At 42.3% G+C, this 288,358-nt stretch overlaps 4 protein-coding genes across 15 annotated transcripts; 3 read left to right on the forward strand and 1 right to left on the reverse strand.

The window, feature by feature from the left end:
• Nucleotides 1–6,383: 6,383 nt before the first annotated feature.
• Nucleotides 6,384–70,200, forward strand: MTMR2 (myotubularin related protein 2). Of its 3 annotated transcripts, none has more exons than XM_051780140.1 (15): nt 6,384–6,566; nt 28,835–28,940; nt 44,644–44,719; nt 47,956–48,050; nt 48,228–48,338; nt 50,424–50,525; nt 51,221–51,304; nt 58,395–58,544; nt 59,320–59,508; nt 61,685–61,870; nt 62,751–62,957; nt 64,530–64,622; nt 66,170–66,283; nt 67,680–67,856; nt 68,834–70,200. In XM_051780140.1, exons 1-15 carry the CDS (start codon nt 6,484–6,486, stop codon nt 68,993–68,995), a joined length of 1,935 nt encoding a protein of 644 aa, XP_051636100.1. In that variant the 5' UTR covers nt 6,384–6,483; the 3' UTR covers nt 68,996–70,200. The 3 variants fall into 3 exon arrangements, with proteins under 3 accessions (XP_051636100.1, XP_051636101.1, XP_051636099.1); XM_051780139.1 differs by lacking the exon at nt 6,384–6,566 and adding an exon at nt 9,740–10,090; XM_051780141.1 differs by lacking the exons at nt 6,384–6,566; nt 48,228–48,338 and adding an exon at nt 9,476–10,090.
• Nucleotides 70,201–72,273: 2,073 nt separating this feature from the next.
• On the reverse strand, nt 72,274–96,272 carry CEP57 (centrosomal protein 57). 2 transcript variants are annotated; one of them, XM_051780142.1, is made up of 11 exons: nt 95,953–96,272; nt 90,644–90,800; nt 87,433–87,612; nt 86,997–87,118; nt 85,995–86,111; nt 80,478–80,555; nt 79,251–79,355; nt 79,014–79,094; nt 78,407–78,651; nt 74,876–75,020; nt 72,274–73,495 (listed from the first exon to the last, which is right to left on the reverse strand). In XM_051780142.1, exons 1-11 carry the CDS (start codon nt 96,064–96,066, stop codon nt 73,259–73,261), a joined length of 1,581 nt encoding a protein of 526 aa, XP_051636102.1. In that variant the 5' UTR covers nt 96,067–96,272; the 3' UTR covers nt 72,274–73,258. The 2 variants fall into 2 exon arrangements, with proteins under 2 accessions (XP_051636102.1, XP_051636103.1); XM_051780143.1 differs by lacking the exon at nt 85,995–86,111.
• A 205-nt stretch (nt 96,273–96,477) lies between these two features.
• FAM76B (family with sequence similarity 76 member B) lies at nt 96,478–147,534 on the forward strand. 8 transcript variants are annotated; one of them, XR_007903297.1, is made up of 12 exons: nt 96,481–96,810; nt 96,911–96,975; nt 97,505–97,559; nt 99,091–99,246; nt 100,192–100,388; nt 102,354–102,401; nt 102,601–102,681; nt 103,343–103,475; nt 106,412–106,513; nt 118,200–118,337; nt 128,259–128,372; nt 135,945–136,088. XR_007903297.1 is itself a non-coding variant. In XM_051780150.1 (11 exons), the coding sequence occupies exons 1-11, from the start codon at nt 96,706–96,708 to the stop codon at nt 147,526–147,528; spliced, it is 1,158 nt and encodes a 385-aa protein (XP_051636110.1). In that variant the 5' UTR covers nt 96,479–96,705; the 3' UTR covers nt 147,529–147,534. The 8 variants fall into 8 exon arrangements, 7 of the variants coding, with proteins under 7 accessions (XP_051636113.1, XP_051636117.1, XP_051636110.1 ...); XM_051780150.1 differs by lacking the exons at nt 128,259–128,372; nt 135,945–136,088 and adding an exon at nt 147,451–147,534 and having other exon boundaries at nt 96,479–96,810; XM_051780152.1 differs by lacking the exon at nt 128,259–128,372 and having other exon boundaries at nt 96,480–96,810.
• A 92,224-nt stretch (nt 147,535–239,758) lies between these two features.
• On the forward strand, nt 239,759–285,387 carry SESN3 (sestrin 3). Of its 2 annotated transcripts, none has more exons than XM_051780144.1 (10): nt 239,759–239,996; nt 263,219–263,284; nt 266,232–266,429; nt 267,111–267,293; nt 267,701–267,937; nt 269,452–269,620; nt 271,859–271,974; nt 274,378–274,568; nt 275,810–275,954; nt 276,797–285,387. In XM_051780144.1, exons 1-10 carry the CDS (start codon nt 239,901–239,903, stop codon nt 276,881–276,883), a joined length of 1,488 nt encoding a protein of 495 aa, XP_051636104.1. In that variant the 5' UTR covers nt 239,759–239,900; the 3' UTR covers nt 276,884–285,387. The 2 variants fall into 2 exon arrangements, with proteins under 2 accessions (XP_051636104.1, XP_051636105.1); XM_051780145.1 differs by having other exon boundaries at nt 239,760–239,996; nt 269,473–269,620.
• The last annotated feature ends 2,971 nt before the right edge of the window (nt 285,388–288,358 follow it).

A 288,358-nucleotide genomic window follows, 5' to 3' on the forward strand; every position in this document is an offset into this window, starting at 1 on the left:
CACATCCCTGCAATATTTAGCCTGATTCTCCTCTGGTCCCAATATGGCATTAAGTTGTCATTTTTATTTTGGAGGCTATTTCAAATCAGCATTTCTGCTGCAAAGGGAAACCCACTATGCAGATATTTGCATGGCAGGAAAGGACAGGAGCACTAGGCTGTTTGAGAAGGCACAGCTTGTTGACACTGTGCTAGAGGCTGCATAGAGTGCAGGAGCCCAACTTGATGCACGCCCATCCCATCCCACCATCTGACAGCCATTACCGGGGCCTGCTCCATCTCAAAGATTGTTCACCCAGGGGTAAATCTGAAAAAGCAATGTGAGTGTCTTGAAGGTAGCAGATTGAAGCAGTCTTGCCACCCCAGGTGGTAAGTGAACAATTAAGTAGTACAATTAATCAAGGCACCAGCACTTAAATTTGCTCCTTGTCCCTCTTATTTGGCATTATTAACAACTTTGTGATCTGTCTTTTCCAAATTATAGTTCCATTAGAAATTGCAGTAAGCTTCTTCCCTTATTGTATTCAGGGGCTTAGTGCGTCTTCAGTAGCTTCCTGAACATTCTCCACAGCTATGCACTGCAGACAGGTAACCTACACAGAGCAGATAATCAAACACTCTCAGATACTTCATTCTTATTGCACTTACTGTTAAGCTTGCAATTCTCCAGCCCTTTCATCACTAGAGGTTAACACCCTGTTGCTTCTAAAAGAAAGTCAGACAACGGTATGAGCCTTCCATGTGGAAATTTGAGCCTTCGAGGTAAATAAAAGGGAAACAAAAAAAAAATTAATTTCTACTGTGTTTTATATTCCAGAAGCGTCCTTCTCATTTTAATGTTATCTCCAGATCTTACCATTAACCCTTTATTGTGTTTTATTGAAACACTACCAAAAAGTCGATCTTCCTTAACAGAAAAGGAAGTATAAATGAGATAAAATCAGTTATTCTTAACCATTTCCCTAATTGTAGCTATTAAATACACCAGCTGCATATTAAGATCTCACTTTGAGAAGTCTGTGTGCACATAGACAATACAAAGACAATGTAGACATAAAATTACCTGTATTTAAAATGACTGTTTGCTTGAAAATTGGTGTATAAATCAGGATTGTAAAATTCAGATCTGAGATCCAAGAGGTAGAGACTTATCCTGCGTATGAACACCTAACCTCCTCCCAGAGACTTCAAGTGCTGAGACTTCAGACATGCTCCTAATGACTGACAGTATCAAACCAATTCTTTCCCCCATGCCTTTCCTTCCTGATCACCCTACAACTTCTGGAAATACATTTATTTCCAGCAGCAGTGGTTTAACAAGCACCAGAAATTTCAAATTTAACTCCTACAAATAATTCTTTCTTACTTCATGTTTGCCAGATTGGAGACCATTACACAGATGGCAAGGAGCTGCTGGAGTGTTGCAGTCCAAACCTGTAGACAGCCAGACAGCTGCTGTGATGTATTTAGTCTTTCAGGAGAAAAGATACTACACTACTTTATTTGAATTGACACAAAAAATTGATCTTTGTGTTTTGCAGCATGTAACAGAAGTCCTGCCCCTAGAGCCCAAGGTCTGTGGCCCTCCAAGTGCCTGCACCTTCACAGTCTGCTCAGCACTACAGTCCATACCTTGGATTGCGCTAGTACCTCACTTGGCTGTGAGCAAACACAGGCTGCAGGGCATTGCAATAAATCAGTATCTGCAGAGGCCATTGAGAATGAGGAGTATGAGGTGATGAAAAGCCGGGTGAATTGCCCGACTCCAGGCCATGGTCTGTACTCACTGAGCACACATCGGGATGGATCCTGACATACTCATTAACCTGTGTGATATGCAATGCCTGACTGCTGTGTGAGCAGCCATGAGCTGGTGGCGGAAGTGAGTGCTAGAAAGCACTACACAGAGTAGCAAGGAGAATAAATAGTCTGCCCATCAGAAGTGCTCAGAGGTAGCAAGCTATAGCATACAGCCTTAGGTCCAGGTTGAGTCCAGAACTCCATGTCTGTAGCATCTTGCACCAATATATGCATGACTGCATAAAAAATAAAAAACAACTAAGTGACCAAAACAAGTCTTAGAGGACTATTGATCATTAGCTTCTGCTTCTATCAGACATGGAGGGAGTGCAAGGCAAAAGTACTGTTGGGGTGCCATCATAGCCAGTAAAAAAATCACATTATGGGTGAGCTAAGGTGACCACTCTGAACAGGTTAACCTCAAGTACAGCAACCTTGGAGACACAGCGACAATTTAAGTGTAGCTATAAGTCCCTCTCTTTGTTTTGACAAGTTTCCAACTTCAACAGCACAAGCATCATGCCTCAGCAGGACCAAATCTGCGCGTGCCCCCTTTGATCATCTTGTAACAGATGTTCTTGCAAGAACATCTTTGCAGTTCTAGCTCCAAATCACAGCCACAGCAAGTTGTTGTTCATCAATCTCTCTGCCTGTGCCAAAGCTCTCACTGTTTCTGACCTCATATTTTATCAGCTGATGGTGCTTGATCAAAGGAACACATGCCACCTCCCGTGTGATTTGATGATCGTACATCACAGTGGGATCTCACCAGTAACAATCCGCTCTTCCCAAGGCACTGAGAGTCTTTTATTGGCTGCCCACTGCCCTTAAGCTGTACATCAAGGAGACAAGAAAATATAACAAATCTTAGAACCATTTTAGTGAATCAAAGGGAGAGATGAAGGTGTCTCTGGTTGTGTGGTTTTCAGAACAATTATGGGACTGGGTCATGCTGCAAATTTGTTGGACTCACTGATGTGGACTACTAAGGAAGGCACAGTGTGTGAAACTGCCTTTGCCATAAACCATTTAATGTGCTGGCTATGAGGGCACAGGACTGTATGAGTATAGTGGGGAAAATATGGGAGATTCATAGAGCTCCAGCAAAGAGAGCTAGTTTTAGGATGGAATGATTTTAATGTTGGGGCAGGACCGAAGGGGACAGAGCGATCATTTTCAGAAGGGATTAGGCTCTCGCTCCCTTGTTATTTATAGGCCTTTAAACCCCGTGTTGGGTTGTGTGATGAGAAGAGGGGGAGAGAGGGGAGCTGTACCATGTCATGGCAGGTTATGACAAAGACTGCAGCAGGTGAGCAAGCTTTCTTAGAGAGGATCATTCAAGCACATGGTCCTGCTTTCACGGTCTAGCCTTTGACCACTGTAGAGCATGATTCCTCCTCTGCTCCAGGGACATTTAGTCAAGGAGTCACAGACAATGACCAAACATCCCCACAAGGCCCCCTATGAGATGTTATGCCAGGATGCCTGGCACGTGTGACTGTTCCCAGCTTTGGCGAGCCCTGTGCTCACAGTGTGAGACATGACAGACCTGTGTTTGGCTGTGCAGCAGCAAAGCTGAGGAGTTAGACCTGAGATGAGAACATCTGGATTTGTAATATTTGACAAATTCATATACCAGATGTACGGATACACATGCATACAGAGCTAGAAAGCCTCTAAGCTTACAGACACATAGTTTAAATATGATGGACACAAATACTATCTCACTTTCACACAGAAGGACTGAAGCAAAAGTCTTGCTTCCCTCACTTAATCACGTTTTACACGGTACATAAAATTACCCTCTTTGTGCTTATTTGCCACAACTTTGACAGCCTCTAAACACCTAAGAAAGCCTGGCTATGTATTTTACATTTTGCATGTGCTACAACCACATAAAATTTCAGAAAGTATTGGAGGATATCTGTTTGTCCTTTACTTGGAATTAATCTTTTACTCCCTTTATTCAAGGAAGTTCCTTGTCATTCTCTCTTTCAGGATAGCACCTCAGCTGTGTCAGCCACATGGCATTAAAGATGAACACAGATAATTTTATTATTTATCTGTGATGTTAATTTTATTTTTCCACTTCCTGTGTTGAAATCACAAAACGACAGAACATTCCCTCATTAAAAAATCCCAAATGATGATACTTGTAAGATAATGGTAAGGGATGTGGCAAGCTAAAGTAGGTTAACACACTGAACTACACTTATTTTGCGTCAGTTATAAAACAGTCTTGTGAATTTTCCTTAATTGGTTTTGGTTATGTCAGGCCTTTATTTAATTCTCCATCACTTCTAAGAGCCCTGAGGTAACGCACTTCACAGAGAGAATATTCTGACTTGAAAATGCAGTATTGTTGAGCAGAAAGACTCACTGAACAGACTGCTAGTTTCTTTCAGCAGCAGGAGAGATCCAGGAGGTGATTAGCTTTGTTCTCATTTACAAAGCACCAGTGGGAATTTCTAAAGGGTTTCACAAGCCCTGGGGATAAGGCCAAGAACAAAACAGGGCAGTGAAAAGCAAATAGAGCACTTCATCAATAAACTACTTAGAGATGCCACATCAATAGTAAATTAGGAATAAAGGAAGGTACTTTAATACTTTCACATAGGTTTATATATTGTTTTTATTCCTACTTGACTTTTTTTAAACAACAGCACCTCCATCAAATTAAGCTTAGCAGAGGGAATAGAGGTATTACCAACTCACCACCAGGCTATTTGATAAGACTTGAAAGGGAGACATGCACTGCTTTGTGCTAGTTCTACAGCGCTGACCTCTCCCAGGGGTTACTACCGCCAGGAACTCCATCCTCGGAAAGGCTGGGAAAAGAGCGCATCAGTGGGAAAAGGCTACCAGGAACTAACCGCCTGACTGCTTACCAAAGATCTAAAAGTATTGCTGTCACAGCTGCCTGCATGTCCCCGCAGAGGACACCATCGGCTCACCAGACATAGGTGTGGATGGTAAGCTAAACAAAATAGGCAGGCAGAGAGTATCTCATTAGTACCTTATTTTTAATTAATAAATGGTACTTCTAAAACGTTTATTGCCCCTAACTAGAGAGGGGTGGGGGAAATCAACAGTTAAAATAATTTTACAGCTGGTGCAAAATCAGTACAGGTCTATCAATGTTTTAATTGTAATGATGTTCAGGCATTTTGTTTGGATTGTAATGCTGCAATAAACCTCTAGGAATTAGCTTATTTTTCAAACAAGAATCTCACTTTTAACCTGCCTGAAAACAGAGGTTTTCTAGGCTGAAGCCTCCTCTCCCCCCTGAATCATTTGTCAATTTATTTACTTTTTGTTCAGACAAATAAATAAAACACACAAAAATTAACCCTGCTTCAACTTGTATTTTCAAGTTTAAACAAGCTTCAAAACCATCCTACATCAACCTTGTTCAACAGCAGCTGGTAGAGACTAAAGGAAAGAGCAATAGAGGCAATATCACAGCTGCATCATGCAGTCTCAGGCAGGGCTGCTGCAAACCCACTTCATCATCCTGCTCGTGTTCACGACCTTCTGCATGACTTAAACTGCTCTGGAGCCACGCTCTGATGACAGGAACAAAATGGGAAACAACAGAGAGAAATACATCAACTAATTTACTCCTTGGAGCATGAAATGGGATGATGTTTCTGTAACCATTTACAGCCACAGAACGTACAGATGTTTAGAAGATACACGGTTTATCCTGTTTTGAGGTGGTATTTAAAACAGGAAGATCCATTTGGACTGATGCTGCTGACATTGGATGGTTTTTACCAACAACCAGGCCTTAGTGGAAACCCACCTGTCTCCTAACAGGAATTAGGAGACTGAAACACTGTCCCCAGTGTTTCAGATTTTTTGCCTTGTGGAATTCTTGACAAAACAGCTGAGCATTTGAAACACATCTGCACGCTTGGTATGGGAGGCTTAAGGTGCAGTTCCTCAGTCTTTGTAAGCAATGCCAAGAGCTTTTCTCCTGCTCCTCGATTGCTCCAGGGAACTGAACGTACCACGGCTCTTCCTGCAGAACGTTTCATACCGAGCTGTGCCTGCAAAGCCTCCCGGGCACAGATCATCATGTATGCACTCGAGCTGGCAGTCAGGTAACTTCACGGAGGATCTGTGCCAGCACCCTGCACTCTCATGTCTTTTTGACCTGCCGCATTCCACAGCTCCCACAGCATCCAACTGAGGGATAAACTCAAAGAGGATTCTCGAGCAGATATGGGCAATTAAAAATTTCAGCAGCACAGCTGCTTTCGACTGTGGGTACACAACCCAGTACAAGAGAGGGTCCCAGCAGGGCATCCCGCAAGCAAACCTAACACAGGTGAGATGACTCCCAAGGGGTATCCTTGAGAGAAATCGTCTCCTTGCTCTTGGGAGCGACCACCGTGCTCCGGGGATGAAACCCGGGACCTGCCATCTTCCCTTGGTTCTCACGAGGACAAAAAGGGAAATCCTGGCCCATTCTGTGCTCAGCGGCACAGCGAACCCAAACCCCGGCGGTGCCGGCACTTCGGGGCGGTGTCTCGGTGTGTCGGCCCCTCGCCCGCCCCGCCCCGCCCCGCCCGGCCCCGCGCGGCACGCCGGGCCAGCATGGCCGCCTGCCGGCCCGCGGGGCGCCGGGCACTGCGCTGACACAGAGCGCCCGCTGCGGGGCCGCCCCGCTCCGCCCGGCATGGAGGAGAGCTCCAGCTGCGAGAGCCTCGGCGCCGGGCGGGCGGCGGCGGCGCGGCCGCCCAGCGGCGACTCCCTGTCCAGGTAACGCCGCCGCAGAGCCGTCGCCGCCCGCCCGCGGGGCGCCGGGGCCGCGCCGCCGCTGCCGCAGCGCCGCGGGGCTCGGCCCTCGGGGACCGCCGCCGGGCCTGGGGGGAGAGGGAGGGGCCGGCAGGGGAAAGCAAACCGAGGGGATGGGGCTGGTGCCATTTTCTCCCTCCGTAGGCCGGAGGCTCCGGCGTTTCCCCGGGGTCGGGTCTCTCCCGGCGAGGTGCCTCGGGAGTGTCCCTGCGCTGGAGGTGGCGGTGGGGTGGCGGTGCAGGAAGGCAGGCGTGGGCGCTGCTCGACTGCGGCACAGCCGGTTTCTCTTACAGGCCTTTAGTCAGAGCAGGAGTTGCCACCCGCACCAGGCTCTCGGTAAATCCCTGCATAGCCAAGGCGGTGCTCCTGCCCTGGGTACCTGAGGCGAAGGGATTTGGGAGATCGGCAGCATAGGTGGGCGCTGCTGGAAGGGCGGGTACGCCACCCGGTTTGGTAGCTGCCATCCCGCACTCTGCCTTGCCCATGCCAGGCCTTGTCCTCTGCTTCTTCAGGAACAAATTTCCTGTGGTTTATTGAGCGTTTGTGGTTTTACCCTTATGGCTTTTTCTGAGAGCTTGATTTTGTGGTCTCAGTGGCTTTTAATGCCATGTGTGTAATTTTCAAAGTCTTTAAGCCACAGAAGCCAAAAGGAAACTTTCGTGTTCCTCCCATCCTCTGTAGGCTATCGGTGAAATTTGAATTTTGTGACTTGAAAGCGCATCTTGCTTGGGCTATGTGTTTGATGGAGGAGGGAGCAGTAGGGAGGACACTGACAGATTGGCATGGATTGTGGCATGAGAGGCCCTGGATGTTGTGGTAGAGCAGGGATGCTGGGATGGTTGCTAAAGGTTGTTCTATCGCATTCTGGCTGTTCTTACCATGCCCAAGTTGTAGGATTACATGGTAACTCAGGCTGAAGTGTCTCAGCATCCCTCAGTCCAGCTTCCTGCTCACAGCAGGGACAGCTCTAAGATCAGATCAAGCCGGTTTTGGCTTTTACCCAGTCTGGTCTTGAAAACCTACAAAGATCAAGTACACAGAACCTCTCTGGGTAGCCCATCGGCATCTCCTGCATACCTTCCACATAGGCACTGGGGCTGCTCCAGGCTCCCACAACCTCTCCTCACAGGCAGGTTGCTCTAGCCCCACTATCCCAGTGTTGCTTCTCTGAACTTCTTCCAGCTCATCAATGTCTTTCCTGTGCTGGGGGGCTAAGACCTGGATGCAGTGTTCCAGAAGCACTGTAATGAGATCCTTCCCCAGATCTCCTGGCTCTGCCTTTGTTCCTACAGCCCATGGTGCTGGTGGCCACTTTGCTGCCAGCATCTCCGTACTTCCATGCTTGGCTTTTACCCAGCTGCTCCTTAGACAGGGTGTGCCGAGCTTGCACTTGGATTCCTTCGTCCTTGAGTCGTTTATGAATCCTCATCCTTATTTCGCCCTTCATCAAGTTCTTCTGTTCCCTGCTCTCTGTATTGGTTTCTTTCTGCAGTTTACCAGTGCCCTGCCAGATGCCTACAGGCCTCGTTCTCCCTTACCTGACTGACCCAATATATTCTTCTTTTTTCCTCTGCATCAGCTCAGGCAACTTGGAGCCATGTGGAGGTCAGTCACTGTAAGAGGCCTGTGGACACTAGAGAGAGCTTAACTCAGAAGAGCCAGTGGCTACAAGGAAGCTCCTGTTCAGCCTCTCAGCAGCATACCCTGCACAGATGGAACTGTTGGGAAATTGAGATGATAAATCTGTTTCTGTTGAGCGCGCACAAGGCTGTGCCCTCCAAGCTCTGAAAAGGCCCAGACTTTAACAGATTTCTTGGGATATAAAAAAAGCTTACTCAAAAGCTTTCAGAATTTCAAGTCTCTGCTCGAACATCTAGAACCCATAGAAGAAAGCTGGTCAATTTTTTTTTATGTATTCTAAACAAATTCTATTTTTTTCTAGCCAGGTGTTTGAAATAGATGAATGTTTTTCATCTGTAATTATTAATAAAAAACTCTCATCTCGAGTTGGCGTATGCTGTGAAACTTTTTAGTTGAAAGATTAGGGCAAATTTTGTTGAAGATTAGGGCAAAATTATAAAAACGTAAAATAAGGTTCTTATAATGAGAGATGCCTGGTGACCTTCAGAATGTTTATTATCAGATTCCTGTGCAAATCTAGTGATGCTTATGCACAAATAAATAATTTTATGTGAATTGGACAGTAGATCGATTTTCATCTTTTTTTCTCATTAAAGCCGTACTGCAATCTGATTTTATGCATCAGAACAATTCCTCTGAAGCTAATGGGACTATTTGTATGCACTGAAATATAGTTATTTTCATACTGTGTTTGTGATCTAATAGCTTGACCAACTTCAAATTGTAACCTGTGACTGGGACATATTTTCACCAAGTGATTTTGTTTAAAAAGAAGAAGTTAGCCTTGGGGATGATGTGAGGAACAAAGTGAATCATGAGGATGCTGTCATCAGTTTTTATAATCCATTTTTATTTAAAAGGAACAAAACCCAAGAAATGAGTAGAAGGTCACTCATCCCAGAAATCACAGTTACCCAGCCACGTGAAACCTCACTGAGTTGTAGTTACTGAATTGTTTTATGCAAGATTTAGAAGACTTGGAAGGGTGCTAGTATGAAATACATACAGCAGTGCATTCCTTAGATTCTCTCAGCTCCATCTTGGAAGTTAAGTGTTATATTTCTAGAGATATTTAAGATGGGACTCCTTGAGAAGACATGCTTGATAGAGTTTACTTATACTTAAGGTTGCTCACATTTGAATAAGTGCCTTAAAGAACATATATAGGTTTATTTGTCTTTTAATAATGCACATAAGATACGGCGGTAATGGCACTCGACCGTGAAAGTTGCTTTGATATTTTAATAGACCCTAGTAATGTGCAATACCTGTGGGCCTTGAGGAAGATATGAGAATAACTAAACAAGTGTTATCTACTTTCTCTCCCAACTGGAAAATGTTTGAAAAACTTACAGTATAGCACAGGGTAAAAAATCCGCAGCTCTGTGTGAAAATACAAGTTAGTTTCAGATGAGCAGGTCACAGCTAATTAACTCAGCTGCCCTCATAGTTGTGCTGAAACAGCCATTCTGCTTTTCAAGTCTCAGCTGTCTCACCCAGTGCTAGGTTTGGGTGGCACAGCACTGAGTTCTGCAGCTCTCTGTGGTTTCCAAAGGTCAGTATTTAGGATGGACTTTCCTCTTACATCCTGTTCTCATGGAAGACGCATGACCATGAGCCAACTACTTAAAAAGAGCTGTGGTGGTATTTAACTAGCAGCTTGAAAGAAGCATTTGTGTGTATCTGCAGTTGTCAGTCCAGGAACAACCCATGAGACAGAAGAAGGAGTGAGGTAAAACACTGATTCTAATGTTGGATGAGCTACAGTACAGTTATGTCCAGAAGAGTAAGCTTTACTCAATGTTATGGGCTGCTTTTATATCTCTAAAATGGCCTGAGGATCCTGTGTGAGTGAGTAATAAACGCATTTCAGCTGTGCCAGTTATTCAGACTTCTTCCGAGACCACTCTTAAGATGAATTTGTGGGTGGATTTTTTGTATTGTTCTCTTTTTCAAATTTGAAGTTGCATATGGACCCTTTGACCTTTGGAATTCAAAGGAACAGCCAACAGAATTCTATCATAATCTTTTCCTTTTGTGAAAGGAAAGTCAGATAGAGCCATGTATGACTTTAGCAGAACATATGACTGTAGGAGAGAAGTGATGTCAAACTTCAGATATTTACTTTTCATTAAAAGTGATTAGGCATTTTGTCCATGTAGTCTGTGTGCTTATGTACTGTAGTTTCTGATTTAACATAGTTCTCTTTATATTCCTCAGAAATGTTATCTGAAAAAGCATATCACAGTCCAATAAGATACCTGAGATGCTTTCTGTTAGATCTGCTGAAGGTAAATTTATATTGCCTTTGCAAAAGTGTGGAGGTGATTGTACTGTAAAGAAACTGCTATAGGAGATGTCAGTGATATTTCTACCTTGGTATAAAATGAGAAAAAGAGGTAAGGCAGTGGGCAGATGTTTACCATCAGCATGACTGTAGCAGTGTTTGATGTTATCACTGTCTTGGTTGCTCGTTACCACTTCTGTGCTGGTGGTTATCGTCCACAGAGGTCTGCAGACATCATGGATCCTATACATTGCACTTTTACTGAAGCATATGAGAACAATCATGCTCCTTGTCTTTATCTTTTCAGGAATAACTCTGAAAACATAAACTCTGTGTAAATCAGTGCAGCAAGGTCTGTTGAGGCAATAACTCCATGAGGTATAAACTCCCCCTTGTCTCAAATAAGGCCCTGTCAATACCTGGTCTGATTTAGGGCTATGTTGAAGGAATTCTTTCCCCACGGGTCAGAGTGATGTTGGAAGGAGTTGAGTCTGTGAGCTGTTGGCTAAGGAGGGCTTTTGCTGTAGCACCACATTGCTACCAGATGTATGAGCTTTGCTGATTGAGTTGTTTTGTGATGAGTCATTGAAGTTAGAGTTTGAAAGGGAAGATTTTTGCCAGTTCTGGTGTTTGGTGAAATGCGAGTAGCTATCGTTTTCCTTGTGGGCTTTGAGAACATTGCTTGCATTTGATTTCTTGTATGTGTGAAGCAGGATTTCTCAAGAGTTGTTACCAGTAAAGACAAGTGTGTTGCTGGCTGAGTGTTGATAATAAACTGGTTTTTGCATCTAAGAAACTTAACACTATGCCTAGAACTAATTAGCGACTCCAAATGGGCTCATTGTCATTGATTTTAATATGTAAGTGATAATTTATAACAGTTGCAACTGAAGCCCATTCCGAGGTAGGTTTTGGGGTTTTTTTGTGTACTGTATGTTGTGAAGCTAACTAGTAGTTTTGCCTGCATATAGATTTGCAGAGCAAGAAGAATCTTTTTAGAGTCTTAGGATTTGGGGCAGAAAATAATGAAAATAACGTTCAGTAAGAAAGAGTTTAGAGCTTTTAATTTACACAGTGTGCTTATGAAGAGAAACCATTACCTCTGAAGAATTGGGGAACTATTTTAAGTAGCAGTCTTTGCCATGCAAGTTTCTGTTCCTTCATTCAGCGGAAACTATTCCTACTTGTTTCAGAGTGCAAGACCTTCAGTCTTAAACATTTTCCTCTGTTAGACACGTGCACGTCTCTTTGTCCCAGCCCTGACTGTTCTATAAAACATATTTTATTTATGACAAAAATGTTTGGTTTTAAGTATATTTTTCATTTGAGAATATAAAATAAAACTGACACTCACCTGTTCATTGTTGTAATTAATGTTACATTGCTGTTTGAAGGCTACGTGGGAATTTGCGGTGCCATGGTTTTAGCTCCTGTACAGATGGTGATGATTTCTGTGCTGAACAGACAGGGACCAACTATTTAAATGTGCGTAAGCCAGGACTACTCTATTTTTAATAATGCCTGGTGAATAATTTTACTAAGCTCTTGGATGTGCAGTCGAGTGCTGAGACTCCTTGCTGAGACTGGACGAAGAGCGAGAAAGTCTAAGGATGAGATGAAAAACTGCGGTGGAGACATGAGGCAAGATCTGGCAGCTGGTGAGGAGTAAAGTTAGGCTCAGAACACGACTCTCTTGGGTCCCAGCAAGCACTGCCTTTTCTGAAGAGAGATGCTAATGCTATGTTGACTAACAGTCTATTTGCTAGACAGTTCTGAGTTGTACACATAGTAGTTCCTTAACTAAAGGCTATTTATGACAGAGGCGCAGTTACAGAACCTGAATTTTAAGATTGAGGATGACCTGACAATGTCAGATTACACAGCTCCTATCTGGTGCAAGATTGTACTCCTGCTATGACTTCAGTTATAGGTTAACACCTGTCTCAAACATATTTTGTCACCTATTTCAGATATTTTATCGTCTCCCTTCCTTTGCTAATTCTTTTATACCTCACGTACAAAGGCAATAACTGCATTTGGAAAGGTCATAATACCTCTTGAATGGCTTAGCAAATCAATAGTCCACATCTTCTTTTTCATTAATCTTTTCCTGATGACCTGCTTTACTATTACTGGTTTTTCAGTGTTGAGGGTATCAGCCAGTGTAAAAAGAGACCTGATCCATACACCAGAGGGCTTATGTTGACTCAGGAGTTGGACTCTGTGATCCTTGTGGGTCCCTTCCAACTCAGAATTTTCTATTTTACCATAAGGTTTAGTCAAGGAAAACAAAAAAACAATCATTCATTAGAAATGTATCAGAAACAGAGGTCACTTTGATATATAGGTGTTACATACAAGTGTATTTGTAATACAGCACATGAAAAAGTCTTTTTATTTGTCCATGGGAAGCCCATTCCACCATGAGGAAGAGGGTGACAGGAAGGGAATGAGGTGCTTAGTTTGTAGAGGTGTCTGGGATGACCCAGGGAAGGGAGAGAACAGGAGAGACACTGTCACAGTAGTTACCCCATCTTCATTTTTAACTGAAAAAACATCTGGCTTTTTTATTGTCCTAGTAACTGGAAGCTAATTGAGGAAAAAAAATCTGTGAAAGACAACAACAAAAAAAATCAGTGGAACTTTTCAAGTATTTGCTTTTCCCTTTCCTACCATCTGTAGTTACTTTTGCCAGAGAATGTTCTCACTCGGTAATTTTCCAGTGATTTCAAGGTAGTTCTTTTCTTTGTTTCTCTCTTGATTCTCTATTCCATGGATTCTTTTCCATTGCTTTCTAAATCCTGATATATTTGATGAGGAGAAAAGTGTTAGCAGTTTTTGAGTACATAATCCCTTCAAGGTGATGTTTTAGTAATTTAGTTAGCTCTGTACAAATGCTTCCACTTTACGGATCTGGCCTCTGTAGTCTTCTGGCCATTGCTTCAGAATGGTTAATGCTAGGTCACCCAGTGATTCAAATTTGATCTGGGTCAGGTGTGGGGGTGTGATCATATTTCTGCTAACTATTTAGAAAAACACGAGCTTATGGATTTTTTTTCCTTTGTTCTGGGAAGACTGGCAACACCTGTTTAGAATAAAACAACGTGTTTATCTGGATTTATTTACTGTGATGTAGGGACTACATGCCCATACAAAGTGTTACACTCAAAACCTTGTTAAAGGGCAAAAAGGCAGCATGTCTTTACATAGCAAAGAATTTATTCTTAGTGTAACTGAATTTTTGCAAGTCTAACCACTATTAGTCCAGGTGCAATTATTACAGGAAAAGAATTATGATGCTGTTAAAATGTCATACATTCAGTTCTTGGTTTCTACCTCTCTTCTTGGTGTGATGTTCATCCCTCTCTTACTCCTCTCAGCTCTAAGGTTGCTGATTTTATTCTGGTGGTGGTGGGTGTTAGAGCAAGTTGTCAACATCTGGAGTCCTTTGCTAGCAGAAGTATGAGGTTCATCTTGATGATTTTTTTCTTCTTTAAAATAAGATCCACCTGGGATCATTTTAGTATGTTTGGTAAAACAGCTACACCTGTCTCTTTCTTCATTGCTCTGCGGTTTCACATTACATCTGATTTTTTTTCCCCCCATATATAGTTGCTTTTATGGGTATTAGATACTGTTTCTTTGTTCTGTTTGTTACCCCTAAACCCAGTTTTGTCCAGCTCCAGGTCTGCATTTCTTTGGCTGACTGTTGGTGAGTTGTTTATAGCCATGGTCTCCAGTGCCAAGCTTGAGCCCAATTTCTCCTGTTGTGCCTGTACTCCTCCATGCCACATCCCATGTCTCTACTTCTCCAGACCTCTGCTGTGATACCAGGCTGTTGTATTTCTCTATACAAAGTTACTACATTACTGGTGAGTGTTTTAATCTGTGTAGAATAGCTGCTTGCAACTGTTGTCTGTGCAAAACTATGGTTGTACCTCACACAAACAAAAATAAAACAAAGTAGATACACGCACCTGGCCAGTTACAGAAATTGCAGTCACATCTAAACCAGTTAAAACAAAGCTGCAGGCAGGCCAAGAAAAGTTCAGGCAAAGCAAGAGTGGCCTGAGGCCTTGAAAATTCACTGCAAAGTTTGTGGCCTATGAAGAGCAATGGCAATACTGAATGACAGGGCTAAAAGTTAACTATTTTTTCTGTACAAAGAGTAACTGATAGAGTGAGTATACATCTGATCATTGCTTGGTGTTTTGTGATCAAAGTGTTTGGTGGGTTTTTTACCCCAGTACAAAATGCACTGAGCTGAACCACAGCCTCATTCCTACATTTTGCCTTTAGTGAAAATAAAGCATTTGTGCTATTTCTATTGCTGCATTAATAAATCCTATTGTTGATTTCAGTTGATACCACTGATGAATGGTCTTCTCGAAGAGTAAGGTTGCACAGATCAGTAGTAGGATTACCCTCATCAATGGGTTCAGCTAAATCTGACCATGAAAGAGCTGAAGGCTGTCAACAACTTGGTTACAATTCAAAGACTGAAGGACCTGTCTGGCTGCTGTGGAGAGCAGATGCTGAAGGCAGGGACAGGTCACAGAGAACAGGTCATTAGATGGGAGCCACTGTGCAGGAGGGCCTCCAAGCTCTATCCACAGGCATGTCATGTGAGAGAATAGAATCACAGCATCACAGAATATTCTGAGTAGGAAGGGACCCACATGGATCATTTAGTCCAACTCTTAAGTGAATGGCCCATACAGGGATTGAACCAACAAGCTTGACATTATTAGCACCTTGCTGTAACCAACTGAACTAATCTCAGAGTGTGAGGCCTGTAGTACCAGAGGTGAACTGCTGAAGGATGATTGTCAAAATCAATCATCACAGTAAAGATTGGTTAAACCAGTAGATGGGATACCTTTAGTAAATCAAAACTGGTCAACAATCTCATTTGTAAATAGAACCTCTCTGAAAAGAAATGAAAATTATGAGATATTCTCCTCGTTTTACCCAATTTGACTTTTGGAGTAGACTGTTCTTGAAAATTCAGGCTGTGTCTTCCAGTCTAAGAATGGATATCCCACTCCCACACTGAAAATGAACCTCATACCTTGTAAGAGAGTACTTCTCAAGTCTTTTTCCTCAAAGGTGAAGCAACATGCTAACAGAGTGGTCATTAAACACTGGGGTGTGAGAAGGAGGGTGTTGGGACTGTTTGTGGATGTACTCAGGACTTCTGCCAGCAGAGTGGTCTTGAGCCTTCACTTATTACCACCTGCTGGGGTATAGCTTGTGCTGATCGCTGCTGCCTCCAGCACCACGGAGAGACGTAGTTTGTCTTTTTTTTGCTAAAACATACTGTGATTCTAGATTCCACTTTCTGCTTCCACTTTGCATGAAGAAAAATACAGGCATCCTGCATGAGATTTTTCTCATCTCATTGGACTGATACAGAGTTCTGGTAGTCTCTGGGTGGTTTTTGTAGACGCTGGTGAAGAATGAGTCATCTCAGTTTCTCCACAGTGACTCTAAGTATAGCCTACAGTGAATAATTCAGGTGTGACCACCTCCACAGAGCTCCCTCCCCATCATTGTGGTAAGGGCAAAAAGTGCATCGAATTTGGGTTGTTCTCCACTCCAAAAAAGGAAGGAGCTATTTCTTAATTCACAGCTTTCCTCTTTTTTACGTTGGCTAAATCTGTTCACAACAGAGAAGAGAGCAGAGATTTGTAGTTTGGTTTCCCAAGCCCCATTTCTTCATATGTGTGTGTGTGTATGTGTGTGTGTGCGTATCTGTCTAGTTTGTCTGCTAATAGTTTTTGTAACATGTGGGCAATTTTAACCATGTTTGACAGAGGAGTGGAAATAGTAACTTAGAACAAGTTTTGCATTTAAACAAAGACGGAAATGGGAAGGGAGGGCACAGCAGTTCTTCCTTTATGGAATAAGTTGTTTCTTTTCCAACACGGGAATACCTAGTCAAGTTAGAGAAATACATTTTATTCTCTAATTTTTGTATTTGCTTATTTTCCTGTGCTGCAAAAAGATGTCTGCAAAAGGCTGTGTTCTGTTGAAAGCACAAAGCAAATACAAACTACTCTGCTGCAAGACACTTGTCTTTAGAAAACCAGGGTAGGATCTGGTTCAGATTGGCATATCTCCTTGTGAAGTGGATTATCTAAAACCTCCTTACCCTTGACAAAGTCAATACACTCCACAAGTAATTCAGTAGAACAAAGATAAGTGTCCACTCTGAGCTGAGTTGTCATCTAGACTCCACTGCCTGGGTTTCCATTGGGTAAGCGGGAGCATAGACACCTGTGGTATCTACCAACCAGAGGCAAGCCATTCTGACCTTTTTGATCCTACTCCTTTTTGAGTTACTTTGCTTTTCACATATGTTGATTCCTGCTTGAGGAAGCAGAAGTGACAGGAGGATGTGGCTGTGGGTGATCTTAGATTAGCCCTCATTTCAGATGAATGAGAACTGATGTACAGAAAATACTCAGATGGCCTGCAAACTTTGTGTGCCTCATGTCATTGTAAGGTGGAAGAATTTGAAAGACTTTTCTTTTTATCATGTACCCTACAACTGGCCAGTGGGGTGCATGAGTGTGCAGAGCCCTTTGCCAAATCTGGGCCATATGTCAAGAAATGAATGGCTGCTGAACACTTTATAAACTGGGCTTTTTATTAGGCAATAAATGGGACTGAGCTTGTGGAGTGACCTGGCACCAGTTATGAGTGTTGAACCTGGAAACTTTAACTCACTGACCATCATCTTCAATGATGCTGGACTCTCTGAGAGTTGAGACAAGATATAGAATTACAGAATTGTTAGAGGTGGAAGGGACCTCTGGAGATCTAGTCCAACTCTCTGCCAAGGCAGGGTCACCTAGAGCAGGTGACACAGGAACACATCCATGTGGGTTTTGAATGTCTCCAGAGAGGGAGACTCCATGACCTCCTTGGGCAGCCTGTTCCACCCTCAGTGTAAAGAAGTGGCAGTGCTGTGCCACCCTCATTGTAAAGAAGTACTTCCTTATGTTGAGGTGAACCTTCTTGTTGTTTAGTTTATGGCCACTGCTCCCTGTCCTATCACTGGACACCACTGAAAAGTATGTGGCACCACCCTCTGGACACCTTTTGGATATTAATAAGATCCCCTCTCAGTCTTCTCACACAGGTGTTCAGCGTTTCTGAAAACATCCTGTATTGTCTTATGTTGAATTTCTGGAAATATAGCCCCCAAGTTATTGAATACTTGTCTGACTTTAGCTTTGAGATTTTACTAGGGAACAATTTCATGCAGGGGCTGGGTTGTCAGCGGAATAAAGTTGTTCTCAATCTTTTTTTTGTGCTGATTGTGGCAGAGCACATGGCTGCGTATCGTCTGCGAAAGCTTGTTGAGGTGTTACACCACGTCAGTTTTGCTAGGGGATACAAGACTCTCCAGATTGGCTGTATTTATATATCCTTTCCTCCTTCTTTTGATTTTTCCCAGGATGGAATAAGTAATGTAATTGATCAGTAAATCACTGGTATTTTTAATTCCTGTGGGTGTTCGGTTTATTGGGGCAAGGGGGTTGCGTGGTATGTGTTTCAAAGAAAATCAGAACATTTAACAATGTGTTTCGTTCTAACTAAGGTGTTTTTTAAATAGGGACATAGGAAAGAATCTAAAGAAAAACTGAGACAGCACATGAACTGTGAGAAATACATGTATATTTGGTTAATCTATATTCAACTGGTTCTTAGTATGAAACTAAAAATTAAGGCATTGCCAGAATACAGATAGTAAAAGAAAAGTTATATCTGTCTTTTTATTCAGTTCTCCTTTCTGTCCTAAGGTGAGTAGTTATTAATATAATTTTTGTTTCTATTTCTTTCCTTGATCAAGTGAATAGCTTTTTCCTAAAAATAAAAATAAATTTATAAACAAACAAAATATTTGATATCCTATGTTTGGTTCTATTTTTTCTGCTTCTCCTTGCTCTCAGGTTCTGGACTAGTTTTTGCAACTTATTATGGGAATCTGCATTTTATTTATTTATTTATTTATTTATTATTGTCTGAATTTGCATCAAAATCCTGATAGTTTTTTACTTGTATGTCTTTCTCTGGCTTGATACATTTTAAAGGAAGGTTGTGGAAGTTTATATGGTAAATATAAAAATTAACTGCAGGAGTGATTTTGAATTGTATGTAGGATTTCCATCATGGCTTTTGTCTTAATTCAAAGCGCTTGTGGAGACAGTTAGATGTTGCCATCCCTCTTTCTCCTGTGGGGTGCAATGGTAAATCCAGGGTTGCTCTGATGTAGGAGATAGCAGCACCACCCAGGTCTCTTAGTTCTCTGCCACAGAACATCCTGAGCCCTGGAGTCAACACCTTCTGCAGGCAGGGGTAAGGGCCATGGTTGTTCTCATAGCACCAGGAAACACTGGAAGTTGGATTCTTGAGTTGCCTTTTTGCCAGAGCAGTCATGCAGCATGGAGATTCCCTTGGCTGTGGTCTGCTGAGACTGCTGCCTGGAGTGTTTGGGGAAGAGGGCTGCAGGTCAGGACATATACTGATTCATCGTTGCCCAAGAGATCACTTGTCAGACATCCTGTCAGTCAGTGATCTCCCTGATGGCTTTCTGTCTGTCCCTGTGCAGCAGTGCCTCAACCATCTGAAGCGTGAGGTGCTGAATCATCTCTGCCTCAGCCATGTTTTTTTGATCCAGAAATACTGTTTTCTTGGGGGGTGGGGGCAAGATCTTCTTCACTTCTAGTTCAGTCCTGCCCTCTGTAGCATCTTTGAAAACAAAGGGTCTAACTCCTTCTGAACAACATCAAAGATCCCCAAAAGTATAGCAATAAGAAAGTAGGAAGACACAAAGAGCAGGTGGGAGCACTGTTCTAGCAGGCAACCCTGTTTGTGTTGACAGCAGGCAGGGTTGTGATTTGAACTTCACCTTATAGTCGTAATTTATTTTCAGTGCTAAGGGTCTGTATGAGTGATTGGAAACCCCTGAGCTTTGGAGTACAGACCCAGATGTATGCACCACCTCTAGGAAGTCTGTCAAACCTTCCTCCCAAGGGCTGGGGCAGAGCCAGACCAACGGTGCTGCCTTTCTGTTGAGTCTCACCTGCAAATGTGCTTGTCCTAGTGGTGGATTTTGCAATCCAGACATTTCCATTAGGAACAGGAATCAGATCAAAGTATTGGACTACCAGTCTGCTTTTAGAAGGTAGTAACTTATTTTGGACTATGTGGATATTGGCTGAAATTGAAGTGGTGAAACAGAGGCAAAATGTCAATTCCCTGCAGAGGTCTGAGGACTTCTTGAATTTTTTTTCTTATGTTCTCTTGTACCTGAGTATAGGAGCTTGCTAGAAACCTAACTTCCCTTTTGTTTCTCTTGTGAATATAGATAATTTTGTAGTTATCTTCTATGTGCTGATCAGACAATATTGTTTGAGACCTCTGATAGCTCCTGTTCTTCTTGTTTTTTACCTTCTGGATTGTTGACTCATGAAAGCATGATACTGTGGGCTGCTTGCTGTTATTAATTACATGCTGCATATTGGTTTGTCTTTGGGCGTTGGTCTTCTATTCTTGGAATCTTGCAGATATGTTAAACAATCAGCCTATTGTTTAGCAAGTGCATGCACTGTAGGCCTTTTGTGAATTCGAGTTAAAAAAATAATAAAAGAATGACTAATGGAGCACGAACGGTGCTTGTGACACTGTAGTCCATTGTGTAACTACTGAGAGCAGAATTTGCATTCCTAGAAAAGCTTGTTCACGGTCAAAATATAGGACATTCTCTTTATGGCTCATGGGAAAACATGTACTATATATTCAGCTCTGGATGCTATTTGGAAGGATCAACTTTTAAAAAATGTCATTTTCCTCCCTTGGAACAGTGAAGTCAGACTGAGACCCGGCTTTGCTTGGCAACAGATGTGAATCTTTTTCATTCAGGCAAGTGGCATGGGGGGGGACTATTTTAGGTCTGTCACATACATGCACCATGATTTGTTTGTTGAAATGGCTTCTTTTTAGGATGATATTGAACTCTGACATTGCTGACCCTTTTGAATAGTAAGGGTACATTGTTATATAATATAACTGTCTGCCTCCTCTGAATACCAGAGGCAGCCTGGCAGTTGGTGCTTTTCTTTCCTTCAAAAGCATATTTGTTTATGGCTTTTAGTTTTTCCCCTGTGATTGTTGCAGGTCAAGCAGAGGTTAAAGTGGGATCTTCAAATGTTTTGAGAAATCGTGAGTTCCACGTACCAGAAACGTAGCAACTGTCTCTCTTGTATGTGCATAAAAAGAGGGTGCTGGGTGTTCAGAGAGGTAATGCTGCATCTCATGTATGCTATAGGTAGTTTCCTGTGGCACTTGCTGTCTAGGTAGAATTAGTCTATTTTGATTTTGCAATTTGCTGTGAAGAATTAAGGTGGGGTCACTGCTCACTGGAGATAATACTCCTTTGTCTGTCTGTGAAATCTCTTCGGGAAAGGTGTGTGCCTGTTATTATGGGCACACATGTTACTGATCACTGTGGGAGTCCTGTCGTGGGAGAGATGGTGCCAAAATGCTAAAACTTAATTTACAGCAGCAGAGCCTGTTCTGGCTCCTTGGCAGAGCGGAAGCCAGCACGGAGTGCTCAGTTCCCGCTTCAAGGCCCTGTTTCCATTAGATGCTGGCTGAGCTTTGAAGTGCTTGCCTGAAGAGGCATGTATGAGGGACTTCTGAGGACCCTTTTGGTGTCTATATGTATATACAGATAAGGACTATGGGGACCACTTAGCCTTAGCAGAGATCCACAGAGAGCTGCTGTAAATGGGAGAGTCTGATGTGGGCAACAGCTGGATGTCCCAGGCCAGTTCAACCAGGACTAGCTAGGACAGAGTCATATTCATGGGGAACAAGTACCAGTTTGTCTCCCTCTGCCCTGATGTGACCCTAGAGGTTTTTCAGCATTACTTTTTTCTTCTCTGAAAGAAACAGGTGTGTTGAAACTGTTGAGGAGGGAGTGTGGTCAGCTTGAGTTTGGGAAGTGAGCGGGCAGCGCTCAATATCTTTGTAGCACTATACTTCTAAGAGAAGTGCCAAAGTGCTGCAAGTGCTTCTATTCATGGCTCTGCTGTAAATTCGAACCAACTGGACCCTGCTCTCTTAGCATTTGAAGCTTCCAAATTCAATTGTATTTGCCATTAGTCATCATTAATTTGCAGTTTTCACCTTGATTAAGTTTTAGGAATGCACATAATGAGAAACTTCTTAAAAAAACAGGAAGAGAGGAAATGGAAATTTGCCCTCTACAGTGTTTTTCTCATTTATGACCTCCGTGTCTGAAACTGTGTCTCTCAGTGGTGCATTTTGTCACTTGTTTTCCATGTCAGTTCAGTGACTATTGAAACAAAATATTCTGTTTGATACAGAAGAAATGGTGTGAGCAGCTCATGCTAATTAGCATCTGAGTAATAGGCACACCTTTGCAAGCAATGAAGCAGCTACTTTTACTGACAGGGAAAGAATATTCATAAAGAAGGTGCTGGAAAGGTGACTTTATCATCACTGACTATGTTTTGGTTGTGTTATAGGAGTGAACCGGGTTAGTATTTTAAGACACTGGTACAAAAAATAGGTGTCCTTAAGCCTTGTGCATATACTGTAAATAAAAATGGCATATTTTTCAGAAATGTGTTTCCCTTCTGTTCCATCAATTTTTCATAGAATTATGGTTGTTCAATTCATATGCACATTCCTGCTTATTGATTTAGGAGGGGAACTTCAGGAATCAGAACCTGATCTTTTTTTTTTTTTTCCTTCTTGTGGTCTGTTTTGTTTTTGTTTTGTTTGAGATTTTTGTTTGTTTGGTTGTTTTAGACAGTATCCTATTTTGAAGCAGGACAAAAGTCTCTTTCTTACTTTTCAAAGTCTGAACAAGTGTCAGAGAACCACAGAATGGTTTTGGTTGGAAGGGACCTTACAGATCACCCAGTTTCAGTCCTCCTGCCATGGACAGGGACACCTTCCACTAGACCAGGTTGCCCAGGGCCTGATCCAGTTTGGCCTTGAACACTTCTAGAATGAGGCATCCACAGCTTCTCTGAGGCAACCTGTTCTGGTGTCTCACCCCCTTCATCATACCCAGTCCCTTTCTGCATAGGATTTACTTGTCTTTGCGAAGGTGTATATAATTTATGTTCTTGCTGATCAGAAGTATCGTAGAAGGAATATATGTATTTTTGATGTTTTTGCTGAACTTAGAGGCACACTTCTAAGAGCTTGCTCGGAAATAATTCTCAGCAATTACAGGCTGAAATGGTTTAGCCAGCTAACACCTCATTAATTTCATGACTTTTGTCTAAGGTTTTACCAGAAGTCGTTGTGATTCTCTTCTTGAGTAACATGACTTAAGAGAAGATGTTATATAGCATGATCATCCTTAGGCCTGATATTCACAGAATATCTTCATAGGTATGTACTTCATAGAGATCTACTAGGAGGTTTTTTTTCCTCTGGAGGGTGGAAACAGCAAAGTGAAGTGTCCTGGGTTTGAAGTACAAAGAATGTTGTATTAAATTCCCTACAACAAGGGTAAGGATACAGGTAGGAGAGCTCAGTCCTGCATAAATAGCGCATTCGTCTGCATCGAGTTAAAGCTTCAGGACTTTACAGTTTGATTCTGGCACTTTCTTTGCATCTTTGGGGTTATCTTTTACCTGTCCTGGGTTCACTGTCCTCAGTGAGGTCAAATCACCCTCTTCAGAAGCTGTACTTGTGCTTTCTACTTCCCGGGGAAACTGTTGCTTCCCTGCACTAGAAAAGAAATAATTTCATAGTCAAACTCTTACCGTAACGGTTGCCAAAAAAAATGGCAACTAGAAGTTTTATGTCTTTTCCTAGGCTTTCTTATATGTCACATTTTTTACATTGCAGGGATCTGAGGGTAGAGATTGCCTTGTATCATTATGGCAAATGCCATTTAATGATACTCTTTGAAGTGGCTTAAGACCTTATCACTGGTTTCACCCAAAATATTTTCCCTGCACGTTCATAGTTTGACAGATAGAGTTTGCCTGTCTCAGACATTTCTGTTTGCAACTTCTTTACACCTTTGTTGACAGCTTCAGCTCAGCACACTGGCATACCTTCAATTCTGCTACGGATACTGTAATACCTTTCAATTGCCTAAACAGGAATCACCGGAGGGCATCTGTCTGAGTCTAAATTATGTTTAAAAACCATCTGGTATGTTGTGGGATAGTCCTAATAATAACAATGAACACTTTATCAGGAGTTGAGTCACTGTGCTTGGTTTCCAGTATAATTCTCTTATTAGTTGCATATATATATTTCATATAGCCAAGGGGTTAATGCTGCGTGCAGATACTGTATAAGGCCGTTGTGCCGACAGCTCACATTTGGACTCATTTATCATTCAAAATCTGGCTATAAAGAAACAGATTTAAATAATAAAAATAATTACCAAGATGAAAGACATAGATCAGTGTTAATTGCATCCTAGACCTGTTTCCTGCTTCTGCATGGGAGAGGAATGAGGAAAGGAGTAAATGGGAATGGCAGTCACAGGAGTAAGGTGCTTTCCCTGAAGGTGCTTTTGACCTGTTGAAGGGGTCTCTTTTCGTACTTAACACAGACATCCATCAGCAAGGACAATGTAGAGCTGCCTGGGCCTGAAGCATAGAAAGAAAAATGCTCCAGAAGGTCCTTGGTCTTCCCTGGTTCCTCACAGGAACTTGCTTATTTTCCTGTAGGAAGAGCTCAGATTATTTTGTGAACCTGAGTATATGTTGTTTCCTAGAACCTTAAGGAGATTCAGAGATAATACTATACTTTTGTATGTTTAAGTAGTGTTGAACTAGACCTTCAGCTAGCAGTGACTGGCACATTGCTAGTGATTTTGAACCCTTGCTGAAATCTGTCCAAACCTACCTGTGTTCTCAGATGTTTGTCAGGTGCACCCCACCCCAGGCACATGTGACCATGGTGCCTTGGCTGTCCCTCAGGTTTAGTCTGCGTTGCCTTACTGGTGACACACAGCTGTTAGGGGGTTGTTGCTGTGAGCACAGAGCATCCTCAGTGGGGTCCTCAGTATGTTAGACTGGTACCAGATGTACCCGTCATGTTGCCAAAAGTATCGTAAGAGACAGCTTTAACTTTACATTGGCAAAGGCTGGGATAATGTGCAGAAGCCGTGGCAGAAGCACGAGTAAATGATTTGCCTGAGATGATGCAGAAGGGCTGGTGGCAAAATGTGGAGGGAGCTCTAGTCTTCTCTGAGTTTGTGTATTGGCCCCAGGATGTTCTCCTGCTCTCCCCCACCCAAAGGCATATGAAATTGTGTGGTTTGAGGATCTTTGCTTTTGCGTTGGTAGCAGAGAAGAGCTCAAGATTGACTAAACCACTGAAACTAATAAACTTCTCGTGTGCATGGAGGGGCATTAGATTAATTAGTTTGCTGAGCAGCAGAGCTGGAGCTGTGCCAACTGTCTGACAATAAGAGGAGGGAGCCTGAAACCAGTGGTCTTTTGGTTGTCTGCTCCTTCTTTCCATCTCAGCTCCCTGTAAATGACAGATGAGAACAGAGGGTAGTGAGCCAAACATATGCAACCTATGCATATACTGTGCTGAGCTGCATAATCCAGGGGTATTGTTCCCTGCGTGTGTAGGCAGCGCTTCCCAAAAGCTCCCACAGCTGACACTGAAGGGAGGCTTCACTGGTGGTTTCTGCGGAAGCAGAGGGACATTGGTGCAGGGAGCTTTTGAAAATCCAGTTCTAAAATGCAAATACTTTCCTTCTTTAACACCCAAACAAACACAAAACACTTTCACAGCTCAGACACACTGTGGATTTTGGTTCTCCCTCCCCTTTTTTTTTCTTTTTGTTTCCTTTGCATAAAGCGATTTGCCCCTTAGTTTGCCATAGAGAAATTAATTAACAATTTCATAAAAATCTTTGGTCTTCAATGGTTGGATAATTGCTGCTTGTGTATTAAGTAGACACTGGGAATGTACGTGGGCAGACAAGTTGTGTCAGCACAAAAACTGGTGAAATTTTGATCCTTTTGTTAGCACTCTCTCTCCCTGGGAGCTGCTCAGAGCAGGGTAGACAGACAGCTCTTGGGAGCTGTTTGGGTGTAGCTTGTCTTACCTTGGGGGCAGAGAGACTAGCATGCTCCACTAAACCTTTCCAGCCTTTCTAGCTCCCTTTTCTATCAATAAAGGATGTGAATTTTTTGATGCAAAAAATATTTGGTTGAGTAAGCTGTCTGGCATGGTGCACAGGGCCATATCAGCTGCTAGTATGCCCTGGTTTAGATACTTAACACCTGATTTGTAAACTCAGCAGAGTTTCTTACATTTACAATGCCTTTAAATACACAAAAGTCTGGGACCAAAAAGGGGAGGGAGCTAGAATGCATGGCTTCTGGAGGCTTACTCTCAGACTCTGGCTCCCCCGGCTGGAACCAGTGTGGGAGAAGGCACGGTGGGGACCCAGGGACAGGAGTCAAAGTTGTCACCCAGCAATAAAGGCTCCTACAGTATCTGCTCGCTCTTCATTTATAACTAAGTACCTCTAAGTACCTTATAAGTACCATCTCCTTATAGATTGCTGTACAGTAAACAGGTGCTGCTCTGTAGAATGATTAAATTGTGTGATTCTTTTTTTTTTACATGCTTATAAAAAATTAAATTAATTAAGCAGTTGCAAACGTGAGGGTGAACACTTGGAAGATGAAGACTGGCCACGCAGAAGCCAGGCTGAAAAGAGTTGCAAGGGAACACATCAGGGGACTGAGCTCATTTAAGTAATGTAAAATGTGGTTTAGAGCTAAGCCTAATTTAGCATGCCTGCAGGCTGCTGTGCACAAAATGCTCTCAGCCTTCCCCATCATCTGCAGATCCGGATTCCTCCCCTCTGTGTGTGCTGCATCTGATGATTTATGTAGCCATGTAATGAATCCAATCATCCCTGTTACCCACCAGAAGACTCTCTCCATATTTATTAATATTTATTAATAGTTTACTGCCCCATCACTGTCTCATATTGGCCTTTTCAGCCACCAGTGTGTTTGCAACAAACATGGGTAGAGCCCTTCCCAAATCTTCGTTTGCGAAGCCCAGCCATGACATGACATGACATGACTGCCCCATCAGATCAGCAGATTGAGCCATGCATCCCATGATGCCCATCCAGCAGTGTGCAGTCTGGGTTGAGAGGAGGAAGAAGAGAGGGGAACATGAGCAGCCCATTCAGCAGCAGCGTACACTTAATATCAACTTTATCGTAATGCAAAACTGAACACAAATTCAGTGCATATATGAGGCCTTTTCATTCATAAGAATGGAAGGTTTCATAGATTTTTAGTGTGAGATTATCTTCTACCTGGAACAGAAGCTGTGGGGCTGCAGTGGCGTGAGCAGTGTTGTTTGCACGAGTGCCACTGGCCACCCAAAATTATGTGAGTTTACCTGGCAACACTGCAGGAGTTTAGCACATTGAAAAGCTAGGTGAATAGCTGTTGAACCTTGTACAACAAGTGTATTCGGTGGAATTATGCTATTTGATTGGCAAACCAGTGTCCTTTATTTTAAATAATTTTTTACTGTTCCTAGAGGTTCCATTTTGAAGTTTCTACTTCATAGGATGAAAGGGTTGCCAATACTCTTTAATCCTCAACTGACTCCCAGCAAGAGCACAGTTTTGCTGTAGTCCTTCATGTTTTTAACACTGTGCAATACTTTGCCAAACTCCAGAGAATAGAAATAAAAGTGGAACATTCTGGCCTTTTGGTGGCTGTTAATCAGCAGCAAAACAATTTTCAGACAATTAACAAATCTCCAGGCCCTTTGGAAGCTCAGATTATAGCTATTTCTAGGTTGTCCCATCTAATTAATACAAGTAGTAACGGTAATACTCCTATTGGTATTCTGCTTTTGCCATGGCTAGGCTTGCAAGTCTGAGAGCTGATCCTTAAGTGTGTCTTTAAAGCCAGGTAAAACCTTTTTGGGTTTGGTAAGGGTGTGGGAATTAATTGGCACAGGTAGCATTTATTGCTGTACAGTGGCTTCAGGAAGTGACGTTGTACTACAGAGGATCTTTCTTTACAGTCACCTGGGGTCTTAAAAGCCTTAGTATCGAATCCTAATTTTAAGCAATTAAGGTTCTAGGAGAGGTTGCAGCATAAAAATGCTATAAAATATAGGCTTACTTTAATTGCATAGAGCTATATTAGGAAAACTGTATAAAAAAAGAAAATTGCTGTTTTGCTTTGTTATTTAGCAAATCACACTTTGTATCACCAGAGAAGTATGCTGGGAGAGTCTTTTTAATTCTCCTAAGGGTTATGCGTATACTTGAAGGAGAAAAGTTGTGTGTGATGAAGAGTTTTTATTCTGAATTTCTTCCACTGCTGTAAAGCTGTGGTTGGAGCTGTGCTGGCGTGCATTCAGGAGTCTGTCTGTTTTCATCCCCTTGCAGCACACTAATATCTCCCATCTGAAAGCCTGAAATGGAGGCCCTTAGTTTCTGTGAGTTGGGATTTGATCAAGTGCTAAGGAATCTTTTCTGTCTGACCATCCAGGAGCCACTCTGGCGCTTGCACTGCCTGAGCTGAGCCTGAAGCCCCTCTGCAGTGGGTGGGTCCAGTGAGCAGATGGGTGCCCTGCTTGACTCCCTACACACCCACACTCACACAGTCAGACAAGGCTTCTGGGTTTGCAGCAGCAGAGCCTCAGTCATCTCAATCCTTAAAATAGTATAATCATGATGCAATAATAAAATAGCAGCTCGACCTGAGTGCCTTTGAGGATGGACCCAAACAAAGGAAACCCTGGGCTTTTATACCCTAACAGTCTAAGTGCATAAAAGTCTGGGGTCCTGGGCTCCTGCCTCGTCTCTGAGTGTCTGGTCACCTGGCTTGGCCACAGGTCCCTGTACCCTTCGTTGTGCAAAGAGTCCGCAGTTCACAGCCTCTTGCCTGGGGCTCCCTCCACCCAGAGCTCAACCTGAAGCTGGCACTGCAGCTGCACACCCAGCTGCCTGCTCTGAATGTATTCCTCAGCACTAACCTGTGGTTAACATTGGCTCAGTCTGAGCTGAGATTTGGTAATGAATTGTCTACTCTTTGGTAATCCCTGGTGACAGCGAGTAAAACAGATTCTCTTAAAGCACTGCTGAGGGCTGAATAACTGAGATTGGAAAGGGTGGAAATAGCAAAAAATGCTTGATATGACTGTGAGTGGCTGAACTTGTGAGCTTTTGAGCCTTCTTCAGCAGAGTTTTGATACACTGTGGTGTTTCTCTTTATAGCGCTTCCACTTCGCACTCGGACCATTCTACTCACACCAAATCTGTTTCTGCTATATCATCCGACTCGATCTCCACCTCAGCAGACAACTTCTCTCCAGATTTAAGGGTATGTATGTTTTGTCTTAAAAAAAGGAAAAAAAAATGTTGTAACCTCCTTCAGAGGATGTCTTGCTTCTGTGGGTTGGATATGGTAAAATAATGTCAGCTTTCAGTAATGCCAAAATTTATGTAGCCAAATCATGAAAGGACTTGAAGTCAAACAGGTGACATTGAAGTTTAATCTCTACTATATTATCTCCTTTATAAAGTTATTTAATCTTCAAAGAGCTGACTTTGCAACCCTCACTTGGAGATGAATTTTCAAAGGAACTCCCATTTTCTTTTAGGTACTTTAAGTAAGTGAAATTCTCAACCTGTCAGTTGTATATAGTTTTTTTCCTGTTGTGTGTATATGTAAGAGATGCCCTCTCTTGAGAACTCCTGCTTGTTTGTAAACACTGAGTCCTTGGAGTATCTTCTTTCAGAGAAAGATTGCTATCTCCAAGCTGATAAAAATAATCTTCTGTCACAATGAATTGCTCTGACATTAAAAAGGTCCAAACAGGGCTCTTTTAAGTCTGTTATTAGAGTAGTTAATTATAAATTCAAAGTTCTAGTTCAGTGTCACAGGAATTTTGGAAGCTATCTGTATGTTCCTTTTATGAAACCAAGAGGTTTGATGATATATCTTTGCTTTGAAAAAAACATCCCTGAGTATAAAACTGTTGATACTGGCACATTCTAGTAACAGTCTGAGCATTTCTCGACTGTGGTTGAGAATCTTTGTAAAATTTAAACACAGTAAAATTGCATAAAAATATCTGAGTACAAAGCTAATTCCTTTGACAACCATGATGATTTTTTTCCTGTGTGTGTTGACTCAGTCATCCATAATTAATAACAGAAAGTTCATAAATTACAAGAATATGAATGTTTCTTTCTAAAGGCAGCTTATTAGCCAATTTTAAAGTAGGATTTTAAACAGTAGTTTATGTGCAGTCTGTGATAGTTTACACCTTTTACCCATGGATACAAAAAGTTATCTTTCAAACCCTGAGATTAGCTCAGCTGGTTACAGCATTGTGCTTATAATGTCAAGGTTGTGGGTTTGGTCCCCGTACAGGCCATTCACTTAAGAGTTGGACTTGTGGGTCCCTTCCAACTCAGTCTACTCTGTGGTCTGTGAGCACACCTGGGTATGGAAGTTATATGTCTAAAATTTTTCCTGCTGTGAAGTTAGGGTGCTAGTTACTCCAACATACAGAAAACATAATTTTTAGACTCAGGCTAAGTGATTCATTGATACGAATAAGATTCAAATACTGCTACAGCTCTTAATTGTATGATGTATTATATATATTATATAATATTATAAAAAATTAAACTCATTTTAATTTCTTAATTTTTTACTGACATTTGCAAATTTGGTTTTCCTTTTCTAGTTTTGATGCACAACTGATCTGCCTTTTCACAGTTTTTGTGACACTTGAGGACTGCCTTTAGAAGTAGAGAACTAAGCAATATTTCCTTTTTAAAACCAAGGTTGTTTTTCCCTCCTGGTAGTTAAGATGGCTCAACATGTTTTCCTTCTAACTATGATTGCCGCTTGTGACTCTTTTCCCCCCTTTTGTCACTTTATCTGTGTGTACTGTAATCTGGCTGGGCAGGGATTCCAGCTCTCCTGAGCTTGTCTGATTCCCCATCCAACAGGGCCTCTGTACCCATTAGAAATCAAAAACAATGTCCACAGAGGAATGTTCACTTAGCTGCATGATAGATTCTTCAAGGAGAAGATGCCTATGTATTGGTTACTGGAGGCCATTAGAAGCCCATAATTCCATACTGTGCCACAGTTCCCGTAATTTGCAGAGTGATTTCTTCACAGCCTACCCTCCTTTTTTTTTATTTCTAAGCAAACTGAAGTTCTGCAAATGCTGCTCCTCTTTTGCTTAGAATAGTGTTTCAGAAGAGATGGTAAAGCAGAGAATTACTTATTTAGAATAAAGGCACTGCAGGCCAAGTGTGAGCACCTGCTTCTGCTGGCAAAATGCTTATTGTTCTTCACCTGCATCAATTCTGTGTGCCCCGAATTCGACACAAGCTTCCTGTGCTTCACCTGAAAACTTATTCTTGCAGAGGTGATGTGAGTGGCTGTGATGCAGTTGTGTGTAGGTGTAAAGCTGGTTCTTGCCTTTACACTCAAGTGGCTGTTTGTCAGTGATAGACCTAGAGAAGATGAATTCCCATGCTCCTACTTGTATTAGGGTATAGGGAGAAAGGGGCAGTTTCCACTACTACATGTTGACCTTACCTCTCCTAGAGGAATTTATGCATTCATCATTGCGCTCTTCATTCCTGAGAGTGTCTCATGCTGGAGAACAAGCCTGGGAGATGAGATCAATTCTGTACCTGTGGACAGCCTCTTGTGTTGGTATTGCCAGTGCAACTGCAGACTCACAGTCTGTCCTCAAATCAGTCACTGTCGGTGCTAATGTGTTACTGTTTGCCCCCTGGGCTTCCTCTTGGAGGCTGTTGCCACCCCTGATATGGAACAGTTCATATGAGTGGTGGTCAGCTGATGCTGATTTCTTTCACGTCTTGAGTCGAGGACGATGGATGTCCTTTCTCTGGGCTTATCATTCTTTGTCCGACTTTCTGCAAATTAACATCTCTGTCGTGTGACAGTTCTGCAAGATTTTAAAGTCAGTTCTGTGAGAGATTTTTCAAGGTCCTGGTTGTTCTTACTGTTTTCTTTGTTCTTTATGAGATGTGGCCTTGCCTTTGATATTACAGATGAGGTCATACCAATAACTGATACAGTGGCTCGAGCTTGTTCTCTGTTACAGCTCTCTCCTTACATGCCCGAATGTCTTGTGTAGATTTGATTGTCACAAGACAGCGCGAACTCCCAGCTCTTGACAGGTACTGAGATTTGAGCTAAGCACCTCATTACTGTGGGACAAAAAGAAGTCCCACATTGTTCCTGGAAGAATGTAAGAGAATAAGCCCTGAAGAGGGAACTAATGCATTTTTTGGTAACTCTGTGGTATGGCAGGCAAGTGCCTGGGTTACACGTTGTTCTCACAGGAAGGTGTTGCATCAGTTAGCTTTAAGAGGCTGAAAATAAGCTTTTCAAGATTTTGACGTGGATCTGCCAGTTATGGGATTATGCTCTCGATGTATATTAAATTTTTTCCTGCTAGAATCAATTGCTACATGGATCCATCATCACTCCTACCTCTATTTGGTCTCTGCCTCTGCGTGTGCATTGGCTCAAATTTAGGAATTAAATTTCTCTGACAATGGAAAAACACTTTGTCATGGCTACAATTAGCACTCTCTTTTTCTGTGGGGAATTTTTAGAAGAATAGTAGGCGTCCATTGGGAGGAGAGAACCAGGGGAAGGACCCACCTAATTTCTTGCAGTCTGTGCCTGCAGTTTTCTTTTGGAGTGCAATTAACACTCTGTGTGTGTGCATGCATGTGTGTAATGAGGTAAATGAGGCAACCACGGGGGATTCCTACTGAATACATGAGCAGTATTTTTCCTAAACTTTTCTCCAAAGTATTTAATAATAACCTTTATGAAGGTTTTTGTGGTTTGTTTGTTTGTTTGTTTTCTAATGTATATTGAGCATTTCAGTATCTGGAACTAAGATTAAATTGCCTTTCCACTAGGAAATTTATAGAATTTTCACTTCATAAACTAACTCTATGTAACTTTTGGCTCCTTCAGTTAGTTTCATAGGAAAAAAAAGAATGGAAAAAAATCCCCAACCCCCAGCAGAAAAACAACAAAGCATTATTAGGTTCTCCCTCCACCCCTTTCCTGATCTCAAATTTGAAGCTCTTTAGGATTGAATTAAGGAAATATACTTTTTGAGGGAATTTTTAGCAAATACACTGCCATATGTTTTAACATAAGTTATAGATCAGGCAAGAACAGAACTGAAGTAGTTGGAATTGAAAATGGAGTTGGAAATTCATAGATAGTTTGTAATTTGGGCTGAGATGTTAAAAACACCTTAAAACCAATATTGCCAAAAGGACTGAGGTGTATAAATAGCTATTACAGATCTGAGAACTTGATGGTTAATAAAATACAGTGAGTTTCTTGCTCCTAAGTCCTATAAGGTAGTATTTTCTCCTCTGCATATGGGGAGATGTGTCCATGCATTTTATAGTACTTAAGTCTTCTTGCTGATGTTCTAACTCCTATCCATAGGGATTTTCATTTTGAATTAGTTGTTGCTTTATAGGATAATGCCTGAAGTTTACTGCATCCAAGTCTTCGGCGTAGTCCTCATGAAAGGGTTGGATCCTCCTCATTTGCAGTGGAGAAGCAGTGGATGTGGCCAGCAGAGCCTGCTGCCACTTCCCTTATGAACAGTACCTTTGCCTGATAATTTGTTAAGGCCCATTGTGTTTGCTTTTGGATTGTATACAGCAAAAGCTTAAACCGGAGGACAGAAACTCGTATGGGGTTTTTTTATATTGCTTTTTGCATCTAGTCCATTCTCTGGACAGGGGAAATCAGTACAGCAGACCCGTATGTCACCTGCTTAGTTTGTAGCCTTCAGAAAAAGTGGTTCAAATATTTGTTCTTAGCTGTGCTGTTTGGGACCACTAAAACATTCTCCCCTTTGAGGGCAACATTAAGATCCACAATTCCTCTGAAGTTCAGAAAAAATGCTGTACAAGCACATGACCCATCCTTCATGACTGTTTGCTCCCTCTATAGTAATTTTCTTCTTTAACGTATGAACAATCGGTGGATTTGCAGTGGGTTTATATAAGACATACAGGAGCATTATTGTAGCATTCCCAGGACTTGAAGGTTAGAAATGGGAAGAAACAGACTGGCTGGTGTAACCTTAATTTGTTATCTGTTGTGTAAATGGTCACACAACATGCCCATATGGTTTATTTTGTAAGATACATAATTGATGCGTGACAAAAGGTATATGAAGGAGTATTTTCCTTCCAAGATAGTAAATAGATGCCATTGTCGTCTCCTTAGGTTTCATGGATGAAATCTCTTTAGGCAAGTATGCATTCAAGCTAGCCAACCACAATTCCTTTGTACTGAATGGAAGGAAGTAGGTCATTTATGATCTGATTTGTTTCAACTTTAAGGAGTTGCCCATGCTAGGTGAGAATGTCATGGAGCTGAGCTAGAGAAGTCCTTGGTGCAGATGTTGGGAACATTATTAGAGGGGCAGCAAGTGATTTCTCAGCTTTAGCTGTGCTCCAGTAAAGATGCAGTTTTGTCTGTTTATGGAGAGAGTTCAGGGTAATGTCTCTCAGATTCTCTGACTTCTAAAATTGAGGTAAATCCTGTCCCTCAGGTGATGTTGGGCAGGATTAACTGAAATGCCAGTCACTGACCTTGACACCTTTGTGTTACTTTGTTCTAGTTTTAGTGCAAAGTAGCTTAGACTAGTTTTGTGTAGAACATGTATATTGTTAGTAAAAAAACATATTGAAGAAAGATGTGATCCCCCCCCTCCATCCTTTGCTGTAAATCACTAAAAGTAGCCTCAGAGAGCTTTTCCATTACTATCTCCCTGCCAACGCAGGAAGTGTGTCAGGCTTTGGTTATGTGTAACACATGTTCAACAAGAGCTGGGTTTAGAGAGTGACATAACGTTTTAAACTCTAAGCACTCGTTTAAGCAATGTTTTTTAGTTTTGCTTTTAAGGAACTTTTCAGTTAGTGAATGATGCTAGCTTGGAAGCACTAAATCATGACAAAACCTCTGCTGAAGCACCTCCATGGTAGTTGAAGATTTTCTGCCCTGCCAGTCTGCTCCATCCCTTTCTTAATGATAGATGGGGATAAATATTCCTATTTCAGACTGGCCCTTGTCTCTTTGCCTGGGACTGCCGTTTAGCAGACTAGTTCATAGCAAATGCAAAGATGTCTTCTGCATTGTGAGCTTTCCTTCCCAGTGCACTGGACTGTGACTGCTATTAAGTTACAGACCATATTGCACAAGCCACCAGATGATGAAGATAATTGACCTGTGGTCGCAAAAGACTTGGCTAGATGTGAACTGGTGATACAGCAGCGAAATTAAATAAACAGTTCATCTTTTTACTGTCACTATGTGAAGATTTGGCTGTATCTTTCTCTGCACCATTGCTTTGGGCTTAGTTATATTCACATGTGGAGGTGCACTTCATGTTTTTGTGGGTGTACTGGAGTAGAACCTATGCAGGCAGAATCCCTAACCTGTTCTGCTGTAGTATTTCCACAGGTCCCTTTGCACACAGAAATGAAATCCAAGGGACAAATCCAAGAACAGGCAATAGTGCCTGTTTACACTGCTTTACACTATTGAAGATATCAAGCAGAAGGATTTAAAGGGCAGCAGAAGAGAAGTAAGAAAGTCTTATAGGGACAAATATTTTAACTATCTTGAAATTCCGATTTTGATTGTATGAGTTGTGCATGCGTGCCTGTGGGAAGTGGGCTTCCTTTGTTTGGAGCATTAAGCTGTTGATGAACAAAGGCACAAATGACTGGATCTGGAAAATGAATGATGCTCTTGTCCACAAGTGTGGTCATACCAGGACAGCCCTGTCAGTGACTGCAATTTAGCCCCTACCATTGCGATGCTTTTCTAAGACTCCAGTTTATAGTAAATGCTATATATTTCATAAGAATTGCAATAATTTTCATTTTAAAATGTCCCAAGAGATGGAAAATCTTGGTCCCATCCTTGCACCAGTAAGTCCTTTCTTCACCTCCCCCTTTCAAGGAAACAAACCCACAGAGTAGCCAACCTCTGGGTTGCAAAATATTGATTTCATACAAGTTAGATAGGGGGGAAAGCCCAATGCCGTCAGTTTTCTGTCTCCTTTATGTGGGAATAATACTCCTTAAGTGCTCATCTATTTAGAAGAGAGCAGAGATGGCAAACTTTGCTAGTTTTTCTTATACAGAGGTACCTAAATGCTTGAATATGGAGTAATGCACAGTGAAAGAAATCTCTGGAAGCGTTTATGATTGCCATCTATTAGGAATGGTGAAACTAAGAGAATAAGCAAATGGCCTTCATATGTTCCTCAAAAATATTTTCATCTCTTTCTAATCAACTGCAATTTTTCTCCTAGCTACAAAGTGCAAGAATTTTCCTTTTGTTGAGTAAAACCAGGTAAGAGGTGGCTTCCCTCCCCTCTGTTACTTACAGTTTTGTAGATTGAAGGACAAGTCAGGCAGGAATGAACAAGCATGGTATTTAAAAGGAGCAGAAGGATTTGTGGCTGCATGCAATATCCACCAAGATTTGATTTTCTGTAGATATTTTTGCATGGAATGAAATATCCTTGTTCCCCTCTGTATGTTTGTTTATTTTAAATATATAATTACCTGTATCTTGAATCCTTATCGTACATATCACAAAACTCCAAAGTGAAATTCCTGGTAATGGAGACAGTATTCTGTGACTTATTTTAGTTGGTAGAATTTATAACTCTGTCTTTGGTCAGAGCATTTTTCTGTTACTTAAGAGAGATGATATTAACTTCACTGAAGTAGTTTAATGGTTTCCTTGAAACTTTTAGTCTTTTTTTCATGTATAAATTGTTTGCTAAGCAAAATTCAGTAAAAATAAAGGGTAGAGTCAGGCTAATGTGCTGTCCAAAGTTTTTGAGCAGCCTGTGGAGAACAGAGGCGTTACGGTTTGAGATGTATGTAGAACCCTTGGCACTGAAGAAGATTCTGTGTTAAAAAATGTTGGACTTGTCTGAATAGATGATGTCTGCAACACTGTGCCAGAGAGTGTTGCTGTGTTGAGTCAATGACAACCTTCTGTCAGAGCCTAATGAGAGAATTGTCTTGAGCCACCAAGCCATACAAACTGGAAGAGACAAACCAGCCATGGTTGAATGAGTGGCCCTCAACAATGTGTTCCTTTGAGCTTCTAAGCCTTGCCTTGTACTTGTGCAGTGAGGGCCCAGGCGATTCGCCAGCCCAGAGAGGCTGTTCTTCATCACTGGATATTCGGATCTGAGTGGAGAAGTACATTGTGGAAAAAATAAAGCAGAAAACCCCGGGGAAACACTACATGGTGGCTACTTCCTCCTGCAGAGGAGTCCCTTTATATTACTCTGGTGATTGTATTTTTTTTTTAAATACACTAATCTTCAGCTTCATTTTAAAGATTTTCAGGACAGTGGTAAGTAAGCAAGGGATTTCTCAAGCTTTTTTATACTTTCTCCATATATGATAGGTAGAGATCACAGTTTTTGGTTTGGTTTTTTTAGTTGTTTCAGGAAAGCATAGTTAAAAGGCAGTTGCAGTGTACATTGTATGTTATTATTGTCTTTAGAGTAGTGTAATAGGTGATTTGATGTCAGAACATTTTTTGATAACTTAAATACTTATTGTGTTGTTTTTTAACCGAGCTAAGGAGCCTTCTTTGGCCAGTTGCTCTCTTAGGAGCTGAATGGGCTTGATGTGGTCTTTGGACAGTACATTTGATTCTTTGTGTACTATTCTGAAATGATCCATTTGTCCATGGTGTTTTGTCTTTTCCCCTTTGAACTTCTAATATCCCAAAAGAATAAGACACAAAGCATTTCCCTGCAATTAATGTCTTGAGGCTCTGAATGCCTCTAACATAGTTTTTCAACTCATCTGGTCATAATCCTCAGAAAAGTCCCTGTGCCTCAGCCAGGCAGATACTACTGTTTTTTCCTCTAGTCTTTCTGCTGTGGTATTCTTAATGATTTGAAAATAATCAACAAAGTCCATTTACTTGCTCAATTTATGTTTTATTGCATTTCCAGTAGAATACTTAGCACATAAATCTTCTCAAAGTACACTTGAAATAGCCATAAATGGCAGCTGAAAATCTCCTCAAAGTAGCACAGTATTTTCAGTCAAATAAGTATGGCTTCTGTTCTGTGGTCCTGCTAATTGAGCACTGAGAAGACAGACGCATCTAAGCAGTAAAATGTACCCTTTTTCCTGTTCTAAGAAATGTTCCATTTATAGAAGAAACCAATGCACATATGAAAAACTGACCTAAAGAAGCATACTAATCTTGTTTCTGCACAGATTTGTGTCAGTTCTGCAGCTTCTGTCAATGTCAGTTGGACAGAATTGGACCTCTGTGGGGATTTTTTTCTGACGTGAATGCAAAGAGGTTCTGTATCTGTTTGTTTCAGACATTTTTACAGCATCATTGGGATAATGATAAATCTTGATACATCTGCCATAGTGACGTTGTCCTTTTTTGATTGATGAAAACAGCTATCAGGAAAGGGCTGGAGTGGAAGGGCAGTTCAGAGGAAGGAATAGGTGAACGTGGTTTGAGACCCCCCCCCAAAAGGCATTTAAAGGAGAGAAGCATTGGTTATGTAAGTGTATATGTTTTGCTGTGGATTTACAAACAAAATAAATGAATGAATGAATGAATGAATGAAGTATGTAAAAGTAATCCTATGGCTAAGTCTTTGCAGGAAGACTGACTTCTCTCGTGTAGTTCTTTGAGACAGCAGACAAGAGCCAGATCTGACCCAAAAGCCGTCTTTTATGCTACAGCTAAGATGACCTATCCTACAAGCTTTGGAGTCATGCCTCTTTAAATTAAATTCATTCAGGTTTTGGATCTGGCTTGGCTCATTTCCTGCTACCTTTCTGCACAGAGGATGTGTTTACTTCTCTGCAAAATAGAAGTTGTGACTGCTCAGTTGTATATGGGTGTCCAGGAGATTGGGCATTGCTATGCTGGCCACAAGGAAGCACCAGGGTTGGGATTTGCTGTACCAGATCTACGTTGATATTCCTTTACCCTAGTTCTTAGTCTTCAGTGGGAAGAAGGGCACTCATCCTAAAGGTGCATCTCCTAGGTATTCTGCTTTCCACCGACTAGTACAGGGTGACCTGCTGAGATGTTGATCTCCAGTTTTAGATGAAATGAATATTCCTGCAGCTTACTGACTACCCTGCCTACAAGGTGGCAAAAATGCTGATTAAGGAGGGTATTTAATAATTTGCCACTTCTTGAGAGAAAGAAATTTAAAAAAAAACAAGCAAGGAAAGAAGGAAAGTTTAGATATGTTAAGTACAAGCAGAATATTCCCAGGTAGTCCATTAAAATGTGAAGTATCAGACAGATATTTTCCTGTAAGAGATAAAACCTTTCACTTGGCTGTTGACTTTCAATTCCATATTTCACACATAATTTGAAAAAAGCATATTTTAAATTCTACTCATTCTGTGCGTATGTTATTGCGTGTGTACAATGCACATGCACATTCTTGTCCCTGCAGCATATATTTTGCATGTTGCTGCTGACCAGTGCTGCTCACGAGGTAGACATAGGCATGCCAAATCTGTGAGTACAGGGGCTGTGTGTGTGTGTATAATGTTTGTCTATACAGACAGGTTATATATGTTTATGTCAAGGGACCAGTTAAGAGACTGCCTTCCTGCTGTAGGAAACATAAAACAGGACTGCGTGTAGCTGGAACAAAAGCAGCTCCCAGCCTGGAGAGCTTATCTTCACAGTAAATGGGGCAGACGTGGTTTTGGGGATAGGACTAATACAGGAGCAAGGTGGTCATGCAGTTGGATCAAACATGTTGTATCAGTGTTGAGGCTTTGAGTGTAACAGATCTGTTCAAAATGTGCAAAATAATTTGGAGTGTGTAGGAGGTTGCCAAGGAGAGATGAACTCAGAGGGAAAAAAAGAATCACAAAAAGGGTACATTTTAATTTTGTCTAAGCAAAAAAGATTCTTTTTGCTCATTTTGATTGTGATTGAGGATAGAAGAATCCCTGCAGACTTAGGAAAACTGTTACACAGCAGTTTGGTAGCACAAACCTGTAGTCTCCCCTTGAGCTGTGTGAAGCCAAACAATTTGACCTTTGTCTGTGGGTTTCAGGACTCAAATATTCAGGAGAAAGTAGAAGAGAGTAACTGAAAAATGGCTAGGAGGGACCTCGGGTGCTCTCCTCATGCATTTTTGTTATCTGCAGGCAAGTGTGGTGTCCAGGGACAAAGCTAATCTCCCTTATCGGTCCCAGCTGCTCTCTCTCCCTCGCTATGGCTTTTATATGCCTTCATTCCTGTAGTCACACCTTAAACCAGTCCTGGCAAAATGATCCAGGTTATGGAAAAACTTCCATTATAAAAGCCATTAAGAGAACTCTGGCATCTTGACTGCACTGGGCCCAGGGGCAATTACAGCAGTGGCAGGGTGGGTAGGAGGAGGCAATCCTGGCTTGGCCTCAGCCAGCGCAGGATGTGGTTGTCATCCTGGCTGTGCAGCTATGCTGGTAGGAAAGCACCTCACCAGGCAGTACAAGAGGAAAACACATCAGTTGTCTCGTTCACAGGCAAAAAGCAAACCCTGAATTTAGAGTCTCATGTACCTTCTCAGATCCTTCTGGAACAGTGTTCAATGACGCACAGACCTCTGAGACTCTATGTGTGGAGTTTGCTTGTAATTTAACTCTGTACCACCCTGAGTTGGCTGCAGCTGCTCAGGGTGAGCTGAATGCAGGAGTCTTGCAGGGACATCAGTCAGGAGAGGGATTTTTGGAGCAGCATGCTGGCTGTTGTGTTAGGAGGCAGTGTGAACACGTGGTTGGAGACGCTTGCCAGAATTGCAGTACCCTGAATTGCAGCAGTCTTACCTTTTTAGCAGGATCTAAACCTCTTTCCCTGACCCCATACATGCAAGTAAAGGAGGTGATCATTTTGTTGTTCAAATCTGAAGGTAGCATCAGCAAAACAGCATCAGGATTTCCCTGTGTCGGGTGCAGTAGCTGGGAGGGCATGAGAGAGTTCTGTACCTTCAGCCATGGGTGAGTGTGCTGGAGCTAACACGGGGTGGGATCCTGGAGTAAGAGAAGTGGTTGTTAAGTGTAGCAGTGTGGGTTTGTTCTGCCAAGTCGCTGCTTGAGCAGAGAACAAAGATAGGTGGTAGCATGAAATCCTCACACCCTCTGAGCCAAGGCAGGACATATGTTTAGGTGCTAAGGTACTCCCAATCTCAGGATCCCAGAGGGCTGTTTTATCTAGGGGGAGAGCTGCTGAAGAGTGGGATGGATAGATGATGTTACTTGATAAAAGAAGACAGAAATAAAGGTTGTTCTGGTGTGTAACTAGACTCTTTGTTCCCCTGGAAATTCAATTACCAAGCATAACATTTCTGTGGGGAAAAGGTAACAAAGACCTTGGTCAGTTTAGAGGCAAGGCAGAGTGGTCTACCAGTTTTTGGTGGTTGTATCTGTTTCTTACAGAAACCATCTAGTGATGATTGTGACAGATACAGCCAGTGTGTGGCTCTACGTCATTGTGGTCCTATTCCTAAGTAATGCTGATTCTACCCAGCTCTGGCTGTGACCTTCATTGCAGATCTCTAGGAACTCTTTGGTTTTGTTCCCACAGAACAATTTAAAAACCTGAGGCAACACAGAGGTGGCACATTTCTGTTGCAGATGTATGTGGTACCTGCCTCAATAGCGTTAATGTATCAGCAGCCAGCCATCACTCTCCTGCAGCCAGGCTGCTGCAGTCATGTCCCTGGCTCCCTTCCCTGCTTCCTTGCCTTACTGGCGCTCCTAATTTAATTTTGCAAGGTTTGCAGAGGGCTAAATTTGGGCCCAGGAGTGTTATTTTTAGTGTCTTGAAAAGAGGCTAATGTACAAAAAAAGATTTTGCTCACAGTTTAATGAACCATTTTTGGATTTTGAGGGGGAGAGGAGGATGGCAGTAAGATGGAAGGGCTTTTCCTGTCATCTCTTTAGTCATATAAGGAGCAAGGGGTCCATCTATGATATTGACATCATCTCAGAGCTTCATGTGCATTGTTCCATACCATTCTTTCCCCTTGATCTGTTTCCAAAACTCCTTTTTTCTTAGCCACCCACTTTTCTTCCCTCCTGCCAGCCTCCATCCTGCAGTGCTGCTGCAGATACCTTCTGCTGTGCCTACTTCCTGCGTTTTCAGCCCTACACAGACTGTATTTCCCCGAACTAATTTTAAGGAGGTGGATTTCAGGAAAAATGCCTACCATTCATTTCTTGGTTTCTGCCAGGATGGGTTTCAAGTGTTCATGTTCCAGCTGGAGGCTCATTCAAGGTCTAGAGCTGAGCAGATAGTGCAAAGACCAACACGACAGAGAAGTGTTTGTCCTTGGCTTTCTGACCATGTCTGTCTCAATCTCTTGGGAAGATACTGTTATCCAGGTGTGATATGCTTGCACCAACTTTGAAATCATCATGGAGACAGGCAGTGCTTTGTTACCTGAGATAGGTCATGTGGCTGAGGCCAGTTACCGGATGGTGAAAATCAGTTTAGTCCTCAAGTCTGTAGCAAAAATAAAAGAAAGAAAAATAAAAGGGATGGGGAGACAAGGAGGCTGACCTTGAAGTGCTGTGCTTCCAGGAAGCTATCCGTCTGCTGCTGCCCTGTGTTGAAGTGAGCGTAGGTGTGGATCACTAACCCTTTCCTCTACCTTGGGGACTCCACATTTCAGAGAGTGTGAATGAGCAGATGGATTTTAGAAGAACTAGTTTTTAGACTGAAAAGCCTTTCAACCTTTTGTTTAAAGAATGTTGACATGGAGGTCCTTGTCTTTCATACTGCTTGCCTATTCCCTCCATCTATCCTCCACCTGCAGTACAGTGTTTAAAACTCACCTGAGCACTGCCCACCTATGCCATCATGGCAGATGTTTGTCATACTGAGTGCTTTCTATGTATCTTACCTCATATTTGTTTTGGCTTAAGATATAATCCAGTCCCCCAAATGTTTACTGCTGGACATGCTCCCGCTGACATCTGCAGAAGAGCAGCAAGTCCAGCTGTTGACCGAAGTGTTCCTCGCAGCAGCTGCTGCCCGTGTGGGGTATGGACCTTCACGAAGAAGCTGTGATCATGTTCTGAATGCGGAGTGTATTTTCACTAATGTCCTTCCAAGATAAAAAGCCAAAAAGATGACCACCACTTATGGACTAATTAGCCAGAAGCCTCCATCTCATTTATCATAATCCAGATGTTATCCTGCTAATTTCAAGGCAGTTACTCAAGTGGAAAATTAGACACACAGGCGTTGAGAGTAGATCTACATCACAGACTTTTGTTGGGGAGGCCCTCAGTCAAGGCTTTGATGGGTTGTGTGATCTTTGGCCAACACAGCTGTGCTGACAAGAAGTCCTCAACATTGACTTCTGCTCGTTATACCATCAAAACCTTGTTTTTACTGGTATTGCTGATGTGGGGGAGGAGAAGCTTTCCTGCAAATTGCTGCCAGAGTGAGCTCTGACAATGGTGACCTCTCCTTACTCATCCTGTGGACCCCAGTATGACTGCTCTGGCAGCCTCCCTGGTAAAGCTGGCCTAAGTTGGTGCAGTTGTGAGGTTCCTGTTAGGAAACTGGGACTGCACTCACTTTAATTATTAATTTTTTCCAAGAGTCTTTTGAATGCATTTTTTAAAATGTATATCTTGTTCTCAAGAAGGCTTTGATCTTGTTAATCTTTTCATCTATGCATCAATCTGTTGTGTGAAAATGCTGGAACGTGCTCTTATTGTGGCGGGCTTTCCTAGGGTTTTGTTTCCACTTTTTTTGCATAGTTGAGAGAATTTTTATTTCCAGAGGCTCTCCCTCTGGCTTGATCCTACATGAAAGTTGACCACAGACGTGTCAGGTTCTAGAATGCCACTTTGGGCTATGTCTTTGAATTTTCTTTGCAGGGATTTCCTGATATCAAATTGAAACAATGCTTTGTGTTTCCTTGCATAATGTTAAAGAGATTGAGAATAAGCCTGCACATTCAGTTGTAAGCAGCAATGAACTCCTTCTGCCCATATTCTCGAGGTGGGACACATGCCAGCTTTGAATTCCAAGTTTTGTGGTTTCTATAGCACAAGGAGAAGTCTAAACTAACTTACCTGCTCTATGTCTGCGTTAAGAGGTCGAGCAGTGTGCTGCTGTATTTGTGGTCATTTGGCCAGTTTGAGGCATGGAGAATATGATTAAATCCATCTGCATTTGGGCCACATAGACTTAGCCTTAATCTTGGTCACTTATATTTGCTTTTCTCCCCTAGTTCTTACCATAGATTTAGACCTCAGGTTATGCTTTCATAGTTACAACTGTGCTTTCCTAAAATGTCCATCTGTTCATGATAGCAGCTGTTCTTGTGAAAACCTTTGCATAAATGCGATCAATTGTGTGAGAAGTCATGCCCTGTGGAATAACTTGAATCCAAAGGAAGGTGGAGAAGGGGTCATTTGGCAGCCAAAAATCTCCCAAAAAATTAAAACTGTACCTCCTATACATGCCTATCAAAACAGAACCTTTCTAAACTGATCTAAGTCAGGACTTACACAGTTTTCAGACCCTCACTGAAAACAGTGGTGTGACAAGGTGTCCTTTTCAACTTTCCTCAGTGTAAACTAGAAATTGTTCTGCTGAACAGTTGATAGCATTGTGGTAATAGTTGATCACTTCAACTGGGAAAGGAACTGGTTCCTTTGGCTCTGTACGTAACTGTGAGAGAATTCAACTTGTGATAGTGGGCTGGGCAGGAGAAGGCTGAAGCATGAAAGGACACCTGGGAAGTATGCTGCCAAAGCACAGAGCCTGGTGTTGACCTCTGAAGAGGGTCAAACACTAGGCAGTACCTCAAAATCTTTGAATAATTTATTGTCCTTAATATCACTGGCCCCTGGCAGGTAAGTGTAAACTTCTTGGTTCATGAAAACATAATGAATTTCTGTTTGTACTTCTGTCTTTTGCCTAGGTCCTGAGAGAGACTAATAAATTGGCTGAAATGGAAGAGCCACCTTTGCTACCAGGGGAAACCATTAAAGACATGGGTACGTGAAGAGGAAATTCCTTGTTGTTTGCTGACCAAATAGAATATCCATAGAGCAAAATACCTTGGCAGTCATTGACCAACAACAGCAAATTGCTGATGTTTTGAAAGCCATGATCAGGTTGTTTCATTAGTCGAGCTATTGCACATCACAGAGACCAAGGTAACTATGTGTCTCCTTTTAGCAGGTAGCAAATACAAAGCAATTCAAGGCACCTGAGCATGAGTGATGAGGTAGGTTGTAGAGCCGTGCATTTCCTGCCTCCTGAGAGGACATGGATCCACTGTTTCACGTTGTCCTTGCCACAGGTTAACTTCTTAGGTTGACACAGCACAATTTGTGTCAAATCTCTGTCATGGACTCCAGGAAAGGATATGGTGCTTTTGCGGAGTACTTGCTGTGATATGGGGATGGTTTTTTTCTTTTTTTTTTTATCCAGATGTTCTGACATGCATCAGGTTTACTGATGCTCTCCAGTCTGAAAGCTTGAGTAAGCCTCTCGATTAATTTTCTGGGAAAGATTTTTCATTCACTTCTTTGCCATGTTGCTTTCCTCTTAAAATGATATGGAAGAGTGCAACTTCAGTCCTAAACATAAAAATTCAAAAACACTGAAAATACCTCACCAAAAAAAACCACATCCAACACCACAATAAAGACAAGCAAAAAGCACCCAAACAAACCCAAACCCCAAAAAATCCACCTCAGTGCTTACTCTTTTTCTCTACCTCTTTCTTAAGGACTTTGAACTCGTACTCCAACCAAACACTGCAGACTGATACCTAACTCACTCCACAGACACAGTTAGCTCTGACAGCAGGACTATATTTTGAGGGGTTCCTAGGGAATAGTTTAAGAGATCAGAGTTTCCAGTGTTTTATCTGTTGACAAATGATGAGATGAGCCATATAAATCTGTAAAACTGGGTGGCTTTTGGAGTAGCCCAGACAACAGCTGCCTGGTCCAGCAAGAAGTTAAAGGCAGCAAAAAGGAAATATTTGTTATTCATCAGCAATAATTGTTTCCTGTTAAAAGTGTCAAGAAAGGCAAATGTAATTCTTTTTGTATTTTACAGGGAAGGCAAGAAAAAAATATTTTCAGCTAACCCAATAATGTAGGGTAAGATTGGCCTGTAAAAGACAGGGATTCCACAAGCAAGGGAATTAGTAGATCTGGTTTTCAGTTTCTTTCTCCCATAGGTATTCTCTTATATATACCAAAGACTGAGCTTAATAGACTTTCCCTTGGTGCTAGCACTACTACAACCTCTCTGTTATAGCTGGCATCCATTCTCACAAACAGACTGAAGCATTTTAATGCCTTGGAGATCCCTATTTATCAGGTAGAGACTGCTGAAATCAAACAACTGTGAAGGGGTTAAGGTCAGACAAGCCATGTGTGTAGGTACATGCACAGTGTAATTAAGTAAAATTGTTTCCTTAGGAAACCAAGCTAATAAAATGCAAATGTGAAAGGTGATGTGGCTTACAAGCTGGGAAGGCCAGTGTTTGAGATCATGCCTGGGGTTCCTTACCTGCAAAACATTTTTCTAGCACCTTTTCTATTTACTCAGAAATCCTGTTCTTTTTCAGATGTAAATGCATGCTTTTGTTATTAGTAGATTTTGTTGGGGTTTTTTTAAACATTTTGAATTACATTTTGAATAATGGGAACTCTAGTGGAAAAACCAGGCAGGCTGCCCTTACCCTTATTATGCGTCACAAGTCTGCTTTCAAATCTCTGTCAAACTAGTCCTTGAAAAGAAGTGATTAATAATCAGCTACTAATGAAACAGTTGGTTTAATTAGGACCGGCTAGAAGCATTTTGTGTTTAACTGTCCTTCAAACAAATGCATGTAAATTTATATAAATAAATAAATAAATAATGGAATTACTAGCATGTATATATATTTTATTTCTTTTTAATCAGATATTCTGTGCTACATATTTTGCTCTTAGTCACTTTTGATATTTTAAGGATCCTTCTCCACATCCAGATCTCGAGAGTTGTTGAAGACTATGCTGAAGCAGAGCTCATGTGAGGATGATTTAGTTATATGAGTTGCCAGAGCCCTGGAGTAAGGCAGACTCCCTCTTTCTCTCCCTCCAGGCTAAATCTCATGAGATAAAGGTAGAAGAAATTAAGGTCCCCATCCTGATGCCTCAGTAGCCTCACACCTCATGTGCGTGGTGGCTGTCACCTGGAGGGTAGGCGAGCTGTCCTCCTGACACAGCCCTTGCACAGTGGGTCCCATGGGGTCCAGGGGCTTGAGGTTATTAGGATGATCCAGGGAGTTCTTTCATGGATCTGGCAGCTCTGGTCAGTGGATGTCCTCTGTGTTTTTGAGGGGTGTCATTACTTCTTGGTGACAGTGTAAACCATTGCCACGGCACAGCCAGCCAACTGCTTTAGTGGCAGGAGACGTGATAGGCGGCAGAGGTGGGGAGGGAACAACTTAAATCTTGGCATTTTTAATTGATGTAAAACAGAAAGGCAGTTAGGAGGGGTGTTTGCTGTGAAAAACCAGCCTTTTGCTGAAACAAGTGAGAAACATTTGAAGCCTTTTAAGAAGGGGACTGTTTTGAGTCACCATCACTCAGCTTCAAAAATAATTGAATTGTTGCAGAGTAACTTGATCGCTGACTTCAGACCTAAAATCACCAGCAGTTGGGTGTTGTACAGATTCATGGTTGCTGCAAATCATTGTAGCTCTGCTGGCTTTCAGCAAGAGGGCCTTCATCCCAGGGCTGACTCTGCATGCAAGAGTGTGCAGAAGGACCCAAGCACCCCAAAAACCACATGTGGGAGAACTACCTTCTGTCCTAGGTGGCACAAACCAGACTGGGGACAATCCTTAGCTTTTATGCAGATTGTTGTCAGCTTCAGAGACATGCATCCAGGCAGAAGTCATCTCCTCTTTTCATGCATGGTGTTCTCAGCTACTGGCAGTAAGAGTTAACAGTTTGCAGCCAAGCACTGGCTTTTTTACAGGGTAGCAGTTCTGTGCAAATGTAGGATTCTGGGTGATGATACTACTTCTACTCAAACTCTTACCTTCTCCACAGAACCGAAACTTGCATATTAGCTCAGGCTCTAGGCTAGAACCCCAGATGAAGCTTGTTTTAATGTCATGATCTGAAAAGTAAAACCCCCTATTATGGTTGCTGTTATAATTTTTCTCCCATAATTTAAACCATGAAATCAACAACTTTTTTTCTTTTTTTTTTTTTTTAAGCTAAGGATGTTACTTACATCTGCCCCTTCACTGGAGCAATCAGAGGAACCCTTACTGTTACCAATTATAGACTGTATTTTAAAAGCATGGAACGGGTAAGCTTTTGAAATAATCTGCTTTTGTTAGCTGTTTAATCTTTAGACATAGGTGTTCTTTGAGTGTAATTCTGTGTGAAATGTAGCTGTATGTTTGAAAATATAGACATAAGGGAGCAGGAGCTGGGGATTTTCCCCCCTCCCCTTTTTAAACTCACAAATTTCAACTGTCTACAGGACCCTCCTTTTGTCCTAGATGCATCTTTAGGTGTAATCAACAGAGTGGAGAAAATTGGAGGTGCTTCCAGTCGTGGTGAGAATTCCTATGGGCTGGAGATTGTATGCAAGGTAAACTCTTACCTGTGTTTTACAGCAGGGGAAGGGGAACATATATTTTAATAGGTTTTCTCTGTAGTACTGTAGGAAGTTCTCCAAAATGTTTCAGTCAGGATGACTTCACAGGCATCAAAAACCATCTGATTTTAAAAGTACTTTTCAGTATGTCCAGTACCAGTCATTCAAGACAAGATACAAACCTTTATTCAGGCTTTTTGCTGGGCAGTGGCTTTTCTTTCTAGAGGAAACCTAGGCCTGCATCCTACTAATGCAGTTCTCAGGGTTGCCCATCATACTGTTCCAGGTAGACTCCAATTATTGTGGAATGCAGTATGTATGCCTTTCTCTCGTTTGCATTTCAAGAGCAAGAAAGGAGCACGTTTCCTCCTAAATCATTAGCTCATGTCCACCTGCTGCTGTGCTTTGTGGTGAGGGACTCGCAAGTAGCCTTCAGTCCTCCTCGAGGCTGTTCTTTCATTTCTTTCAAGGTAGTACATATTTCACTTGTGCCTCTCAAGAACCCTTGGAATAACTGGTAATACAAACTTCAATAAAAATTAACAATTTGCCTCTTGTGTCTGCTCACTGTATACCCACGAAGCAGATAATGCCCCCATCTTCCCTCCTAAATCCATACCACTGCTGTTCACCAGGGCATGGCCCCTCTGCCTGCCTCACTGGCCACATAGGACAAGCTGAATTCAGAACCTTGCAGGTCCTGGGCTGCTTAAAGCTCTTGTCAGAGCCCTTGAAGGCTAAGAGGAATGAATGCCACTTGCTGGTTAAAAGCAGAGTGAAAAGGAGTCTCAAACTACTCCAGTCACTGCTGTGACTTGGAGGCACCAGGAAGCTAAGCAGGCTGTGGGTGTACTGAGTCAAGACCAGCTGATGCAGTCTGTACCAAATCATCCAGCTGCTCCCTTGTCCTGTTGCAGTCGTAATCCACCCTGGCTAGCATAGGGATGGGGTCCTTGTGCTGGCAAGCTGATTTGTTCCCTGTTTTGATCTGCATTCCTAGTCCTCAGCCATTTTGTTTATATGCAGATTTGTACACATGGTCAAGTTTGAATGAACTGCATTGTTTGCCCGGGTGGGAAACTTGGGCACAAACTGTATGATGAGTGTTTTGGCCCTTTGTAGCATATATATATATATATATATATATATATATGCCAGCCTGCTCGGCCTAGGGTATGCAGAGCAGTTCAGTGCAATAACAGAGAGGTGCCGATATAGCTTATACATCCTGAAATGTTCTCTGTCTGAGACCAGTCGCGTAATCTGTTTTTGTGAGGATGCAAAGTCTTCATCTGTTTATCTCATTCTCTGACTTGCTCTACAATCTTCATATGCTTGAACTTGATAGCTCATTTCCTGCTGGTGGCTTTTAAACTGCTTACTGCAAGTGTTTGAGTTGTGGGCTTAGCTGGAAGAACTTGGCACCTTAGAGATGCTTTATTTAGTTTTGGCATTTGATTTTGTAGATGAGTGTGGAAAGGAGGTCCTGGGTTACAACTCTTTGAGGAAACTACTGCTGTGTGAAGGAGGAGTTCTCGGTTTCAAGACATCTTCTAGAGTGCTCTGAGAGATGGAAGCTTTAAAGGGAGATGATGTTGAATGCTTTGCACCCAGCTGGCTGGGCTTAGGCTACCTACATGCAGTAGCTCTGTGGAGGTACTTTGTGAGGCAGACTCTTCCAGTGGTCCTTTGGCACAACTTGGCATGAGAGCTCGGTGAGAGCTAGGAGATCTGTCTCACAAAGTCCTGCTGATCAGAGACAGCTTGTCCCTGAGCAGGGCTCTCCCCTAGACTTTCAGCAGGTATAGAGCTTCATGTGAAGGCAAGGTGCTGTGGTCAGGAACACCTGTGCACTTCCTTGGCTCCTCTGCAGTTGGGGCTGGCTTTGCTGGAGTCTGCAGACAACCACTGAGCCAAGCCCAGCGTTGCAGTACAAGTGTTCCAAGTACAGTATTAAATCAGTACTAGAAGGAGCATTGTGATGTGACCCTATTTTGAATTCTGGCTTTTGAATTTTCTTTGAATTTTGAAGTGGTTCAGAAATTTGCAACTTGATGTCCCTCTTTTTCTTAATCCTAGGATATTCGAAACTTGCGATTTGCTCATAAGCCTGAAGGGAGAACTAGACGGTCCATATTTGAGAACCTAATGAAATATGCTTTCCCGGTTTCAAATAACCTGGTAAGTGTTTTCTCTTCAGTTTTTACCAAAAGACAGAGTGGCAGTAAACTGTTTTGTTCTGTCCTTCTACTTGGTACAGCATTCGCATGGGGTACATTTTCTTGAAGGAGGAGAAGTGGGTTTTACGTCTGTTTTTAACTGAAGTTGGTAGGAGTTTAAATCATATAGAAAACAGGAAAAGTCTACCACCATGGGCTGGATTCTTTCATGCGTGGAGAATGACTTAGTGATGAAGCCTTGCGACAGAGGGAAAGTTGTCAAAGCGCAGTGACATCCGTCAGAGGTTTACAACTAATGGTGACTGCACTGCCCCAAATCTGAAGTGCAGTTCCTCTGCTCTGTAATGTTATGACGCTGCAATTGTTGTTTCAAATGCTGGTTGAAAGGAACTGTTTGTTAATATGTAAGAGAATTCTTGTCCAAGTAGTTTTTTTCTTTCTTTCTTTAATAATAAACTCCTTTTGTCCATATAGTACTAGGTAATAGACAAGCAAGATCAGGGGTGTATTGGAAAGTACATTGTTGTACGAGTTATCTGATACAGCAAGAGGGTTAATCTTTTTCACAAAGCCCTAAAAAAAATGTTAGTTCAGTGGGGAAAAAGGAAGGGTCAGTCATGAATTAGTATTTGAGATATCAAACATCCTTAAATGGGCTCTGAGTGGGCTCTTAATGGTAAATTTTCTTTCTTTCAGCCACTTTTTGCATTTGAGTACAAAGAAGTTTTCCCAGAAAATGGATGGAAAGTATACGACCCAATTTGGGAGTACAGAAGACAGGTGGGTATTGTGCCACATCCTCTCTACTCTTCAGAAGTGAGGCTCTGTGCAGTAATACAGTTACAGGTCACGTGGAGCAGATAATGATGCTACTGACAAATGTTGTGCAGGCTGGATTTTGTTCTCCACACTGCAGTGATGGATGACAGCAGTATAGCTTTAGAGATAGTAGCATCCACTGATGGAGATTGGCTCAGGCTGCAGAGAGCTGACTTCAGCCTTCAGTAGAAGAAGCTAATGCTCTGGCTTGGTCATCAGCTGCTGCTGGCGGTGAGGAGCATTGTAGGTACATTGCTGAGTTTCACACCTCATTGCTGAGTTTCACACCTCAGTGTTTGCTTGTATCAGTTTTAATATTTTCCAGTTTTTCCTGTCTTAAACATGAACTTGGGAGGAAAAAAATTAAGAGTAGAATGCCTTTATTATCATAGGGAATCAGCATAGGAATCAACCTAGAGGGTTTTGCGATTTACCATAGCTTAGAACACACAGTTGTAGTGTGTCCAGAGTAGACTGGTCAAAATGTATTTATGATCGTGAAGTGACAGGCTGTCAATTAGGAACACTGTGGTAAGAGCTTGAGTGGTCCTCCCCGGGGGACAAGATGAGAGAATTTTGGTTTTTATAATGGAATTGCTCCTATCATAAAATTCTCAAGTGGAGGAAAGAGCTCAATTTGGTGACACGCTCGCCCTGGACACAGTAAACATCTGTCTCATCTAGATCTGCCAATAAAAGCAATTTTCCTTTGTTAAATTAAGAGATGTTAAGCCATGTAATTTAAAGATTTGTGTCTTTCTCTTACAATGAAACAAACCCAGACCTCTGTCCTAGCCTAGCTGTTCATCTGATTTCTGGCATCCAAAATGTAAGGATTCATTTTTCTAGCTCTAGTCTTCTAAAAGCTGGGCATGCCTTCTAAATTGGTTATCTAGGCCTGTCATTAACAGATGGGGAGAGAGCTCTTCACTGTAGGGGGTGATTTGTTCTCTCCTAAAATAGCTGCATAAGATAGATCGCTGGCTTCTAGGCTGCTAATTGAAAGTGAGATGTATCTTACTGTACGCTGCCTTCATTTCAAGAAGTGTATGTTTTGCAATGAGGTGCCACAATCCAAAATCCTAGTAGAGACAAAATCCAGTCGTTTGTAATCATATTGTATCTAAGGTCAACTTTGGCTACAAGACCAGATAATGCAGTGATTTTTGCTTCATTCAGAATTTACCTCTTTCTTGGTGGTTATTTTATGGAAAGATCTGTTTATAGAGGAGGATCTGCAGTCCAAGCTATTTAAGCAAGATGCTTCTTCATAGGTCTGAGAACTTTGGAGTAACAACTAAAGATCTCCACTGAAAAGCACAGTATTTGCTTAGCCAAGCTTCAGTTAAAACAGATGTACCAAAGAGATTCTTGCAATACCTGGAAAGGAGGAAGGGTGACCCCTATGAATTTCCTAGTAAATTGTTCTACTTTCTTAATCCTGCCATGTCATTTTTTTATAATAGAAGCTTATCTGTCCATATTAGTGTTTTTATACTGTGATCTGGTGTACCTTAAATTTGGCAGGAGTTTGGTTTTGTGGTGAAAGGATACGTGTATTTGCATGCATGTAATTAGCATCTCTTCGTGGCCTTTCTGTAAAGAAAATGAGACCGGGCCATGGCATATTTGTTTCTTGTCACACGAGGTAGCACTGTTGTGTGTAAAACATGTCAACTCGAGACATTCCTGCAATGTGTAGTTGTGCTATGCTGCTTTTGTATCATTTTTGAGTAGAAAGGAAAAACTTTGCTTGACTGCTTTTATGTCAAGAAACCAAACTAATGTCCCGGTGCTGAAGCCCTTGGTCATTTCTTTACAATGGTAACTGCAAAAGTGAACCCAATCAGGACATTTTGCAGCCACAGCCTATCTGAATTTTACCCATGATGGGCCACAGTCACTACCATTCCAGGTCACGCAATCCATCTGTTCCAGTAGCTTATCTTCAAAAGTGACTAACACCAGCTGCCGAAGAAGAGACAAACCGTACTGCAGTAGATGTTTGTGTTATGATGTGGCCAGGAGGAGAATTTCATCCCTTTTGTTAGATTGATTTGGGTCCTGCAGCATGATGCTTTATGTCCCCTCCAAAACTTTTAGGTATTTCAGTCTGTTTATTTAATTCTAGCATTTATAACTACGGATGTTCAATTTATCTGTGTGAATGTCTTAGCCTTTTTTCTTAATCCAACCAGATTCTGCTAAAGCAATAACAAATACTACAGTAAATCAGGATTATGTCCTGAAATGGCAGCAGGCATTCATTAACAGTGAAACAAAACTGGCATCATCAAATCAGATAATGTCACTGACTCTGTGAATTGTGATCAGAAATAGAAAAGCAGGACATATGCACAGTCAGCAGGACTTTTTGGAATTGGTTTAAAAACTGTTACAGAAGAGCTGGCCTAGGGCATAAGCAGCCCAGCAGTATGACCAGATGTTAACTTGGTATATCTTAGGCCAGGTCAGTCTTTTCCTGTGGAAGCAGGATCATAGAGAGAGGGGAGTGGATCAAAAGTAAACTCCAACTACCAGGCATTCAGAAAAGACATATATACTAGGATCTGTGGTCTACACTGGTACATGTGGCAAGCTTGTGTGTGGTATGATTTATTTATTATAATTTTCATTAAGATTAATAGAAGTGTGTTGATATGATAGCAACTGTAGCAATTAGGGAAGATACTCAGTAAACTCCTGACTTCTCTGTTAGCATTCTTGGGAAAGATGGAAATATGTAACTTATTAAAAATCCGTGATTGTGTAAAACTATGGGGAGTAATAAACAACCTGTAGAGAACAAAAGGAACTCGGAGAGGTTTGAGATTTAGTTGGTAAATAGAATCACATGTGGCAAATGAAATTTAAAACTGAAATTGCTCCCTGATTTTTATTACATGCAGGCTGGCAGAGTTTAAAACAGAATTGCGAAGTGAATAAGACACAGTTGAAACCAAAAGGCCTTGAGATGCCTTTGGAGTAACTTAAAGCTTTATTTTCCTTAACAAGGTGGGGAGCATTTGGAAAATATTACAAGGGGTTGTAAGGAAGGAAAACATGTAACGTTTCCCTACAGAAGTCATTCTGGTCCGATCCTATGCTCTGGTCATATCTACCAGGTAGCCACAGTATAGGCTTGTGATTGCTGCTTTCAGAGAAAACATGTAGAAACTAGTAATTCAGAAGAACTGACCTATTTTGAGGGTAAAAGAAATGCGCAGCATTAGTATACAAGCAGAGTGGGAAAGGTAGAGCATGAGAACAGCATCCTACAGAGGATTGCTGGGTGTAATGTAGCGGAGTAAAGTGAGAATTGAACTGTTAAATGTCCCATGGTCTAACTGAGGTCTTGCTTATGCTAGGTATGTCCCTACTGCAGAACAGATCAGAGCTCTCTTGTGCTAAGTGGACACAACATGGGCTGAGTACATGGCAGAGGGACCAGCTTGGCTGTGCAGCTATGTCCTGTGTTGGTGTAGGGATGCACCTCAGCCAATGTGCTCAGCTTCCTGGTTTGAGAGAGACACTGCTGGTATGTAACTCAGGACCCTTCCTACCTTGCCTGCTGCAGATCAAGGTGCACCTACATAGCTAAACTCAGAGTCGATCTGCTGGATCCCATAGAGACATGTGACTGTGTGTAATTCCAGCAAGGAAATAATTTTTTTCCTGTCAGTGGAAGATCCTCATGTGCTTAACCTTAAACATGTGCTTTGCAAGGTAGTGGTTTCAGTGCCATGCTGATGTGGCTTCAGCAGTTTTTCCCTGCAAACAAAGACACTCCATCTTCTACAATGTGTGTAAATTAAGTGATAACTGAGCACAGGTCATTAAAGTAAGGCATGAATGACTATCCAGAGGGAAACTAAGTCTAGTTTGCGTGTGGAGATGACACAAGGGCTGTGTCTGTATGGTTAGATGATACAGTTGTAAGGAGCGTTCCCAAGCACTGGGGCACCTTCATTGCAAGTTCCACACATAGCTTCAGTCCAGGCTGTTAACATCCCTCTTTTGACTGGGTGTGTTTGAGCACCTTTAGCCATGCACAAAGATACTCTTCCAGCAAAATGTATGCAAATCGAGAGTACAAACCAGTTATTTACTGACTAACACAGAAAAAAAGATAGCTGAGATTTAACTAGCTACTAGGCTGAACATTAGTACTCACTGCCTCAGAGAATGCTTCTGTAGAGACTTTCCTGGCCAGGCAAGCCAAGAGGGAGGGCTGCAAAGCCTGCTCTTAAACCTAGCCATGTGTCAGAGGCTGACACAAGCCAAAGATCACCAGGAGGCAGTTTGGACAAACTATATCCTGTTTGGAGAATAAATGAGTTGAATAGCACGGATGTGAGGTGCATTGTTTCAGCTGGTCTCAGTGAGAATGTTCGTGGGACATTTAATTTATGACTGTGGATGTGGCTGTGCTGCCTTCCTTGGTGTGGCCTCTCGCAGCCACCAAACATGTGAATTCCCCTAAAATCAGGGTCTGCTAGCAGCATTATTTTACCTGAGGAAGACAGACCTTTTGCAGCAGCCTTTGGTCACTAATGTGGACACCCAACAGCGCTGTGCCCTAGCAGCTTCAGAATGATCACAACCTGCTGTTCCTGCAGGTGCACAGGCAGGCAGCTCCCAGAGCCATTCCTTAGCCTGCAGAGGCTTCTTGAGTCATATCTGTAAGAGTGTAGTTTGATAGTAGGTTTTTGGGTGCTTAAAACTTACCAGGAAGCAGTGAAATGCATCTTAGATGAGGAAATACTAGTGTGCTTTATATCACGTTTATCTGTCTCTATTGATTCCAGCTGGAGAAAGGGCAAATCTGAAGGAGCACGAATAAATGCAGAAGCTACTCTGCATTATGGCAAACGTCCTGGGAACATGCAAATTCAGCTTCTCTTCTAGCCCACTTGGCTTATTTCTGTTTGCTTCCAGTCCTTAGAGAAAGTCACGATCCGAATCCAAAGCGTTTTGGGTGGTGCTGTGATTCAAGGCTCCTGTGCTGGGGGAAAACAGACATTCCCCATGATTCAAAGGAAATCTGAATGCTGACACATGGCGTCTTTTTCTTTCTTTGCGGGCTTGTCATGGATTTTTCTGGTCTGGGCTATTGCAGAGGAAAGATTTCCTGCAAATTTGTCAGTGTGACAGATGAAAGTCTTAGAGCTTTGGAGAGCTTTAGAGCTCAGTTCTGGCCCAAGCAGTGTGTGCTGAAGCTGTTCTGCCCAGCACTGTGCAGAGGGTGCTTTGCAGTGCCCACTGCTTAATCTTCTCTATGAGCACTGGTAGAGTTGCCGGGCAGAATGAAAAGGAGCCTTTTTTCCATGTAGCTGCTTGTCAGCTCCCATTTTCCTTGCCAAGACTGTGCTGACAGTGTACTTTTCATTCAGATTTGGGGGAGGTGAAATCCCCAAGTCTTGCTGATGGATCCGTTGCATGTACTTACTAGGACAGGACTGGAAACTAATTTGCCATTAGTCCACTTCCAGGTAGTAACCGGCTTGTTTACAGCTGATGCACAGCTGAGAGCAAGAGTCTTGCTATTCCCTGGTTGACAGCAGAGCTGGTGGACCCAGCAGGTAGACTGAGCATGTTCCACCCATCAATAAGCTTGGACTGTGTATACACATTGCTTGATGCCTGTTTCTGCCAATTCTTTGGCTTCAGACTACCAAAAATAGCTTTCCTTTAGGGTTTTGGGGTATTCATGATCCTGGCAGCTCTGCTGATTCCTTGTAGTAACATTTCCTTCCCTGGGAGGGCCCCAGCAGAGGGGTGGTTCACAAGCAGGGTGTGTGACTGGTATTAGACAGAAGGTCTGTCCTCCCTTCAGATTTTTAACCATGACCTCTTTTGACAGCATGACTCACTGCTGTGATGGTGAACCGGCTGCAGTCTGTGTGGGTCAGCCATAATTACCACAGCTCGTCTGACTTGTGTTAGATTTGTCATTTATTTCCTGTGCGAGCCACGACAGTGGTAATCACTGTCCCACCACCCTCCTTAAAATGAAGTACTGTTTATTAGAACAGAAGCATGTATTGTTTTAAGAGTTGATGTTCCCCTAAAACACACTCTGTGCTTAACAGTCTTGCCATGTTCAGAGAGCAGATGTGTCTTCCCCACAGAGATGCTTTGTGTCGGTGCTCACCCCTGCTGCAGCAAGTGTCTGTTTAAATCTCTCCTTGCAGGCACGCTGTACCAGCCACTCCATGTTGATCTGTTCCTTTCCAGCATCAGCCAAACCAAGTCTGCAGGTTGTCAGGATCCTCCCCATTGTGCTTCAGATGTTACCTGAAGGTTGTTGTCTGGGAAGCTGTTGAGTGGCTTCCCCATCAGGGCACACTGAGCTCAGTGATATGTGTGTGTGTGTAGCTTCCCTGCTCTCCCAGCCCAAGCCATACTAGTACAAAAGGAGATCTTAGTCTGACAGAAACATGGGACTTGCACATCACATACAGTCATGCAGCCAGAGACATAAGATTATTAAGTTTTTGGTGGTTTTAGAGGATTCCACAGTTGTGCCACAAACACTCAACAAGGCCCAAACCAGACTGATTTTTTGGGGGTGTTTTACTGCCTGTTCTCCCTTCTTCCCCTCCCCTCCATCCTATCTGGTATCTCCATTTTGCATCCCCAGTTTCCACCCACCACGTTTGAGCTAAGTGCCAAGAGAGAGGTAAATTGGTCACACATTCTGTCCTGCTCCTGGCTCTCCTGTGAGGCCATGGTGAGACCAGGAGGTATCTTAAAAGATACAGTCAGGGGGATCACCTGTGTTGCTACATCTGTAGCCTCCACAGATCTTTTGCCAAGGTGACCCGGCCTGGAGTATTCTAGTTTCCCTGTTCTTCAGTGACCTGAGCAAAATAATCCACCTCTCTGGGAAGAGGCATGAAATGCAAGTTACCGAGATAATGCATTCCCAGGTGCCAGCCCTAAATGTCCTTCATTAACAAAAATTGCCTTGAATTTCAGGTCTGGGGATTTGACTGTGCTAAGGTCTCAGAGCAACTCATTTGCTAACGTGCTGTTGTTTCCTCTTTAGGGAATTCCCAATGAAAGCTGGAGGCTGACCAAGATTAATGAGCGCTATGAGCTTTGTGATACATACCCTGCCATTCTAGCTGTGCCTGTAAGCATTCCCGATGAAGAATTAAAGAGAGTAGCATCTTTCAGATCAAGAGGACGCATACCAGTGAGTGGGACAAAGGAAGCCACTTTGATATGGTTTTGTTACACATACCTTTGGGCTATAAATAATACCAAGATCAGGCTTTGTAGATTGCAGGGAGCCAGTAAATGGTCAGCGGATAATAAAAGTCACAGCAACACGTTTGAGGACTTAGAAAAGCAGCAGTATCTGCTGGAACTACTGTTGTGAAAGAGATGTAGACTAAACCAAAATGAGAAGATAATTTAGCTCAACTCAGACCAAATCTCCGTTCAATTCCTGAGAAACACAAAGCAGCCCTATTGGGCTCCTTACAACTGTCTGGCCGGATAGAGGAATACTTAGTGATACTCTTGATGAGAATGCTTGTTAAATGAAATTAAGACAAAATACATTATTATGATGATTATTTCAGCAGTAACTGAAAATGTACTGGTTTACTTCTAAAGTTTGTAGAAAATTCTATCTGTTCCTAAAGTACTTAACTTTGACATGGTATAACATAAAGTAAGACATAGCCCACACAGTGACTCACACAACAGCCAGAAAAACAGTTTGCATCATATTTAAAAGTCAAATTATTTGGTCACCTTTTGTTTGTTCAAACTTTGGGAATGCCACAAGAATGAATAAGGACAGAAGAGTTCATTCTTTCATTCAGTTGTGATTTAGTAGAATCCAACCTTCTGGAACCAGCTAATACGTGATGGGATCCCAGACCAAGCCATTACAGGTGAAACACTTCACTAGTTTAATGAATCCCATTTTTCCTTCATTTATTTCCCATTTGTTTTCAAAGGTCTTGTCATGGATTCACCCAGAAAGTCAAGCAACGATCACTCGCTGTAGCCAGCCAATGGTGGGAGTGAGCGGCAAGCGAAGCAAGGAAGATGAAAAGTACCTTCAAGCCATCATGGATTCTAATGCTCAGTCTCATAAAATCTTCATATTTGATGCAAGGCCTAGTGTGAATGCTGTAGCCAATAAGGTCGGGTGCTTTTTCCTCTGTCTAAAACTGGGAATGTAATAATTTAGAGCACGTTTCCCACCTCAACCTCATATTATTCTTAAGGATCACAAGAGGGTTTTCCCTTGGGCAAATCTGCATGCAATGAGTTGATTCTCTAGACAGACTTTTATACCTGCACTGATATTTGTAAGATATCAATGTGACTACTGAAGATCCATTATATTAATCTTGGATGGGAAATGAAATTGCAAGGGGGACAAAAAATGAAGTAATACTGAGGTCAAACTCTAACCCTCTGGATCTTGTGTATCACCGTTTTCCACTTCACATGGTTGGAAAACTGCTTCCTCTTAAAAGCACCAGCACTCTGTCCCTGTTAGCTGTGATGGGAGCAGGGGATACTCAGTACTTCTGAAAATCAGGCATCATGATTTTTATTTCAAAATATAGCTGGGGATAGCTAATGTCTAGGAATGTTCCTCTGTTCCTTCTGCTGTTATAGAATCATAGAATTCTTTGGGTTGGAAAAAACCTTTAAAGGTCATCTAGTCCAACCCTCCCCTGCCGTGGGCAAGGGAATCTTCCACTAGACCAGGTTGCTCAGAGCCTTGTCCTTCCTGACCTTGAATGCTTCCAGGAATGAGGCATCTGCCACTGTTCTGGGAAACCTCTTCTAGTGTTTTAGCACCCTCAGTGTAAAAAACTTCTTTATAACTAGTCTGAATCTACCCTCTTTTAGTTTTAAACCATTAGCCCTTGTCCTGTCACACCAGGCCCTACTAAAACATCTGTCCCCATCTTTCTTGTAAGCCCCCTTTAAGCACTGGAAGTCTGCCATAAGGTCTCTCCGGAGACTTCTCAACCTTTCTCATAGGAGAGGTGCTTAAGCTCTCTGGTCATTTTTGTGGTCCTCCTCTGGACTCACTCCAACAATTCCATGTCTTTCCTGTGCTGAGGACTCCAGAGCTGAATGCAGTACACCAGGTGAGGTCTCACAAGGGCACAGTAGAGGGGCAGAATCACCACCCTCAGAGCACAATCACCTGCTGGCCATTTGGGTTTTTATACAGCCCAGGATACAATTGGCTTCCTGGGCTGCAAGCACACATTGCCAGCTCATGCCCAGCCTCTCATCCAGCAGCACCCCTCAGTCCTTCTCTGCAGGGCTGCTCTCATTTTGCTCATCCGCCAGCCTGTGTTGATACCAGGGGTTGCCCTGACACAGGTGACACCTTGCACCTGGACTTGTTAAACCTCATGAGGTTCCCATGGACCCTCTTCTCGAGCCTCTCCAGGTCCCTCTGGATGGCATCCTATCCTTCAGGTATGTCAACATCACCACTCATATTGGTGTCATCTGCAAAATTCCTGAGAGTGCACTTGATCCCTTTGTCTATGTCATTGATGAAGGTATTAAATAACACTAGTCCAAATACCAGTGATGTCCCCTCAGGGACACCACTTGTCACTCACTGGACATTGAGCCATTGACAACTACCCTCTGGCTGTGACCATCCAATTCCTCATCCACCCAACTGTTGGCCACACAGGACTTGCCCTTGCTGAAGCTGTGCTGGCTGTCTCAAATCACCCCCTGGTCCTCCATGTGTTATAGCATAGCTTCCAGGAGGATCTGTTCCATGATCTTGCCAGGCACAGAGGTGAGGAGGACAGGTCAGTAGTTTCAGGGTTCATCTTTCTACCCTTTTAAAAATTGTGTTTCATACCATCACTTTAAGCTCTGTATTAATGGTAGAACTGCTTTGTTGCACTAAAGCTCATTTTTTCTTTTTTTTTTTTTTTTAAATCTGCCTTTCCCACTGCTTAGGAAAGGCAATTAGTGTGTGGGTTATACTCCTCTCTAATAGTATGTTAAATTTTTAAATGATAGAATAACGAATGTAATGAGCTAGCAACTTGAATGGAGATAAATGATAATTACAGAGGAAAAGAAGGTTTGTAATGTGGTATTCTTTGGTAAAAATTATAGCATTCATTAGCTATTGCAGGAAAGAGACACAAAGTGTGCGCGTGTACATGTTTGGTCCCAGTTGTAAGATAAAGCCAGTGTTTTCTGCCTGCTTTAGGTAGCCTGTGGTATTTTGTCAGCTGCTGTTTGCTCAGGACAAATGACCGGGATAAAGTATAAAATATTTTTTTGCTTAATGATTTGTCTGTGGATTTTGTTCTTCAGGCTAAAGGAGGGGGCTATGAGAGCGAGGATGCCTATCAGAATGCAGAATTAGTGTTCCTGGACATTCACAATATTCATGTTATGAGAGAGTCGCTGAGAAAACTGAAAGAAATTGTGTATCCCAATATCGAGGAGACTCACTGGCTGTCTAATTTAGAGTCAACTCACTGGCTAGAGCATATCAAGGTATGCATGTCTGCATCCAGTGCATGTGGCTGAGCAACCACAAGTCCTTACCAGTCTGTTCACTGGAAAGATATCCAGAGCTAACTCCAGGATTTTCCATTCATGGTAAATTTAAAGACTTAGAATTTGTTTTCTATTTGTGAACAACTAAAACCATAGTTTCTTGGAGTGAGGAATCTTGAGAATGGAAGAGGGACAAGAGAGGGGCCTGAAATACTGAAAGATGGTGTTTTGGAAATGAAATATTCCAAAATGAGGTGTTCCTGGGTAATGTGTTCCTGTGAAAATTCTGGTTAGAGCTCAGGAGTCCCAGAGTTTCCAAGGTCTTGACTCAGGGATCCTTGTCATCCTAGTGTTACTGCCTGGTCCAGACCAGCAAATGCTGGGAGTTTGTGCCCTGTCAGCCTTTCAGGAATCCAAGCAGAGTCAGAATGAGGAGGCAAAATGTTTCAGCTTCTGCAGATGTGGGTTTTCAAATTAAGTTCTTTCTCTTCTAAAAATGTCTAGTTTACATTGTTGCTCTGCTAAAGCAGACAGGGGCAGATCTGCTCCTGGAGCAGCTGCAAGGTGATGGCCATTTTGTATTCATGTCACACACAAAATACTCCTATGTTTAAATCCTGACCTGTCCAAGGACTGAGCTTAAGCAAAGGCTCTTCTAGAGTTGTGCTTACACTACAGTATAGATGTGTTGTCATCTTGTTTGACTAAAACATGTGTTCACAGTTTGCTGTCCTAGTTACAAAGTAGTTGGAACTGATTTACCATTCTGCTTGAGGCAAACAGAGCCCTTGGTTTGTCCTGTGTTGTCACTAGGCATTTTTCATTCATAGTTTCTGTTCCAAAGAGGTTTTGTAATTTGTTTTTTTCCTTGTCCTAGCTCATTCTTGCTGGAGCCCTCCGGATTGCTGACAAAGTAGAGTCAGGGAAGACATCTGTGGTTGTACATTGCAGTGATGGTTGGGACCGGACAGCCCAGCTCACCTCTCTCTCTCTGCTCATGTTGGATGGCTACTACCGAACTATCAGGGGCTTTGAAGTCCTGGTGGAGAAGGAGTGGCTAAGCTTTGGCCACAGATTTCAGATGGTGAGTCACTAGCCCTTGGAAGGCACTATATGGAAAGTTATTGTCCCCCTTGAAGGATTTCAAAGGAGTTTAGCCATTCTTGTGAGAAGTTTCCTGGCTGAAGACAGGTGAAAGATGCTGCTGCTGTTTTCTGCCTATAATTCCAGTAATCTTTTAACTTCCTTGGGGACTGCATTAGTTAGGCAGGAGGCACAGGAGGTATTAAATCTCTCAGGTGTCTTGACTGACATGTCATGTTTCCATGATTAGGCTTGAACTAACAGTGTGCTTTGGGTGCAGGGTTGGCATTTCTGCTGGGAGTTGGCTGAGACCACTGGGGTATTTTTTTCTTCCTTTACAGTTCATTCAATTTTCTGAGACTGTTAGGCCACTGTCATCAGAAATGCCTTGGTATTGAAGAGTTTGGAGAATTTGGTTATGACCTTGACCTCACGTTTTCTTCAGGCACACTTTATTTTTGTGGAGGCTTCTAATTGCCTAGGTTTGATCAGCAGTTTGAGCCTGGACCAAGAGTAGCTTGTGGTTGTGTCCCTGTAGCTGGCAGAGAGGCAGCTTTGTGGGCTTGTGACACAGCAATTTGTTATGGTTTGCACTGATGGGAACTGAGAGAGCCTTTCAGTAGTATTCTTTCAGTCTTTGTTCCTATTGTGTTTTGCTTGTAGCTGTTTTCTAGTGGTTGTTTAATTTTGGCAAGGGCTAGAGCAAGGTCTTTTTACAGCACTTGCAGTGATGAGTTGCATTGTCAAATGCTCTGAGGAAGGTGGGGAAACTGAGGCACTGAAGCAACTGAGGTTCTGCTGCAGCAAAACTTGTTATCTGGTGTTTGAACAACAACTGTTTTAGCTTCTTCCCTGTCTAGACAAGGAAGATAATGATAGTGATTTCCTTTGGTGAGGGGTGAACAGCATTAAGGAAGAGGTAGAGATCTCTGTTACATACATGTTCTTGTTCTTTGTACGGTACTTGGGGCTCCTGGTAATACATAACCATTAATGTACTATAGTAGTTATGAGGAACCCTGCCTCACGTCTTGGCCACACAGCATGGTCAGGGTTGGAGGCCTACTTCTGGGAATAGTGTCATCACTGCCTCTCTTGAGGTGGCTGGAGATGGGCTGGGCTAGTGTTTGTACAGCACTTGGAAGCTGCGAGGTGTTGCGTGACAGTTATCGCCACATGCCGTGCCTGTAGGTAGTGTTTAGATCGAGCACAATGTACTACTGAAGTAGCCAGGACAACAGCTGCAACTGAAGCAAAAAGCATTCTCATTTTTTTTCCTTCTGAACTTTAGCTTTTAACTGAAATCAGTGCCAGCACAGCATCTGGAGCCTCTACTCAAACAGCCCTTGTTTTAATTTAGCACGAAAATATCCCCATAAAGAATTTTCACTTCAGAGATGAGGGGAGTAGTTATCCTTTCCTCCTTTACTCACTGATATGGACAAAGCAAAATCAAGACTCGTTTGAAGCTTTTTAAAGCTGTTGGTAAAGGTTTGGGTGACTGGCAGGAGATCCCAGCAGCTTCCCTGTGAAGCCCTGTACAACTCCTGTTCTTTGTCCTGCTCTGTTTCAGAGGGTTGGCCATGGAGATAAGAATCATGCAGACGCTGATCGCTCTCCTGTCTTCCTCCAGTTCATCGACTGTGTCTGGCAAATGACAAGACAGGTAAATTGCTGGGTGGCTACAAAGCCAGTGTACCAAGACATGGCACAGTGTCTGGACACAGGAATGATTTCCAAACTGACCATTACAGGCTCTCCTTCCTGGGCTTGTACTCTTGTTTTGACTCTGGCAACAAGTTTTTTGGGAGTCTGTTTAGCAAAGGGCCTGAATGCACAAATGCACTGGAAGACCACAATGTTGGCTTGCATCATATGACTTTGTCAGTGGGTGCTGCTTGCCCACATGCTGCTAGAATAAATGTGAGCTTGGGAGAAGCTTGCATCATCCTGAAAAAGGTGACAGCTGCCTCACACTTAGCATAGGCAGGAACAGACATCCCAGCCATCCTCAGTAGCCCACTGTGCCTTCAGAAGCATAAGTGACTTGTCTTGCTAATATAAGTCCCAAGCAGGGTGGGTGCAGACAGATCCCTGTTGCCTCTGCTCAAGCTGATCCCATAACCAAACCTGCAGCAAGACATGCTCTATTTTAGCTTCCTCTGAAGGCAGACGTACTGCTCCCAATTCATACATGATGTACAGAGCTGAGTGCCTCACTTCAGGCTGGGTGTGGCAAAGGTACAGTCCAGGAGAGTTCTCCTATGTTTGGGAGGTTTTTCCCCAGGTATGTGGGACCTGGAAGGTTTTTTGTGTCTTCTGTGGCACAAATGTCAGCTGTGGTCAGGCAGTTCAGTGAAAAAAAATTAGGCTTATCATGGATTAAACCAGGAGAAATAGGAAAGAAGGATGCCACTATATATGAAGCATACCATACGCACACAGAGAGAAAAAGAGGCTTTACCATCATTGAAGTCACTTTCATCATGCTCTCCTTCATTGCTCCTAAAAGCAGGCATCCTGACCTGCAGCTGGTGAGGTCAGGATGTTGCAACTGGGGCAGCCTGGGAAGAGAAGGATGGTTGTGAGAGAAGGCGGCCTCCTTCTCTCCTCTTCATTGCCCCAGCATGTGTTTGCAGTTCAGTGCATGTATTCTTAGTGACCCTTTGCGGAGCTTCAGTTTTCCCTGTCTCGGGTCTGATTGTTTCTGCATGGAACTTCAACAACATGGCCTGTGCTCATACACCTGTTCCTCCTGCTGACCTGTATTGCAAGATTCCTCCCTGCTGTTCCCTCTGGGAAGTGCTGCGTTACACACATGACTTATTTCCCTTTGGCCCTGGGAAATTTCCACTTTTTTTAATGCATTATTTGACATGTGCCTTTCGTTCACAGTCTGGTTGCATGGTCTGCATGAGGGGCAGACGTAGCAGGGCAAGCTTCAATTTGAAGCAGCACTGAGTGTGTATAAACACAGTGGTCTAACTCTTCAGACCTCTGGCTTTTGCTCAAAATTCCTCTCTGCAACTGCAAAGCAGCTTTCCAAGAGAGAAACTCTTGCTTCTAGAAGGAGCAAATAAGACTCTGAATATCCAGCCAGGCAGAGAACAGGGACAAATCAAGAGGCCAACTCCTTACCAAGACTACAGAGTGGGAAAAAAGTTTATTTTCCTGTGTTAAAATCCCAACCTAATTTTCTGTTTCTGACTGAAGTTTCCTACAGCATTTGAATTCAATGAGTACTTCCTAATCACCATCCTGGATCACCTGTACAGCTGTTTGTTTGGGACCTTCCTGTGCAGCAGTGAGCAGCAGAGAGTGAAAGAGGTAAGACGGCTTTTCTCCGAGGTGAAAGCCTGTTCCTGGGATGGCTTTAGCTCACCACATACTGCTAGGGAAGTTGGTTCCTCACTCAAAGATAGTGGTAGATGTGGGTCTGGGAAATGCCAAGCCCTGTCTCAACAGCTGGGACCTGGGGTTTTCCTGTTTGCACAGCCTGCTGTCTGTTGGAAACTTCACATTTCAGAGCAACACCATCTCCCTTCTGCACAGTGCTTCCACTTTCAGTTGCTCACTATGGTTGAAGAGCTCCTAGTGTCTCTCAGGTAGTGGAAATGCAGTTTTGCTTTGAACTTTAGTTTAATGTAGCCTTTTCTGTGGAAACTGGTACCTTTTTGTCGTCTTCTTTTCCTTGAAGTGGTTCCTTTCAGGTGCTTTTAACTACAAAGAGTGTGCTGTCATTCTGCACACATAACTGGTCTTAATGTGTGTCTTTGCTGTGCTTGCATTTTTCCTGGAGATGACAATGCTCCTAGTATTAGTAAGGACGTGCCTCTATGTCCTGCCACAAGCCAGCTCTGCCCTGCAGTCTGGTTGAGGTTTATTTGCCAAGGGAGGAGCATATAGATGTGTACATTCAGACCCAGTCTGGAATCAGAAGGAAAAGCAGTGACACTCACTCAGTCTCACCTACCTAGAAATGAGGCATTCTGTCACCAAAGTGCTGCAGCCTAACAGCACAGAGGTATGTTAGGGCAGTGCTGCGTGGACCTGATGTGATCATATTTGATAGCACTTCTGTTAAAAAAACCCAAACAATAAAACCTAACTGTAATATAAAAATGATAGCATTTTACTGTAGTGAAATCAGGATCCCTGTTTCTCTGGAATCAGCAGTGATTGAATAATTGTAATTTCCAGAAAACAAAATCTGCATGCTGTTTGCATGTGGCTTTTTTTTTTAAAGGCCTCAGCCTAGTGAAGTACTTAATCTAGGAGGTACTTCAACAGTGGTTTCAGTGGGGCTATTCACAGGTCTAATTATTCCACTCGATCAGGCCTAAGTCAAATGTTTTCTTTATTTCCTTTGCAATTAAATACTCCAGCAAGTCCTTGAGGAGCACTTTAAAGAAGTGAAGTTTAACTAAAGCACTGAGGGTTCACATGCCAGTGTCCCCTTGCTGTGCCAATGGCAATTCCTGGTCTGTGTTGGCAGCTGGGTGGTTAAGAGGGGTTGTTCTGTGCCAGGGCATGTGTATGCCTGCCTGCATCCATGTGCTTTTAGTACAATAACCACATCAAAAGAACAGTTTTGGGGGTTTTTAAGCTACAAAAAAGCAACCAGCTCCGTATTAATGACAGGCATATGTCTATGCTGCTACAGTTTGTAGATAACTGGAATTTGTATGGCAAATAAAGCTTCCTCCACCCCCTTCCCTTACAGAGCCTTCCAAAAAAGACCGTATCACTTTGGTCTTACATCAACAGCCAACTGGAAGACTTTACTAACCCCCTGTACGTGAGCTACTCCAACCATGTCCTGTATCCTGTGGCCAGCATGCGCCACCTCGAGCTGTGGGTCGGCTACTACATCCGCTGGAACCCCAGGATGAAGCCTCAGGTGTGTCTTCCACGAATCCTACATCTGTTTCCCTCTGTGCTAGTACTGATATTGTTATTTTGGAGTTCAAGATCTTTGAAGCACGAGATGTATAAACTTATGCTGCCACTGCTTAAATTTAAAAACAAAAGCCTAAATTCAAATGCCAGCAAGAGTGAGCAGCACCTACAGCTGGCTGGTGTAGGTGCTCAGCTTGTGAAATCTGCAGGAGCTGGATATACTCAGCAATTTGGAAAATTTCTCACTTAGAATATGGGAAAAACCTCTGAATTCTCTTCACAAAAGAATCCCAAGACTTCCCTGGATGTAGGATTCTAGATAGGATTTTTGGGACTCTATTTAGGCTACTAGCAACAAGAACCTGGTGCTTTGCTTTGGCTGCCTGAGGCACAGGGGTCTGGCTGCAGCCCTGTTACACCCCTGACCCCAGCCAGCAGGGACACTGGCTCACCCCAGGGCAGGCACCTCAAACAAGCACACTGAACATGGCCCTGAAGGCTGACATCACTTTTTAGGAGGAAGGGACAAAATTTCCCAGATTGCTTCTGTGCCCAACTGCAGTTGACAGCTTTGCAATTCTGGGGTGTTAGATACAGGAACCAAACAACCACTTTACAGTCAGAACCATGCAAAAACATTTAGATGAATCTGTATTTTTTTTTTCCCCTAAAACTCTGAAATAATGTCCAGGCCAATATGCCATGGCCAGCATCCCCCAGAAACGTCAGTTTGGCAATTGTCATCTTTCAACATATACACTGTTTTGTTTAGCCACCATTGCACTGTGCACATTGGATCAAAATGAGCATCTCAAAGCCAGAGCAACTACGCTGTACCCCAGGTGTGTGACTCATAATACTCGTGTATGACCCCCCCCTTCTCTCAGAGCTGTGTGTAAGGTCAGCAACAGTGTTTTGTGGTTCAGGCTTCCACTTCCACACTTACCTCCCAGCACTCAGCTACACGTTTTCTTACAGGAACCTGTCCATAATCGCTACAAGGAGCTTCTGGCCAAGCGGGCTGAGCTGCAGAAGAAAGTAGAGGAACTGCAGAGAGAAATCACCAACCGTTCCACCTCATCCTCAGAGAGAGCCGGCTCTCCTGCACAGTGTGTTGCTCCTGTACAGACAGTTGTATAATACGGACTTCTTGCTGAGTACCTTCCCAGGACCACGGGGGCAACTTTTCTGAAGCCCTCTGGATTTCCAGCATGGTACCTGGGGGATGCCAACCTATTTATTTATTTCTCTCCAGGGTAATTTATTAGTACTGTAGCACTAGAGAAAGCTTAAGCAAAAAACAACAGACAAGGCCCCCTATGCAATTAAATCTTCTCAGTGGCTAGCTTATAATACAAGCCAATTGCACTTGCCACCTAAAAGAAAACTAAATTGCTCTTTGCTCACTGATGTGCTGGAAATCACTTGGCTTTAAAGAGAGACGCTGCACTAGAATGAAGTACTAAGGAGGAAAAACATCAACTCAGAAGTTTGAAAGGTCTCCCCTTTGCTTAAAGGAAAGACTAAATCTGACTTTGTGTTGGAGCCTGAAATGCAGCTGTAACAGCACAAACCCTCTCCTATTAACGTCTGCACAGCAGTGTGAATGAGGGCATTTGCCAGCACACTTGGAGACAAACAGTGATAGTGTCTGAAACATATCACTCCGTTCACCTTGATCTAGATCATAGGAAGCCATGCAAATGATGCCTTATTTAAAGAAAGGGCAGCTCCTCCCAATAAACACAATGGTAGAGGAGAAACCTACAGGACCTGATTTTGTAGGATGTTTACTTCCATCCCTGCAACTCTAGAATCTCACTTACAGTTTACAGTGGGTGTGCCAGGATGCAACTTAAGCACCTTTATTTCCTAGGGAGGGAGGAGCACAACGTGGCTCCCCCGGGCTTTCCACAGCTCCTCTGGCCTCCTGTGCCTCATAGTCACCAGGGGAAAGGTAGTGGAATTCCACAGGGCATGTGTGAACTGCTGGGATCAGCCATTACATTTTGCTTGGGTAAGCATAATTAGTGACTTTAATGCTTCTGTGCAGGATCATAGTGGTGTACTTACAGTATTTTGGTGTTGTTAACTAATGAAAACAACTGTACATCAACCAAAGACGCCTTTTTGCCTGCATTCCAACTGCTGCTTAAGGATATTCTGGCAGACCTAACATCTTAGCCAGTTTCTGAGCTCTACATTTAGGCCTTTTTCAGCGTAGTCTGCTTCAAGAATTAGCATCACTTGACTAAACTCAAGTTGAAATTCAGTTTTAATATAAAATTTTACTGCAAAACGGGGGATAAAATACACACTTGGTAAAACCATGACTTCCCCATTGTTCTTCCAAACAGGTAAACACAGGGCTGTAGAAGACTGAGCTTACAGGGAAGGCACTTAGCTATGTGCAAGGCTGCTTCTCACTTCCATGCTAAGGAGGAGGGCACTGCTTGGTGGGGGTTCTTGTGTTGCTCTTTTATGACAGCATCCCATACTGTGGTCACCTGTCAGCATGCTGCTTCACTCAGCTGCTCTTCCACTATAGAGAAGGGCCTTCCAAGAGAGTACAAGAGTGGACCAATTTCCACATAAGATACTGCCTTTCAAAAGCCACATTCCTTCCCAGGCAGTAACAGTAATTTCCCCCTGCAGCCTCCACTTTTGCCTGCTATAATACTGCAATCACCATCTCCATGCTTTACAGAGAAATCCACAGCCACCTTCTGACAAGATGAAAACAGCTGTACAGCATCAGCACATTTGTTATAGGGTGGCCTGAGACATTATGGTTCAACAGTGCAAAAGAATCCACACAAAATACTTCTGAAGGACTTGGATTTGCTTTTAAGGTAAAGGGCAGATCTGCTCTTACGTACAATCACTATACAAGATGGTTCATAGCATTCTTCCGTGTTAGCAAACTGACTATGTGTGTATATTTTGTTTCTTGATGAAGGCTGTTTGGTTTCGTTAACACTAATAAAAACTGATAAAAGGGTAACATTCCTGTGCTCTTACTTTCAACAGTGTGGTCCTCCAAAGGACTTGCAGAACATGCAAACAAAATAGCATTGCAAGTTTAGTATGTGAAATCCAAATCTCCCTCATTTTTCTGCAGGTGGTCTTGCAAGATGCTAATTTTCAAACTCTAAAATCTAGAATGACAGGAAAACAAAACTAATCTTTGGACAAGTTTCTCTTATCCGACACAGACCAGCTTTAATACAGATACAGTGCTTAGCTGCTCAGTATTATAAAAATAGAATCACAGAATGGTTTGGGCTGGAAGGGACCTTTAAAGACCATCTAGTTTCTAACCCTCTGCTATGGGCAGAGACACTTTTCACTAGACCAGGTTGCTCAGAGCCCCATCCAACATGACTTAAACACTTCCAGGGATGGGGCATCCACAACTTCTCTGAGCAGCCTGTGCTAGTGCCTCACAACCCTCACAGTAATCAATTTCTTCCTAATACCTAATCTAAACCTACCCTCTTTCACTTGAAAGCCACTTCCCCTTGTCCTATCACTACATGCCCTCTACAGCTTTTAGGTACTGGAAGGTGCTGTAAGATCTCCCCAGAGCCTCCTCTTCCCCAGCCTGAACAACTCCAACTCTCTCAGAACCTACTGTCCTAATACACTGTGAAGTGCAGAAATTGATTTTTTTAATTGTGAAAGTATTTCACACAAAGTATTCTGAAATACTTACACAACTAAAAAAACCTCCACCATTTCTGCACTTTACGGTGCATTGGCAGAGTAACTTCTGTGTAAAAGGAGCATTCACATTTTTGTATGTAACTTATGCAAACCCAAATTCACTGAGATGATTTGGGATCTACTCTGGATGCTCCTTGATACTCTCACACCTAGCAGGCTTCCAACTTGGGCATCTCATACACTGTAGGCAGCACATATGGAGCCTAAAATACTCCTAAGCCCTCCATCAGTAAGGAGCTGCACGAGGACAGCCTGAGGTTGTGCTGAAGTTAACCACAGCGATCAGCTGAGCAAGCTGATCTCCAGAGGTCCTTCCTAAGCAAAATGACCAAGTGTAAGTTTCAGCTACTGATTTTTCAAGACCTCTGGGATGAACTGCTCTCCAAGTGGTTACTCCCACTATACTTGGCTAACAGCCTTTGACTTCTCCCATCACAGCTAACACTTTCTGTGCCTTCAATGCAAGGAGACAAGCAGGGTGGATCACCTACACATAACTGAAACTCAAATCCCTTGTACCTGTGTTGACTCTAGAGCTCCCTCCCTGTTCAGCTCCAGGCAAGGGTGGACAACTGTGACCCTCACCTTACCTGTGTTACCCTGACCAGGGAGAAGTCAGCTCACCACAAAAAGGGCACTGGATGAGGCGCAGTGCCGCAGCAAACACCAAGCTAATGTAGAGGAAGTGCAGGTTTCCCACAATTCACTCAACAGGCAAGCTGGCTTTATTGTTTTTCCACTGTATATACAAGTAATCTAGGTCTTCTGTACATTCCATTAATAGGAAATTCTTTAAATTATTAACATAATAAATAAAATTTACTCAGCTGTGCAAGTCAGAGCACAAAATTAATTGCACCACTACCAAAGTAGATAGCTCATCAAAGCACATATTTCAAGTTAAAAGCAAGATGCCAGGACTGAAAGGCATGATTGAGGCACTTGCAGTTTAAAATACCTGTGGTTTATCTCACTCCTTTACCACACAAAGCTGTGAACGAGAAACGGGGTGTTATCCCCTATCCTATACCTTTTCCCTAAAGTAGGATTTCTGTAGAAAAATATCCTTTGATCATTAAGCAACATAATTCATAAATTATTCTGCTCCTTCTTTGAGTACTCAAACATCCTCTGCCATTCATGCTGACTAATGCAATGGAGCAGAAGGGGAACTGGGAAAGCATTTTGAAGAAAGCTCCACAGAACACCTTTAAAAGATGTTCCCCGAGAGATAGAGTCACTGCAGCTGCACACAGAACTGACAAAAAGCCCTTAAGACTCAGGGCTGCAGCATCGATTTCAAAGAAGATTCATCCTGAGCAGCCTCCCAGTTCAACAGCAGTGTGAAATCGCACTGGCACATCACACACACACCAACCCGCATAAATGTGCGGTGCTTGGTGTGCTGAAGGAAAATGGAGGGAATGCTGGAATCACAACATAAGGGACCCTACTATTCAACTCAGTGGCTGGGTGCTTAAAAATGGAATGTGTTTTAAGCTAGACCATAATATATACAATCAAATGCAGTGATGGAGAACTAAGAGCCTGTATTTCAAAAGTGCGCTTAGCGTATGGTAGTCTCTTCCACACAGCGAGAAAGGCAGCTGCTTTATATCCAGAATGTGAGAAAGTTTGGCCAGTTTGGGACAGTTCAAGAACACCTCTGCAGAACAGTCAGTAGTCCCAGCTGATATCATCTTTCTGTAGTGAAGTCTGTATGGTCTGCATGTCTCTCAACAACTGAAGATTCTTGCGACTCTTCTCTCCAGGTTTCACTTTGATGGGACCAGCATTCTTTCCTTTTGTGGTTACTGTAGTTGTTACTTTAACCTCACTAACAGGGAACCTGCTGTCTTTCACTGGTTTAGCAGAAGTCTTTTTGGACTTGCATTCTCTCTTAAGTCTCTCTAGCTGAAAGAGAAGCCCAAAAAAACTATTAAGGAGTGACCTTGTTTCATTTCATATTCAGCAATTCTTCCAAACAGCTGAAATATCCCACCACTTATTTCACCCAGCTAAGCAAATGGATGCCTCCAAGTCACCCTGAATAATAAATATTTTCCTTACAAAGCATTGTTATATTTACACCTATGGTTAGCTTATAGTCTGAACTACTAGGTTATCTCTTTAAAAACTGACAGGTTCATTATGGGGAAATATCTCTATCAGGAATGTAAAAGTTACGGGTGAAAAAGTTGACTTGTCACTGTTACCAACTAGTGATAAAAAAAAAAAGGTAGAAAAGTTTTTCTACATACGTACTAATGATTTTAATAGCTATTCACTGTCAGAGATGTAGCTTTATAAAGAATACCAGCACCCTGCTGAAGTGAAGAGGCAGTATCCACACACAGCACTGTAAATAAGACTCCATACGTCCCAGCAAAGATTGAGCTGGCACAGGGCTGAGTGGGGAACTGGGCAGTCTGAGGTGCAGACACATTCCTATGCCCAAACTGCAACACAGGTGGCTTCTATAGCTCCCCTCTCTTCAGGCAGAGGTGCTTCCTCCTCCCAGTTTACAGCTTGCAGCAGTTTTCCTAAATCCTGGCTCCTAAACTTTTGCCAATAGCATATGCAGCATCATGACTACTGGGAACTACAGCACATCTGCTTCTCTGCAGCAGTTCCTCTGAAGATAAGAGATCAAAAGTGAGTAATGCAAACATTTCATATGTCCATTCTGGACGTCAGCAGCAGAGCTCTCAGCGCATATTTTATGTATCAGTTATGTCAGGTAAGGGCAAGTCTCTGTTCATATGAACTGAACCAGATTAAACACATGGGGTTAAGCTCTTTGAAAGGAATTCACTAAAATCAATGAAGATGAAAGAAAACAGAAAGTACGTTTTAGAGTTTTGAACGAACAAGCTACACTATTCAAAACATTTTGAAAGTTATAAAATAAGCAAAACAGGCATTTTGGGTCTTTTAAAATGCAAATCAAAACATAAATAGGTCATTTACTCAAAGTAGAGGAAAACTGTTAAACGATGTTCTAGAGACAAGAGGTGTAAAATGCGATGCGAGAACATACATGAAAGCTCTGCCCAGGAAAGGATGAAGAGTGGGCACAAGGGTGACAAATAGGATATTTCTGCAAAAATACTGGGACAGAAGGATGGAAGTATGCAGACTAACTTTGGGACATCACAGCTAGAGCTATGCAATACTACTCCAAAGTAGTTATTTCTGCTTCATTCAACTACTGCTAGATTAGTATTTAGCACTAAAAAAGCCACTTAAGTCAGCAACTCTCCATGAGGATGAACACAGTCAAAAGAAACTCACCTGCAACTGATGCCTCCGAACTTTGCTGATCTGGTCTGCCTTTGCTTCCATCTTTCCCACCAGTGCCTCGAGTTCCCTCTCCAGATCTTCCTTGACTGCAGTGGTGGGGGCTTCCTGGATGAGCTTTGACAGCTGCTGGTGATCACTAGCATAGAATTCAGACAGAACAAGGCTTACATTAAGCTCCCTTGGCTTCTACTGTTTACACTCCCAGTTCAGAAATAACATTTTTAGGAAACCAGAGCATCAACAGCCAGATATGACCAACACACCATAACAAACCAGTAAGAACAGTTTTGCTGGTTTGTAGCATATCCTGGTGGCAGGCTGCTCCAATGTTAAGTCTTAATAACATAAGTAGTTTCCAACTTAAAATCACACATTCAAAGTGACCAAATAACCCTTTGAGAGCATGATCTCAGCACTCATTCAGTTTTGTGTATCTGTACCTACTGCAGTTGCCCAGTACAGTAACAATTATGGTCTGTTAACCAGTACAAGCAAAACCCCTAGTAAAGCTGTCTTTTAATGGAGTATCTGTCCACATCCTGGTTTTGGCTAGGACAGAGTTAATTTTCTCTGTAGTAGCTGGTACAGTGCTGTGTTTTGGATTTGATATGAAAATAATGTTGATAACACCCTGACGTTTTTGTTATTGCTGAGCAGTGCCATGGGCTTTTCAGCATCTCCTGCTCTGCCAGTGAGGAGGTAGACAAGAAGCTGGGGAGGGGGGATAGCTGGGACAGCCGATCCATATTGGCCAAAGGGATTCCATACCACAGAATGTCATCCTCAATGTATAAGCTGGGGGGAGCTGGCTAGGAGGGGCCCATTGCTGCTGGGGACAGGCTGGGCATCAATCAAAAGGTGGTGAGCAATTGTACTGAGCATTGCATAGTTTTTCTCCTTGGGTTTTATTCTTCTCTTCCCTTTTGATAACTATTATCATTACATTTTACTTCATTTCAATTATTAAACTGCCCTTATTTATACCAATGGGTTTTACCTTTTCCCAGTTTTCCTCCCCATCCCACCACAGTGGAATGAGCAAGCAGCTGCATGGTACTTAGCTACTGGCTGGGATTAAACTTCGACACTCCTTTTTGACACCCAGTGTGGGGCACAAGAGGTTGAGGTAATGACAGATCTGACCAGAGTATGTGAAAACAGATTTTTTTTTTTTTATAGACATTCATTGTATTGGCTTGATAGTGGCTGGTCACAATGCTGATTTATAGTACGATGGAATCCCTGCCATGAAATTCCTCTCAGGGAGCGGGGTGGTGTTTCCTCAGCACTGCCCTCCCTCCGCACTGCGGGAGCCTCCTACTGGGGAATTTTTGTAATTACACCTTTCACCTTTGCTCCTTGGAGAGCCAGCCTGTGGAGGAGGTATCCTCCCACGCCTTCCACTTCTTCTCCAGGATAATTACAACAGCACTCTGAATATCCTTAAGATGTTAAAACCAGCACAGTCTTAGTGCTAGGAAGCAACATGGTGCTGAATGTGGTTCAGATCAGGGGAGGGTGTGTCTCTGGGAGCAGTGAGCTGAGTGGGACTGAGTTGCTGTTTAAACCCCACAAACAGCTCCCTTTTGCACAAAAGACAGTATATGGAGAATACACACTATAGGGAACCCTGACTTTTAGCTGTGGGACCATAAGGAGGACATGAGGAAGTAGCATGGAATAACTACTTCAATCATAGAGGCAGGGAAAAAACAAACAGCAACTTTCCTGAAGAATTCCCATTTGTGTTTAAGTCTCCAGTGGCCAGCTCCCCAGACAGAGTGGCAGGGCTGATCTTATTCCTGATCCTGTGAAAAGGAATTTTAATTTGTTTTTACAGAAATGGAGAATCCTAGGACCAATATTATTGTCTCCAGCCAGTGCAGGAGAGGGACAACCGGCTTTACTGGACTGTGTGGATCAGATGGCCTGGCACATCAGCCCCACGGGAGTACTAGTAGACTCTGGTCCACAGTGCACCTAATGCCATCAAGCTGTACAGGGGCAGAACCCATTTGTATTTCTGGAGTGACAGGGGGATCCCAACAGCTGACAGTCTTGGAGGCTGAAATCAGCCAGAGTGATTGGCAAAAGCACCCCAGTGCAACTGGCCCAGAGGCTCTGTGCACCCTTGGAACAGACTGTCTCAGAAGGGGGCATTTTAAGGACCCAAAAGGCTACTGGTGGGCTTTCTGTATAGCTGCCTTGGAGACAAAGGAAATGAAGCAGCTGTCTACCCTGCCCGGTCTCTCAAGAGTATCCTTCCGTTGTGGAAGGTCAAAGAACAACAGGTAATAGAATGATTTGGGTTGGAAGGGACCTTAAAAGATCACCTAGTTCCAAACCCCCTACCACAGGCAGAGAAACTTTCCACTAGACTGAGTTGCTCAGAGCCCCATCAAGCCTGACGTTGAATATTTCCAGGAACGGGGCATCCACATCTTCTCTGGACAACCTGTTCTAGTGCCTCATCATCCTCACAGTAAAGAATTTCTTCCTAATATCTAACCTAAACCTGCTCTCTTTCAGTTTGAAGCCATTACACCCTCATCATTGTAAAAAGTCCCTCTCTAGCTCTCTTATAACCTCCTTTGAGCACTGAAAGGCCACAATGAGGTCTCCCTGGAGCCTTCTTTTCTCCAGGCTGCAAAACCCCAGCTCTTTCAGTCTGTCTTCACAGGAGAGGTGCTCCAGCTCTCTGATCATCTTTGTAGTCTCCTCTGGACCTACTCAAACAGGTCCATATCTTTCTTATGTTAGGAGTGCCAGAGCTGGACACAGCACTCCAGGTGAGGTCTCACCAGTGCAGAGTAGAGGGGCAGAATTCACTCCCTCAACCTGCTGGCCATGCTGCTTTTGATGTAGCCCAGGATAGGGTTGGCTTTCTGGGCTGCAAATGCACACTGCCAGCTCATGTCCACCCTCTCATCTACCACAACCTCCAAGTGACTTCAGCATGCAGCTATCCATACACTACCTTTTCCTGCCCCGAAAGACTTCTGACAGATGAGTCCAAAGTCATGGACTAAATGAACTCGATAGACTAGTACAGGAATGGTTCACAGACTGTGGGAATGATACGTGTGTGTGCACGCATCAAAAGACTGGAAAGGTGATGGTGGTTAACTGGGATATACTGGAAAGTGTGTAGCTTGGGCAGGACATAAATGATACAGTATAAGGGTGTATAGTGCCCATCCCAACAGGGTGGAGGGGATGGGGGTGTGGGGGGGGGAGAGGAGAGCAAGTGGCTGTGTGGTACTTAGCTGCTGTCTGGGTTTAAACCACAATAATCCACTACATCAAGGCTGCTGCCACACTTCACTGCCTCTTCTGAATTCAATATTGCTGCATATAAACACAGGCATGGTGTCCAGATTGTTTAGCAGAATCTCTCTCTAACTGCAAGGAGAAATGACAGCCTCTGTAGCCAGCAGAACAAAGACTTCCTAAACTAACACCTTTCTCAAGCAAAATATAAAACATATTCATAATCTGCAGTGGAGAATATATCAAACTCACAAACTCATCTGTCCAAATTCATCTTGTAAAGTCAGCAACACTTCTGAGAGCTCTTCCTGAGATGAAGACGATTCCATTGGCAGGGATGGCCTTCTGCTTTTGCTGGCAGGACAAGCAGTGCTGATGGGTTTTGCCAGTGGAGTATCGTTTACCACATGTCTGTTACACAAAGCTTTCGTGTGTTGTTTCATCAGGTGCAGCACGTGTTGCACATTGGCAGCAACTGAATGACTGGGACTGGTAGACTGGAAGGAAAAGTGAAAGAGACTTCTTTTAAATGGCATTGATAATGATAATTGATAACACCGAAGAATATTTAACAACAGTAACACTTTTGTTTTACTGCCAAGAATGTATTTTTTGTTTGAATTAACATTTGTTTGAATTAATAAGCACTAACAAGAACAGCTTGTCAAGCAGCATAATGCAGACCTGTTTTTGGAAATGACAGCTCAGCAAGTTATCAATATCCAACAAGTATTTTGAAGACTAACTGAACAAAAGCATCAAAGAAAATTAAATGATGTGACCACTGGGTGTCAGGAGTGCACCAAGTCAAAGTCACTTAAGGAGCTGCAGCTACTGAGCATTAAGCTTATCAGCTCACCTTCCCAGCCACAAAGGGTACATCACCCAGACACAGTCTGTAATGGGGCTGCACAGTGGAACGGCTTCCAACAGGGCATTTCTGGAAAGGAAGAAGAGAAATATTTAGCAAAGATTAGACTACAGCAAACCCATTTTCCCTTTACTATGTAATAAAGGAAGAAACCTGCTTCTCGATCACATGCACACATCCTTATTTAAGTCCTCAGTAACTGCCTTTCTCTTCTCCCCATCTTACCTTCTCTGTCTGCTTAGCTTTTTTCCTGGGTTGTCTTGCTTTTGGAGAAAGCAATGGTGATGCTGCTTGAATCAGTAGTCTGTTGGTTTCCAGGCCTGTCTGAAGCTTTAATTGAGGGAATAAGAGGAGTTACTGAAATTATATTAATAAATAATGAGAGAGAGAGAGTAAGCAGAGAATTGCAAATCAAGAGTTTTTAAAATACAGGCTCTCTGAAAGCAAGGGCTGTAAATTTTTAGGATACTTTTCCTTTCCAAGGTCCATTTAAACATTAAATACTTCCTCTGGTAGCACTACTCATCAGTAATCCTAGTAAATTAGAGAATTAGCCTTACTGCATTAGCCCCACACAGGCAAGTGCCAAAACATCAGCTGTGCTTTATACTTGACAAAGTAGTAGGGAAATCCAAGCCACCCAACCCTGCTCAGTTGATCCCATGCATAGAGTTAACAGGCAACTACTTCTGTTTTATTGACAGAACTCCAAACAAACACAATAAACACCCAACCACCAAACCATCTTTTGAAAGAGTTAAGTTTAGAACTCCCTGTTGACAGTGAATCATTTATGCTTTGCTGTTGGCTTGATAACAGCATGTTGCCAAGACATGGCATGGCTTTACAAATCATGTCATAACCAATCTCATCTAGAAGCATTCACAGCACAATTTTTCATGATGAATTTGAGATACCCCTTTCCCCATCACAGCAAACTCATGGCAAAGGTTAGAGCCTAACACATTACCTCCATAATTCTTCAGCAAACAATAAGCATTTAACAAACACTGCACATCCAGGTTAGGAGAAGACCAGCATCCTTATGGGCTCATAACCAAGAGTGCATTGTCTCTTTTTTGCCTTCTTCTGTTTTAATTACAATTATCAACAGGGAGCACACTTGTTGACCTTGATCTACTTAGAGACCCTCATGCACACTCAATTCTTTATTAGTCTGAATTTTTACTCCTCTTTTCCAACTAACTTATTTAGTGGAGAAATCAAAGCTTCAGTGCACAGGTGCTGTTAGAAAAAGCTCAGAGAACTTCAGAACATGTGGTACCCCAAACCGGAGAAAAAAGAAATAAGGAAAAAAAAGACTAAACCCAGGATTTCATTATTCTTTGATGTATATGGGAAGCACTTTCAGTAAGCTTAGCTGAAAATCTGATAAAAAGGAAGAGCTAATTACAGTGCATAGCAGTGCAAAAGAAATTTCCTGTTGGTTACCTCAGCTGCTTTTTCCTGAACAAGCTTCCTTGCATGTTCTTCCTCCCAAAGCTTCTGTTCCAGCTCTTTCATTTTTTTCTAGTCAAAGATGAATAAAAATAATAGCATTACTAATGAAACCATTTTTTCATCTTGAAGCCTACAATACTAAGAGCTTGAGCAAAACTATGAGTTCAGCTTATGACTTAGAGGCAAGTGAAACAAAGGTAATTTAGCATTAGAACAATTGCTGATGCTTTGTCTGTATAGGCATAAATACAGCAGTCAAAAATCTTATGCTTAAAACTTGATTTTTCTATTGTTACTTCCATAATTGATATATGAATTTAGGTCACAGCTGACAGCAATACACAAAGGTATCTCCCTCTCCAGCTGTAAAAACACTCTAGAAAGTAAGTTGCTTTGTGTACATTATCCTCCAAGATTCTGTACTACAAAAGAGCTAACAAAGACATATCATGTATCATCCCAAGGCGAGAGAAGACTTGCTTTACTTAGATCACTAATGGTATTTTTGCTAAAATCTGTAACTTACAGTCTTACAAGAAAAGAATTTTTGAACATCTAGCCACCATCCTAATAAAGAAGAGGGAGGAAAGTTTGTATGATGCCTTTAAACAAAACTGAAGTAATTTCACGTTTTTATCGCAAAAGCATGTAAGAACTCTTCTGAAACCCCTTTTCAAAGAAAAAGTTTAAGGGTAAAACCAGACATTTCTTTGTAAACCCTCCAACAAATGAAAACCTTGTTTAAATTTCAGGATACACTGAAATTCCCAATGTGAAAGTTATCAAGTAGCTGACTTTACACAGTAGAGAGAAAAAATAATCCTGAGCTCCAGTACACAAAACAACTTCCCTTCTCTCCCCACAAAGACTGATAACTCAAAGCCACTAATCAAACTTAAGGCAGAAAAGCATGAAATACAGAGCAACAGCTGTATTTGTACACTTCTGTTTGTTTATAAATGCACTACACTGAAGAAGAAAATAATTTCAGTTTTTCTTTACTTAAGCATTAACTGCAAGAATAATGTAATGAGCTGTTATACAAAGGTGTTAAAAGGCAAAAGCCTGGATAAACGTTCAGGACAAAGGCACTATATAAAGGAATCAACTTTTTCTGTTGAATACAAGAACCCTCCTGATGATTGTTTTTTCCATTCTAAACAGATGTACTCCAGGTAACTTGTTTTCTGACCTTGTGCCCACTTACTGGCATAGCTCTTGATTTCCTTGTGTTCAGTCTATAAGGATCTTTTATTAGCCTGTGAAGTCTTGACAGAATTTTCAGTAAGAAAAATATTCTGTTTAAAGTGAAGATTGTCATGAAGCTGGGCCAAGGCTTTTATTCTGAAATGAATAAATATTCCCTCAGCTAGCTGTCCAGCTGCACAGCAAGTGTATATCTTACTGTATCATCCGTGATAGACCCTATTAGAAATTATATACTCAAGTTAGATTCCTAAAATAATTCTGTTTTCTTGTTTATAGAAGAAAGTATTGCACAGATCACTCAACTATCTTCAATAAAGAGAGGCCACAGGGGCAAGCAAACAGACCCTCCCTGCTAGTACTGCCCATCATCTAAGATAGCACTACAAAGCAAGCTGGCTGCCTAAACAGTCTGCTTGATCAGCAGTAGCCACTGCAAAGAATTTAAATGAAAAACATAGAAACAAAGTATTTCAATTTCTCTTAGAAAACGGGCAAAAATAGACATTAAGTCTCATGCAATCACCTCACTCAGAGAATCACAGAATCATAGGATGGTTTGGTTTTAAAGGGATCCTTAAAGGTCACTTAAGCCCAAGCCCCCTGCCATGGGCAGGAACACCTTCCACTAGACTATGTTTCTCAGAGCCCTGTCCAACCTGATTTTGAATATTTCCAGGAATGGGGGCATCTACAACCTCTCTGGACAACCTGTTCCAGCATTTTGCCACCCTCATTGTAAAACATTTCTTCCTTGTATTTAGTCTAAGTCTATCCTCTTCCAGTTTAAAACTACTGCCCCTTGTCCTACTGCTACAGGCCCTGCTAAAACATCTGTCCCCATTTTTCTCATAAGCCCCTTTAAGTACTTTAAGTACTGCAAGGCCACAACAAGATCTCCCTGCAGCCTTCTTTTCTCCAGGCTAAACAACCCCAACCCTCTCAGCCTGTCTTCATAGGAGAGATGTTCCAGCCCTCTGACCATTTTTGAGGCCTCCTCTGGACCTGATCCAAGAGGTCCATGTTTTTCCTGTTCTGGGGACCCCATAGCTGGATGCAGCACTCCAGGCAGAGTCTCACAAGGGCATAGTAGAGGGGGACAATCACCTCCCTTGGCCTGATGGCCACACTGCTCCTGATGCAGCCCAAGATATGGTTGGCATTCTGGGCTGTGAGTGCACACTGTTGGCTCATGTCCAGTTTTTTATGCACAAGAGCCCACAAGTCCTTCTTGTCAGGGCTGCTCTCAATCCTTTTACTCTCCAGCCTGGGGGGAAGGTGCCCTGACCCACAAGTAGCACCTTGCACTTGGCCTCATTGACCCTCATGAGGTTCCTGTGGGTAGGCTTCCTGAGCTTGTCCAGGACTCTCTGGATGGCATTCTATCCCTCAAAAAACTTCAACCAAAGACAGAAAGTTATGAGACCTCACAGATAAAGAACACCTAAATGTCATAAAATTGGCTGCTGGGATAAGCATCCAAATTAGTTCCACCAGAGAGGAAATGTCTCCAGAGTAAAGACAGCTTTTACCTCTGTGCTTCGCTGCCTTGCAAATTAGCATCTGCTGGGCAGCTGAGCAGTCAGTGTCACCCAGCTGAAACAGGGAAGCTGCTGCTTCTCACCACCTGGCAATGAGAGGGCAGAGGAAAAGCTAGAGGTGTGGGTAGTGCACAGCCACAACAGGATGCGAAGTTTCATCACTTCTGTTCGCAGAAATGGTGGGGGTTTATTAAGTTTCATTGTTAGCACTAAAATCAATTACTGTGAACCACAGTTGTTCAAAAAGCATCATCCACACATACATTCAAATTCTGGTCACTTGTCTACATACAAGACCAAAGCCCAAATTGCATTTTTAGGAAACAACCCTGTCCTTACTCCATTCTCAGACAGAGATATGTTCAGATCTTTTCAGCCAGCTATCCAGAGACTGCACTGCAGGACTACACTTGCAATAAACATGCCTCAAAAGCATTTCTAGGGTAAGTACTCCTATTACAGGTACTTCACAGAAATAGGAATGTCAGCATTTCCTTTTCCACAGGTAATATTAACATTAGCAAATTGCTTGAAGATAATATACTTATAGGGCCAGACAGTGGCTCTCCAGAGATGAAATGCTCTCAGTAAGACCCACCCACAGCTTGTGCCCTGGCAGTGCCTGAAATCAGAGGCAGTTAAATTAGTGCTTGCTCATGAGCAGTCACCTCATCACTTTCCATCCATTTCAATGCACCATGTATGAAAGTCTTTATTTCTTGCTTCAAATTCAACTTGAAAACAGTCCTGTGGTCCCATGGTCATAACTACAGATCAAAGATGAAACAGATGCAACTGTTCTGATCAGGGAGTACAGTCACTCCTTCAGGACTATAAGGTAACACCTAGCACACAGATGCTCACACAGGAACATATCCCATAACCACAGACGCAGACAGACCTGTGAACCAGAAAATGGCTCATCATCACAAGGTAAATGACCTTTAGTCATAGCTAGATCCATATCTTTTTCAGTTCCCAGAATTGCTTCAAAATTGTGTGAACACCCAATTCCACTAAAACAGATTTAACTGCAACAGCTGCTAATTCATAAAGAAGCAAAGACATCTAGCTAGATCCAGAAAAAAAAAATAAGGCTGAAATGATTTTCACTAGCCACACACAAAAAGGCAAACCCAGCTTTACTAAACTTCAGTTGCTACCAGAAAAAAACTTGGTAAAAGCCCTTCAGAGGGAATTCTAGTTGCTGAACCAGTTATTACAACTTTGACCCTGGAGGAAACTACTGCTTCTTTCACTGAACAAGACCCAGAAGGCACTTATTTCTTTTCACAAGTGTTTGGCCAAAGTCAACAATGGAGACACTTGTACTCCACAACTGCAGCTCACCACAATGGAGTGTCAGGATCTTAAACAGCTTGTTACAGCTGCCTTGGCTCAGGGACTTCCCAGAATAGTTGTGATGTCTAAAGGTCCTGCAGCAAACCAAGTAGCTAAAGATTTAATACCAAACATCTCCTTACATACTCCTGGAGATATACCATCTACTTCAGCACCTGGTAAATGCTGGTATGCAGGGTAGCAAGCCTGTGATTTTGACAGGACCCAGACCTGCCATCCTCAATACCACCATCTAATCACGTACTATCTGGTCCTTTGGGGGAGCAGGGAAGAAACTTGCAGGTGGAAGCCTCTCCCTGGTTAGGTTCTCTGCAGTTTCCAGGCTTGGGAGACTTGTGGTCTCTACAGCAGCAGAAAGAGGTAAGTGCACGGGACCTCAAAAGCCAAAACCACAGTTTGCATGGCAAAGTTTTGGTAGTGAGGAGCTACAGGGGTGGCTTCTGTGAGGAGCAGCTGGAAGCCTTTCCTCTGTCTGAAAGAGCCAATGCCAGCCAGCACCAAGACAGATCCACCACTGGCCAAAGGCTGAGCCCAACAGCAGGGGGGTAGCACCTCTAGAATAAAAGACGTAAGAAGCAGAAGAAAACCTGCTGGGGAGCAGCAGCCAGAAGAGAGGAGAGAGGATATGTGAAAGCAACAGCCCTGCAGACCCCAAAGTCAATGAATGAGACGGAGGAGGTACTCCAGGTGCCAAAGCAGAGATTCTCCTGCAGCCCATGGTGAGATTTGGTTTTATTTCTCATTATAAAATTACAAAAATTATAAAAATTCAAGAGTCAACCCACCACAACAGCATATGACCAAACAGAATCATGTTGAACTCGTAAAAGCTACTGATTCAAAAGGAGTCCTGAAATGGCAGCCTGGTTCAAACCCACTGACAGCCATCCCATGCCAGAGGCCCTGCAATGCCACACTCTAGAAATCTGCACGCAAAGTAACTAACAATAATTGTGTTTCTTAAGAAAGAGGGCTAAAAGAAAAAAAAAAAACCCACACACCAAATTCACACAAGTCAAGTTAAACCTGGGTCATAACAGAAAGTAACTGCAAATCATCCAGTAGCAAGGCAACTCAGAAGTTGAGATCTTAGGAATGCCTGCAAAGTTACGTGCCTAGGCACCAACTAAGCACAAAAGAGGAACACGAACAGATACTGTTAAGGCTTAACAAAACACCAACTCTTGCAGTATACAGTGACCCAGAGCCCATCTAGCCATGCAGACTTTCAGTAATAACTTTAAATTTTTACAACACTTCAGCTTTAAAAAGAAGTTTAGTCACTGTCTTTCTCTACAGCACAAAGTTTTGCTCAGCTCTTTAATTGACATATAGCTATCAAGTGCTGATTACAACAAACAAGACAAATCTGATATAGTATCCAACACAAATGACAGACCTCTGCTATGGACTGCATCGTAGTAAGTCTCCTATACTCTTTTTCCAGCATATCCAGCTTTTCCAATTTAGACTGAACATGTGACTGATTAAGAAGCCGATCTCTCTCCAATGAACCCTTGAAGGGAGAATTGAAAAGGAAAACAATTTATAAGTACAATAATATAAGACCATCTATAGTAAGCCTTGTGTCTGGAGCACAAAGGAGGCCCATAAACAGTGCAAAGGAACTTCTACTTCCTCTGTGCAATTTTAGATGGTGCTACAATCAGGGAGAAAACTCCACTACTGCTCCACCAATGCTGGGGAACTGCATACTCAACCACAGTCTGATGAGAGAAGATTCTGCAGTCTCTCCTTCCTCCAAACCAAGGTTTGGTAAAAAAACAAAACCAAATTCATTATGCAGCTACTAGAGATAGCTTTCTTATATTTTTTTTTCCTTTAGCAAATATTTAACAGACAGAAGTAGAACAGCCATAGAGACCAATGAACAGAGAATTCTAGGTGATCGATACACTTATAAAATTCAAGTTCATTTTAGATATAGGTCAAATCCTAGTCACTCATGGTGGGAAACAAATTTTACTGCTATTTCTACATAATGAGTATTTCACCACTAGTTTATCAAAAGCAGTGCTAGCAAAGAATACCCCCAAAGATCTGAAGAGTGTGAACACAAAAGGGAGTTTTTTTCCAGTGGTACATGGGTATAACTTACATGGGGTAAGTATGAGCTATGGTAGTAAGCCAATCATACCGAAGCAAACAATTCTTATTCATACCAGAGCCTGATACTGCCTTAGAAATAGGTGCACAAAGAAAATACCAGGGTCATGAGAAGACTAGGAAATGTAAGTAGGGAAACTATCCACAACTAAGTATATAAAGGCCAGCTGAAATAGACATCCACACTTCAAAGTATGAATATCACAGAAACTATGAAAAATCATGACATAGTTAATGATTATGATTTAACTCTGAGATAATTTTGAGAACACACCTGTTTCTCCAAGAGATGAGATTTCTCATTTTCTGCATGCTGGATCATTTTTCTCATGTAGTCCAGCTGTTTCTCTAGAAGACTGCACCGAGACTCTGCAGCTGCCAGCTGAGAAGCCAGTTCTGAAGATAACAGAAGGCAGAAAACTGAAATCATGTACTGTTTGGTTCTGGGATTTTTTTCTGTTTTCAAGACAGTTCCAAAACAAACAAGTAAAGGACCATCTCAACAAACTCACATATTATGCCTAATTAACTTCTGTATGCACATAAATCCTTAAAACAAAGTATGTTTTTAAATTATTTTTTATAACTCCATGTGTCATTGCAAATTAAGAGATGCTGAAAGTAAATTGAAATTACTTCACGTATCAATAGAAATAAGGTTTCATCCACGTCAGTGTTCTGTAGTATCCATACAAAGTTTTGCAAACAACCTTGATTTTTCTTTGACACTTCAGTCTTGTCATGCTCTTTATGTTCCATTTGTTCACTCAGTACTTTCTTATAGTCTGCTGTTTCCCTGCTGAGGTGTTTTACATTCTCCTCCGCCTGAAACCTTTCCAACTCCAGCCGATGAATTTTTTCCTGGAGATTCTTCAGAGCAGAAAATATGGCTGTAATGAACAAGTACTTTTTGTTAGATATCATTAAATCACCACTTCAAGGCAACATTGAACTTGAAATGTTTCTATAAAAGCATGTTATGTAACAAAGCCAAAATGTTCCTTACAAGCATCCAACACTCCTTCCAGGAATTAAGACCTGCTTCCCTTTAAACCATAGCTGATTCTAAAACTAGTCTCAAACAAATAGATGCCCTTGGTGCACACCTTTCACCTGATACATTTAGGAAATATACAACTATATCCCAGAACAAGGCATGTAAATATTATGTTGGTTAAGTGCAAACAGTGCATGCCCTGACTCTTTATCGAAAGGAAAAAAAAGTTACAACTAGATAGTCAAAATACTGGCAGTTCTCTGTATAATTACTCATAGCCACAGAGTATAATAAAGGTTAGCTATCAGAAGGGCTATAGAAGTGCTTATTTCTAAGTGGAATTCTTTTTTAATTGTTCTGGTTTTGCTCGTGTTTCCCTCCTCTCCCCAAAAACATGCATCTCCTTTGTGCTGAACCATTTTCCCCTTTCTGTTGCATTCCCAGCTTTAGCAATTACTAAACAAAGCCTTTATATATTCATCACAACAAAAAGAAAAGCAGATGTAATAGAATTCACATCACCTTGCAATTAGACCATCTGCTGGTAATCTGATGTATTGCATCTCTTAGCTGTATTGTTTAATTCTGTAAAGGGATCCATAACCATAAATCCCTTCCCCTATATAGGTGTGCTAAAGTAAAACACAAGAACATCTGTACATACAGCTCATATAGCAGACTAATCTGCAAGGCAGCATTAGCACACTCCTTTGTGCTTAAATCCACTCCAGAGAAAGAATATACCTTTATTACAGAATGCATGAGCACTACAGAAGTTGGGATTGCATCAGATTACCAAAAATAAAAAAAAAAAAAAGGGGAAAAATATTTATCAGAACAAGTTTTCCAGACTAAAAATTTATCAAATCTTGAAATGCAGAATAGCATGAGAGTATCACATCAGTAAGAACTACCTGCTTTAAGGTAACTGTTAAGTACATAAGTAGTGACAGCAGTCACAGTTAAGGGGAAGTTATTAATAATTTGGCCCTATTTGCTATATCAGAGTCACCAACTGCACCCTGTTCTCTCTTTATAATACTGTTCCTAGAATTCAGTTGAAATGGGCATAGCTGAAACTATAAACATATTTGTTACTATTATCCTTAAAAGCTAAATTGAAACCCCTGTATATTCACAACAATGACTAACAAAATACAGCAATAAAGCAACTCAAGCAATGAATAGATAAAGGTGAAACCCAAGATGCCAAGTATCATTCAGCCATTTCTATTAGAGTATTAAAGCCAACTATGCATGGTGAGACACACACAGATACAACACAAAGAAATTAAAACCAGAATAAACAGAATTTACCATACTCAATTTCAGGATTTTTCAATATGATTTTTTTTAACATGGGAGGGTGGAAGGAGCAATAAGGATCCTCAATAACAATCAAATCAATTTTCCCATTTGAAGTTAATTACCATATTCTTACACTTACTGAAGTATACACTCCAGATCATTTCTGCATTTTTATAGGCTATGCAAAAAGAGAAATACATTGGATCACACTCAGGCTCGATTCGATTTTCAGTATGTATTCATATTTACTTACACTTCAACATTTTTTGAAAATAAAAATATTTGTTAATTTTTAAAAAGGGATATAATTTATCCAATTGTCTTCCATCATCTGTACTTACTTTCCAGTTGGCAGATTCCCTGTTTGACTCTTAAGTTTCCACTTGGCAACTTAGTTTCAAAGGTTTGTTGCTAATGCAACATACACAATCTACAAAAATACATCTACATCAGTAATTCATAAGGAAGTTCTTTTCTGCACATCCAATTTTTCATCTGTTACAAGATTCTTTCAGTTTTGTGTCAACAGCACTCTCAGAACTGATGGTATTGAGAGTATATACTGGAATTTAAATAGCACTTCAAGAATTAAGATTTCACCTACTAGGTAACTAACATATAAGCCTCTAGTAATTCAGACGTGAACTGTGTTATTGGAACAGGGACTTAAACTAAGTAAAAAATCAGAATGATACCCTTAAGTAATATTAGGATTCATCCTAAGTATTTCTCACTTTTTTCCCCTATAAGGAAAAAATACAAAGTTGTTCATAACTTTAAGCCTCCATGCCACTCCAGCCTCAAAGGAACATTATTGCAATGAACCCGAGCCAAACATCTTATCAAAGGATCAGTCCTGCTCTAGTCTCCCAACTCTTTATGCTGCCTCCTGTACCTACCCCCCACAAGGCAGCTTTGGAATACATCTCACTGCATGACAAGCCAATTCACTAAAATAACAGAAAACTAAACAAGAATGGTTTTTGTCCTGTCAGGCAAGACATATCTGGAGATAAACACCAGGACCAGAGTGGGAAAGGAGGGAGAAAGAATAGCCTAGAAACAAGAAAGAATAAATGGGAGTAAAATTGCCTCCCTTTCTAGTGTGGTGAGCTCTCAGTTCAGCATTGTGCTCCTCTCTGTATCCTCTAAGTCTTCGCTGACACGATAAATACTTGACACACCCTTTGACCATGACAAGCCTTACGGTTTCTGTCAGACCAAACCTCTTCCTTTGGTCCAAACCATTCTGAGGACTTAAGTCTCCTTATTTCTAACTCAGCTGTGAACTCGGGAGAGGAAAGATTAAAAGAGAGGAGGACTAAAGAAGGGGCAAAGAAAACACGTCAGTACAACTTCAGAAAGCACTCACACACTTTTACAGTTCTCTACTACCAAAGAACAGCATCTTTCTCCAGCTGTAAGATGACCTTTCTCATCAGGTGTTCTTCAGAAAGAGAAGAGCAAAGGGCCTACAAAACAGGTGACCTGGACATCACTGGGAAGTGATAAAAGGATAAAAAGACTGCAACCTTTGTAGATGTGGAGCACACACATGTATTTATTTTACCACATGATTTGGAAACAGGAAGAAAACAACTTTGATGAACTATTACCTCTGCTATGACTTTCAGGATATGGAATTACTGGTTTCCATGGGGAGCGCTGCAAATCAGAATTAATAAATGGCTTGTAATTTGGATATTCTATAAATGAAGTTGCAGAGAGTCCATCTGTGACTGATGTAGAGTTATGAGCTTTGTGCAGATCATCCTGAAAATAAAAAAAAAAGATGTTATTCACATTTTTGCTTGTCGCAATAACAAAAATAAAGAAAAGTAGAATTCTATCAGATGATGTGTGGAAGTACTACTGCAGGAGACTCTTATACCACAAAAGCTGTATTTCCTTTCTTAGGTTGTGTCATTTTTACATCCAACTCCCCCTCAATTAAAAACAGTATCTAAGAGAAAAATGTCTCTCGTACGAGTTTCCAATTTCCACTTTTATTTTGCATTTACTGATACTGTCACTTACTGGGAGAAGGCAATACAGTCAGCTGGAAAACAACTGCCTTGTTAATTACTGCTTGTATTCACTGCACATGAGGTACTGCACTAAGGTGGCCAAAGCTGATAAGGCACACCCAGGACCACAGTTCTACATCCCCCCATCCAACACAACAGCTCACTGACTGCAGATGGGGCACAGGACACTCTCACCTCACCCTCTCAACTGCAGAGTCCCAACCCCTCTCTTGCACTGGCTTCAATTCATCTTTCCTATCTTTCCATTAAGATATTGAACCTCTCGAGACACCTGGTTAGTGGAATCAGCACAGGAAAAGCAGAGCAGATCACGGCCAGGAAGGTACTCCTGCCTCTAAGCAGCAATACGCCCTTTGATCAGCTTGAGACTGCTCTCAAAAACATGACCACAGAGACCACGGTCTTCCAAGCAGTCTACACCAACTCTCCAAACATCTGCTGTGTTTTGGATGTTGCAACGACCAGAGGGGACCCCCTGGATGTGAAGACTCTATGCAGATGGAATACCATTAAGCCATGTGCTTTCTAACCTGATTCTTCTAAGCAAATGGGACACAGCACTTGGATTACCATGTTTATGGGTTTGACTCAAACTGGCTACCTGGCCTAAGCTTTCTGATCTGCGTACATGAATTAAATGGAAGATGAATGCTTGTTTTTAATGTGCAAGAGTAATTCCTCTCCACTGTGCCCAACACTAAACATTTCAGTGGCAGAATCTGAAGGCAGCCTAGGAGAGAAGTGGGCTGCAGGCAGATGTGAAGCTCCTACAGCTTTCCCCCTCCACTAGTATGTCAACTGAGGAACTGCTGATCTTGGCAGGCTGATTTTAAGCTTTTGCAAATACCAATCATTGGGAGCATATCATGACCTAAATTAAAATACAGAAAGTATTAAGTATCTCATAACAAATTCGACAACAGCCCAAAATGCACTATGAGGAGGAAAAATAATACAGGAAAAAAAATATAAGAAAATTTGTAAGTTACTTAAAACCCATACACAGCTAATTTCCACTTATAAAGAAAGTGATTTGTCATGGACAAGAAATTAGGATCTTAAGAACTCCGAATGCATCAATTGGTGTTTCTAAGCACAGTTTTATGAATGCTTTGCAGTTTGTGTTTATAATATTTTCCTACACGACATAATGACTTTTCTCAAAATAACCGCATTTGCACAAGAAGTTTTGCTACCACAGAAAATCAATTAAAACACTAATCCCTAATTAAGAATACCTTATTACAAATATTTTGAAGAAGTGTTGTATGCATGCAAATACACAGTGTTTTATGTTCAGCAGCCTCACTGGTCCAATCAGAACATGTGAATTTAAGACTGAAAGCTTGTTAGGTGCTAACATGAAGACCTAAATCTCACTCTTGCAAAAATACCATCAATGTCACAGGAAATTGCACTGATGAACACAGAATACTAAGACCAAATGATGAATTAAAAATGAACCAAGCAAGACACAGTGCTTGCAGCAGGCAATAAAAGAACAGCAGCGACATAAGCCTCAACAACCCAAACAACAGTCACAATTGATTCAAATATCAATATACTGTCTGCTATTGATTCAAATCAAAGGTATCCCATGAAACAGTCAAAAGAAAAAGGGGAATCTGAAACCAAAGTAGGGCTGACAGCATCACAATCTTCCTAGATGTCTCTACCATCTTTTATGTCTTTATAGGTAAAGTCTTGTCTGAGAATTAAATACAACTACATAAAACCACCAAACTACAGGAGTTCCTTTGTTTGTTTTTAATTGGCACAAGTAGCATTTTCCTAGCCAACAGCAGACCAATTTGAAAGAAAAAGCTGGCATACTCAGAACACTTGAACACCAAGTCACACAAAGCAAAGAAAATAGAGGCTTTTGACTAGTTGTATGTCTTCCAAAATCCACCTGGATGCAGGGAACAGGCACTAATTCGAATAGTGTAATAGTCAGTACAGATATCTGCTTGAAATAAATACTGAAAAAATTTTGCTGGAATATGATATATTGTACGGGCAATCATTCTTTACTTCAGTCTAAATAACCATTTGCTACTAAGTGCATTTTCCTTATATATTTAAGCAAAAGACTATCTTATATTCAGTTTCACAAAAAGGGACTTTAAATAAGTCGACTGAATACTTTGGGAAAGTTTATGAAACAGCATCAAGGAATTTCCCCATCAGAAAGTTCAAACTCCAACATCACAGCAATTCTCCGCTCTTCTCTCTGGTTTCTCTCAAGTCATTAAAAATCCTCCAAGTCTGTTCCTGCTCTTGGAAAATCTCATGGGGAGCATCATGCTCCAGTGCTCAGGAAGATCATGAAACATTAAAAAAAAAAAAAACCACCATAATTCAGGAAACTCTGTATAATTTGCTCTGAATCTCAGCTAGGCCACATTTGCTCACTACATCTCCTCTCCCTCTTTCAGGGTACTCCCTCTAGTCTTTCCTTCCTTATGCCACGCTAAAGCCTCAGAATAGTAAATGAAGAGGCTTAACAGTCCCAGAATGAGCCAAGTGCACCAGTATTACATAACAGTAGTGAGCTGAGCACATTTAATCTCCACAGGCCTGTAGACATAACCTTCCAAAATTCATTGCTTCTACGACTGCCTATCAACTGCCTACTCAAGCATGCAGAAGGGAACGTAAAAAACACAGAGCAGCGATAGCTGAACACACCACCAGCACACAGCAACCTCCTCGAGCTCTCAAAGGCTGAACACAATAGGGAAAAAAAAAAAAAAGACACAACCTCATATGCAAAGTTTTCCAAAAAGAATCAGCAATTTGGGACTGGGGGGGCACTTTTCAAAGCAAACAACTTGTATAGATAGTAAAAATGACCCACCATAATGTTGTTACTTCCCTGCTACAATAAAGAGATATAACACACCACAAAAAACTATGCAGAAGGCAGTGGTGTATCAATCTTTTCAGTAAGGAAAAAACCACCTGTTTTTCTTGTTATCTTACACAAATTTACTAGATCCAGTAAAAATAACAATGGGCAGTAAAAATAACAATGCTTTATAAACAAACTGTAGAACTAAAGAGAGAAGGACACGACATCTTTCAGGCAATAACTGCAGCAAGGAAGCATGAAGGGACAAAGTCAGCACCACTGCCACTGGAAAAAGGGACTAAATTAGAGTGGCAATAGCAAGTTTTTCTGTGGGTGCTCAGAACAAAAAAAAAATAAAGAGAAAAAGAGACTGATGCTTGGTAATGCATTAAATGACACACTTGGCTAAAAAAAAAAAGCAAACCCAGGAAAACTATGTAGGGATTTAGAAAAAAAAAAGAATAACAAGGTACTGAGTTTACTAAGCATAAAATATCCAAGAACCCTGTTATTAGAACTTTCAAAGTAGTCATTTTGGAGAGGCAATTTCAATTAACCACCTGCCATCTTCCCTTAGTACTGCATAACTAGGAAAGTGAAGAAGGAAGGACAGGCCCTATCACCCAGGGGCCAACTTAAGTGCTGTCTGTGCCTCCCTGATACAGACAGAGTCAGGAGCACTCTACATTTTAATAACATCTCTAGTTAAATGCAGACATAAAAAAGTTCACTTAGTTAAGCAATTACATCAAATGGGGGGGGGAAATGTTGGCACAACACAGCATTTTTTGTAAAGCGTCTGCTGTAGAGTGCCAGATGTATTAAAAGCAACCGTTTTCCAAGCTTGGAAAATGTTAAATTTGTTTCTGCTTCTTTTTTTTGAACACATACAAGAAGTCTGTAGTGGGCAAGGTTTTTTTCCCCCAAAAGTTTTGTTTTGCTAACTAAATTAATTAAACGGCCTACATTTACCTACTGAATACTAAAACTAGTCTTCTGACATCCTCCTCTAGGCATCCTAGAAAAAAATACCAGTCAGGAAGGAACACAGCAGCCCTCAAATTACTCTTGCTGGTACAGGTGTAACTGTAGGCTCACAATGCAGGAGAGGAGACACACAACAGAGAACCCCGAGACGGGAGCTCACCATGCAGGCAGTGAGACCCCCAAACTGTGAGTCCTCCTAAGACAGACCTCACACGCCATCATGCTGCACCCTTTTCACCATCTCTGCTCCTCCAAAGCACGTATAAAGACACAGCTTTTCACAAATTTTGCCACTGCTCCTCTACACTCCGCATCTTCAGAGGGATACGGACGAGGATATTCCGGTCCCCCGTGTGCAACCACCTGCACGTTACCTCCCAAGCTGCCAGGTGCTCCCAAGTGCGCCTGAGGGCACAGGAACACACCAGAGCTGAGCCTCAGCTTCAGGTAACGTTTTCGACTTACAAAGACAAACCACCAGAGGCTCAATCCGGCTCTCCCAGCTTTCTGCTGGGAAACCTGGGCTCGCTGCGCTCACCCGGCTGACCCAGCGCTGCACCACCGCGGCTTTAACTGAGCCCCGCCTGGCCTTGGAGCAGGAGTTTTCAAAGGCATGATCCCAAGTTATTACTGAGAATAAACCGAATTCAAAATTTTATTCCCATTCACTTACAGACAGCACCTCCAGACACTGGTACGGGGACAGCAAGAAGGCTGGTTTCAACAGCAGAGTATTTGTCTCTTTATAAAACATACGCGCGTATACCATGCACACACATATACATACACATAGATAAATATACACATATATATACGTAAACATACACATAGATATATACATATATATATATACACATACATATATAGTCTTTAACAGACAAGCCAGCTTCCATCGCCCTTACGGCTCCCGGCACGCCGCGGTTGGGAAGCCGCCACTCCCGCACCGCCCGGCTGCTCCCCCCCAGAACCCCCAAGCGGCCCGTTCTGCCCCTCCCCGCGGGCCTCCCCCCGATCCGGTGCTCCCCCCGAGCCTCACCGTGCGCTGGTGGCCGTGCGCCGCCGCGGCCGCCATGTCGGCCGTCAGGGAGCCCGCGCTAGCCCATGTCCCTTTAAGGCACGGCACCCGCGCGGCGCCTCGCTTGATTGACATCCCAGTCTGCCAATGAGAACGGAGAAGCAGGGGGTAAGCCCCGCCCCGCCACCGCTCAGAAATGAGTGATGCGTCCGTTGCCCAATAAGAAAAGAACAAGGGCGCTGTTCAGCCAATGGAAGGGTAGAAGCCGATGGGGGCGGAGCTGCCCCCGCACTCAGTCTCTGGGGCAGAGGGGCGGCGCGTGGGCCCGCGCGGAGGGGGGCGGGCGGAAGAGGCCGGTCTTTGTCAGGGGAGCCCCCGCGGCCCGACCAATCAGAGCGCGGGACCGCGCCCCCGCCCGGCGCAGTGCGGGGCGCCCGCGGCGCGATTGGCGGCGGCGGGGCCGGCGGGGGCGGTGATTGGGCGGCGGCGTTCGAAGGCAGGTTTGGCGCGGGGCGGCGATTGGCTGCGCGGGCGCAGCGCGAGCCCGGGCCCGGGGCGGGCGGAGGGAGGGAAGGGCGGGGGGCGCGCGCGGGGTGACGCCGCCGCCGACACAAGGGGGACGCGGGCGGCGCGCGGGGCCCAGCGCGGCACCGGCACCGGGAGCGGGGCGGGGGCGGCGGCTCCTCCTCGGCGGCCCCTGCGGCCGCTCCGTCCCTCGCTCCGGCGGCACCTCCCCATTCCCCTCCCTCGGCCCGCCCGTGTCCGCCCCGCCGGATGGCGGCGGCGGGCGCGGCGGCCGCCCCGGCGCTTTATGCGTGCACCAAGTGCAACCAGCGGTACCCGTTCGAGGAGCTCTCGCAGGGCCAGCAGCTGTGCAAGGTTCGGGGTGGAGCGGCCCGGCCGGGGCTCTCCGGGGCGGCGGGCGGGGGCGGTGCGGGGCCGGCCCGGCCGGGCGGTAACGCGGCTCTTTCCTCCGCAGGAGTGTCGCATCGCCCACCCCATCGTGAAGTGCACCTACTGCCGCTCCGAGTTCCAGCAGGAGAGGTACGGCGGGGTCAGGCGGTGTGCGAGTGAGTTTGCGGGAGCTGGGCCTGTTGGGAGCAGGGAAGACCGAGAGGGCATCTCGTCAGTGCACACCGATATCTGAGAGGCGGGTGTCAGGAGGGTGGTGCCAGACACTTTTCAGTGCTGTCCGGCGACAGGACAGGGAGCAACGGCCATAAACTAAACCACAAGAAGTTTCATCTCAACACGACGTAGAACTTCTTTACACTAAGGGTGGCACAGCACTGGAACAGGCTGCCCGGGGAGGTCATGGAGTATCCCTCTCTGGAGACATTCAAAACCCACGAGGACACGTTCCTGTGTCACCTGCTCCAGGTGACCCTGCCTTGGCTGGGGGGTTGGACTGGATGGTCTCCAGAGGTCCCTTCCAACCCGAACTATTCTATGATTCTGTCACTTCCAACCCAAACCTCTATGTGGTTCTGTTTGTTGGTAATTGCGTGGGAAAGAATGTTAAGGTTTGTGTGTTTGTTGCCAAATTCACCTTTGTGCCGTTTCATCTTTTCAGCAAAACCAACACAATATGCAAGAAATGTGCCCAAAATGTGAAGCAGTTTGGAACGGTAAGTCGGTTCTAAGTACTGAAGTTAATTCATTTGTGCTTTAAACTGAAAAAAAAAAAAGTTCTCATGCAACTAATCTTCTTATTTTCTTCTGGGAAAAAAAAATAAACCCAGAGATTGCCATTCAGAAAGGTGATGGAAATGTCATTTCTGTCTCTTGATTTCCTCTGTGGGTTACAGTTCCTTTTTTCAACTTGAAATCCATTGGGGTTATATGTAGCTTAAAGATTAGGAATAATTTCAATGTAGCTACTTGTAACAAAGCAAAGTTATTTCACCTCACACATGCGAAGTTCTTCCCTGTGTATTCTCATAAGCGTATGCTTGATGACAGGGAGACCGTTAGCCCTCTCTGTCCTTAAGGGGATGTAAATGTGAAAATCGAGTAATGCTGCATACTTTATGTTGTGTAAGTCTTAAAAAAAGGCATGTTAATCGTGTTAAGCTATTAAGAAGAAAAGATTTTGAGTATTATCTGCATTCATGTTAATTTGTGGTTTCTCATGTTGAATTTCAGCTTCAGTTCTGCTGGAAAAATGAATTTTTCTGTTATGTGAATACACACATTGTATCTGAGCCACCCTGCAGATATGAGTTTGTAGGAGGTATCAAGATAATCTTGTTGTGGAACAAAAGGGCGTAATTTCTCTAGGCTTGACATAAACCATAATAGATGAAATTCAACTTATTTGAGAAATGTAACAGCTGTTGGTATGTAGTCAGGCACTTTGTGAATATATATGTAAACGGAGCAAAGAAATACTTTTCAAAAGCTTAAAGTGTAGCAAAATGAATTGCAGGACAGATCCAACAATGATTTTATCAGTAGTTCGTCAAAAAACAGAACTGCATTGAGGATAATCAGCCATTTCTAACCTATGAAAACTGACAGCAATTTCATTTTCCAACATATATGCAGCATATATCAGCATATTAGTCTAGTTGAGCATATGATATAAAAGTTGATAACCTGACCTGGTGATATCTGAAGTTGGTTTTTGATTGTTGGTGGTGGTTTTTTGTTTGTTTTGTTTTTTTAAGTTTCCTGCAGAATTGCAGGGGTCAGGATACTAATCTTGGAACTGTAGTGTTATTGAATCCCTGAGTGTGAAAGGGAGAGGGATGCCTTCAGAAACTTCCAGTCTAAAAAAATTACTTGATTACTCTTCTTTTAAAGTTTCTGTAAGTAATTTCTCTAGGAATGTAGTATAACTGAGAGGAAATGTCATTGTATTTAAAAAAATAAAACAGCAGGTGTAGAGGTGAGTAATCAGATAGTTTTGTGTGTTTCTTTTATTTAGTATGCATCTGGATTTTCATGAAAAGTCCAGACTGGTTTTAACCACTGAAGAAGCATCATTTTAGGGGAAAGGTTTAGTACTGAAGATAGAAATGGTAGGAAAAAAGTTCTTTAAGATAGGTTATATGAAGCCTTAGTAGTTTCAAAGCATCATTTTGTGGTTTGAAATACCTGTCTTCATTACAGAAAATGCAAATATATTGATTTCAGTTCAACTTATCTTTTTTTCAGCCCAAGCCTTGTCAGTATTGTAACATTATTGCAGCATTTATTGGCACAAAATGTCAGCGTTGCACCAACTCGGAGAAGAAGTACGGCCCACCTCAGACATGTGAGCAGTGCAAACAGCAGTGTGCTTTTGATCGAAAAGAGGAGGGAAGAAGGAAGGTAGGCTTTGTTCCACATTTGTAGTGGCTTAGGCTGACAATAGACAGTGTTTCTGGTTCGTAAGAGAAAGACTAACAGGAATGTATTTAAGTTCTCTAATATTAGATTTAAGTTGCTGAGCTGTGCTTTACAATATTTAAATTAAATTTCGTAACTTGGCAATTGTTATGTGAGGTACTGAGCTAACTTACTTTAAATTAAATCACTTTCTAAAAATAGGCTTAAGTGTAAGCAGACAGTTGTAGCTGGGGAACAGAAATTAAGTGGCTGAACAGTTCCTGATGCTTTGATATTTATTTTATTTTTATTTTCTCAGCCATTGGATCTTATCTATGTCCATAACTTGAATCTGTCTCTTTACCTCTTCTGATTTGCTTGCCTTGCCTTAAAGTACAGCACCAGAGGCGTAGACTGCTCTGAGTAGCCCTTTGTGTTCTGTTTTGTTAAATAGCTTTGGTGAGTGCCACTTTCTCATTCCAGAAGGTGCTGAGGAAATGACCTCAAAAGCCTCTTGACTGAACTCAAGGATAATACTGCTTTTACAGAAGAGTTTGCTTGGTACCTGTAAAACGTTGGCTGGACATCTTGTTTCTGCCTACAGTACGATGGGTTGAGAGAAGGTGCATGGTGTCTAAACTAAAAAAGATTTGTCCTTTTAAAAAGTTACTGTCATTTCTGCAACATAGAGCAAGTCCAGTATTTGCTAGGACTCTTTGTAGCATAACTTTAAATGACAAAAAGAAATGGGGTAAGATTCAGTAGAATCTTTACTAAAAGATAACTTGCAGACATTGGAGGTATAGTAGTGATGTTTCATACCAAAAAGATGTCTGTGTTTTTCCCAAAGATAACAGATGAAACAATTTTTTCTTGCAAATACTGAGCACATCTCTCTAGTGCAAGTGTACTTGGAAATAAACCCCTGTATGAATTATTTCCCAAAAGGTTGATGGAAAGTTGTTGTGCTGGCTCTGCACGCTGTCCTACAAGAGGGTGCTGCAGAAGACGAAAGAACAGAGGAAGAGCCTAGGATCTTCACATTCTAACTCCTCATCCTCATCTCTTACTGAGAAAGACCAGCATCATTCAAAACACCACCATCATCACCACCATCATCATCGCCACAGCAGCAGTCATCATAAGTAAGTATTTCAAAAGTTAAGGTAGCTGTTGGTAACTCTTCATCTGTGTTCTGTTTGTACTGAGATAAAATCAAAGTTAGTATAAAAAGCTGTTTGAAACATGGTGTCAAAAGCAGTAGCAGAATGTTGCTCTTCCGTGGCCTGTCAAAATCCTTGTATTCTTACCGTTTGAATGAAGGGAGTTTAGCAAAAAGCAGTTGAGGTTAAAATTGGTAGCAAGTCTAGAAAAAAGCTCACGGAATGGCTACAGAAACAAGTTACTTAGTGATAGACTGGATTTAGTTTTCTAAGCAGTAACTGCTGTGTGATAACTGCTATTTTACACGCATTTACCATGGGATAAAAGGTGTGTATTTGCAGTAAGCACAGTACAACTACTTCATTCAGAATGCCCACCCTGACTTACTTCACCCTGACTGGTTTGTGCACAAATACTCGCAGGTAAATGGAGAAGCAGAAGCAGTACTGTGGGATTATCTTCAGTCTGGGACCAATTTGTATCTCTTTGCTAGTTTTTATAATCAAATCTTGCTGGAATAGGCAGTTTGTGGGTGGCTGTGATAATGACATAGGGTCATAAGACTTAGTTCACTCTGATAACCTTTGATGTAGTTTTGTCCCTTCTGCATCTTTTCTCAATATGTCATCTGTGGCCATGGCATCAACAGCATACCAACCTTAACCTACATAACCAGTTTATTTAGTTGTAAACCCTAGAATTCATTTTTGGTTTTATGCTGCCATAGTAGTAGTCACAATTCTTATTTTCATTGGTAGGCTTATGACAGCATAACTTTAGAACTACTTATTTTTTGTGCTGGACAGTAAATGCTGTGGCTGCAATGGTAATGACCCTAATCTCAGACGTACAGACTTTGCTTCTAAACTCCATGTTTCCAGTGCTTATATTTTTTCATCTTGACTGAAACTTGCCTAAGTGTGACTTAAAGATAGAAGCAAAATAAACTGGAATCATATTTGGAATGAGGAAAAGGGAAATGCATATACTTTCACTTTAAAAAAGAGAAAACTGTGATTTGGGTTTTTAGGAATTTGAAGATGAAAATTATTCTTGTCATACAGAGAGTTATTGTACTGTTTCTGTTCTTTCAAATCTGCTGAAAATTAAGTTATAGCAAGTTAAATCTAGTTTAAAGTATGTGGCAGAGGTATAGTAAGGATTAAATAAAAAAATAGTTAACTCTTTACTACAGAATAGAGCTTCTGATATACTCGAGTTGTAACAGTAAGCATATCTCTATACAGATCACAATGTTCCTGGTTTCCCACCTTTTTTTTTTCTGTAGGCTACCATGGGTCTATTGCTTCTGGTCCAGTCAATATGACTCTTTTTCCCTGTCCATTTCAGTTATTGCTAATTTCAGACAATAGAGACAGTGAGGTACAAATACAGATTCTTTGAACTGTTTCACTCAGTGCAGTCTCTATATTCCTATATCAGTGCTCTTCATTAGTTGCTTTTGAGATGATTGAAAGCAAATTGTTACACCTGAGAAGTAGTTATTTTCAGGGATCCAAAACTTAACTTTGCTCTTACACCACCACACGAGCGCTGCTTCGTGCAGTGTTCATATGGCAGTATGGAAATCCCAGGAGTGCTGCTTTAGACTGGTTTGCTGAGTATGAGATTAGCAATACAGAGTTCACAAGAATCAGGAGGTATCAGCAAAAAAGTTTAGCCAAAGGTGTTGAAGTGTATGCCTTGTGACTTACAATAGTATAGATATTTAGCCAAGAAATACCTTCATAACATCCTGACGTAGTAAAGCGTGATCAGGAATACAACAGATAGTATCAATGTCTAGCTGAAAATTCATAAATGTTCACTTCTTTATTAGGAAAAAAAAAGGTGGGAGGTTTTTTCTCAAGTACAGATACCATTCACATAAACATAGAAATAATGGCATGTTTGGTCAGTTACCAAGTACATTTCACGTATTTCAGAATCAGCAATCTGAGTCCAGAACAAGATCAGGGACTATGGAAACAGAGGTAAATATGATATTATTTATTAATTTTCTTTTCATTTATCTTGCAGTTTTCATTTAAAGAATTTCTTTTTTCTTGCATTTCTGGCTAGTCTCTAGCATTCCAGCTAGGAGCATGAGTTAGTTATTTTATATGTACCAAATGGTGATATTAGAGAGTTACATAGTATGAGGCTTTAGGTTTACATTTTGTTTGATTTCAGCCATAAATCCTCTGCAGCTATTCAGAATGAAACTCCAAAGAAAAAACCCAAACTGGAATCCAAGCCATCAAATGGAGATAGGTAAAGTTATATTTTTGTAAAGCTGAGCCATTTCTACCAAATAAAGCACTGATTTGTGGCCAGTTGCCTTTTTTTTTTTTTTGTCTGAAGAATGAGGGAGGTGAAACTATTGTCTAGCCAGATGGATTATTGGGTGGCATCTGAGTGCTGTCAGTCAATTAAATTACTTTATCAGCAGAAAACTAGCACTGTTTTCCTGCTTTTAAGCTGTTTGGAGCAAAATTAAACAAAGTTTATGTACAAGGCAACAGTTATCAACCAAATGGTATTCCTTGACATCAGTGTTTTATCAATTAGATGGCAGGGTTGAACCTGCTGCTTTAAGCTGACCCAGAGAATTCTTTTGGACCTTAATGTGGGAGACTGAATCTTCATTCTGTCTCTGACCAAATAGTTGGAATAAAAGTGGCTGCTTCAGTCAAAAAGTGTTTGTCCCCCTCAAAGCTAATACTGAATTATATTTCTGCAGGTGTATGTAATGTGTGCCATTAGTAAGGTAATTTGCCAGTTGCATCCATTTCTGTCAGGTACATACTTTTTTTGCATTAGTCCTTAAGGATGTTTGTGGAATTATTAATTATCCAATTTGAAATAAAAAAAAATAAACTGGGTTTTTTTGCTATTGATGTTGTAAGTAACTATTGTCTTTTACTTTTGATAGCTCTATAAATCAGTCTGCAGACAGTGGAGGGACTGACAACTTTGTCCTCATAAGTCAACTGAAAGAAGAAGTAATGTCACTTAAACGTCTTCTGCAGCAAAGAGATCAGACTATTTTAGAGAAAGATAAAAAGGTAAAAGTTGCACCTGCTTAATAAGGACTTCATAATTTTGTTTTCTATTTTGTAGACTCCTAACAATGTCAAAACAGTGACATAAACCAAAAATCAGATGCAGTTGTTCTGTATAGCAGCTAATCAGATCTTACCATTTAAAGAACAAGTTTGAGACTTCTGTGTCATGAATATATTTTAGCTCTAAGTCAAAGAGGAATTCATCTTGCCTCACTTCAGCCACTCAGAAGTTTGCCTGTTTCTCAAGCTGCATGCCATAGGTGATGGATAAAATGCCAGACAGTGGTTTGCCCGCTTTACATGTTCTAAACTGAGTCATGACAAAAAGCAGTGACCATTCTGAGTTTAGCATAGTTTTTATTTAGTTTTAAACTAAAGCAACTATAGCCACAGTAAGTCAATGTCCAAATTTACATTATAATGTATTAATATTAAATGTTTTGTTTTTATAACAGTGATAGCATATGTAGTGTAGGATGTCCAGTCTTTGTGGTGGTCGGAGACTAAAAGAAAAGCTTGGATTAAATAGATGTCAGTCAACAGAAGTTAAGTGAAATAGTCAGGCCCAAATGGCTGCAGTGAAACTCTTAGAAAAGATTCACCCTTCTAACAAACTAATGATTAACAAGAAAAGGGAAATAACTACAAATGTGCACTTTGCTTTGCTTTTCTTAGTGTTTATTTCTCTGCCATCTGAATAACTAGATGCTTTTAAGACACTGTAACAGTGGCTCTAGAATATCTGTTCAGGATTGAGTAGGTTATGGAATTGTATTAAAAATAAATTTACTATATTTTCAGATAAAATTTTGATTTTCAGGGCATGGTGGCCTGTCAAAACATTGATGGTTAGGAAAGCCTCCTAAAAGGAAAAGTGCTTCCACTTTTAAACCATAGTTCAGTATCTTCATTTCTATGCTTAGATGTGTTTTGCAAAGGATATTGAACCTATTTTCGTTTATATCACTTGCAGTATACCTAGGGTTGGAAGTACTTGCTATTTCAAGTCTTTAAGTGTTTAATGTGAAAGAACTGAGCAGTCTGTCATGGGTTCTCTTTACATATTTTCTTCAAAGGACAAACGTTAGGCCCTGTCTTATAAAGCCAGGAGAAGATCATGAGTCAGTAGGAAATTCAGTTGTCTCTTTTTAGTTTTAATCTATGGGGCAAAGCTAACAAAAAGGATAGGTAAGAAAATGTAACCAGCTTCTGCATAACCGCTGCAGTGACTTGTTTTGTGCTGTTCCCATAGGGAGAGCATCTAATAATTTTAATATCCCCACTGCTAAAACTGTTTATTTCACCTCGGAGTTCTTTGAACTTAAAGACTCCTTCAGACATGAGTTCCTCACTTTTAAAATGTCACTTTCTGCAACTGCTACGAGGAGGAGAAAAGCTGAACATATTGTACAATGTTTGCGTAGCTGAAAAATTTACAACAAATGAATGCAGTGCAGATTTTTTTTTTTAAATGATATAATAAATTTGGAGACATGTACTGGGTAAAAGCCTGAGCCAGACCTGTGGGAGATTACTGTTAAGATTGTGTCTCAAGATTTGTGTAGGGACAGCATTTGAACAGTTTGGAATGCTCCAAAAGAAAAACTTCTGAAATGTATAACATAGCAACAAAAACAACTCAGTACACCAGCTTTGCAGACAATCCTCATTCATCATTTTTTGTTATGAGTCAGGATGTCAACCATGTCATTATCAGTGCCTATTGTTTGCAGTACTAGCCTTGTTTTTCTTTCTGCACAAAATGTTAGTGAGACAACAAAACATTACCATGGAGCCCTGAGATTTGATTATTAGGAGGAGATTACAGTTTGCTGAATGTTCACAGGTAGTGTGTTTGCTCCTCTGGTTGCATACTTTGCTGTGGTGCAACACTACCACTAGGTTTTTTTGATATGTAGTGTGTGGTGTGTGGCTTTGCATTGGATCCCCTGCAATTTACAACAGCCATAAAGTGCATACCTAGAGCAGCAGTCTGGGTACAGGGAGCTATAATATACCATTCTATCAACATACCCCCACTTGACCATTTGATTGACAGTTCTTTTGAATACCTTGTTTCACTATATGTGGTTTGACAGGTATTGAGGTTGGTGATAGCAGTCTCAGTGCATTAGTTCAGGAGTGCATACTCTGGTTTGTTATGGCATGCATCTTTGCTAGCAAAGAGGCTTCATTTCCTGATAAATCCAAATTGACCGGAGAGGTTCAGAAGAGCCCTGTGAGTTGGGATGCTTTGAAGAAGTAAACTTTTTAAAGAAGTGATTCCTAAAACTTCTAAGTCCATATACAGCAAACTGTTAGTAGTTCACCCGGTTGCACGTGCTTCCAGAAGAAGCATTCAGCACTTGGATAGAAGCATATATCACATTTTAGAAACACATGCCTCAGTGTATGTCACCTGAATCTCTGTCTCTCTCAGCAGAGACCCAGTGGCAGCCATACTACACCGTACACAAAAGTTAAGTTGAAATTACATGTTTCCAATAATGCAGTTTAATTCATTGTTATGGATCGAGAAGCAGTGAAACTTGGGAATGTAAACTTCTGTCTAGGACAAATTGTAGCATAAAATGACGCAATAGAATCCTTTATACTGTCTTTGTATGGAAGATTTTTTGTATGTTACCATACCATATAAGTGAGAGATGTAACTGAAGATTTTGCTGAGGTTTAGCCTTCTGTATACAAAATCTTGAGCAAATAGCATGGTTACATAAGTACAGTTGTTTTCTTCATTTAAAATATATATAGATACTTTTCAAAGTGCTTCTGAAGTGTTGAGCTGTTAATACTGCAATAGTAAATAAATACAGTGTTTCCTGAGATTCCTGAGGCTTCCATAAATATTTCACAGACTGATTGGAAGCCATGTACTGTAGCAGTTCAAGGAATCTTCACAGCATTTGTGTTTTCAGTTGACAGAACTGAAGGCAGACTTCCAGTACCAAGAGTCTAACTTGAGGACAAAGATGAACAGTATGGAGAAAGCTCACAAGGAAACTGTGGAACAGTTGCAGGTGAGTAATTGCTTATCAATACTCGAGAAATACTTCATGTGGAGTTATATATTCAAGCTGTTCAGTCAGCTTATTCACTTGGCATTTTTCACTACAATACAGTAGTTCCAAGTACTTGAGTGGTTGTTCCCATGTTTAACTTTGGATGCATTGTACAGCAGTTCTGCAGTCAACAGACAATGTCCATATGAATTAAACTCACTCTAGGAATCTCTTTTTCACTTCAAGAGATAAAGGCTTTCTCAAAGGTTATGTTATTTTTTCCCTGACAATTTATCAGTTGTCGTTGGGTTATGGATCCAATTTAAGGGCTCAGCATTAACACACTGACAGTTAGATGTCTGTTGGTAGAGCATACTTTACTGAGAAGAAAGACTGAATTAGTTGCCTGATAAATCACTGACTTGATGCAATACTGGATATACTAAATTTTGCAGTACAGAATATTCTCAGCATGTACATTTTGAGAATTTGTTCATAAATGCAATAGAAAATCGGTACATGACACTACTATAGGAAATGTTTCAGTAATTCATACTTTTTTTGTCTGTATTGCAGGCCAAAAACAGAGAACTGCTCAAACAGGTTGCAGCATTGTCAAAGGGTAAAAAGTTTGATAAAAGTGGAAGTATCCTCACATCTCCTTGAGGAACTGGTTATTCGTGGGGTTTGCTGCTCAATGTACATTTGAGTAATTCTGTGAAGCCCTTAAAATCCTGTGTAGTGGAAAAAATATTTTTGCACACCAGATTAGTTGGCATGTTTCCTACATGTTTTTATAATTAATATGCAGCTTTTTTTAGTTCCTGTTCAGATGAAATACTTCAACTGGATTGAAGAATGTTTTTATTTTTTTGATATTGGAAACTTTCTGCCAGCAATAGTATTAAACAATTGCATAGAGAACATTGCAGTGCTTTCTCTAAAAGGACAACATGCAATAACAAACTAGGTGTACTTTTTACAGAGTAGCAACTGAGTCTTTTAAACTACACTGATGTCAGCCAAACGTTTATGAATCTGCAGTGACACTGAACACTGTTTCCTGGCAACTGTTCTTTTACTTTGTATCAAAATATAAATTTAGAATGGAAATCATGGTGCTCTCAAACTCATAAGAGGCATATATGTATGTGTAAATACGACTGTAATGGTTATATTCTTAGTTATAACAAGTAATTAGTGTTTTACATTCTTGTGATAGGGATTGACAGAAAGATTATCTATTGTACAGTAACAGAGGCAGTGTGGTTTTTGTAAGATTTACTGTAGATTTTTCTTGCAAGTGCCTTTCTCCAACTGTTTATTTATAGGAATGTTGGTATTTTGTACATAAGGTTTTTATGTTTTAAAATCATGTTTAATAAATGTTTTATGTAAATATAAATGTGTGTACAGAGGAATCTGAAACAAAGATCAAAGTGGCTAGTGCAGTGCTCAAAGCAGCATTAAGAGCTAGCTAGCTAATTGATGGACAGTGAATTTGGCTTTAGATAACTGTCGTAGCTTGTGTCTGTGAGGTGTAGAATTTTGTTAGTGCTGCTCATGCCGAACATTTCCTGAACAAAAAAAAAAAACATTTTTTTTTTCCACGCTGGAATTTTGTGTTTTGTTTATAAATTTTCCCCATTTGGCACAGCACCAATTTTAATTGCACAGCAGGCATTGTACTCCCAATGTTACATCCTTAACTAGGGATATACACTCAAAGTTTTAAAAACGTTTATTTCCCATTGTTGTCTGAGTTAATGTACTTAGTTGTAACTTATGGTGATTCTCCTTAATAAATTGCAAGGTTCACATCTGCCAGTAAAGATACACAATGAGAAAAGAGTAGCCAAAACCAGTGGCCTTTAAATTAATTGAGTGGATGTAGCGTCAAAGGGTGGGTTATTCTAATGTTTTGGGTGGATTTTGATTCTAAATTATATCAATTTAAATTTAGCTCTGCTCCCAACGGACATTAGTCATATTCAGAAATTTCTATTAAACAATAATTTAGTATACCCCAAGGTCTCTGTTCAGGAAGGTAAGTTATGAATCAGCATAAAGGGAAGTAGACTTACGTGAGTGAAGGTTTAGGTCAGCTCTGGGTACTGCCTGGTAACAAGGGTAGCTGTTGATATTTCAGTAAACTTAATTGTGTAAAAGCAGCTACACATTTTTAATTAAAGAACTAAAATCTATAGTCCTTTGGCTTTGCACCCAGGTACTGAACTATGAACACCTTTTCAATAGCTTAAATGAGTTCCAGCAGTGACAGACTACTGAAAAATATGAAAAACTCAAGCTACCTTGTTTCATATGGTATATGTGTATTTTTATACCCTAAAATCAACTTTGTATGTTTATAAATGCTCTTCTTTAAACTTACTGAACTAGGGTAGAGAATGCTACTATTCTTTGGGGTTGTTATTAATTTTTTAAATATACAAATTTATTACTTTTATTAATTCAGAATTAGTATTTGGGTCATTTTTTTCCAGTTGAGTGGTGACCCAGGTTTGATGAAATTGGTTTTAAAATACAAAAATGCATAGCAAAATGAAATGTTCGAATTAAGGTTACTTAATGATATCAGTTCAAGCTGCAGTCAGGACATTTTAAATAAACAAACTGAAGTTCTGTATTAGAAGTAATTGACTTCATAAATCTCAGAAAAATTTTTAGGAGCTTCACAGTGTTTAGTTCTTATTAAATACCTGTGGGTATTCTTCCATAATCTAATTTTTAACATTAATTTTTTAAAGTTGTTAACTAGCCAACTGAATCCTGGTCCTGAGAATCATGTCCTGGAGCTGTAGATTAATATACAGATGTTCTTGAAACGTGGATCTGCAAGGAGATTGTTGTACTGTATTGTGCTTTTTAGCCTGTTTCCAGATGTTGATTAGCATTGACCAGTAATGGCCATTTTGGGTCAGGTTATTTATGTATTTTAAGCCTGTGAATATTGCGGCCCCCTTTTAGATAGTATGTCTAAATACTTGTTCTGCAGTGAAGCTATTCAGCTGTCCACATGTATAGACTATTGAAATACTGTACTGGCACACATCTGACCGTTGACATTTTGTACCTTTTCTAAATCCAATGTTTCACAATAAAATCTTGTCAAAACATTGATCTCTCCCTTTAAAATTATTCATAAATCCATATTTTGTGTTAATCTTTCATGCTATGTCACTCACTAAAAGTCTGTGGCCAAAAAAGGGGCAGAATTTAATATTTATGTTTCTGTGAAGATTAGACACCTTGGGTTGTCTACAACTTGTAACAAATTAGGCTTCGGATTACTTTGTCTCATGAAAATATTTTTGTTTTCTACAACAGAATTATATATAATACATAGAAATATTTTCTTATAGAGAAGAAGAAAAAAGCGTGAAGGTTTGACTGAAATGCCTTCAACAAGCTTTTTGCATACTGATTAGCATCAACATTTGTGTTTAAAAGTACCTGAATTTCAGTCTTATTCTGCTAACTATAAAGTTGTTCTTCCTTTACATGCATTGTACGAGTTGGATGATTCTGAGATTTGAAACGACATTTATAATTTCTTTGTGTGTTCCCTTTCTTGTGTCAGGAGGAGTTAGGTGCCCACAGCAACACCCTGCTGGCTGTCAGTCACAGTGGCTTCTAGTGCAGCACAAGTTGTGCTGCAATTTGTAGGTCTCATTTTAAATTTTCCTCAACGATCAATCTTTATCTTTCCACAAGCCAGAAGAATACTTCTCATTCAGGAATTAAAGTTCAAAATAAAAAATAATTTAAAAAAAACTCCCCCTACCCCATACCAATAAGAGAGTAAGATTCTGTATCTATTTGGTCTAGAAAGGGGGAATCTTTGTTTCAAAGCGTCTTGAAACAGTTATTATTTTATAGTAGTTATAATAATGAACAATATGCTGGTCTAATATTGGATTGTTCTTAGTCTCGTTTTAATGCAAACTTGCAACAGCAACTTGGAAGCCACTTATTTCTAAAGCTGAGTGCAAGTCAAAACCATGTGTGGTACCTAGTTTATGCATGGCTTTCATGTGACACGTGCAAATGTGTGTAACTGGCCATGCAACTGACTGAATCCTGAAAAGAGGTTTGCATCATTTGAAGCAAATTTCTTTAAAGAAAATTTAGATTTACATAACTTGTGTGTGGGCATTCAGGCAGTTCTTAATGGTCTTCAGTAGCTTCAAAAGCTTTGAATCCAACACTGATTTTTTTGAAAACAGTGATGTTTATGATGACAAACTATAATCTTTAACTTTTTGGAATAGAGTAAAACCTGTTCATTTGTTTTTATTCCTTCAAATGAGTTACTAAACATTGATACTGCAATAGAAGATACATTTTCTCCTATATTATGTGCAATTGCTCTAGCTGTCCTCATGGAAGAGGTACTGATATATGGAATTACTTCTGTTGAATCCCACAGAAGAAGTAGGGGCTATCAGACAAGGGGATTTTAGAGGTGGAAGGAGATGTTTGTGGTGCTCCTTGGGAAAGAAGGAGGGTAATGGAGATGACAGGGCTAATGGGGAACAGAGACCTCTGAGATACCATGTTACTTGTTGTGTGATGTACTGAATCACACGGTTGGGGTTTTTTTAACGTTACATATTTTTCATATGTGTGAAATGCAGCATTGCTTAAGGGAGTCTTTTGTTTTGCTTTGTTTTTTTTTTAAATGATACTAAGAGTCCAAATTTGAGAAATGAACAGAATAAACTGTTTAATTAAATATGACTTCAGCAGGTATTAGAATTTGCAGGCCAAGTTGATTTTTACTTCCAGATGTAATCCCCTCCCATTTTTTCAGTACCTTGGAGCAATTTATTTTGAGCTGAGTACTGAAAACCTTAAGATGTTTTCCTTTATTTAATCAACAGGTGTCTTTTGCTTTATTTCAATTAAAGGTGTAGGGCATTCACAATTTATCCTTCATCAGGTGCATCAATGCATGTCTTCAGTTTTATTTTTAGATGCTTCCTGGGAAACTTTTTACAACCTTCCAAAAAGCAGAAGAGCTGTAAAGCTGTATTTGCTAGAATAACTTAAATCACTGCTGAAAGGCAAACAATTATAATCAAGCTGACTCCACTGAAGCAGTCTAGTAGTGCTCATACAACCTGTTGCATTTCTATAGTTGCAGAGCATGTTATGAAACACAACCAGGAGCAGTAACTTCAAACATTCCTTCAGGATCTACAAGAATTTGCTTGCTGGTCACTTACCTGACTGAGGGTGCAGCATTCATTAAAGTTATCATAGGCAAAAAACCTTTCTCATACAACCATGAAGTGGTCTAAGCTGGAAAAGACCTTTAAGATCATTGAGTCCAATTGTTAACCCAGCACTGCCAAGTCCACCGCTAAACCACGTCCCTGAGTGCCCTATCTACACGTTTTTTGAATACTTTCAGGGACAGCAATTCCAACGCTTCCCTGGGCAACCTGTTCCAATGCTTGTCAAGACTCTCCATGAAGAAATGTTTCCTAACATCCAATATAAACCTCCCCTGGTGCAATTTGAGGCCGTTTCCTCTCATCCTATTGCTTGTTATTTGGCAGAAGAGGCTGACCTCCACCTGGCTACAACCTTCTTTCAGGTAGTTGTAGAAAGTAATATTACTTCCCCGATCCTCCTTTTCTCCAGGCTAAACATCTCCAGCTCCCTCAGCCGCTCCTCATAATGTTCCAAACCCTCCAACAGCTCCATTGCCCTTCCATGTTACAGCATCTCAATGCCTTTCCTGAAGTGAGGGATCCAAAACTGGATACAGGATTTGAGACAGGGCCTTGCCAGTGCCAAGTACAAAAGGACAATCACAGCCCTGGTCCTGCTGGCCACACTATTGCTGATACAGACCAGAATGCCATTGGCCTTCTTAGCTACCTGGGCACACTGCTGGCTCATGTTCAGCTGCTGAACACAGGTCCTTTTCTGCTGTGACACAAGTGCAGGATCTGATACTTGACCTTGTTGCACCTCATACAATTGACCTCAGCCCATCAATCCAGCCTTCCTGCTCTCCAACAGATAAACACTCCCACCCAACTTAGTGTCATCTGCAAATTGACTGAAGGTGCACTCGATCCCCTCTCCTAGGTCATGAATAAAGATATTAAACAGAACTGGCCCCAGTACTGAGCCCTGGGGAACAGCCCTCGTGAACAGCTGCCAACTGGATGTGACTCTGTTCACCACCACTCTCTGGACTTGACCCAGCACAGAGGGCACCTCTCCACACCATGAACAGCTAGTTTTACCAGGTGAATGCTGTGGAAAACAGTGTCAAAGACTTTACTAAAGTCCAGGTAGACAACATCCACAGCTTTTCCCTCATCTACTAAGTGGGTCATGTTGTCATAGAAGGAGATCAGGTTGGTCAAGTAGAACCTGCCTTTCATAAACCCATGCTGGCTGGGCCTGGTCCCCTGGTTGTCCAGCATGTGCCATCTGATAGGACACAGAATGATCTGCTCTATGACCTTCTCCATCACTGAGGTAAATTTCATGATCACTGTGCTCAAGACAGCCTCCAACTGTCTTATCTGCAAGAGTGGAGTGAGCACTCAGTACCTCCTATTACTCGAATGGCATGTTGCTATTTTGCATAAAAAACAAATTACTGTGCAAGGTGAATTTGAAACTTAATTTCTGCATTCTTTGGTTGAAGATGGTTCAGTCTTTCTCCAGTGCTAAATATGGTCCAGTTTTTTGGGTGTGACTAGTAGTCTACAGTGCTTTTTTTCCTCTTATTTTGCCTTAAAGGTAGTGACATGTAAATATTCTTTGGATCATGTTTACCGAAACGGATGGAATGCACCTTTTCCCTCCCTGAATGCTAAATACAATACGAGAAAATAGAGCTAAATAGGATGGCTGCCTACATAAGGCTAGCCACTAGATGCTGCTTAAACCCCACTGTATATGGTTGTGTGTGCTTTCTGTGCACCAGCCAGCACCCACAGTGGATAGCTGTTCCTGTTCAAATGCAACACTGATGCTAAAATGACAATGTCCTAAATACTGAAATATAGTACTTTGTAATATATTTTAAAAAATTGGAAATTTATTTTGGAAAATTTGGCATAGGATCATAGAATCATAGGATGGTCTGGGTTGGAAAGGAACTTAAAGCTCATCTACTTCCAACCCCCCCCAGTGGTATTAAGCATATTTAATATAGTTAAATATAGAAAAAAAAATGGAACTGTATTGTGTTTTCTCTGATTGCTTTAGTTAAGAAAGAAAAATCTCCATTTTACAAGTCAGGAGGCTGATCCATGAAACAATGCAGGTTAAATGCTGCCACACAAAACACAATGGTAGAATTCAAAGCAGAATCCAAGACTCCCAAGACAGTGTGGAGACTGACTATCTTTTCCCTTTGAAGAGAGTTGCTATGAATAAGTTAAAGTTTTATTCAGTCACCATAGATGTGTAGTGAATCTGTAGCATTAGTTGGCTAACTTTTCACCTGTACCTTAGAAACAATTATTAAATGTAACTGATTTCTTCATAGTATAGATAACAATACAAAGGTGAGATTATACTTTTGACTTGGAATAATAAGGCTTAAGACTTAGTGTTCTGCTTTCTTTGAGTCTGATATACTTCTAATTCAGATTTTTCCCTGTCTGATTCTGTTAGTAGATGTATTTGAAATCTTGTGACTTTATAGTGAGAGTTCTCATCAACATTTAAAAAGTCCAGGCTGTTTTTAACAAGTCTTGGATTCAAAAAGATGTAATTGTAGTAGAAGGGAAAAGTGTTTTCATTTGTATACTCTATAGTCGTGTCGTGTATTGTATTTATATATTCTATAAGCAATCTTAAAGAGAAAGACACAGGGAACTATAGGCCAGTCAGCTCCTTAGTACAAGAGAGTCGTGGACATACTGGATGGAGTCCAATGGAATGGTGCAAGGATCATGAAGGGACTAGAACACCTCTCCTGTGTGGGAAGTCTGAGAGAGCTGGGACTGTTTAGCTGGGAGAAGAGAACGCTTGGAGGGATCTCACCAATATAAATACGTGAAAGGAGGTGCGTAGAGGAGAGATCCAGGCTCTTTTCAGTGGTGTTCACTGCCAGAACCAGGGGCAATAGGTACAAACCGAAACACAGGGGGTTTCCTCTGATCACCAGGAAACACTTTTTCTACTCTAAGGATGACTGTGCACTGGCACAGGTTGCCTAGGTTGGTAGTAGAGACTCCATCCTTGGAGGTAGTCAAAAGCTCAGAGGACATAGTTCTGGGCAACTGGCTCCAGGTGGCCATGCATGAGCAATGGGGATTGCACCAGATGACCTACAGAAGCCACTTCTAACCTCAGGTGTCCTGTAACTCTAAAACCTAAACAAGGCAATAATTTTCTTCATCTATTAAAATGCAGTATTTTGTTACGAAAAATTAGATAAACAATGTTTTGATGTGTTCAGTTTTTCCCTCGCTGTGAGGGGGTTCATTTGAATGGAACTGAAAAAAAAAAACCACAATGTTTTTTATAATAGCAATTTGCCTGTTAGGCAACGTGCTGCTTTAGGGAAACACTTCAGACTGTGTGAATGATTGTTACATAAGCACCAAGATAGTTTAGTGAGCTTGTAAAATAAATAATTTTGCATGAAGAAGCATTTCTAAAAGCTGGTTTTGGTAGCAAATTTCAAGTAAGCAGAGCAGGGAGTAAGCAGGAGTAACTTCCCATCTATTTCTTTCCTATTAATCTGTTGCCAGCATGATATAATTCTTATACTATGCACAATCAGAAACAAGTCTGAAAATAGCAAAGTTCCCAAGAGTACTTATCTTGCTGGTCAAATCTTTAAAGCCCTTTTGCATTATTTTGTTTTATGTTTAGTGACAGCATTCTAACTAAGTTTGGTCTGAAGTGTGTAGGACATCAAGAACATTTGTAGTGTTGTGTTCTCCCTTTATCCATAGACATGTCTTCCCTTTTGTTAAATAGCTATGGTTGAAGTACAGTTTTATATCACATTCAGTATGTATCCCATTTTCAGTAAAGGCCCAAGCACTGTACTTTTAAAACAACTTCTGTTTTCTTAAAAGAGGTTTTGGATGTGTATCAAAACTGTTAAGTCAAGAGTCAGAAAAGCAGTATTTTGAAACTGTTGGGATTTATTAAGTATTTATGTACAATATTTATATAATATGTATTTTTAGTTTATGAATTCAGTTAAAAAACCAAACTCAAAGTACAATGTGGTTTTCACGTCTTTCCTTGTGTCAGGACAATAGAGTCCTGCTGTTGAATAAGGAATATAATTTCCCCTATATTTTGTTGCTGTCATGTGGACAGATGCATTTTTTTGTCTGAAAAGTATCCTTGCAACAACTCACAGAACATTGTTCCTGAGGCGTACAGGAGTCAGATGGCATCTTAATCCATTCATAATGCTGTCATAGTTAACGTTTTAGGTTGAGTAAACTAGGTGATAGTGGGGGGGAAAAAAAGATGAGTAACTGAGAAACTTTTGAAAAGCAAAAAATAGGAATTTTATAGTGATTCAGAGTGCACTCATAAACTTGGTTCTACTGTCAAGATTGCTATCAGGCTGATAAACATGCTTTATCAAAAAATGAGTATGTTTTACAAAACAGCAAAAAAACGTGCTTTTCATTCTTGGACTATAATTAGGAATACAGATATTGATATATTATTTACCAAAATAGCATTGGAGCTTATAAAACTAGTAATTTATGTAGTCTAAAAATATCTCTGCTACTTGGTAGAACATGAAAGAATTTTTTTTGTTAGTTTATGGAAAACAACCTCTTGACAGATAAGTTTTCTTTTTAACCCCATTGGAAGCTTTCTGTAGCCTAAGTTCTGTTTCTTAAATCTTACTAATTTTGTAATCTTAGTTGTATTTTCTGGCAAAAATCAGTCAATTTTATCACAACTTCCATGATGGTTCTTTCTTTCTTAATGCACTCATTGGCTTAGAATTTAAAGGCTGAGACTCTGCCCTCAAGGATAAGTGTATTCAGAGATTGTCCTAACATTTTTATTCAATAAACTACTGTGTTGCTAATTAGCATCATTGACTTTTCCTCTTTGTGGTAAGATTTGTTCTTACAGGCGTCAATTGGTTAGTCATTGTGCATCTGAAAAATAATAAAAAAAGGGACCATCAGCTTCTTAATGTAAATACACTTCCACCTGTTGTTCTAGAGCTATTTTTTACCAACAGTAAAATGCCCAGTTTTGGGTGCTGGAGCTAGTGAAAAGCTCTTCTGGCCCTTCCTGGAGTGACTCTACTCTCCAATTCATTCCACCCACTGGAATGGCTGAGGTCCAGCCCACGTCCACCTACAGTCATTCTCCAAGAGGCCAGCAGGGGTTGTGCACATCAAGCCACCACATTTTACTTCACAGTGGAGTATAGGTCTTAATGATTGACAGTACTGCAAAGTCCAGAAAATTTGAAATACTGCGTCAATAAGAGCTCTGTTTTCTTAAGCATGGGAGAGGGAGTTAGAATTGCTGGGTGCTTATCCTGGTGAGGATTTTCTCTCTCAGTCCCTTTGAAAGGGTTTTAAAAGGCATACTGTCAACCTAACGGCAACCTTTACTGATAGTCTGAAGATGGAAACTTTGAGGAAGCAAATACATGAGGCTCATTGGAGAAGGAAGAGGCAATGAACATGGTAGACCCCTGAGGGTGAGAGCAGAACTTGTTCAAATTACACCTTTGTTACCTTGTTTAAGATCAAGTTGAGATGTTTTCAGTGGCCAGTTCCACCAGAATAGACTAAACATCTCTAGCACGTTCTTAGGGCCATTCACACTGCCTACAAGGATAGTCAGTCTAGGTTTCCTGTCAAGTCATGAGTGGACAATTTAGATTAAAAAAATGAACACTCATTTTTGTCCTCTCAATGAGCCTATTTTGCATCATTGTATATGGGTCTTAACTTCCTAACAGAGGAAGTATGAATGCTCTTAGCAAAAGAGGCCTCAGTTTGACTTATTTCTTAGAGCTTTGCTGCACATGCAAATTCTGGCCAGGGTGTACTAATGTGTATTACCTCCTGTATTCAAGCAGGAAATCCTTGCTTCTTTTCTTTTTTCCAGTCTTTCAGAATGCAATTGCGCTCATTGATGCAATTTCAAGGCTTAAAGGCAGAATTCTATGCCCTGCTGACCCTGCAGTAAGGTTGCTGAACAGACATTAGAAGGGAAAAAAATAAAGAAGGAAAAAAGTAATGAGTAGCTCTAATTTATATAAATTATACATATAATTTATATAAAACATAATTATGTATCATGTACTATAATATACAATATGGTTCATTGTATAGTATTATTATTATGTATAATATAAATATATTTTTATATCTATATAAAATACCTGGTTACCTGTCTTTTCTCTCACCTCGTGCAAAGCTGATGGGATTAGTAGCGTGAATCCTAGTCATGCATTCTATCCTTTTATAGACTTGTTTTCTCTTAAAATCAGGGTGTCTCTTTCCAGTTAGCCCACCTCAAGTCAGTTGGTAGACATCAGTAGGATCATTCTTTGGTTTGAAATCTAAATGGGTGGAATAGGGAGTGGTTTGTGGTTTGGTTTTGAAGTTGTTGGTTTGGGTTTATTTTGTAAACATCTCTTTTCCAAATACAAACCTGTCATCCAATGCCAGGTCTCTGTTCATTCTCATAGGCGGGAAGTGACTATGACTTGTTTATTTCCCTGACCTCTCCAACAAACCTCACATTAATGACAGTTCCCACTCAACACCTCCAAAGCCATTCCTTGATAAGCCTCTCCAGGACACCTGCCCAGTTAAGATGCAAATTGGTAAGTCTTGTGAAGGCTGGTGTCTCAGTGTACCAGTGACTGCTTAGGTAAAGTCACAAATACACATATAAAGTATATCTAAGAGAATTAATACACTTCAAATTAATGTTTTACAGTCAGCAGCAACCCACAACAATCTCAGAACAGTAGTATGGCAAAGAAGTAGATAAGACAACCCCTAATGGAGGAGAGAAGGCAGGCTAACCTCTCTGGCTCATGTAGTTAAGAGATTTTGTTTCCTGTATGCCCTAGGCATGACTGTGTCACAGTTTACTCATACTTTTGTTTTTAATGTAGCTTTTACTGGATGTATCTGGATATTGTTTTCCACTTGGTACATTCCTCTTATCTCTGCGTATTCTTCGTGATTGCATTAACTTGTTTTCAATTTAAGAGACAGAAATGAGCAACCTTTCGTTGCTGATCTGCAGGTGCTGTGTGTGATGCTGTGGCCCCAAATAACACAAATTCAGCATCACTGTATTAGCTAGTAGCCAAGCTTGGTACTTTAGAGCATTTCTGCTCTCTTCTCTGGGATACAAAACATCATATGTGTTTTGCAGTAGTAGCATATTTCCAGCCATCTGTAATTGCCTCCTACTTGCATATGCTTAGTCACTGCATACAAACATACACCTTCTGCTGAACTTTAGTAAAGCTCATTATGTTTTTACCCGTATGGTATTCTGCAAAGGCTCTTTTTCACAAGATTAGAGCCCAGTAATCCCAATTTACCTCCAAGGAGGCCAGAGGAGATAATTTAACCAAACCATTGTTGTAAGTACTTGCTTTCTCATATGATACAGTGACATTTGATACAGTTTTTGTCATCAGTTTTGCCAAGTAAATGAAAACATGCTAGTATGAAAAAAATAACAAATTTATTATTGTTAGAGCTGAAATAACATCACAGGAATACTCCAAACCAACACAATTTGATAAATCTTTTACTTCTCCTGTATTTTTAATAAAACCCTTCATGACCCTTCATGCTATTGCTAGGTTAATACTTATCAAAATCACGTAATATTCAAAGGTGTACTTACGCCTCCCCTCCCATCACCAGCTGGAACCAAAATTGGTTGTCTATTGTGATCTTGTCTATGAGTCTGAGATGAAGTTAAATGCCAGGTTGGGGTACTTTGGGAAGCCTATGTCTCCTGAACAGATGGCTTCCCATGATTCCAAACAACACTTAGAAATGGGCAGTTTTATCCTGAAATAGGGATGAAATGGGGATGATATTAGTCTTAGAACAAAAATTCATTGTATTTGGGAAGGGGGAACACATCTTGGAAGGTTGTCTTACTTCTAGCCAAGACAGGATCCCAGAAGAAGGATCAGGTACTGATAGCCAAGGTACTCTTTCCTTAATCACAACTATCTGGAAATCCCAGAGCAATGAAAAATGTCAGGCTGCAGACCATCTTAAGTATTTAAGGATCTTTTCTCCCTCACAGTTTGATAGCATGAAGCTTTTTAAAAGAACTTTCTTTCACTCTAAATTACTTTTTTATAATTTCCCTATTCTTTCAACCTATGCCATTTTGTAATAGTTGATCTATTCCTGACAGTCTATGCAGCTGCATAAACTCTTCCACTACCGTTCCTGTAGTGATGAGATTGCAGAAGGCCGACATGCCAGCTACATAATCAGAACTGCTGTCCTGGGGTATCCTGAGAGAACATCATGAAATCACTGCTGTGTAATCCTGCTCCTCTTTCCCACTTCTGGCAATAGAATAAATAGCGAAGTCCACAACTGGTTATGTCAAAGAGTGCAAAGAGGCTTAGTAACTTGATTAAGGATTTATAGTACCTGTTCATGACAAAGAGGATGTCTATTGCTGCTTGCGCTTCCTGTTTGATCTGTGTCCTGGCATTGTGAGAAAGGTCCAGCTTGTTGCCAATATCTAAAATGAGTTGGCAGGCTTCCTCAGGAGAGCACCCTGCACAGTTGTAGAGGAGGAATGTTGTTGCATGCCATATCTTGCAGGTTGAATTAAATTCTATGGGAAAAAAATTACTCCTTGTCAAATTACAACCACTTCACAAGACCTCATTTTAGAAGCTGTTTTCATAGAGTCAGAGAATGGCTTGGGTTGGAAGAGGACCTTAAAGATCACCTAATTCCAGTCACCTGCCGTGGGAAGGGAGGGACACCTTTCAGTATGTCAGTTTGCTTAAAACCCCATCCATGTTTTATGCAATGCAAGGTTTTATTAGGCAGAAGTACACAGCCCTGATGCCCAGAGAAAAGCAGCTGTAATTCTGGCTGATGAGCCTGGCTGACCGCACTGCTGTGTCAGAGCTGGTGCCTGTACAAGGAGCCTGAGAGCGTGCTGGGCTGGGCATGTGGGCAGACAAACCCAACCTCCCCATCAGTAGTGCAGATCTGGATCTGTTTATTCTTTTGATGAAGCCGTGCCCCAAACTTTCCATCCTTCCTTGAGTTCTCTATCCAGACAAATATCTGGGCCCTATGAAAACACATTAAGCAACATGAGATGGTCAAACACAAAAGTAATGGGAAACACAGAAGCGCTTAACTAGCTAAATGGAGAATATTGTAGTTAAGATCCAGATTTTATGTTGATATTTATGTAAAATACTGTAATTATGCTGTGACTTGATTAAAATACAAGTCTTTCACAAAGAACAAAAGCAAAACATCTTGTCTCTAAACTGAGGCTGTAGAAATAATTCTTAAAATGGCGAATAATAAATGCATTTTATAAAGAAAGAATATAATCAGTTAGTTAAAATAATGAGCTGTTTTGAGAAATTATCAATGGACAAAGCAATACCAAGGGAATAAGAGGCATTAATTAAGGGAGGAATGAATGTCATGCATGACAGCAGAGGGGGTTTCTGCTTATCCTTCTCTCAGTTTGTATCCATGAATTGCACCTCAGTTTGTCTGTGGACACTAATTTTGTTTCTGCTTTCACATAATGAAGGACAAGGATAAGTTAAAGAGAACAGACGATATTGGAAAAAAATACAGTAAATATAGATATTTTAGTAAAATGCAGGTTCTTGTACATGATAGATACATGGACAGAGAAGCATAGCAAGGAGAAGGAGTAGGTCTCAGTAAGTATCTGACATTAGATGTAGGAAATCTGATAAAGATAGGAAATTATAGAGGCTTTTAAAACATGGCTGAACTATCTGCTGAATGCTGGTTATTAGACATATACTAAATTTCCTTGTATTCAATCTAAAGTAATGCAAGGAAGATTTGAGCTTGATACTGCATCAGTTTTAGGAGAGATGGATTGCTCTTCCGGTTCTGCCAACCTTCTCTGGACTTTGCCTCTCCTTTTAGTCTCCCTTCTACAGATTCTTCCCATGGTCCCTTTGTCTGTTTAGACTAGAGATGCTTTCACTTTTTTTATGTTCTTCTTTTCCTTCTGGTTTTCTCCTGTTTATTGTGGAGAGTAAGAGGAGGATGCCTGTCCCCTCCTCGCTCATGGTGCATGTGGGAGGAGGTGTTTCCAAGAAACCTCTGAGAGCAAGATAGTAGGTGTACGGTCCTATGGAGGTGGGATTATGGCTGGGGAGGCATCAGATGGTTACAAAGGGGCTGGGGTAGAAAGAAGATAAGAAGCAGAAAGAATCTTATGCTTTCCAGCACATGTCAGTGACTACGTAGGAGTGAGGGGTATTGAGGGTCCCCCATTCTCTTTTTCTGCACACGGATTTCTCAGTGCACCTCTACCCTACAGCCTCATTTCTTCCCTTCCCACTGCCTCCCACCCTGGCTCCTGTTGACCTGAATGGTTGAAAGATTGGGTTTGATTTTCTTAAAAAGCATAGTTGGCCCACCTTCACCTTATTGTCTAATTATAGCCGTGAATGATTAGAGTTTAGTGCAAGGATGACTGATGTCATGCCCTGGAGTCTATTACATAGAGGTAAGATTTGCATGTGCAGATCTTCCTGTTTTTATTATCTGTGTATGTGTAAATGTTGGTCCTGTCTGAAATTTGTCTCCCACTGGTAGTGATGTAAGTAAGAGTGGTTGTGGAATCTGCTTCGTGTTCTGATTCAAAGTCAGATGTACTTTCTTTGTGATCTTCTTGAATTAGCTGGTATGCAACCTCCACTTGCTTATCAGTACTACACAACTGATCTGCTGTCAACCTTGATTTTCTCATTCCAAAGCACTTGCATTACTTAAGTTAATGCAGTGATATATTACAGGGGATAAGCTGTGTACATAAGCTGTGTATATAAAATGTGTACATGGCTAGAAGCAGGTCAACAAGATCAGAAGAAAATTGAAGCACCAAAAGATTAGTCTCATAACTTTTCTTTCCTTTAAAGTGTTTATCATTTGCTTTTCTCCATTGCACCATATTTTACCATTCTTTGCAAAACAGTTACTTAGCATTTTCTTGTACGTACAAGTATGCAGAGTTCATTTTGCTTGGCAATTAATGTTTTGAGTTTGTGCTGTCAGTTTACATTATGTCTGTCTACGTCAACTAATGGCTCATAGTTTCCAGCACTTCACTGACTACTCTCAGTACTCTCTTTTTCCCAGGTTAGCCAAGGATTTGCCTGTTTCTATGCCTTCTGTGCACTTGAAGCTCCGAAGTATAGTTTCAAAAATTGAAGATTGTTTTCGTTTCAGAGACTGAGATAAAAGACAGGGAAAATAATCCAAAACTTACCAAAATGCGCATGAAATCTCGAATCACAGAATCTCCTGAGTTGGAAGGGACCCACAAGGATCATCGTGTCCAACGCCAGACTCTGGCCCAGAAGCTTATGTGAAAAACAACTCTTAATTAACTCAGCCCTATTTTTCTTGCCCCAAATATTCTATTTCTCCTTCTAGAAAGGGTCCATCGAGAGGAGTCATCATAAGGTTTTTGCATTATTTATGTCCCACTTGAGTCTTCAAAACTGGCCTTTCCTACAGAGGCTAATTTTATCCAGTGAGAGTTATTGTCTTGTCTCGCTATGTAACCATAGTGAGGCTCAGACAGCCAGGTCCTTGTAACAATATTTAGAAGCTCCTTCATATCTAACATAAGATTTTGCTCTCCACATTTTTCTGGGTTGTTGTACCCCTCTTTCTTTAGCTGTACACTGCTGAATAAGTTGCCTTAGACATTTCAGTGCCTCAGATGCTTCGTACACCTGGCAGTTTTAATGGCTGGCTTTTGAAGATGGTGACCTCCTTTGTCCAGGTGTCGTGTCTTGCCTAGTAAGCATTACTGTTCTGGCCTCCTAGTCATTTGCTGATTAGTTTTGGCAAAGCAAGATTCATGCTTCTTTGTCCTTTTAATTTTCAATAGTTCTCTGAAATTTTCTAATTCACATTCAATACAAAGCATATTGTGTAATTGTTTTTAATCATATTAATGTGTATGGAATTTACAGCAGTTTCTATTGTAGGACTTTGAGTCATGCATGTGTTTTCCAGTATTTAGTTTATCATTCCTTTTTTGTTTCCTGCTTTTCTTGAACTTGAAATCTGATCTTAAATCTTCAAAAATCTTTTCATCTCCAAGATAACAGATTTCGCAATTAGTCATTAAATTACCAGTGCAATGCATTTACTGAAACTGTCTAGAAATGGTGTTTTGCTGTTGGAGTGTTTTCCCTCTAGGTATCTGAAAGGTTATCATATTCTGATCTCATTTATACCTACTTAAATACAGAAAGACTATGCTAAGGCAGAGGAGACACCTTCCTGTTTGATTCCTGTGTTTAGGATAAAAATCTTGACCCACCTTGTATTAACTTCAGTCTTCATTTCTTGGAGTGGAAGAAGTCACTTCCCTGTGCAGTGATGATTAATAACTCATGCATCCCAAAACAGAAAATTCATTTGAACAAAAGCAGTCTTGTCTCTTTTTATTATGTTTTTTGGAGATGATAATTTGTCTCTAATTTATTTCTTTCTCATAATGCATCTCTGTCAGGGGAGCCATAATAGCAGGAATTTTGTTACTGTAAAATAGCATGATTAGATGCTGATATTTACCGAGTTCTTTGTTTGCATGCTAACAAAAAGTTGACTTCCACTACAAACCTGCATACCTTGAACTTTGTGTGGAAAACAATGTTTGTTTTCTTGGAAAAGTACATTGGCATTAAAAGCTATTTTAGAGCTAAGTTCTTTCTGACACTCCCTATCAGAAAGTGCAGAAGAATATTCTGATCAGTGCCTTATCACTTGGTTATCTTAAGACTTCAGGTTTCATGGAACTGTAGTCCTTAAAGTGTTTCTAGAAGTCTGTGTCTATTTTTTATCTGGAAAAACACTTCAAAAACTGTTGTGATAATGGCATTTCAAGCTAGGCTGGTAGGCTAAAGAATCAGTTTTGAACAATGCATAGAACAGAATTAAAAAGTACATGTGTGTATGGAAATTTAGCAAAATGCCTATTCATAGATGTTCACAAACCATGTAGAGATGATTGTGTTAAGGTGATGAATTGTGGAATGGGATGGAGACAGATTTCTCTCATTCACTGCTATGATGACAGCATATTTATGTCAAACCATGCTTATAGCAGGTCAAATCAGAAGTCTTGCGTGTAGGTCTTTACTTCACTCTGTATCACTTAAAGCTTCTATTTCTTCCAGTATTGTACTTCTGCTTCATCCATGCCTCTCATCTTTTTACAGCAACAGTCCTTTATAGTTTGCCAGTGGCATCAGCTTTGACATGTCATTTGTCCTCATCTCCTAAAAATCACCTTTGCCTGTCCCTACACTCTTTCTATCCATGTGGCCTCTGCCTGTTTTTCATAGATGTCCTTCCACGATTATGGGCTGGGGACAAGGATGTGGATAGGTCTTGACTAGTAAAATAATTTTATTTTTTATTTTAATTCATGCTTCATTATGTCACTAAGATCATGTATTATCTGAAGCAGAAGTAGTCATCATTTAATTTCAAGTTTGCTTTTCCTTTTGTCAGCCTTATGCTTCCTTGTCTGTTAGTCTGTACTTTTTAGTGGGCCAGACTTCTGGAAGCAGCCCCTGTATAACGTAGAGCTCCCAGTTCAGCAAAGTACTTGACCATATGACTAACTTAAAGCATCTATTCAGGACATATGCTTATGTGCTTTGATGATTGCTTTGCCAAGCAATTTTGTGTCTTGCTGGGTAAAATTAGAACAATAATATGCAAAGAATTTGACTATTAGACAGTCATTAATGTACCAATATGGAGTATTTTCTTTTCCAAATGAGCTTTTGCTATACCTTCTCTTTTGTGCATGGAATTTTATAGCAAGGACATTTAAGTGTCGAATAGCTGTGGAAACTTAGTTATGCTACCCAGTAATCATGTGAAAGATCTCTTTATTATTGCAAATGGATAAACTGGAAAGAAAAGGAGTCAAGTATGGAACAATAATAAAGTAAGTGAGATGACTTTTACTCTTTGATTGACATCACTCCAGTACAGCCAGTGCCAAACAAGTGTAACCAAGGAGAATCCAAATAACGTTATTTAGAAGTTTGCAGTCCCAGATGAATTAATGTGCAGATTTTGTTCCAGCAAAGATTTTTGAATGTGAGTATTTCAATCAGAAGAGACTTCAGGAAAAGAGAAAAATGAAATTTATCTGCTCGCTTACAGAGAGGAAGAAAGTGAGATGAGATTTCCCTTTTTATCTTTGCATGGGTTACTTGGGGGGCTAAGTTGGGGGGAGTATTGTGCTCTTGACAAGCAACTGGATCCTGACTTGAGCCCTGCTCCTGCTAAATTTGCTTCCATGTGATCAGCCTTGACGATGCTTCCTTCCTTTTTGCCATGAATCAGCCCACAGAAACAAAGCAGTGATAGAGAATGGGTATCTGATTTATTTTGGTCTGAACTGGCTGCTACTTGCCACTCTACTGGGACACAGGAGAAGTCAGAATTAGCTATGGCCCTTTGAAGAACCTCATGTCACAGCTGTTCTTGGGACCATTCCTCTATCTCAGACTACATGTTTCAGTGCTCTGCGGAGGAACACAGATATTTTTGTCCATCATTGATCTTTGCTTCAACAACCAATGCTCTAAGTGAATGGCATATGCAAAATGCTCATCCTAAGATTATGTTCCCCAGTGCATGGGAAAGAAATCAATAGAAGGAAAGTAGTGCAGTGTCACTGAGAATATTATCGTCCCCAAAATAACAAATGGAAAATAACAAATGGAAACAGGAATCCCCTGGGCATGCAAACTAAGGCAAGCAAGTGCAAACCTCAAATGCAGGAGAAAAAAAGAAGTAATTTTATAATTATTACAGACACTGAATCCCAGCAGCTACTTTTCTGTGGTGGTGGTTGCCTAGAGCAATATGTGGTGGTGTGATAGGAATGGTGGCAGTACTTGGTAGCGTGTTTATGGAAGGCAATGCAACGACTCTCTTGGTGTTATGAGTGCCTGCAGACCCTAAAGGGAATCTGTGGACAAGAAATAAATTATGGGATTTCTATATTTTATTACCTAGGAAGCATCACTTTTCCCTATAGTTCTTTAAATTATATTCTTGTAGAAAATGTGGGGAAATTATGTACAAAAGGTCTGGCAAGAGAGGTAACTAAGCAGCTTTCAGTCACAGAAATAATGAAGAAGATGTTCAAGAAGAGTTTAAATTGTATAATTCAGCAAAGGTGCAGAATTAGGCATTAAAACTAGGAAAAAGTAATTTTTAAATTCTCTGATACAAGAGTGCTAATTCCAAGAGATCTTCTAAGGTGACATTCAACCTTCCCCATATTGTGTTCAGATTTAGGAGTGCTGGGGAGGTTTGTACCAGAGATTGGTGTGGTGATTCACTGAAGCTGGAAAAGTGTATACTTTTATTTAGGAGATACAGAGCACACTTCTGCTATGATGTCCCTCCAAAACATTGACCCAAAACAGACCTTCCCCAAGACATGACGGTTTGGCTTTCTGGATTGGATCAGAATAAAATCTGAAAGGTCTGAAAAATTGAGTATGCTAATGAATTGGGGCCAAGGTAAACCAGCCAATCTGCGTCCCTGATTGACTTAGTTCGACTCTAGGCATCTGAAAATTCCTTCCCAGTTGCTGCCAATTATGGTGAAGATTTCCTTCATGTAGAGCAAGCCCTCTTTTCTCTTCTTAGTGTTTAATATGTCTCCAGGAAGAGTAGGGAGCAGGGTTTTCCTTCCCTGGATATCGGTGATGGTTTGGTGCTGTGTTTCAGTGCAGGTATTTTGCTGTATGTCAAGAGCCTGGTTTTGCTACTTGTGCAATATTATGATTTGGGATCAGGAATTTTCTTTCAGCCCAGATTGGCAATGACTGGGTGGAGAAGAGTTGCTTTTCTTTGTCGTGTGAGGCATTGTTCGCTTCATAGGGCTGGCCTGATTTTTATGTAACATACCCCTGCCTTTGGAGGGACACAGCATATTGATCCCGCCATTCGTTTCTCCTACTGCTTCACTATGGCCATTACAGTGGCAGCTTTTGATCTTCCACTAGGACTAAAATTTGGTAGAAGTGTCCTATAGCGTGGGGGCATGCAGCATCTGTGATTGATGGATCGGTCTGGTCTGATTACACCAATATAAGAGCCACCACACAGAGCTGAGCTCTGTAACGGGCCATGTGGCTGATCCATTCACAGGCTACATGAGAAACTGGGGCTGCTGCTACTTCTTCCTGAACATCTCCATAGCTTCTTCTTGCCCAGGAAGACAGCAACCTGTCTTGCTGTAGTACAAAGCTCACATTGGAAACCTGAGTGAACAAAAAAAGGTTTCATAAGGAAGAGATTTTTCTGGAAGGTTTCTGTCAGAGAAAGATGAAGGTAAAGCCCCAGAGTCGTGCCTTTACTGAAAAACAATCTCAACTGCTGATAGTAGCTGTGTAAATCTACTTAAATGAGAAAACAGTGAAGCATCTTTATTTTCCTCTCTTTCATAACAGAACATTTAGGCACGAAAACCCATAATTTCCAAGTGAGTCACTGGAACAGGGCAGCTTTAAAGGAACCACCATGAAGTTTGCAGCAGGTGAAAGGAGCCAAAAAATGAGATAAGGGTGAGGCATTTTGCGTTCATAACACAGTCAAGAACTTCTGTCAGCTCATGTACAGGTTGTGTTCATGGAGGAGACCATAAAACATGGTGGGGTTTTATGGACTGAATAAAACAGGAGCCCTTAGAACTACACATGGACTCTAAGTCTCTTATCTCATAACTTTATTTCCTTCAAAGGTATTTCTTCTTTAAAGCACATGATTACAAACTGGCTTTTTCAAAATGTACATTACTATTTTGCACAAATTTAAGAAAAAATATATTTATAATTTTTTGCAGTTTGGGTCACTAACTGAATGTGAATAAGTGTGGCAATTCTTCTTTTTTGTCTTTTTCATATCAGAACTGTACATCTCCTTGAAACAAATTATCTAATTACTCCAATGAAGATTTATACCACAATCTATAATAAATAAATAATAAATAATAAATAAAGCCTTTTGCCATATTTTAGCTTGCAGCTTAGACTTGGTAGCTTTACCTTGCCTTTTAGATCCTATAATCTCTACAGCAGGACAAAATTTCTCAGCATGCTTGGAATTGCCAGCCTGTATGTGACCAAATCCAAATCTCACTGAAATTAGTGAGAACACTTTCAATAACTTCGACATGCTAAAGAAGAGGCCCTTTCAGCAAGCATATGATGCCCAAGCTATTTAATCTTTTGTGTCTTTCTAGACATAAAGGCATGATCAGTAACAGGGGGTCTTAGCCATCCTCATGTTGGCACCAGCTACGTGAGTGCCTTGAGAAAGCCACAGTCTAAGTGCCTACCTGCCAAAAAGGCTGTGGGAAGTGCTGCAAAGCCTCTAATGAAAGATGTTGACAGCATCGTCTGCCACTTGACTGCTATTGAAAGTTCAAGTCTACCCTTATGATGGTTAGTCTGATTGCTGTTTTTTGAAGCATTTCAAGTGAGCAGAATTAAAGAAGCCCTTTGAAAGGTCCAAACCAGAGCCTACCCACCACCAGATAACTGCAACAATAATACATCTCATGGTCACCAGAAAGGGGACCCTGCCTCTTTTCCTCTTCTCCCTTGCTCCTGGCATCTATGGCACCAACTGTGACCTTGCAAGGGGCCAAGTCAGACTGTTGACTGCCCCCAAAAATCCACTGGTTTTTACTGGATTAGTCCTCTACTAGTTTACTGAGCTGGTTTAGCTCACAGAGGATTTGTACAGATGCTCGCAAAAAAGAGACAGGACTGTGTGGTTGCTTGCATGAACCTGTGGAGCACATCAGTTTACCTTCAGAGATATGAGAAAAGACTCCTTCTTGAAGGCTTCTCTTTTTCCAGCTCTATTGATTAGTTTGAGATAAGGTGATACCTCTCCCTACAAACTTGCCTGCTTTATCCTTAGACCATCACAACTCCAATATTACTACTCAATAACACATACAGTGATCCCTTCAGCCATTAAAGGAAATCCCCAGGAGCCACCCTGAATGGAATAACCTCTGTGAAGCCTTTTGGAAAGGCTAGTTATTATGTGGAGTGGACAATAAAGGGAAATGAGGTTTACGTTTGCTTATCCAAAAGGCCAGAGAGAGTTCATAGATTATTCTTTGCACAGATAAGCTAGACCTAATGTAAACATTCCTGACTGGAAAGTATCTGCTGTTTGTTTTCCTAACTTTAACCATGTGGCTAGCAAAAGCAGAATAAATGAAATAAAAGACAGGCATTTTAATAATAAAGAACCCAGTCTTTGAAAACTCATGTTACTTCTCCCTGAAAAAAAAAATGTTAAAATTGTCTTTTCTACTCAGTGCACGAAACACATATTGAATTGGCTGCAAACCTTTCTTGTCAGTGAAAACTGGTGAGATTTCAAATCTATCCCAGCAGATACTCTTCATTACACTAGAGCAGAGCAACCTGCTCATTTTAGTTAAAGGATTCCTCCTGTGCCCTTTATGTGTGTAATACTGAAGTTATACTAGGTTTTCTGTGAAAGTGATGGATATTTGTCCGAGGGGGAGCTTGAGGATCAGACGGGAAGGTTCTAATGTTTTGCAATTCTGCTACAGAAAATTCCAAAATCCTTGGTGAATATAAATTAGCATAACACGGCTCTTAAAAATCTCACCCACTACCCATCTGTATCTTTAGATTCATAAATATTTGAGGAAAAAACCCTCTATCTTTTCTGCTAAAGCTGTTTACAGAGTATTTCAAATCAGCTTGTGATTGATTTGTTTGCTCTTCACTGTCTTTTTCAAATCTGACTAGACTTAAGAGTTTGTTTCACCAAAGTCTCAACTCTCCATAGTCAGTTGTTCAACTCTGCCTGGGTATTTCAGAGCTAACAAAAGTGTAGGTTTTTACAATTAATCCTCTCTGATAAAACTTTCCACTAAAAAGGATAGAACTTTGATTTCTATTTTTTCATCAAAAAATTGCAGCATGTTGTAGAAGAGTTGAAAACACAGGGCTGGATGAGGGAAAGGAGGACTGGCATCAGAATGAAAATAGAAGACCTGGCTGTTGGAGCTGGTCTGATGCCACTATGTAGTGATGTTTGTGGTAGCTGCTGTTTCTATGGCAACGCGACAGCGTGATTTACTGCAATAACAGAGAAAGTAAATGCAAAGCTTTTGTTTAACTTTGATGCCACGAGCTATTTGTTGATATTGGGCAGGATGGAGGGAGAAGTCCTTTGGCTTCCAGTTAAGCACGTTGCTAACTTGTCGTAGCTATGAAGAGAAGTCAGTAAAGGGGATCAATGGTGTTCAGATCTCCCTTCTGTGCTCACAGAGCTTGTACACACACGCAGACGTGGCGTGCAATTTCCCTGTGGTGCAGAGGGTATCAGACTTCCCTATGCAGACTGCAGTGCCCATCCACCGCTCGGCTCAGGAGAGCGGCACAGCCGAGGTCACTGGGCAGTCAGTGGCGGGTGCTGGCTCAGGCTTCACACTGGGCTGGGTCTCCAGGTTGAAGGCTAGGTGAGTTACCAGAATAGGGTAACTGGAGACTTAGTTTGCTTCTGGAATATGTCAGCAGGGGTGGGTATGGCACCAGCAGAGCTAAAGAGATGGGTTTATTTGAGTCCATGATGGCTGGAGGGACTTGCTGAAGTGTGATAGTGGTGTGACTGAGGCGGGGAGAAGTGCTACAGTTTGGGAGAGAAAGGAGATCCACCTTTATAATGAGGTCCCTCAAGGATCAGAGGGCTAAGTTGGAGCTTGTGTTGGTAAACAAAAACAGCTTCTGGCCACTGTGGTTGAGATCTGGTCCTCTGTACTGGGTTAGGATGAAGGTTTGGGACAAAGGGGCAAAAAAACATGTTTGCTACCTAGTCCTAGAAGATACACAAGGAAAAAGTAGAGGCTGTTAAGTAATTGTTCCGGGTTTGGAAGACCATTAAGACTGTAATGAAGACTGGAGTTAACATAGAGAGAAAAGTATAGGATCAGGGAGAGTGTGAGACTTCACGTTTAGTTTTGTTGTTGAACCATGCAACATCACAGAACTGGATGAAGGCTGGTTTCAGATGTGGAAGCCATCTTTTGTTTAGTTGTGAAGGAGGTGTGTCTGATTAGAATTAGCATACTGGGTACTGGGGCTGGGCAGCTTGACTGTACCATCAACCCATTTCATCTGAATTTTCCCTTTCTGTCTATCCCTTATGGATGTGCCAAGCCGTAATCACAAAGGAGTGAGATCAGCCAGGACAATCCCAATTGGGAACTGAAGTCCACTGTTGTAGTACTGGCTGTGCCACTGGCTGCAACTGGCTGCCAGTCTCTGTGGGTGCCACTCAGCACCAGAAACAGGCCATGAGCAATCACCTAGTTTCCAGCAGTGCATCCTCCCCTGAAGCTCTTACTTTTCTTGTTTTATGATAGTCCCCCATCTGGGAAAGATAATCCTGAGCCCTTCTTGCCATGGCCTTCTTGCCTGGTTTGAGTACCAGGTAGTGGGGAGGTTCTGGTGAGGCAGTGGCTGCCTTTACTCCCCCAGTGTTTTAAATTCATCCCTCTCTGTTTGATCCTGAGCAATCTCAAGGACAGGAAACTTAGCTAGATAAGCCTCCCATCTACTTCACTAGGACTCTTCATATGTTTTTATTAGTATATTAATATGCCAACTAGCACTGAGCAACTTGAGCCATTGCCATCAGGCCACATAGTTTTCCCAAGCAAGATGGCCCTATGACATCACCCTGATCCTTGACCATCTTAGGGACAGCTCCTGACCCCTGCCATGCAGGTCCACACAGTTAAGCAGAGGTACTGCTGCTCTGAAGCAGTGTTAGTAGGATCCAAGTCAGCCTTTACTGACTCTTGTGAAATATATCTGATGTCTTTACCTTTTTTTCCTGTGTAAATAACATTTATATCAGCAATAAATAGCATTGTTGAAATGACAGAAAGCTTAGGGATAATTATAGGGAAGAACTTACCTGTTTACTACCTTCCTTCTACCTTGCAATTATAGAAGAGTGTTTATTCTTTTTTTAATCTGCAGCAGTTCTTATTCCATAAGACCCTTTTGTGGTGTGTGCTGCCGGAGTGCATTTGTAAAACAAAATTAGCAAAGAGGACACAGATGTTGCTCTCCATTCTCTTTTTAGCCATACAAATTATAAACAATGTCCCTTTATATTAAGATGCACTTTTCTGTCTCATATTGGTTTTAGAGCTGATTCTTTCAGTATGTTTTCTGTTTAGAGCAGCCTGTTCTTGTTTAAATGTCCCCACAACTGTACTCCATGTGAAAACAATGTTGCTTTCACATTCAGTGCACAAATTTCAAATTCATATGTATATTTCAGAACCAGTGCAAGGATAGAGAATTAATAACATCGTAGAGGGCCACAAAAAATGAACAGCACTTTTCTCACTAAAGTCTACACTGAGTCATCAAATGTACTATGACTTGTCTATGAAGAGGTAACAGGTAACATCCCCTAGAGCAAAAATGCCTTCATCATTGTGACCTTGTTAGATGCAAATTAATAGAGAGTCTTAGAGCTGATGGTGGTGGAAGTTGAGTTGTTTTTCACTAAGACTTTTCTGCAATGAATTCTCTCCTACTGGAATACATGGTATTCAAAAGCCTTAGTTCAGATTTCATACCACAGAGATTTTAAACTTTTTTTCTACCCAAGATCAAAAGCAATTATCTGCATTTCTGGTATTGTTTTCTTTTATAACCCAGGTGTGCGGGCATTCTGACTTGTGTCAAATTTTGATTTAGTTGACTCTGGTAGAGAACTGCAAGTAAGAAGATGTATTTGAGTGCTTTCTCCCCCCACCCTCCAAAATCAATAACTAGTTCACATTGGTTTTAATTTAATACATGCTCCCATCAAACATATATTTTAAAGACAAACTGTGTTAAGTTCACTACTCATAGCTTCTGAGTAGACAACAACAGATAACAACACAAAAGTGCATGTGGGAGGGAAGGGGTGCTATAATTGCCCAAAACTGGAAGAAGTTTGTCATAAAACTGTGAACAGCTGTTGTTAAGACTCACTCTGAGCAGAAGAATGCACCTCCTGATGTTTCTGTTCATTCGAGACATTTCTGTGCCACATGGTGCCCATCACACTGAATGCTTTCCCTATGGGCTGAGTAGCTAATAAGACAGAGCAAGCTTTATGTTGAACAGTGAGATATCTTGAGTCAGCATGTCATATGCAGTAAAAAACTATGGACTTGAGTGGTGAAAATGAATTTAAGATACTACAGATTCCCGATAAAATTTTCTCCAGCAGTGAGCATCATACAAAAAAAATTAAATTGTCCTGCCTGATAGGTTTTGGTTGGTTGTTTGTTTTGTTTTGTTTTAATTTGGGGAACACGATATTCTGTGGGGCTTTGACATGTTATACAGTAGGACTTGAACTGGATTTTTTAGATTTTTGGGGGGGATTAAATTGCAGTTTGTGTTTTTAGTGGTGACTTTTGGATTTATCTCAAAGTTAGAATTGAGAATGTTGCTGTTATTGCTGGACTTATGTGGAGCTTTATTAAAATAGAAACTTGCAGGAGGTAGGGTATTAGTCTGTAATAGATCTTAAAACTGGGAATCCGGTCTCATGTTTGATAAACTGAAGAGATTGATTGAGGATAGGCCAGAGATAAACAATGATCTTCTTGATGTACTGTGATGGATTTATCTGTGTTATCAATGTTGAAGCTAATGCAACCAAAAAATCAGCAGCCATGAATAATTTTGGAGAAAGGTTTAATTTTACCTTTCCACTTCTAGGCAGCATACTTCAGTTGTAAATTTGTAGAATTTTTCAGTTGTAAAATTGCAGAAAACACACTCTAAAGAAGATCATAACCTGAGAGTACTTTCTACTTCATTATTTGAAGTATGAGACTATTTTCCCTGCACACTCTTCAATCTTTCTCCAAGTTTGGCAAGATGAAACATTTCCAGACCCAAAGCAGCCATTTTACAACCAACAGCTGCCTCTCCCTAGTCCAGCTGGCAAGCACCTTCCCTTCTGCCTTTCTCTTTTTTTATTGCTGATAGGTTTTGTCTCATTTTATCTCCTGAAAACAATTAGACAGTCATCAAATGGCAGTCCTTCCATTCTGTGTTGGGACTGGACTCTGGTGAAAGGTCAAACCATTTCCAAGCGTCCTCTTTCACATACAGCCTTCCTTTGAAGCAGCCCTCAAAAAATAATCCAAATGCGGGCAAGACATTTGCAGCTGGCTTATATGAAGGAGCATTCATTATGTGTGTGTGTGAGACAGTTTATACAGCTCTCTTCACGAGGAGAGAACAGGAGCTGGAAGAGATCCAGTTGGTGCCTTGTGAATCTTGTCATGGCTAAGTCAAGTCCTTCCCCTTTGTCTTCATCCTGTGCCTCCTTTACTTTTGCTTCATTCCAAACTCTAAGCCTTATGTTCTTCCAGCTCACTGTCATGCAAACCTCTCACTTGCACTGCCAACTTTTGGATGAGATGTACTGTGCCTCAGTAGTGCCTATCCTTCTGCATCAACTCTCAAGGAAGCTGAAACAACTGACTCCTGCAGCCATCTAGAGAAAGGAGAGAGAAGGTACCAGCCACAGCACTCTGAAATCAATGGATTCATATACAAGGATATGAAAAGCATTGAAATGGCACAGGGCTTGCAAACATTTCATCACCGCACAGCAAGAGGTACTACTCTCCTTTGTAAAGACCAGGCATTTGTTACTTGCTTAGAACAGTTTATCAATGAAACAGCAACTGGGCTTTTTTCATTTCGCTGCTCAACCCAATGTCATGGCCACTGGTTTTTTGCCCCTTATATTTTTAGCATTGGGAGTTAGTAACCAAAAAGTATTCAGGGGTGTAAGATAAAAATGTGGGACCCAAGAAACATGTTCAGTGTCTGCCTCTGTGCAGATTTCCTTCAAACTTTTTAAGGAGAAAAGTGTTCAGGTCCTCAGTATTTTTTAATGTTTTGTTGCAGCAGCTGGGATAAAACCTGCAGTCATCCTGAGGCTTCAGCATTGATTTTGGCACAGATAGAATTTTACTTTCTGTGTATCTAAACCACAGCTGAACATCTGGAAAATAGGGGACCTTTCATTCCTATTTTGTCTTTTAGATCATCAACTATTCAAGGCATTTTCTTACAAACTAATCTAACAAAAGCCTGCCCCAGCCCAGCCACAAGGCAGGAGATTGTTATTAGTGCTGCTTCTGACAGCCTGGCAAAGAGAACAGTAATGTAATGAAGAGGTGAGAACAGGTGGGTATTTTGACTCACTGGTTGCTTTGTATACCTAGGCTGAAATTTTCAAAAAGTGTGGAAGAACTGTTCCCTAAATACTCATTTTGTTTATCAAGTGTATTGGAAGGATAAAAGCAAAATTTGATCTGTGTGTGTGGGCACACAGGCAGGCGCACACACACAGACATGCGTGCCTTGGAATCTGTTTGCAGTACCATAATGAAGCAAACTCCTGGAGCTGAACTCTAGATCCTCGGGGGAAATACTGTCTTTGCTGAGAAGAAACATTTCATTTTTGAGTCTAAGTGAGAAGGCTGATAGCAGCTGTACTGAAGAGCCTGCCTTTTGAATAAACACTGACTTGCTTATCCAAAAGGCAGTAAAATCACCTTTGGTTTGATGGATTCAGCTGCAGCATTGAGTAATGAGCTGAAAAATAACATTGTACAGACCTGTCAAAGCACCTCTGCATGATCAGACTCGGCATTACATGAGCTGACAGCAGACTATGGTGGGAAGTCACCCACTGACAAACAGGAACAGGAGTTGTGGTCGTATTTCCACCAGCATCATGCAGCTGGGGACAGACATTGCTGGGCTGTGCCCAACTGGCCACCATCCCTGTCCCTGCTCTGCTCTTCTTGCTGGACACTGTAGGACAGTGCCATGTTGGGGAGGGCACTACCCTGTCCCTCACCATCACCCTGGACCCCCAGCTCACCTGCCCTCACCTGTCAAGGTGCAGTCTGGTGGGCACACTCTGCCACATCCTTTTTCAAAACACAAGGATAATTCCTTGTGATCTTGCAGGTTCGGGTGAAAACCAATGCTGTGCTGCAGACATGACTGCAGTGTGAACCCAGGTGCCTGGCAGCAGTCCCTGATGTGTCCTGCCCCAGAGGAGCAAAGCAAACAGGGACCTGGAGAAAGGTTTTTGTGTCTGCAAACTGATTCACTTTTCCAACTGCAGAAAAAGATGTAAAGACAAGGAAGTTGACCCAAAAAATAAGTATTGCCTCTACCTATAAAGCATATCTTGTCTAGGTCCTTAAGCTATCAAGGCTACAACAACATTATCAATAAATGCACCTGTGTTTCCCTGCATAGACATTTTATAAAATCTTTTTTCTTTGTGTGAGTTTCCTCCCTACAGAACCAGAAACTTAATTCAAAACAGACACAGGAATAATGGGATGCAGTCTCTGCAGAGAAGCCAAGGTGACCCTTTATATAATCTTTAAAACCTCAGAAAATTAGACATTTCTTTTGCCTTGTGAGGACTGAAGCCCTGAAGACCTGATCCCTAATATGGATGACACACTTGAGAAGTGTGAACATGACTTAAATTGATCATAGGCACTCCATGTTAGGCTGTGCTGGAATAGTTTGCTGTCATGCTTCATTTTAGGGCTCTGTGCACGGGTAGTTTATAGAAGCTTATCTGATGATTATTGTCTGTTATAAACATGCAGGGATATGTTAAACATGTTACACATATTATAGATAGTATTATAGATAGATGCAAGCCACTGCTATAGGTAACCTATTGGACTGCTAGTCTTTGTAAAAAAACACCATAGCAGCTCATTAAAAGTGAACATACCATGAAGGGTGACCCAGCTTGCCCTAGGATGGGGATGATCTCGTCACAGATGTTTCAGATAAACTCTCTATATCTGTCAACATGTTTCAATGTTTGCTCAACAGTTGTCCTATTAGCGCTCACATAAACCTTTTGTGCTTACCTACTTGCTTTTGGTGGGCAAAATAAGTTTCACTTGGCTTTATTTACTGCAATGTCCTTGAAATCCCCCCACTGTCTATGTACAGTCTCCCATGTTCCAGAGACACCACGCAGAGTTAGTCTGCAGGGTTGTGTGCATGTAGCAAAGGTCAGCCTGGGGCAGAATCCTCCAGCCACCTCTGGTCAAGGTGAAGCAGGTGTCAGGAGGAGCTGATAGCTTGTCCCCAACAGCAGAGCTCTCCACAGGCAGCGTTGCAACAGGAAAAGCAGCACCACCATGGCAAGCACCATGACTGTCCTCCATCCAGTTTCCAGGCACTGCTTATGCACAGGCTCTTTAATTCTGACTAAGAAGAAGCTCCTGGACTCTCTTCTCATGAGAAACCCCACTTCTGTCCAGTCCATTGCTGGTCTGCTGTCTTGGATTCCCTCTTGTTTAATCCCAGTCTGGCCCCAGCACCCTGGCTTGCCTCTCCCCAGCAGTCAGTGTGCCATATGATGGGGGGGCTGTGGGTTCAAAGTCCTCAGGAAGTCTAGAGTTTATGTCACCTGCTTCCTGGGCATGTTTTGTAACCCGTACTGTGAAAGATGCCTGTCTCCATGCCCTCACAGGGAATGTATGAAATTAAGAGTCTCAGCCTCATCAACAAATCTGAACCCAAGGAAAGGTGAGATTTCAGAGACAACCCACTTCTCAGCAGTGGTGATGGCCTGAATCTCTGCTCAGTGTGTCAACTCTGGAGCTGCTGAGCTTTAGCATCTCCCTTTCATGTATAGGGAAGAGTCATGAATATACATTCATAACTGGGGTGCCTACGTCAGCTCTAGATATCACTTGGATGCTTAAAGCTTTATTGCTGCCACAGACATTTACCTTGAATGACTTTTACATGAGGTACGAACAGAGAACTATCCCCAATACCAGCTCCCTCCCCATCAGCCTGTCTCCTCACTGGACAGGGAACTCAGGACAATATTTTGTATTCCCTTGGGTTCCTCTTAAACACTGCTGGTCTCTTCCTTGGAGCCCATCTCAAGCATCTCAGTGGTTGCCACATGAGCACAGCACAGTCCAGACTGAAGCTGGTCCTGACTTAGTCAGGAGGTGGGACCAGAATATCTACAGGGGTTCCTCCTAACCTGCATTTTTCCCCCTGATCAATGAAGAAATGCCTATAGCAGAAGCGATGCTGGGGCCAGACTGTGACCTGCACTGTAATGTCAAAGCAAAGCCCAGATAAAAGTTCATCTGTGCTTCTGAGATTAGGATCCAAATTCTTTTTTTTTTAAAGAACAGTGTAATACCTCATTGTTACAAAACCTGAGAGCACTGTCAGACAAACCCTGCTATGTAGCAGGATATCAATATTATCACTGATAATAAAGTTACAAAAGCACAATTGATAAGGAAAAGCCCAAATTCCACTCAAGTATTGATTGCCATGGATTTATTCTGGATATGCCAGCATATTTGAAATGACTCGGTTTTTCCGGCTATCTAATATACAATAAAATCTCTACCATTTTTTTAATTTATTTTTTAGCTATTTGTAATCAAAACCTACAGGAAGCAAAATAGTCATCGCAATTGTTAGGGAATCTGTGGCACATCCAGATCTTGAAAAATAAATGTTTTGCAAGTGCCCTATATATCCCAGATGTGGGTTGACAGAAAGTGTAGAGTCAGCACCAAATTTAACTTGTGCTGCCTTCTCCCTGGGAAATACCTGCCAGGGACTCACACATGTGTATTAAGGTACCTCTTGCTCACATACGCTGGTCTGTCAAAGTTCCAGCAGCGTGGCATGAGAAGATGTCATCTCTCCAGGCATTTTGGGATTCATAGATTAACAACCACACCTTGAAATACCACCCTCTCATGAGCCAGGCAGCCAGTCAAGATCCTGCAGCATGCTTTCATGTGTGGTCAGTATGCAACTCTAATTTATGAGCGAGTGCTGCTCTTTGTACTGATCACAGATGCCTGTCTGCTTTTGACAGCACGATCTCATTGCTGTTTAAATGAAAGATGACTGTTATGCTATACTACTGGTAACCAGGAAAACTATGGTAGAATGTGAAGTGATCCAGAGCCAGGAGTTATTCTCCATCATAAAATCCTCTCTGGCAGGCTTGTGGGATGCTATCATCTACCAGAGGTGCAATTCCAACAATATACTGAGGCAGGAGCCAGTACTTAGGTCCCTCTGGGCAACACTGTGCAAAGCAAACAGCAGCAGCAGCCTGGCAGCCTTTCCTGAATGAGCACAAGGAGGCAGGTTGTAGAGTTGTTTTTGAACAAAGAGATAGTGAGAGTTCTGAGACAGGAAAGCCAAGTTTTGCAAACCAGTACAGTGTGTTCTGAAAAGCAGTAAACATCATTAAAATGATTTAATGATTTTTTATATGTACGTGCTACCTTCCTTCTGGCCAGACTATAACTGCGTGTCTCCCATGTTCCTACAAGAAACTGGGCACTACTTTGTCTTTTGCATCCATCCTTCTCATGCTTTTGTCTCTTTGGTTTCTAGCCAGTGTGCACCTTTTTCCCTCTTCCTCTAAATAATTCTCCGTAAGAGCTTCCTGGCTGTACAGCAACAAGCATAGAAGTAAGAGGTGGTCTCAGAGTGGAAAAATGATCTCCCACAGAATGCTCCAACTCTAGTGAAGCTGTAAAAAGCTACCCTACTAAAGATGTTCCCAAAGATTTGCTCAGCATGATAACACAAGGCTGAGAGCCAAGAGTGAGGTAATCCACTAATTACTTTACCAACACAATAGCTGAGCCAAAAGCAGAATGCAAAGCAAAACACTTAAAATTAAAACTTTATCAAACTTCAGAGTGCTCTGATCAGGATGTGAAGACACGTCTGCCCATTGCCTCACTATACCTCCATTATAATGATGCTCTTCTCATCAGGGAGGCAGGTTCACTAAAGGCCTAGGAGAGCTACCTCAGCATCAGGAAGGGGAAAAAGAAGCTCATTCAACTCCCACCCCCATGTAAGTGTAAGTCTTTGGGTACTAAGCACTGATAGCCTTTGCAGTGAGGGAAAATGGTACCTGGATTGTGTCTTAGAACTGATAGTGTTGTGCCTTTGCAGGGTATGTTTTGGTTTTCCTCTTCCTCATGTTTCTACAAGTGTATTGGAGAGAGTCACCACTTCGTGGTGGGTTTAGTTTGGCCTTGCAATGAGCAGGAGGATCATCCCATACTCTTGTGCCTAGAGTTCTTGTCCTCATGAGGTGAAGATTGTCATCCTCTGCTGATATAACATCAAGTAAATAGAATTGTGCCAATTGATAGCAACTGCAGATCGAACCCAAAGCTTACAGCTAACCTTTGTGTTTGGAAAAATAGAGTCTAAACGGACTCTGAGTCCTCTTCTGGATTTCTAATTCTTCTCCAGAAGATAATGGCCAATCTACTGTGTAGTATGTATCCTTAAGTGTTCTAGGATGAAAGAGAAAATATAAATTAATTTATGCACCTGCACAGGACTTTTTTTCATATGTGGGATATGCCTCAGTTGGGCACCAAGGAATTTGTAATTGCATTAAGACCATCACATTAGATATTCCCTTGCCTGAGTCATCTGCAAAACCTGAACCTCTAGACGTGCTCCGGTCACACACCCCCTTTTCCTTCGGTCTTTGCAGCTTCTCTCCTGGGTCATTCCTTCTAGAAGGATCAGGGTTAAGAGGCTGGACCCCACCTCTCTCATTGGTCTGGAGTTGGACCCCATCCTTCTGCTGCTGGACTGACATTTGAGACATTGACCTCATAGGTGGCAAGCACAGGTTGGAGGCTGCAGATTTCCACCCACACCCCATTGTACCCAGGCTGCCCACTGACAGATGGGGGGGGCTGGGGGATGCTCCAGTCTCCTTTGGAATCTGGGAGGTTTTGGGACTGACCAAATGGCAAGGGGACACCAGTGGTGGTTCTTTAGGACCAGGGCCTCACCTGGGTTACAGAACAGTCCTTGATCCCGTCAGGCCTGCACCCACCTCCAGGAGCTGTTTCTCCATTCTCCATTTTCTCCTCCTCCATGAGCCATTTTGTGCATTTTCTCCAAGTTCCTTAGCAAAGAGCGAAACGAGAGCAGCCTCAGGTGGCACTAGGTGGCTGCAGGATGGACCTTCACACTGGTTTTGTATGTATCCCCAGTGATTCCATACTTTTCTTTGCTCCTTTTAGTAGAAGACAGTTGCATCCTCCTGCTGCTCCCTCTGCTCCAGTGCTGAGCAGCTCATGATTAGGGCTCTGCAGAACTGGACTAGCTTTGCTTGGGGCATCGTCACTCAAAAATCCTCAGTTGCTGATGTGACATTTCCAGGTATAATGTTACAATGCTGCTGTTCAAGTTTTAGCACTCAAATGCTCAGCAACGTGGGAAGGAAAAAAAAAATCAATGATTGAACATATTTCTCTGTTTGCATTAAAGATGTTTTCACCAATGTGGTGTGGGAGTTATTTTGCTCAGACTGAGTGGGTGCTGGAAAATGGTGCCAACAGCTGAATTTTGAAAGACATCCGAGAAAAACCAAAAGGGTCATTGGGCAAGCCAGCAAGGAAGAGACAGCAGTCATGAAAGTGTGAGTGGGAGAGAGCCTGGCCACATCTTGGCTATGCTGGCTGAAGGCAATGCAGAATTTTGGATGTGTGATGGAGGAAAGCAGGATCTGGATATGTCATGACTGTTGGGAGCACAGGAAAAGGAAGATTCAATGAAGCAAAAATTCAGGCCTGAGTGCAAGTTTTAGAATAAGAGGGGGAAAGCAGGGACAGGAGGGGACTAGAGAGAGGAGGTGCTGCTTACCTTTTCTTGGTGGGTAAACAGCAATATGAAATCTTCCTTATGCCTTACACCTGTCCTACGTGTCAGCTATAGATTGGGTACATGAAGGTATCCATGGAGTCTGGTTCCCAATTCCCACCAAGCTTTGAAGCAACATGGATGCTCAACTGTCACAAAGTGACCTTGAGAAATCTCATCCAAAGTGTGGGGCAATAAAACCCCAAACTCTTTGACTGCACCTTCAATGGATGTGCAGTGCTCGCTGGCACCAGGCTGGGACATGAGCAGAATTTGACTCAGAAAGGGGGTCACCTCCTCCTGTATGACTTCACAGGTTTCAGAAGCAACCAGATGTTTCTTGAGAGACTCCCATCCGCCTGGACAAGGGTGGTGGGAAGATAGAATGGGGAAGATCACTGGGCAAATTATCCAATTGCAGGAATTGATCAATATGACACACTGTGGATAGGAACATCTCTGAAACATGCTTTTTTGAGATGTATCAGAGGAAAATTCAACAAAACAGCATAGCAGAGACAAGGCTGGGATTTATTTTTTTGACAGTATTTAGAATGCAGCAATATCCAGCGGTTCTAATAGCCTCTTGTAGGTATTGAACAGAAATGCATACAGTTACCCCATAGTTTATAATATACAAAGCAGACACTTAAGGATGTGGAGAGTGGGATTTGCAAATGCTCTTGAAAGTTATAGAGCAGAGCTACCCCTGTTTCAGAGGGACACGTGTCCTTGGGTCACACAAGTGTTTTTTGAGAATCCTGTCCTAAGAGATTTCAGCAGAGAAATGCATAAGTTACATGAAGGGTTTGGTTTAGCCTTCTCCAGCTCTCCTCATTCCCGTTTAGAACCTTATCCATTATGGTCCAAACAGGTCTTGCCCATGCAGCATCAGTCACAGCCTTCTTGAAGTTCACCAAAAATCTGTAGAGGCTGGCAGGACCATAGAAAAAGCAAAAGAATAACTCAAGCTTGCAAAATTCTCACAAGTCCTCAGGCTGCCCAAGGGCTCACACCAAGACAGCTGTGCCTAAACAGCACCTTGTGTTTTCAAAACGTTGAAGACCTGGTAGAAATCCAATCCATGTGAATGTTTTATGAGGAGTATTGTGCTGGAAAAATGGTATGTAAGTGATGCAACTTTGCAATTGGACCTTGCTGGAAAGTTGTGTCACATCATTGCTGGCATCTCATTAGGTCTGATGTGGGAGTGGGGCTTCTTCACCACAGCCTCTGCCCTTCCCTTCACCACATAAATAGCCTTTTCCTAAGCACTGCTCAGCGTGTGAAATGCAGCTACAGTGAAAGCACAGCATGTTCACCTGTTTTGCCTCTTCGTTGGGTGACAAGTATGTGGGAGGGTGTCACATGCCAAGTAAGCTGGGACCCTGCTGGGATGGACCAAGGCAAACAGCCTGCATTCTCCACCTGCACTGAGGGCTGTGGAGGCAAGGATGAGACTGTTCCTATAGAGCGGTCCCAACCTGCATCCTAAGCCCAGTGCTAATGTATTGCCCCTCCATGCACGGGCAATTTCAGCATTTCAGCCTTCTCACCATTCCCAATAAGCCTTGCTTCGGAAGCTGATAGCCCAGTCTGGTAACATAGATAAAGACTATACCCATTAGCTAGTCTGAATGCCCAGACTCTTCCCTAGCCTGTTTAATGGACATTGTGGTAGATGGAGATACACTCTGGCTCCAGAGAGGAGAACCTTGCTCTTTTGTAAGTCAGTTAAGGTACTTCTCCTGGAATAAGGGATCTGCATATGGGGGTAGTCAGCTCTGCACTACCAAGAGGGGAAATTCATTCTTTAACATCAAAATAACCCCTAATGAACAGTAGTGTGTATGACTGAAACCAAAACTGTGTGTTTTCTCATGCTGATGCTTAGGGTTTTCATGGAAGTGCAGCCTTGCTCAGATGAACCCTCTGTGCTTGAGTTGCCTCGTAGAATTTCATAAGAGTGGCAGGAACAAACAGGCTGGGTTTTGGCATTGAGCACTGACCCCTTTCAAGAAGCATGAGTTTGTGAGAGGGGATTTCAGAGATTGCTGAGCTATTCAAGGACTGGCACAGAGGGAAGTTCATAACATCCTTTCCTCAAAATTTCAGTACTTCCTTCATCTGTGCTGCTGCTGCATTTCTCCAGGACGTTTACACAAAGGGCACAGTCAGGTTTTCACCTCAGGGCTATCAAAAAGGGAAGAGCCAAAATCAAGTGCCTGCTGCAAATTTTGGATGTACTGTTAGCACAACTGGCCATGCATCCAGCATCCTGCAGAGGAGATTTTGCAGACATATAAGGAAATAAAAGGGAATGCATTAAAGCTTACAGTGTGAGTGAACAGGATTTAGACTCTGAGCAAATTAAGTATTCAGAAGCTACAAGAGGAAACGTTCCTTATGCTGTTCTGCTCCTTCCTGCCTGCTGATGGTGTTCATTTGAGGCTGGCTCAGTAAATGAAAGCCATGAAGAATCAGTCCAGTGTTACCTGAAGTGTTATGCTGACACTTAACAGTAATTTCACTTCTCTCTAACCAGCATAAATTTCAGAAAGTCGTCATTAATCTGCCTCTGGCCTCTCCCTGTCCCTCTTCTCTATGAGGCTGTCAGGAGCAAGCAAACATAGGATGGGTTGTTGGGAAGCAGCAACTTATAAAATAAAGGTATGAAAACACTGTCGTGTAGCATTTAATCTTTTTTATTTTCTCTTTAATTGAAGCCTAAATGATGCTGGGTTTTGCTTAGGGAGGTAGTTAAAACATTTGTAGCTTTTAACAAACATGACGCCCAGCTGGAAGGGCTCAGCTCTTCTAAACAAGGAATGTTTGGTGTTAGTATTTGTTGAATCATCATTAGCAACTTCTGCGCAATACATTAAAACAAGGCAGTGTCAATGCTGCACTAATCTTTCAGCATCAGAAAGAAGAAATGGGGAAGTGTCATTAAATCATATGGTCTGGTAGAGGAGAGTTGGCTGAACTTTGGGCTCTGGGGAGTTTAGTGTTCATTGTCTCTGCAGGGTAAGGTCTCACTCTGGTCATACAACCCTGTGTTGCATGGGAAGCCACTACCTAATGCAATCCAATACTTTAAAGATGCATGTTGAGTATCTTGAGCTGCCTCCTTGACATGAAAGCTTCAGAAACACAGACTGCTAGGGACTGCTTGGTCAGCAAGCCTGGTTCCTTTCTACAGCCAAAACATCAAGTACTGTGTACCATACCCCCGTGAGCATCTGTTTTTAAGCAACTGCAGTGTCCTGCTCCTGCTGAAAGACTCCTCCTGAACTGGTGAACAGATTAAACTCACTGCCAGTTTATATCCACTTGTTGTTGGGCTAATGTTATCTCCAGCTTAAACAGTTTTTCTCCTCCTTGGGTTTTTGTCCTGGTGATTTGGTAGACAGTTATCCTATCCATCAGGCTTTATTTACTGCATAAAACATCTCCAGCAGCATTCATGTCTCAGGAACCATGGCAGAAGCAACTCCTGGCAAGGGCTATGTTTAATTTGCTGGGGCTGGGCTGAAAATGTTGCTGTGTGCTTGCACAGAGGACCTGTCAGCACAGTTCCGTTTTCCAAGTTCATGGGGGAAATGAAGACTTGTACCCACTTCGTTCCCCTCTGAGCAGTTGGTGGCCAAGTCACTGGTACCCTGGACTTCACTGAGGCCTGGCAGCTGCCTGCTGAGGGCAGGAGGGCAAAGAGATGCTGCTTCTGAGCATCTCATCTCACAGAGTGGCATTGGGAGGCAGCTGAATCAGGAGGCCAAAGAACATACTAGCTGGCTCCAGCAAGTGTGGCAGGAGTGGGGCTGTGTCCCTGTTCTTCCTCTCCTCCTGCTGCAGCATGTCTTGAGCCCCCCTATGGCCACTTTCCAGGGTGAGAAGTTTGTCTCTGTCTTTCTGCTCTTCATCTGTCACCTTCTAAGGAACCAGCAGTTTGGCATCAGTAAGACACCTCAGATGAAAAAGTGTTTCCGGAAGGCTCTTGGTACCCAATGAATTGCCTGAAGATCTCCCTTCTGAAGACTTAACATTTTTACTTCCTTTGCTGTCACAACTGCAAAGACGGAAGAAGAACGATTTCCATTTTCTATCCCGTTCTCATCTCTGAGCACAAGGCCCAGTTATGTTGAATCTGGCCCCAAAGTGTATTTGCTGGCCAAGCAGACATTGAAAAAGCTGTGTGGAGTGAAAACAACAGGTTTGTGAGGGATGTACAATTACTGGATCTGTAAGCACAGCAAACACAACATGAACCTGAAGGGAGGTAGAAGATCATCCACACACCCGTAAGTAGACCTGCCTGGGATACCCCTCAAGGTTGTCAGATGTAATTAAGGGACACCCATGCCCTTTTGAAACAGTAGTTAGAGGTGGGATGAGGATGCCCTGGGGCACTGCAAAGGGGTTTAGAAGCAAAGGAATCCTAGACCTCAGCAATAAGAATGGGAGCCTTGATATCAAGATTGGAAATTAACAGCCCTACAGTAGAGAACTGAGAAGCCATCCTATATGTCATAGAATCATAGAATATCTTGAGTTGGAAGGTACCCATAAGGATCAACTCCTGGCTTTCACAGGACAACCCCAAAAATCGCACTACATGCCTGACAGTATTGTCGAAACACTTCTTAAACTCTGTCAGGCTTGGTGCCATGACTTCTTCCCTGGGGATCCCATCCCAGTGCCTGACCACCTTCTGGATGAAGAACCTTTACCTAAAACCCAGTCTAAAACCCCCCTGACAAAATGTCATAAGCATGTTTAGGTATTAATCTATAATCTCTCTCTGATATTTGTACAGGCACCCACTGCTGCATGCTGGAAGTGCCTTCTGCCAAGCAAGACTGGAATATTCTCTAGTGTAAAAGAAATTGTGTAATTGGTGTAAAAGAAATTTAAAGTGTTTGAATTTGGCATACTTCTGGTATATTGATGTAGCTACATATATTTGTCATGCAGTTGCTTCTTAAGGAAGTAAAACAAATACGTGCTCATCTACCACAGCCTCTGTGTTTACCCAGAACTGAATCCAACAGCACAGCCAGACACTTACTCTGCTGTAATATTTCCTTTCTGAACAGATGTCAGAGGAAGGCCATGCTTAAGCTGCTCTGTGATGTAAGCCATGACACGTGCTGGAGTCCTAGTCTGCAGGGTCTGAGCCTGACCACTGCATATTTCTCCACTGCAGCCTGAAAACAGGTTTCCTTTGGTGAAAATAAATGGAGAGAGGAGGAGGATTCTCCCCTTGATACGATTTCATGATAAAATCAGAGCAGGAACCTAGATCTAGGAATTTAAAAGCATTCCTGTCCTCAAATTTAGTTTTAATTACCGCAGAAAAGTGTACCTGCACAAACTGTTTGAGGCTGGCACCTGCACTGTGCCTGCAACCAGGGGACCAAACATATTCTCATCCACCAGCTATGGGCACTGCCAGGCTGGAAAATGGGCCAGGTCTTATCCCCTTCTGCTCACCCACAGGAGGAGCTGTGCTGTCTAATGGCTTAGGAAATCTGATTTTTCCCTTTCTGGCATAACTGCTGACCCATTGTATGATCTTTGGTGAGCTATCTAGGTGCTCCAGAACTCATTCTCTCACTTCAAAAAATAGCATTATGATAGCTACCTTGTACATGGGAAAAGAGTAGTAAAGCTGGAGCTTCTGCCAGAACACAGACTCATGCTCAGAATACTGCTTGATGCATTTATAAGTAGGATTTTAGGACACATTCCTGTGAGTGAGAAACTCGAATCAACACATCCAATTCTGTAGTCCCCAATTGTGACTATGAAAACTGTGAATCTTCATCTTGCAAAAAGAGTACAGCCAAAGGGAAGAGCTGTTTGATTAAACAGCCCCTGTCTCAAGCACCAAATATATCACACGTGCAAACAGACCCTGAGTTCAGACCTCAGGAGCCAGTTGCCCAGATGCCTCTGAGGATCTGGGCCTAAGGGCTCATTCCAACCAGCTGAAGTCAATGGGACTATCCCTATATTTAAGTTTTTGCTGGATGACAGCCAAAGGTTCAGCATCTTGCAGAACTGGCTCTCATGATGCTGCATTCCTTAATAGCTGGGAAAGAGAGCAAAGCAATGTATAGCAGAAAGTGTCCATCCATATTAGTGGATATAAGTAACCACCTTTAAAGGCCTAATCTATGTAAAAAAGTTTTTGCTTCACCATTAGCAACTTCCCAGCAAAGGCAGGAATTTCCCACGGCTGACATGCCCCGAGCAAACAGAAGAGCTGAAACAAAGAGCTGGATAATTAGCTGGGAGGGCAGAAGTTCCTGCGCTGCACAGGGCAACCGCCTTGTGCAGCTGTGATGGGGCTTCATGGAGTGACCTGGAAAACAGACCTGACTTTAAAAGTGCAGAGGGCGAGGGGTTTAGCCTTGCTTTTTTAATTTTAAACAGTGATGCCTGTGGCTTTACAGCTTCATGCAAAGGCAGGCAGACAAACTGAAGTATGAAATGAGCCTTATTAAAACATACCATACATTATGTATGAACTTGAACTCTTCCTGACCTCTGTAGTCCTGGATCCGCCCCAATTCATAAACATCTTGGGCCAAATTTTGTGGTGCTGCAGTAAGTAATTTGAATAAAATCACAAGCTCTTATTTTCAAGACAGTATTCCCAGTTAAGAAAGCTCAGGATGCCATTTATTACGAAGATGCCTAACTCAGAAAGGTACCTGAATAATGCAGCTGGATGTTAACAGCTGTCTGTAGCTACAACCCCACTGTAAACCAAAGCACAGCCCCCTCCCAAGCAAGCTGGTAACATTGTTTCATTGCCATTCACTAGAAAAAGTATATTTAGAATGGCAAATGTATAATTGCAGTTAGAGATAGTTGAAATATTCAGCACAAATATGTGAGCTGGTACATCAAACTCTTTCTTGGACCACAGATTCTTTAACCTGATCTTGATCACTGCAAAGGCTCAATTTCTCATATTTAACATTGGGGGGAGGCATAGTTGGTTGGTTGTTTTAGTTATAGTTTTTTGGGTTTGGGGTTTTGGGTTTTTTCCTGAACCTTGCATGAGCAGACAGCTATGAGGTTGTTCACCAGCTCATCAGCTCAGCTGTTTACTTGTCCTGACATAGGCCAGGTCACCCAGTTCCAAAGTTGTTGCTTCTCTTCCCTGATTCTCAGCCTCATATGTTTCATAAGTCTGAAATGTTGTATTAAATATTATGGTTTCAGTGCAAAGTATCTTTATTATTACGCAAATAGAAATTTGATGAAAGGGAGGTAGCTGGCTTCTCCTCAGAGCTGCTCAGAGCCCTTCTAAGCCGCCGGTCCCAAATTCCTAGACATCCCTTCTCGGGCAAGTTGGTGGCTGTGAGCACACTAAATGCACAGTTTGCCTTTCCTCTACCAGCACTGTGTTGTGGACTCTTTAAGGAGTCTCTTCAGCCATAAAGACTTCTCTGAAGGGCAAATTTTTGCTGAAGAGGGGCCTCAGAAAGTTAAAAGAGAGTGGACTGGTATGGATTTCAGAGGTGGTTTGCAAAACCTTCCAAGTGAGTACCAAGCCAGTCAGCAAAGCCATGTCATCAGTGCAGGAAGAGTTTCTGACTCAGACCTCATCATCCAAAAGAGGGCATGACTACAGAAGTGAAAGAGAGAACTGACTTGTGTTATCTGGAGATAGTGAGAGGAAGCCTCCAAGAGAATTCTGAAAATTTCTATTACACTGGAGGCACCTTTCACATAGAAATATTTTGAATGTAAATTAAGGCTCTTTGGCAAGTTTTAAACTTCTGAGATATTGATTGATTCTTTAATCGTTTTTAGCAAATTAATAACATTTCAGTGGTGAAGTGTAAAAGGTAATTTTTGAGTCCGTGTGTTAAGAAGTGGAGCCTGCAAAAACAAAAAATCAAGTGTCTCTGGAAATAACCATCACAACTGTGATAATTGCTGGCAGTGGCTGTAATTCCCAGTAGCTGGCTGTACTCAGCTTTACATGAAATTGATTTGATTTTGCATTTACTTTTCGACCAGGGCTCAGGTGATTTGAATCCAGGTTCAAATTAAGTATAGTTTCCCGGGGTAAGATGAAGCAATGTATCAAATGCCTAAGGGAAAAGAACAGGAGGGAGTTGGAAAGAGCTTTGTTCAAATTTTTAATTATTTTACCTCATTCGCAGTCTGAGTGGCTGTTTTTATTTGATCACATCAAACTCTCAGTGCACTACTTTTTTTGCTCTAGCTAGCACACTGCTTACACAGCACAGAGCTTTTTTTCCCCTGACATTCACAGATGTGAGCTCTGGTCCCCACGCTTCAGATCTAGAAGCTGAAATTAAAAAAAAATCCCCAAGTGCTCATTTCTTTGCCTGCAGACCCAGGTCCTGAAACACCATGGCAGCTCTCAGCCTCTCCCAAACGTCACTGAAGGCTTGCTTAGAAGTGCTTGCCCAGCAGAAAGCACTTTTCCAGGACCTCCCAGCTGCTGAGCTTCTGCTGAGAAAAACACCTAAGTTTTGCTTACACATTTCCGATGAATAATTTGGCTCTGTGTAATGCCCACGGACATGTCAGGTTTCTCTTTGGGGGGGTTCCTTCTCTTTTGGGGGGTTTCCTTCTCTTTTTAGGGGTTTCCTTCCAACCTTGATGGCCCTGCTGAGCAATCTGGATTGGTCATTGGCCTTCCAGCTTCATGGAAATCTACAAAGGCTCAAGGTAAGGGCTGACCTCACCCTGCCTCTGCCTTCACAGGGGAGCCCCACGGCACGACATGGCTTGTCCTTGTGTCTCCACTGGACTGAGAACTTCCTTCCTTTGGCACGGTTTTGGAAATTGCCTTTAGGAGATAAAACACAAGCAAGGACACAGAGGCTAGCTCTAAGCAGGTGAGAGCCAGACACCACTCCAAAGAATGGTCTTTGCATCCACCCACACTCCCTTACTTAGGAAAGGAGACAGGCAAGCAGCTCCTCTGGTCTCTGCTCCCTGTGAAGAGAGCAATGCTGGAAGAGAGTGAGAAGGTCTTAAGGGGAGGGCAAAGACTGCCACCCCACCGCAGGTATCCTCCACCCCTCTGCATCTGGCAGCAAAGATTGGGAACAGACCGCTTTCCAACACTGCCCGTGTCAGAGGGACATTTGAATGTGGCTCTTTATTTGCTGCTGGTAAAATTTCCCATTGACTTCACAGCAGCATCTATCTCTGGCACAGGGAAGAGACATCTTTCACTCTAGCTAACCTGAAGCTCACTGCCAAGCTCCCTGAGCTTTGTCCATCCTTGCACAATGCAGGAGTGAAGATAGAGCTAGGCAGAAGATAATACACTCAAGCCCTCCAAGGGCAGGAAGAGTCCTAATCACCAGAACTATTTTTGGAGGGATCTTTTAGCTTTATCCCCCCTATCCTTGTGAAGCTGGAGAACAGAGCCAAACACCCAGAGGAAGAAAAGAGGATAAAAGGATTCTTCTTCCTAAGGGGGGGAGGGACCATTATCAGAGTCACAGAAAGAAGATCAAAAAGAGCTACACAAAGCAGAGAGACAGGCTCTTTCAGTCCAGAGGAATGAATTGCGAGCCAGCAGAATAACTCAATAACAAATTTCTAATTAACATCTGTTAATTACATCCCACCAAACTAATATTGCATCACCATGTTTTGTTAATGCATTAGAAATCTGAGCTACACTTTCAAATATTGGGGATCTGTGGTAAACTGGGTGAGGGAAAACTGAGCAGCTGTGACAGAGGGACTCAGTAGGTATTCCAGATGTGGTGGCAAAGTGATCTGAGCAAGGGGCAGAGCCACCAGTGCCACCTTCCCTCCCCCAGGAGAGTGCTGGTGAGAAGCTCTGTGCAAAATCTGCTTGGCTTGTAACTGCACGGTTCCTGTGTGCACACACAGCGAGTCCATGAGGATGTCAGCCTTGCAATCAGTATGGTTTTCATCAACAGGAACAAAGACATGTGAACAGCTACTGGCAAGCGGCCAAAACTTTCCCCCATCACATTTTTCACAGTCATTTTGAATATGACCTCAAGAAGACCTGTTTGTTTTGCCATAAAAGGCAAAGGGACTAATCCTAGGCAGTTTTGTGCTGATGCTTCTAGTTTTGCAGGCATAAAAGCTTCTGCCTGAAGGCATTAGTAGAGAAAAGGGAGTCAAGATTGGTTATGTCCTGGTTCTTCACAGGGTAAGGAAAAAATTACGCATAGACCCAAGAAGGAGGTGTGGTACTTAACACATCAGCACTTGCTAATAAATGCAACCCAGACTTCGATATTAGAAATGTGTGTGTGTGTGAGCATGTCTGGTGACAAGGGAAGCACAGAGTAATTTATTAGTGGTGACTGGCACAACTGACTGCTCTTTGCCACTGAAGAAAGTAAGAAATTACTCCAGTTACAGTTCTTGCCACTTGACATGTGGAACATGCTTGGGAACTCCCTCCCAGTCAAGAGGTATCCATTGTTTCTGAAACAATGATGCTTAATAGTTAACATGCAATTCAGGACCATTTAAATTCAGTAGATTAGGTCCACAGGCCTTGTCCTGCAGTCAAGAGGGACTGGTCCTCAAAGGACCTCATAGTCTCTTAGCTTAAAAGTGAGGATCCACAACATTCATTTTTTGCCAACTCCATCCCTTAATTGCTGGGTGTCCTCAAGAAATTTGTTTCACCTGAACATGTGGTGTTTTTTTTCCTTTCCTGCCTTTTTCTCTGTTCAAAGTGTAAGCTCTTTTAAGTTTACATCTAACACAAGATGCATCTCGTGTTAGCCTACAGTTCAGCGGCAAGTGAGAAGTACCTCCCCGAAAGGGAACTTGACAGTGATATTGCAAAACCCAATTTTGTAAAGACATCATAGGCTACATCAGCAAAATATTTGCCTGCCCATGATGATGGAGTAAACATCAACTAACTATAGATTATTTACGCAATGGGATAAAGTGTATTCTACTCTGTATTCACACAGTTGTCTTACACGTGAGCTGGTCAAGTCAAAGGTTTTCTGGGTTGGACTCATTTGAAAAACTATTCTTGTGGTGTTGAGTGATGTTGGAAGATGAGCACCAAGAAAGCAGAAGCAACCATGTAAAGAATTGTTAACAAGCCTTCAGTGCAAGTAAGTGCAAGTGGGGGATGCCACCATGCAAGGCTTGGTGTTGGAAAGCAAGCATATATCAGTCCTGCATACTGTATTCACTGTCCAGGAAAAGTTAATCCTTGTGATGATATTTCCTCCTTTCAGTGCCAAGACCAAAGCATGCTGGAGTTACTGGTTGCAGAACTTCTAGTAGACCTTGATGGAGTTCTGTTTAAACTGGCACACTCCCCATTTTGAAAGATGTTCCTCTTGTTTGTTTTTGGTAATTGCTACTAGGTTGGGCTAGTCCTGTTTATCCATCACAGGTACTTTTTTTTTTTTGCATGATCCATGCTGTTATTTCTTAAATTTCTCAAGGGATGCTTAGTTTTCACCTGGACTGAATGACACCACACACAAACTGTCATCAAAGGTATTTAAATAGGTGAAAAGATAATACACTGACAAAACTGGAAACACTGTTGCTACGCTGAAAAGCTAAGGTACCCTTTAAGAAATGTGTTTGTTTAGATAATAACTTATGCAGAAAATTAACTCACACAATTATGCTGGATGAATAATATTCTGCTTCTTTATTTTCTATTATAGCACATGCAATTGTAATTTTTTGAGCTCTTTGGAGTGATAAAGTTCCTGAAATACTCTATTTATCTTTATTTAACTCTGAAAGGGGCAAAGAGAATGACCTGATTAAAACTGAGTCAGTTGCCCTGACCTTGACTGGAGGGAAACAGAGGACTACAGTCATAGCACTTTACTATGAGAAATTAAAGCAGTTTAATACAAATTATGTCAATCAATTATTTATGAAAAACAGGCCAACAGTACCAGTGTGATATTTAGGAATTTCCTAAGGTGACAGATAAGGGTAACTGCATAAGTATAGCATATACTTCCAATTCCATAAAATATTTGATTCCCCTTACATTCCTGAAAAAGAAGTTACTGTGATAGAAAACCCATAAGATACACATCAAAAGAATAAAACCCAGCAAAGTCTCAAAAGATAATGGAAGATAACTGGAGACTAATTGTTGAACAGGTTATTTCCTAAAGAAATCTTGCAGATGTCTTCCACTAGTCCAATCCTCAAGGACATTTTTGTCACTGGTTTGAAAAAAAAAAATCAGATTAATTGCTGATAACATTTCCAGGTGACACAAAAGCAGTGGAAGAGGTAAGAAATAAAGATAGTGGGACAATCTGGGTAAATATCATAGAATCATAGAATCAACCGGGTTGGAAGGGACCTCTGAGATCATCAAGTCCAACCTTTGATCCACTACCGCTGTGCTTATTAGACCATGAAGGTTTGGAACACGTGCCCTTCACTGAGATTCAAAGATGTTGATCTATTTGAGTACAAGGAGAGACTTTTGTCACTGTTTATAAGAGTCTACATAAGGAGGAATAATTTGACAGCATAGAAGTTTTGTACCCTCATAGACATAGATATAGACATAGGCATAACCAGATCCAATGCTGAAAGGTGTAGTTGGGGAAATCTGTATTTGAACTAAATCATGAATGATATGTCAATTTTAAGATATATCAGTCGCTGAAATTTCTTACTGAGGCTTCTGATGGAAAATCCATACCTTACTAGCTTCTTTGAAGCCTATACTAATATTTCAAAACAGGATATCCTCTAGGCTAAGCACAGATTCTAGACCTGCAGCAGGCACTAGCTGAGAAACAAGTACCTAGCAGGTAACCGAAGCCACAGAACTAGTCTCTTCTGATCTTAAAATGTAATGAACGTTACATGTTGAGGATCTGTGTTCCAGAGACTTGCTCATCACCATACAGGTGTATTTGGCTCATCTACATCCCACTTTTCCACCTCCTCCCCCTAAACGATTTCATATCAGCTATTTCACTTGCGCAAATTTTCCTTGCCCTTGCCCTTGCTCTTCCCTCTTCTCCACCACAACTTTTTCTGTCTACTAGTCTCTCAGCTAGTTTGCTTACAGTGTGAATTCTGCTGCGTGAGTCAGAGCTGGTCATAATGTAAGAGAAAATATCAAGGTTTGCACTGCAGGGTTTTGAGTATGTATGAGGTGTCCAGCTCCAGGCTATACACACTCAGGAGCAAATTGCCACACTCAGGGAACTTTACCCAGTGACATAACTGACCAAGCACTTACCCTCCAAAAAACTTCTTCTGGAAAGAGAAAACCCACTGTGATTTTTGTAGCTGTACTCAGGGCAAAGGTCCATTAAGTTAAAGACTCCTTTTCTGTCTTTCTTCAACCTCTCCCTTGCTTCATCTGACTACATTGGAGTGAAACTGGTCCTCCCTCTTCCAGGTCTGGGGTCTGGAGCTGGCCTGAGTGGTTACTGTAACTGCAGCAGCAGCTTGGACAATGCAAAGCAATCCTGTAGGAATTTGGCTGTGCTCCAGCACATCTCTCCTTCACATGTGCGAGCTGCAATTTGAGGGACACAATTTGGACAATGCAGCGAGGGTGGATTTCCACGCATGAGGCCAACGGCACATTCTGAGGTACAAGTCATTCTCATTATCAAACTAAATTCACCACTCCAAAACATAAGTACATTTGTTTTCTCCTAAGAAACAGCCACTACAAATGTATTTTTCTACTTTCAGCCATTCTGGCTGAAATTAACCCTACACATGTAGAATCAGCCCAGAATAGACATGCAGAACATAAAATCCCAACAGTTAAAATTGGACCACTGTATAAATAATTGCAAACAGGAACATGTCAGGTAAATATCATAATAGTGATGTCCAGACAGCCTGATGATAGACAGGAACCCAGTAACCTCTTAAATGCCAGAATGACTCTGTAGCTTGCTACAGCTGCATTGGTTTATAGACCTCAGTTGTTCTAACCAATGAGGGCATTTTACTATATTACATTACATTTTATTATATTATATTAATTCTGTTAGGGATTGTTTGGCTATTTAAAAGAAGAACAAAGTCTCACAAGAGCCTTCGTCCCTTGCAGAGAGAGCCATATGAAAATCACCTGATACATAACAGTTGCTGAGAGCAATTGCTCAGCCCACACGCTGCCTTGCACAGAAATGATCATCTACAGAAAGATTTTAAAAATTCAGGAGAACACCTCAGAAAAAGCAGCAGGAAGGATGGAGGAGTGGGGGAAATGGTGTACGGAGGCTGGAAACTTCTGCCAAGCATTGCTGTGCAACCACTCACCTCAGTCAAGTGGATTTTCTTTAAATATTTGCAGCATCAGGACCCTGGGCTGGTAACTTGAACATTAATGTAGTTCATCAACACCTTCTAAATGGGTGCCTAAAAGCTCCCAGGACTCTTCCTGCCTGTGATCCTTCTCTTTTCCAGCCATCTCCACTCCGTACAGTTGTACCAGGTCATTTTAAGTGGGAGGGAGAGGCTCATCTGGAAAACTGCTGCATATTTATAATAAGACCATCTATTACACCAGTGCAGGATGGAATTGAAAACATATGGTGCCCTGGGAGCAGCTGTTTCTTTTTTTGGGCCTCTTATGCCCTTCACAAATGTCAAGATAGAGAAATGAAAATGTCAGAAAACTGCAATATGCTTACTCTAAAGGCCTCCCATTGGTGACGTATTTATAAAGCTGTTAGAAATTTGATTCACACCAAGTGCAGGGGACAAGGTTTTGAAATCCCCATTAACAGAGAGGTCTGCTAAAACCAGTCCTCCTTATCTACGCTTCAGGGGGATCTTCTGCTAATTGAACACAGACTCTCATGCACCTCCGGAGAGAGCCCCTGCTCCTGTAGTGGTGGTTCGATGCCACTCACTTGCAGGGGTCTAGAGGAATGTCCCCATGCCTTTACAGCTATGTCCAGAGAGCCGGGCATCTGGGGTTTTACCACAGTGGTGAGTTGTTGCAGTGGATGGTGATTGTGAGGCTGGATGGGACAGTTCAGTGGGATCCTCTGTTCTATTTAAAAGGCAATAAATGCAATCAAACCAAACGGTTACCTTGCAGGCTCTGCCCACACTGTGCCACCACTGGGACAGTGCTCTTGGACTGTTTCAGTTCATTATTTAGCATGCAGCCACGTGGACCAGTTACAGGTGCCTAAAAAACCTTCTTATACTTTGTAGAGGCTTAGCCAGAGTTCCCTTATGGCTGATAACTTTTTAAAGACCCAAATGCCAGCATCAGTGTGGTACAGCTGGTGGCACAGCAAGTCCCACAGACTATGTGGGGCCAAGCAGGAGAGGAACAGCTAAGTCTCATTCCCTCCCAGGACTATAAAACCCTCTTACCTGCAGAACCAGCTGAGAGATTGATCTTATACAGTACACACAGAGAGTAGGGCTCTGAAAGCAGCTGACAGGAGCTGCCAGTGGAACTGAACTGTCTCTAGTACAAGGCAGACTAAAGCTACAGAGCTACTTTTGCAAACTGGTTGCAAATATGACCTGCTGCTGTCTCAGACACAAAGCCTTGGCTGTGCTCTAGCAATAGTGATTCACGCTTGAGCTGAACTGCGTCCAAAGTCCCCTCTGGGAATCTCTTCCCAGTTCCCTTCCAGCTTCATGTTGATCAGAGCCTTCAAGTCATCAGTTGGAAGCTTTAAAATTCCCAGGCAAGCCCCAGTAGAAGCAACATGGGAGTTTGGGATTGTTGTGTCCTCCCAGCTTGAGGAGGACAGAAGTATACACATGGATGGTTGTGCTGGACTACCCATGCCATGGGACAGCAGTACCATCTCTATTTCCTTGCTTATGGCAAGCAACATAGTCCAAGAGAGAGAAGAGGAAGAGGCTTTCAGAAGTATGCTGGAAGAGGCCTCCAGAAGTATGCTGGAATAAATAGTGGAAATATTTCAGTCAAGCTTCTCAGGGTTTTAAATAAATTAGACTTATCAAATATTGTGGTTTGGTTGGGGTTTTTTGTCATTTTTGGCAAAAATTTCTGGCAAGGAGCACAGAGCTGTGACCATATTGCAATTCTTGCTATGGGCTGTATTAGAGGAAAAGGATGTGGGAGGTCTTGGAATAGAGAAGGGCTCAAGGAAACAGCTATGTCCTGTTTCTGAGCCCAGAGTCTGGGATGTGAGGCGGAAAAATGGCAAAGTGTGTACAGATTATAGAAGTCCCAAGTGTTGGGCCACTTCCAGAACAGGATTGAGGAAGCAGAGAAAGGATGAGTCAAAGAACTTGCCCCTAGAGCAAGAAGTTCAGCACCTCTGACGTCCTGGCAGGGTGGACTCAGCAGATTACCTTCTGTCTGCAGCTCACATACACGTCAGATAACTTATTTCTACTTCATTTCATCATGCTCAGAATAACAGCCCTGAGACAGACACTTTGGATTTGAGTAGCTTGTTTGCAGGTGAGAGTTGAGGTTGTGCCTCCAGTGGGGATGCAACCATACAGGTCCCATTCCAGACCCTCTTCTAGGGAAAGAGGCAGAAAATACCATTTTAGAGCACAGGGTATGAGATGCTGGGCAGCACAAGAGCAGCTCTATGGGATGGGACAACAGGCCAAGATAGTTTTAGTTCCGCCTCTAAACCCTGGTGTGCAGCTCACACTGCTCCTTGATGTTTTCCTCCCTTCTGCATGCCCCTGCTAACAGGGGGAAAGACCATGCTGGAAGTTATATGGCAGAAGAGGGTAATAAAATGAACACCAACTTACTCAGAACATGGAGCAGAGAACAAAAAGATTAATGGCAACAGAATATTAAAGAGAAATTGGGAGAACTGCAGGAGCAAAAGGAGATGTCACAAACTCCTGGGGAAGATTAGCATGTGAGTAATGGTACATAAAAATTCAAACAACCCACACTTCTACTTGCAGGAACAGCCTCTGCTGGTCTTTCACATATTTGTGTCTCTTCTTCTACTCCAGAACCAGTTTGCACAATTCCAAATGTAGAAATACCTTCTGCTGTCTGTAGGTGGGAGGTAATAAGCTTTATTTCTAGCACCTTGGGCTCCACTTGGTTCTCTGAGAGCAGGGGACAGAAGGAGATGATAAAGAAGGATAGATGGCAGTGGCTGAGACTGAAGAGACTAATGTTGGAGATGAGGAACAACAAAGAAAGGGAAGAAGGACATGGAGAAAGGAATAGTCTGAAATCCAGTCAGCTCTTGGGCAAGCTCAGATCTATATGGACCTCTGTGGGCGCTGGGTAGTCATATACATTTGAATATGAAAAATACCAATGAGAAATGCAATAACCAATGTCCCTTGGTCCTGTAGCCCAGGCAAGGGATGAAGCACCTCCTGTGCCTATCAAGTGGTTTGATCTAATCGTTCTGTGTTTGTGCTCCTGCTTGTTTGCTTCAGACAGGTAAGACAGTATTTCATCCGCCCATTGCAACTCCAGGCTTCACCAGTGATCCAAGTCAGATGTTGTGAGGCTTCATTGGCACATATTTCTGAGTGTGAGGATAAGAAATTTGGCCCATGACTTATGGATAGCGTGGTTTGGAGTGGTGGGAGTGGAGTGGGGGAGGTGGTGGGTTTTACTCTTTGCTTTACTGTTGGTTTGTAGCCAGATGGCCATTACCCCTCTGAGAAACCCTCTCCCTTCCACTGAAACCTTGTCTGGATGGGTTACACTGGCGAGAAGCCCATGGCAAGAAATTCCAGGATGCAATTCTAAAAATCACAACAGAGAAGTAGGATTTTTGCATTCTATTTCAGAAGAGATTTCTGTTGTTGCAGTGAAACACCCTCCACCCTCATTCTCAAAGGCTGGGGTAGCTTGTAGGGACTTCACCACTTGTTCACTGCGGGTGTTACATTGGGCGAGTTCACTTCAACAGAGGTAAAACCTGGGTGGCCGAAGCCCTTGGGAAAATAGGACCTTTGGCCTTTCTGCCTTAATTTCCCCTCTCAGCATGCTGGATATAACTGTGCTTATCTGCCTCTGCTGAACACGTTGAGATTTGCAAAAGAGGAGCACTGGGTGCATGACTAACATTGGTATCATTCTCATTATCCCTCTGCTGAACCCCGTCAGGCAGAGGTTGATGAGAGTCAACTTTGCACCAGTTTGACTGTCTATGCAGGGAAGAGTCATGGCTGCTACAGTTTCGCTAGGCTGGGAAGGGGCAACTAAAAGACCTTATTTGGGTGATTCAAGCCCTCCAGCAAGGTTTTCTAAGCAAAGTACAAGATACCAGTGGAAGAGGATACAAATCATGCACAGTAAGAAGGACAGGGAGAAGTTAGTATTTCACAGACATGATCTATAGCCTTGAAATGTGATCATGGCTGGGAAATTTAATTTTTTTCTAAATTAAAATAAAAACAAGGCCAGAGCTCCAGCAAAATATGGAACTGGGGAGTTCTGGTTTAGCATTGCAGTAAAGTTCAAGTTTGTCTTTAATATTAATTAAATCTTTTGCTGTTGTTCACGAAAAAGATCAGCTAAGAGACTGCCTCCAGAGTTTTGATGTGGTTAATTTTTGGAAAGAAGAATTTGAGACTCAGATTTTGCAGTGCTTCACTCCACTATCCTGGCCTGAAATAAATACAAAAGCCTGTGCCAAGAAGCAACAACAAGAAAAATATTTTGTGTGGGTTTCTGCTGCAAAGCTGAGATGGGGACGGATGGACTGATTTGAGGCAGGTGATGAGCCCCCAGGGTGCAGGGCACAGCCATGACAGAGGACAGGGGAGTGAACGTTGCCCTTGTTAACTTTTAGGAGATGCCATTCAGAAAGAGGTAAAAAGGTACTGGTGCTGACATGGCAGAGTGCTTTTGCGATAGACCTCTTTAAATAAAATCATTTATTGGATGCAGTTCTCAGCTTACTTGGACTAAGAAGGAGACTGGAGGGAGGATACAATTCAGAATGAGGAGCTAATGCATTTCAAGGGCTAAAACCTGCACCACTGGGATAAAAGCAAACTTAGCCAGTGACTTCATTGTAACTCAGCAGTAAATCCAGAGTCACTATTTTTTGTGGAGTGCAGATGTCTGAATACCATCCCTGGATGGGAATAAAAGGAACTGCTGTTTACTGTGAACAAAATGCATTATGAACAAACTCCGACACACCCTAAACCAGCTTTCTTTTGAAAGCAAGCAAGGGTTTCATTAAAAGCAAAATTTGAGAAAAGAGATTTACAGGATATGTGGGAACTTGCTTAAATGATTAAAAATTAATTATAGCAAGGGGGAGGATGTAGAAACGTGCTATGTTAGGATGCCACTGCATGGCCCAGACAAATCTGTTTCTGAGATTGTAAATTCAGCCCCTTTTCTCCCCTTCACTCCCTTACATCTGCTTCTCCTGGGCTGGATGGACACTGGAACAGATGCACCTACACATGTGAACAGCACAGATGATTCAGTGGTGCATTGTTCCCTGTTAAAAACAGATCTCTCCTGTCCCCCAACTCACTTGTAATGTCACAGAGCAAACTACTGAGCTTGCTGTACCTAAGAGGAGGGGGAAAGCTCCCATCAATTTCTCAAAGCTTCTCAAGTTAGAAAAGACCTTAACATCTGCCAAGTCTACAATCTCAGAAATACCAAGCAAAGCCACCAAGGAGATGTTGGAAGCATTGCAAAACAGGCTGCTGGTGTCAGAGCCCTGCGATGGGGGATTGACCCCACTCTGCCCCCACCTATGTGCCCCACACTCCTGCCTGCAAGAGGGCTTTTTTTTTGCCCATGTACATTTCAGCAGTATTATACCATTCTACCTTGCTCTGAGAGCCACTCAGACACAAACCAGTAATGGAGCAGGACTTTTTTCTGCTGTATGCTCTTATGTTTTATCTGGTCTTTATCCCCACAGTAACATTATTATAACCCAGTGTTTGCAACAGTCTCTGCAGAACATCTGAGGCTTCACAGATGTACATTAGAGCTGCAAGACTTTTCTCCTGCAATTCCTTTCCCATTAATATCCAACTATTTCATTTTCTTCAGCCCCAGAGCTGTTTATCCTTGCTGTGAGCTCCTCAGCAGGCTGAATCACCCCTTGGGCAGTGCCAGCTCGTGTGAGAGAGCCTGGTGCTCGCCAGCTGGCAACCCCTCCAGAAGCAGATGAGCTGGCCTGGAGAAGGACTGAGGTCAGGCTGGCTGGAGGAGCTGCTCAGTTACCATTTCTCCAGGGTTTTCTTCAGTCATTGGGCTCGGCAAGAACTTGGAGAGGATTTAAAGCACTTCTGCAAGAAATCCAGGAGAGAAAAGACAGTTTGATGGGGAAAGTGGTGATTTTGTATTAAAGTGCTTAATTTTGAGCTAAATTCAGTCCCTTACAGTGATATTTAGTCCCTCTGTGCTTCATTTCTTGCTCTTATCCAGGGATAATGCTACTCCTACTCCTGACTTGATACAGATACTGTGTAAGTACCCAAATACAGCATAGTGCTGGGCAAGGCCATGGTTTCTTGCATGTCAGAAAGGTTTGTCAAATGCAAGTCTCCAGTTGCAAGATGCCTACAGACCTGGAGAAGGGCCAACAATGGGCCCATTTCTTTTTACCTCTGCACTCCTTCCAGTGCTCCCCATGCCTTGTGTTCACACACCGCTCTGGTTCTATTGTGGTAGGGATGAAGTCAGGATTAAAGACAACTTGTTAGACAGATTTTCTTACTGATATTTCTTTTTGGGAGACAGAAGTGTTGACTGGAAGGAACTATAGGGCAGTGAAAATCCCGTTACCCAACATACCCAGCTGTTACACAATACAGAAAAAAAATTCAATTAATGAAAGCATTTTTGTCCTGCCAAGGCATGGGACTGTGAATCCCTGAAGAAGTGGGTGAGGTCATGATCACTTCACAGAGTGATTGCTTTCCCTATGCAGAGGAGTCTCTGCTGCAGGGCTCTACCAGGTTCTGTGAGCTCTCTTTGGGTATTTTTCCTCTTTTCTGCATGTTACCTAGGACCTCCTTCCACCTGTATAACTCATCTTCCACATCTCTTGCTTTTTCCATTCACCCTGTTCCCCAGCTCAGCAGCACTCACCCAACACCCCTTTGCAAAATACGTGCCTGCTGCACTTGAAATAAAGCCATTCTGGTGAGGGGATAGCAAAGATCACCCTTAACATCTTGGCTTTCATGTGACAGTTCAGTCGCAAGAGAGCTGGGGCCTGTACGAGAACTTGGAGAGAAGCAGCTTGTTTTTTACCTCCAGCATATGTCTGTGTGGGAAGGAGGGCACTGATCCACAAACAGTCTGCTCGTGGTTTCATCTGCTCCAGGCAGGGTTTGCAGGCTGTGCCAGGGACTTTTGGCCAAAACTGTGTCTCCAAAGAGGCTGATGTGGGCACTGTGGCAGACTCTGCCATTGTTTCATTCGCAGTGCATGTAGGAGAATGACCAACTCACCCTCTCATCCTGCTGGGGACTCCCACCTTTCTCCAAATATGTAGACCTGCATGGCATTTCAAGTTTGGCATCTCAAGTCCAGCACGGCATCCCAAGGCCAGTGCATTTGGCAAATTGAGTCTGGAGCCTCTGAGCTGCCAGAGGAGCATAACTGGGTGGGGGCCCCTGGGGTGCAGTAAATGCAGTATATGGGATCCTTTCCCTCTTGGGATCAAGGTATCAGTGCTGGGAACAGAAACATCTGAGACATGAGGTGCACTTGGGATAGGGTTGGCAGGGCCAACTCACAGGGTCTTAACAGCTCCTGTCAATGCCAGCTGCACTTAGTTCTGGAAAACACACACTGAAGTCAAGGGAAGTTCAGTGACTCAGTGAATGAGGCTGCTGCCAGGTCAATATTGCAAGAGGGACCCATGTCTTTGCACCTATAGTCAAGTTATTTCTATTTTTGTCTTTATGTGGTGTTAGTATAATTTTTAGACAGAGGATCAATGAAGTTTTCATCCATTTCTTTCAAGGGAATCCCCTCTTATTGAGAACCAGGCTGATGTGCTGTATGTCTGGGAGCTGTATAATCCTTTGTATTATAGGACAAAAAAAAAAATTAACCTGGTTTTTTTTTAATTGTTTTTTCCTTATTTTCTTCTTACCTGAATTTCTCAATCCTACCTCAAAAGCAGCCCACCAGACAGCTCTTATTGTTGCTAATACTAAAGTCCACATTGCAGAGACCTCTCGCTTTCCCTCAACAACATTATGTTACCTGTTTTTCCTCTAGTTCTTGCCACACCAAGTATATGTCCAAGTTGCCTGTCAGAACACTCCATTGCTGATAATAGTCAGTATGTCATTCGTGGATTCTCTGGAAGTGTTCAAGGCCAGCTTGGATGAGGCTTTGAGCAACCCGGTTTAGTGGAAGGTCTCTCTGCCCATTGCAGGGGGTTGGACTAGATAATCTTTAAAATTTCCTTCCAAGCCAAATGATTCTATGATTCTGTGTTACATGATTTCTGTATTGTTCTCAAAGGATTTTTCAGTCTCCTGGGAGAATATTCCCATTGGATTTGACTCCTTTAACTTCACAGCTCCTCTATGAAAGGTCAAAAGGTGACAAAGAACTGCCTTTTTTTTTTTATTTTTGAAGCTTCCATTTTATTTGTTCCTGTTTGAGCAGTTAACAATCTCCTGGATGCAACATTTCTTCTGAGTGACCAAAACCGGACTTTTTTCCTCCTCTACAGAAAATTTTTATTTTTACTTCTAAATGAGCTTGTTGGAAATGAAATTCCTTATCCCTTATGTCTCTACATGAGAGTGTCCATCAGGATCACCCCAAAAATGCTACTGCTAATTTTATTTAGTCTATAGAAGAGAAATCTGGAGAGATCACAGCCTCACACTGCAATGGGGGGATGTATCAAAGACTTTACCATGTCTGCAGAAGACAGGACGTAGAGTGATCTGATGAAGTTACACAAAAGTTTCAGTTTAGGCATTTCTGATGGTGAAGATAAACCCAGTAATAGATCGCCTGGAATTTTCCATTATTAGAGGTTTTGTGAACAGGTTGGGCAAACCCCTGTCAGGGATGGCTTTGGTGATAATCCACCCATGGGCAAGGCAGTGCAGTGGGCAAACTCCCAAGGTCCATTCCAGCCCTGCTTTTTATGATTTTACTGTACAGCCTGACTGGAGAGCTCTCAAGGCATGCTGGAATGTCTGTGAATGCTGAAAGACTTTCCCTTTAGGGGCAGGTCTCTCCAGCAGTGTGCTGATGTGGTGTATTTTTATATACATTTTTAAATGAGTCAAGTATGGACTCCCAGAGTATGGATTTTTAAAATTTGGAACCTCCAATGAGATGAACTGTTACTTCTAGATTTAGATAATAGGCTAGTAGCACAATAGAAAGTTACCTGGTGCTGCAAAAACACTAGTGACTGGGATAAATAATTTATAAATGCTTTGTATTTGTTGAATTCACTCCCAGTGACTGGACACAGCATGGTACTCTCAAACACAGGTGATACTGGAAAATTTTCTATTATTTCTTCTTTTTTTTTTTTCCCCATGTAGCTGAAGCGATGTTCTGCAGATTGCTCAATGCTCACCATATGTTCTGTCCTGCAGGTGCAACCAACATGGTGTTTAGTGTGTGTGGACCAGGGCTGTTTCCCATCACAGACAACTTTCACCTGGAAGGATAGTCCTCAGGCAGTCCAATGGCAGAGTGGGGAGTCCAGATGCCTGTGCTTACTCTGACCCATGCACTCCGTTGTTTCAGTTCCTTTGCTGGATGGCGATGCAAGCTTTCCAACATTGAGTAACACCAGCATACATCTTATCTAGGGGTCTAGTTGTGGCTAGAGATAATTTTTCTCAAGTATTCACACATGCTCTGCCGTACAGCTGGGATGTTTGGAGAAGGTAAAAAGAAAAGCTCACAAATGTGATTGAGTCAATATTTGTTTTTTGAATGTTAATGAACGTCTGCAGGGCAGTGCTCCTGCTTTGTGCTATGCAGCTGCTGCTCTGCTGAAGGAGTTCTCCTTTCCCTGGTTGCTATCATGAACAGCACCTCCAGGAGACCAACTTGCCCTGAGAGCCACCACCAAGGGCATCAGACTTTCCTGATGGCACAGAGAAAGCACAGGAATAATTGATTCCTGTAGGAATTTGGTACCTAGAAAGCTTTGGGGACAAACCTGAGTGAAGTTGATAGTTTAAGTTTAGCAAAGCCAGCACTGGGAGGTGCTGGTAATTGTGAAGCATTGCATTGGCAATCCCTGGAAAAGTATCAGCATTCTTATTGCAAGTGAGATATTTCAAAAATGTGTATGGTCAGCTGAAAGCTCTGGAGATAAAAATATATGAAATTCATGTGAAAAATGTCTTTTCTGTATTTGTTCTTGGGACTTCGAGATTTTACAGTGCAGGATGTTTTAGAGCTTTCCTTGACAAGTCAGAAATCACAGGGTTTGGTAAGCAAAACCTGAGATCCTTATATATGCACTTGGCTCTTATAGTCATACCCTTATGATTAGAATCTGTTATGATGAGTCTTGCCATGAAACCTGTATCTATGGCATGTAGGCAATGAGGTGTCCATCAGCTCGGGCATCTACAGGCTGGTAAGATGCAGATTTCTACAGCCAGGCCTGCAGTGTCCTGTGGGCAGCATCACCCTGGGCAGCTGGACCGCAGGAATGTGCCAGACTTTAAACCAGCTGACAACACAAATGCTGCAGATGCTGATGACTGGAGGTGGAAGGCAGTCAAACCCTTCAATTACACTTTGGTGATTTAATCATCTACCTGTCAAATGCTAGCTGGGGGTCCTGTGGTACTACATAAATATAGCAATTACTACTGTGTGCTATTTCAAAATAAAATATAATTTACCTGGTTTAGAAAACACCAGTCTGCTGTCAGCAGTCTGCAGTCTCTCTGTAGACCCCGCAGACCCATGTATGCAAGGTATCTCATTGAGAGTGCCACTGCTGCACTTAAACAAAACTAGTTTTGTTCTGGAGCATTAAGTAATTTCTTTCTTGTTTATGAGATTAGGAAATGTTGGGAGCAGCTTTCTGGATAAAGCTTTGGCTGATCTGAGCCTTTATACACCAGAGGATCTGATCTGAAGAGGGGGAAAAAAAGAACCGTACAAATGGCCAACACACAAAACTGAAAACAAGAGCTGACTAAGGCGGTTTTTGCTGCACACAGCCCTGGAAACACAGATGTGTTTCAATGAGTGTGATTTGAGAGGGGATGAACTCATCTGGAAGCCTTGTTTATTCCTTTCTGTTCCTCCACCCACTGGTCACCCCCAGGAAAACAACGGCTGCCACACTCTAGCCCTGCAAGCACTCCTTGCCTTTCCTTGCTTTTCCTTGCCTTTCCTTGCTTTTCCTTGCCTTTTCTTGCCTTTCCTTGCCTTTCCTTGCCTTTGCCTTGCCTTGTCTTCCCTTCCTTTCCCTTCTTTTCCTCTCCTTTTCCTTCCCTTCCCCTACTTTGCCTTCTCTTTCCCCTCCAGACTGTCTACAAGGGCACAAAGCTTTTGGTTTCTGACTGCATCTCCAAGGTCGGTGGGATGGGGTTGCTGAGGTGCCACTATCCCAGTCCACTCGAGTTTCCCCCAAGCAGCTAGGGACCAACTGTAAGCTGGTCCTTGCTATAGATTTAGTGTGGTTGATGCTGGCTGGAGAAAGGGGTAGATTCAGGTCCAGGAGCAAGGTCTTCTCCCTACTTCCTCCTCCTGCAGCAGCTACTGAGCAGCACTTAGACAGGGAAGCAGGGAGAGACAGCGAAGGGTACCACACTCTTCTCTGGCATCTCAAGGACCCCATGTGCTGAAATATCTTGGAAATATTTCCTCCACAATCAGATACAGTTAGGGTGGACCAATTTTTTGGACTGGTTTTTTAATGTTGGGGGATAAATAGGACGTAGAAGGAGCCACAAACAGCATGATGGCTTGTGCATCATTTCCTTAGGAAACCAGGCTAAAATTACAAAGTGGAGTAAGCATGAAGAGGTGTGACACATTGGGGAAGTAATGACAAAATAGGAGAAGTATCTAAAATTAAAGCAATCTGGAAATAATAAGGGCAGAAGGGATGAGATTCAGTAAAGAAATGAGTCCATTTTCTTTAAGGAGAAGGAAATCTGGTGCTGCATTAGGAAGGTGCTGCTGCAGTTGGGGTAGGTATCACAGACACTGCACACCAACACTGCAAACCCAGGGCACCTGGATCACCTTGGGCTCTGTATGAGGATGGAGAGCCTAATACTTTCCTCCTCTCACCCTACAATTTATTTGTGCAATTAGGCACTGCTCGATAAAAATTGTCCTACTGCCAGTGCAGGAATGGGTAGAGCACCCCATGGAGGATGGCAGGCAGGGTTTGAGTTTACCACTGAAAGCATTTCATGTATACTGGCATTAAACAGAATACATTTTTATTTCTTTTACTGGAGATAGGTAAGATTTGTCCCACATGCCAAACCCAGAGAGTGGTCTGTTCACTGCCCTTAAGTTACCTTCCTGCAGAGTTAACAGCCCTCTTGGCACAGCCAGACACGTGAGGACCAAGTGGGTCAGAAAAAAGGGAAAAACATCTAAATCCTCCTACAGATTTATTCGTGACAATGGATTTCATTATTACATTATGTCCTCAACTTTCCACCCCCCTCCTCCTCCTCCACAAACGCGTAATCGCATCTCAGATCTCGGCAATAATTGCTCCGCCACGCTGACAAACACAGCAAAGAAACGGCGTTTGTTGAGGGCTCAGAAAGCTTTGCAAACATTGCTGATTAGCCAGATCTCCCAGCTTGGGAACGGGGGGCAAGTTCAACTGGAGGTGATGGGGAAATATCCATGGAAAAAAAAATAAGATTAAACATTATAATAGGGTTTTTGCTTTTGTGCTGTTATTTGAAACACAGTGTTGCTGCTTCCCTTGATGGGATTCACCAAGTATAGTCTTCACATTTGCATGAAGGACTTTGATTTTCCTTGTTTGAAAGAGCAAATGGAGCAGAAGTGCCTAGGGGTGATGGAGGCTCAATGCTGGGCTTCAAACATGGGTCTCTGCCAGCACAAGGCACATGCTTGTCTGGGGAGAGCTGCACCTCCTGTACTTCATCTGCCCTCATGTCCTCATAGAACACAACACACAAACACCAAAAATTTATACTTTTACAAAGCAAACCCTAATGCTGCCTGTGGCTACACGCAAGTCTGGTGCAGCCATGCTGCTGGCACTCTGTCCCGCCGTGGTGCCTGGGACCAGGCTCCCCGGGGAGGCACCGGACCCCACGGTGCCAGCCCTTGCTCCACCAAAGAGCTTACACCTAAGGAGCTTACACTGCTGTGCGATGCGACACCAGGAGCAAGAGTTCAGGTTAAAAAGCAGGTACTGTGTGGGTCCAGACACTTCCTGAGCTTTGGTGGAGTCATTTTGTTGGGGTCATAAACTTTCCACACAATGTCTGTTATTTCCTGATTTCCCCATCCCTTGCACCCTGATTTTTTGACACCCCACTGCACCCCTCTGAATTCTGCTCCCTTGACCTTCCCTGTTCCTTCACTTCTGTTGCTTGAGATTTCATGAGGTACTGTTTTCCATGCTGCAAAAAGAGCTAAAAATAGCAATTCTGGGCAGAAACCCCATCTACAGATCCCTAGATCCCAACGGCTGATGGCTTCAGGGGGATTTAACTTCTTGAATAATGACACAACTGTCTTGGACCATGTGTGACCCCCTCCTGTCACCTCCTGCCATCTCACATAATCTTCTCCTGCCTGCTGCAGCCCCATGCAGCAGCTTCTCTTAGGCACTTCTCTAAGCAGTGGGATGAAAATGGGGGCAATCACCAAGTTTATGGTGCTTGGGCACTTTATGATGCTGGATGTTTCATAAAGCCCTCAGCAGGGCTATGAGGAAGACTTCTTTCTTTATGAAAGGGGTATTTGCTGTTACAAGTGCCTGGCCCAACCGCAAATCCATCATAAAGTGTATTCCGCCACAGGAAGCCAGTATAACTGAACTGGGAAAAGGCTGATTCCAAATGAACAGCTAATGACTATCCTTTCTGAATTAAGGAAGAAAAGGCAGAATTTTTCACTTATGGACCAAGTCAATATTACTGGTTTGTTCAGGAAGTATACTGCAGACTAAAGGTTTATGAAAAGACATCACCCTTTTTTTTAAGAAAATGTTTTTTCCAAAGAAAATTCAGGTTTTCAGCTCAACAGAAGCTTTCACAAAAAGTGCCTGCTTAAAAATGGCATCTTTTTCCATTTAAAGCGGCCTACTTTGTGAAGAGAATGATCACTTGCTAGGGCTGTGGCCCATGGTGACACCCCTGTTTCCCAAAGCAGGGTGGTCACTAGGCTGGGTGGTTGTTGATCTTTAATGGTAAAGCAATGAAAGAGTCCCAGGACCTGAGTGCTCTGAGTTAAGTATTGTATGATCTTTATGTTATCACAAATCTCTTTGTCAGGCTCAAAATTGTCACAAGACCACTCTGACTAAAAGCATAAAATTAATTTGGGAAAGAATGTCAAAATGGTTTTCTCCAAGGTGTATGAGGTTTTGATGGTGCCTTGGGCACTGCTGTTCACATGAGCAGAACTGTCAATTTTTCTGTGCTTCCCTGCATGTCTCTGCTCTCCACTGGGTCTTAGCACATGCCCTGGCCCTCTGAGAATGGGCATGCACTCATTTTCCATAGATTCTACAACACAAGAAGAATCCATGTCCATGACCAAATACTCAAGAAAAAATAACTCTTGTATCTGCTACAGAGTGAAAGTAACAATAATTTTATTTCAGGTCTTTTAATAGAATGCCACCCAAACATTAAGAATGCAGAAGACTACTTTGTGAATTTATCCTCTACTCCTTCTAAAAATGTCCTTCTACACATCATATTCCCCTTTGAAACAAATGGTCAGCAACTATAAGATTTTTTACTGAAGCAGCAAAACTACACACAAGGTCAGAACAATATCTGTGTTATTTACTCCAGCGTGAGTTATGATCTGCCTCCTGCATACAACATTTTCTGTGTTTCTTATTGATGCAAATCAAAGGCCTGTATTGTCTTTTTGCTGATTTAGGGCTTCATACACTCATTACGCTAGGATTCATTTATTCTTTTTCTTATACGTAGGTATATATTACAGTGTCACAAAAGAACCCATTTTTCAGTGAAAGATCTGACACTATTTATGGCTGAGACCCCTGCTCTGTGCTGTCCAGCTCCTGTGCTGTGCACTAAGTGTATTTTAGTGGAAAACAAATACCTCCATCACACCCACAAAATAGGAGTAGCAGGTCTAGGACGTACAGGAGACTTGAAAACTTAGCAGCAGGACCTCAGCAGGCACCGGGAAGGAACAGTGGCAATGAGAGAGGCTGAAGTAGGGCCCTATGTAAGACAGGGGGCATGGCATGTGCAAGCCCATGTGCCGGTGATCACTGTGCTTGCTGGTGCAGGTGCCATCACACACGAGACCTATTTTCATAGAACCATAGTATGGTTTGGGTTGGAAAGAACCTTAGAGATCATTTAGTTGCAACCTCCCCTCCATGGGCAGGTTACCCTGTCCTTGTCAGTTTTCTTTGCTTCTTGTCTCTGTTTTCACCCAGAAGCTCCTGGGCAGCCTAAGTGAGGAGCAGGGAGGCAGTGGAACCTTGGGGGCAGATGGCAGTGATGCAAGGACAGGGTGGGAGGCACGGCACTGGGCCCAGCTGCTTCTGCCCAGGCACAGACACTGGGAAAACATCTCTTGGGACTTCTCTGCTGACAGGGTGATACAACACCCAGGTCATCATTGTTTCAGCCATCAAAGTCTTAGGGGGAAAATTTCCCGGGGCATGATGGTGATGGGACTGCCTAACTCCCATTGGAAGTAAACTAGGCACTGGGAGGTCTATGGCGGTTTATTGAGAGAGTTTTTAAGTTAGGGGGATTAATGTCCTAACCATGTAATTTTTTATTACGTGATTTCAGTAAGACTCTGTCCATGTACTCCAAGGGAAGGCAGGCTCACACTCAGTAGGGTGAGTTGATCTAAATCTGTACTTTGGTTCTATATGCCTCAAATTGCTTGAAACCTTTCATATCATAAATGAGTTACATGATGGAGCATTTTATGTGCAGCATGATTCAGTGCTGTAGGTCTGTCTCAGAAACCTCATCAGAGCAGTCCAGCACACCTATAATGCTAAAAAGCAGAAGAAGCAGTGGTTTCACCTCATCAAAGCACTAAGAAACATCATCTGTAGGTGCTTATGAGTCTAACCTACCCACAGAGAGTCCTTTTAATATATCATTCACTCATCACCAAGCACAGACCTCTTGACTTTCTCTCCTCCAGCCTCTATCTTGACAATACAGACTGCAATAGTCATATTGTGTTTTGCCCATTTTTTATTCCAAATGGCTGAGAAATCCATCAAATGCCCTAAGCATCTATCCACATTTTCACCAGAACACAAAAAATATTTCCCACTGGTAAGATTAGTCAGTTTCCAGTTGTCTGACAACAGTAACGTTACAGACAAAAATTTTTGGAAACTTCTAGAGAGATAAATACTATGAGGATAGTTTGCATTATGTGAAATTTTCACTTTTTGCATATAGATGCAAGAACAAATGCTACCAGTAATAGTAGTGTCTGGGTATTCCTGGCAGTGAGAGACAGCAGGGGTTTTTTAATGACATAATGATTGAATCAACTAAAGACAATGATATTTTAGCCTTTTTTCTCTCCAAATGATCACAAAAATCTTTACATAAAAGGTGCAAGACAATTCACTGGAGCACAGAAAACATGTTACAGGTAGAAAGGATAAAGGGGAAATTACAAGAAAAAAAGTTCAGATAGACCTTGTAGAGGTTGTTAAAAAAGTAGGCAAGTTTTTCAAATGAGAAGACAACTGAAACAAATGGACCTGTGTGCAAGTAACATTAAAAGTACATAATGAAATTAATAATTTTCTGAAGTTTAAAAAAGAATAATGTTAAATACAGGAAGAAAAAAGGGTAACAGGAATGTGACAACAGAAATTATCATACCTAATCTAGAAAAAAAACTTTAAAAACCTAGTAGATATTCAAAATATATGGTGTGTTCTCTGTTTCTAAAGGGTGGAAGAGCCAACGCATGAAACTGCAGGGGTAGAGCAAAGGAGACTTGCAAATTCGTCAAGCTGTGAGTAAGAGCAAATGCAGTGCCTACACTCAAGAGGGAAGAGCAAAGTAATAAAGGCAACAGCAATCTGTTCGCTTCACAGTAATAGTATATCAGGCAGGAAAATAAACTGCGTGGAAAGAATAATTTTAAAAAGGGACATAAGATGGAAAATGGATTAAAAAGCATTAAGATTTGTAAAAGTCATGCCAGATGAACTTGATATCTTTCTCTGGTGCAACTGCTTTCCACACAGGGATCTGCAGTAATTCTACTATTTGGTGTGATGCCAGAAGAGAATTCATTATTTGAGTTGGGAAAAATGGGGATTAGTCAAACAATAGTAAAGTGGGGAGAGAACTGACTAAAGAGGAGATGGCAAAGAGTGGTTCTGTAAGATGCAACATCTGCAGGGAGGAAGGTCATTATGAGGGTTCCTTAGAGAGGAGCCTTTGAATGGTTCTTACTGAATATTTCATTAATAATCTCAATAAAAGTGAAGGAAAGTGTTGGTGAAATAACCTGACATCACAGTGCCAGAGAACAATGTTGATCAATAGGAAGAGATGAGTATCATTCAGGAAGATTAAAATCACCATGAGAACAGGAGCAAGAGAGGCAGAAATGTGATTATACAGAATTGGACATCCTGCACGCAGAGTAAGGAAGGGTCTTTGCAAACTTCTACAAGTTTTCTCTGAATCAGCTGAAAATCCTATACTAAGAGAAAAACACGGGTGTACTAATCAACTGCAATAGGTCTTAAATATAATAAGGCTTTGAACAAGAGAAATAAGGCTAGGAGGCTACTGCTGGGGCACTTTTAATATAAGGAGAGAGGTATTGTTACCATCTGGGAAATGATACTACATACAGAAGTCTACAGTGTAGACTTTTGGCAGGTCATGTTCAAGAAAATAAAGTCAAATATGTGGAGGTGTAGAGGATGGCTTCTGGGAAGCATAAGGGACTGAAGACCCTTTTTTATGAGATGATGAGATGAGATGAGATGAGATGAGATGAGATGAGATGAGATGAGATGAGATGAGATGAGATGAGAAATACAACCTTGTTCAGGCTGACTAGCAGTACAAAAGCTTGCTATAGATTCATTTGAGGTAAACGTGGGATGGGGGCAGAAAGATTACTGAATTTAAAGGAGAACACTGGCATAAGAACAAATGGGAATAAACTAACCACAAAGCTGGAAATGAGGTTTCTCCTCAGAGGCATGAAGTTTTGGAACAGCCTTCCAGGAGAAGGACTTAGTCCAAAAACACAACTGCTTTCAGGGCAGAGTTAGTCCAGCCTCTGGAAGGGGTTATATATGACATGGGTGCTCCCGATAGCAGGGGGAAGGCAGGGGTTAGATTTGGTGAGCCAGAAAACCTATGTTGCTACTGCAGAACTTGTTGGCAATGCAACAGTTGCAGCAATAACACCTCTGTTTCAGGAAAGCACAGCTGTGCCTTATAGGAATGGGGAACATGGGGAAAAAGCTTTACAGAATGTATGTCAGCACAGTAAAAGTGCTCCTCTGTGTGTGTCTGTCATCTCTGATCCTGAGCAGCAGAGTGATTTGTAAGGTTTCTTGAACAAAGCTTCTTGCAAAAATTGATTCCTAGTAACTGCCAAAAAACGTTGCAAAATAATTGGAAAGATTTGGTTGAGTGGTTCTTCCTCAAAATACAGGTCACCAGAAATGTCATTGTAAAGTTGTGACAAAGAAAGTGTAAGTAGACATAAGAAAGGATCACAAGAATTACTGATACAGGTCTAGCTGGGCAAGAAAATTAAACAACAGTCATTTTACAACTGGAAGAGTTAACACTGCAGGCTGGGGACCCTTGTTCACAGAAGTAGTGATGGGATTGTATAAACAGGGGTTCTCAGCACAGCAGTCCTATTTGCATGACCCTACTAAGAGAGCCACCAATGAGAGCAGTTCATCTACAAATGGCTCTATTAGTTTAGCTCTACTCACCTTGGGAATACAGTTAAAGCACAGACCACATGTAACAGCAAGGTTTGATTCAGACTGAAGACGTGTAAGCGAAATGCCTACACTCATCAGCTGAGCAGCTCTCCAGACTCTACTGAGCTCATCAGTTAAGTTACCTCTCTACCACATGCTGGTGGCAACTGCCTGTTGAGATACTCAAATACAGTTGAGGAATGATAGAGTATCAGAACACATGGCCAAGTAGAGACCTAATGAAAGAATGTTGTCTTCTGGATAGCTTGCAGTGGTTGGGTGGAGTATTCTTTACTGCGAGGGTGGTGAGGCCTAGAAGAGATTGCCCAGAGAAGTTTTGGGTGTCCCATCTCTGCAAGTGTCCAAGGCCAGGTTGGGTGGGACTCTAAGCAACCTAGTCTAGTGGGAGGTGTTCCCCCACTGCAGGGGGGATTGGAACTATATGAACTTTATGGTCTTTTTCAATCCAAACCGTTCTGTGATGCTGTGATTCTATGGAATGACTACTCAGAGCACTTCAGTTGTCTATGTGTGGGCCACTGACGTGAACCCTCATCTCCACCAACTACAATGGGACCTTAGAGACCCATCTTGCATATAGGCACTTGCAGTTGGAAGGGATATGACAACCTTCACCTAAATTGAGTTGCCCAATAATCTGGATCTGACATTTACACAAGATACCACGGTGCAGAGCAGAGGGAGACAGATACTTACTTGCCTGTGGACTTTGGATAGGGAAATAAAGCTTGTAAAAGTGCATATGATCTGAAGATGACTCTAAATAAAGAGGGTTAGGCCTGTTAAGATAGGTTTGGTAATATTCAGAGGTGGATTGAACCCACAGTTTAAAGAGGTTTGAACACAAATGAAAGCCAGAGTCATGATATTCCTAGCAGTCAGTTTTACCACCCTGAACTCAGTGGTCCCAGCACTTGCAATTCTATCATGATTATCCCTGAATTCCAGATTCATAAGTCCCAGCTCCCGGAGTCTTGGGAATCAGCTCCTGAATGTGCCAGCTTCTGCTTTTAACAGTTATGGGGGAAAAGCTTGAAAGTGTGACTTGACCATATGCCAAAAATTGAGAAACAAAAAGTAAATAAAATTAATGCCAAATTTTAATGCTTGTTTTTATAAAAACTCAAATCACTCTCTATTTTAAAGCTAATCTCATGACTTTGGAGACCTGCCTCATTATTCCTGAAAGCTTGATATTGGCAACACTCTTAACTCAGACACTCTTTCAAGAGGATTTGGGGAAACAGGCTGAAAGAGCTACAGTGTTCTGGGATAATGGGTCCCTGAGGAAAACCAAAGGAATGCTTTCTACACTCTGTAGGAAAGCTGGTAAAAGGATAACTCTTGATCTCCTTCTTTCAGATTAAAATAACAGAGAAGGGACAACAAAACTTGTCAGGAAGATGTGCCTGGACATGTGAAATGCAGAGCACAAGTAAAAAGGACAGCTGTTTTTGCAGCAATTCAGCACACTGACAGCTCGCAAGAGAGGCAGCATTTCTGGTTGTTGGTCTCCCAAGGGAGCTGGTGTTGGAGAGGAGGTGTGTGGAGCTAGGATGCAGGCAGAAAGCCTTTGGCAAGGGAGCATTCTTTCTTGTTTTCCCCACAAGTCTGTGTCTGACACATTCAAAGGCGAGGCAGAGACCACCAGACATGAAGAAATCTGTGTTCCTATCAGTCTCCACTTTCCCTTTCCTTTTCCAGGCAACTCCGTGAATCTCAAGGTGCTTATGAAGACCATATGCCTTCAGAAAGCATTTCTGTCTTGGGCACATTATCAGAAGAACTCCACAGAGACTGTACAAAAGTCTGAAGCAAATTCTCTTCCAGTGTAGAAAGTAGTGCTAGGACCTATCATGGCCTGAGGGACATATTCAGCCTGTTGGGTCATATGGAGCCACAGCACTTGGTCAAGGAAGGGCCCCCTCTCAGGGTTCCTTTTGAGCCTAATGACCCTTGATGTAGTTTGTCCCTACCAACCACTGCCTTCTGCTCTGAAAGCCCACATACCAGACGCTGCTTGTCATCTGCCAACCAGCTGCAGAGCAGATGGAGCCGCTGAGCAAGAGAGAGTTTCCTGTATTCTCTGAGAGGTTCCAGCCCCTGCACTTCAAATGCAAGAGAAACAGCCCCTCCGAGAGAAGCTGTGGGGAAGGAGACAGCAGCATGAGTCTCACACTGAGGGCATGAGATTGCATGGATCCAGTCATGGAAGGGTAGGAGGTGGATGTGTGGATGTTCATGACAGACCTGGAGCTGACCACTGCCACTGCAAAAGGGAGGAAGGCTCAAGACCCCACCTCCAACACACATAAGCACCCCAGGTTGCTTACTATGGATCGGATGAGGAAAAAGGCTTGGATTTGTTGCTGGGAGCTGTCAAGCTGTGGCACACAGCAGTAAGCCTTCTCAACATGCACGAGCAGAGGACCAACTTGACACTTCTGAATTTGTAACTGAGCATTAAATGGAAAACAGAGATTGGGGAAGGGGATTTTTTTCCACCTCTGGTTTTGTGGGGGAGAAAACTAAAATTTTGTTCAAGAGTAGTTTTATGCCTGCAAACGGGATTTATTTTTATAAGATTTATTTTTAATTCCATCCAGATGTTTATTTATAAAATAATTTAGGACTTCTATCCAAACAGACATCAAAGAAACCTTTTTGGGAGTAGCACTGTCAGTAGCAAAGGGTTTCAGTGATCCACGAGGTGAGCAAATGGGTTTGAGGAGTGTCAGAGTGTGCTGGGGGAGCACATGCATGGATCCAATTAGGAACCTATTCGGAGGTCACTCCAATACGACAGGAAAGATGACTCCTTTGGGAGCAAAATGCCAACTCTTCCACACTGTGATGTGGAGAATTGCAGAGCATACACACTTTCTCAAATATAGGACCACGAGAACCTGAAGAACCTCTGTCTTAAAGAGTACCACGTGAACTACTCACCATGGCAATTGCCTTGTGATCATTTCCAAGCCTTGGAGGAGGTGTATATCCTGAGCAGAGTACACAGGGTACAACTGCTTCCCCACAAGGGCGAAGAACCTGCTCTGGTTTCCCAGATTTGGGCTGCCAGTGCCCTCATACCAACATAAAGTCAGGGCTGTGTCCTGCTAGAGAGAGCTGGAAGGGAACTTGGGATACTCCCAAGTCTTTCCATGATGTCCTTAATTCCTTTTCATGTAACCCATAAATCTCACCTGTCCTCACAGAAGGTGACATCTGCTGCTGTGCCCCAACCTGAAGATACATGGACAAATCCTATTATCCCTGTGCAATTTTAATGTGACCAGTACTGATATGTCACCTTATTACCTACTCACTCTACACAAAAATGTGCAATGGTTTTCTTGTTAGTTTTTTTTTTTTCTTTTCTCTCTTTAAAAGTTTAGTTACACTGTTTAACTTCCAAAATTACTTTCTATCAAACAGTGGTACTCAGGTTTTTGTACCCTCAGTAAGTTCAGGTAAGTCAATATAAGCTAAGTCTTGGCTGCACAAGGTGACTACTCCAGTTTGAGAACACGCATTTAAATAGATCCTTTATCAAATCTGTGCAAGTTTGCTTGTATGTGCCTCTTTCATTGACATCAAATTGACTGAGTTAAAAGGTGCATGCTGGTGTTGGATTCAGAGGCTTCTGTCCAGATTTGTGCCTCTGCAACTAAGACTTTGGCTTTTGCTGAAGTCACAGGTCAGCATGTAGGACCTTCTGTGCCCTCCAGTGCTGTGTCCCATGGTATGGAGTAGGCGTGATACAGGAATGGATCAGATTCCTCTTTTTTTGTGGGTCAGATGCAGGAAGAGGAGGCATTGCTTGAAAGAGAAACAAAGGACACCCCAAGCTGGAGCAGAACCCCTTGGCAACTCTGGGTTTTTTCCTCTTGCCTGTTCCAGGGCAAGTTCTAAGCAGCACATGGTGGTAAGGCCAAAGTAACAGCTTCCAGGACAGACTTTCTGCTGCAAGGGGAAAAGGGCCTCCTATGCACCAAATCCCAAGAGGCATAGCCAAGGAGCTGGCTTCTGCTGGCTCACCTTGGCTGCATGATGCTGCAGGAGGGTGGCCAGGCTGGACAAGTCTTCATAGATAACCTTCTCTTTCCTGGCTGACCCAGAACCTGTGGAGGGAAAAACACAGTTTGGAAGAACTTACCACTTTTGAAGCAGGGCTGCTGGCAAGCCTGTGCACTGCAGTGCTGAGAGCAGCAGCAGGAGGTGTGGTTGCATGTGAAAACAAGCAGATTTGAAACAGTATTCAGTCCAAGGGATTACACAAATAATAGCCCAGTGACAATGGAGCTATTTACTCAGTTGACAGTATGAAGAAAGCATCTCCTTTTATCTACTTGTGGTGGTTAGCGGGTTCGTCTCTTTACAGCCTCTGTTGCTACTTGCTGCTTCCCTTGATGCTTCTCTCTGGCACCTTTGTTTCAGCTTTCTTTAAAAAGCTGTTTATTTGAGGAGGGTGTGGGCTTCATGTCACAGAAGGGCAGCTGCAGAGATGCACAAAGAGCAGCCTCACAGATGCCCGAGCCTGTGCACATTGGCTGCCAGTGACCTGTTGGCCAAGGAAAGCATTCTTCTTAAGCCCACACTGCACAAAGGTGAACATTCCACCTGGAATAATATGGGAAGAGCTGGGAGTATCTTGCCATTAACAATTGCCTATCCCCTGCTCTGGTGTCTAGAAGGACTATGCCAGCTATGAGGCTTCTGAAATAGCTTCTTCTACAGCGAAAGATGTGACATGGTGCAAGCCCATGCATTTGTGTCCTCAGCATATTGGGCACAGAAAGGAAAGTTTGAGCACACGGTAGGGATGGGACTGAGGTACAAGGCTGTGGCTGAGTAGTGTGTTTGCATCAACTTGGGTCTCTGCAAGTGATGCTGCCCTTGGCTGCAATGTAGACCCATCCCCTGCCCCTGCTCTATGGGACTCAGCCAGCTGCAGGTCACCTGAGCGGGTTGCCTGGGTGCAGGACCCTGTCCCAGGGCTGAGATGTGTGAGGGACGATGACCCCACTAGCTTCTTATGACATGTGACAGCTGAAGTGGCCGGGACACAGGCTTTCCCACATCTTCAGGATGTATTTTTGCTTGTTTTGTTTGCACATATCTGTACTTGTCCCTCCCCCATAGGTCTCACATATTGACCATGGTACCTCACCAAGGCAGGTCATGTATTGGTGTACAAGAGATCATGGTAATGGATTAGGCTTCAAAATTCACACTTGGGGGATCAGTGCACAGTTCACAGCTCTGCCACAAGCACCTTTTGACCGTGCTTATGGAGGAGCTATCAGATCATTCGTGGAATCTGAGCTGCAAACAACCCCAGCAAAAGCCACTATACTAGATCACCTCCCTTTCTGCAGGGCTGGTAGACAGATCTGGCAGCAATTAGAGTAGGTGGCAAAAACTATCTCATCATCTTTCTAAAACACGGACATCACTGAAATGTACAGACACTGTCTGTATCTGCCCAATTTTCAAGTAACTAACCCTGACCACTGACCAGCTGGTGTGCCTGGTTTGCATCTCTAATCCCTGGACCAAACCGTCCTATTCACAGAGAAAGAGCTATTTCAGCGTCCACGCAGCTTGGATGGGACCAACAGTCAAGAAGGACTTTCATGGTATAATCCACTGCAACGCTTGCCAATTCAGAGCCACCAAACCAGCCTTAAGGCAGCAGAAACCTTTGGCCACTGCAGATCTGGGCAATATGAATAGGATTTATTACACTAAATTTAAGGCATCTAAAAACTAAAGATCAAGGCTAGATTAGTAATTTTGGATTCCTGTCTAGACAATTTGTGGTTATTTTCAGAGACCAGCTTTGGTAGGCTCTGAGACATATAGGCTGAACTCTTCTTCCAAAGTGCCTTTCTCCATTGCCCAGAACAGGACCCTAATAGTCTTAGAAATCTTAGGCCAGACTTCTAATTTTCAAATAGTCAAACACAGATAAAAGGAATTCCAGTGACTTTCAATAGCGTCTTGTAGAGCCCCATGAAAGGTAAAGTGTTCAACCCTCCACTCACTGGTCACATTTTGTCTCTTGTGCAGCTAATTTTGTCCATCTGAGGTTAAAGACAGTCTCTTTCCAATTGAACTTCTTGTTGAAATCATCTCCCAGTTTTAAAAGTCCTATTTCTAGGAAGCTTTTTTAATGCTTTATTATTGATTTTTAATTTAAGCCAAAGGAAAAAAAGAAATGGCTAGCAAGTACCAAAATCAAAAAGGAAGGGTATTACAGTTGTTCCGCCAAATTTACACAAAGTCAAGGTGGATTTTGTTGAAGTGTTTTCTCGTCCTCCTGCACTGCTGAAGGGATTCATTGAGTGTTCTGTGACAAGTAATGACCTCCTCTCACCCACTTTCTGGGTTAGGGTCCTGGACCCAGTTATGAGTTGTATTAGGGAGCTGTAAACACTAAGAAGTACTGCTCTTTCAGCTACTAGAGACAAAAAAAAATGGATCTTATGACTTCCTGCCAACAGAAAGGCACATGTGTTTTCTATCTGCTGATAAAGAACCCAGTGATACTGAGCTTTGCTGGAGGAACATCTGTGTTTTTTAATGGACACATAAAACCTTCTCTTCATGAACCAAGATTCATTTCACATTCAATATGTAATTCCACAAGTCTGCAGAGAATTCTTCTGTGGCTCACTAAATATTTGTCATATATTTTTCAATTCCAAAAGACAGATCAAGAAATGAAAAATTTCTGCTCCCCAACCCACTCTTCAACTAACCACTGGTAGTTAGTGAAACAGAGGGTATGGAGGAGGAAAGAGGTAAGCTCCTGTGCAGCATGGAGACATGGAGTAGCAAATAGAGAATCCTCACAGAGCTGAACTGAAAAAGCATAGGTAAAAGGGAATGAAAGAATGGGACCCTGCTGGATAGAGAGAACGAAACCTCCATAATGATGGGGCAACTTGACAGAGAGAAAAGGAGCTAACATACACTCTGTTCTTGCACACATCCAGAATTACCCTGCTAAAGATAACTGGAGATGGCTCTTGGAGAAGAGGATGGTAGGTATATTTTAGAGTTCAAGAAATGTTTGGACAACGCTCTCAGGCATGTGGTGTAATTCTTGGGTTTGCTCTGTGCAGGGCCAGAATTTGGAATTGATTATCCTTATGGGTGCCTTCCAATTCAGGATACTGTATGATTCTACAATATCCAGAAGAGAGCAGCTCAAAGGGACATGAATAGATATGTATGTTTGGCAGTAATTTAAGTTGGAGCCATGGCTGGGATAGACTAATTAAAAACTGGGATAAGAGATGCAAACTGATATGAGAAATCCTTTCTCCAGATGGGAGTGACTGACCAGAAGTAGTGATATGATGAGGATATGACTAATAACATGAGATGGGACCAAACCACAGACATTAGGCCTGAATTCAGAGCTGGATTCTAAGCGCAGTGGCAACAAGAGCCAGCCCATACAAGGGCAAGACTGAACTGTGAAGGCTGGATACAAACGAGGTCTTCTACAGTTTCGACCCAGAAATTTGGGGTTGGCTTCTCCTTCTCATTACTAAAAGTGACATTTATTAAAATAAATTGTGGCTGAATCTCCAGAAGTTGGAGATTCTATTCCCACTACTGATATGTTTACCTTGAACAAAACTGAATACCTGAACTTGAAGCACAGCTCAAGAAATCCCACAGGAAAAGAAAACTTTAAGTAAGAACCAGAAATATGCAGGAAGCACAGCTTTTTGACAGATATGGGCTCTTTCATGATGAATCCTGTCCAAAATCCCAATAGACAAAGGCAAGCGAATAAGGGCAGAGACTCTTTTAAAGTTCACCTCAAGGTCAGTACTTAAAATGGTGAAAGGGTGGAGAAAGAGACACCTCATTTTAGCTGAAGATTTTATTCTATAATACCTACCTTACATTATATATTTTCAGAGTCAGACACAAGAAGAACATCTCCTATGGCTGCTTATATATATTGAGTTACAGCTCATTATGTGGAGAAGAGGAGCTGCTAGCCTACAGCAAATTCAGACTATTCAAACTGTAGTGGTGAATGAATTAGGCAGTCTCTTCCTGAGACTCATTAACCCTTAGAGGCAAGTTGTCATGAAGAAACAGGAGACATTCTTCAGTTAAACAGTTGATGCAGTTTTAATTAAAGAGATGTCCATACTGAGGCATTTCAATCAAGCCTCCTTGAAGCTCAAAGAAGTTGGATTATCTGGAATTTTACTTTGAAAACAACCTACATTTCATCGAGTATCTATAGGAAACAGCTGCCTTCTGCGTAACCAGCAGAGATTGATTCATCTCATCGCACATTATTTTTATTGCCAACTTCATAGCTTTCGATTGCACAATGCAAAAGTGATAACAACACTGCATGGCAGGAGGATGACTCATCAGGCATTACTGCTCGCTGTTAGCAAAGCCTTTTTTATTTACCTAGGTGCTTATGTGGCCTTCATCTCCATGGTGTTTGAGTGCTTCCCAAACAAATAAAACTCTGTCTCTGCCCCTGCTCCCTCTGCAGAGGCAGCTGCAGTGTTAGACTGCCTCACAGCACTGTGGGTAGCTCTGTGGTGAGCTGGAACCCATTGCTGTGTCCCAATGTGCTGAGACTTGTGCACCATAAGGCATGTCCTGTCCCGACCAGACATTTGCCAGCTGTGAGATGGAGACTGGGAATACACTCTCCCAGCCAAGAGGTAAATAGGGAATTCACATGGTGCCTCTTGGTGGCACTCACAAACATAGCCTGTCTCCTCACTTTTTTTTTTTAGAGTAATAAACCTGATGTGCTGAAAAAAGTCTTTCCTTGTCACAAATTTTGCAAAGGGGAATGGAGCCAAACTTATTTCCTGACTCACTGGACACTAGGTATGCCTTGCACCTTGTCCCAGGGCAGCAGCAGAGAAAGCAGTGTATCTTCATCTTTGTTCTGCATGGAGATGTTCCTGCAGCATGAGTCAGGAAGGGCAAATGAGGGTGGTAGCAAATGAGTACCCCCACATTGTCCTTTGGGAACTGGCAGGAAACAGCTACCTGCTCAGTGCCAAAAATGGGGACAGGTTCTCTATGGACAAATATGCATTTGTCACTATCCCTTGGGGATGCTGGAGGACAATAATGCCACTGACCGGCAGTCAAAGGAGAGAGCAGTTCCTTTTGATCCTGGACCCATGTGAACACTGACAACCCTAGTGAAAATCAGGTCTTGATGTTCATCCCTTGGCCCTTAGCTTACAAAATCAACACTAAACCTAAACTGCAGTTTTCAGGAAGTTTGGGGCAGTGGATTTAAACGCCCACTGCAGTCATGTCCAAGCACACACAATTGCAGCTGGACCTGAACCAGAGGATAGTAGCACAGAGGCTGATCTCTCATTTGGCAGCTAAAGCAGGCCAATGTTGAGGGCTGATTCAATCTTGAGCTGTCTTATGGCCCCAGACGCATTTGATGCAGGGCTGAGTTCAGGCACTGCAGGGACTGTCCTAGATCTGCAATATAATCTTCCTCAAAGGCCAGATCAGTGTCTAGGACTCCAGACAACACCCACCTCTGAGGATGGCCCAAAACTCCTGATGAGAGGAGAGACCTACATGTGCCACCAGGGCTGGTTCAGACAGCATGGGTGCTGACTTGCTCTGTCTCCTCACCCTCCTTCAGATCTTCTGCATACAGGGACCATGACAGTGCCAGGATGGCACTTAGTGCCATGGTCTAGTAACCATGGCGGTGTTGAATCAAGGGTTGGACTTGATGATCTCAGAGGTCTTTTCCAGACCGGTCGGTTCTATGATTCTAGGATATAGTCCACAGTGGTTCTCTACTCTCTCTCAGTTTAAAGCCATTACCCTTGTTCTATCACTACATGCCCTTGTTAAAAGTTGGCAAGACGTTCATAGCTATGTGGCAAGGATTAATAGTTGGAGTTTCTAACCAAATTTTATACCTCCCAAGTATCTGCCCTGCAATTGCATAGGGCCAGAATCATGTCTGGCCATGTCATATCTGGCTCTGCAACAGATTAGAGCCATCTCACATGGTGTTCCATTTGAATCCTTGCAGAAGAGAATGGACAGCAAGAGTCAGTCGTGTCAGCTGTGCAGGATCCCATAGACCTGCTCAGGGACTGATGTCACCCAATCCTGCCACAGACCCACAGGTGGTTTCCTTCCTACTCCAGACATCAAAGGAAAATACAGCTTCTTAATTTGCAGAAAGAAGACACCAAGATGTCCATGTCCTCGGCAAAGAGGCAATCGGCTATACTAAAATATAAAGTGCAGGAAAGAACTGTTTTGGTTTGTTTTTATGAGAAAACCAAGTTTTAGGTTATGGGAATTCCATAAGGGACAATCTCTCACAGTAGTGAAAGATTATAAAACTGAATTACAGTTCAAACCAGTAAGTGTTACATTATGCGCAGAGACACGTAGACTGTAAGCTTAACAATACACCAAAGCTGCCAACACCAGAGCAAGGCAAAGGGCCTCCTTTTAAAATTCAGTTTAACAGTGCCTAACACAGAATGAATAATAATGTTAAGCAACACAGAATGGACCATAAAACACTGCTATATGCAACAGCTATTATCCTATGTGCTAATCTTCATATCACATTATTTCCTCAAATAATCATAATATTGTGCCAACAGTCCCTTTATTCTTGCTCATTATTTCTCAAGCTGGCTTCCTTCACAAGCAATAGGGCTTGCACTAACAATGCCCTCAGGGTCTGCAAGCGAAACTGCGCTCGGCCAACTCAGAACAGAGGAAGTCTTTTTGTTGGTTCGTTTCTTCAGTTGTCTGTGTTTTTAACTTCATGCAATTACCAGGTAATAAGAAATATTTTCATGAAATAGAATAAAGAAATCCCTTATCATCACAAGTCTTTCAGGCCCTGACCAACCTTCTGGTTTGTCCCCATCACATGATTTTTCCCCTTGTTCTCACTTCTCATCAGTTGAGTTCTTATGTTTGCATCTCTCCTGGTGCAGTCTCTGCTCTAACATTGTACAGCATGTTCCCACTGAGAACTATCAGCTCTGACTTTCTACAAATAAAAAACCCTCTTGTCATTATTTTGTCACACTTTCAGCTTCTACTAAATAACTAATTCACAATAAACCTCCTGGTTGCCATTACAGGCAGGCTGCCAAGCAGTTTAGATGCAATCTTGTGTTATGTTATTTTTATAAAGGTTTCCCCAAACCCAATGTGAATAGACTTGGGGTTTGTGACTTAAAGTAAAACATTTGCTTAATTTTATATTCAAAATGTTACTATCCAGAGTTGGAAATGTGAATGTAACGATTTGAGGCTCCTATGCCAGCACAAACAAATTTCTCATGCACCTCATACACAAACTCAAATGTCTTTTGTCTACGTGGAATAAGTTAAAATAAATAAGATTATCTTGTTCTTTGCATCTCCCCATCTATCCATGTGTGTCCCTTACCATCTGGACTTACATTACAATTTCTGGAATAGGATCTGGGGTAGTGGTGTTTGGTGTTTTTTACAGCACAACAGCAGGAGAAAGTAAACAGAAGCAAAGTTGCCATTTGAGATCAATGGGCATGTGCATCTTCCCCATGGCCCATGTCAGGGTAAATGCATAATTTCTACCATGTAGAAAACAAAGCTCTGGATGTTGGTCAGATGGGAGGGCCAGGTGTAACACTGATAAGGTAGAGGGAGGAGGGGGATCCAGGGTGGGAGCCAAGCAGCCTCTGTACTGGGTTGGAGGAACTAAAATGGTTTTGAGCAACATCAGTAGCAGACTGCAAACTGTGTTTTGGAAAACTTCCTTTCAGTGGCTTCAAAACATAGAAAACCATCCCTCACATTTTCCTACTCTCCTGTTTATGCCTTCCATCAAAACACTGTCCCATCAACTAAGAGAGTATGGCTCTAGCAAGATTTTTCTTCTGCTTGTGTACTAACCAATTTATTGACTCATGCCTGTTCCATCCATCTAATGACACAACTCCATGGATCTCTTCAGATTTCATGCAATAAATGTGTCAGCCATTAACTTTCCCTCCTGTTGGGCTCTTGAGAAGATAAAAATCCCCACTTTCTGCAGTAAATTCCTGCTATAAATCCACAGAGGCAATTGCACACAATCTAATTTCTGGCTTCTGGGCCCACATTCATCCTTGTCCAACTATTCCTCTTGACTGAGTTGATTAGATTATAGACAAGGGCAGGCGCTCTAAATGCAAGGTCATGTAGCTTAAATTAAATCTAAAGGAGCTGCAGTAATATATATAATAGAACTTCGACATCTTTACTATTAAAGAGCTGGGGACAAGGCACTCAGCTGGCTCCACTCTGGTGTCATTTGGCCTTGAGAAGAGTAAGGAGGCTTGGTCCTCCTTTGGAAATCCTTAGGGAGCTGGTTCCAAAAAATGCTCATACTCTGGTTGTTCCCAAAAGGCAGGTCTCTGGAGCTACCTGATGCTACCACAAGTACTGTGTAACCTATGGGTGACATGCTGTCCCCTTCAATGCCATTGAACAGGCAAGTAGAAGGAAACAGGAGAGATGGTGGAGTGAGCAATAATGCTGCAGGAAATCCCAATGCAGCCCACTGTGCAACATGTCTGGGCTGCAGGGCACAGTGTAGTGTAGGGATGCAGAATGAATAAACTTGGACCCAAATCCAGATGTTTCTTTCATACACAGAGGTCCTTGCCTACTGCAAAACAGGTTTAAACCTGTGATATTCTAAAAGGCTTCTTAGCCTGGTGTACTGTGAAGTTATTTTATGCTACAGACAAAGCAGCTTACAATTTTCAGGCTATTGTCTTTTTTTTTCTTTTAGAACAAATGGATGATGGAGTTACACAATATGTGACACACATTGCTTCTTTACCAGGAATAAAAAAGGCCCCTATTTCCCAACACAGAGAGAGAAATGAACAAGCTTCTGTGCTCAGAGTTGCCAGTCTTGGTATGATCAGCCATCAGCACAAAAGCACTTCCTCATGAGTGCTTCTCTGGCTCCTCCTCACTGCCTTGTTTGCCTTCCTTGCTGGTGTTTCTGCTTCTTCTTCCCCCCCTGCATCGAGCTTTATCCAACCAAGTATTTTCACTTGGATCCCAACAATATTGTCCCTGTTAACAAGAACTAGAAGTGAAAAACTGAGATTCATGGGAATTAGAATGAGAGTGAAGTGATTTGGCAGAACTAGAACAGGATTTCAGGTGAAAAGCTGACCCGATAAAGCCAGGAGAACAGGGCAAGAGTGGTATGGAAAGGGTAGCTAATCTGCATTTTTCTAATCTAATTTAGACAAAGAACCAGGAGAAGCAGCTCATCAAGTAGAACGAATGCTGAATGCTCATGCATTTCTTAAATGTACTGTCATCAGCTTAAAGCTCAAAACCAGAACGATTCTGAGCATTTAACTCGAAGGCACTAAAATTCTAGAGCTGGGTGTGAAATTCTGCTTTCAGCTAAGAACTCAGGCAGAACTAGAGCTGGCCTCCTGCACAAGGAGTAGAATAAGAGCCATTAACTCTCTTAGCTTCATTGCTAAAACAAACTGCATTAATGCTGGAGCCCCTGCAGCCTTGCCAGCCACCCTGGCTCAGCCCTCACCCTTGTGCTGTGTGCAGACTAATTCGGATGACTATCACCACTATTTAACTGCACAGAGTGACTCCACTCACAGTTTGGCAGTGGGAGGTGGGAGTGGTGTGGGGGCAGAATGGGGGGAAGTTCTGAGAAGAAGCTAGGACCTTGTCTTTCTGAACCCAGCTCTTCCTCCAAGAGTCCAGATGCAGAGAAAGCTGCATGGCTTTTTACAGTTCGGGAAAGTGGTGAGCAGAAGCAGACAGGCTGGAGTTAAAAACTGAGGCTCCTCTCTCAGCTATTTGAGCTGAACCAGAAAACATTTAAGCACGTGTTACCATAGGAGATAGGATGCTGTAGGACGGCCTCATGGAGGCTGGGCACACTGGTCTTCCTTGGTGGAACCACCGAGGGACTTGGGTCTCCCTGGAGCTGTTTGTGGGGAGGTAGAGCAGTACCAGACATCAAGGCCTTTCACCAACCACAAGGGCCCGTGCAAGTTCAGCAGGTGCAAATGCACCGATGCTGGCGTGATGCTCTCCAAAGCAGAAAGGAGAAGGGCAAATGGTGAACATGAGGAAGGGAGGAAAACATCAAAGACAAGGAACAGAGAAGTGAAAAAAGGGAAGAATTGAGGAAGAGTGGAGAAAAGCTGACACACAAGGAAACAAGGGAAATATCATCTGAAAACTAACAAGAGAGGGAAATCCTGCCTTACAGGTGCTTTTTCTTCCCTTCCACCCGCATCTGTCTTTTAATTCCCACTGAGGGTCAAGATCAAGATTATAAAGTCACAAAATTTGCAGAGTAACGTGTCTGGATTTTCCTTCAAACTACAGTCAGATCCATCAACAAAAATCCTGATCAATATCCATAATTTCATTTGATCTAGGTGTAAAGGTCAGCCTGAATGAGAGCCCAGGTCAGTCCAAGGTCACAACATAACACACACTGCCAAAAGGAGCAACATTCACCCCAGGTAGTTCATGCACACTTTTTAAAAATTATTATTAACTATTTATTATGATGATGATTATTTATACCATTTATGGCATAAGACACACATTCTGTCTTGGGAACAGCAGGTGGCTGCTGATACATTGCTTAATGCAATGTCTCCGCTACAGCATCATGCCAGCTCCAGCCCAGTCAGCTCAACTGCTACCATGTAGATACAACATAAACCATTATCAAACTCCTTTCCCTAAACACACCCCGTATGCCTGTGCAGTTAGGCCCTGAGTGGTCCCATTCAGTTGTTGGGAGTGCTTAATATTCTTCCAAAATATGCCATTTGTCACACACCAAACGCATCGGAGAGCATTCGCTTGCAGGGGTTTGACTGCTGGCATCCATTGGAATGCAGTACAGCAGAGATGCCTCTGCTTAGGACACCCTGGCTAATCTTTTTGTCTGTGTAACACTGATGATGGTGCTGTCCATGAAGCCAATCTTCAAGAGGATTGCAGGGAAGCGAGAAGTGAGTGTATGGACCAGCAGAACTACCTAAAGCTGGGCTAGACCAGGTCCTGGAGATCTCGTGTGGAAACTCAACTGAGTCCCAGAAGTCAGGGGCCAAGGGAAGCTTTGTGACTCTCAGGAGGGATGTGAGTATCAGTTCTGCCAGAGCAGAATTGCTGCTGGGGTATGGGAAGGGCAACTCTCAGCCTTCAGGAAGGGGTGATGGTTTGGGTGTGAAAAACAAGAGCAGAGACTGTACTCAACAGCAAAAAACCAAAAATACCCCTACATTTGAAGAGAGGCAATACAGCTGTAAATGCTCTGCCCTGTAACAGAAGCATAGAGACAGTAAAAACAACCTGGTGGGAAGGGGCTGAAGTTCCAGTCCTACCCAGGGAGTATGATTACGGACTGCGCTCCTGAACCCTTGCTCACAGGATGTGAAAAGAAAACATGGCAGGACCAGTGAAGAGGCAGGAAATCCAACCTGTAACAACCCAGAACAAAACCTCAGTGTCTATGTTTGCAGTACAGGGAATAACTTGAAGCATAACCACACAAACTGAGGAAAGCAATAAAGGCCCTATGGAGAGACACAGAGGGTTTGTTGCTGCTTGTTTTTTTTCCTCACAAGAAGTGTAGATGTACTTCTTCCCCCGACACCTGGGGGATCAAGCACCAAAGGACTAAGCTCCCTACATTCTCCATGTGCCATGCAGACTGTGTGTACCCGTTGGGGGTCTGGGCAATCCCCCACTGCACCCCGACAGCCCCCGCCACTGGTCTGGCACAGGCACAACAAGATGAGTTCGCTCTCTAGCACAAAACTGTACCCCTCATGTGGCAACTCCCCTTTTTCTGTTGCCCCCTGGCACCTACACATTTTGATTCAGGTTAAGGCTGGTGGGAAATGAGAAATCCTTTGCACAGAAATCTTAACACTGGTTTGAGTTTGTTGAGAAATGGTGGTGATTTATGGGGGATTAGCAGATTAGAGCTGAGGAATGTAAAGAGGTTTAGGCTAACTAAGTGGAACGCTTAGAGCTGGGTCACAGAGAATTTGATGCAGGCTCAGGACTCTTAAATGGTGTGATATAAAAAGTGGAAGAGTAGAAGGGCATGCATTTCAAATACCCCTTGTAGCATGGGAAGTTGTTTTTCCGTGTTATCATCTGGAGAAAATCTTTGGCAGCCCTCTGTCTATTGCAGGGTCCTGGTTCCTGAAGGCTAGCATAAACAAAACACTAAAAGTGCATTTCTTTTGGTGTATTTTTATTGTTTGTAATTATACTCTCCCAACAGATGGATGGATGGTATGATAGAAAAGGTAGTGGAGCCAGAAGGTTGCAAGTCTCTGTGAGATGTTAAAGGCAATGTCATAAAAGGGTTAATAGGTCTTTCCTATGGGATAATAAACTGAGCCAAAAAAAAAAAAAAAAAAAAAAATAGAAAAAGACTCTTTTTTTCAGGGTGGGAAAAGCAAGGAACAACCATCTTGTGCCTTGCTTTGATTTTTTTTCTCCTTTGCTTTGTGGTTATTGTGATTTTTACGGAGCATCATGTTGTAAGTAAGCGCATGACACTTCCTGAAGCTTAGAGCTTAATTTCAAATCCCCAGATTCATAAACCAGCAGCTCCTCACTGAGCTTGTCAACAGCTGCCTTCTGCTTTTGGCTCGGCCCAAAACTTCCAGGCACATCACTGGCCCCGCGCATCGCCTGCACATCTTGCCCTGCACAGGAGCAAAGTCCCGCCCTACCCCTGTGCAGGACAGGAGAGAACAAGTGGTGAATATCAGACAAGCAATCAAATGCTGAGGTTCATCAGGCCAGGTGAATAATTTCAAATAGGCCAGCTCGAGTAAAATTATTTGGAATGACGCAAGTTGGAGCAAAATAATATTCATGTCAGAAGCCCTGACAAAGCCAGTGGTCTCACTGCAATTACTCACGGGAATTACATTACGCAAAACAAGACCCTACTTATTGCAAAACATTTATATATTTTGCTTCCCTGTATTAAAATAATCTATTTATTCAACTAAAAATGAATATTTTTTATGTATTTTGCAATAAAACTTCAGAGCACTGCCAGACAATTCTCTTCCTGAAATACCCTCTTTATTTTTTTCACAAAGCCAAAATTTCTTTTAATTTCATCAACAGCAAGACAAGAAGAAGAGCAATTAAGTTCAACCATATAAACTTTTTAATGTGGTTTTAGGGGATTCTTTAATGTTCATATGTTAGCAGATAAGCCATGCATCCACCCATCCACTTAATTACAGGCCTAGTACCTCCAGTCACTCTGTTTTTTAATTTAATTTGCTGCCCATTTAGAATATGAAGAAATCTTTGCCATAACATGCCTACCACCTGCAACTTCTACCAGCTTCACTATAAACTTCCAAAATTAACAGTTCCTTACCACTGCGAGACACTGTGAGGTTTATTTTACAGCATTTCATTCTTCATCCTAATCTAGAGGACAAGAAATAGCATCTTTTTATTCTAAACTCCAAGCACAGACAGATGCACAGAGTTAAAAAATTACCTTTCACCTCCATTAAATTCAATTGGTACTTTCCAAAGTGACCAGCAGTTCTCATTTGACTTTGCTTCCAAGTGCACAACCCAAGACCCTTCCAGAGGACCTATTTCTTGAGACTGTAATGTGAACAAGGAGCTCTGGACATCTCAATCTGGACACTTTGCTCCTGATTCACACTTGTCTGAAAACAGGAATTAGACCCAAGACAGGCATGGAAGAGCCAGGCAGAGAAGCCCACCTTCCTGAAGGGAGCCCTCCCTGCCTACCCAGGCAGGGCAGCACTTCTCTTTCCAGCCCCTTGGATCATTAATTGCAAATAATTCAGTCAAACTTTACTGGCTAGGATATTTCAAGCCATCCTTCACTGACAAAGCAGCGTGTACTTGCCTCATAATCTCGAAATTACCATGGACTTTGACCAAGTAAATTTTCCATGACTGGACATTAGAAAAAGCTTGAGCTCAGTGTAATGGGGTGAGACATTCACCACTGAGATGTGAAGGTTAGTTGCTGCAGCACAGTTATTTGTGGCAACTGAAAGAAAACAACCATCGGGATACTAAAAAAGAAACAGATCTAATTAACTCATGGCTCCTGTATTCACTTACTGGATCACTGCAGGAATCATTAGGGATCAGCTAACTGACCCCAAGGGGGGCAAACACAACTTGCTAAAATGCATTTCACTTCGGAAAAAAAAATAAAATTAATTTTAGCACAAGTCAACACAATGCCTCAAAGAAAAAGGTGGACTGTCAGCCGTGACACCCCATACAGAAAACTGCGTTCACACCAGCACAAGGGGATTTTCTGCCATTTGACACCAGTGTCAGTATAGTCATGGCAAAGATGAGACACTGGCCCCTAAGCTCTCTGGCTGCTGAAGACCAGTGCTGTGAGTCAGGTGCTAAGGTTTTTTTTCCCTCTGCATCAGCAGCTCCCAGGGCATGAATGCAAAACTGACTTTATAGAACACAGAATCCATATAGAGAAATTCATAAGGCTTAGCGCTTCAGACCTGGAGTCTGCACTGCTAGCGACACCTGTATAAACCTCAAAGCAGGTGTCACTGGAGCTTGTGCTTGGCTTGTTGGGACAGGGAGCTGTGAAGGAAGGATTAAGTACAGAACTGGATTGGGCAAGCAGTAATGTAAACCTCAGTTAGGCCATAGAGTGGATGGGGTGAGAAGTGCTGCAAGCAGTATGACATGTCTTCGTAACAAACTGCAGCTGGTGTCACTGCTGGAACACGCAGGTGGGCTTGGAGGAGGGACACCCATAACTTCGTGGTGCCATACTCCAACCAGAAACTGCCTTGCTTCTGGGGTCTGGATTTGAGAAGAAGTAAATCTTTCATAAGGCTCAGGCATGATCCTGAGGGCCATGGCAGCCCAGACTGAGCAAAGAGGTGCTTTGCATTAGGAAAGGCACATGGTAATGATACTGTGAACACAGGGAGAGCAGTCCTAGCCCTGGCTCTGCTGCTAACACTGGCAAATGATGTCACTACACAGGGTGTGTTTCCACCAAAAAAATCACTAAATGAGTGGAACCAGGGCACAACTGGCAGGAGACAAAGCATAGCATGCTGGCACACGGGTTAAGTTTCCATTTGCCAGAAACACTTTGACTTTCAGGCTCTCCCTAACATTGATCCTCTCAGGTTATCGTATTTTCTCTTCTCATCCAGGCTGTGAAACGGTGTTAATACCCCTCCACAGAGATAATTTTGAGATACATCTAAGCCAAATCCCATCCTTCATGGGTATTTGGAAGCCCTATATCTATGGACAACTTAATGCAAAGTTCTGTAGGGAATATGTGGTGAGACACAGACAGGGACTTTGACCAGTACCAGCCCAGCCCTAGTGGTGTAGTGACCAGCCAAATTACTGCCCTACATGCTGATTCTCTGCTAAGAGATACAACTGTTGCAAGTCTTATTTAATGAATATCTGCCAAGACTCTTAGGTGGAAGTTTCTCTAGATGTAGATAGTCCCAAATCAATCCCACACTTACTCATCAGGGCAAGGACTATGGTAAGACGAGTGTGTTTGCACTGCACTTAATGACTAGAGCCTTGGCTCTGACTTGGAACCATGGTCCTACTGCAGTGTAAATACAGAAGAGTAATGATTACCAAGAGAGGGGTTCTTGAAAGGCTCCATCTCTCACAGCAGAGATTTTTGACAGTAAGTGACTCAATGTTCTGTCTTTCATAACCATAATGACTCACAGCCCCCCAACGGAGAATGAGTGCAAGACAGCAAGTACTATTGTTCCAGAGCCCATCAAAATAAGCAAGGTCATTTTCAGCATTTGAAAGAAAATGACAAGCTGTTGGATTATTGTGTGGTGAGGGAAAAATGCACAGAAAAAAATAAAAAGAGGGATGAGTAAATTTTCAGATAATAAAGTTCACAAGGAGATACAAACTCAGATTTTCTAACCACAAGCAAGACAGATCAGGAGCTTGACTTTGATATCATTTGCACAGCTATAAATCAAGATTAACCCCATGTGGATTTATAATGGGGTAAGTCTGGCATACAACAAGACAAGGATCAGGCTTTGAGCACTAAGTGCATCTGGGTACCTTCTGCATTTCCTGATGCTATGAGGATGAGAGGGACTGTTTCTCACCACTGTGTGGCCTTACAACTTAGAGACTCATCTTAAGACAAATAAATTATCTCTGAACGTAGGAAGGATGGCTTAGACACAGGAGGTAGCCTGCATCAGCTGCAACACTCTGGGGTATGATCTGAATGATGTGCAGCTCCTCGAATCAGATGTCAAGGTCATGGGTTGAGATGGCTGATGCAATGCAGTTTTGAATTAGTAAGCTGGAGCTTACATAGCTGGAGAGCAATGCTGATATTTGAACAAGGTGGACTGCGATTTTTTTATGTGTTCCTAAAATGGAAACCCGCTTGGCTAAAGGGTCTGGTTTCTCAGAATTGCTGAGTATCTACCAGGAGGTCACTGGGTACTCAGTGCACCTCAAAATCAGATCAGTCAAATGATGCCATGTGGGAGAAGAGCTTCTTTAGTGGGGCTGATTTTGGGTTCCTATCTGATGTGCAAGATTTCTGAAGGTACCTCCCACAAAAGAAGAGTTTTATGCATGGAAATTCCACACAAATGGGTCTCATCCCTCTCTTTCACAGAGTTCCTGCATACCATTTGGTTTCTGTCTTCCACATGGTAAGTTACAGCAGAAGGGGCAAATGATCCGTCTCGCTGACTGACAACTGGACAACATTTCTATCCTTCCTAAGAGTACACATGATACTCTGCCTATCAGAGAAGCATTCAGGTCAGTAGCACACCCAGATCAGTTTCTCAGATCACAGGAAAGCTCTTCCCTCATGTTGGTGTCATGTGGCCTGATCCTGCTGGCCCTGCTCAGGCAAAACGCCACTGGTGGATACTCCACAGCGTTGGGGCTCATCAGAGGAAAGGGTCTGCTTTGGAGCGAGGTGACAATTGCTGAAGAGCAAATGCTGGGTATAGCTTTCCAGCCTGGCTGCAAGAGCAAACACAGCCCAGCATGCCCCAGAGGAATCTGTGATTCTGTAAGAAGCAGCTCCCACCCAGACCACAGCCACTGGAGAAGGCCTGTTTGACCTCTGTTTGCAGAGGGAGCAATTCGATACTCAGAGAGAATACCACAAAAAGTTGTGAAATGTAGCCTGCATGGTCACTGATGAGGCACGATGCTTTTTAGTGTTCGCTGGTGCTGCATGTAGTACCACGAGCCCTGTGCACCACCCCGGGGAAGAGGAAATAGCACCTACAAACTACGAGAAGAATAAGGGGCAAGTTTGACATTTGACTCCTGGTTGTAGGCACTACCTAGGCAAATATTTGTAAAAGATAGCTCCGACTCTTTGAACAAGGAAGGGAAGTGGAGGGGCAGGGACTTGCCCAAGGTCAGCCAGGCAATCTGCAGCAGATCGAGAGACCTTTGGGTCCCAACCCAGCCCCCACAGTCCAGACAGCGTCGTGTTTCACCAAGAACCAATGGCTTCATGCCTTACTTTGCCTCTCTCATGCTTTCTTTCTCCTCTATGCTTGGGCCTTGCTTTGAAATCCTGGATGTTCTCCCAATTTCTCAGATCATTTTTCAATTGTCATGAGTAGTGCTTCTGGGTGCAGTGGTTTGGGTCACTGAGTCCAAAGAATCTGAGATCTAGGAATAATATCATATTTCAAAACATTTAATCAACAAGTCTTTCCTCTCACCTATCAAAAATACCATAAAGCTTATACATGTTTTTTGCTACAAACAACCTGAAGTCCTTGGTTCCCACCAAGGACTGGCATACAAGTAAGTATTTCATGGAAACCAGAAATTGCTTCTCCATAACATATGGAGTAGGTCACTGAGATTTCTGAGACATAGTGTTCTACCTGGAGTGTAAGGTTTTGAACATATTAATACCTAGTATATTGTTGACTTAAGTTTCCCATACATCAGAAGAGAGAATGAAGCTAACTAGTGTTTGGATGAAGAAGAAAGTAAGTCATACTTTTCCCGTGGGTAAGTTCTGGTCCCATGTTTAATATGCAATGTTTGCTGAAAGCTGTGGAATTTGCCATTGACTTCTCTGGGCTTTGGACAGACACATAGTTTGGAAGGGCTGAAATGGCCCCAGCCTGACATAGACATATCAAAAGCCCACTGGAGAGGTTTTACTTCTGGGTTTCACTGTTTTCTTAGTGGAAACCAGGTGCTATAGTAACACTACAGAAACCTCGTAAAATCCCACATCAAGCTTTGCTTATCTAAATATGAAAAACAGCTTCTGCTCTGCAATACTTTCTGATCTACATTTTACCTGAAGCCTGCAGATAATTTGCAGTGATGTGCTCAGTCTGCACACCAGCCACCCACTCTCACATGCCCACTCCCTCGTACACAGGAGCAACAATCAGCAGAGGGAGAGAAGGAGAGCTCCATTCTGCAGAGAGAAACTTACAGAAACTGCTCTTTTACTAGAAAAATCATTGCTGCTTAGCACAATCCTCCTTGTCCCAGATTTTCCTTAGAGTCCTCTTTTTTTTCTTGATCTGAGGTGCGGAACATCAGCCATGTTGAATCAGCTGATAATTACACTCACATTGCTCATACAGAGCCTCACATCATCTTTGGGGTTCTACTGTATGCCAGGTGTGTTCACTTTGTCTCCTGCTCAGCCTGGGAGTATCCTTGAGGCACAGAGCATCTCTGGCTGCTTGCTGGACTCCTTCCCTGCCTACCAGCAAGGGAGGGCTGTGAGAAGTTCTCTGCATGTCACGTTTCCCTGCTCCAGAGCCAGGTCAAGAAGCCAGGCACAGCTCCTGCACCCATGCTGGTGCCACCTGGGGCTGCCAGGGGGTTTCCCACACATGGGGCACAGGCCCCGGCATGCTCCACCACCACAAACACAACAGTGGTAACAAAGAGCAGTAAAAAGTGCATTTCTTCCCAAAACTTAGGTCAGATTTTGTCTCTTCACATTTAGAGCTTTAAGTTGCAGACATCTGTGACTTTTTTGACTGTATTTCACTTGAAATCAATAAAAACATCCATTCTTTGGATGAAAAGGCCTTGTGGAGGTAGAAAGTTTTGCAGCACTTCCCAGAGGGTATCAGCCTCTGAATTTATTTGGAGAGGTTCATTAGCGAGACTGCTCCACTTGTAACCTCAATGGCTTTATCCAGGTCTGCCAGCAGCTAACAGGTACCACTTGGAAAGCAGGATGGATGTTCTGCTGGTAGCCTTGTAGAGCCATCAGCTGTCTGGATGAACCACAAAGGCACTGCTGATAAGGCATGTAGTGGCATAGGTGGTCCAATACAAGCAGAATATTAAGTAAGGAGATGATTATAAAAAGCAATTAGGATCCATTAAAACAAATATGCTTTAATAAAGCCTGATTTGTATCTGCTAGTACACAGAGCAAAGCTCAGATGATTTAAGACCAGAGCTGAGGAACATCTCTCCAAAGCACGCAGTGCTTAAATGACCTTTGGATATTTAAACAGGAGAATGGTGATTACAACAAGGAAGGTGATTTTACCTCTTTATACAGATTTGATAAGTACCATAAAACTGTATTCAAGCTAAATGCCAGCATTTTTAAAGGCCTTCTGAAAAAAAATTGTAAAGGTGGTACAAGCAGTGTGAGGGTAAGGAGAAATTCCTGCAATGAGAATTATGTGAGTCTTGCATTGCTCAATTTATCAGGAAGAAAATTGAGAGGTATTTCTGACTGGAGCAGGTCAGCAGCCCTTTCTCACCTTCAAACTGCCATTTCTGTGACTGCTGCCTCTTGACTGCTGTCACCTCACCTCTGTCCTGAGGGATTAGCAAAGGACCTAATGGAGGAACCATAGGTACCACAATCATCTGAGTTTGTAGCATGAGCCACCCACCCAGGCACCCTTAGATCAAAGAGGATCCCACAAAGACCTCACATTTACTGTGTTTCCCCCACCACTGCTGGACCATTCTGTTCATCCTGCAGGGTGGAAGAATACACCAACCTCAAACCATATTCCAAGCAGTCCACTACTTGAATAGTTTTAAAAACAAATAGTAACAGCTAAGCACCAAGAACCATATCCTCTGTGATGATTTAGCTGAAGGAATACCAGACACGGAACAGGATCTCTAACTGCAGTCTGCAAAAACATTGGCACTGTATGCTCAGACCTTCAGTTCATGTTCTCAGGTTGCCACAATTTAATACACTCCCTTTTTTCAGTAGTGCAGAGATGAACCCTGTTTGTGAGAGTTCTTATTCCTATTTAGTTTTGCACAATGGTGATGAAGCCAAGTGGGAATGCATAAGGCTGCAGGTACTCAATTTCTTGAGCCAAGTCTGAACTCCATAAAATCAAACTTGGACCAGCAGTGTTTATGTAGGACAGCATGTGGTCCTTCTGCTTTGGTGTGTGAGGTAAGCATCAAGACTTCTAAGCTCTGTAGAGAGGAAATAGGAAATACTTTAATTGAACGCATCTTTACTTTCATTTCCTTTATTTTTTGCATTATGTGTAGCCACAAATTTTTATATTTGTTACAGCCAGCTTCTTTTAGCAGAGACCTGGGCTTTTAAATGTTCTCCAAGAATTTTTTGAAGTATTTTGATTTTCTAACGGTTTTCTCTTCCTGCAGGTGAAATTTAGACACATATCTACAATGGCTTCCCATGGTCTCAGAACTGCTTCTTACCTCTGTCCATGTCTCAGTCAGCCCCACAGCTGTAAGGTTAGCACAAATACCCTGTGGTCAACACAGTTAATTACCTTTGGTGGAACTGGGATCAATATCTGTCCTTCATATGCACTTTCCACTCTCTGTTGAAAAGTTCTTTATGGGCTGCCAGGGTCTCTTCGCTGGTGGGCTGGCTCTAAAATATTTCTATTCTTGGTAGTAAACTGCCTTTTCCACTCTTTCCTGTGGTAATATCTAGATTTCCTAGGCCACCTTCCTAGGTGGTCTAATTTAGGCCAGATGCGCACACTTGTTAACATGTCCGTGATGATATATAAAAGCTCTACATTTAGAAACACCTAGTAGGGTATTTGAATAATAAAAATTAAAAAGTAAAAAAAAAAAAGTAAAATGAAGCTCTATTCTATAAGTCTATGTAATGCCAGTAAAATAACTAAGAAAAAGGTGGCTTTTGCTGACTGCCGAAACCAGCATCAGGTTTTAGGTGCAACAAACTACTGGGAAGTAATGCTGATAATAAATCACCTCAATCACAGATGCCCAGCTGAGTGCTGTATAAGCTAAGAGAAGCTTTGAGATCCAGGCTCAACAAATCACTCCAGGTTCCGTAGTCATATTCATTGGGATAACACCCTAGGAAACCTAGGCAAACAGAGCAATGCATTTCTTTCAATCCCATTTGAATCATCCCAGTTGTAATCTTAAAACTCATTTTCGGGCAAGTAGTTGATGACCTCAAGAAAATATTTCCTGCAATTGCTGAAAATACTCGTCAGTCTCGCTGAGCATGCATCTTTTGGGATGATAGACAGAATCTGGCCTCACCCTTATTAAGGAAAGAGTTCGTGAATGCTGGCTAGTAAGCTCATCTTTGAGTACCTGTTGAGGTCAGCTACCTAAAGAGACTGTTCCAGTCCAAGTGACAGTAGGTACAAGACTGAGTCGACTGTGAACTGAAGCAAGACTTGGTTCTCATCTGTATTGGTGTAAACCTGGAGTATCACCACAATTCCTTTGGTGCAAACCAGACTGACTGCTATGAGTGGGATTAGGTTCTATAGGGTTTAAATGGTTATGGATTGATGCAGACAAAATGGAAAACATTTAAAACATCTGTTATTTGCTTTGTCAAAACTTCCCCCCTGTGTATAAAGCGAAGAAACACTAATTTTGTACTATTTGCAGGGCACAAGAACTCAGGAGGGTCTCTGCATCCCTTCACATTAATTTGTGACATTTGGTTTTCTACCTCAGAGATGTTTCCCACTCAACTGATTTAGCAGACTGGACTTATCTGCTGTGCTGTGCCACATGATCCATCTCCATTTCTTACTCATCAGATGCAGCAATTGTCCTCTGGCAATCTGCTAATGAAGAAACACTCAGATAAGAGAGCTGACCGTGCTGCATGGAAATATCCCAATCCATACACTCACGAGATGTGACGGAGAACCACTGCAACAACCTTTCACAGACATCCATCTGGTTTTTAAAGGACTAGTCTGGATGGCAGAACTATCCTATGTGGTGCAAAACTTTTGCGTAAGTATCCTCATAGAGGCAGAGGAGGTGAGGTGTACAGTCGTTCAAGAAATATACAAAATTAATTAAACAGTAAATACTTCCCAAGCTGTAACCACCCAAGCCCCCAACACACACACACAGGAGGTGAAGGCTGACATCCTGTGATACTAGAACTCAGACATTTCCCTAAACTGTCTTAAAATCTTGGAAAATTTGAGTTGCCCTTCATAACATGAAGGTTGTGGTGAATGTACTTGAAGGGAGCCAGGAGAAGGGCAGAACATGAGGTCCTAGCCCACTTTTACATTTTAATGATTTTTCCTTAAAGGACATAGCAACTGAAAAGAAAAATCTAGGTAAGAATATCCCAGGGTTTGCAATACTTGAAATTTCTGAAAACTTTGCCAATTAATTCTTTCCTTCTAAAGTCAGGAAATAAATCAGCAGCCTTAAACTCACCCTTTTTTACCTTACCCTGCCTCAAATGGGGTAGTCCAGTTTTATCTGGAAAAAGCGAGTAACTGGTTTACAAGTAGACCTTTATTTTTATTGCCAGTGCTAAATCAGTATTTGTGGGGAGCTAGAAACAAAACCATGAGCTAGAAATAAAACCATGAACTTAGTCCAGGTTTCTCAGCTAAACAAAACAAAAGGATGAAAACATTACCTAGCTGGCTACTCAGCAGGGACTCTCTGAGCTAACCTCCATGAGCTCTCAGCATATTCTTTTTTCTTAAAGTGGTCTTGAGATGCCATAGATTGGAGTGGTACTATCTTAATTTATGCCAGATGGAGATCTCCCTTTTTTCCCCCCCCTTTCTCCCTTCCCTTCACCACAGATTTTAACCAAGTCCAGACTCTGAGAGCCTATGGCACCATTCCTATAAGCCTGCAAAATTTACAATATTCAGAAGCTGCAGTAAGCAGAGCCTGAAGATAGTGATGTTCACTGCTGATCCAGTGGGGATTCGCAAAATAGCAGGAGCCTTATGACAAAACCATGTGAGCACAAGCAGATGACTGTAACAGTCTGTAACAGCAGATGACTGTAACTGCATCCCTATACTATCTATGATTTGTTAAATACTTGTTTGCCCAGATGGCTCACAGAACCAAAAATATATTTTTAGAATTTTAAACCTAACTATGAATTTTCTACATGTCATACTCCATTACACTAATAATATACATATCTTTTATTTTTCCCTTCCTGCTTCTAGGTCCTAGTAATTTCCTGTACATATGGTAAATATTGGCATTTTAACCAATTCTCTTTATCAAACTAATCTTGATATTGCTCCCTCAACTTCAGTGATTTTGCTGTTTGTGAGCTGAGATAGTGTAGGGACGTAGTAGAATAATATGAATATTTTGTACCCTTTCAGTCCCCCGACTTCCATAATTCTACAATTATTTAAACTATATGACCAAAATGCTACTATGCCTTGTGTCCTCCTAAAGACTGAGTATAGGCCTGAATCCAAACTCTCTTGTGATGGTCCTTTTCATACTTTTAAGCACAGGGCTGTGAATTTAAGCAGAACTGTGGACTATCACTGATTTAAAAGTGATAACATGTCATACCTTTACAATGCTCTGCCTTTCCAAAGGGCTGCTTAAGCAATAATTAACTCAGCGCAGCATCACAGTACAGCAGGTGGGTCAGTATTTGCTGTAACCACCTGACAGAAGGGAACAGCATAGTACAGGGGCTGAATGAGCTGTGGCAGTGCTCCCCTCTCCTGTTTTCACAGACAGGACATGGTCCTCCCGTGCCACTGGGCTGAGTCGTGTTTCAGCAGCGTTCCTTGGGAAGCAAGAAGAGTAAGCAGGCCCAGCAAAGCCCTGAAAGGATGAAGCTCTCCATTGCTCCCCAGTGCAACTTGTGCATGACATGGTGTTGAGCCACTGGTGTCTTCAGTGTGTCCTTCCTCCACAAGACAACGAAGAAGATTGTCCTGATTGCAAAGGAAAAGAAAAAGCACTGGATAAGGAAGGGATTCATTCTGTCAGGACACTGATATATAAAATATTGTGACAAGTTATAACTTGCTATCTTTTATTGATGAAATCACAGGCTGGTTGGTAAAGGCTGTAGTGCTCATCTAAGAGATTCCTGGAAAGCATCCAAATGGCTTATGCTTGGCACTTTGACTCACAGGCTCAAATAATGGGAAGAACAGCACAGTTCATGGTTGAACAAGGATTAAATGCTAGAAACAATAAATTTCAAATCTAAGGGTAACAAGGGAAACATCATCAGGCAGGATCCCATGACACTTTTCTTGACCTTCTGTTATTAAATATTTTTTAGTATAACATGGAAAGAAAAGTTAGTCAATAAAGTTGATAGCATATATATATATACCCAATAGCAACTAACGAGGATAGAATAAATATCTAACCACAAAGACAACTGGTTTTATATACATGAAGGAGAATGCTATGGAAAACAATGACTAAGGCCACATGTGGGTAAATAAAAACTAGTAGCCAAAAGCAAATGAAGCCAAAGTGATTGAATGAACACAAAAATGCTGAGTACCTCATGCAGGAATTGAAACAACAAAGGGTTCACTATTCTCGTGGGAAAACTTACAACATGATCCGATGTCTGTAAGTTGACATTTGACACACTCGGAGTAGAAAGATGAATTTTAATAGGGAAAGAGTTAATCACCAGAATAGGTCACTAATTGATATGAAGAATTCTCTATCAAAGGAAAATTTAAAATCAGGGCTCCTGTTTTTCAGCAGAAGTCATGCCTTAGTTCTGGTTGATTCCTGGAAGTCACAGATTTAAAGATTCTGGCTTCAGTGAGTGACTAAAACTTGTAATAAGCCTTGTGTTACACAAGAGATCAGACACCTGATATAATTTCTACATTTGCAGTCTCTTAACTGAGAAAACCAGCAGATGACTGTTCTCCAGTTATGTGTTTGAGTTTGTAAGTGCATCCTGAATTGCAGCTAACTCCCAAGTTAAGACCTGGCTGATAAGTAATAACTCCCTTCCTTCTCAAAGCCTTTAAAAGCATGAAAAGTCAGAAATTCAGGGGATTCAGTGAACTAACTTGAACTTTTTAGGATAAAGATTCATTTTAAAAGTGGAATGAATTTCTTATTTTTTTCTTATTTTTCCATCTAAAAGTTAACAGTGAGATGAGTTACAGTTTGAGACAGCTTTACGAGGGTGTCTGCCACGTAAGGTGCACATGCGAGCTGTGTGTCGAAGTTCCTCCATACCCACGGAGATCTAGAGACTTGATTCACATAGGGCAGGTATTTGAGATGTCCCAGGGTATCCTACCTGTCCTCCATCTGCTTCTCCAGAAGGTCTCAGATCTACCTCCAATCTACCCACCCAGTGTGGATATCTTGATATTGCAAATCATCTCATATAGCACTACATGTCATGAGCAGGCAACCAAATCTTACCTCAGCCAATGGAGCTGCATTGATTGCAGTGATTACATTTTCCCTGACTACAGTGAGAGTTTGGACACCCAACTCATATGTAGTCAATGTCTAAAAGTAAATGTCTGACTCTACAGCTGCACCCCACCCTTGAGGTTTAGTTTTGTTACTCAGCAAAAACATCTTGTGCCACGTTATTTGTCCCTGACTGTTCTGCCTGCCTTCCAGCCATCACTCATTGGGGGATCCATGTCCACCAGCCTCATGCAGGTCTCTCACATGCCCTCAAGAGTCTCAAATGGCACAAAATGCTGGTTTCAGGTAACCTAATCATGACTTAGTACTCCATGTAGGGTAGTGAGCAAGCAAGGGAGCAAGCATACTGTAAGCAAGACAGCAGAAAGTGGAAAGAGAGGCTTATTGCAGGCTTGGAGTGCAAAGCTGACTGAATCTAAGTCAGTAGGGTCTTTCCCCTAAGATAGATGGTAGAACAGTGCTTTCTACCCCAGCCACAGGAAGGAAGGAGGAAGAGTTTTCAATGGAGCATTACCGTCTCTTACACACAAGGCTGTTGCCCTGAAAAGTTGTGCTGTCTCCAACTGTGGAGGTTTCCAAAATCCTACTGGATAAAGCCCCAAATAACCTGGCCTAATCTGAGAGCTGACTGTGCCTTTGAACAGTCTAGGTTCTCTGGACCACTGTTCAAGAACAAGAAGTACATTCAGAAGGTGATCAATCCCATCTGCTTTAGGCATCTCTTTTGGCATTACTTGTTTTACAGCAAACCAACCCCACAATGTCCTATTGTTTTAATCTAATCTTGAACATTACATGCAAAACCTTTTGTACAACTGTATTTTCCTCGCTTCCTATCCATATCTTTTTGTCCGAGAACCTGCCTCACATTGACAGAACAATTTCCTATAGTCCAGCAATCAGCCAAATCAGTCAAATAGAAGTTGACATTTGCAACTTTCTTCCTTTTCCCTTTCAGTGGGTGGGAATAAATCACTGAGCACATGAAAACAGATCCAAGTGTCTTATAAAGGAGGTATGAAAAACAAAAACTATTCAACAAAAGGCAAGCATTTGGGGAAATATCCATTTCTGTGGTTAAACCAAAGCCTGCACTCAAAAGCAACAAGGTACAAGAAATAATCCTTCAGCAAAACAAAATGGAAAAGGAACCCTTTGGTAAGATCCATTGTCTCATGATGGGCCTTCATGCATCTGAGTCATGCCCACCACCAGCTTGACATGGGCAGAGGGTAGGGTTCAGCTATGGCAATGTCGTGCTGACCCAGGAGCTCTCTAGTTCACTAGCACAGCTAGTCATTATCCAGACCCCCTAGCCAGGGTTGGGCTGGGCATGCTGAGCAGACACACTGCCAAAGCCTTCACTAGCTCATTTTGGAGTGCAGACATGCCCTGTGCATTCAGTCCTGGCCCTAGCAGGCGGAAATAACGCTGACAGCAGCTTCATGGCCCTCTGCCAAGGGTTATATCATTCAGTTCTTTTTAATAGGAAATGTATGTCTTTCTTCATTTACTTGCTGGCATCCAAGCTTTTAGAGCTTCTCACTTTGACTGCAAGATTCTTCTTCAACTTTAAAAGTGAGACATTTTCTTAACAGTTTATAATAATGCAAGATCACTTGTCTCAAGAAGCCAAAGCTTTAAAACAGCAGATACTCAAGAATAACCAGCAGATTGAGCTCTGTCTGCCAGGCACCCACTGGTGTCAATTTGGAGAAGGGATGAAGAGAAGTGGGTCCACAGTCCTAAACCCAGGCATGGACTCATGTGTAAACAGCAATTCTCCTGTTCTCTTTTACCTCCTGAGCTACTGATATGTTGAGCCTGTTTTGACTTTAAACCTTTCTAAAAATCTTGCATGCTAGCAGCCTCCCATGGAAATGTCAACAGTTGCACTATTTTCTAAGCTATCATGTGCATGTCTAAGTACTGGAAACACATACACGTAATTATGAAAGAGAAAGAGACAAACGAAATTTCCCTCCTGCCCAGTTGGTTGAGACTAGTTTTTCAGGGTTAGCAAAAAAAGTTCTTGATAAACTACAAAATGCAATGATCAAGACTCTGTTAATCTGCATGCTGAAAGTGGCACACTAAGCTATAAATACAGAGCAGAAAAAATAGTGATCTCAGCAAGGCAACTGCCAGCAGGTGAACTAATGAAGCAGACGTCACTTCTGCAGTCCTGTCTGAGTGCTGGTAGAAATAAGAAAGGTCATTATCAGATTGACATCATCTCAGTCCTTGCAAGCACACTTCTAGGGGAGAACAAGCCAGGAGGGTCTGCTGAGCTTAATGGCTCTTTGTTCAGGACTCTTCTCAGTGTTCAGAGAAACTGCTTTTTAAATTATGGGGGTTAAAATTGACTCTATGAACACGGCTCTGAGGAGCCTTGCAGACACGTGCCTAGACTCCACTTGAAATGCACTCAACCGGCAGCGTAAGGCACAGCATAAAGATTTCATTGCACAAATACTTGATGCCATGTATCATACATGGTAGAGCAATGCTTGGATCCAAAGTCTCTATAAATCCATGGAAACTCTTTGTTAAGGCAATAACCAAGAGCACTCTTATGAAGAGAAGCTGAGGGAACAGGGAATGTTTAGCCTGGAGAAAAAGGAGGCTCAGGGGAGGCCTTCTCACTGTCTACAACTATCTGAAAGGAGGTTGTAGCCAGGTGGGGGTCAACGTCTTCTCCCAGGCAACAAGTGACAGGACAAGAGGAAATGGCCTCAAGTTGTGGCAGGGGAGATTTAGACTGGATATTAGGAAAAATTTCTTCACTGAAAGGGTGGGAATTGCCATGACTGTAAGTGTTCAAAAGGTGTGTGGTTGTGCCTCTTGGGGACACGGTTTAGTGGTGAAGATGGTGGTGCTAATGGTTGGACTTGATGATTTTAAAGGTATTTTCCAACCCTAATAATTCTATGATTCTCTGATAAACAAATTGCGGATGGCACCCTGAAAGGGGCCAATTCCACTCTATGTCCCTCAGCTCTTGACTTGTGTTTTGTGCATCTTCTGTCCAAAAAGCAAATCTCTAGCACAGTTGTAGGAGGTAATATTAACATCAAATATTCCTTCCAGACCCTTTTGTGTTAAGTGAAATATATGTTTCTGTAAGTTTAACTTCACAGGACTAAAACCAAGAAAAACATACAATTAATGAATTTTCAACACCTTTAAGAATAATGTAAATTAAGTTTTCTAGAGCTAAAAATATCATGACTTTAATGTCTGCTATGTCTCATCTTGTCAGTCAATGTCAGTGGTCCTTGAAGAAGGCTGAGAATTTATCTTCTCCTGTCATATAAAATTCCCTTTTTCTGTCCTACCTGCTCAATCAACAGTTGGACCTCAACCTTATTTTTGGTCCAGGATTCTGTGTTGTCTAATCTGCATTTTTATGGGTAACTGTTTGGGGTGGGTGGGAGAGGAATTTCCCGAAGGAGAGGGGATGGCATGAAGCAGTTTTGTGGCAGGTTGATCCTACTTCGGCGACCATCTCTTGCTGGCAGCCTCAGGGAGGTTTTGGAGAGAGAGAAGCACTCTTAGGAAATGAATTAGTGTGGCCAAGTGCAGCAAAAGTGGTCAAAGGTGCACAATCAATTTATCAGGATCACTGCCACTGATTTTGTGTGTGTGTACATATGTGTTTACACCTATGCGCAATGTAATACATCCACATTGTTGGTTAAAAGGATCATTGCCATCTAGCCAAATATTTCATAATTTTTTATGGTCTGCTTAGCCTTGGATCGGCTGATACATCGAAACATACAAGTAAGTGCTGTCTAATAGATTGCAGACCTCTGTGAAAAACCACTATCAGTGTTTTAGCAGTGCATGGTACATGTGTCAGAGAAGTGCACTGTCAGCAGGATAGTGTCTGGGCATCTATCCACATTTTCCTTAGTTTTAAAAGAGCCTGTAGCCTCTTAGAGGCCTTGATCAAAATGGGATGAATAAAAACTAGGTTACGCATTGTAGCTCTCAGTGCAGCTTCTTTCATTGTGCATAAAATGGTCTGCATGTCCATTTGCGGGCACGAAGACCATGTCTGAGCACTTCTTGGGCACTTGTTGGGAATTTATCCACACAGTCTGCTACCCTGCTGCCAAGAGCAAACTGCACCTACTGTGACAAGCTTCAAGAAAAGGATTTGCAAAACTATAAAACAAACAAGCAAAAAATAAAATACACCTCCAAAGCACAAAACTCTGCCCACATACCCAGATCGCTTTTTGCTTTTGGTTCCTGCTTGTTTCACTCTCCTTCAGCCTGGCTGTGTGAAGGTATGGGCAGAAGCTGCCTGCTGCTACATTTTGGGTATGTTAAGAGCCAATGTGTTTACACAAGATATAAAAAGCACTGGATGCAGGAGGAGAAGAGGCAGAAAGTAGAACAAGACAGAGGCTGAGGAGATGCAACGTAAGGGTAGAGAGACTCTAGGTACCTGGTGTTTGGTGCTTCTTCCTAGCACTGGGAATTTGGTCAGTCAACAGCTGCCAAAACCATGCTATCAGCATTACAGGGAACAAGTATGTTGGGTGGGGGGCTGTGGGGCTCAGAAAAGGGACCTTGAAACAATTCCTTTTGGGTCTTAAGTTCTTCAGAATCACTGGAAATTCTTTTATTGATTTCTTTGACCTTTGAATTGGGACTTCCATCCACTGAGGAGCACCAGCAGTGTCAAAGGTGGAACAAAGGCTGCAAGATTTCTCATTAAGGTCAGTTTGATAGATTGCTGTGCCAGATTGGACCACTAATCTCTACCAGGGCTAGCTAAGTTTCTCAAAGTGGCCCAGATATTTGCCCAAGTGGTAATGAGTCAGGCATCACTAGGGACCAGAAAGGCTGATCACCATTAAAAATCCTGGACCCCAGTGGGGCATAGAAACTGGTTCCAGCTACCCTTGGTAAGTTAGGAGGTATCAGACCTTAAATCTCTTGCTTCTTGTTCCCATATCTTACATCTGGGATTAATCTCATATTTGTTCTCACAGGGTCAGCAGCTCTGCGTGTATTCCAGCCTGGGAAGGAGGCACAACAACCCCATCCTGCTATGATAACTTGGTCTCTTGCTGCTGAGTCTGTCAAATGTCTAGATAGTGACTCTTAGGTGAAAATCCAAAAAATTGACCTGACTGCGTCCTCCATTGTGCTCCCTTGCTGCTTCTGGTGGCTTCCTTCTTGCCCTGTGACACATGCCAGGCATAGATTGGATGTGTGACCTATCTGGTGTCTCAGCATGGGGCCAGGGACAAGCTGAGAACATACTTTTCAGGGTATTACATGCAGTGATCCTTTCTCAGAGGCATCCTCCAAGTCCCAGCACTGTGGCCTTCCCTTTGGAGGTTCAATCCACACAGGGACCAATGGCAGGGTCCATTTGCCACTGCACAGAATACTTCTTACCCCCTTCTACAGCTTCTGAGGTGTATAGACTCCTTGGTGCTGCATGGAGGAAGAGAAGCAGAAGAAAGGATCTACAAATGGGTCAAAATTATCTATTGCAGTCATAACTGAAGAGATTTCTAGACTTTTTTAGGTGGCACACCATGCTCAAAGAACATCTGGAATAAGGAGTCCTTGGCTTTGGAGAAGCTCAGTGTCTTGTTGAAATAAAAATGATAAATGCAGTTTTCAGAGCTTTCTAACAAAGTTGGAAGCACAGGAGCAGAAAGCCTAACTGTCCTGTTCTAATTGGGAAGCACCTCTTGGGGCTTTAGTACTAAAACAGATCCCCCTTGCTCACTGCATCCTAGCACGGAAGCGAAGTAAAGCCATTAGCTCCAGAGGCTGCATCTATAAAATGTAGCAGAGTTGCTGGCAGGAACAGCATGAGCTGCCCAGGCTCCCTGAGGCATTAGGATTACCTGCAGCCACCCAAGGAAAAGCTCAAGGTGCTACCGAAATTAAATCACCCGTCAGGGTATGGTGACAGTCACACACATAATGATTTGAAAAGAGGCTGCCACCACACAGTCTCTGCCCCATCTCACTCACTTCTTTGCTCTTCCATCCTTCACCTGGTGTTTCCTCCTCACTTTTCCATCGGTGGGGTCTCACAAGTACCCCCTCCTCAGCCTTAACCATTACTTGGGCACACATTCCCCGTTCTGTCCCTCTTGGGTGTTACCACCCCCTGCTACCCAGCCCACTGCTTGAACCCAGCTAGTACTAGCCCCTCCTAGTGGTGGAGTACTGGGCACACTAGGAGGGCCCTCTGGTTCACAGTGTCAGTGCGTGCCACTCTTTGCATGGGCACTGGGCCCTGCGACTCATCCCTTTCAGGGGTACAAATATGATACTCAAGGGCAAAACAGGACATTTTAATGTGAAAACCACAGAGAAGAAATCAAGAGGTATTTTTACCACTCTCTTCTGCGGGGCAGGGCTCGGCCTGTCAAATTTGAGCTGTTTTAACTCTGTTTTCTTGGAATGTTGCTTTTCAGGAAATTCTATATTCTGGCTGCAAACCTATGGCAACAGATCTGGAAAGATGACTGGGCTACGTGATCCTGCAGAGAACAGCAGTGCCAGGAATCCCTCCATCTTGCAGAGTTTATTTCCGTTTCCATCTGACAGGGAGAGTGCCACTTGCTCTTTTTCAGTAAAAGACACTCAGAGGTAAGCTATCCTTTCCTGACAGCATGCTTGCCTCTCTCCTCCACTCTCTCCCTCACCCCTGCCAAACTGGATGAACTAGATGCCTTCCCAAGATACACCCCAAATTTAAAGCACTGTACTGCTGACATGGTCTAATTCACATCTCCCTTCATCTCTTCTGTGTACAGTGACACAAACTCTCATTGACTCCCAGATGGACAGGCAGCATGCACTGGCCTGAGGTGCCACACAATGCAGGAAGGCAGACTGTGTGGTACTGGGAGCAGCTGGGCAGAGCTGGATAGATGTTTCTCTCCAGAAGATGAGCCAGCAGCAGAGCTGGAGGCAGCACTTCCCCAGCTGCAGGCTTGTGCATTCTCCATGAGGTGTCCATTCAGGCTATCAGTCATGTTCCTCTTCTATACTCACAGTTTCCACCAGGATCGCAAGTGGTTTAGGACACGTTGACAGAGCAAGATGGGGTCTGGAAATTACTGTAGCAGCAAAAGCAGCTCCTATACTTTCAGTATAGGTGCCCTTGACTGTGAAAAGGTGGTTGGTTTACATTGATGTAGGAGACAATTGACTCAACCTTAAATAGGGAGATTGTGGGGACCAAAGACGAGCTGCTTCACAGCATCTGCCTCTCCTCCCACTGGGGACTGGTGAGAGCCCTGCTCTGCCCTCATCCTTGAAGACTCTTGTCCCCTGCACCCAAACCTTCCCAAGGACAGGACTGCAGCACCTGGGGTTTTGAGGCCCTGCAGAGGATTTGGTCTCTGGACACTCAAATGTACAAGAGCAATTTTTGGTCACATGGCCTCAGTATTAATTTATTCAACTGTCATGGAAAGAAATTGGGTCATACTTTGAGGAGAATAGGATGTGTGTGCAAATAATAGCTCTCAAAATTTAATTTATTCTTTTAGCTTTTACTCTATTTGATCTGTGATAGTCCAGCACCCAAACTGACCTTTAAAACAAATGAGTAGGTGTACTTTTTCACCCAACACATAATTAAATTGTGGGCATGACAATTGGAGGCCAATAGTTTACACAAGTTCATAGAGGACAGATCTACCAAGGGCTGCTGAAAATAATGTTCTGGATACAACCTCCAGGCCAAGATGATCTCGGACTGCCAACTGCGAGAATATTTATCTTTTTCCTTGAAACTCCTGTTACTGACCAGATTGAACCTGGACTGAGCTGTGTGGACTGAGCTGAGGTGGTTCTTCCCTCCATGCACAGCCTCTCTGCTGTGAACATAAAGCTCTTTTTTCTCCAGTGCATCAACTTGTTCTGGAGGGGTATTTGCTTGCTTGGGTTTTGGTTGGTTTTGTTTTGCAGAGTGATGAGGTTAAATAAAAAGAAGTGCAGGCTGGACTCTCGCATTATTCATCAGTTAGGCAATCCCAAACAAAAGCCAGGTTGGCATTAGTGGGAGTTTCATGTGTTACTCGTTCCTCAAGGAGATCTGCTCCAACAGTGCTAATTTGTAGCCTTAATACCAGAAGTCCACATCTCCGTCTCTGACTTTCCCAGGGTGTGAGGACATGGGAGCGCTCATGGCTGCTCCAGCTACCATCCAGTATGCACCTACCTCCTCCCTGAGCTCAAGTTGGAGGATGCAGGAGTAGTGAGGCAGCTAAGCAGGCTGCAAGAAAAAGGAGAGGAAGGTGAGATGGATGAGTGAAATTGGAATAGGAAATGGGTACATCAGGTTGGATTTTCCTTTTGCATACAGTGGACAACAGCAAGATGTGCAGGGTCATAGAGCAGATAGTGACAGCTCAGTAGACAGCCCATGGAGCCAGTGGAGATTTGCTCAGCTATCCATGTGTGGCACACTGATGTGTGATACACCACGGGCCTGACTTATCCTCATGCTACTTTGGTGGATCCCCTTTGTTGTCAGGGTGGCAGCATCAGTATAAAACAAGGAATCACAAAACAGTGATTTTGGGACCTGGGGAGCAGTTTTTCCACTAGAATCAGGCTCTGTTTGCCATGGTCTTTGCTGTGAAGAACAAGTAAGGCTGTGGCATGAATTGAACTTTTAAACCCAGGCTGTTCAAGTGCATTTGAAATTAGGACTGTCCTTACTTAATTAAAAATGAAAGGCTCTTTACAGCATTAAGCTACCCTTTGATACAGTAAGAAGGGAGAAAAAACAAAATCTGAATTCAAGTTCAGAGATGTAGTTGTTTCACCTCAGTGGAGCACAAGTTGTTTACAAAATTGATGTTTATAATAGGAACAAAGCACCCTCAGACAAAGCCTGAAAACCCCGTTCACCTGTGGAGAGAACTTGTAACAGGATGCCTGAGTTAAAATCCCTCATTCAGCAGGGCATACCAAAATGAGTTATTTTGTGCTACTTTCTGTTGATTTAAAATGAGATGACACAGAGACAGATTAGCTGAAACCACAGACATTATAAATTGCAATTTGGTCTCAAAAGCTGAAATCCTTTGATCTGTGATTCAGTTGGGGCCAAACTGAAGTGCATTTAAAGAGGGGGAAACATGTACAAGGAAAAAAGAGTTTGGACATAAACAACATTTTCTCAAATTACAGTAGCTGACCTGAATAAGTCTTTGCCATTATTTTCATCGGATTTTAATCAAGTCCACCAGGAAAGTTGTATAGAGCATCGCCACAGAGAGATTCTAAGACAAAACATGGCAGTCTCTAGTACATTTATTAATGACAACCATAGAAAGCATTTCATCTTTGCTGCCCAGTGTGTGGCTCATATTGGGTCTGATCTTTCTGTGAGAAGTGTGGTAAGAGATTTTGCAGCTAATACATAAGCAATTTTTTTTTTTTTACTAGAGTCAGAAGACCTTGGATTTGGCAGCTTTGGAAGTCCTTAAGGGTTAAAAATATACTTAGAGTTAAGTAGGTGAGTTGATGTGTGCTGAAGCAAGAGAGAAACTGTCCTACTCTCAGGGGAAAAGGTTTCTTCATGTCTTCCTCCCTTGCTTTGGAAAGGTTTCTACTCTGGACAGTCCTCCCCAGTCTACACAGCACATTGTGAGGCAAAAACCTGGCTCATTTTCTCAGTAACATGAGCTCCTCTCACTGCTCTTTACACGGTCTGCCGATCTTATTCAGTCTTTTGCAACATCTTTTGAAATAATGTTTTATTTTCACCTTGTGAGCAGACTACCTTTGTGCTCCCAATCACCTTGACACATTTCACAATTCCTGCTTTTGCCCATGTGAAAGGGCAAGCCATATCAGGGGAAGTTTGCCAGCCAGGGGCTGAGCCTGACCACCCACATGGGCCAGGCTGAAGGAGGGGAGTGGTCCCTGAACAGCTGGAAGTCTGTTCAGGCAACAGCTCAGGTGCTGGGGCAGGAGCTATGCTAGAAGACAACCCACATCTGTCCTGATGCAAGCCATCTCAAGGCCTCGCTTCATCCTGATGTCAGAGTATATCCAATGGAGTGCCTCTGGAGCAGCATAGAGATGTCAGATTTGTTTTGTCACAGGTGGTTTAAAGCCAAAGGATTTTCCTATTTCTCAGTGCATAAACAAAGTGCACCAATGTCCTTGTCCTGCTGACCTTGTTTCTGCCCAGCAAGCATTAGCACAGCCATGTGAAGAACCCTTCCGGGTCCATCAGTGCTACTTTTTCCTTTATTGGAGGTACAGGCATACCTGTATTTTTTTTTGTACTGCTTTTCAGAAGCTTACCAGCACAGTGTTGTCAACACTAACTTAATCTGAAGAAATGTCCTTCCAGGTGAGAAAAGAGCCCTGGACTGGCTGGGATTATCCTAGACTGGAGGCAGGAGTCTTTTGGCTGACGTCCCTGGTGGTGGCATTTTGTGATCCAATGGTCTAGTCCCATGTCTGTCATGGCACTGACTGAGTCAATGCACATCATAACTCACTAGGTTGTTTTGTCCCAGATTCCCTTTGGCAAAAAAAAACGGCACTCATATATCACAGGGTAATTGCACTGTTTAATGAGACAGTGGCCCTTGTCTTGCTGCTCTTTCTTTAATTGCTCCTACTGAAGACAGACCCGTCTTAGAGTAGGATTAGCAGGATTTAATGCACTACTCGCACAGACCTGTGGTATGAAATGCTGCTAGGAAAGTGTTTGAGTGGGAGAGTAAAGATGAACTACTTCGAAAAAGGCTCAATTTGGAGAGATCGATAGCATAAATTTAGATACCAATTCAACATATTGCCGAACCAAATGCCACTCTTTTTTGTGCAATTCCACTCTTACCACTCATATGCTTAAAATTAAACATATGCTTAAATACTTTGCCAGAGGAGGTCTTCAGAGCTCCATTAGCACTGTATGTTTTTGCTCTAAATTCACTGTAATTGTTTCTCATTGAATAGATGCTCACTGAGTAAGATATAAAAAGAGCATGGGAACAAAGGGGCCCTCAATCTGAGACTTTGATCCACATATTATTCAAATACATAATGACTGCTTTGATTTATGGATTTATAATTCTATTGAGGCATTCCGGAGATTACCCAAAACATTCCAGCTCCAGTCGATGCTGGAGGGTGTTACCAGAGCCCCCGCCTGGAATTAGATGGATGAAATTTAGTTGTCTGTTTGCTGCTGAGATTACATCACAGATTGCGGGATAAGAGCATGGTTCATGGCCATGCACTCACTTATATTTGGTGCTCATTCCAAAGGTTTTTTTCCCTTGTCACCTAAGAAAACATCTGAAAGTAGAGACTCTCCTCTAGCTGCAGCATATAGAGTTTTGGCAGTATAACAAGACAGCAGACTACGTAGTGGGTGTGTTGAAAGAAGGAGCAGATGGTGGATTGCTAGCACAAGGATTTAGCAACACATTTAGAAAACAGATTATTTTGGAAGATGAGAAATTATGAAGCATGATTAGCCCCCTCCCTCCCCTTTACTCCCACTCCCCTCCCCAAACATATCCCCACAAGATGTTAGCTTGGCCATGCACTGTAGGAGTGACTCAGCTCTGACACTGACTAAGATTTTGCAAGAATTCAAACAGGTGACAGCTGTGAGGAAAACAATGCCCTGTTTCTCATTTGCATCAATACCAGTTTGGATTTTAAATTCATTTCACCCTACACAGCGGACCCACCTTGTTGGTAACAGAGAGGGTTACTAGTAAAGAGACCTGGCCTTCAAGAAGGACTCTTCCTAGACAGTGTGGGCTAATCACTCAGATCAGGAATTACCTGCTGTTTGCTCCCCATCTATGACCACTCTTGTGGGTAGAGGCGTTTCTCAGTCAGTGGGAACTCAGATCTAGATTGAGGACTTACCTTCATACCTCCCTGGAGGTAAAATTTCCTTTTCCCCAGTCATTACGTATTGATTGTGTTGAGAGATTTAGGTGCAGGATAGAGTATAGTGGTTCTGCTGAGTGAGCAAACAGAAAGAATAAGATTTCATTAAGTGCTGAAACCCTGAGGTAATCCATATAGTCTGGCTTCTGGGAGAGAAAGAACAACATCAGAAATGGGGGCAATCTCTACTTGTAGACCCTAGAGAACCTTATAGTTACATAAGGAGTCCTCTATTTCTTCAAAGGTGATTTTATCATGGGAAGAGGAGAGAAGAGATGAAGGGCTTTGTACTGCAAATGGGTGAAACCCCTGGAACTGTGAGACAAACTGGTTTTGGGTTCCTCCCCACTTCTGGGACTCTGGCACCAGGACTTGGGGGCTAACCAGAGATGAGCTTAGGGAGTGACTGTTAACATTTTCCTCTGCTTGGCCACAGTGACAAAAAGGGATTTAAGAAGGACATAAGAGAGATTGTAGTATAATATCTGGAAAGCCTTTCAGCGTGATACAAGGAGCAGGAGCTGGGCAGGAAATATGAGTGCTTTTCTAGTGTGGTGCTACGAGGTCACTCTTGTTATCAACTTGTGTGCTCAGAGGCTGCTGTCACTGGTACAATAACGGGAATCCAATATGAACATCATCAGGGGAGTCTCATGTCCTCAGTCACTACGGCACCTTGAAATGAGGTAAGGGCAAACCACAGAGACAATACAGATCCTGGACAAAGAGTTTAATTTCGGTCCTTTACAATTCATACTCTCCGGATCTCAAAGCCTTCAGACAAGGGGGACATTCACCTGGAGACCTAGATTGCTTTGGTTGTTTCAGTTTATGTCATCCTAAATAAGAGGGCTAAAGTAAAACAGGTACACTGTATTCTGAAGGTACCTGTTTCTTCCAACGTCTATACACAAAGCCCAGAGTAATCAGCTCAGATGTTGCCTATTACTGATGGGTGAGATAAATGCCACCCAAAAATCCTGGTTAACCACAAGAAGTGTTCTCTTGGTAGAAAAATCAGCAACCTGCAATCCAATAAATAAATGTAGTATGCTACCTGTGCACAACAATAGTATTGAACATAGCTGTCATTTAGTAATACACCAGGATTTAAGGCCATTAGGGAGAAGAGGAGGCTGTACTGATCCCTGAAGGGAAATTCTCTTTGCAGATGAAAATGTCCACTTCAGCATGAAATGACACTGGGTTTAGTATATTGTTTCCTCAGATGCACCATCAGGTTAGCTCATGTCACTTCACAATTTAAATTAATTCTACAGTGCAGTGACACTGGACATCATCACTTGAGGCAATGTCCACCTGCCTGGGGATGACAGAACTGGGAAGGTCGACGTGAATTTTCTAATCATCAAAGCAGCTATGTCTCAGAGATTACCGGCAGATGAGTGTTTTGGTCTCATTTTCAAGTAGGGAGTGGAGTATAGGAAACTAGATCTTACATCATGCATCAACCACTACTTCAGCATTTCAGAGTGGAGGCACATCCCCCCAGAAACCACCTCTTTTCCATTCATGCTACAGCTGTGTCCTTTTCACTATCCAGAATTCTGGGAAAGGTTTCTTCTGGTTTTAGATAGACTGGTAAGTCTGGATGGCCTTGATCTCACAGCAAAGCCAGGTGGTTATAAGGAGTTGCTTTTTTGTGGATAGGGCTGATCTGGTGGTGAAACAAACTCACAAGGTAACGCAGAACTAATCTTCTCCTGTGGAAGGTACTCCTAAGATACTGTAGAAGTTGGAAAAAAAGAATGTCTTGCATCTGTGTTGTCTGTAGTGGATGAAAGCTTGTGGAGAACTATCAGATCCCTGACTTAGAAGTGGTCAGTAATGCTTTTGAGGAAGACAGGTTGATTTGGCTTTGAGGGAGTCAGTAAAATGGTTTTGCTCAAGAAATCATTGTATTTGTAATCCTTGTCACTGTCAGCTATGGCATTTTCTTTCTGGGATTAGATTGTAGAGGGGCAGCTCGCACAGGAGCCAAGTCCTTTTGCTTTCCTTCACCCTCCTCAGTCTCACTATGGCCCTGCCTTTAAAACCTCCTTTTGGAGACTTGCAATCACCAGGGACATACTGCCATTGGGCTTATTGATGGTTGCAAACTTTCCAAATTAAGGTTTCTGTTTGCTCATTTTTTGTTTGGTTGGTTTTGGGTTTTTTTGAGGGGGGTGGCTAGGTTTTTTTCCCACTGAAAATGCTGACCTGCCACAGAGTAAACAGACTGTGGAAATGGGATGATTTTGACAATACCCTGACAGAAACTAGGCAAGTTTCCAGTGCAGCCCCACTTGCCAGGTGGGTTTCCAAACCCTCCCTGTTTCTTGTCAGCTCACGCACAGCACCCCTGGCAGGCTGCCCTGCTGAATCCCAGGCAGAAGTATTGTGGGTACAGCAAGTTCCTGGAGTTTCCCTCTGTTGCATCAAAAGAGCCTAGCAAAAGTGACCGATCTCAGGGTTGCCATGCTAAGAGAGCCATCCTTCCTGAGCCTTCTCATTGAGAGTCTTGGGGATACTTGTAAATGGTTGACACACAAAACACTGGCTTAACACTTTCTCAAGTGACTTTTGGAACTTTGCCATTTTGAATGTTTGTTTGCTTTTGGAGTAACTTTTTTTGTTCCATCTGTGGAACTGAGCATGGAATAAAATGTAGATCTATCTGTTCAAACTATCAGTTACCTCTGACTCCATCAACAGCGAGGTGTTGCTGCACCGCCTGCAAATGCTTCTGGGAGTAGACATGACCTCTCCTCAGCAGCTTCATTCTTTCTCCCTGGGAGATCTCCACAAATGCTCCCACTCCCCACACATCCTCTCAAAGGTCTCTTGACTGTGGGGCACCACAAGGTGTTAATCCTGACAACCTCTCTTTCCTTGTGGCCATAAGAAAAGGCTATTCAGCAAGATGCAGCATTCTTTTCTTTTTATCGGGTCTGCAGTGGCCAAAGTCATGCCACTGTATCCTCTGGTCTGGAGAACACAGGTCAGCCTCTACAGGAGACCGACTGGTAAACTGCCAAGGACAACCCAGAAGGAACCCAAAGGAGGTGAGATGAGGGTGATTATGGCAGCATAGAGACATGGTGAAAGACATGCCCGCTCTTTTGACTACTGGATTGCACATTCTCATAATTCAGGGAAAAACTGCAGTTCAGAGCTGATTTTAGTTTCCATGCTTGTTCCCTGATGGGTTTGATTACAGCAGTGGCACAGACAGATTTGCAGAGTTTTGGTCTGCCCAGCAGGCTGTGAAAAGGGGCAGCCCATCTTTTCCTCTCTTTTCTCACCTGTGATCATGTGACTGCAAAGCCCCAGAGTGTTCAATAGATGCTGCAGTCAGAGCCTTGCAAGAGCCTGGTTCTCTAACCAAGTACATGAAACACGCTGGTTCCCAAGAGGAATTCAAGAAAACTCAAATAAAAAAAAAAAATCACATTTAAACATCTGGTGTTTTTTAAGCCAGTCTGACATTTTTCTGTTGAGAGAGGGGGGGATCTTGGGGATTTCATATGGTGCACTGCCAGGAACAGCCAAGGAGCAGCCGGGAGCCCCTGACTGGTACAGGGCTGGGCTGGCAGCTGATCGAAAGCACTTGGTTCATTCTTTAAAGAAAAACTTGAAAGGCTCCACCATGGGGAAAGAAAAACACAAAAGCAGTGGTATGAGGAGCTGGCTGAAGGGACGGGGACAGGCTGCAAGCTGGGGTTTAGCAGCTGAAGTCTGTTAAATGGACAATTCAATCAATACCCCTTTTAATGGGAAGGAAAGATCAATCTTTTTCTCTTCCCCTGCAAGGGCAACGAAGCTGATGAAGTTTATAGAGCACAAGTCTTATGAGGAGCAGCTGAGGGAGCTGAGGTTGTTTAATGTGGAGAAAAGCAGTTTGAGGGGAGACCTTTTCTCTCTCTACAACTACCTAAAAGTAGGCTGTAGTGAGGTGGGGGTTGGTCTCTTTTCCCAAGGAACAAGGAACAGGACAAGAAGAAATAGCCTCAAGTTGCACCAGAGGAGGTTTAAATTGGATATCAAAAATTTCTTCACCAAGACGGCTGTCAAGCACTAGATGAGGCTGCCCAGGGAAGTTGTGGAGTCATCATCCTTGGAAGTATTTAAAAGATGTGTAAACGTGGCACTTGGGGACATGGTTTAGTGGTGAACTTGGCAGTGCTGGGTTAAGAGTTGGACTCAATGAACTTTGAAGTCTTTTCCAACCTAAACAATTCTATGTTTCTATGATTCTGTGGCTTACTCTTACCCCAGCTCCCTTGTATTCACTTCCCATAACCAGGTAAATCCAGAAGAGCTGGACTTGGGAGGCTGGATTTGGCCCAGAAATTTGCACTGGAGCAGGACCCTGCTGGGCTGTGCTGGCTGCAGCAGGAGTCCCCAGTCTACCCCAGTCTAGCCATTGGTACTTACCAGCCCCTGGCACTGAACTTTGGGCTGTGCAATGGCCACACAACTTGGGGCAGAGAGGTAGGAAGTTAGTGACAGCCATGCTGGTATAACTTGTTAAAAAGTCGTACTGTTAAACATCAGAGTCAGGTACAACACCTGGTCTTGGTCAGAATCAAGTGAAGGAGAGACATCCTTACGATTTATATCTGCAGCTGAGGGGGGCACTCTTCTGTTTCCCACAGCGAGCAAGGGTGGAAGCTTCACAAGAAGGATCAAGAACTTCTTTCAGTAAGCAGATGTGGTGTGTCTTGACTGGAGATTAGCTTCAACCCTACCATGTTGCTTCAGAAATGTTCTTTTCAGCATTTTGCAAGGATGTACTTGTCCATAGGCAAGCAGAAAGCCCACCAGCCTCAAGAGACTAGCCTTCAGCTGTGGCTAATTCTCTGCCTACTTAACTCATAAAGCTCCCGGGCACAGGCCTGTGTGCCCGCCTGATTGCACAGCCCCCACAGAAACATGCAGTGTTCTAGACATGATTTTTATTCAGAGTCATGAAAATAGTCCACCCAGTCAGACAGCTTTGTATTGTTAGGAGCTGGTTCCACTGGGGAATTTTTGAATTCAGATTGCCCAACTCTAGCTCGGCAGGGCGGGGTGCCAAGGTATTTGGGCACAAAACGGTCAAGTGAGGTTTCATTCTTTTTTTGTAGACAGACAATATTTTTATGCCCCGTCATGGCTAGGCAATCAAAACAGCAATTAGGTTGCATCAGCAGATGTGCTTGCTTTTAATGACTGTCGGTCTCAGCAGCGCACAAGCTATATTCTGTTTGGTACAAAGATCTTTTCATTTCCAAATAAAACTCGGACCTTTACAGTGCTTTGTCAACCATCTGAAAAGCTGAGCAGGATTGGCATTTGCTTTTAGCACTCTCAGCCCAGAAAAGTGCAGATGTTTATCTTTAGCACTCCCGTAAGGTGAGCAGAAAATGGAGACCTTGAACCTGTTCGGTGAAGGGAGAGCACAGCCTGTGCCCTTGCTCACAGTCCTGCGGAGGAGCAACAGAGCAGATTTTGTTTTCACATCAGCACAAAATCAGCCCAGCTTCCCAGGTCTGGCCAGCACAGCTCCACGTTGTTGCTCTCTCCCTTGGTGTGGTCTGGCCCAAATATAAGCAGCTGTTCTGAGAGTCACTTAATGTCCTTCTGTGACTGGGGACAGTGGCGGTGCTGCAGGAGGAGTAACCTGCCATGAGTTTCCCAAGTTCACAGAGAGAAGGGGTGACTCACATGGTCCTGAGCATCTTAAACAGAAGGGAAAAACCCTCTGGTGAGGCCTCCTGCCTCTACAGGTGACTGGAGGAGATGGGCCACCAAAACGTGGCACTTAACTTACAGATGACCAAAGTTAGGTGCCATGAATCCTACCCTCTACCTATACATAGCATCTGCACCCATAATTTCCCAATCATCCTGCATTCCCAAATCCACCAAGCAGCAATGAAACTTGCTGGTACCTGTCACTTTGGAAAGTCAGGTCTCAGCCATGCCTCAAGCTTCACAGGAATTTTTGCAGGTTAGAGCAACTAGGGGATTAAGAACAATAATATTTAAGTACATAAATTTCACTCAAATTAGCTGAGATGCAGCAGTGTAGAGGTCTAGGAGAAAGACTGTCTCCTACCAGCTCAAGTCATCATGGACGCAGCCACAAGCCCATCCTGGCACCAAGGGAGGGCAGGAACATCCACCTAGCAACATGGGCACCTTGTTTTACAGCACACCACCCTGGAAACATAGTGCAAGGAGACAGTGCAAGGAAAGCTCAGGGTTTGGAAAACACATAAGAAAATAGGGGTCTATTTTCATTTGAGCTTCTTTGATACTAACAGAATATGAACAGTTTTAACAGGCTATTATATACAGCAAGAGTACAGCCTTATCGTCTTTGGGTTGTCTGTAGGCTGCCTGTGAGCAGAACAGTTTCACCTCTTCAGGTTACATCATTTCTAATAATGTTTGAAGTTAAGATAAGACCCTTATTTTTTGCATATTGATCTTATTTCTGTTATATTTACTTTGCTATTTTTAACACCTTTCTCTCCTCCCGGGTCTGCACATGTGTATTTGCGCTGAGGACGATCAGCTTGTATGAAGTACATCATTAACTGGATGCTAAAGGGACTGGCTCAAAAATTAATTCTGAGTCTGAGGTCTGAACTAAAGCAAGCAAAGGTCACCTGAAAATCTCTTACTGACTTCAGAATAATGCTGGATACTTTGTACATGTAAAAAGAAAAAAGAAAAAGAAAAAGAAAAAGAAAAAGAAAAAGAAAAAGAAAAAGAAAAAGAAAAAGAAAAAGAAAAAGAAAAAGAAAAAGAAAAAGAAAAAGAAAAAGAAAAAAAGAAAAAGAGAGATAAGCAAATTCTGAGCCTTCCAGATTTGGCCCTGGCCTATCAGTTAGTCACTGCCTGTTGCAGTGTCCAAAGCACCAGCTTTGTGGTGAATGTGGGACAAACTGGAGAAAGTGTTCATGAATGCTGAGAGGGCAGGGACTTCTTCATACGAAGTTGAGGGCTCTGAGCTAGGGCTGATGGAGTGGCTGTGATGGACGAGCCCAGCACTGCAGGCCAAAAGGCTCCAAGGGCGCCAAGGGGGCTTTCTCCCCAGTGTGTCCATTGTGGGCAGATTTCATTAGATGCAATTTAAAATATATCAAGCTCTTTCCTAACTTCATTTGTCTGTATAAATAAGTACTGCAGTTGACAAAGGGCTGTTCTGGGATCTTGAAAAGGATGGCAGCTAGTAATCAGAGCTGGAAATGGGAGGACAGACTTGAGACAACAGTGTTTTTTCCAGATGGACTGTCTGGGGCATCCTTTAAGCCTTTGCAGCAACCTGAATCCTCATCACCTCCTTCAGGACAAGGCCGTGGAACAACCCAGGAACCATGGGGTGTCCCCGAACTATGCTGACTGCAGTACTAGGGAGAGCATGGCTGTGTGCACAGAACACATCTACAGTATAAGCAGGGATCTTCACACCTAGGCTAACAGTGGAACCCAAAGGCCAGAGTCAGACAAAAGTAAACCCTGAAATACTGACATAGTGTAAGGCTTAAGCTCATCCTATGTCACCCACAATTATAGCAATTTCCAGTGACTCTTTGGATATCAAATAGGCTGATTTACCTTTTGGAAAGAACCATCCATCCAAGCTCACTGCAAAGGGAGTCCAGCACATCTGTACTCCTAACTTTAACACCTCTACTCTGCATATAACTTAGCTGAGCTGAATAATGCCCAAGAGTTGTCCATGAACCTGTGCAAACACATGCTGAACTCCTGAGAGAAAAATGTTTGTTCATTCCTTGATCCCTTATCTGGTGCACTGCAAATGTTAAAACAGGCCAAGGAATTTGACTCTAGAATAGTGATGGACTAGGAATGGAGATCAGCTTTCTGTGCTAAACAGGGGTTCTTGGTGCAGAATCCCTGTTCTGGCATTTTGAAACAGGTGGCAAAAGGAGGGTATGAACTGCAAGCGAAGGTGCGGTTTGGTTTGAAAGAAAGCCTGAGGCTTTTTTTTTTTTTTAATACAAATTCAGTTTTGAAGTTGCCTAAGCATCTTTTCTTTTATCCTACCTCATTCTTACATGATGGACAAATGTAGAGGGTAAGCAGGGGAACTGCAGCACCCTTTGTGAGTCATTTGTGTCCCTCACCATGCTCTGTGTTTCAGCAACTACAGTAGAAGTGACCAAATGCCTACCAGAGCAGCTTGTAGCATAGTGCTGGTGTTGCATATATTCAATAAAAGCAGCCATTTGAACATCTTATTCCACCGTGGATTTTTCAAATTAGGTTTGCATCCAAGGACCTGCTTTATTTGAAATGACTAGACAGAAAGATGAACAAAATAACTTCTCATAGCAGTAGCTGTTATAAAAATACTATTGTTCAAAATCTCCATCTCACTTGTTGGATGCTATCCCTTTAGATGATGATTTTGCAGTATCACTGGGATATCCTGTGCAATGCCCTTAACTAAAGAGCATCTCTGCTGGCAATTGATTTTTCTGCTGGTGGGGGAGAGTTCACAGTACAATCTAAGAGTATAGTCAAATCAAATGGTTTCTAGAGTGTGCCACTTTAGAAAGAGAGATCCAAAAGTTCAGTTCTCAGCTGTGCCCATGACCTGGGCCATGACCTGTGCCAAGTCACTTCATCTTCTCATGCTTCCATTTCCGTTCCAACCTTTTTGCATTTATCTCTATGGCTTTTGAGCTGGGCAGATGAGTTTCATTGTGTTTGCACAATACATACTAAACCAGAGCTGTCAGCCTGATTTGTGCCTCTTGGCACTGCCAGTGTTAGAGTTCTTGGGAGTTTACTGAAGGTCTGCATGTTTGGAGGCTCTCATGAAGTCTCCTTTCCTGGGATGTTGCACTGAAAAGCAAAGTAGATTTTTAAGCAAGCTTGAAAAGGCAAGCACTAGAAGTTCATAATTCAGAATACATGTAGAGGTGAGATGGTGTTATTTTGGGTATGATAATCATTAACACTTGGTGTTAAAAATGGTAGCAGAATGGTAGTAACACAAAAAGAGCACAAATGACATACCCACAACAGTAAAATTAGTAGAGAGTCAAAATGCTCCTGTTGCAAAGGCACTAGACAAACAAACATCTGATTACCATGTTTCAACAGTATGGAAAACCAGTTAATTTACTAGGGGTTGCATAATGTGTCTGCCTATTCTGTTTACAAAGGAAGATGCTGCCATTCAAAGACTGTGGGGTTGTCGGTGAGGTTTTATTATGGTTTATCAGGCCAGCCTCACACTCCTCTGCACTCTGCTGCACACGACGCTGGCGGCCCAGTACTCCTCCCCTCCTCCAAACAGCACTGCCGAGCCAAAATCTGCCTGCTCCCTATGTGCTGCACAGGGCAGCCCTCCAGGGAATAAAAAAAGGGGCTGGCAAAGAGGAAACATAGACTTTCTATTTTTTGTTGTTGATTCCATGGCTGGCTTCTTACGGAGTGTGATGTCCACTAGCCTGCCTCTAAAATGGGGATAATCAGTCATTATTCTGCCAATAACAATGTGTATCTTTATTTAATTCTCCTCCCAGAACCCTGGTTGCCAGCAGGTGATGCAAATGGCCCAGGGTGGGTGACAGGGAGCAACTGCCAAGCAGCTGGGGTGAGTGCTGAGTGCCTGCGGAGGGTGTATGTACATCACGCCGGCAAGGTGACACCTCCCAAAAGCCACCTCACCCACTGGCCTTTCGGGAAGGTTCTCAGGTGGGAATCCACAACCCCAGAGAGCTGAGCACAGTGCAATGCATGGGGGAGAGGTGGAAAGCCCAAGGGCAGGGCTGCAGTCCACAGCCAAATGCCTCCCATTGCATTCAGTTTCCTGAATAAAATACAAAAGCAGGTTTATGGAATTGCCCCTCTCAAAGTGGGAAGAGAAATTGCTTGCCCCAGGGTCACCCCTGGAACCTGTGACAAAGTCCAGCCTGCAAGCAGATTTGTGAAGGGAGTGAGAGATGAGACCTTCCTCAGATCCTATCCACTTGCATACGACATCCTGAGACTGCAGGGGGGAAAACTGGTTAACTTAAAAATAATTTGATAAATTTAATTTTGAGGTAAGCAATTTGATAAATTTAATCTTGAGGTAAGCAAGTCAAATTGTGCTCAGATCCATCCTACCTTGGTAGTTTATGAGTTTCCCCACATATCTGATGCTGGATGGGTGCACTGTGCAGCCCCACCGTGCCAGCCACCGCTGTGCTGTGCTCTGCCATCGGTACCTGCTCAGTCCCATCTCTGCCTTAACTTGGCATCAGAACTTGCTGTGCTGGTGTGCTGCATACAAACCATTACATGCAATAACAAGCAAAGCACTGCTTGAACCTTAGCACAAAGAAGCAAAAAGCCAAAACAATAAATGCATTTTCCACAAGGGCAGAGACAGCGGCCTTTGAATAGGAATTGCTGGATCGGCTTATGACTCAGCTGGCTGCTCCCTGAGCACTTCAGCACATGCTCAACTTGGGATGGCAGATGAGGCTCTGCTGGCTTTGTTGGATTCAAAGCAAAATGCACGCAGAGATGCATTGTAAAGAATATGGTAGCAGTCCGCAGCACTGTTGGGGCAGGGGGGATGTGTTGCCCACACATCCTCCCTCCAAGCAATGCGATCACCCCGGTGCAGGCAGCCCCTCAGGAGGAGCCCAGGTGTGAAATGGCAGGTGAAGGGCAGCCCATGCTGCACACAGGGCTCAGCGTGGTGTGAGGTGCAATGCACAGGGCTTGAGGGATGCGTTTCACCACCCGGGTCAAGCCCTGCTTGTTGGAGTAGGAGGAGGGAACCAGCCCAGGCGCCAAAATGTCTGTGACTCTGCTTAGATCATACTTATGATGTTTTTCTGCATAGGGATCTACGTAAATAGAAAGGAACCATTCATCTCAGCTAGGAGGACTGGCAGCCTTTGGAGTCACCCTGTCCACTGATATTCAGCCACCTTACTTTTTGCCCACTCTTTGATTTCTGCCCTCCTCCCCCCACCAGCACTGTTCCCAGGGCATCGTCTTCATGAAATGGCCTTTTGTTCATAGGTGCCTGAAGCCAACGTGCCTCTTTGACTGGCTGCTTCATTTCATGCCGACACCCTTAACTGCTGGTTTCATCTTCCTGGTAGTGATTGTCTCAGATGAAGTTTCAGTATCGCTGTTTCTCATCTGCGGCTTGAGAGTCCCATTTTCAGCAGCCAAAAGGCAAAACCCTTGCACTTGCCTGACCTCTGCAATTACTGGCAGGACTCTTGCTTCACAGCACTGCAGCCTCTGGCCATGGGGAACCTTTGGAGCAGGGGCCATTTGGATAAGCCACAGGAAACATAGAAATGGTGCAGTTTGTTTAAAATGTCTGGTTCTTCCTGCAGTTTCATTCAAATTCACTGCTGTGACCTCACTTGCGATTACAGTGTCATTTGAAAACTGCCTGTGATGGCAGAGTGCCTGTCTTCACCTGTGGAAGGTCTTCCTGTTTTCTATTTTTTTGCTTCTTAATCAAAGAGACAAGTTGCTAGCCACTCTAGGCTGCAAGCCTGCTGTGGATCTTCATGGGCAAGAAACACAGCAGAAGTGCAAAGGAAAGTATTAAACAGAGCTATTTGGGGATTTCTTCCCTCCAATGCATATCTGTGCAAGAACTTATGCAAGTCTCCTGTTGCTGCTCAGGATATTCTGCTAGATGCACACCACCTTTAGTTTTCATTATACCATGAGCATTCTTCTTACTTCAGCAAGCAGCTTTTAATAGCTCTTAGGCAAACCCCAAACATTTGCCAATGCCATCAGTAGTGTGAAGAGCCCACAGCATGCATTTCTGCCATCCTTTTAAAAGATGAAGAGCAAGGCATATTAATACTTCCACAACAGATTAAGTGGGAAAATGGCAAGCACGCCACATGCCTATAATGCTCCTGCACAGAGTAGGTCTGTTTCTGATTTCAGGTAGCACATTTCAGCTCCAGAGCGTGGAAGTCAGGGTTGGAAACCCCCTGTCGAGCTATTGCTTGGGCATGTTCAGGCCCAAATGTAAACTCTGCAGATCAGTAAAGCACACAAAAGCTGGTGGCCAGTGCAGTACCCATGGGAAACCTGGCATTGGACCAGATCACCATAACTTCAAGTCCCCTGGAAATTTTGCAGCATTTTGGCAAGACATTTAGGATAATCAGTGGCCCAGGACCTGCTTGCCTTCGTACAGGCTCTTCTAAGGCAGATCTTTGTCCTCTCAAAGAATAGAATGCAATGAGATGAAGGCCCATGGTGCTCATTGGCTGGAAGAGGGATGGGCATTTAAGCCACCATTGAGGAAATAACTGGCTCAGTTCATGGACCAGCCCCAGCACACCACTGTCTTGTGTGGCAGTACAAGCTCTAGGAAACACAGGCTTGTTGGTCTGGGCACCATGCTCCAGCACAGTCTATGGCCATGCCTTGGCTTACCCAAGACAAGAAGTAATCTCCTTTTCTGACAGCACACCAGCTTTCAGGGATGGATGCAACTGTGGTACTGAGAGGGAGAGATAAGCTGCCACTCAGCTTTTCCCCTGCACTAACTAGTGGCAGCTAATTAGATGGCTAATGTCTCACCAGGCCTCATGGCTGTTCTAGGAAACCCTGACTTGGCTAATCGCTTTAGCATGAACTGCAGGAAAAGTGTGGATAGCAGAAGAGAATGAGCTCGTGATAAAACTATCACACTGTCTTTCTTGTGAGAAGAATAAAATTCATTTCCGTCAGTCACTCAGATAACTTCAGACACATTATGCATGATCTCTTGAGTTCTTCCCATTGATGCCACTATCAAGAGCTCAGCAACCACATCAGCTTTGTTTTCAGTTTGAGTATTTTCCTGTTTTACTTTCTCTGCAGCTTATCGAGTACAGACACTGTTCTTTGATAACTCCACAGATAACTGCTCTTTCTGGACTTTTATTTTCACCATTCATGAAGCACCTTACATGAGTGGATCTCCATGTACTTCAGGAAGCGTTGAAAGGGAGTATCAGGAGGCAGATGGAGTCGATTCTCAGACTTGCCTTATGCTGCCCTTTATAATTACATAAAGCTTAAAGACCTTCAAAGCAATCCAGGAATGGGAAAGGAGAATCCAGTTTCACAGAATTACAGATCCTGACTGCTTTTCATGATGAAGGTGGATGCTGGTGAGCATTGTGTCTCTAGAGAATATTTGTTCCAGAGAAGAAGACACAAGAAGTCTGCGGCATTCCCAGAAGGCAGCAGTCAGCTGTCCCAGCCCCTCTTACCTTGCTTTAAGAGAGAGCCTCAGCACACAGAGCCAGTGGAGACTTGGACTCAGGTACCAGGCTGCTTGGGAAGATGACAGTATTTTTAGTATTTAGGAGTTTCATTGCTACCCTGATGCCCCCCAAGAGAGATGTCTCCACAGCAGCCAACCAGCATCTCTTCTTGTTTCTGGGTAATCTCTCATGTCCATCTTCCCAGTGGGAAAAGGAAAACATACTGCAGACAGGACTTGACTCGATTTTTTTTTTACAACTATTTTTTCCAATCTTTTCCATATTAAATGTCAGTTTCTCTGCTTTGGGACAGCCATCTACAAGTCTGCAAACCCGAAAATGTGATTTATTCGCTTGTGACCCTCCCTCTCACCCACAGTCAAACAAGTTGGCAATGCTTTAACAACAGCTGCACATGGCAGCTCAGAACACAACTGACAAAATTACCTGGCACAGTTGCAAGTTGTTCACCGCACTGACAAACAGTTACCAGTCACTTTCTTCTGCCTCCCCTAGCTTAATCCTGTTACAGACACCACTTGTAAACCACATCCTTCTGCTGCAGTGTGACTTTTTCCCACTGCTTACTACGTGTTTTCTGATTAAATTCATGAATGCCGTGTCTTATTGCAGGGAGAAATCGTTGTGGAGGTTCAGAGGATCCCTAATCTGCACAGAGGATGTTTTGCCCACCAGCTGCAGGAAGTTGCTTGAGGCACCAGGACCCCCTTTGCCTTTAGCCAAGTGCTCTCTTCATCCAGTGGTGGACTTCTTGGCACTCTTTCTCCAGCACTGTTGGCTCACACATTATAGGCTCGATAGCACATCACTGCTGCTTTACTCAAAGGGAATCTAACAATCCTGCCAGAGAAATAAGGAAAGAAACTCACTAGAAAGAGATAAATTCTCTGCCTACCAACAGGAACGTGCCTATGAATAGTCCCTGTGTAAACACAGATTGCATATTGCAAAATGACATCGAGCACGGTTACTGCCAGCCATCTCTTCCTGAAATTCAATAGACATTGATATTTATACCCAGCCTTTGAGGTTTAGCATGCTTCAGCACAAATATACATTTATTAATATCGCATAACACCAGGCCTTATCGACTCTTATTGAGTCTCCTTTCACTCACAGATATACATTTTTTCCAGGACTGTCATGCTCGAAATAGGTTAGGCCAAGAGTGAATGATCTTTCAACAGGGTAAGTAATATGCTTAAGGCCACATTCAGAATTATTTCCCTTACTACCCTTGACCAAAGTGATATTTATAGAGAGGTCTACATTCTGCTCAGCAGTAGATTAGTGCTTCTGATATATGACTCCAGTGGTTATAGCAGAGTGGGTTTGAACGTATATCGACAAAAGAGAGAGCGGGAATTTGGCCCAGCATTCTCAGAATAAGAGCACTAGGACTGGTTGTGCCAGGGAAGAATTTGGTCCATACTGTTTCTGAAACAAGAGAGCCAAATAATACAAAAAGGAAGCTGATCTGTAGTCTGTTTACAAGAAAATCCATAATCTCTAGTGATTTAAAGAGTCCAGATAGAAGAAGGTTAAGTTTCAAAAGCAATACTGCACTACTAAAATAAGTTATTTCTCCCTGTAAAAGGACATTTTAATAAAAATGAGGATAAATAAAATTCGTAAGACATGACCTTGCTGTGGAAATACAATACTTTCATGTTTCCATCTCAAATCCTGCTCCTATGCTGTACAACGACATCACTTTGCCTATCGAGCAGTCATTCCTCTGCCTCTGCTGTTCAGAATTCTCCCAAATCTTTGTCAATATAAATGCTTGAGTGGCAATAGTAAGTAATCTAGTCTGTATGCCTGAGGTTCAGTTATACCAGATGGATCTGGCAGTTAGCAGAGCAAGATGCAATGACCCTTGTTATTATTCATTTATTTGCCCAAACAGCAGTTGGTTTCTGTCATTTCCAGCTCGGGAGTCCCAGCACTAAAACGGTGACTACCAGCACCAACAGAGCAAGGTGCATGGCTTAGACTTCTTTTTTTCCTTCCAGACTGAGACGCTCTTTTCCCTCTCCTGATATTATAAATAGAGCTCACGTCTACTGCAACACTGGGCTGAAATAGGTCAGGAAGTCTTCAAAGGAAAATCTACATGCAGGAGTCATACATTTCCATCCGGCAGCAGACAAACAGGCAGGCTAGAGGAGACAGGAGCAGAAAGGAGTTGGCTGATGTTGGTCCAGGGGAACTGCTGCTCCTTTTCTCTTGCTCTGAAGTGCCAGATGGCTGGGCCCATCCCGCGTGCTGTATTTTGGTGTATCGCAGCAGGCACCACCTGGCTGTGCTGGAGGGAGGGAGGCAGAAGTGCCAAGGTTAGCAGGTTGCGTGGCTCAGCACAGGCACACTGTGCTGCTCATTCAGTCAGTCGACTCATCTGCAGGGGTCCTTCTTGAAGGCTGAATCTCAGAATTTGGGACCTCTCCTGTCCAAACATCTCCAGCATCCAGATAGCGATCAATGAAAGAAGAAAACACACCATGCAAACAAGCCTGCAGCACTTCGCTGATTTTGCTGGGAAAGATCCCATGTGCTAACTGCCTCCACTCACATGCCTAATTGCTTCTAAGTGTGGTACCTTCTGAGAAAATCCCAGTTGCACTGACACTCTGGTTTTCCAGGGTGTAACCATCAGAAAAATAATGAAATAGGGTAAAAACATTTTTAAAATAAAAATAACCAAGTCAATAACAGATGCAAATCTTTCAGCACTTCAGCTCTTCTTTGTCTAGAAACAAAGAATAAAACTCCGCCATAATTCAGCCTGATCTTCCAACATATTTATGTTGATATCTCATGGTCTTCAATGAGAAATGGACGTAAAGTATGTGCCATATCCCAAAAGTTGCTGAGTTTTGTATTTGTTTTTTTCTGTATTTGTATTTTGCATTTGAAAATAATGAAAGCCATAACTTTACCAGTGAACACAGGAAGCTAATTTCACTGATAGCTCCATCCTTAATGTGTCATCGTGCTGTAACAAGTGCTTAATTTTCAAAATACAAACAGACAAGTTCACTGCTTGAGAAATTTTAGGGTTTTTCAGTCAGACAAAGACATTTGTGTGCTTTGCGCTGGCCGGGCACAGATCCGAGCCAAAGCAGTGGGAGGAAACAGGCAGCAAACCCCCAGGTTCCAGTTCGCCTCCCCAGCCAGCAAGTAGCTGAACCAGCTGTGTCCTGCTTGCCCTCTTCTGTCTCCTTGGCTTTTGAACTCTTGGTCTGATGGCACCCTGTCTGCAAAAGGAAGGCTCGAGGTGCTGTACCCAGCCTGACATAGTCAGGTTGTACTCTTCGGTGATATGTAATGTAGCCAAAGCAACGGAGCCAAGGCAGGAGCTCCACTTTCCAGCCAAAGGTCAGCAGCATTTCTTGAGGAAATCTTGCTGCTCGGACCCAGGCCCACAGCACTGGAGGACACTTGCATCTCACAGAGATGTCATAACTGCAGCTTTGATGCAGGCACACATGTTTAGGAGAGGGATGAAACCTCGGGCACATCCGTCCCAGTGCTGCAACTCGTGCCTCGTGTTGTGGTTGTGCAGCCAGTGCTGAGACCCAGACTTGTCCCTGCTCCATGTGTATGACCCCAGGCATCCATGTCCACCCTGTGAACTCCACCTCCAGTCCTGGAGAGGAGAGGCACTTCTGTCACCAAAGGTAGTCCTGCTGCTTCCTTAAATCTGTATGGTAGGATTACCTTCAGTATTAATAGGAATACATTACAAGAGATTATTTGCAATTTTCCTTTTGCAGGGAGAAAGACCAGGCTACCTTTGTCCTGCTTTTCAGATACTTTTTTTTTATTTAGTGCATTTCCCCACTGTATCACTCCCAAAAATTCTACAGGCTGAAATAATTCCTAAGTTAACTTGAAGCATAACATATTTTTTTTCCAGATGATCCCTCTTTACAGACTCACAGCATTGGCCAGTGTGGTCTCAGAAGGCTGAATTGAAGTAAACAACATGTTGAAATATATTTAGCGAATTGTCATTCAAACCACAGAAGAACATGAAGAGAGAGAGAGAGAGGAGAATAGGTTTCTTGGTTGTGTAGTGATTTCATATTTTTTTAGAGTTATTTAACTGTCAAAGTAATTAGCTATTAAAAGGGCATATTAGGTCAGTGAGAGCAGCTCTCCTGGGCCAGGCTATAATTGTTTTTTTATGATAAACATAATTTGAAGTGCTTTCTCTAGTCAGGGTTTAAACTCTGTAAATGAAAAGGCATGTACCCCCCGCCCCGAGGAAAAATTCTACAAATCATCCCATCTCCCCGTCTCACACAATTATCTGAACACCCATTTTGCAAATTAGGATGTGTAATTGTAAGGATAGGAAGTTGTTTTGTAGTGGCGAAGTGTGCATAACATCACTCAGGGCACAAACTTTATCTGTTGCCCTTCCTCCCCATAAAAACACAATATAAATGCTGTGCAAATGATATTAAAATGGTGCAACAAAAATTATGATAATGACAGCAGGACTATCACTCAATTGACATCATGTCAAGGGGCTGGATTTCTGGCCTGGAGCAACTACATCTATTTTCCTGTGCATGCCTGTTCAGTATGGCTTTACTGAATGACGCGTGGAGTCATGAAATGTAAGGCATGTGACATGTGTCAATCAGCTCGTTAACCAATGCACTTTACTGTGGCAGTCAGACAGGGAGAGTGGGTAAGGCTCCAGAGCCAGGTGCTCAGGCATGCTCTCTCTTCCTGCTTCTGGGCAAAACTTGAAGATCTTTTAATTTCATGTGGGATTTCTAGTCTTGCAGCAATCCAGTCAGAGCTATTGCATGGCAGCTGCCCCCTCCCATCTTTTCTCTCCAAGCTGCTGGATGCCTGTGTATCCCAAACATTTTCACTGCATAACAAATTTGATTTTACAGCACCTGATCTTGCCAATCCAACCTTTTCAGGAAGCATCAATCTGTTCATTAATGTATGAACAACAAAAGCACTGCTCACTTTTAGAGTAGGTTCTTATCCTTGGGAAGCATCTTGTGGATTTTGCAAGCACTCGCATTGCACCTGCACAGCACATTGCAGCTAGGCTGACTGTTCTGGGACACACAGCATGGTCAATACTGTACAGTTAATCTACAGAGCATCTTCTTTTTGCTCTTGAAATAAGTAGAAGTTTATTGCTCTGTGCTCTCTCGCAGAATGGTTGTGCAGTGGATGGTTGTTGGATGTGATGCTTTCTGGAAGACAGCAGTGACATATTGTGTCCAAATTCCTGGTGGAAATATTGCAGCCCAGCAGAAGTTCAAAGCTGGCATCTCGCTGTTAAACAAACAATATGAGTACTTGCTCTGGGGGAGGAAAGCAGCTCGATGTTTGGATGCACCTGTGTCTCTGAGCTGATCCGTTTGAGCCATGTTAGCTTGAAGGCTGCATAAGGTATTAGGAAAACTTTGACCTTCTAGCAAAGGCCATCACACCTCATCCACTCCTATGGCAAGGGCAGCAGTCCATGCCTGACTACAATGTATCTACCAAAAATGTATCTGATGATTTCAGGAGGCAGAGAAATCCTTACCTCCTTTGGAAGTTTGTTCCTGCCTTGTTGTTTCATCATGGTGTTTGATTTTTGAACTTTGAAAAAGTTATGATCATGGATGATAAAAGTCTATTTAAACCAGGATGTGATGGTCTCAAACCAGTATGCTCCATATTATCAAGATGGAAAAAAATCTCCACCTTACCCGTACACAGCAATAGTTCACAGCCTGTCTAGGTGACCTCAGCAGAGAGGACTGGTTTGGTTTACAGAATTGTTAATCTTCTTAAAATTTTGAGGCAGGTCAAGACATCATGCTGCTTGTAACTCAAATACTTTCTAATTTCAGCATTCTGCTTTCCTTAATGACTCAGTAGCTGGGAAAAAACTGAAGGAAATCCACAGCAGTGGATGGCGAGACACAGTTGGATCATAAAACTGCCAGACAATGGTAAAGAGAGCACTGGATATTTTTGCATACTTCTTTGAGAAATAAGTTTAAAAGGAGAACTTTCAAGAATGTCGATATGTTCACCAAGAAACCAGCTTGTACAAAGGCAGGCTTTTATTCTGCAGTACTTATCCACATGCTTAACTCAAAATGGAATGAGTCAAGAGCTCAAAATCAGGCCCACACGCACAAGCCTTTGCAGGCAGCAGGACTCTGCAGATGGCACATACACAGCGTTTTACAGGATCGGTGTCACACGGATCACAACAGTTCATTTCCAAACACTGCATCTAGACAGAGTTCAGATGTTTTGAAAATTCTGATACTCTCTCTAGTTTGTACACTAATTATCTGATACCAGGTAAGCACTATGTCTGGCCCTGTTAGGTATACTTCTGATCTCTATTAGGCATTAAAACTCTTTATAAAAAGAAAATGCAGTGGGAAAAATTAACTTCAGAAAAGATATCCAAGAGAGTTTTCGTTGGGTGCAAGAAAGGGTTTTAGGCAACTTCCATTTGCTGTATTGTTTCCAAAAACAATTAAACCCTTTCAAAGTTTATGCTTCTCTTGACATTTCTCAGATACAAAAGTACTGAAAGGCAAGACTGGGAACCACAAAGGTACTTAAGTGCTTATTGTTTAAGAGAGGGTTAGTCCACCAAATACTTCAAGCATCTGGGTATGCATGTCCCACTCTCTTTCACAAGACCTTTGAGGCACAACAGAGACTAGATATCAAATTTTTTGAATTTTAAATTGCCTTACAAGTCAGCCTAACTTTCATGCCTGGCTAATGCCAAATTTTCCTGGGTTTAATGGACCTTGCTAAAGATCCGAAGTTGTGACTCAAGACAGAAAGAATTTCAGCAGGGGAATGGGACCCAACTACGTTTCTGAGGATGTCTAGTCATGTGTACTTGCCATTGCCAATATAAAATAAATGAATGGATGCTATTAATGAAATCTGAGTATTTGCCAATGTCCCAATGTTAAATGTAAGGAGTAACACAGCCAAAATCTTTCCCTTATCTGTGTTTCAAACTTGCCTGCTACCATCCTCGCCAATGGGTTTGAGTTTTGAACCAGACACTTTAACAGCAAATGATTCAAAGTGGTCTTGCTTGAGCTGAAGAGTGAACTCTCCTTTGCTTGTGGCTTAATAACTCTGATCCTCCTCTGCTTCTTTTAAAAATTCTTATTTCAGATAACATTACAATGGAGTTCAGCAAGAAATAAAAAGCCATTTACATAACTCATATTGTTTACTTAAATTTTAGCATTACATTCATATTAGATGATGGAAACTAACCTGTTTGGCTACACGTCTTCCCTTGTTTAAATAGCACCATGCTGCAGTATGTGGGATTCAGACATGGCACAGCAAGTAACTCCACTCAAGCAAACTGTTTTCTCGTGTTGGGATACCATTTCTAGTACACTGCTTGGTGGAAAAAAGAAAACAAAAAAAATAAAAGACAACCCTCCTCCATTTATTTCTCTCCAAGCATTTTGTACGGCTGCCTGTGACTGTAACATTTGGATGCATTCCACACTGAATTCAATGGCAATAGCGGAGTCCACAGAGCGCCTGTCTGCTGAAGGCTTCATTGCCTGAGGAAAAGATCCCTTTGGAAACCCATAGAGAGGAAAGGATGGAGGAGAATGTTATTGTGGATGGGGTTTTGTTTACAGTTAAAGTCTGATCTGAGAAACGTTTCAAAGTTTTCAAAGACAGATCTAGGTTCAATTAATCTCCTTTAAGAGATGTAAATTACTAATTGCATTGTGTTCTTTTTAGCCAGTCAGTTGACTAAATTATACAACGCTTTATTTTGCAGAAATACAAAGTATTCCCAGACAAAGCAAATCACAGTTCTCAAGCAGATGATTGAAAATTGTTCTGCCGGGAGAAACCTTGAAAACAATATAACATTCCAAATCTGCTTAGAAATTTCATAGGGTAATAGCATTTTGCTCCCGTAAAATACCCCAATCCTTCTACACCATCATGTTTCAAAATAGGAATTATATAAGGATCGACACTTAATGAACTTTTATTGACATCGGTGTGACTACTCATGTTAAAGCTCTTCTATGCGCATTTTAAAGCTGAAGAGCACACGGGCAAGGGAAACTGCAGCGATGCCGTGATGCAAAAGAGAGGTTCATAGCCTAGCTCTCCGAGCCTGCAGATTACAGATTTGCCTCTGTCCTAATTATACACTCCATCTCCGCTCATTAGCATGGAGCCCAGAAACCCTGACTCATCATTCCTAACAATCCCGGCGACCTGAGGCAAACACACACACACACACACACACACACATACACACACACACACACACACATACACTCGCATGCGTGCTCCCAACTTCCCCTAGAGCAAACACCTCATCCTGCTCTGCCTGGCAGCAGGGCAGTCGTGTCCCTGCATGTGCAGCCCGCCGCCCCGGGAGCGCAGCCCGCCCCGCGCACGGGCAGACCCCCGCCCGGGGGAGGGGGCACCCGGCAGGATGAGGGTGGCGATGGCCCGGCACTGGATCTGGCCCCGGGGCCGGCAGGCAGGCAGGCAGGCATGCGAGGCGGGAAGCTGACCCCAGGCTGGGGATGCCTGGGGACCCTCCCGGAGGGAGCGGCGGTACCGACTCGAGGGGCGCCGCTGCCGCCACCGAGGCCCCTGCCCTGGGGGCGGGGCCTTCCCCGCTCGTTTGCATAGTGCCCACACTATTGGCCGGAGGAAGGCACGCGCGGAGGCGCCGGCCCCGCCCCGCTCTCCCCAGGCTGCCCAGAGACGAGGCCGGCCCCGCCCCTCGACAGCTGAGGCCCCGCCCTTGACCCCGCCCCCTCTCGCAGGCTGCCCGGAGATGGGAGCCGGGCAGGGCGCTGCCCATTGGCCGGCGGCGGGCGACCCGTCGTGATTGGCCGGCGGCGCTGGCGCTGGGCGGGGCGGGCGTTGCGGATTGGTGGGGCCCGCGGGGGTGTGCGCGGGGGGCGGTGGCGCGGAGCGGGCGCTGGGGCCGCGGCCGGGGATGGGGGCGGCCGGCGGCGCGGGCAGCTGAGCGCCGCGGAGCCCGAGCCGTCCTGCGCCTCTCGTCCCGCCCGGCCCTCGCCGCCACCGCCGCCACCATGAACCGCCTCGGCTCCGGGCCTGTGGGCAGCGCCGCCGCCGCCGCCGCCGGGCAGTACCGAGTGTGCGGCAATTGCCGGAAGGTGCCGAGACAGGTACCGGAGGGCGCCCGCTGAGAGGCGGCGGGAGCTGCGAGGACTGCGGGAGAGGCTTCCAGGAGGGATCGGTGGAGCGGGCGGCGGTGGGACGGAGACTTGACTGGGGGGGGGGGAGAGGGGACACACGGACAGCGACAGTGACGTGAGGAGAAATGGGCCGTAGGGCAGCGTTGCGGCGGGGGGGTGGAGGAGGGCAGTGGGAGAGCTGGGGGGCAGCTCCCCGGTGGGCCGGGAGCTCTGCCGGGAGGTGAGTGCCCGGGGAGCGTGGGGTGGGGGGCAGCGGAGGGGCCAGGGGGGATGTCGCCCCAGGGGGTGCCCAGGGGTGCCAGGTCCGGGCCCCCATCGCCTCCTTCCCCCTCGGGTCGGCTGTCACCGGCCCCTGCCCCGGGCTGCCCCCCCCATCCCGAGGGGTTGGAGGGCGCCCAGCCTCCCCGAAGGCTGGGGGGGGTGGGTCATGGAGCCCAGCCACGCTTGGAAAGTTTATTATCCACGTATTTCAACGCTGGAATTCACCACCACGATCTCCGTCAAGTGTGGGGGGGGGCTCCGAGCTTAAAGCCTTAAAAAACATAAAAGCGCCGAAGAACCCCCCGCCCCCCAGCCCGCTAAGCCCCCATCCCTGCAGTGCCCAGCCGCTTCCCTGCGGACCCCCCGTGCCCCCGGAGGGGTGGGATGGCTGCACCTCCTGCTCCCGACATCTGCCTCACGGGGAGCATTAGTGGAGGTGCTTTTTGTTTGTCCAGTGCAAATGAATTAAAATTGCTGAGCTGTTCAAACGCGCCGAGTCCCCGAGCGCCCAAGATGAACGCGATGCCGGTTTTGGTTTTATTTTAATTCAATCTCTCCCAACACATTTTGCTCCAGGTTGGTTCTTGCAATTGCTAAGAAAGCCTGTAAGTCAATGAGCTCAAATATTTGCGCTCTTTGTCCAAAAACTGTTTTTCTTCCTCTGTGGGTCAGGCCAAGTGCCAATCAAAGTTGTTTTTCAAGCCTCTCTTCCCTGCAGTAGGACTGCTTTTTTTCTTTCTTCCTTTTTTTTTTTTTTCTTTAAGGGTTTGGTTTTTGGAAAGGAGGTGTGTATTTAGGGGAGGGGGAGGAGAAACGTTAAAAATCGGTGGAAGAGAGAAGCAGATCTTAAAAATCGTGTTTCTTGAATATTTTAATGGAAACAAAATCTTATTAAATGTGCACGCTTGGTATGTGCAGTTATTTTTTCCATAAACTCTTGGATCATATTACAGTTGATACTTGGTGCTCAGCTCTTAGCTCAGCTTGCGAGAAATGTAATGGATCAGAGAAGCACACATCAGCAGAGTCTGATTTTTAACCATTTCGTTGCAGGATCGAGTCCCTTCTTGGCTTTAGCTTGCTGCTGTTACTGCTTTAAGAAAAACAAGTACTTAAAAGAGGGAAGTTCTGCGGGGTTAAAGCCTGAAACAGCTTCAGACTTGACATATGTCTAAAGACATACAAATTAACCAGTGCCAAATATGTCTGTGGAGAAAGCAGGGAGGGAGCTTGCTTTGTTCTGCCAAATAATCAAAATATTTTGTTGACAAATAAAGTGGTGCTTGGCAGCACTTGTAGATCTAAAATTAAATTTAAATTATTGAATTTTTTTTGAAGCTGTAGTCCCATCCTGTTGGGTAGGACTTTTTTTTGTATACCTCTTTAATATCAGTGGGAGGTGGGGACAGGGCTAGATGGCATTTTTCTGGTAACCGGAAACTTGCTGGATTTGATGATTTGATTTTTTTTTTGAATTTTATTTTATTTTAAAGTAATTTAGGGATGATGGTGAAACATAGGTACCCAGCTGGGTCTGTTGAGGAAGGCAGCTTAGCGCTGTCCTGCTTTGTCTGTGGTCATTTCAACCACTCTCATTGCAAAACTGAGGAAAGAATAAAGAAACTGAGTGACAGCCTGTAAAAACCTCCTGAAACATAGTTGTTCTGTGCTTTCAGTGGTTGTATTGGGACATTGTTGCATCTGCGTTGTAGGCTGAACAATAAACATAGAAGTACAAAGCTTCTGACTACATCTGTAATTATTTAAAAGTTGGTACAATAAAAATCACTGTAAATGTTAACCTTTTGCACTTCATTGGCAAGCATGCAAGTAGAAAACATGAGGGGAAAAAAAAAGAAAAGGCTTGATGGAAGCGAGGTGCAAATTTGACCTGAGTCTCAGAGTAATAATCTTCAGATGAGTGCTGCCTCATCTGTTCTTTTGATGGTGTTGGGGTTTTTTTTAATGCTCATGTGATAGCATACTGGAAAAAAATGATTGGCCTTGAAATGTGTTGAATCTCTTCTGCCCTCCTCAGTCTTAAGTCTTTATTTGAAGCCACTTGAACACTCACAGTTTAGGTAGTGCTGTTGTCAAAATTATAAGGAGCAAAGTAAGCTTTCTACTCAGTGGCATGTAATGAAATTTGAAATAATCCATAAGTTTTTGGATTCTCATGGGTGAAGGTAAGTTTCCCTTTCATCAGGGAAACAGGAAAAGCTAAATTCAGCACTTTAGGTTTTGGCCAATTGCAAACTAATCAAAGTTACATTTTGTTCTGGAAAGTTCTATCAGGGTAGCACTAAGAGAATGCTAAGGATTCAAGGGTTAAATTTGCCTATGAAGGTTTTTCATGTTAAAAAGATACCATTTCCGGTTGGGTTTATTGTTACAGGACACTTCAGATAACCAGATCTACTTGCAGAACAATTGCTGCTAATCAGAAGGGCTTAGGGAGTCATAGATACAACAGCTACATAATTATTTGATTTAGGGGGAAAAAAAAGTGATTAAAATGGCACGTGAGTTCTGGCCCTAAGAATTTCCTAGAGGTGGCTGCGAGTTGCTGCCATTGCAGTAACCAGGACAGCTCCAGCTCTTCCATTTGAAAATGTGATATGTAAGGGAGTCCCTGGGCAGGGGAAAGCTCCTGGGGGGGGATCTGGAGCCTTATGGAAACCCAAGGTTCTCCTGCCTAAACAAAGTCAATAGTCCAAGCAAGTGAGAAGAAAACATATAGGAAGGGCTCAGTATTTCTTTGGACAAATAACTGCTTCAGAAAGGCTTTTAGGAATAAGCAAAAAGTCTTTGGGGATGGAAAAAATCTGATATGTCAGGAAGTGTAGGAACAGGGAGGGTTTGCCAACTGTTCAAGCTTAGTTGCAAACTCCAAAGTATGTGAAGTAAAAGGTTCTTTTACATGTACATACAGGTCAGTAGGATAGAAAAGAAAATAAGTATAAACATGGTTCTAGGATTAAATATTTGGTTTGTGTTTGATTTCAGTGAAGGAGATAGAAGGGCAATGGCAAAATGGGTGATGGGGGCATGCAGTTTAAAAAATCCAAACTGCATTGTTGGCAAGGCGGAAATGAACCTGGCTTAGCTGACCCTCCTGGCTTCAGCCAGTCTCTGTGCTGGAGTCCTCATAAAGATATAAGAAATCTAGGATCTGTTTCTACCCAGTCAGGGTGATCCTCTGAGAGGGGGAATACCTATCAGTATGATGGACAAAATTTTCAGTGCTTCTCATCCTCCCATGCCAGTCTCCTTCTTTAGTACAAGTCTCAATACTGTACAAAGCTACTAAAGCAAATATGAAAAAATATGTATGACATGATAGCACCAAAAGTAGGTTACACAAGACTAATGTAGTGGTCTTTTGTTAATAAGACAGATGCATGAGTGTCCTCTTCCGAAAGCTTTGGATGGACTAAAATACACTTCTTTCATTAAATATCTGAAGTAACATCAAAGGTTGAACTTGTCACTGCAAGTCAGCTCAAATTAAACTCTGGGATTTACTAACGCCAAATGTTCTATATACTGAAAGGTTTAACTGGATTTGAAAAATATTTGGGCAAATTCATAAGAGAAAAATTAAACAACACCTGTAATATGAAATAGCAACACCCTTCAGTATAGTTTCTGTATGCTTTCCTGGCTGTTATATGTCTGCTACTGCCCCCTGGTAGGGAGAGGCTGCTGGGCAATAGGGACCTTTGATCTGACACATTCTGTGTGTTTTGCTGTTCCTATTAATTACAGTGATTGGGAACTGATGGGAATAGGAATGATGATGGGCTGTGCTGAAAGAAGTCACTGTGCTGAGAGGAGAATGCCAGTGGGTTTTCAAAGGATCGCTTGAAACTAATCTGGTTTAACCCTGTTTAGAGTCACAACGAGAGTGTGACTATTCCTAAAAGACACAGCAGAAGCGGTAAATGTTGTTGTTCCAGGGAGAGAGGGACATTTCATGGAAAGCTGGGGTACCTTGAGCACTGGCATAGTTAAAGTGGTGTGAAATCCAGTGGTGTGAAATGCAAGAGTTACAGATTTAGCTGTTTGATACCCATAACTTTTAATAAAAGCAGCTCTTTGGAAGAAGCAGGGCGAAGGATGTTGGTGCAGGAGGACCAGCAACTTACTGTCACCCTGCAGGGCTGTGGTGCTGGAGAACAGGGAAGCTGGGAAGGATGGACCCTAATTTAACAGACACAGAGGTCAGCTGTCTGAGTGCTGGGAGAAACAGAGTACTGGTTTTGCAGAAGGAGACTGAAAGTTTGCTTTTTTAATCCAAAAAAACCAAAAGCTGAGAGGGGATATGGTCCATGTCGATAAATACATCTGATGGTGAGAGCCAGTGAGAAGAAATTAGCTCAGGAGCAGATGGAAGTAAAATGGTCATTAATACATTTAGGCAGGAAAATTGAAGTGTCCAGAGGTGAGGTTCTGGAAGAATTTGTTCTGTGTCTGTTGCAGCCAAAAAAAGCACCTACTTTTAAGATAGAAAAATGTGTGAACGTCATTAAATGATGCAGCGCTTACAATAGCACTAGCCTAGGCTCAGGGAGTTGAGGTCATATCCAAAAAAAAAAAAAGACACACTTTCATTCACTTTATTGTTCTGTGTGGGTGAATAAGAAAGTAGCCCAAAAGTGAACCAAAAATAGTTTAATGTCAGGTCTCATAAGCCCGTGTAAGCTAATATATATGTGTCACCATGAGTCATGAAAGTGTATGGAGATGCTGTTACCTGCACTGTAGAAATCAAGAGGCCTTTCAAGGACTTTCCTTGAAACTATTTTGAGGGAAGTCATTCAGGTTCGATCTATTCTGAGCATAGGCAAATCAAAGTTGCTTGGAAAACACCCTGGGTTTTCCACAATGCAACATCTATTTTTTTTTTTTTTTGTTGAGTTGCATAGTCTAGTTGGCTTTGGAAATCAGACCAACAAGCCTTGGCTGTCACAAAAAATCTTAATTTGTAGAATCAAATGATGTCTTCTGTAGTTTGATGCCTCTTAATAATAGTTTCCTCACAGTACAGTTGTGAGGGATTGCCTAGATGGCTTTGAATCTCCAAGTGTGCCTTTTCCTAAAGGAGTTCTCAAAATAGTCATGAAAGTCTTTCATGAAAACCCAACTCTGTTTGCATTGGTTCTAATTTTAGCAACATTCTCTTGTGTAAAACATCATGTCTGCCTTCATTGTTTGTGTCTTCCAGTCCCCTGGAGCACTGGTGAAACATAGTGAAACCAACTTGGGTCACTCAACTCCTCTTGCCTGCACAGCTGGGGGGAGAAGATGGGTCTTTTAGGATCCAAAAATGTAAAAATATAAACCAAGAGCAACAAATCCAACTGTTTAGGGCAGTTAAAATTGGCAGCAACAGGCCCCTCACTCATAATTCATTCTTACTTTTTCTTGGAAGATTTGGTTGAAAAAACCAAACAACTAAGAACAGGACTATTTCCTGTGAAATAAATGCAGTGAAAATCCAGAGTTGACCTGTTTATCTCTTTCTTCATCCTCACAAGTGTTTCACTAATTTGTGTCTTTTCAGAATCCGACCAGTTTAAATAATTGTTCTCCCACCTCCTGCGTAATTATTGTCTTTGTGTCGTGGAATCGAAGTGCAGTATTGCTCTTTGCACATATGGTCCTGAGGGTTCATGGGTTCTTTGATTTTTGCCTTAAAAGCTAGTGTAAAGAAATTTCCTTGTGTCTTCCTAGTCTTACAGGCTGAAAATGAGATGGCAAAACTATTAAATTTTCATTAGACCTGTGATGAGAGAGTCATGAGTGAAATGAACCTCTGGTGAAGGACGCTGTTTTGCAATGAAAAGCTGTAAGAGGTGGCCTTGTAGGAACCACACTCATTTAGAATAGTCACTTTTATTTAAAAAAAAAACCAAACAAACAGAAGCACAAACACAGTCTTCTCTGAATTACAGGGACGGAATAGAGGTGAGAAAGGAAAGAAAGTGGTGGGGAGGATTTTCTTCAGAAGAAACTTTGGGGGTTAGAGTTGGGGAGTGGGTTAGCCAAGAGTGGAGGTTGTCCTCTGCTAAAATTTACTTCTACTGGAAGGAGTGGAGTGTTGCATTAGCCAAATCGGCTGTGGTTTGGAGATGTGGACTCTGTGAACATTTGCTTTAAATTTATGCATATTACTTAATTAGGGCTTCAAATCTCACATCTCTTTAAATGGCAGTGTTTTGAAATCTGAAAAACATAATATATGGTTCATTAAGCATCCCTGATTTTTTTCTCTCTCCCACATTGGCAAGGGAGCTGCTAATACTCATTTAGTTCTCTAATACTCGTTTAGTTCTTTATTTGAACCTTTTTTTCCTGGCTAGGGAGATTTGAGTGAGAGAAGATAGTGGTATAATTCTCCCCTGGCTGTGCGTAGCTAGGGGAGTTGGTCTGGAGATTTTATTATCAGATTTCCATTTGCAGGGCTGGAGAATAAGGTGGGATCTCAAGCATAGTTTGCATGGTCAGGCTGAATACTGGCTTTTGTCTAAGTGGGTCAGGATACACTGGGGGGAAATGGGGCATTTTTAGTAGAAAAGAAATTTGTACTGTCAGGAGGGAGACCTCAGTTAATGAGAAATTGCACCTCATCGGCTTTGGAAAAACCTGCATGGAAATAATTTATGCTGTTTAATTTCTCTGTTCTTTGCAGGTGTTCCTGTTTGTATGCAGAGGTCCTTCCCATTGTTGTCTCTGCAGCCCAGCCTGATAGTCTTTGTGCTTTAAGTAGAAGCTATAGGGAACATCATGCAAACGAGTCAAATATCTTATGAAATGCCATTACAGGGAGGTAGGGATACTCTTCACAAACAATTTTTTTTCTGACTCTTTGCCTATCAGTCAGTCTCTGAAATGCATTCACAATAGTTCAAGACATTTTATGGGGTTCTTGGTATGCCACCCTGGGCAAACTAGTGTTAGTGATAATAGGGGAGGCCATGATCAAAGTGCATTAATTTTAAATGTCTCTCTTAACCACTAGTTGCAGATTTTTATTACAGGATGCTTCTTGCTTATCAGACATTAGATAACTATCAGTTGGGGCAAAATACTGGTATAGATGGTATTTAATTAATTAAATTAATTAATATTACATGTTTATGAAGCTGAGAAACTATTTTGTTCTTGTTACAGACCATATCAACCAGTGATTTATTGAAATATCTTCATTCTCACATCTTATTTAAATTGAAAGTGAAGTGTTTTGAATCATGGGCTTTTTTCCTCCAGGACATAATCCATGTGACAGTCAGGGACTTAAGTTAGGGCTGATCAGGGTGTAAATGATGGTGCTCAGTGTAAGAGACAGAAGTCAGTGCTCTTAATCTAGCAAGATATCATGAATCTTTCCTGAATGTCCCTGGTTACCCAAATTAGGGTAAGATAAATAAACAGATACAGCCTCTTGATTAAACACCTTTTTTTGTTGTTGTTAATGACGCTCATATTTCTCTCAAGGTAAGCATCTTGTTTTGTTAGACCAACAATGGATTTGTAATGGATTCCTAGCTAGTGAACTTGGTAATAGTGTGAGGCTATGAGCAGTGCCTTTCCTCAGGGGATCAGGTGGGAAAAAATAATAATGGAGTGGACTATGAAGTATTCCTAACTTCATATGTTGTGAGTAGACTGGAACAGAAGTAATAAGTCTGCATCACACAAGAATACTGTGTGGTCAATGTGTGGATCACCCTATGGGTTCTGGTTTAAGTCTTTCAACATGTACAAATGTTAGGTTAGCATGTATGGAAGCCAGGGGAAATCACGTTCTTGAGAATTCTTTGGAGCCATAGGCCTCTGTTATCTCTTCAAGTGCAAAATGCATTTGGAAGAAAACTAAAAGGTGACTTGAAAATCACGTTTTCATCTATTCAGAATGGGCAATAAAATCATAAACACAGTCAATATGTCTCAATTGCTGCACTTTGGAATCAAAATGTGTAATTGTGTATCTGTTTTAAAGCATATGAAATTCAAACTCAGTTTTGACATGAAACTAGAGAGAATTGTAAATGCTTTTAGAGTCATTTGACACTGTAAATGATCAATTAAATTGTTCCTTAGAAGGGAGGCATGGTTGCAAGAATGACTCCTCACTTAACATTTTCAAAATAAGAATTCATGCTTCTGAGCAAATCCACATGACCTCAGTAAAACAGAGATATGTTGATGACAGTGAAGAAGTACTAGCTGTCTCAGTGTAACCTATTCTTAGAGCAGTACAGAGCTGGTTACTCAAATTCATCTTTTATCTGTCTCTGGGCAGTTTATTATTGCATTGGATTTACTCTGGCTGATACTAACCAAACAATTGAAAGCCAGCATATGTTCTCTCCTCTGTATGAATTGCACAGTTAAAAATTATTTAATAAAACAGTATCTTAACAGTGTTGAACCTAACTTAATAGCACATACTTGTAAATATGTTGAATGTCTCCTGCTTTAGTATGTGGTAAAGGGAATATAGTTACATTATTGTCTAAATGTATCTGGAGGGGTTTTGGCCATATGGTTCTAAATCTGTTTTAAAGTAATTATGCCTATTAACTAAAAAAATAAAAAATATTCCCTCTGAGTTGATTGACATTCCTCTTTCTAAAGCACTCTCATTGCTGATTAGAGGTGTGGAAATAGTAATTTGTTCTAGCATTTAGAAATTTCATTAGACCTCTAATGAAATGGAGCACCTACACGCTGTCTAAATATTCTGCCTGACACCAGTTGGATCTCATCCAGCATGGAAGAACACCTGAAATGTTGCTTTACTACAATTTGTGTCTTGAAGTCAACCGTGCTGCCTGCATGTGAATACTCACTGGCTGTTCAGCAGGCAGAGCAAACCTTGACCCTTCCTGGAAATCGGCATCAGGATTTGATTATTCCAGTGAGCACTTACTGTGATAACTGGCTTAGAGTTAGAAAATTAAGGCAACTGTTTATGGGGAAGCACCTAGACTTCTCAGTCAGCTGGACTTCAGAATGGCTGTGCACATGCATTTACACACAGCATGTGTATATGAGGTAGGAACATGCTGAAGCTCACAATTTGTCACTGTTGTTGTCTAGTAATAAGGTGACAACAATACACTATAAATAAAAACTTAAAGCACCACATCTCTCCCTGTTATGAGCTGGTTCTTTTCCCTCCTAAAGCTAATTGAAACACCCACTGGGTGCAGTGGCAGCTGTTTGAGCATCCATGTTTTTAAGTCCTCTTTCATTCATTTGCAGCTGTTTTCACTCCAGACCAGTACTGCTAGAAAACTCTGAATCAGGACTCCGTTAATATCCTGTGGTGGAAATTTCCAGTCCCTAGTGGTAGGAGACATATTAAAACACTTGAGGGACATTAGAGGTGCATGATGTTCATTAATCAAAAGTTCGTTTTGACTGGTTAGGTTTTCCCTCTGAAATTCAGAAGACAGGCTCTAATGCATCTGCACTAGAATCAGACATGGCCTTTTGTGTTCTTCCTTGTGGTTTTGTTTTGCTTTTTTTTGTTCTGTTTCTCCACCATATTTAATATTTTTACATTTTGCAGTCTCCACATTTAAACAAATGCAGTAGTAGGGTTGAACCAGAAAAACTCCCAACTACTTTATGCCATATTAATGCTTCACAAAGTATTTTCATCTTCTGTTCCCTCCAGAAAACCCAAACAAAATGTTCAATTACATTAATACTTCAAGTTTTGTGTTACTGGATGAGGCAGTAATATAAGGGGTCATTCGAGTAGAATCTGCTTTGAAATAAGTGACTTTTATTCGAGCAATTTAAAAGTTGTCTCACTTCTGTGCTGGCGCTTCACAGGTAGTTAGGAGGAAAGGTGTGTTGGTCGAAAAGGTCAACTTAACATAATTAAAGGTTGAAGGAGCCTGCAGCCAGCATTGTAGTTCTTCAGGGGAGATGGAGCTTGGTGCTTGTGCCAACCGAGCAGAGGATAAGTGTAAAGAGAGCAGGTTGCACCCACAGAGGGTATGGTGGAATGGTCTTTCGTGCATGGCTTAATAAAGCAAAAGGGGAATGGAGATGGAAGGAAGGTCTCCCTCCATGCCTCTGCTCTTTAGGCCACTTATGCAAAAGGTATTAGATAAAGGTGTAGTTACTTGACCTATTTATCCAACAGAAACTTGTCGTACAAGCAAAAGCAGTTTGACTATCCAGTGCTGTTGCTGTTTTGTATGGGACACTCCTTTGGGTTAAGTTGTGCCTCATGAATACATAGAGGCAGCATTCAGCCCTCCAACGTGATTAATTTGTCTTGTTTGAGAAGGTAGGTCTATGGTGTTGGTTCTTCAGAACTTTTCTTCAGAAAAGTTGGAATAATCATTGCATGGATTAACCTTTGTCTGTACAGAGCTAAGCTGGTTGCAAGTATAGGTTGTGAACTTACTCTGATGAAAAGGTCTCAGTTTGGGTTTGGTGACTTCTTGAGAAGGAAGGGCAAGCAAACTAGAGCGCAGTGGAGAACCTCATTAGGCAGTGCAGGTTATTCACTCTTCCATAGCTACAGGAGTCTTTATTCAGGCAGGGTATAAAATAAGTGGGTTTATTATTTCTGTAGTACTTGCTGGTGCTTTTCTTGTAGAGTTGTTAATTCACCAAAATGTAGCAAAAGCCCTCTTAGTAAAAGTGTAGGCAATGATCTGAGGGGGTGGTAGCACCATCAGCTCTGAGGCTGGAGGTAGATCTGAAATTCTGTCAATCTGCTGGCCTGGTGGCTGGAGAAAGCAGGAATAGCTGATCTGTCTCTGGACAAGTTTTTTATTTATGTACAATAGGTCTTCTCTAACAGTTATGAGTCTTCATTTTTGAAAATCAGAGTGTCTTTTAAGCTCTATGAGGAAAACGCATTTGTACCTTAGGTCTTCACTGCCACCAGCTCAGCTACAAGTCAGCATGTTTTGGAGATTGTATCTTACTAGTGACTCACTTTGGTAAGATGTCACTTAAAATGCAGAATGTTCTTTAAAAAAAAAAAAAAAAAAAGAAGAAGAAGAAAGAGGAAGAAACTGCCAGACTGCAAGTATTCTTACGGTCATTCCAGCAAAGTTGGTGGCTTGTGAATGTGCTACTGAGATGAAGCTGTTCCTCTGTCTGTCTCTTGCCCAGACCTCTCCCAGACTAATCAAATATAAAACAGTTAGTGTGTCAGCTCCCTGCTCATTGTACAACAGTCTCCAGCCTTTGCAAACAAGACTCCTTGGAGAAATAATTTTCTCTAATTGGTGACCATTTTAGGATTTCCCATCAGGTGAAGAAGCAAAATGGCTCACCTGTGGTTTTCCATCTGTTGCCCTAGCACCTATATGGTTTTTATGGACTTCTTTCAAGGAGACTGTGTAAGAAGACTTACTTCAGTAAACTCAGTCATGTGGATGCCACCTCCTTCTGAAAAATGCTTACGAGTCAACTAATCAAAAGAGGCTTAAACTCCTGGCTTAGACAGCAAGGCGCTAGCTCTTGGAAATTGTACCTTTAGGCTAGAGGTAAAGCGTGTTAGTCAGGGAGATTTTATTTTTCGTCTGGCACATTCTTTCTGTTTGAGTCATCGACCAAGGAAAGATGGCAAAAAAAGGTGCTTCTCTTAAAGCAGGAGGACATTGGTCCTTTTGGATGTCCAGGAGGACTATCCCTTTCCAGGCAGAGCTAGGAGAACAGCATCAGCATTCCTTACATTATTTGAACTGTAGCAAAGATGGTCAGTGGTCATCAGTTGTATACAAGCATTTGTCCAAGAAACTTATGCCAAGGGTGCTTCTCATTTTCTTTTAAAAGTTTTTCAATGGATTAACTTAAAATTTAAGGAACTTTGACCACAAATTTTGTTTGCTGTAAATTAGAAACCTTATATCAGCCTTGTGTTTTAATATTTTGATGTTTTCTTGAATGTTAACATGAACAGCTTAGCTAAAGTTCTTCATGGTAGGGTAGCATAACCACTATGTGCTTATTTTCTTCCAGTTAGATAGTATCCATCTAAACAAACATCACCTGCCCATCAAGTGAGTAGGGATGGTTTGTAAGTATATTGCCTTCATGTTTTAACACTTTGGGGTTTTTTTTCCTTCACCTTTTTCAGATATAATTTGATGGAACTTCTGGTGAGGTGCATTCAGAACAGGGGAAGAATAACACTTGCTTCCTAAAACCAGTGCTAGTAAAGAATTGAAGTGTAATGTAGTAAAGATTCTGAAGTAAATTTTATGATACTAGCTGTGTTGAACAGACAGTGTATGAATGGGCTCACCCAGGCACAAAAGAGCTCCACAACACGTGCTGCATCTCCTAGACTGGATTAGCACGATGCTTATTTCTACAATGGTCCAGTTTAGCTAAAATATATCCTTGTTTGGGGAATACCAATTCCTATCTTTATTAGAAAATAGGTTCCACTTTAAAATAGGATTTATAGAATAAGTAGTATTCTCAAACCAATCTGCTGCAGATATATGACAGCATTAGGGCAGATATAGTGGGTCAGGTTGAAACTCAGTGTTCTGTCTCTGACAGTGCCCAAGGGAAGATACTGAAGGAAGAGGACGCAAAATGGAGTGGTTTGTCATGACACTTCCACAGCTCTGTCTGCCAGTCTCCCAAGTATTTGCAACTTGTAAACTTCCTGAGCTGGAGGTGATTTCACCATATTTAATAAACATTCTTGTAATTCTCTTCCATGAACTTGAACACTTTTAAACACGCTGACTTCAGGTGTCTGCAGCATCCTACAGCAAGGTTTTTCACAGCTTAGTTGCACATTGTGGAAAAGGTTAAGTACCTCTGCTTGAGCTTGTCACCTGCTGGTTGGTTCCTAATCCTTTTATTGGAGGTGGTAAAAGCACACTATGCATGGACTGTGACAGCCAGGAGGCAATCAATTAAAATTTCTTTACATGCTTATGACAGCAAGCTCAGCAGTTCAGAGTTGCTTTCCAAGACTCAAGCGACTGTGTTTCACAATCCTGTGTGAAAAAGATGGCAGAAAACTAGCTGGGGGAGCTTTAGTACTGAGGGGAGCACATTTCCCTCCTTAATCTGTGTGACAGGATTTGGTTTTCTGAATTTTGGCAAGTTACTTCCATGACACTTAAGATAGTTCCTGCACACAAATTTAAAATAACTGCTATGATAATTTTGTATATAAAATATGTGGGAAGAACAATTTGAAAACCCATGCTTGTGCCATTTGCTTGACTTTCTTATGTCTCAGAATAGAATTTGGTTGTATATAGTAGTTGGTAAGTGAAAGGTACTTGTACCGGCTGTACCAGCAAATAGATAGTGTCCTAAAAGTTTTTATCAAGCTGAAAACATTACAAGGATACAGACTTATCAAAAGGGAGTGTTGGCTGGGACACCTGCTAAGTTTATTTCTGGAGTGTGGGGCTTCTGTCCCTATTCTGTCCCTTCTGTCCCTATTCCTTGAGATGCAATGAAGAAGCACCTGTGATGTGCTCCAGATAATGAAATGCGCCTCTGCAGCAGGTTTGCTGCTCTTGATAAAATTCAAACTTTCCACCTAAATGTCCTGATTCAATGGCTGATCAGGGAAGCAGGCAGAGGGTGTCTCATCCAGAATTTTAGGAGAACAGCTGCAAGAGGAGAGAGCTGTAACCGTATAGTGACATTGCTTGGTTAAAAGTAGTGGAAGTGCCTGGGAAACAGGGCTGTATGGTCTGAGATCTCATAGCTACAGATCAAACAGCTTTTCACATTGGAAAACTCAAACTTTACCTTCTTGGTAGATTTCCACACTTTACTAATGAGTATTTTTCAGTGTTTGGTAGTTAATAAACAAGTAGAGGCCATTCACTAAAGAGTTGGGCTTAATGATCCTTGTGGGACCCTTCCAACTCTGAATACTCTGTGACTCTATGTAGTGTTTGACATTAGTCACAAACATTGCTTGACTAACACATCAGCCAGCAAAATACCTTGTGTGGCCAAGACACCAGAGCAGCCTTGTTGCTTCTGCCAGCTTATCATGCAGGTAGTTGAAGCTGGGAAAGAAACAATTTTAGAGAGCTGGTGCAGGGGTCAGAGCCCAGCTTCCTCCCCTGCAGCTGTGGTGGGACTGATATGCTAATCAGAGGAGGATATTGTTGTTATTTTTTCATTAAAGTGCAAAGGTAGGACTCCATACTCGTGAGCAGCTCTCTTTATGGTACTGTTCACTCCAGACTGTCAAGCTTTACCATTTCAACTGAAAACTCGGCAGTGGCTGATTTAACATTTGTATGGTTTCTCAAGCTGGTTGTGCAGCTGAGTTTCATATGCTCACCTGACTTAAGAACTGTTAAGCAAGGACTTCTTAAAAACCACTGAAGCCAAGGATTTTTTTTAAAGATAGCTTTAAATATTTATAGAAGAGCAGCAGTTGTACTAGTGACTGCAGTGGAGGCATAACTGTAAGAGTCTTACCTTAGTAAAAATCCACATTTTGGTGTTTTAAGTCACACTGCACGTGAAAAGTCTCTCTCTGTGCTCTTTGTCATAATGGATGCAATGGAAGTACCAAAGAGGAAAGGTGAGAGAATGCAGCCTTGATGCCAGTCCCTGGTTAAAAATTCTCCCAGTCTGCTTTTATAGTAACTTACAGTAAAATGCATCTTCTTTCCTATAAACCCTTGGTGATGATGATCTCTGCTGAAATGCTGTAGTACTGGAGGTTTTTCTAGAATGAATTGCAGTCTTTCTATAAAAAATTGTTGGAGTATTTTGCTGTGTACTGCTTTTACATTAATCTAGTATTTCAAATATCTAGCATCTTCAAAATACATTAAAAAAAAACCAAAAAAACCTCCACACCCTAGACCACTTTCTTAACTGTAGGAGGATGCCATTAGACATTTACAGTATGGATGAATACCATTCTATTTTGCTTGCTTACAGGGCATGTATTTTCAGACAATACTTCTATTAAAAATTCGGTAGAGCATTCTTGGGAGACAGTTCTGCCAGGGATACATGATGGATTTGCATAACCCTAGGGGTCTTTCTCTCTTTTTGTTTTTTAATCTCCACCAGTTAGGCCTCTCCAATTGGCAGTATGCCCAATAAATCGAATGTGTGTTTGATGAATTGAAGTATTTAACCATTCGATTACTGTATTGTAAAGAGGCTGTGCTCTCAGTAGTTAATTTAGGTATTAATTCAGGCCTGTCAAAGCAGCTGCTGCTCTATCTGCACTTTTTAGCAAATGTTTGTTGTACCTGTTGGTTTGCTGCATGGATCGAATGAGGAAGTCAATACGGTCTCTCCGTAGGAGAGGATGGAGACCACACGCTTGACGACACAGTTGCTGCCCTTACCCACACTGAGCCTGCAGCCTCCTGTGCCCGTGGGAGCCCACTGGCAGAGCGAAACCAGGCTTGGTTAGATGGGCTGTGCTCAGTCAGGACAAGGCAGCCCTCTGCATGGGAGGCAGTGGATTAAAGGATACGCCATGCTGCTTCCGAGACTCTTCATTAACACACAGCACTATTGTCCTGGCTGATGAGGAGGCAGATTAACTCAGTGCAGTTTTGCCAAGTTAATGGCTAAAGGCTATGTTCTCCAAACTAGATGATATTGATCGGTCTGCTGTATTGTCAGATTTGGATTTAACCTGAAGGTGGAAGGGAGCCAAGGTACAGATAAAACAAGTCCCAGCTAAAACCACTGAAGTTTTCCACTGTAACTTTTGCTCCTAATATCTGATGCTGTTGAAAAATAGAAAATGCTCTTCTGCTGTGCTTGTAGTATATTGAGTCATCTAGACACTCACTCACAAGATCTTCTGTCCTGAGGGCATTTGTTGGGGAGCACACAAGCTCCAGTGTTACTGTTGGGTGTGTGGGGAGGGAAGGAGGTGAAGTTCTCCAGGGACAGATGACAGAAGGATTGTTTCTCACTTTTTAATTACTTTTTCCCTGTTGGGGTTTTTTTTGGTTGGTTGGTTGGTTTTGATGTTTGGAGTTTTTTTAATTTTTGTTTTCTGAATGCTGAAGTAGACCAGAAGACCATTTGTTGTCTGCTGGTGGTACATGCCTTGCCTAGCTTCAGATCGCTACCTGCTTAGCCATAGATTCCTGTTAGCTTATGGAGGAAATTCAGGCCTTTCCATGGCACAGTTGATCTCATTCTGAGTTAGACATCATGTTTCTTTTTTAGTTGTAACCAGAATCCAGCTGGCTAACTCTGATTTGGGTGTCTGATTTAGGTCAATTGAGTTTTAACCTCAGTATCTGATAAGGATTGGGGCATGAATACGAACTCAGATTTTGAGGTTTGGCTTAAATTAAATGGAAGTGATTCTTGAGCAACAAGAAAGTAGAAATAGCTATTTGTCTCTCATCCTTTTTATGTGTTAAGAATCAATATTCAGGTTTGACTTGGCACCATTAATTGAGCAAATTTCCTTGAGGTCTTTTCATTTTTCCAGTCAGGAGCCTCAGCCTTACTTTCCCAGTTATATGTGCTCTGTACTTCAGTTACTTCAGTCAATATTGAGATACAGGTGTGTCTTTTACTTGGTATATTTAGGTCTATTCTGACAAAAATGCAAAATGCAGTTCGGGTTTCTTAAATAAACAAGTGTTTTTCAGATCATTTGTTACTCTGACATTTGACTTGCAGTCCTTACCTGTCTGCTTCCAGCTGAAGGTTGGTTTTGGTCCACAGAAATTATCTCCAAGACAAAGAGAGCAATACAGCAGTGGGAATAATAAGGATGCAGATGTAGACTTTCTTTATGAAAAAGGTGATAGGCTTTTCTGCCAGTAACTTCATGTTCAGTTCTGAGTTTTTCTTCTGTAGGTCCAAGTGTACCAGATATCTTTCAAAGAACAAGGAGCTGCTGTGGGACTTCGGCTGCCTGGCCATCCATCTTGGGTTGGGTAGAAATTGCTGCCCTTTGGTTTCTAATTAGTGTGAATTGTGTTCTTAATAGCTGGTGGAGGGATGGGAACTTGGGATAGGCTTCCTTTCATTGTGTGAAATCCAAAAGGTCTGTAACCTGTTACCAAAGCAAAAGCTCCCCATCAATTGTACTACACTGGCTCTCTTCCCGGCTCTTTGCACCACTTCATCAGCTGTGAGGCACAAAAATGCCAAATTCTTAATGTTAAAAGTGACTGGTTAAGTATTTTGAAATGCTGTTCCATAAAAAAGATTTCCTGCTGTTTGACTTCCTCTGCTTATTTTCATCTTTATGGCTTAGTTTGCATTTTTGGAGTTGTACAGGCTGTTAAGAGGAAGAAACTGTTGCAAAATCACTTGAAATACCCCTAACAAATGACTGTAGGCTAGGACTTTTACTTTGTGAACTCTTAACATTTTGACATTGTTTGTTCTGAACATCTCTTATTGCTTCTGGAGGTATGTCCAGGGTTGAATTATAGGAACGGATCAGTCATAAAGATGAGTTCTGGATTGTCATCAAATAAAGTGTTGTGCATCATTCAGATTATTTCTCTTCAAATTTTTGGGGTTTGGCTTTTCTTTCTCAACAGAAATGGTGTGGAGTAACAGCACATTGAAGTTTACCCTTCAACTGTGTATCCAAATTTTTGAGATTACAATGCAAACTTCATTTGAAATGAATTGCAGATATATTCTGAAGCTATAAAGCTCTCAATTTTATTACATTATCTACCATAAACAGATTTTTTCTTTAAAAAAATGATGCATCAATAAATGTTTGTCAATAAATGTAGAAATTTCACAGCTTTGATGAATACGGTTTTTTGTTCTTGTCAGTCAGAGCCTCACAGGAGTACTGACATGTGAAGACAGGTAAATTGTGACTATTTACTTTTCTTTTTAGTCAGCAAGATTATGTGTATCTTTACCTTTTATACTAATCCTCTGTAAATTTATGAAAAATATTAAAGTTTCCATCTAAAATTAATCGGGTGCATCCTAAGCTTCTTTCAAAGCATTTCTTCTGCCTAAACATTTCTAAACTCTTCTTCCTCTGCCAAAATGCAACTTGGATGCATAAACAAAATCCCTCCTGCATCCTAAGGAAGGATTTGAATAAAAGTAGAAGCTAAGACAAAATCAGTGTTCAGACAACTTTTTTTTTTCATGCTTTCTTCTGTCTTCAGTGAGGATGGAATGAACAGATGGTCCAGACTGTAAAATTGTGTTATAATTTACTGAAACCTGGAGCATTTCACTGTGATCAGAGCCAGTGAAGGTAGACCCTGCTCCAGGATCTAAGAACTGAAAGTGAAAATGTATTCAGTGAGCAACAGTGGGAGTAGGAGAAACCAGTTTGTAGGTAGAGTTTTAACCAGCATCAGTAGCAAATAACGCTGCCTGTACTGTGTGAACCAAAACACAAGGCATTTGTGTCTGTCACACTGAAAACCAAAAGTGGGCTCTGCAGCATTAAGTCTGTGAGATTGAACTGGTGTATTTTGAGTTTGAAGATTTATAAGATAAAGATAGGAAAGTGGGAAAACCGGATGCCTTTGGGGAGATTCAGCCCCAGACAGGGAGTTCTCCACTCCCATCCAGGTGTCTCAGTGACAGACTTGACTCAGATTATTGCTGCAGATGATCATGTGTAAAAAAGAGATAGAACACTGAATTTAAATAATAAAGATCCTTATAAATGCTGGATGGTAGCAAAGTTGCTTGTAGATTATAATATAAGAAAAGTGTAATAAAAAATTTGTACTTACTACCTTACCCACAAAAAACATTCCTTCTTGTTTGAGAAAGAGTTTTTTCCTCAGGCAAAGCTAATTTTGTGATGCCTTTAGGCTTTATATGTGATCTGGTGCTGTTTATTATCCTGATGTCTTCGTAGCGGTGGCAGGTTTTGTCAGAGGGGAGGCTCTGAGCCCATTCGTGAGGGTTTCTTGGAACTGCCCTGGGAGTTCAGGGACACAAGTGGCAGCATTGCCACAGCTTACAAAATTCTATCTTGATGTGCAAAATTATTTTTTTTTCCCTAGAAGCATGACCACCTTGATGTCAAGTTCAGGATGAATCAGTTTTTATGTGCCACACGTGTGAGAAGTGCCTGTGCACCTGCAGCAGTGCGACCACTTGCTTCTTGCCTATGTTTTCTGCATTTATAGGCATTCAGAAGTACTTCCTAAACCAACTCTTTGATAAGCCCTGCCACCTAGCACCTCTATTCTCAAATAAAACAGCTTCCTTTTACAGCTTGCTAAAAATAGCCATTTTTTTAAAGCCTGAGGACACAGTGATTCATGTGATAGCGAAGAGGAAGAAGAGTCATTTCTTTTGCTTTAGGCTTTGGAAGGAAAGCTGTTGTGCTTGTTCCAGTGCCAACTGGGCTCTTGCTTGCTCCCACTTGGACTTCATGGCCGCATCGCCAACCAGGTGGCTCTGGCATCCCTTGATCTGCCATGGCAGCCCAGCAGCTATTTGAGATGCAGGTGCCATGTCCCAGTGCCCATCTTGGCTCTGGAGAGAGGGTGCACAGTCACTGCCATAATTGAAAATAAACCCTTGAGATGGCAAGTTGCAGCTTTTGTCTCTGTGGGGTTTGTGCAGAGCTCACCTAAGGATGAAGATATTTCTTGCAATTTATAAACAGGGAAAGGGGAAATGCTTCCACTTTGTCACTGTTAAAATTCCTGATGAAGCTCCCGATACCATTGCAAGTGCAGTGTAAGGACAGGAAGAAGTCTCAGATAGAGCTTACATAGGCCTGTTTATTCATGAATTCCTGTAGCAGCTCTGCAGAGGTCTCGTTCTGCTGTCTGATGCCACAGTGTACGACTGCTAAACCTGCTTCTAGGCTCTGGCTTGCAGCGACCCCTCTCTCAATAACCTGCTCAGGTGCAGTTTTTTCTGCTTTGAAGCTCTTCATCTTCTCTTTTCTCCTGAAGAAACAGCCCCCAGAAAGGCACTAGTCTTAATGTAAATGGAATTGGTTGCAAACCTTTTAAGATACTTATTCCTACTCTGGCAATGCGTTTCTGGAGGAACATGACGCAGAAAATGGCTGGTATATGTGCATACAGCATTTTAGTTGCTGAGCAACCTCTTTCTTGCTTCATCCACCTAGCATAAGAATCCCATTTCAAATAAGATACTTGGGACCCTGGCTGACTTAGTGATAGCTAGTGTAACCTGCAAAGACTACTTGGAGAGGAAAACAAAACCACTTTCTTGAAAAACAAAAAGCTTTGCAAGAACTTCCGCTGTAAAGGACCATATATCTGAAGTGTTTGTTTCTAATTCCCATACACATTTTTTTATATTTGGGTTCTTGAGTAGACCTGAAATCACTGTTCTAGATAAAGCATGCCCAGAAGCAGTGGTTCTTAATCTACAGCTCAACAAAGTTATCTTTCTTAGTGCTTACCATGTTTTTATTAATAGCATCCTGAGAACTTGTGCAACCAGATGATATTTGCTCCTTTTCTCCTGACAAGCTTGTTTTAACCAGTTTTAATAAAATAAAAGCTTTGGCATGAAGGCAAAATAATCTTTCGTGTTGATGGAAGGGGGAAGAGTATACATTTCTAATATTGAAAAAACCAAGGTCCCTGGAAGTGTGCAGTGATAAGACTCACCAACTTGAATAATCATGTTAGGGCTTTTGGTTTTTTGTTCTTCTTTTGGTTGTTTGTCTTTTTTTTTTCTTTTCCAGGCTTGTGTTTGTTAGAATTGCCACCACCCAAAAGGCACTGGGTTTGTTCTTTTTGTAAAAGATTTAACACACATTTTTCATGTCTGACTATCTTCTTGGCTTTCTGTCATCATTCACAGGAATTAATTGTTGATACTTGCCTATATTCATCCACCCAAGTACCATTTCCTCCTTTCCTTCTCAGCAATAGCTTATCTGCAGGGTCAAAGGAGTAATACCAGTCATATTGAATGGGAAAACAAGGGAATGGAGCCCAGATCCTGCTAGAAGCAACATATGGATTTTTTTGCCTTGGTCTGCCTCAAGTACCAGCTTTTGCAGAGCCTGAAGAAGGTACAGATCAGAGAGCAAGATGGAGAATTCAGTGGTTCAGCTCTGGTTTAGACCTGTGCTCCAGCGAGAGCTGACAGTGTGCAGATGTCCACGTTGTGTCACTCATGCAAGCTGCTTCCTCCAAATTATTCAATATGAAATTAAGGTTTTAAGCTTTAATTTTCAGATAACCTTTACAAACCAGGCAAAATGCAACCTTACTAGCAATCTTGGAAAGCATTTCTTTTTCTTCAGTGTTGGCAGAAATGACTGGCTGCTGGCAAGATTGTGTATTTGAAGTGAGAAGATGTCTTCCTTTGCCTTGTGTAACTGTGTGAAGAAGGGGTTGCATGTGCAGATACCCGGTATCTCTACATCCTACTTTAGATTGAATGCATTTTATACGTAACAAGTATTTTACAGGATTTTTGTGGATGTGACAGCAGGCAGCAGATGCAGTAAGTTGTCTCCTGGCTGCTAGGTTTCACTCAATTGATCCAGCTTGTTTCTGCATCTTTTAGCAGCTAATTGTTCCAAAGTCACAAACTCAATTGTCCTGCGAGAGTTTGCTTTGGAACATCTTTCCTGAATAATCACTGTTGATTTTTGCATGTTATTTTTTAATCTAATTTAGAAAGGACAGAATGTTTTTAAGGATCAGGACAATGGTTACGCAGCTCCAGTGGCTTGATTCTCCTTTGTGGAAATCAGTGGCACATTCATTCTGGGACTGGCACTGCTGTTTGTGCACATGGTGGTTAAGCTTAAGCCTGCCCGGTAGAGGTATTTAAGGCTCATTTGTTATGGAAAACCTCAGGCTTTATGTTAGGGGCATGAAATATTTAGTATGCAAATCCAATACTGCTGTTTATGGATAACATATTAAGAGTCACCAATGCTGTAGTGCAATTAGGGACTTGAGACAAGTGTGCAGTCACCCAGATAGGTGGAAAATAACCATAAAGAGGAAAAGAAGAAAAGACAACAAACAACCGCTTTAAATTACTGCAAGGGAAATTCAGATTAGATGTTAGGAAAACGTTTTAACAATCTGAGGGGTTAGTCACTGAAATAATTGACCCATGGAGATGGAGGAACCTCCAGGAGGATTACACCAACATTGGTCAGGAATGACGTGGACAGTGCTGGTCCTGCCTCTGATGATCCAGGGGAGCAGGCAGCCTCCCCAGGTCCCCTTCACTCCTCTGGCTGACAGCAGCCATGCTGTAAAAGGCTCCAGAGTTTATCTTAGTTCAGTTTCTTATCCCTAAAAAATCTAAAAAGTCCTCTGGCTCTTGTTACATTATCAGCTTGTTCTGTACTAAATATATCCTCATGCCTTGTATCTGGGGTTTGCACACCGAGGCTTGTGCTGCATGCATTTTTCTCCAGGCTCGGCAGTGAGCAAGGTGGCCATTTCATCAGGTTTCTAGAACAAACCTGTAATTGGGTCTTGCTAGTTTGCTTGGACTGTGCTTTTCTTGCCAATATTTGGCACACAAAGTACTTATGCTCTTGACAACACTAAAGATCTCATCAGATGCTGATATTGAAGAAAAAACCAGCATCTTGCTTATAATTTCCTGAGTGTGGCTTTTTTTCCCCTCAGTTTTCAAACTTCCATTCAGTCCAGTAAATGGCTAATTTTAGCATTGTGCCAGATGTTCTGTTGCTATTGTCTATGTATCTTCAAGCTGGTCTGTAAACCAACTGGGATTAGATTTTTTGAGGTTTTTTCTGCCTTATCCCTTGCCAAAATTGGTGCCGTTCCTTCATGCAAAGTACATTTAAAAAGCTGATTAAAGCTAATTTAAATGTAGTGTGGTGGCATCACCTCCTCAGTGGGCTGTAAAACATCCAGGTGGCTTTGGGAGGAGAACTGAATCCAGACCTTGTGAGATAAAGCAAGTTAGTATGTTATTCCTGATGCTGACTGAATTATGTGACTGTTTTACAGGAAAAGAGAGTACAAGTCTCCCCACCATTGACAAGAGGACCAAGTGCCTTTATACCAGAGAATGAAGTAAGTTTGCAGTTAGCTGGGCCAGGTGGGTGGTAGCTTTTAAAATAGCGATACCGAAAGACAGTTCTGTGACCCTGCTTGTTCCATGGTACCCAGATGAGCTCCCTTGAGAGCAAAAGTGGTGGTTTCTCTGGAGCAGGTTCCAGTGGGTAAGAACCACCCTGTCCTTGCACACAAGTGGTGCTGTTTGACATCTTTTCAGTCACCAGCACTTCTGGAGACAGCCATGAGTGACAGCTCTGCTCTTCTCAGGCAGCAGTTGAACACATAATGCCAGACCTGAGGGGAGGCCTGTTCAGTACTGCAGCAGTATAATTATACAGCTCTCAGAGCAGTGTCTGACCTTCAGTTGGAGAGAGTTTGCAAGTATGACTTCACTCCTCAGACTGTAGCTGTGGCTCTTGAGAGAATTTATGTTTGAAAGGTATGGTTGGATTTCAGACTCAAGATTCCTGCCAATGACTGAATGTTCGAGGTAAGCCCTGATTTGCAGTTTGCTGCAGTAGGTAGAAAGTTTGCTATGGTGGTGTTCTCTCGTGGTCTCAATCTTCACAGAGTCTTACAGTTGCTAAAGACAGATAATTCACATGCCAGAAGGGCCAAAAAGACATTGTGAAAGATAAGATAGCTACTGTTCTCTGAGTCTCTCTCCATGTATACGCCAGCAAGGTTTGAATTTAAAACCAAATGGAGAGGGTGTAAAGGATGCCAACAAAAAAACATAATTAAGCAAAAAGGAGGAGAGGTCAAAGAGTCTTTTAAACTTGGGAAGAGAGGAGTAGAATGAGTTTCAGCCAGTCAAACTTGTGGAGAGAACGCCACTCTTTCACATGAAATACAAGGTGAACTTGAGATGCCAAATTTTGTAATGACCTAGTTTTTCTCATAAAGTCAGTAATTATATTAAAAGTAGAAAAATAAATGTAGTTAAAATTGTAACATATTTTGAGAGAATTGTTAATGAATTTATTTCAAAACTGAGAAGCTGAGACACTTGGTACAGGCACTAGCCAAGGGTGCAGGAGAAATCTCAGAAAGGAGTAACCCAAGCGGTTGCCCAGTACAAGCAGGGACCCTCCAGCTGTATGGATAAAACAGCTATTCAGTATCACAAACAAATGCTAACTGTGGTTTGTTAAGCAAATTACTACCTTTTTCCCTCACTCCTTGTCATGAAATAACGGAGCAAATAGGAAGGATTTAGTTAGAGACTAGTAACACACTGAATGTCTCACAAATCTTGATAATAACACTGCTGGTGTCAAAGCCTGATTTATTGTTGTAATGGAAGGAATATGGGCAGAGCAATAACAACTTAATTGTAAAGGTTCCTTTAAAGCTGTTAAAGTGCCATAAGGCTTTAAAAGCAGAGCAAAAAAATATGTTTATGGGTGGTAATAAATCAGGAGGAAATACATGCACAGTATGAAGAGGATAGTAATAGAGGTAAAGATAAATCTTAGAAATAATAATGTGGCATATTGCTATGCCTAATATAGCAACAGTGCAGTCCTATCTGACTATATTTTGATGCTGTCAGCAGAATTTCTATCCATAATTTATACTGTTACAAGGAAGATCCCTGGCAAGCTGAAGAAGATTAGAAGCCTATGTTTGAAAAGTATGATTTCCCCAAGAAAGCATAAGAGACAAAGATCTCTTAAATATACTTGCTGAAGAATAAGGGAGACTCCTTGCAGTAGAGCAAGGGATGTACAGTAGTAAGTACAGTAGTAAGTGAATAAACTTCTGACAGTAAAAACATTATTGAGGAAAACTGAGAAGGCGTCATTTTGAGTACAAAACACAGAAAAGTTGTCATAATGAAGATGCACATGTAAAAATGATGGAGCTGCCTGACTGTGTAGCTGTTCCTCCCTTTCTTTCTGGGCTCATGAATTAAAATAGGAAAGTACACTGGTGAGAAGTGAAAATGTAGTATGTTGTTGGTTTTTCTTTATATGTAACTTCTATATGAGATCTGATAGAAAAATATTTGAGACACGGTCCACTCATCATCCCATCACAAAGAGAGAAAACGTATTTGAAATAGAATATTGTGTCTTCTTGGTTTTGGGCACTTTCTAGCTTCATGTGCAGTAATCTTTCTAAAATGTGTTCTCATGTCATGATGTTTGCAATAGTAAACTGGCTGATTTATTACTATGCAGTGTCAGAATAAATACTGGATACTCTAGTCTTGTGCTTGTAACTTCAGTGGTGAACATGTTGAGAGTGGCTGTCCTTAGTGATAAACACTGAGTAATAGCAGTAATACTGTGTCAGGGCTTGCAATGCAAGAGCTACTTATTCTTCTACTGTTTCATTTCATCTTGTGCCCAAGGTTTGGATTGGTTGGAATAATTAAAGAACAGCTTTTGTTTAAAGAAAGCATTAAATTCCTATTCTAAATAATACTTCAATGTTATGGACAAATTAGCATTTGATCTCCTCTTCAATTATACAAACACAGAAGGGGTAGATTGCCAGGCTGTTTCTATAATTTAGTTACATAACCTAGTTCCTCTCCATTAATTTTGAAATTGGTTTTAGAGCTGAATGCTCGGGTAGTATGTGTCTATACAGGCTGTCTTCCACAAAGAATTTACTTTCCATTTAGTTCTTACTTACTTCCAGCTCTCTATACAGGTTTGACTTTAGCTGTTTTGGAAAGATCTACAGAAAAATGTTTTTGGTTTTTGTAGAAACATTAAAATAACAGAGGTTCTGTATAAAGTGCTCTTCAGTTCTCAGTATACAAGTAGGATCTGTATGTGTGTATTTGCATGCATGCAAGCATGTATGTTTATAAATATACATCCAGATCTCCATCATTGCCTTTAAATCTGTACACAAGGAAAGCTTTCATACCACAGTATGTTTCTCCCTGGAGCTAAAGCTGAAGAAAATCTCTCTCTCTGTTAAAATGTGTCCATCTTATTTTTAGGTTATGCAAGCAAATGGTTTGGATGAACGTACTAATCTTCTTGTGGAAGAATATTCTACGTCTGGTCGCCTGGACAACATCACACAGGTCATGAGTATCCATACTCAGTACCTGGAGTCTTTCCTCCGCAGCCAGTTCTATATGCTGCGCATGGATGGGCCCCTTCCTTTGCCCTATAGGCACTACATTGCTATAATGGTATGTACCAACAGCCTGTGTATCTTCTCCTGCAACTTTCACTTTTGTATTTAGAAAAGGAAGAAAAAAGGAAGACTTTAGAAAGGAGAGATTAGTGTGATACTTTGACAGTGGGTGAATTTTTGTAGCAGATTTTTGTCAGAATAAAGCATGCCTAGCCAGAAAGTTTTCAGTGAGAAAGGAAAATAGGCAATGTACCTCATTCCCTGTTTCCTGCAGCGATACACTTCTCACATGCCAACATCACTGTGCAGCAGTAAGATGAGTGGACTCGACTCCCAACAAATTCCAGGTAGACACTAGGAGAGCAATTTTTACTGTGGGGATGTTGAGACATTGCAGTGGGGACCACGACAGGTTCTGTGATCTCCAAAGCTGGAGATCTTGTCTGGACAAGGCTCTGAGCAACCTGTTCTAAGTCAGCCCTACTGTGAGCAGGGGGTTCTCCTCTAGTGTTCTTTTCCAACCTAAATTATATTCTCCAGTTCAGAGAAATCAAATGTATTTTTATTAGAGAATCCTCCGTACTGTATAGAAATGCATTGCAATGTAACACAAGGCCTTAGGAATGAAATTGTACTTAAAACATTGTTTTGTGTTAATAACCTGTCTTCCACCCTCAGCAAAATCAGATTACATGATAATGTGCTGCACTTTTCCCTCTGTGTTTAATTATTCCAGGCTGCTGCCAGACATCAGTGTTCCTACCTAATAAATATGCACGTTGATGAGTTTCTAAAGACTGGTGGGATTGCAGAGTGGTTGAATGGTTTGGAATACATTCCCCAAAGACTGAAAAATCTGAACGAAATAAACAAACTCCTTGCACACCGGCCCTGGCTAATCACAAAAGAGCACATTCAGGTACCTCTTCAGTCATGCCCTGTAAATAGCAATAAATGTGTGGTAAAAAGGACTGCCAAGCACTATGTGGGTGTCGGGTTAGGCTCCATTACCCTGAGTTAAAAAATTCAGGGAAGTACTAGTGCATCGAACAAGCTAATAAATTCTCCTGTGTGACAGGAGAATTTGTGTGACAAAGCCAAGAAGGTTTTCTTTCTAGGAATAGCATTGGCTAAAATGGCCCCAAAGGGAAAGAGGTAATCTGTTAGTTGTCTCTTTTTTTTTCATCCAGCGAAGTTTGTGTGCAAGGGGAATATGGTATTATTGGAAGAAAATAATTGTTCCCTTTTTAAAATGCATAGTGTTTTATAGAAAAGCTGGAGGCCAAAGGAAATTTTATATTTACACATTTTTTATTCTCATTTCAGAAACTTGTCAAGACTGGGGAAAATAATTGGTCTCTTCCTGAACTGGTGCATGCTGTTGTCCTGTTGGCACATTATCATGCCTTGGCAAGTTTTGTATTTGGTAGTGGCATTAATCCAGAGAGAGATCCGGATACATCTAATGGAGTCAGACTTATAGCAGTCAACAACTTCTGTGTCTGTGATCTTGCCAATGACAACAACATAGAAAATGCATCCCTCACAAGTAGCAACTTTGGGGTTAGTGTTGCAAGAAAATTCTTTTGCTTGCCTCTGTTTTGCATTAGAAAACTTTCTTCCTTTCTTTCCTGCTTAAATTTCACGGTAGTTTGAAAGTCTTTGTCTACTTTATGGGAGTGCTCGAGTCTTGCAATTCTTACGTTCATTCTGGCAATTTTCTGTATAATCCATGGAAAACCAGGATTGTAACTGTGGATGGTAGTCAGAGGAATGTGATTTTGATAGTTAATCTCACAACCCATTTGGCAAGACTAAAACTTTGCTTTCGGCGGAAAGCTTCAAGTTCCAGTTTCTTCAGACAGTGTGGCATTGAGTGGAGCATGGTGGCATCCATTTTCTAATGTGGAATAAAAAAAAAGAAATGGAAAAAAATAGTAGTAGTAGTAATAATAATAATAATAATTTTAACTTCAAGGCCTACAATCACAGAACAGGTCAGTTCTGAAACACTTCCATGTAGATGGGAGGAAATGTCTGAAATAAAATTACTTAATTCTTCATGCTGGTGTTTCAGTCTTGAATCAACAGAGAATTTTGATTACTAGTTAATTAACTTAAATGTGAACTTTTTTTCCTGAAAGGGGCTCTATAATGCTTTTGAAGACATGTCCTTGAATTAATGCTGACTGATTAATTAGCCTCGTTGCCTTTGATGGAAGATCAGGACTATGAGAGACTCGCTAGATATAATTTTTACAATTAGCAGAAGAATGTGAACATGTGATCGCTTAGTTCAATCGCTGTGTCTTAAACTTCTAGCCTGTAAGACATGCTAGCTCATACAACAAGGGTGTCTTACTCCCCATTTGTACTGGGCCAAGGGTTGCTGCTGAGTCTGTGCTGCTGGTTAAACACTGAGCAGCATACTAGAAAACAATTATAGCTATAGGCAGAAGAACAGACTCGAAAAGATGGAAAAAAACCACTCAAACAATTTATCTTATGAAAAATCTGAATGATAAGTACATTTCAGAGCACCCAAAACTTTGATGTATTTCTCGGAAAAAGTGGTCTGTTTTCCTCACAAAAGTAAGAAAAAGGGTCAACATAATAGTTATTTTGATCGTACATAGTGAAAAGCACTGATTTGCCATCTGAGGTTGCGTTTCTGCATTGCAGTATTGCACTGTATCTCTTCAGAAACATATTTTCATTACCAATAGACTGAAAAAAGTTACCTTCGTATTAAAAGTTGTTTTCTGATAGATGTAGGGCCCACAGATGGATTTTCCTGAGCTATCTACATGAGGGAATGTATAAGTGACTGTGGTTCCTACATTCAAACACCACCTCTGTGCTGTTAATCCCACTGCAGAAATTACTGCAACAGGTTACATTAACGCTTCCCAGCTCCTGTCTTCTTGCTGTCTGAAAGCTGTTGTCTGTGCTGTATGTGACAAAATGCATTCTGGCTTCAGTTTTTGTGTTTGCTGCTGCTGTCTGGTTTTGAGAGCACTTGTTGTCAAGCATGAAATCCGAAGATGACACACATTGTCTATCTTCTAATTTTGCAGAATGTCATGGTGTTTTTGCAGATTGCAGATTCTTTAAGTGAGCTGGAGGCCTTGATGGAAAGGATGAAGAGACTACAAGAAGATAAAGAGGATGAAGAAGCCTCTCAGGAAGAAATGGCAACTCGCTTTGAAAAGGAGAAGAAGGAGAGTCTGCTAGTAATTAGTGGAGGTATTTGTGCTTTTCCAATTCCATTTTGTTTATGCTTTGTAAGAAAAAAATACTTGAGGGTAGTTCAGTGACTGAAACTTTTTCTGTTTCTTTATTCTGGCTCTTCATGAAGTAGGAGTGTGTTAGGTGGTCTTGTCACTTGCTTCATCTGCTTAAGATTTCTTGATCGTCAAATAACACCATCCTTTTTACAAATTGAAATTTAGCTTTTGTATATTAAAAAAAAGACTGTAGGCTTCTTTAAAAAGTAGTGAGTAAATTTCTTTTTCTGTGTATGCTCTATATCTTAAAAATAATTCATTCATATAAATATTCACTAATACTTCAAAGGTTTACCTTCTACAGCACTTAGAACTTCAGTGACACTCCTAAGTAGCCTTCAGATATGACATTTAGTTTAGGAATTAGATTGGAATGAGACTCAACTTCTTCACCGTTTACTGCCCAGCTGGAAAGGACATTCATAACTTGCCGTTCTGAGTGATCATATTGCCGTGCTGTTCCACTGCCTGTGTTGTGATAGAGATTCATAGCATTTTTTTATTTTTAAATAATGTTCAAAATTCTGAGCTGAAACCTTCTTTTCCATATTCTTCATATGCTCTGGAGGCTGCCATCTCTAACAAACCACAAAACAAAGTCTGCTTCCTGTAGACAGGAAGATGGAGTTTTGTTTGCAAAGAAAGTGTTAGAAGAAAGAATATTATTAAGGCAACCAGAATCTCCAGCTATTTCCTCATAGTAGAGGCTACTTGAAGGTGATTGCTTGTATCATTTTGAGAAGTGACCCATAAAATGCTTCACATTTTACTACACTATTCTTAGCGAATTTAGTTCTCAGTAGCTTTAGACCAAATGTGTTTTAAGGTATCAGTGTCTTTGTGCAATGAGCACAAAAGGGAGGAAGAATGTGTTGCGAATCAGCAGAGAGATTGTTTTGTGGATCTCTAGGAACATGTAAAGTCTCTGAAAGAAGATACATCCAACAACATTGTGGCTGGATATTTAGAAATGGTCATTGTATATTCTTGCTCTGTTTTCCTATGGTCAGGCAGTGTCAGCAATGCAGATAAACAGACAGCCATTGCAGCTGCATTATCAAATCATGACTTCCATGAGTCTCTGCAACTTCAGGCATATGAGGAAGAGGACTGAAGGGTTTTTTGGATGAGGTTGCTAATAGTTTTATTGACTTTCCTCCCCCTTTGCCTTTTGCTGATTTTAGTTGAGGAGTCTGTGTGTGTTAGGCCTTTACCCTTTCATGAAATTCAGTGCTTGGCAGGAGAGAGGAGTGTATGTATACAGTTTTTTTATTCTTTGCTGAGAATTTACTGTGGCAGATGTTGTGCAAGCTTCTTCCTACACAGTTATGTTTTGATTGTTTAATGAGGCAAAGAGGAGATAAAGCACTTCTGCAATTCTTAAATTAACTGACTTTTCAAGGTGCTAACTGGGGACATATGGCAACTGTTCTGTCAATGCATGTGGAAGCGAGCCACAGTTTTAACATCAGGGTCAAATGCAGTCAGCTATGCAGTAGTCAACTTCTGCAGAGGTAGTTACACAATCAAGCCACCTGTTTATTCGTGAGGGAAATATTGATTCCTGATAGAGAACCTGTGCTTGCTTAGTGATATGTTTTGGAGCTCTTTGAAGATGCTTAGTTACTAGAGCTTCTGGCAGAATTTCACCCTGATGTACTGTAGATCTCTTTGCTTTCATATAATCTTCATCTGATATTTACAAGTGGAGTGTTGCATTGCTGTCTGGTTGCTCATACTCCGGATTATGGAACAGAGCTGGTGTGATTCCTGACACCATACCTGCTCAGTGTAGCAATCCTGTTGTCAAGGGTACATTTTTCTGTTTCTTGGCCAAACACAATGACCTTACTAATGGGATTCACCTTCCTGATTTAAGATATCTAGCCTCCCTCAGAAGTCAGCAGAGAGAAAAGCAAACCACCAGTTTGAAGTTTAGCCCATCTCTTTCCTTTTTGTAGAAGTATGTTAAGATGTCTGGTATAGGCTGACGTTTAGTGGGCTCAGTGAAAGCGATGGATCCCATACAAGCAGATTAGGATTGAAATGTTTCTTTCCTTTGTACCACCATTCTCCTTTGTATCATTCTTCTCCTTTGCACAACTTCTAAAATTGTCCTCTAGTCCTGTCATAGATGGAAGTCGGCACTAAATCACATGCTTGCCTAAAGCAAAGCATTTTGCTGTTTTATTCACAGCATTTGATGATGAAATAGTTTCTACAGATGTCTCCCGTTATATTGAAGATCCTGGGTTTGGGTACAAAGACTTTGCAAGGCGAGGAGAAGACCATCTGCCAACATTCAGAGCTCAGGTACCGTCACTTTAAAGCACATTCACTCAACTAATGTTCATATATCTCAATACAGGGCAAGTAGCATAAAAGAGGTTGTAGTGGGGCATGTTTTTTGCGTGCTCCTTTTCTTGTCCTCATCCATTAAATAACTCACAAGCTTCCACAGATGTCCCTGAGATGGAGTCTTTTACTATTTTTAAATCTCAGACAAGGTAGTACATGGCTTTCTGTCTTATGCCCGTTATTACCAGTATTAATGTTTTAAAACTGTAAAGCATATCGCTACATCTGGAATAAAAGTGAAAGGCAGAAAAGAAACAATTTCTTTCCCATCCCTCTAGATGTTGTATTAAAAAAAAATCCTCTGCAGGAACTCTTTATTCCTGTCATTTTTTTATCTAGTATTCTCTGCCCAGTGGTTATCAATACCTGTATATATATATGTCTGTGAGAGCGATTTAGTGAGTATTGTTCTCATATGTGCACCATATCACTGGATTTTGGATACTGGGAAAGAAAAGGAGTTCCTAAAAATGATTACTGAAGTTTTTCATGTATTTTAATACATCTTTTCCAGTGCTATTGAAAGAACAGCATGTACATTTTACCTGTACATTTTCTTATATATTGGCATCTTTTTCCATGACCAGAATCCTGAACTTTATGAAATATATAACAGGAGGGACATTCTAAGTTGTTGTGTTCTATCTTAATAGAGTACATTAATGAGCAGTCTAGTAATAAATTGAAAGCAATGAAGGAAACCTTAAACCAAATCAGACAACTTCAATTAAAACAACAGTGGGTGCAGGAAAACTTCATGGTCAGAAGATGTATCTAATACTGTAAAATACAGAATCCTCGATCACTCTCAGGAAATGTATTTATCTGTATAGCAATCTCTACCTATCTGGATAATTTACTCTGTGGTCTTTATATGAGCCTGAAGTAACTTGTTACTGCCAAAAAGAATAAGGCAAAGTCTATGCCTCTAAATCAAACGTTCTGCTTAACTACTTTAGGAGCAGCAGGCTCCCTTGGATAAAAGCTCCGGAGAAGTTGAAATTGGAACTAAAACATCTCTGCTCTTAAATAAACAGAAGAGCTTTTGGCCTACATTCAAAGGAGTCACCTTGATAATTTAACTATTTTATGTCTGGCTCTTAACAATTAGGTGTATATACCCACAGCCTCAAAAATGCTTTGCTGCTAATGGTATTTAAATTGCAGTAGTATCCCAAACTCCTGCAAAAAAATCTAATCTTTATTCTGATAAAGCAAGACTGCTTTATCTCTGTTGGTTTAAATTCAGTAGTAGAAAAAAGTATTCTATACACAGCAGAATGTATTTAAACTTGAGGGGTTTTTTTTGTTTTTTTTTTTCATTGTTAGTGAACAGCACTTTACCACTTCTGGGCCTTTTGGTTTTCAGAGGCTTTTGTGATGCCCAAGGTGTCCTGGACACCTTTCCAGGGCCATGTAGGTAGGGCATATTTCTCACATGCCTTTTGGTCTTTTGTACTGGCAGCCAGAGGCCCAGTATGATGTTGTGGCATGTTTCAGATGTCACTGAATGCCTCTGTTAGGCAACCAAGTAATATCCTACATGCTCTTCCCCACTATCCTAATCAGGGGGACAGTAGAGTAGACATGCTCCAAAGTGCCTGGGAGAAGACCCTTGCCCAACAGTACCTTTTGAAAACAGCTAGGCACAGGAAGGACGTGGAGATGATGCCCTTGATTGTTAAAGTTGCCATCAGTGATTGAATGATCGAACACTTGCCAAGGATGTGGGCAAACTAACATGTTCTGTGTGACCACTGCACAAACTGTGGCTGCACTTTGCTCTGAAGCAGAGTGGTTCTCCATTGCCAATGCCATGCAGTCTGCAAAGATTTCCCGTTCCTGATAGGAGCAGGCAAGCTTTTATCCTTGCAGTCCAGATGATTGTCTAAGACCAAAGCAGCCTAGATTTTATAAATTTTTTCAGGGACCATTCAGTGCTTTAACCAATGGTTTTACATCCTATCTGGAAGTAAATAGTCCATCTCTGCTCAGAGCTAAACATCAAAGCCTTCAAGAGACACAAGTTTTTAAACTTACAGGCCAATCCCACATAGAATGATACTTTTCGGAGTGACAAAGCAGAAGAAAATTCCCTCAGCGCTTCAGGAGAACCTTAGGGTTTTTTCTACTGTAGGCTAATGATATCCAGCTGGAGATAGGGTGTTGCAATATGATATTCATTGCCAAGAAGTCTGGGGGAATGGAGCAGGTGATGTGGATGAAGAATTCAAAATGCAAACTTTAGGAAGAAAATTAAGTTATTATTATCAGACAACAAAAACTGTTGAGCCATAGAGAGGATCAGATAGGGAATTCACTTCATTTGTACATTTATATTTCCTTCTCTTCCTGCAGGACTATACTTGGGAGAATCATGGCTTTTCCCTTGTAAACAGGCTTTATTCTGATATTGGGCATCTTCTGGACGAGAAATTTCGGATGGTGTATAACCTCACATATAACACTATGGCAACACATGAAGACGTTGATACAACGATGCTAAGAAGAGCTTTATTTAACTATGTCCACTGTATGTATGGAATCAGGTATGGAGAAAAATCCCCTGGCTCAGGAATAGACTTTTAACTATGTAAACAGAAAAATGAACCATGTGAAAAGCATGATTTTAGACTCTGGGTGTTTAAAGTGAAGACAATACCTCAGTCTGGAAGTTAGAGTGGGTTTTCTGGCATATCAGTATAACTTTTCCTTCCAGTGCAGAAAAGAATTATCAGGATATCAGGATAGAAATTATTACAGAAATGTCTTCTCTGAAGCCAGTCTGAAACCTTTGTTCAGGAAAAACAACATCTCAAAGCAAGTTCACAAACAACACAAAGTTGGGCAGGGAGGGTAGGAAGGCTCTGCAGAGGGATCTGGACAGGCTGGATCGATGGGCCAAGGTCAGTTGTATGAGGTTCCACAAGGCCAAGTGCCAGGTCCTGCACTTGAGCCACAACAACCCCAGGCAGTGCTACAGGCTGGGGGAAGAGAGGCTGGAAAAGTACCTGGTGGAAAAGGACCTGCGGGTGCTGGTCCACAGTGGCTGAACATGAGCCAACAGTGAGTCCAGGTGGCCAAGAAGGCCAACAGCATCCTGGCCTGTATCAGCAATAGTGTGACCAGCAGGACCAGGGCAGTGGTGAGGCCACACCTTGAATCCCGTGTTCAGTTTTGGGCCCCTCACAACAAGAAAGGCATTGAGGTGCTGGAGCATGTCCAGAGACAGGCAGCAGAGCTGGCGAGGGGCCTGGAGCACAAGGTCTATAAGGAGTGGCTGAGGGAGCTGGGGGTGTTTAGTCTGGAGGCTCGGGGGGGACCTTCTCGCGCTCTACAACTACCAGAAAGGAGGTTGTAACCAGGTGGGTGTCACTCTCTTCTCTCAGGTAACAAGTGACAGGATGAGAGCAAACAGCCTCAAGTTGAACCAGGGGAGGTTTAGACTGGATATTAAACATCTTCACAAAAAGGATTGTGAAGTACTGAAACAGACTACCTAGGGAAGTGGTGGAGTCACCATCTCTGGAAGTGTCCATGTCCACCTTGAGGACATGGTTTAGTGTTTATCATGGTGGTAGTGCTGACTAAACAGTGGACTTGATGGTCCTAAAGGTCTTTTCCAACCTTAACAATTCTGTGATTCTGCTAAGCCTTTTAGATGTTAGGAGGTGGTTTTCTGTCATGTATAATAAATGCTCCAATTCCCAGGCTTAAGAACATAATGCTGCAAAAGACGATGCTTTTAAAAACTTATATCAAACAGAGTGATTACCTGTGCTATTTTTAGGTATGATGACTATGATTATGGGGAAGTTAATCAGCTACTTGAACGCAGCCTGAAGGTTTACATAAAGACAGTGACCTGCTACCCAGAGAGAACTACCAAGCGCATGTACGATAGTTACTGGCGTCAGTTCAAGCACTCGGAGAAGGTATGTATCTCAAAGCCAAAGTGGCTTCACAGAGACCCTTGTGCTATTTAAAAATAAAAATATGGGGACACCTAAAAACAGCAGTATCTATCAAATGAACTGTTTTAAATCAGAGAAAACCAAGTGAGATTAATTCATCGAGTGTTAGTTACCAGTTTTACAAAAATACTTCTTAATGTACTGGAAATACTTTCATTTTTTTATTATTATAATTTTGAATGGCTTCTTTATAAAATGGACAACTGTAAAAGAAAAGTAGATAAACTTGAGAATGCAGAAGTGGTGAACTATGCCAATACTTGGGATTTAGAAATCAAAAAATACTTAAACTCATATATACATATCTATATATCTATATATATATATATATAATCTTCATGGTGTTTTTTAGCAATAAAGATGTCAACATGCCTTCAGATATCCCCATGAAATGCTTCCTGACAAGGGTTCAGTGCTTGTGTGCCTGCTAGCCTAATCTGGAATGGAAACTGTTCCTTATTCTGTGTTCCTATACTGCTCAAAGGTGCTAGTAAAGAAAACAAAATACAATTCAGGAAGAACTAATGCCATTAAGATTTAAAAAAGGTATATTAGGAATTCTCAGATGGAAGATTGCTTAAAGCAGCAGTTGAGGCTAGTTTCTTGCAGTCTTGGGATGTTGTCCATATTGGCATACTACACAACTGTCTCAAGAGGAACTGCAGTACTGCAGGAGAGTACTGGAGGAAAGGACATAGTTTTCTTCAGCAATACTTTAGTAAAGGTAGGAAATTTTAGCCTAAATGAATAATGATGTTGCATTCAGAGGTGAGCTAAATGGCTGATTTAATGTTTTTTAACAGGTTCATGTCAATCTACTTCTAATGGAAGCTCGGATGCAAGCCGAACTTCTGTATGCCCTTCGTGCCATAACTCGTCACTTAACCTGAAGGATTTGCTGGGCAGGAGTAAAGAAGTTTTTACTGAGTATGTAAAGACCTTTTGAAATAGATACACACCAGAAGCTGTTTGTGATGTAGCATCAGGTTATTCAATTCTCTAGTGTCAAAGTTTAGCCGTGCTTCTTGGCGGCTGTAATGTGCAATGACGTGTTTTATTTTCTTGATGCTTAACATTACTAATGATAACAAAAGTAACACTGAGGAGCACTACTCTGCATTGTTTCCGCCTGGATTTCTGCGCAGTGGTCAGGATCCTGAAACTGTTTTTATTATATCCAATCCTAGCGCTTTGTTCTTTAGGCACTGGAGTGAAGTGCTTAGAGACTTCTTTTTCCAAGCAATCATTTTTCAGATTAGTGGAGTCCAGCAGAAGATCAGTTTTGCCTGTCCTGAGAACGTACCATCATGTCCCGACTCATGACAGAGACACGCGGGCTGTGTTGCATTGAAATGCCCACTGGATTCTTCTGTGTCTCCCGGAGACTGCTGCCAGTCACTGTCTTACTACAGCAATTGGAGGTGATGCGAGATGTGGATGCAAACATCGAGCACACTTTAATGTGAAATTAATCTTGATAAATCCTACAGCATGCTACTGAAGTGCGAAATTCATCTGCTTTGTCATGCCCCTTCCCAAGAGAAGAGGCCTCATGATTTGCCATTTCAGTCACACTTACTGTGTTTCAATCATGCATAACCTTGTTTTACTGACAGTCACCCTCAGTTGTCCTGACAATATCCATGCTCATCACATGTTGCAATTTTTTTAGTTGGCACCTATAAAATTAATACGCAGGCTGACCAAAAATAGGGTTGTGGGTTTTTTTGCACTCTCTCCTTTATCAATGTTGTAACTAAGGAAAGTAAAGGAAGGCTAGCATATCTGTTCTTTCATATTGGATGTATAGAAATCTACTTCCCATAACTTTTTCATAGCATGAAATTGTAATATTCAAAGTTTAAAAAGTTTCTATGCATTAGTGTGAGTGAACAAAAGAAAAGTGCAATATTTAAAAAGAAATCAAGCTTTTTTCCCTGACATGCCACTGCTAAAGTGTCCTTTTTATATAGCCATAAAGAAATTTTAAAACCAAATTTCTTTATTGTCTAAGGCCTAGCAGTTTTGTTTTAGCTTTTACGGCTTAAGACAACCTGATACTGAGATGCCAAAGCATCCCCAAAACAAAGCATTTTTGGACAACCAGTAATATTGGGGAAGGGAAGAAATAAGCTGCCAAAAATGTCACACTTTTGTGCTGGTTTTTGTTGCTTTTGACTAATTTTTAAGAGCACAAAATGTTGATATTTATAGCTTTATTTTGTATTGCATTAATGAACCAGTGAAGTGCCTAAAGAGATGCTTAAACTTACCCAGTAGAACACAAGTTGTCACTGCTTCAACTTTTGTCTGTTGGTTTGGACTTTTCATATTTCTTTTGAGGAGGGTGACCTTTATTTCTGTGGCATACATTCAAAACTAACTCGTCAGGTTTGATTTTAATATTCCATTGGATTGTAGAAATTAATACAGAATTTTTTTTCATTAGTGATTGCGGAATAGTTAAAAAAATACTACCAGTCATATTTTGACACTTTTCATTTACAAAATCCTGGACCAGTACTCTCTTCTAAAGTTAGTTTTCTCTTTTTTCCCTTTTATGATCCTTGCTGTGACTTCGCATGTTGGTTTTTCCGCTTTATCTATCTGTTCCAGATTGGAAAGCTAAATGATTGTACACTTTTCTGCACTTTCAGACTGCAGACTCTGCATGTGAAAACCTTTTGAGGAAGAAATCAGTAATGAATTTTTTTAATGCCGTGTTGGCTATTTAGAAAACTACCCAACAGACAGCATCAGACTGTCTTCTAGAGAGAGCATTGGATAGAACATCAGATTTATTTATCTTGTATAGCTAACTGCAAAGATTTCTCAGAATTATTGAGATGCTCATGTGTATGAACTTAGATTAACTTTCTAAGTTGTTATGATTCTTTTTCCTCCCTCCTGTGATTGTAGTGGCCATACATAATGGCTTTTGTGCATAGAACAGTTCTGCTGAGAGAAGTTTTCATGCAATACTTTTGCTTTTTTCAAGTGATGGGAACTGTTCAGTACTATTTTGAATTCCTTTGTTTTGAAAAGTCAAGTAGTTCTCAAGAAGCACAGCTGAGCTCTGGAAAGGAGGTGAAATTAGACTTGGGTAACTAATATGATGGCTTAGTTTCCCTTCAGAAATGCAAAGACTTCTTGGGTAGGTTGAGTTTTACATTTGGAATCATGAGTGCCTTTACTTCTTTCATATGAAATATACTTGCTAGCTCAAATGCCTTCTGAGCAAAGTACATGACCAGATTTGAAATACAGAAACCATAAATGGATTGCTTCATAAAATTTGTAGTAAACCAGTGTTTTGTTTTGGTTTTTTTAAGGTGCCATATCAAGTCACATATGGCCTGCAAGACATTCCGTCATAGGAAATGTCATTGTACAACTAGTTTGCTATTTCAATTTTTTTTTTTTTAAATATTAAATGCAAACTTGAAACATCTGGTAAAGTTTTCCACGTGGCATTTTTTTTTGCATTTACAGTGCAAGAATTTATAGCCTAGTTTTTACAATCAAATTTTGGGGTTTTAATAGATGTTTGTTCAGAATAGGTGTTTAAAGTCAGACAATGCTACCATACTCTTTTCGCACACTTTAGGTTCACACTGTGCCAAATTTTAATGTGCAAGTGTTCTTGGATTTTTTTTGCGTTTTTAAGCACTCGTGAATGTGAATCTTCACACTTCATTAATATTTTTCCTAAGAGTACGGTAATCATTGGAAAAGTAGATACTCTCCCTCTGTGTTCCTTTATTGAAATTGGTAATTACCAGCATTGTTAGTCTACAAAATCCCAGCCATGACCAACATAAAAACAAAGTGTACAGTCTCCTGTCTACTGAAGAGAAAGCTTGGTAGGTACAAATTAACCAACTAGCACAGGGAACACTGTAAGTAGGGAACAGAGCTTTTGAGCATGGACAGCTTCTTATCATTGCAGAGTCACTTTAAAATGTGTTGCAGTAGAGTACATCCTTGCTGAAATTCCTACATTCTTTTTTGTAATAAAGAGAAGTGAAAAAGGTGCCAATTGGAGAAAGCATTTACATTTTCCGGAACACTCAACCCACAGCTGAACATCACGAGACTGTCATCATACAAGAACAGAAATAATTTTTAAAACAGAAATAATAATTTTAAACTTGGGTGCATTTTGTGCAGATAGCTGCTACAGCTACTGTTGTAGCAGAATTTTGGTGAGCTGTAGATGGATTTATTTTCATCAAGGATGAACTGAAACATATATCCTTTGCCCTAAAGCCTTCATTAAAATGAAAATCATAGAATCACAGAATATGCTGAGTTGGAAGGGACCCATCAAGATCGAGTCCAGCTCCTGGTCCTGCACAGGACCATCCCCAAGAGTCACACCATGTGCCTGAGAGCACTGTTCAAACACTTCCTGAATTCTGTAAGGCTTGATGCTGTGACCACTTCCCTGGTGAGCCTGTTCCAGTGACCAACCACCTTTGGAGTGAAAAACCTTTCCCCGATATCCAACCTAAACCTCCCCTGACACAGCTTTGTGCCATTCCCCCGAGTCCTGTCACTGGTCATTGGTCTTGAGACTGAAGAGATTGGCGAGGTCTCCTCTCAATCTCCTTGAGGCTGAACAGACAAGTGACCTCAGCCACTCCTCATATGGCTTCCCCTCCAGATCCTTCACCACCTTTGTTGTCCTCCTTTGAACACTCTCTAATAGTTTAATGTCTTTTTTATATTGTGGTGCCCCAAACTGCACACAGAACTCAAAGTGAAGCTGCACCAATGCAGAGTAGAGCAGGACAATCATCTCCTTTGACCAGCACCTTGATCCTTGAAAAGGATGTACTTTCAGCTGTACGAGTTAAAGAATTGCCACTATCAGCTCTTCCTATGTATTAAAAAAAGCCTTTAAGGACAGGAAAATCAGTGATTGTAAACAATTATATATGTGGGTCTCTATAAATGTAAAACAGATCAGAACAGAACAAAAAGGAAAACATTTTGCTGCTCTGTTACTTGAGTGCAGAAGTTCAAAGCACCAAATTCTTCAAAAGTATTTTTGTTTGTAGTGATGCTGATAGATATTTTCATGGGTTTGGAAAAAGCAGCTAGCTACCTAAATTTCAGTGGACATTTAAGCACCCAGGCACTCGGCAAAATCCTAGCAGGTGCCCACTTGCATTTTTGAGTCAGATTTTTAAAGAAACTTAGTCACCTAAATTCAACAGAATACAATTAGTTTCCATAGAGATTAAAGGAATAATGTGTACCAGATCCATGTGATTTGCAGCAATTGTTAATGAAATGGGTTGTTTTGGGGACTTAATGTAGGCTTACAGAACTCTCTCCCAAAGCAGTTAAACTGTAAGCTGCTGCTCTTGCAGAACAGGTTCTCAATGTTTCTCATGCATGTGTGTTTTCCATGAACATAGGCATGCATTTCAGGCTCATGTTCCAGAATTTGGACTCCCTTTCAGAAGAGCTGGATTATTTAACTTCTACTTGCAGAAAAGATTCATTTGAGGTAGTAAGTGGATAACTTGTGCCTGGGCTAAAAAGTTTTGGCTAGAAAGAAATAACTGAAGTCTTCTTATCTCAAGTGATGTTCTTTCAGTTACTTTCCTTAGAGGTTTGGATCCTTCTCCCGTGAGGGATGATGTTGCACAAAATAAAGGAAGAGGGGAGTGGATTCATTTTAAATGTACTTCCCCAGAGAAGATCTGAATATAAAGGTGTAAGAATTAATTTTCTGTTAATGATCATTCCAAGAGCTGGACAAAAATGTCAGTTTTCACTATCTGAACTTCAGATTTACAGTCCCTAATGTCCCCCAGCACTATGTCTGTCTGAAGAGATGCATCCACCAGCTTTTCTGTATCTAGGAATGTAAGTGAAAGTTTTTATCTCCAAATGAAAATTAATTTAGCATTTCATACCTACTGCATAGATCACAGGTGTGGGAGATGGAGAGAGCACAGTAGTATGAGGAAACTTTAGGAGCATCTTGATCAGTGTTAATTTATTCTGTAGAGCACATTTCCTGTCATGTGGTCATGCTGCTGCTCCCCAAACACACATCAGGTCTGTTTTGCAGATATTTAATCCTTCTGCCACTCATTAGGGGCAAAAATTGTCATTTTCCAACCTGTCACCACCCCCGTCCTTCATCAAGTGCTTCCTGTCTTCCCAATTCACAGCCCTGAGCAACCACACAGGGACAACCTCCCAGCCTTAACTTTGAAAAAACAAGATTGAATTGAGTGCAGAGGCTCTTTCTTATGTTTAGAAACACTTAATTGCCATATTAGGTTATTTCTGGACAGGAAAATTCTATATGTGGTTTGAAAGGATGAAACTCAGTATATTTAGGTAGCATTTGCCAGTAGCATGTAAGAGCCCATCTCTGGAGTTACAGTAAAAATCCAGTGGATACACTAAGGAAACACTTTCTTTGGCGAAGCACCCCATGTTTGAGCTATTCAACTGTGCAGGTTTCTCTGAGGGACATCTAATGGGGGATTTGAGGTCCCTTTGTGCCAGGCAGGCTTACAGGGCCATAGGGTCAGCATCCCCTCAGGTGTCTTGCAGCCTGGCAGACTGCATCCAGCCTCTGGAACAAGAGGATTTGGGTTTTTCACTTACCAATGGGAAAAAAATCCAAATGCACGCTGTGGAGTGGCTGCTGGAGACAGCAGCAGGGTTGGGTATTTCTATGGGTACTGAGTATCACCAGGGCTTGTGGAAAATAAAAACCTGAATTCTGCCCTTGTTCCTGACAGCAGTTAGAGGTGGTACTGAAGATGCCAATTATTTTACTAACTGTGGGGAGCAAGCTGTGCTATCAGCATCAGGAGGTACAGATCACAGGCATTCTTGAGGGGATACGGCCAGCACAGGAGGAGTTGATGTGTTGGTCAGTTGCAGAAACTTCACTGATGTGTCCAAGAGGTTCTTTTCTATGCCTGTGCATAGGGGAGATGGTGGAAGATGCCTCCTTCCAAGGTGTCCAGAGGGCTGCTTTGGGAAAAGGGCTGGGACCCTTTGCTTACTCCACAGGTGGAGCAGGGGAAGGGAACCAGTCACTTCTGCCCAAGAAAAACTTGCCACTGTTGAATTGCATTTTCTTGCCCCCATCAGGCATTTGACGGGAGTTTTCAGGCAAAATGGGTGAATCACCAAGCGTTGTGTCTCCAGCTGAGGGGTCTGAGGGGCAGCGACAGCAGCAGGTCCGAACATGCACTGTCCAAAACTGTTTCTCATTCCTCACTTCATGCTCATGTCGTGCCACCAGACCCAAAACTCTTCCCTCCAACCCGGCTGCCACATGCCCAGGTGCCTGCAGGAGCAGCCCACTCAGGGTGGTGAGTAATGCAGCCACTTTTAGGGAAAAAATCATAGTAATTAGGTTACAGCCCTTGGACTCTGCAAGGCAATGCAGTCAGAGATCTTTCCACAACTGTGACCAGAACTGGATATAAACTGTAGCTTAAAAAAATAGGAATTTTGTAAACTTGAAATCTCTTGGTTTTACCCTCTTCTCCTTTTGCTGGAAAGCCACACGATGAATGTATACGCTTTATCTTTCTATCTGACATAACTGAAAATCAGACTGCCAACTCCTTGTTTTGTATTAGCCTTTTTTTTAAAAAAAAAAAAAGTTTGTGAGCAATATATGTAGCATGCTGTGAACGTCTGTTTTGATCTTTATAGTTACTCTTTAATCCATCAGTATTAACACCAGTTCTTTTTTGTGTTCCCCTTGGTACTTCGTATGCAGTGTAAGCAGAAGCTGTGATCGGCTTTGCAGTCCTGTGCCATGTTACTGTAACTCCTTGATTTTTTAGGAAGCACCTGACTGTGGGCCACCCTGGGGCAGGTAGCGTGCCCGTACACGACTGCCACTTTTCGGTCTCTTGTACTATGTATAGTTTTAAGTAGAATAAGCTTTTTAACAGAATATTGATGCAGTTTATGAGTCACGCAGGCTGCAAGTGTCTGGTGTGTAAGAGTCTTTGTATTTATAGTTGTTGGGGTTTGGTTTTTTTGTTTCGTTGTTGTTTTTTGTTTGTTTTTTTTTTTAAATTCATAAAGTAGCAAACTTGATAAACATAGCCACTTTAAATTTCTCTTGCTAAACAGACCCTGCTGTAGATAAAATACCACTGTAGATACAGAGAGGAGTGCCAGCTGTTCTCTCTGGACTGTGGGTGAGCTGAGCCCCTCTCTGCAAAAAGCACGATCAGAGCTGCACGGCCACCCTGTGTTTGACTATGTTTGGACCCAAACACCAGGAAGGCTTGGGTCTGGCATGTGTTTCAGCCCCCTGTGCCCGTAAGCCTGCCACTGGCTGTCCCCCCACAGTCTGCTCACCAGTGCCTGGGGGGGAACATGAGCCTTGCTGGGGTGAAAGGGATGGATGGACAAGCCGCTGGACTGCAGATGTGGTCACAGTGTTCCTGCAGCTGAAAAGCTTCAAAGCCTCTCTAGAGTGCAAAAATTAGCCCTTGTTTTGCTGTCTGCAGAGCCTGGCACATCGGGGAAAGAAGCAGTGCTGGCTCTCTGTTGGCAGCCGTGGGTCTGAGCCCCCTTGGCTGGGGTGGCAGGCAGGCCAAGGCAGGCCAGGGCAGGGCAGTGCTGTGCCCGAGGAGGGGTGTTTCATTGCATCTCCCACCTCTGACCCTCTGGACAGGGGGTAAATTGTACCCAGCCCAGCAGCTCTCAGCTTCTTGCCTCCTTCTGCCACAGCCATGCAGGTGTTTCAGGATGGAGGGTTAAGGACAAAGCTCTGATCCTGCTGCTCCCTCCCACCACCACAAAGTGAGGAAGCGTGGTAGCTCTATGGGTCCCACAGTCCCTACAGCATCCTGCAGGCAGGTGGCACATCACCTGTCCTGCCTCCCGGCCCACCTGCCCTGAGCTCTGGAGACAGGCTACAGGCTTCATACTTTCACAGGAGGTTTGCCTGTAAGGTGAGGCAGCTGCTAGGAGCTCACTGTGGGTTCCCAGAGCAGCTTTTATCCTTTTTTTTTTCTGTTGTTGCTGGTTGGGTTTGTTTTTTTTCTGCAGAGGACAGACTGACCTAGAGGGATGGATTTTTTTTTGTGTGTGACTTTTGTTAGTTTTTAAGTTACCCGACTTGAATTTATCTGAACAGATGCAGAAGGAACTTTTTTTTTTTTGTGAGTTAAGAGACAAAAACGCATTTTTAAACAAAGGAATCATGTATTAACATTTTAACAGCAATTCATAAATCTGCACTTTTTATGAGGTTTTGAAAAATCTATTTATAGGTACGGAACAATGGGGTTTGTTTAAAACTGTATCGCATTTATACTTGCTGAAATTACTTTCATTGTTATCAGTAGGAATTTCATTGGTTAAATAAAATGGATAAAACCTGTTTCCTGTTTGAGCCATCATTTACCACATGCTGGGGAACACATCTCTGGAGCAGAACATTCTGTGTTTTGGGACAAAATCCAGTCCTTGAAGTGTCTTTCCCCTTCATGCCCCTGTTGTGGGTTTTAATCTATGTATTATTTAATACAGAGGTTATTTAATTCCTCTTCCAGGATGCCCAGAGTGAACTACAGAGCAGCAGTGGGTGAGATCCATAAAACCATGAAGCAAATGAGAAATGTGTGCCAACAATGCTGGCTCAGGGCAGTGCCAAGCTTATCTAGCAGCCAGATTGCCCCCAAGTCACCCAGTCCTGCCCTCTGCCCCATCCAGCCCCCAGGGAAGGGTGACTTAGAGCTGAGGGATCACTAGTCGGTTTGTCCTAGGAAAGGTGCTCAGCTCCCCTCTGAAGAGACAAAACTAATTAACACAAGCTGCAGACCTAGGGTTTTTTGGGTATATCTTATCCTCCAGCTGCAGGATGCTCAGCTGGCCTATCTTCACAATGGAAATAACTCCTTTAGTTATTTAAAGTTCAGAGGTACTGTGTGTGCTCCGAGGAGGGCTGTGACCAATGGCCATTACCTGCTGGCATCTCTGACTGGTTCAGCTTCATCCTGCCCTGAAAAATGCACTGATCACAATAAAATAATTACATACATAATACATATTCTTGAGAGAGAGAGAGAGAATATATATATATATATATATATATGTACATAAAGGGCTTATTTATTTACTTTCAGTGGGAATTTCAAAACACTGAAAATATCTGTCATCTTAGATCTAGGCAGAGCTTTCAGTCCCCTTACAGGCACTGTGGCTGTCACCTCTGGGCACCAGCACCGTTGTGAAAAAGATAATAAACTTTCAGTATTCCTCAAAAACAAGGGCTGCTGTAGAATTCCTGCTTTAGTTCCTAGAAGTATCAGAGGACAGGTGAGCAGCAGAGCAGGATGGTGCTCTCCTCAAGTCTGCCCTACCCTGATTTTGGTCCCTGCACCTTCCCCCAGCACGTGGTGTGAGTACTCAGACAGGGGTACCCAGCACAGGCAGAGGATAGCCCCACTCCCCCACACCCTGTCCTCACCTCTCCAGATGGTTCCTCCAGGAAATCCAAAGCCAAAAAATATCTCTGTGTGTTGATGATTTCCCAGAACTTCTCCTTGACCATCCACCTGGCTGCCATGGCTCTGCTGCCGTCTACCCACTGCCTGCTGCGCCCACACTGCTCACCCTGGAACCAGCCCATGGCCAGAGACCCCCACAGACCAGAGGGCAATGGCAGACCAGGGACCATGTCACAGGGATGCTCGTGTGACCATGCTGGTGGCTGCGGGACAGTTTCCCTGCAGCCCATAGGTGATCCCTGTGGGATGCCCCTGGGATCTGGGAAAGGGCCATGGCTGGGATAAGGGTGGGCAGCCATGGGCTGTTCATTGGCTGAACGTCCCTGGGGAGACACCTGGCTGGGCTGACCCCAAGCTGCACCAAGTCCCTTCCCTTCTCACAAAGCACGGGGAGACACCCTGGTGTGCCCCATGACCAGCATCAGCTGGGAGTGCAGCCACACTCATGCTCCCAGATGCATCCAAGAAGGCACGAGCAGCAGCAGGCTGGGCAGCAGCAGTAGCGCGCCATTGCAACCAGAGATCAGCTCTCCACTCATGGCCCAAGCAAGCCCACATCTGTAGGGGTGGATTTCCACTTGTGCTGGGGTCTCCTTTGCTTCTTCCCAGCATCGCCTCAGGCTCCTTGTGCCTCCATGGCATTGGGAAGAAATGGTGATCAGCCCTGGACCCCTGTACAAAACTGTCAGTGGAAGTATATTCTCCAGAGCGTACATGAACTGCTACTGAAGTGCACCCACCAGCATGACTTCATTTCAGCCACACACACTTAATTAGCCCAAATTATAGGCAAAAGGGGAGCATGCAAACTCCCCCAAAAAACTTCTAATGGGATCATGATGGAGCAATCTGGTAAGGCACCTGGCCAGCAGAGCAGAGGCTTTACAAACCTGAGCTAGAATTATAGAGGTTATAAGTAACATCACTCATCATCCTAATAAGCTCATTTAAATATCATTGATTTTTGTACACTTTTCAATATATAAAAGAACATAATCACTGGAATTGTATTTCTTTCTAAATTAAAATCTACCCTCTGTGTCCTCTGCATGTGGTTTTTGTCACTGGGCTTTCTTCAGACCCTTGGAGCAAAACTGGAACATTTCTGACATGCAGGAAAGTGCTTTTGCAGAAGGGAGGTTCTTCTCCTCCTCCTCCTGTCTGGAACTGGTGTTCAGAGTATCAACATATCTAGCCAATAAAATGTTGCCAAAAACTGGATACAGAAAATACAACAAAATATGTGATTTCATCTAAAATGGAAGCGTTTTAGCAGTCGTGACCTGTGACATTCAGTTTTGAATTGCCCAGGAAGGAGTTCCCCAGTAGTAGTTGCTGCTGCTGCATGTGACCCCACCAAGAAGGGTTTAGCATCAGCCCAGACCCCCTTTCCCATGCTGACCTTGTGGTGCCGTGTCTCTCACAATGCACTGAGAGCACCAGGACAAGAGCTGGGCTGGGGAGATGGTGCTGCCTCAATACAGGCACTTAATTTGCCTTGCTAAATTGCCTAGCTAATCTCTCTTGGCTTCCTCTACAGCCCATGGAGAGAGGGAGAGACTCCACCAGAGGGTGACATCTGCCCTGAATTATCTCCTAGGAGACTCTGATCCACCTGCATAGGGTTGGCATGCAGTGTTCAGCTCACAGAAGATTAAACTGCAGCTTACATCTGCAATACAGCACAGTGATTTGAAAAAATCAGCTCAGAATACAGTATTAGATTTAAGCTAAGTCCTAGCCTTTTTATTTTCTAGTTTTTTCCTGCCAAAAAAGAAAAACAAAACAAGAAAAGTACAATTTTTGGAAGAAGAATGAACAGAAGCAGCTCAGCTGGAGGCA

Source organism: Manacus candei, unplaced genomic scaffold (genome assembly GCF_025592945.1).
Source record: "Manacus candei isolate 608988 ecotype Guabito, Panama unplaced genomic scaffold, ASM2559294v1 h1tg000014l, whole genome shotgun sequence".
Classification (NCBI taxonomy): Eukaryota; Metazoa; Chordata; class Aves; order Passeriformes; family Pipridae; genus Manacus; species Manacus candei.

Excerpts from the sequence above, each read along its gene's own strand:
- FAM76B (XM_051780150.1), top strand. The coding sequence starts at position 96,706 with ATGGCGGCGGCGGGCGCGGCGGCCGCCCCGGCGCTTTATGCGTGCACC. Across the intron at positions 96,811-96,910 it reads AGGGCCAGCAGCTGTGCAAG|GAGTGTCGCATCGCCCACCC; the intron begins GTTCGGGGTGGA and ends TTTCCTCCGCAG. Across the intron at positions 102,682-103,342 it reads AAGCCATCAAATGGAGATAG|CTCTATAAATCAGTCTGCAG; the intron begins GTAAAGTTATAT and ends TACTTTTGATAG.
- CEP57 (XM_051780142.1), bottom strand. The coding sequence starts at position 96,066 with ATGTCAATCAAGCGAGGCGCCGCGCGGGTGCCGTGCCTTAAAGGGACA. Across the intron at positions 90,801-95,952 it reads CGCACGGCCACCAGCGCACG|GATGATCTGCACAAAGCTCA; the intron begins GTGAGGCTCGGG and ends TTTTATTTTCAG. Across the intron at positions 87,119-87,432 it reads AGTGTCAAAGAAAAATCAAG|AACTGGCTTCTCAGCTGGCA; the intron begins GTTGTTTGCAAA and ends TGTTATCTTCAG.
- MTMR2 (XM_051780139.1), top strand. The coding sequence starts at position 9,993 with ATGTTGGATGAGCTACAGTACAGTTATGTCCAGAAGAGTAAGCTTTAC. Across the intron at positions 48,339-50,423 it reads GGCTGGAGATTGTATGCAAG|GATATTCGAAACTTGCGATT; the intron begins GTAAACTCTTAC and ends TCTTAATCCTAG. Across the intron at positions 58,545-59,319 it reads GATCAAGAGGACGCATACCA|GTCTTGTCATGGATTCACCC; the intron begins GTGAGTGGGACA and ends TTGTTTTCAAAG.
- SESN3 (XM_051780144.1), top strand. The coding sequence starts at position 239,901 with ATGAACCGCCTCGGCTCCGGGCCTGTGGGCAGCGCCGCCGCCGCCGCC. Across the intron at positions 263,285-266,231 it reads CCTTTATACCAGAGAATGAA|GTTATGCAAGCAAATGGTTT; the intron begins GTAAGTTTGCAG and ends TCTTATTTTTAG. Across the intron at positions 271,975-274,377 it reads TGCCAACATTCAGAGCTCAG|GACTATACTTGGGAGAATCA; the intron begins GTACCGTCACTT and ends CTCTTCCTGCAG.